This window comes from Callospermophilus lateralis, chromosome 1, assembly GCF_048772815.1.
Source record: "Callospermophilus lateralis isolate mCalLat2 chromosome 1, mCalLat2.hap1, whole genome shotgun sequence".
Taxonomy (NCBI): domain Eukaryota; kingdom Metazoa; phylum Chordata; class Mammalia; order Rodentia; family Sciuridae; genus Callospermophilus; species Callospermophilus lateralis.
The window spans coordinates 104,210,197-104,453,989 of record NC_135305.1 but is presented as its reverse complement, the minus strand read 5'-3'; the positions used below and the strand labels follow the sequence as shown (position 1 = coordinate 104,453,989).

Here is a 243,793-nt window from a genome sequence, read left to right as displayed (position 1 = left end):
TGAGTGCCTCTCCTCTTTTTTTTTTTTTTTTGTACTCTACCCTCCTTTTAGTAAGCTTTTCTAATCACTATTTTATGGTCTTTAGTTTAACTCCTAATATAATAACACAAATTTTTTATTCCAGTTATGCTTGAGACCAAAAGCATGTGAAGGCGAGAAACCACTCCTTATTCCTTTTTTGTAATCATAATTCTTTGTGCTGAACACTGTGTAATTCAGAATTTTGTAATACATTAATCTATAGAAAAAGCACTTTAAAGGTTTAAAATAGTGATTGCAGTTTTGCTTTCTTCATCCTGCACCTATTAAGACCCTGACTACCTCTTTCATCAAAGAGCCAAGTGTTGATGTGATCCATAATGGTGGAACTATTCTCCAATTACACTGGTCAGATCAGCAACACTGTGCAGTGGCATCTTTTATTCACTGTCCAAATGAAGAGGGGATTATATTTAAACACAGGAAATTTTAGAGTACACTTTACCTTCAGCTTTATATCTTTCAACTTAATTGAACAAAAGAAATGCTTTCTCACTCTGCTCTTAATGGCAGATGTTCTGTTATGGAGGATGGATGCTTTATTCCCATTAATAATATGACCACACTGAACTGAGGGTGGAGATATCTGTACCATATTTACATTTCAATTTCAAACTTGTACAGGATTTTCCTTCTATTTTCTCCAGGTAATCAAAGGACACTTCCATTTTGAAGCATGCTTCAGCTTGATGGAACAATCATACAAATTTTCCAGTCCATCGTATTCCTCATTTTAGGGAATGGAATACAGTCATGCTTAGAAGAGAAGATAACAAAAATGAAATATATGTATATGTTTATTTATGGTCCACAACATAGGAGAGCTGTAAAAAGTGGAAAAGTGTATTAGTAATCTTTTATACCTGCATTTCCCAAATGAATGAGAATGAACTGATAAAAGCAATATGTTGTTATAAGAAGGTAGCATTATGTTTATGTGAATTTGTCTGTGTCTTCTAGGGATGAACATCAGAGAGATGTCTGTAATTAAATAGAATTTGGACAAGGTTTCAATAGAAACCAGTCCTATTATGATCCATTAATGGATGGATGCACTAGTCTGTGTGAAGCTGTGAAGGGGGACAGGCAACCCTTAGCATCCCCGTGTGATGCAATCAGAACTGACAAAGATGCAGGTACACAGTGAGGACGGTTGACAGCACAGCATTTTTAATCTGTATCTATAGAAAACATTTATATAAGCTCTCTAATAGAGGGATTATAGAAATACATTTATTATATAATAGTGTACTTTAGTGTACTTACTGTGAAAATAGCACATTTATTTAGAGAGGGATTTTATGCCCAAAGTTCTTGTTGATGTTTTGAAATATATCCATCTCCTTCTTTTGCAGTAATTGTTACCAAGAAAAGCAAATGTACCAACTATTTTCCATGATTCCTTATCAAAAGTCTTCTCCTTTTGATTGATATTTCCCAGTCATCTAGATTGTTCACATCAGTAAAAGAGTCTAGAAAAACGTGAGAGTTTTTATATTGTGAAATGTCTACATCTGCCTGCATTCGTGTCTCGTGCACATGGCCTGCCGCTCAATTCTCCATGTTCCTTCCTCATAAGTACAGTGACATATGGTGCACTCGTCGGTCTTCACTTCTCTGCCAGCTGGAATGACAGCAGTTTCTGCAAAGCAGTTTGGACCTGAAATGCAGAAGAACATTTTATACTAAGTGTGTGCATAAATATATGATCAATATAATTAGGTAATTAGCATTATAATATATATTTTATTCACTCTTTTTTATGAAGGAGAGTGGGAAAGTCAGAACTTCAGTAAAATGAAGTACTTACTCTCCCTTTTTCATCTGAAATGAAACCAATGCATTTAAAATTTTATGAGTGATAATGCTGTGGTTTTCATTATAAGACTATTCCATTTTGAGACCTTATGTATTGCCATATTTGCAATCATAGATTTAATTCATGCTAAGTAATTATAGGAAAAGCATTCTCATTAACCAATACCTTCGGAGAACCAGTCATATTCCTCTTGACATTTTTTAGCAGAGCTCAAAGAAGAAAACATCTTTAAGTAGCATAAATCCATCATACTTTCCATATCCCCTGGAGCAGGTTTTCAAACTTCATCAGACTTTTTGTCACACCTGGAAGACTATACAAATGCTGGTTGCAGGTCCCACCCAAGATTTTCTGACTCCCCAGGATTGGGATGGGGCCCAAAAATTTGCTTTGATAAGTTCCTTAGTTGATGTGGCTGCTGTTTTGGGGGGATCACACTGTGAGAAGCCCCTCCTTAGCATGCTCCAGGGATATATCTTCAACAATCTTCCATAAGAACTGAGGATCTCTATAATTCAATTAACATTGATTATAACCTTGTCAAGCAATAAAGATGTCACAGCCACACTTCACTCTATAAGAAAGTCAAATATGTGAAGAAAATGAGTATTAGAACAATTTCCAATGTGAATTGGAACTAATTTTAAAAATTATTGGCTTTATGTTATGGTTCATATACCTACAACTGCTCTGCCTCCAAAACCCTCTCTAAAATTCCAACATAAGTAATCACTAACAAAGTCTCCAACTTAGAACTTTGACAGTTTGTGAGATGGATGGTGGAAGAAGACCCTCATCGTTGCACAAAATACATGTATGAAGATGGGAATTTGGTGTCAACATATCTTTTATACAGAGATATGATAAACTGTGGTATAAAGGTATATTAAGAATCGTAATGCAAATAATAATAATGAGAGCGCGTGTAAAAATTAATTAATTAATTAATTTTTAAAAAAGAATTTTTATTCTCCAAATTTCTTTGCTTCTAAAGTCTTTGAGGATGTGCTCACAACCAAAACATGTTTAATTATAATGGGTAAAATCATCAAAGAGATAAAAAGATTCATCTGCAAAAATTTTAAAATTAATCCAACAAAGTGCTAGAGTAAAAAATCAGTCTTTCTACACTTCCAAACTGTCTAAGTCACACTTACTTGTAGTTGTCTTTCAAATTAGCTCCAGAATGTTGTGCTTAGGACATACACATAGGTGCACATGGCCCCCTTCTCCCTCTCTTGACTTGTTTTCTTCTTGTTTCCTATTGAGACACTGCTGTAAAGTTCTGCCTGTGATCACTTCTCTTCTCCCTCAGACACCTTGAAGCTTTACAGTCATTCATTTGGAAGTGACTCAACTTCTTTTTTGAGCTCCGGTTTTGTGCTTTCAGAGGAAAGCTGTCTGCACTGCGTGCTGATACCAGGTTGATCAAGCCTAGGCCTTGTGTCTTTTCAAGCTGACATCTGATGAACTTTATTTACATTAAAGACAACCAATTCATAAACTTTGGTAAACTGTAATTCTATTTAAACTCAAGACCCCTCCCTACCCAGTTGCCCTGGCATGATATCCTGATACTCCCTGAACACAACCCTCTTCTGGCCACCCACACACTTCAGCACCACTGTCCTTGGCATAGGATGAGTCTTCCTCTGCTATGTGAGACAAAAGACAAACAGTGCCACAGTGGTCATTTAGGTGGGACCAACATTGTAAAAGTGTTCCTAATTTGGTCATACTGTCCCTGCACAATACCTGAGCTGCTATGAATTTTACATTAGGCCTGAGCTCTCTGAAATACTTTTTTCTTTCTGTTTACCATCTTTCTTTGCAGAGTTTGAGGACACAATCTGCTTCTATTTCAGCATAATATATGGCAGTGTGCTTTCCACACAGAAGGCACACCATAATTGCCCAGGAAACCTGTATCCTTAAATTATTTACAGGTTTTAAATCAATTTGGATTACTTTATTTTAAATCAATTTGGATTAAAAACCTGGTACTGCCACTTAATAGTTAAGTAAGTGTGGACTAAATAATGTTTTGTACTTCATGCCAAAGAATCTTATGAAATAATACACCTCTCATACGCTTTTGAAAACTCCAACAAATATCCTTTCCTGAATTAATTTTTCTATGCCAGTGTTAATAGTCACTTCTAAAGGTTTTTGGTGATCATTAGTTTATTTTTAATATCACTGATGGGTTTTGGTCTTTATTTTTCAATGTTTTGCAACCCACTGCAATTTTTGTTCCTTTTGATGTTCAAATTACCTAAAATTTGGCTAGAGAACTTCAAGCCAGTTGTTATATCTTTTGACATGCATCTTTGGTCAATAGAAGCATCTTTAATTTCTGAACCAACATGATAATTTTAGCTCATATTTCCTAAATCTAAAATTAGCACTTTTTCCAAGGAACCTTGATTCCTTTCAGTGGAGAATATGTTTAGACATAAGACCTGAATATTGTATACACCCATTGTACTGATCAGACACTGTTTGCAGGCCCTCTTCAGAGAAGGGCACAGATAGAAATGTACATAAGAAATTTTAAAATTGTGATTTCATAATAAATAGTTCAAAAATTTTTCTTAGATTATATATATATGTATGTATATACATATATATATATATATATATATATATATATTTCTTTTATAATGAAACACTAAATTTATCAGTTTTACTTATTTAATTTATCTGATAGGTTTTAATTCCACATATATTTCTTTTTCTTTTCTTTTCTTTCCTTTTTAAGCCAGGCTCTTGCTGTATAGTTGGGACCACCAGCAGGTCACCATGCTATCTTGTGTGACTCCTTTGACAGAAATTCTCCGTTATTAAAATCATTGACTAAGGTGGAAGTCCTGCCCCTGGCCTCCCATGAGGACTTATGAAACACAAAGGAGTTGGGGGCTGCTGGATGTGGGTGGACCACCCAAGCACTGTCAGGTTGCAGCTGTAAGGCCAGGCACAAGAAGAAGAAATTTAAAAAATCATTAAATATTCACATTTTCAAATACTACAGTTACTTTTAGCCTATGGTTCACATAAAGCAATTTTAAAATTATACCAAAATATTATTATTAATTAATAATGAATACATTTTCTTTGCAATTCTTACAATATATTTTGTTTAAAAGTCACACCTGTAAACTCATACACTTGGGAGGCTGAGGCAGGAGGATCACAAAGTTCAAGGCCAGCCTCAGCAATTTAGCAAGATTCTAAATAGCTTAGCAAGACCCTGTCTCAAAATGAAACATAAAAATATCTAGGAATGTAGAGGAGTGGCGTTAAATATCCAACTGGAAAAATAAATAAAGTCACTCAATTCCTCTCTGTATAGTCATGTTATCAATAACATACTGTTAGTTACATTTGCTTCCATGTGTCCACTCTACCCATTACTACTCTGTCACCTCCTGCCTCTGGCCTGTACAGTCAATATTTTCATCAATTTCTAATGTATTCTCCTAGTGTGACAACTGGTTTTTAAAAAATAAGAAACTTTTTTTTCCTCAAAATGCAGGATCTTCTTAACAATTACATACTTCACTTTTATTCTTCCTTAAGGACTTGTCCCAGCTGATCACTTCTTGTTAGAATGGAGGCCCTCGTTGTTTATGGCCCCACATGCGCATTCATCATTATTCAAAATGAGTCCTACTGCTGGGCATTTTGAAATTGGTCCCTCGAATCTATGAAGTGCATATACGTTTAGTGTGTTTTTTTAATCATCTGCTTCAGGCAAGAAGAGATACACAAATTGTTGGGAACTTAGTGAAAAATATATTCATGAAGAAAAGCAAAAAGCCAACAAAAATATCAAGTGTTTAAATAGTAATTAAAATACACAAACCTAGAGCCAGAACACAAGTGACATTCTGTTTCATATAGGAAACTTTCTATTTCACACACTTTTAATTATAGTTTTATATAAATTCCTCTCATGACAAATCATGCTAAATGAATCATGAGGAGAAACACTGATTCTGAACCTTCCTTGTCACAACTTCCATGCTGATTTCACCCAAAGGTACTATAAGCATTTGAAATGTCAGATGTTAAAAATAAAAAAAATGAGTAACTCTTGATAAGAATTTTACAACGATATGGTTAATTAAATTCTGACAGGTGTTCAATGTTAACCAGATTCATTAGCCCCTTTTTCTAAAACCTCATAGAACTGCCCAGGCTGATTATGTTGGAAAAACATGTGAACATGCCTTTGTCTCATGCAGTGTCAGTGAGGAAGAGGAGGGGTAACAAGTACTTCACATATGGTATTTAAATATGGTTGGGTGTGTGCCCCAAGTGTTCATGTGCTGGAAGCTTGGTCCTCAGTGTGACAACATGAAGAATGACTTAAGAGGAACTTAAGTCACTGTAGGTGTGTCTTTGGAAGGGATTAAGGTTGTTCTGGTGAGACCCCTAAGAGCTAGTGATTTAAAAGGCTGAGCCTCATCCTGAATAGACCTTCTGGCTTCCTGTCTGGTGATGTGATGGATCTTTCTCCCTCTTTCATGGGGTCCCACTATTGCAATGCCATCCACCATTTGGTTCTCATAGGGACAAACTGGTGCTGGTGCCATGCCCTTAAACTTCTATACCTGGAGCTAAATAAACCTCTACTTAAAAAAAAAAAAAAGTACCCTTTCTCAAATATTTCATTATAGCAACAAAAAAAAAGGATTAATATATGAACTGTTAAAGAATTTATGAAGTAATCTTTCTTCATCTAAAACGACATCAGCTCAAGTAGAAGATTTTTCAGGTAATTTTTAATTAAAATTATCTGCCATTTTACCATTTTTTCCTACTTCAAATATTTAGTTTATGACACAGCTGAGGTTATTCTTCTTGTATTTTATAAATTCTTTTGAATTAAGGCCATATAAATTGTTTTATAAGTTATAAAATTTTAATATAAATTCAGAATTCCACAACAGATTCCAATTACTGACATTTTCTAAAGTTTTCTTCTTAGAAGCAGAATTCCTGTAAATTAACCAAATTGTAAGACTGTTTCAACAAACTCCCTCTGAATATTTGGCGACACACAAACACATACAACACACAAAGTTATTTTATGAAATAGTTCATGAAAAAGCTTTGATTTTGAAATTGTAGAATTAAATCAAACTAGGAAGTTGCAAAGGTGGTAGAGAGGAAACTCATGCACTCTTTAGTCTCCCCCAAAAGTCAGATCTTCCATAATTATAAGAACAATATAAAAAGAGAAACTGATGAGATATGATATACAGGTATACATCTACGTTATTTTCCCACGTTTTGTGTTATCAGGACCAAAATCAAGACACAGAACTGTCCCATCACCAGAGTACTCCCTCATGTATCTTCCTTCCTTCCCCAACAGAACCATTTATGTATTTTTCATATTTACAGTTGTGCCATTAAAAGAACATTATAGACATGAACTCATGCAGTAGTTTGGACTTTTACTGGCTTTTGAAGCTCAGCATAATGCTGTTGAGATCCACCTATATGTTAGGCATAAACAATTCATTCTTTCTTTATAAGTGATGTTCCAAGGTGTTATGGTTTGGATGTGGTGTCCCCCAAAAGCTCACATGAGACAATGATAGAAGGTTTGTAGGTAAAATGATTGGGTTATAGCCTTAACCTAATCAGCAAATTAATCCCTAGTGAGATTAACTGAGTGGTAACTGGAGGCAGGTGGGGTGGGTCTGGAGGGAGTGGTTCATTGGGGCTGTGGCTATGGGATATATATGTGTGTGTGTGTGTGTGTGTGTGTGTGTGTGTGTGTGTTGTGTGTGTATCTAGCAGGTGGAGACCTCTCTCTCTGCTTCCTAATCATCATGTGAGCTGCTTCCCTCCACCACACTCTTTTGCCATGATATTCAGTCTCAACTCAAGCCCTGAGGAATGGAGCCAGCAATGTATGGACTCAGACCACTGAAACCATGAGCCCCCAAATAAACTTTTTAACCTCTACAATTTTTCTCACCAAATCTTTTAGCACAGTGACACAAAAGCTGACTCAAATGCAAGGTGTGGATATAACACAGTTTAACCACTCATAAAGCAGAACACTTTTCTCCAGTTTGGAGCTTGTTATGAATAAAGCTACTATAAAGATTCCTGTATAGGCTCTGTGTAAACAGTTTTACTGTTTGAGGGGGATACCTCAGAGCAATTTCTGGATTGTATGGTAGTTGTATGTTTAGTTTTTATAAGAAATTAATAAACTGGAGAGCCTGTAAAATCTACAGTCCAACCAGGGATACAGTTTATGCACATACTTATCAGCATTTGGCCTTGTTACCATACTTTTAAAAATTTTGTCCTAGAAATTGAACTCAGGGACACTTTACCAATGAGCCACATCCTCAACCCTTTTCGTTTTTTACTTTGAGACAGGGTCTCACTAAGTTGCTTAGGGCATTGCTAAATTGCTGAGTCTGGCCTTCAACTTGTGATCCTCCTCTCTCAGCCTCCTAAACCACTGAGATTACAAGCATGAGTCACTATGCCCAGCTTTGCTTAGCCATTCTGATAGATGTGTAGTAATATCTCACATTTTTAGTTTGTTATTTCTCTAGTGGCTGGTAATTATCATCATCTCATGTGTATATTTGCCATTTTAAAGCTTCATTTGTTAAAGGTCTCTTCATGTATTTAGCCTGTTTTCTAGTTGGCTTATTTGGGTGTTTTTTTTTTTTTTAGTGTTGAATTTGGAATTTTTTTTATATTCTATGTACTATTCCATTGTCAGATGACTTGCAAATATTTTCTCCTGTTTTTTTTTTTTTTTGGCTTGCCTTCTAACATTTTAAGAGGAAGTTGTTCAGAGCAAATGTTTTATATTTTAACGTATCAATTTTCTTTTTTATAGGTCACACCTTTGATTGTGCTAAGAAAATCATCAAGAGCTCTATGTCCTAAAGATTTTCTCCTATGTTATCTCATAAAAATGTTATAGTTTTATGGTTTACATTTAAGCCCATGATCCATTTTTAAGACAATTTTGCATAAGGAATGAGGTTTATGTTGAGATTTTTGTGTGTGTATGTTTATGGATATTCAATTATCCCAGCACCATTTGTTGAAAGTTTATCCTTTTATTTTCTTCTGTTTATTTTGGATTTAATTTAATTTCACCTTCTTTTCCTAGTTTCCTAAAGTAGAAGCTTTGATTATTTATTTTAGATTTCTTCTTTTCTAATATATGCATTTAATGCTATTAATTTCCTGAGCACTGCTTTCTCTCATACCACAAGTTCTGATAAAGTGTTTTCATTTTTATTTAGTTTTTAATATTAAAATGTCCTTGAAATTTCTTCTGTATTCCATGTGTTATTTATAAATGTGCTCTTAAATCTCCAAGTATTTAAGGATTTCTTTACTATCTTTCTGTTTTCAGTCTAATACTATTATAGACTGAGAGTAGATAGTATATGATTTTCATTCTTTTAAATATGTTGTGGTGTGTTTTGTGGTCCAGAATTTGTTCTTTCTTAGTGAATGTTCCATGCAATCTTGAGAAAAATGTTTATTCTGCTGTTGTTAGATGAAGAACTCAATGGATGTAGCACTATCCAGTTGAATGCTGTTGCTCTTCAAGTCAACTATGTCCTCCAATTTTCTACCTGCTAGATATGAAAAAGGAGTACTATAGCATCCAAAGTATAATGATGGATTCATTTATTTAGTTTTGTATTTCTGTCATATTTTGCCTCATACAGTTTGATTTTCTAATTGGAGACAAATACATGTTGAAGATGTATTTTTCTTTCTGGAGAGCTGACCCCTTTATCATTATATAACCTCTCTGTTAGCCTGCTATTATATAATATCCCTGATAACCCTGTAAATGTATGTAACAAATTTATGGCAACCACTAAATTTTTTTTAAAAAGGAAGGATAATAGATATGCTAAGGAAATAGAAAAAAAGGAACCATTTTTTTTTAATTAAAACAGCAAAAGCAGAAAAAGAATGGAAGACAAAATATAATGAGTAGAAAACTGTAACAAATATGATTGATATTGACAAAACTACATTAATAATCACTTTGAATGTCAATGATCTAAATACACCAAGTAAAAGAAAAGAGTTTTTCAGAGTGGATCACAAAAAAGTGCACAACTATTTGTTGAATATAAAAAACCCACTTCGTGGATTAAATACACACATAAATTTAAAATAAATAAATAGAGAAAGTTGTACCATGCTAACACTAATCAGAAAAAAAAAAAAAAAAAAGATCCAGTTGTAGTGGCACATACCTATAATCCTAGCTTCTTGGGAGGCTAAGGCAGGAGGATCACATGTTTGAAGCCTTCCTAGGTAACTCAGTGAGTCCCTGTCTCAAAAATAAAATAAAAATGACTAGGGGTGTGTGGAGAGTGGTGATAGGAACCTGGTCTCTGATTCCCTCATGGTTGCGTTTGTACTGGGAGCTAACTCTGCAAAAGTGCAGGTCAGGATGCCCTAAGCTGCTATGGTAACACTGGCCAGGGGAGGCTATGTGCCAAGGTGCACAGCTCTTACAATTGGAATCTTGGATTCAGATACCCACCCCTGGGATAGAGAATTCTGGGTATAACAAGATGACCTCATGTCTCGAAAATTTCACCTTGCCTTCAGACTGCCTGCTCCGTTAAAACTTTCTAACAAATAACTTTTTAACAAAACCTATATAATAAATGAACTAGATCTGGTAAGCCTCACCAGAGCTTTGCTGAACCTGGCCCACCTTTTTCTCTATGTGTGTGTCTGTTTGTCTTTTCTTCATCCCCTCATTACCCGTCTGGTTCCTGAATTAACAGCCCAGGCATGAGGTCTTGGCAGGGGTGTATCTCAGTGGTAGAATGCCCCTGGGTTCAATTTCCAGTACTGGGGGGTGGACATGGGGCAGAAAATAAGAAAGTCTATATGCAAGCAGAAGTAGTTGTATTAATTTCAGAGTGGATGACTAAAAATCTTGGGGAAAATATCACTTCCAATTACTCGGTAAACTACCTAAGAGAATACTGATATATGAAAGTAGATTGTGCTACTATAATCACTCAATGACAAATGAAATTCTATACATTTAGCTTCATTAGTAAGTAGGGCAATGGAGGAAAAAAATTTAATTTTAACCATAATTATAAAATTTGTTTTGTATTTATGCATTTATGTTTTATATTTATATAAGGCAGAACAATTTCAAAATATGGAAAATTACATTTAGAGAAAATAAGCATTTGTCAAGTCACATGGCTAATAATTGCTGATACATTACATTATATTATATTAATTTGGCTTGGCTACGATTAAAGTACCCATTGGGTAAAAAAATGGCTAATTTCAAAATAATTATAGCATATAATATTTTTTTTCCTCAAGGACTCTTGATAAATGTTGCTAAAATGATGTTTTCTGTGCTGATCTGAATTTAGGACAGAGGGTTCACAATTGGGAAAGTTGTTCACCTGGATCACATAAGTATTGAACCCCACTCACTACAGTGATGATACACAGGGGTTTGGTTTGAATGCTGGTCTCCCCTCTAAATCCCTATGTGGAAACTTAACAATGTGCTAGTATTAAGAGATAAGGTTTTTGGATGTGATTAGATCACAATGAATTAAATCATGAGAAATCCTAACATATGAGAATAGCAATCTTATTAGAGGCTTTGAGGGAGGCATTCATCTTCTTTGCTGCTACCTCTTTCTTAATGTGAAGACACAAGCAGAAGATGCCATCATGTAACAGGCCCTTTCCAAATGCAGAAACTGCTAATCCCTGGTCTTGGACTCTACAGCCTCCAGAACTGTGATGTAATAAGTTTCTGATTTTCATAAATCTCCCTTTTGTCATATTATAGCAGCACAAATGGACAAACACACACATGGTTATCAGAATGACTTGAAATTCTTCACACAGTTAACACAGGCTTCATCCTGGATGGACATGGACAAGAAGAAGCTGCTTTTCATCCCTTTAAGACCCTCCACAGTCTGTCCCTGAAATGCAGAGTCTGTCATGCCCCACTGTTGCCAGAGATAACAGCACAATCTAGACCAGAATAGGTGTGTTAACTTAAGGTGTGCTGAACTGAAGACAAATCAAGTTGGAACCTCCAGGGAGATGTGGATTTGGACATCCTTCTCAGCTGCTCCTGTATATCCAACAAAACTGCCTTTCACAGTGACAGTCCTTGGAACCCATGCATGTCCTCCATTGATTGGCATCCCCTAGGGGCAGAAGTCACAGTGACATCATGGTTTCACTGCAGGGTCTACTACTGCTTACAGCACAGGGCAAGAGCTCAGTGTACGTAAAACTGAGTTAAAATTTTAGAATTAGACAATTAATTGACACACTGAAATAAACTACAATGGCTGTATTGATGAGCAAGTTGCCAGGATGTTTTAGATTTGTACCACAAGGAATGGTGCATCACAGAAGACAGAGTGTTAATGAGAAAAGATATAACCACATGCTTGAGGTCATATCGCTTTCTCTTCCATCCAGAACTGAACACTGAGAATGTCCCCCGCATCCCAGAAGGGCAGAGCTATGGAGCAGAAATCCATCCGGTTCAGGAGCCCAGCAGGGACAGCATTCATTGGTGGCTGCACATTTTATTTTAGGAACTAGATTATTGGTAATCTTTCTTTTGGAGCAATGAAATTAGAATAAAAACAATTATTAAGTATACAGAACTTCTCATACCTGTTGAAGTAGCTACGTTTTCTCTATCTTACTGTAAATCATGTTGCTCAGCAGAACCCTAACTCCCAAGTATGAAATTTCCCACCTGTAATTTATAGAGAGGAAGTAACAGGTGTTGCATTTCAATTTCCCTTTTGTAAAATTGATTTAATTTTTAAAATAAATGTCAGTGGAATGCATTACAATTCTTATTAAACATATACAGCACAATTTTTCATATCTTTGTATATAAAGTATGTTCATACCAATTAATGTCTTCATACATGTCCATCACATTCCACCATCATTGCTAACCCCCTGCCCCCTCTGTTCACCTCCCACCCCATGCTCCCCCTCCCTGCCCCACTATGAATCAGTCACCTTATATCAGAGAAAACATTCATCATTTGTCTTTTGGGGATTGGTTAACTTCACTTAGCATTATCTTCCATCCATTTACCTGCAAAAGCCATAATTTTATTCTCTTTTGTTGCTGAGTAAAATTCCATTGTGTATATATGCTACATTTTTTTTTTATCCATTCCTCTACTGAAGGGCATTTAGTAGGTCCCACAGTTTAGCTATTGTGAATAGTGCTGCTATAAACATTATTGTGGCTGTGTCCCTGTAGTATGCTGTTTTTAAGTCCTTTTGGTATAGACTGAGGAGAGGGATAGCTGGATCAAATAGTGGTTTCATTCCCAGATTTCCAAGGAATCTCCATACTGCTTTCAATTTGGTTGCACCAACTTGCAGTCCCACCAGCAATGTATGAGTATACCTTTCCCCCCACATCCTCACCAACACTTATTGTTGTTTGTCTTCATAATAGCTGCCATTCTGACTAGAGTGAGATGAAATCTTAGAGTAGTTTTGATTTGTATTTCTCTAATTGCTAGAGATAATAAACATTTTTTTTCATATATTTGTTGATTGATTGTATATCCTCTTCTGAAAATTGTCTGTTCAGGTCCTTGGCCCATTTATTGATTGGATTATTTGTTTTTTTGGTGCTTAGCTTTTTGAGTTCTCTATATACCCTAGAGATTAGAGCTTTAACTGATGTGTGAGAAGCAAAAATTTTCTCCCAAGATGAAGGCACTCTATTCATCTCAGATTGTTTTTTTTTTTGCTGAGAGGAAATTTTTTAGTTTGAGTCCATCCCATTTATTAATTCTTGGTGTTAATTCTACACTAAGCCCCTGGCCAACATCATTATAAATGGAGAAAAAAATGAAGGCATTCCCTCTAAAAACTGGAATAAGACAGGGATGCCCTCTTTCACCACTTCTATTTAACATAGTTCTTGAAACACTGGCCAGAGCAATTAGATGAAAAAAATTAAAGGGATACATATAGGAAAAGAAGAACTCAAATTAGCACTATTTGCTGCTGATATGATTCTATACCTAGAAAACCCAAAAAGCTCCACCAGAAAACTTCTAGAACTAGTAAATGAATTCAGCAAAGTAGCAGAATATAAAATCAACAGCCATAAATCAAAGGCATTTCTGTATATCAATGACAAATCTTCTGAGAGGGACATGAGGAAAACTACCCCGTTTACAAGAGCCTCAAAAAATAAAATAAAATACTTGGGAATCAACTTAATGAAAGAGGTGAAAGATCTATAAAATGAAAACTACAGACCCTAAAGAAATAAATCAAAGAAGACCTTAGAAGATGGAAAGATCTACATTACTCTTGGATAGGCAGAATTAATATTGTCAAAATGACCATACTACCAAAAGCACTATATATATTTAATGCAATTCTGATCAAAATCCCAATGACATTCCTCATAGAAACAGAAAAAACAATCATGAAATTCATCTGGAAAAATAAGAGACCCAGAATAGCTAAAGAAATCCTTAGAAGGAAGAGTGAAGCAGGTAGCATCACTATACCAGAGCTTAAACTATACTACAGAGCAATAGTAACAAAAACAGCATGTTATTGGCACCAAAACAGACTGGTAGATTAGGGCCTACTAATCTACTAGTAGACCAATGGTACAGTATAGAGGACACAGAGACTAGCCCACAAAATTACAATTATCTTACATTAGACAAAGGTGCGAAAAACCTGCATTGGAGAAAAGATGGCCTCTTCAACAAATGGTGCTGGGAAAACTGGAAATCTATATGCAACAAAATGAAATTAAACCCCTATCTCTCACTATGCACAAAACTCAAAGTGGATCAAGGACCTAGGAATTAAACCAGAGACCCTGCGTCTACTAGAAGAAAAAGGAGGCCCTAATCTCAATTTCCCTTTTATATACTTGGAGTATTTTAGATTCACAGGGCATTGATCTCAAAAGGAGAGGAAACACATTTTCTAATATGCCTTTACATCTTTATTTTAAGGGAAATTAAGAAATTAAAACTACGTGTGTCTGCACTCCTATGTGTTCATGTTTACATATCTGTCTCTCTGGTAAGAATCTAGTACAAAATTATTTTTAAACCAGAACAGATAAAACGAGAAAAAAAAAAAAAAGGACGCCAAAATAGGCATGAAAATGAAGCAAATTTATATCTGTAGGAGAAATAATCTTCATCAAAAGAAAACATCTGTCAGTTAGAAAACCACCCTGCCAGATCAGCATTCTCTCCTGGTGGTTCCCAGGGAGTAATGTAAGGGAGCCTGTTTTTTGTAGTTCACCTTTCCTTCCAGCCTCTGGAACCTACTGCATAGCTCCTTAGTCACTCTACTCCAATCTTGTCAAGTTGCTCTTCAAAGTGAGTCGGGTCACTGACCCAGCCAGCTCCATTTTGTCTCTTTCAACTCCATTTGCCTTTTAAATGTCTGTTTCTTTGCCTTCTGAGTAACTTTCTTCTCCAGTTACCTTGTATTCCAATAACTACAGGCTTGGTTAATAAGCATCTTTATGACAAGGGACCAAATCTACCTATATGCAACCGAAGGCCTAGCAAAACAAATCACCCATGATGGATGAGATTACTCCTCCATGCAACACAAGTCCTGAAGCTGCTCCCCACCCTTAAGCAGAAGCATTCATCTCATGGGAACCAAACTGCTTCCCTCCACAAGCAATAAGCACCTCTGGAGTCACCTCACAGAACTAGAACTGAGATAATGAACAAGTCCTGACCAGGATGACCTACTCTGCTAGTTATGCAAACCTCCCACCCACAGAAACAAGTCCCCAATCCTTGCCTTTATTCCCCTCTTCTATAAAACACCAGTTTCTGTCAGTCCTTTGAAGACAGGGCTTTGGTCACTGGAACCCTACATCTGTTCGTCCTTGTGTTTTGCCATGCAGATTTAAGCTCCTTTCCTGTCTCTCACCACTGCTGGTCTCTTTGATTGGCACTCTGGGATGAGTCAGGTCTGTTGGGACTATAGGAGTTGGGCCTTCGCCAAAGAACTCAGGTAATGATATAATTTATCACATGCCACCCAATCTCTGCCAAAATTCAAGAAATAAAATGCACCTTCATTTTTAGGGGCTAATGAATTCACATGCTCTAAATTCTTATAAAATATAAGTATGTCCCACTCAGGGGAATGGTGAGAAATATTTTCCAAAATTCCTACTTCAATATGGCAGAAGATATCCTGTTTAAAAAAAGAAGTTCCCACTGTAGAGTATATTTGGGACAGGTTTCATTAAACGCCAGAAATGAGTGTTCTTGAGATCTTTTCAGAACTTTAACTATGCTGACATGTACTGGGAACATCAGTAAAAGGGCTGGAGTGGAAATATTTTCTAAATTTATTTGATTATGAAAGCTTTCATTCACAAGTAATTGTTAGCATCTGAGGAACATTTATATTTTATACAATGAGTCAATAAATTATGAATGAAGTGTGTGAGTGACCCCTTTGCATGGTCTATGCAGAGCTAAGAGGCACACACTGAGGGCATGTACACACTGGTTCATGAGCAAATAATGGGTCTGCTCACCCAGCTTACAGTGCTCATGACCAAAGTGCCAACACATGCATGAAACCACCATAAGATCAAGGGACAGAATATTACCAGGACCTAAAAAGCCCACTTGTGTCCTGATCCTGGTCTAGCTTCTAAGACAACAGAATGAGTTTGCCTACTTTTGCTATTCCTGAAAATAAGATTCATAATGTATATACACCCCTCTTTGCGATGGGCTTCTTGTCCTCAATATCTTGTTTGTGAGATTCATTCACATTGTTGAATCTACTGTTGATCTCATTCTCAGCACTGTATGGCCTTCCATTTCATCAATTTACTACTATTTATTTACTACTTTTTATATATACTTACTTCTAATATTATTAGGTATTTACTTCCAAATATCTATCAATAATAGAAAGCTGCTGGGCACTGTGACCCACACTTGTAATCCCAGTAACTCAGGAGACTGAGACAAGTGGGTTGAAAGTTTGAGGCCAGCCACAACAACTTAGCAAGACCTTGTCTCAAAATAAAAAACTAAAAAGGGCTGGGGAAGTAGCTCAGTGTTACAGCACACCTGGGTTCAATTTCCAGTACCAAAAGTAAATAAATAAATGAATAAATAGTATAAAACTAGAGTAGTTTGGAAGTAACTTTTATAAGGAACTATTTAAGAGATGAAAAATTCTACTATAAATATACACATCCTTGGTATGAACGAACGAACACACACATCTCAGGAATGGAATAATTGCTTGATACTATGTTTTTAGCTGTAGTAGAAACTGATAAATATTTTCCTGAAGTGTTTGCAACAAATTGATACCCAGAATCAGTGTCTGAGAATTCCAGTTGATTCAAATCCTTCATTTGGTATTGTCAGTTTTTATTGTTATATTTTATGGATCATGGCAGGTGTGTAACAGTATTGATTGGTGGTTTTAATTGCATTTCCCTGATGACTAATTGTTTGGATATTCTCATTCAAAGTGGGTCTTTTTACATCTTAAATACTGAAAGGATTTGTATTGACAACACTTAACCCTGAACTGTGAAGACTTTCTTATTCATTTATAAGAATCTCATATACCCTGAATAAGTCCTTTGATGGATGATTGCAAACAAAACTTCCATATATAATTATTGCATTGTTATCTCTCTTTTTAGTTCGTCCCAGTGTTTCCCTACCTATTTTAAAACGACATTAAAGCTATTAGGTACACATATGTAGTTGAGTCATATCTTGTGGTTTAATGGAGCCTGCCATTTTTTTGTCTACTGATGCTTCTTGCCTCCAAATCCACTGTTTCCCCAGCTGCCTTCAATTGGTGAGAGTGTGTATGGTCTAACCTTGTCTCTCTCTCTTTTTTTTTTTTTTTTTTGTAATTTTTTTAAAATTATAGTTGGACACAATACCTTTATTTTATTTATTTATTTTTATGTGGAGCCAAGGATTGAACCCAGGCCTTTGCACGTGTAAGGTCAGCAGTCTCCGCTGAGCCACAACTCCATCCTGGTCTCTTTTTTAAACTCAACATCTTTCTACCCTAAACCTCTCTTGAAAACAGTATGTAGAGTTCCAACAACTGTGGTTGAAAATCTTTTTCTTTTAATTGGTATGTTTAATTCTAATGTAATGAGAAGTACATCTGCCTTACATCTACAGCCTTATTACTGATTTTGCATTTGATCCATCTGTGCTTGTTCCTTTTTTCTCCTTTGTTGTCTTCTTATGAACTTTTTATATTCTTTTCCCCATATTAGTTTGTTCTTATTGCCTGAAATATTCCCTTTTACAAAATTTTAATAATGGAAAGAAACACTCTTCAGTTTTTTTTTTTTAAGAGAGAGAGAAGAGAGAGAGAATTTTTTAATATTTATTTTTAAGTTTTCGGTGGATACAACATCTTTATTTTATTTTTACGTGGTGCTGAGTATCGAACGCAGCACCCCGCTCATGCCAGGTGAGCGAGTTATCGCTTGAGCCACATCCCCAGCCCCTGAAAATATTCTTAATTGCCTTCATTGGTGAAATTTAACTTTGATGGTCATAGAGGTCTAGATGGTGTTGACAGGGCCCATTTCAAATTAGAAATCCCCAAATAATTTTTTCCTCCAGCTGTTTCCTGACAATATGCTGGTTAAGCTGTATTTTCCATCCTACCTTCCCAGAGGCTGTTCCCAAGCCCTGGCTTGGGAACAGGAAGACCCAACAAAAGTTGGAGAACCAGAATCTCTGGGCTTAGCCTGGCTGAACCTACATATGTAGATTTCCTGGCTTTTGTTCCTGTCAATTGTAATGTTTCTGTATGAGTTGTATGAGTTCTTTTCCCAGTTTTGGCCAAACCGGGATTATATTCTGTTATAATTTCGATGTGAGGTGTCCCCCCAAAACTCACATGTGAGACAATGCAAGAGGGATCAGAGGAGAAGTGATTGGGTTATAGCCTTAGCATAATCAATTAATTAATTGCTGATAGGATTAACTGAGTGGTGACTGGAGGCCGGTGGGATGTGGCTGGAGAAAGTGGTTCATTGGAGGTGTGGCTATGGGGCATATACAGTGAAGTCTCTCTCTCTCTACTTCCTAATCACTATGTGACCTATTTCCGTCTGCCACACTCTTCCAACGTGCCTGCCTCACCTTGAGCTCCAAGGAATGGAGCCTTCTGTGAATGGACCTCTGAAACTGTGAGCCCTCTAATAAACTTTTCCTCTCCTAAAATTGTTTTGGTCAGATCTTTTAGTTGCAGCAGCAAAATAGTTGACTAAAACACATTCATTTTTCTTTTTTATATTATTTTCTCTTATTTTTGATCCCAAGGACCCTGTATAAGAAGTAAAATCAAGAATTAATAAATGGGATGGTATCACACTGAAAAGCTTCTTCAAGCAAAGGAAACAATCAAGAACATGAACTGAGATCCTACAGGATGGGAAAAAAAATTATCATACATACTTCAGGTGAGGATTAATTTCCAGGATATACAAAGAACTCAAAAAATTTAACACCAGAAAAAAAATACCCAATTGATAAATGGGTAAAGGAACCAAAAAAATAATTCACAGAAGAAGAAATACTAATGGTCAACAAATATATGAAAAAATGTTCAACATCTTTAGCAATTAGAGAAATGCATATTAAAACTATACTGAGATTCCAACTTACTCCATTCAGAATGGCAATTATCAAGAATAAAAGTAGCAGGGCTGGAGCTGTGGATCAGCAGTAGAGCGCTTGCCTGGCATGTGTGAGACACTGTGTTTGATTCTCAGCATGGCATATAAATAAATTAAATAAAAGTCTATCAACAACTAAATTAAATATATAAAGTCTGCAATTAAACTCTAAAGAAAAATAAATTGACCTGGAATTTACACATTAAAAAAAAGAATAAAAGTAGCCAAAAATGTTGGTGAGGATGTGGAAAGAAAGGTACTCTCATACATTGCTAGTGGGACTGTAAATTGGTGCAACCACTCTGGAAAGCAGTATGGAGATTTCTTAGAAAACTTGGAATGGAACCACCATTTGACTCAGTTATCCAACTCCTCAGCATATACCCAAGGGACTTAAAATCATCATACCATAGTGATGCTGCCACATCAATGTTTATAGCAGCTCAATTCACAATAGCTATGCTCTGGAACCAACTCAGGTGCCCTTCAACAGATGAATGGATAAAGAAAATGTGGTATCTATACACAATGGAATATATATGAAATAAGAATAAAATAATGGCATTTGATGGTAAATAAATGGAACTGGAGATTATCATGCTAAGTGAAATAAGCCAATCCCAAAAAACCAAAGGCCAAATTGTGTCTCTGATTTATGGATGCTAATCTAAAACAAGGGAGGTTGGGTAGGGGAATAACAGAAATCCATTGGATTAAACAAAGGCAAATGTAGGGAAGAGGGGAGAGGAATAGGATAAACAGTAGAATTGATCAGACATAACTTTTCTAGCCTAGTATTTGAATACACAACCAGGGTAACTCCGCATCATGTACAACCACAAGAGTAGGATCCTAAATAGACTAAGTCATATTCAACTTCTATGTGTGTATAATTTGACAAAATACATTCTACTATTATATGTAACTAAAAAGAACAAATAAAAAAATAAACAGGCTTTGAGAAAACAGTTCTCAGAAGGGGGAAACCCTGGATTAAGGCCTTTCCAAAGCATCTAGATTGACTATACTGAAATGCCCAAAATAGGACGCCTAAAATATTTGTTCATACTTTTATTTAACTAATTTGGTAGAAGCCTTTCCCCTATCCAGCACCACTGCCAAAAATGTGACCAAGGTTGGAATCTATAATCCCTTGATTTGGTTTGATTAAAAAATATACATTCAGATAATGGAAGCCACTATATTGCAACCATTATTAAAGAACTCATGAAAATCTGAATGTCAAATGGGACTATCCACTCCCTAGCACTCTCCTTCCTCAGGAAAGGTGGAAAGAATGAACTAAACTCTACAAACAAATTGTGAAGCTAATATTGAGAAAAAACACTCCCCTGGACCAAGTGACCCCCATTGTTCTCCTTTGAATTAGAACAGCTCTCTGCAATCTATAAAAAGAGGAGGATATCCCTACTTCCTCAGGCACCAACTTGCACCCACTTCTCTGTGGAGGAGCCTTTGTCCCTGTATCTCTCTGTTCTGTCCTTTAAATAAAACTCTTTTTCTTGGGTGTTCACTCTTCAACACTGGGGGAACAGGAATTGGCCCTGATTCTCAACACTGGTATCATCTCTGGAAGTTCCACCGAGATCATCAACAAGGTAAGCTCCTTCACAAGCATCCTGCATCTTTCTGAGGTGTGCCTTTGGGTCTTTATTTCTTTCTGGAGGACAATAATGGGCACCCACCAGCTGCTTGTATGCAGTTAGTGTGATCCACCATTCTTTGAGATTTAGGTGACAGAATTCATGGCTTAAAAGGCTCCTAATCACCTGTCCTGAAGGTCATAATGTGTGGTAAGCCATTGTTGTAGATTGTGACCGCCATTAGAAGATGGCGCCGGCTTCCACTGTGGCCTGTGATAAACAAATTCTTTTGTGGAGAGTTGGCACGCTATCCCTTGCCACCCTATAAGAAAGATCCACGCGGCGGCTTAAGATTGGTACGTGGGAGGCTTTATTAGGCTGTGCTTGGGCCCTCGGGAGAGAGAGGAAGGTCACTAAAAGATACTTTAATCAAGGCCTGAATAAACTGCTGAAAGAAGATTCCTGAGTTGCGTCTTCCTTGCGGGCAAGGGGTCGCGACAATAATGCCAAAGCCATTATTCACTATCCTATGCAGGCTCATAGCACTTTTGGTTTGAGTACACAGTGTTTCTAACCCCAGTCTGCTTTTGGATGTGTAGAGATGGACAAAGGGTTGAGATAGACAAAGGGCCACTTCCCAATGAATCTCAAAAGTTTCTCCCCGACTCCTCTCCTGACTGTCCCTATGGGGTATCCTGTGGTGACTGGTAGATCAAGTGGCACTGAGCTAAAGTCCCAGGTAACACAAGTAGCCTCCAAAAGAGCCGTACTGAAATCTTCCACGCTCACTCCTCCCCAACAGCTCCCTCCCCTCACCAATCTCAACTAGCAGTTGAGAAAGGGACACTTTACATGGAATGGTTCATAAAGAAACACCTGGTTTCCCTTTGTTCATGTATTAAGCCTTTACCAGCCTGTATGGATTCTCCCCATTGTTGCTTCTGTGCTCCACAAGCTTCTTTGGCTCAAAAGGGAGACATTTTCAATTCAACTCTTCCATAAACTCCTCCAGAAAAGGCCTGTTAAGTGTGTAAAGACCACTAGATGTCCTCCTTACTCTCCAGAGATTCCTTTAGCCCAGAGCAGGGAAATGTACACCATCAAAGGTTTTTGTTTTTTGTTTTTTTTTCCCCCAAAGGTTATCACATTTGGAAGTTTATAGTGGCAGGAGAAGGTTAGTCATGCCTCTAAGTCTGAATTCTCCCAGGTCTTTGGCTTGGGGCAAGCAAAGACCCTCACATTCTGCCATGATGTCAGCAACAGAGCTGGCAGAACCATGTGGTGAGAAATGAGTTTGCTGGACCTTTAGAAGCTCATAGGGAGAAGTCCCTAGTGAAATGGACAGTTTTCTCTGGCTCAGGCACTGTTTTTTTTCTTACTCAGAGGAAGGTTTGTTCTCAATACTTATGCCAGGTTCACCACTAGCCTGCATACAGAAAAACTGGGTTAAGTCTGACCCACAGACACTCAAGAAAAAGTCTCATTTTCTTCTGCTGCCAGGCCTGGGAAATGACCTAATAATCACAGTAGGAAAAAGATGTATCTTAATTTTCTGCATCCAACCTAGCCTAATTACCAACTGGGGGCAAAAAACAAAAACAAAAACAAAAACAAAAACAAAAACTGGTTTCTGGAGGAAACATAGATTATAGGACCACACCTTAAGAGACTGATTTTACAAAAGGAAAAAAAAATATATTAAAATGTCCTATACATGAAGTTTTACATCTCAAGCTCAAAACAGTAGCTTCCCTTATTTAGCTTCTGCTAGATCTCTCTTCAAGGCTTGCATTTAAAATGTAAATGACAGAGGCTTACAGAGCATGCTGGAGTTGAAAGGCTTGCAGAGAACCAGTTGAGACCAAAAGGGATAAAAAGCATCACTTTTAAATTCAAGCTGCTTGTGGGACCTAAATAGCTGACTATCTTATCTTCTCTTGCAGTCTACCATGCATCTTTCTTGTTTAACAGGTTCCTTCCTAAACATTACAGCAAAGGGAGGAAAGATGGAATGATCTCCTATATACAAATCTTGTTTTCCTCCAGATTCTTTACCTGAGTCCTTCAGAGCTCTCAACATTCTTTAGATATCTGAACTGACTCTAATTTGAGCTAAAAAGGGAACTTTGATCTGATAAAGACATTTTGCATGCACTTTTTCTATAGTAATTACTGCCATGCCATGTTTTTAGAATTCTTGTTATTTTAAAATTCTACATCTTTGAGCTCATGATTTTATGGTGAATTCACATTTGATCCTGCATGCCTAAATTAATATATTTTACTGATTAGTCTTATTCTATATAACTATAGAGGCTTTACACTCGTTTTTGTTCAGAGGCCAATTTTCAAGGGTTTAGTTCTCAAATACACTAGAAAAATCTCCTTTTACAGAATCCTAAGGACATAGACATGGTGATGTTGGGAATAAATCTGATAGCTAATGAGGACAAGAGGCCACCGAACCTTTGATTTCAGTGTCCACCATGGCTGTCAGACTTTATATCTAGCATTTCCAACTATACAGGCCCACCCTGTATGTAAGTCATAATGTAAAAGCCTGATAGAATCTATTTAAATTTCTAACAAGTTAAATCTAATGGAGGCTTCCATAAACATTTGTAGCATTGCCTCCTTACTGTGGAGATCTACCTACAAATATACCTACTAAATATCTGCTAAATATAAAATCAGGTACTCTTAACTTATTAAATTCCATAAGGTAATATATTTAAACATGTGCGTTTTCATAAATGGGTAAATGAAAAAAGTTTGAGATTGCTTTGTGTCTGTGTCTTCACTAAAACAAGGTTGCTAAGAGTTAAGATTCTATCAGGTATAATTTATATATTAAGAGAAAAAGAGGTTTCAATTGAACTTCAATTAAATTACTATAAGAACATAAAAGTATTTCATCTTATTAAGAAATTTTATAAGGGTTGTTTCAGAAAGTGAATTTTAAAAGGGGGTCAACAACTAGTAAAGATATATAAGAAGGTTCTAGGTATGAAAATATATTTTAGTATAGAAAAAAGAAGGAAAAAGGAAATGTTTCTGGATGAGAAAGTATATGGTAAAGTAAAAAGTTGTAAAATGTCTAGTTCACAGAAGATTTATGAAGGGCAAATTTCAAAAAGTTTGTGTGTAACTTTTTGGTAGCACAATCAGTTAAAGTTATTCAAGGCTTTTTCCTAAGATCAAATATTAATGTACTGATATAAACCAACATTTAATCCTCTATGGGCTGAAGTAACAAATATTTCTTAAAACATTAATCTGCTCTTATCTAGCAAGATAATCTTTTGAGTCTGTTAAGTTTTATTATTTAGAGAAACTAGTCTTCAAGGAATTAGGATTTGTACAACTCTAGTTAAACAACAACTGTTATTTTAGAGTATTATACTACATGACTGATTCTAAATTTCTCTTTAAAAGGTAAACTTGTTAATATAAGAATATCAGCGCAATTATGGTACTGTTACTGTCTTCTTTGTCTTATTTTCCAAGTATATAAATATTTTAAAATATAACATTTAAAAGAACAGTTTATCAAGGTGGTGTTATTCAAACTAAGGTTTATAGTCAAGATTTGGGATTATTAAAAAAAAAGTTTCTTAGTTCATAGCTATTCTACAAACTAAATATGTTTTTGCTCTTGTTAATTTAATTTTATATTCTTCTTGTAAACTGTATAACCATTATCTGTTAGTGCCTTACAGAATATAATATCTAATATAACAACCTAAATTAATTTGAGATAATTCGCCATCATCTATAGGACAGACAGGATGTAAGGCTGACTTCTAGTATTAATACAGCCCCCAATTAGATAGAAGGGGTAACTAACACTAAAGTTATAGATATTAAAGGTAAAACCTAGTACTTTTACTTAAGACTGGTGAAACTGGCTTGCTGGATGTTTAAGACCAAAGCTTGGAGACTAAAGTTAAAGAAATAAAGGGCCAAGAAAGAAAATAGCCAATATTTGGCTCTTGCCCTCTGAGTCAGCTGAACTCAGAAAACAAGGGGACTTTCCTAATGGCTTTGCAACACTAGGCCACATGACCTCCTAATCAGGGGAATTTATAAGACCCTAGAGAATAGAAAGCCAACCAGTGCACATGCTGCAAAGAGGAGGGTCATTGGAGAAGGGAGATGTCCCTAATACTTCCAAGGGAAGCCACATTGTCAAGAAGACTCTGACCCATCCTGGAAGATGGCACTAAAAGAGTTAAGAGGCTACTCTCAAGTTCCCAAGAGTGACCTCCTGAGGGAACTCAGCTGACTTTTAAAAATAGTTAGGAACAAGGTCAAATTTAACCAGCTTGATCTTAAAGACCTAACAAAACAAGTTATAACCAAAGTACAGCTATACCTGGGCATTTAAAAGGAAAGACAATAATTCTTTTAATATAACTTATGATGTACACTATGTTAGTCCCACCAAAAGTAAAACTTGAGACTATAAAACAGAGACTATCAAAGTCAGAAGTGTTTTTTTGTTGTTGTTTGTTTGTTTTGTCAATAATCAATTTAAGGTCTACAAATATAAGGTCTTCCTAACCTCCTTCACAGGTAGGCTTGATCTATGTTTGCTAGTATGATTATCTATCCCTAAGTAACAGAAAAATAAAGGGATCTCTACTAACCACAGGTCATACCAATAAAAAAATATTTTACAAAAATCAGATGTCATTACATTTCTTTCAGGGCATCTATAAAAACTAAGTGTTGTGTTTACATTCTTGATAACTCTGACAATGCAACTAATGTCATTAAAGATTTACATTCCCAAATAGAGGTTAGGTCCTTCCTTATCGGCCTTGTCATGGGAACAACTTCTTAGCTCTTGCACCTCCTGGTGAAAAATTACTGGTTTCTATCATCATCATGATATTCATTGACATTTTCCAGATGCTACAACATTTATTTTGTATTAATCACATTCTAGTATTCTTATCTTTTTGTTTCTTTCATAGAAGCACCCCCCCCCAAAAATGACTTTACAGCCTGTCGCTTCTAAGCACCCACCTCCCAGACTTTACAATCGGTTGCTTTCAAACTAGACTTTTGCCACAAACCCCTCAACTAACCCAAAACATTCCTAAAAGGGAAACCGAAACTGCTTGCCTCATCTTGCCTTGCCCACTCTTGGCTCAATGAAGCCAGAGCAATCATCATCCGTTTTCCCTACAGCAGTAAGGGTTCCTTTGGGGATGGGGGGGATTGAGGAGGGTGGTGGGAGGACAGTCAGTGTAGGCAATGAATAATCAGGTGGGTCAGGAAGATGGGGGCTGGCTTGAAAGAAAAGGAAATAAAATATTCATACCTCCAGGACACTTCCCCTGGTCCAACAGATTGCCTCCAGAGGATTGTTCCTGTCTGCAAGGAGTTATTAGTGAGAAACCCTGGGTGACTCCCTTCCTGCCTGTACCCTTGAGCAGCTTCATTCCCGCCCTTGGATCACTCCACCTTTGGGCTTAGGTAGGCAGGATATGAGAAGAAGGCATAAGATCAAAGGAAATCTGAAATCTACAAAAAGGGAAGAATGCCCCTACCTCCTCTGACACCAACATGGACCTTCTCCTCTGTGGAGGCGCCTCTGTCCCTCTCTCTCCTTCAATAACTTTTTGCTCTTTCCTTGGCATTTCAGGGTTGTTCAACCTTCAACCCTCTGGGTACGCAAATTGGCCTTGGTTCTCAATACAGGTTGATCACCATTCCCGCTTGGCTAGACCTCAGACCTGATGGGCGTGAGTTCTATTATATCGCTCTTTCAGGAAAACCCAGCTTGGAGGAAATAACTCTTGCAATCCCCGGTTATTGTTGTTCCCACAATTAAGGGTCTAAGGCAAGAGCCCCCAAAGACCATCTGACTTCCTTCCTTTGGAACCAATTATACCTCATGCCTCTTTAGGTGAGGGGTGGGGTGGACGATCGGCCTTCTTGGGCAAGATATCTGGATATAAGAAAGCCAGTCCTTTGAAGAGGTATCTAATCAAACAGCCCTCACTATAGCTGAGCCTGTGACTGGTGGTATTGCGGAGGGCCATTACTTGAGAACTTACCCACCAACTGGAGTGGAACCTGTACTTTGGTTCAATTGGCTATTCCTTTCACCCTGACACATCTCAGATCAGATCAATCCCAGTTCCTGAGGAAGGAGAGGGATGTCTCCTCCCCAGGGTCCTTGAACATCATATTTACATGGATTCACCTGGAATTCCTCTAGGGGTTCCTAATGAGTTCAAAGTCAGGAATCAGCAGCAGGTTTTGAATCAATTTTTCCTTGGTGGTCTATGATAAATCAAAATGTACACTGGATTAATTATATTAGTTATAATTAACAAAGGATTATTAATTATACCAGAGGTATTCTCAAGGGAATTATAGAAAAATGTTACTAATATAATGATATAGAAAGAATTAATTGCATCTATTATTATCCCATTAATATTGTATTGGATGTCATGACTACAGTTAGTTTTACATAATTCCATGTATGAGAAGTTTTCTTCAATGAATGATGGAGATAGCTCTCCCCATAATCCAATCTCATATCAAAATAATCCTCCTGTATTAGATATAGTCGATCATGAATGTCAAAAGATGCTATCCAAATCTGAAGAAAAGCATTTATATGGGTCATATAAGAGGGGGATGGTTTATGTTTTCCTATCTATCAAAGTTAAACCTGTAATGTAACACAGCCATGTTGACTATAACTTACATTTTACATACATAATGGAGTCATCTTAAGTTAGGAAACCATTTTTAAATTCCCTAACAGGCATCCAATCTCAACTGTAGCCCTCCTCTGTGCCCTTCCCAATGTTACATACTCCCACAGGGGAGTACCCCCAAACCCTTCCTATCAAAGTGAAGGGCAGTGCTTTATTAGAAATAAAAACTAGCAGACTGCCCACCCAACTGTATTTGCTCTCTGGGTTCCCTTTTGGGGTGCACCTTTCTTTAGAAGTCCAATTTTGCCTGGCTGACCCACTTCCAAGCATGTGTTTGATTTCTTGTGGCACCTCAGCATTTCTAATATGTCCCCTTTTCTCCTTTCATTTGTTTTAGTCAGGTTTTTCACCACTGTGGTCAAAACGCCTGACAAGAACAATTTTAGAGGAGGACAAGTTCATTTGGTGCTCATGATTTCAGAGGTCTGACCCATAGATGGCTGACTCTGCTGCTCTGGGCCTGAGGAGAGGCAGCTCACCATGATAGAGGGGCATGGCTGAGGAAAGTGGCACCAAGAAGTAGAGAGAGTTCTGTTCACCAGGGACAGAATATTAACCCCATAGGTACACCCTCAGGGACCTACCTCCTCCAGCCATATCCTACTTGCCTACAGTCATCACCCAGCTAATCCACTTGAGTGGATTAACACGCTGATTATGTGGAACCCAAACATTCCATCTCTAAACTTTCTTGCGTTGAGCTTTTGTGGGATACTTTGTGTCTAAACCATAACATTATCCCTCTTAATAAACTCATGTCTGTTACTCTGAGCAACATGTCTGAAATCTCTGTCCTGATGACAACGATAGGGGAGAAGAGGGGCCTTTGTGCTTCCTGTTTCATAGAAGACTCCAGTCCTATGGGTACCGCTGGTTATCAGTGAGGAGTCTTGCTTCTCCACATGTTGAAGTTTGAACATTAGAGAAGCACGCCGAGGCAAGCACATAGAGCAGGGTTTATTTAAAACGGGGTAACACAGAATTCTTCTGGGAGGGAGAAGGGGGCCATAGCTGGTATCCAGGTATCTCAAGAAGTGAGTTGTTCTGCCCTTTTTAGATGTCCTAGGCTTCCTTTGTTCTCCTGCCTTTCCCCCCTGATCTTTCTCTTTCCTGCGTAAGTGACTAGGCCCAAGAATGCTGGTGGGATGGCCCATAGGTGGGAAACAGGTGGGCTGAAGGGGAAGGGCTGGATGGAGTAGCAAGGACACATTAACAACCTTATAGCTCCCTGTTTGGGGGGGGGCAATTCCTGGGACAGGTTACCTAGACAACTGGTTGGAGCAGGGGGAGGTTCTTGATAAGGGTGGAGAAAGGGCTCTGAAAGAATTAACATTTCAATGCCTCAGGGGACAGTCTCCAACTTCCCAGACTCAATCAAAATTGACCTCCTTGATCTGACCTGACTCGATTTACCTGTCTATACTGACTGCCTGTCTGATTCTGGCTTCACTATAACATAAGATGGTGTAAGGGCAGTTCTTCTCTCACTGTGGGGAGGCAGCCCTTGCAAAGAGCTGCTTGACAACATCTGGAGTTTTCAGTCTCCAGGGGCTGCTTTTTTTTTTTTTTTTTTCCTGTTTGTCTTGCTTTTGCACATGTGCAAATTAGGAGTGTGGAATTGATAGGATACAGACAAGAGTGGTGGGAACAGGAGGCTAATAGGATAATTCTATAAGCTGACCCCACTGGGCTGATATTCATGTGCTTTCTTTTACAACGTAATTTACCTGAGGGCCTGTTCTGGCTTAAATTAAAAGGATTATGCTATATTCCTCAGCAAACAACCTGTTATCAGCAAAAAAAAAAAAAAAAAAAAAAAAAAATGCAGGCCCAGAGACTCCTTCCCCGCTGACAGAAAGGTCACAAGTTACCCTGAAGAAGGATGTTTATGACCTTTATACCCTTTATACCCACAAATGCTTCTAGGATTCAGGAAGTCAGGATTTCATAGGTTTTGATTCCTTTTTAGTGTCTGATGCCTTCCTTATCACATCAGAAGGGAGCTAGATTTCCTGGGGTAACATCTAAATTTCAGAGGGGAAGCCTTCTAAATTCAACTAGTTTCAAACCCCTTAAAAGTTCCTAGGTCTGTGAAAAATACACCTTCCTCTCCAGAGGCAGTAGGGAACCACTTAGCAGTCCTTATTATAGGTTTATCTTTTGTCTCATTTTCCCAAATAAATTCATGTTTGTTGTTCTGGGCGACTCACTGAAAATCCTGCAAGTTCACCAAAAAACTGTCAGTCTTCAGGACCAACTGATACTGGTCTTTGAAATCAGGATGCGGTCCTCATTCCCCCTGTGTTGAAGATTAAACACCCAAGATAAACAGAGGCAAGCATAGAAAGCAAGTTTTATTTAAGAAAGAGACAGAACAGAGCTAGCAGACGTCTCCAAAAAGAAATGGAGCCCAGAGCTGGGTTTCCTGGGGAGTAGGTATGTCTTGCTTTTTTTTTTTTTTTTTTTTTTAATATATATATATATACTCCCACCTTCTGTTTCTTTTCAGCATATGTGCCTAAGGGCAAGAAGTAGCAGCCCCTGGGGTGAGCTCTTGAGTTGGAAAGTGCATCTCAGGATGTGTTAGCAACCCATTTCCTTTTCTTGAGAATCAGTGCTCATCTTTCTTACTGACCGATCATTTACCTTCTATGCAGATTACCTGTTCTGTCTCACAACCACCCACCTTATAACCTGCACCTGCTTTTTTGGAGCTGCAGCTCTGCTGGCAGGCAGGTCTTGCACTAGAACAAAACTAAACATTCCCAAAGAAACTACTGCAATAGAATGTCTTCAAGCAAGTGCCTAGATAAAAACACAGGCCGGCTTACTGGAGACCTATGAGATATGACACTGGAGACTTCTTTTACAAAAGCTACTTCATATTAGATATGGAAAATGACAAACCCCAAAATAATATAGCCTGGGGAGAGGGAATGCTGAGAAAAGCAGCATATTGATGGCATCGATTCTTTCCCAGTGCATTCTTTCCAGGGACCGAACAATCCCTAGAAAGGAAGCCAAAGCATGGATCCTTCCCAAATACATCCTTTCCCAGTGACAGTACAATGGGACCCTGAAGGGAAAGGAGAAAATCTCTGAACACTGACACCTGACACCAGACCCTCCATTCTGATCCAAGTAAAAATATTGCCCAGGAAAAACAAATTTCCAAATTCTCACAAACCTGTTTCCTGAGGGTCTAAAACTGACCACTGACCCTAGACCCCTCCTCATCTCACCCAGAGGGACCCCAACTTCCTAAGTCACCTCTCAGTATAACCTATAGAAGCCCAGTCCCTTTCTTTGTTCAGAGGCTTATTTCCAACCAGGAAAGTGGGTCCCATGGTGCCATTTCGTCCCTGCTTCCCCTGCTCTTGTGTGAAACTTCATTCCTGAATAAAGGAGCTGAGCTGAGCTGATTTGTGAAGTTCACTTTTGACCTGGTCTTTTGGTTCTAACACTTCAGGCTTTAGAAGTGCTTTTCCTGACTTTCGTATCTAATCTATTATTCTCATAGTTAATAGTTAAACTTCTGGGATGTATTTTTGGACCTGATTAACCATCCATATCTTGAAAGAGAACAGACCCCTGACTTGACCAATCTTCTCACTAAAAATGCAGTAAGACACCAGCTTATTCCAAAGATCAAAAGTTCTCAGTTTTATCTTAACCTGCCTACATAATGCCCTCACCAAAGAATTCACTGAATAGAGTGATTAACAATACCCTTGTTCTCTATTTATAAAAGTTAATATAACTCTTCTTTGGAACATCCATTCAAAACAATTTGAATCTGTGCTCCTGGGACTGGGTCTCTCATATTTGATTCAGAATAAATTATTTTCTTATTTCTTTTAAAGCTGTTATTCCATTATTACTTTGCCTCCAAAAGTCTACAAATGCTTTAAAGGAAATTTCCACTCAGAATTTGACCTCTCTTTGTAACAGAGCAATTTGGAGAGTTTTTTTTTTTAACTAAAGTATTTCCTTGAAAAGATGTTTTCTTAATGCTACTTCCTTCTTCCCCTTCCCAACTATTCTCTCTATCCATCCATCTCTAATATTCTTTCTTTTGATATTGAAAATTCTTTTTTTTCCTTGTTCTTTTTTTTTTTTTTTTTTTTTTTTTTTTTTTTTTGGTATTGGGGATTGAGCCCAGGGGCCTTTACTGAGAGCTACATCCCCAGACCTTTCTATTTTCAATTTTGAGGCAGGGTCTCACCAAGTTGCTTATGACCTTGCTAAATTGCTGAGGCTAACTTCAAATATGCAATTCTCCTGCCTCAGCCTCCTGAGTTGTTAGGCAGCAGTTGGTAATGAGCAGTGAAATTCATGGCAAGGTCATGGGTTTTCTTTAAGTTACTTTTAAAGTTTTCTTCAAGTTTCTTTTGAGGCACACGGATAATCAGATAACCTACAGAAAGACACTAAGTATACAAACCTTGAAAATGAACAGATTGAAACAAAGGGAACCAATTCAAGAAATATATCAAAAAAAAAAAAAAAAAAAGAAGGATGAAAGGGATTAGCTTTTGACAAGGTATACTGAGGTCATTGTAAAGTTAGAATTCATGGCCACAGGTGTCTCAATCTATGTCAGAAGAGAGGTTTCTTCGGAAGCCCAGGCAAAATAAGGTAAATTCTGACCAGCCACTGACCTCAATACCCACATTAACATAGGACTGACTTGCAGATGAAGCTCCCCTGAATAAGATGGCCACCATGACAATTACCCAGAGGACCAACAAGGGTCAAAACTCAGCCCCCCTCCAACATGAAGGAGGACTTAACACCTAATTGGTGCAGAAGATGCACCCCAGTTCTCAAGGCAAACATCAAACTGTACATTTGGAAGCAGCACTCTCTCCTTTCTCGTTCTTGGTTCTGAGAGGACTCACTCTCCTGAGAGTGCCCTTTGCTGGACCCTCACTTTATTGTCACGTATTATAATGCTCTCTTGCATGGTTGTTGGTGTTTGACTGTAAATTTTCTTCCATTGGAACACTAGAGGTTTGGTGCTCCAGCTCCCCCCGTCTCAGGTCCCTGAGATTACAAGCATCACCATTGGTAATCAGCTAAGGAAAGCCTTCTGTAATGCATCTTTTCTCTGTTCACAAGGTAAAATGTTTATCTAAAGGGGAGATAGAGGGCTGGGGAGATAGCTCAATGGCTCAATGGCAGAGTTCGCATGTGTAAAGCCCTCGGTTTAATATCTAGCATCACACATACACATCAGGTGCTGGCCCCAGGAGGCTGGGGGTCCCCTTGGTGTGATAAGGAGGCACCTGTCACAGGTCCTAGAAACCTGTGTCATTCCTGTCTTTTGTCCTAATCCACCCCTTTCCCTGTTCATGGAAGCTTTCAGTGCCCTTGAGCCCCACCCAGAGATTTGAGACAGAAATGTCTCTACCTTCCTAAATGGTGATTTTGAATGAAACTGTTTTCCTGACAATCTGAATTGTCAGGAAATCTGAATTCAATCCTGAATATTTGTGGAACAACACAGAGTTAATGCCTGTTTTTTTGGTTACTTGGGTCTAGACTCCAGATGCTCAGATCCCAGCTCCCCTGGCAGTCCTAAATCCCAAGTGTTATCTCCCTAGTTCAGTAAGGCATCACTGTGAAGCCAGAATTAAAGTCAGGCAGTCAGTATAGATAGATAATCAGGTCAGAAGGAGAGAACTGAGACCAATTTGGGTCTCAGAAGTTGGAGACAACCCTGATGTATTGAAATGTTAGTGGCTTCCCCCACTCTTATCAAGCTAAACTGCCCTGGCTCCAACCTGTTGCTAAGGTAACCTGTCCCAGGAATTGCCCCTTCCCACAGGGAGTTGTGAAAGTTGTTAATTAATGTCTCCTGGAATGGTTCCTGCCAGGATCACTCCATTTGGCCCTTCCCCCTGCCCCTCTACTGAAAAACCAGCCTCTACCTCAGAGCAAAGCCTGTCCAAGGAAGGGACATGACCTTTGTCCTTGGAAAGACTCACAGAGCACTCCTAGGCACATTCCCACCTTTGGCCATCCCACCTGGGCTATCTCCTGGGCCTAGTCACACAGCAGGAAGGAGAGAGATAGGAGGAAGAAGGCAGAAGAACAAAGAAAGTCTAGGATGTATAAAAGAGGCAGAACACCCTCACTTCTTGAGATACCAGGATATGGCCCCCTTCACCCTCCCAGGAGAAGTCTGTATTTTTCCTTTTTAAATGAACCCCGCTTTATATGCTTGCCTCCACATGCTTCTCTAATGTTATACTTCAACATGTGGGGAAGCAGGACTCGTCACGCGTAACTGGTGGTATCAAGTGCTGCTAACTCAGGCTCTTGCTTTGAGCTTCACACCCATTCCCTACTACCTGGATTGGCACATATACCCAGGAAGAAAATGGAGAGCTGAATATGTATGGGGGCTTATCTCACTGAGTCTCTCATTCTGTAAGAGGTAGACTGTGAAGTTCTTCTCGGGTACCTAGTGAGATTCTGAAATCTATTTCTGGTGTTCATCTCCATTTCCTAGCACACAACTCTGAAAATCCCTACACTCTTCAAAGAAATAGAGTCTTTTAGTATTCTAAAGAATTAAAAGATGGCTGGCAACTCCCGGGTAGCTTTAGGATTGGGGCTGGTCAGTGGAAAGACAAAGGCAAGACTAGAGGGCTGGGACTTGAAGAGGGCTCACCACCCCCAACATCAAGGGAATGAAGAGGAGCTGAACTTTGATCACTAATGGCCAGTGACTTGATGTGATACAATTCATGTACTGAAGGCTTCACCCGCACAACCCCAAAACAAAACAATAAACACACACACACACACACACACACACAAACAAAAAGCAAGCAAACAAACAAAAAATAAAATAAAAGAATGAGATTCAAGGAGCCCCAGAGAGGCCATGGATACTCTGAGTCCCATCCTACATCTCTTACCCAATTCATCTTTTCATCTGAATCCTTTGTGATATCTTCTGTATTAAAGCAATAAACGTTCCCCCAAGTTTTAAGGGCCACTCCAGCAAATTAATCAAGCCTGAAGAGGGGAAGTGAGGACCTGAGTGTATACTTGGTCCGTCAGAAGCACAGGTAAAACCACCAGGGTCTTGCAACTGACATTTTAAGAGTCTTGGGGACTGAGCCCTCAACAATAGGATCGGATGTTATTAGCTAGTCAGCCATGAATGGATGGGTAGGTGAAAGGAAAATGAAGGGCAACTAAAAACCACAGAGGGCCATAATTAACAGAGAAGCACCTGAAAGATGGGGGCCTTGTATATCAAAACCTTCCCCAGCCTTAATTAAGAAAAGCTAGTTTCCAGACTATGTTGTCATGGTCTCCAGGACACCTCTTTATTATAGAAATGATGTCACAACTCCTAATCATCCTGATAACTAAAACATCAAGACCCCCATAGTAATAAACTGAGATCAAAAACAGGGGGACTAAATTTCCTCAAAAACTCCATCTCTGTGAGTACCAGACCATCCTCTCTTCAACACGGCCTTTGCAGTTCCCCTACTGTATGTTACCCTCGCTGCTCACCCTGTTAAACACTTGCTTACTACTCTGGGTTTCCGCTGGAATTCTTTCCAGCAGTCTCAAGTACCTGAAGTGAGGAGGGCACCAGGCCTGTAACAATGCTATCTCCAGCTAAAGAGGGTCAGAACTGAACTGAATGAAGGGACACACAGCTGGTGTTTGGTGCAGAATTAATTGCTTGCTTGCAGGTGGGGAGAAATCTACACACCTTTTGAAGTCACAGAAATCTTTGTTGATTGCCTTTAGAAGAAGGCTACACAAGAAGTTTTTTGTATTGTTTTGGTTTTTCAATGTGTTTGTATTCTATGCATTCTTTAAAATTGTTCTCAATGGGAGAGTTGCTCTCATACACTCCATTCCATCATGGCAAAGAGTAGAATGCAGGAATATAATTTCATTGTTACAGTATATTTGAAAAGTTATGGAAAATAATATTCTCACACATCAGCCCCAAAGAAAAATGGAGAGAGGAGGCAGCTCTGGAGGAGGGAGGGGAAACTAGCCAAGCATTCACCCCCCCAGTAAATTCTTTCCCAATAACAAAGGGCCATGACTGGCAGGAGGCAGATACTGAATGTTGGACTTTGACCTTCAGCCTTTGCAAATGGGTCCTAAACGAAAACCCAGTAAATACTGAATCCCAGGGAAAGAAAAAACAATGGGCAAATTTTAAGTACTCATCTCTCCAGGTAACAACCTTTTATTTTTATTTTATTTTTTTTTAATAATTGCCCTCCTGAGTTTGAAAAACCAGTCTCTACCTCAGAGCAAAGCCTGTCCAAGAAAGGGGGCGTAACCTTTGTCCTTGAAAAGACCCTCATAGCACTCCTAGGCCCATACCCACCCTGCTGAGTTGTTTATCTACAAATAACAGGAGATATCTGCTGTGCCAGGTGTCCCTGACTCAGTCAGGCTAGGTGGGGACCCATAGCAACCCCCTAGCAGCCACCAATCAGCATGAGACTGGGAAAATACCTGGGATGCCAGATGACCCTCCCAGTAGTTTATGGTGATTGATAACATGTTGGGAAACCATGAAGTTCAGCACATACACCCCTCATGGCTTAAACCAATCAGTTCAAACAAATCCCCCTCTTGTACTAGCCGATCACCCCTACCCAACTTGTTCCAGCCAGAATGTGCTAATCATGTTTTGTAAGGGTCCGGAGGCTCCAGGCTCATTCAGGAAGATAGGGCAGCCCAGAGTCCAGAGCAGAGGTCAGGCAGAGCTTAAGTACAGTTTTTGGAGGGTGGGGGCTTTGCATACATCAGAACAAATCATCATGAGGCGCGGGAAAATTGAACAACAACTCTGAGACCTGATTAGTACATTCATTGGCGGGAACAGATTGGGCAGGGTGATTGGTCACTTCTAAGCGGGATACACATTTAAACTGATTGGTTTTAGGTCCTGCGATGCCTACGTGCCAGCTTCACAGAACCCCAGGTTATTAGACAACCAGAGGAGTCAGTGAGAATATTTACTGGGCAGTTCCGGTATTGTCCTAACAGCTACAGAGATTACAGGTTCCAGGGGTAGCAGAGGAATTGTAACAATACTTGGTCTTTTACTTTTTAACCCAAGCCCTGCAGTTTAGAAACTTCACGATGTCCGATCTTTTACACTTTAACTCGGGCTCTGCAGCTTAGAATCAGCTTAAAAATTTTACCTTTACAGTTTTAGAGTTGTTTTATGATTTTCCCGTGGTGTATGATGATTTGCTAAGAGATGCTATGATGTATGTGAAGATCCCAAAGAGTGTATAAAACTGCTGCAAACCCTGGGCTCAGGGCCTCTTAGCGTCATCAGTTGCTGTTGTATGTGGAGGACCGAGCTAGCTCGTAATAAACACCTCTTTGCTGCTTACCCCGATCTTGGTCTCTGGTGGTCTTTTGGGGGTCCCGAATTCAAACAAGTTAAACTTTTAACTTAAGAAACTAGTTCCTGACTGTCCAAAAGGCACGTCCACAAGTTCCAATGATCAAACCACCCCAATTGTACCCTAGAAAACTAAGATCCCCTCTGTAACAGACGACCATTTTGGCATCCAGAAAATGAGTTCCTCTGGTGCCTGAGTCTGAGAATGAATAAACAGTTTCCCTTAATCTGTTGAGGTCTGCACCTGTCATTTTGCGCTTACATATTTGGCCCAAACCTCCCAAATCAGAAGTCACAGACCTAAAGCAGCCCTGGAAAATGAAAAGTTAAACCGCAGAAGCTGGCAAGGTGTCACAGCTACACAGTCCTCCTGGGATGTTAACATGTGTCATAACAAAGCATGCAGTCTAATTTAGCGTGTTTACATATGTATTCCTTTCTCAACTAACTATATAAATCCCTGCTTCTGAACCAGTTCTTTTGTTTCCTGCCTAGTTGAATCATAAATAAATTAAATATAATTTTGAATATGTTCCCTAATATTACAGCATTTAAGTGAGAAGATAATTTATAAAATAATGGAATTTCAAAGTGTAGAGCAAATACCATTGTCCTATTAATTATTAGGATGACATATCACTTTGTATTTGTGCTATTCATGTAGTTCTTCCTTGCTATTTGTTCTGCTATTTGTCAGTCCCTAAAAGAGATGCATGAGTGTTAACTGCTAGGTGAAAAATAAGGTTTAGAATACTCAAACCACAAGATATTATGCCCTGGAGATCTTTCCTTCAAATTCCTTCAACATTCAAATGGGAAACTCAAAGCCCTGATGTCCCTGAAACATCACAAGGTTGGAATTGGGATTAGATTTTGACTTTCTTTTACAAAACACGTATTTGTCTCTCAAACTTTCTGTATGACCTAACATGCCAGATGGTCTCATTGTTTCAAAATTTCAATTGTGAATGATGATACACAGGAGCATCTATTTGTTATGGCTAACGACCAATTGAGGGGTTTTGAATTCAAATAGAATATTCAAAAATGTGCTAATCAAGTTTGTTACTTAATTGGAGTAAGTTGGTTTTCAAGTTTTAATGATCACTGCCAAAAGCCAAATGTGGGTGCCTTGAGGACTTTCTGGGGTAGACTGTCTACTCTTGGAAGATCAAAAAGAGCCTGCAGGGATGACAGTTGTGTGCCACTCAAAACTGTGCTGTACCGTAACCCTCTTGGTGCTTCTCTTCTTTCCTGTCTTCTACTGGCCTTGGGATCCAGCTCCTGGCACTCCCCTTTCCCTCTGACCCATTTTAACATCGTAGCTCCAAGACGTTGCTCTCATCTTCTGCATTCTCATGCATTCCTTCCTCTGTTCTCCCATAGCCAAACCACTACAATTTCAAGTACATGGCAATACATCATGTTGTCTTTAAATCAGATCTTCTCATTTTTGTTGATTAGACCCAGCGTTAGTTAGTGATATTATGACCTCATCAAATTTCACCTTTAAGATAGAAGCCTAATTAGCTAACTGAAAAACTTCCAGAAAAACAGATTCCAGGAAATGTTCCCTTTTCAAGTTCTATTAAAAAATATATTTAATAAGCACAACATCATTATTATGAAGTGTTTAGTCAACTATTTTGCCACTGTGACCAAGAACTGCCAAGAACAATTTTAGTTGAGGAAAAGTTTATTTGGGGCTCATGGTTTCGAGGTGTTAGTCCATAGATGGACAGCTCCATTCCTTGGAGCCTGAGGTGAGGGAGAACATCATGGCAGAAGTGTTTGGTGGAGAAAAGCAGCTGGGAAAATGGCACCAGGAGAACAGAGAACTCTGCTCACTAAGAACAAAACATATTCCCCAAAGGCACATCCCACCCACCACCACCCCTGCCGTGAACGTCTCCTCTAGTCAAATACTACCTGCCTGTATTTACCACCCAGTTAATTCCTATCAGAGAATTAATTCACTGACTGGGTTAAGGCTTTCATAACTCAATCATTTCACCTCTAAATTTTCTTGCATCATTTCACACATGACCTTTTCAGGGACACCTCACATCTAAACCATAGCATGAAGTGAATGTGATATGGGTCAAATGAAGGAATAGTCATCTATAATGCACCCACCAGAGATAAAAGACAAACTTCCCTCTGTATCTGATCTCACTTAAACTTTATCCTCATTAATACTCCTCATGAAGCCTGTAGGCATGTTCCCAGCTCTCCATGCCACCCTGACCAGTTCAATTTGTCATCCTAGCTTCATCTACCCATCCACCCGCCCATCCATTCATCCAACATCTGCCCATCCATTCATCCAAGATGAATTTTTGAGCCATTTCCTGGTCAGGTTGTGAGCTAGAATGTCAGGCTACCTGAATCTTCCATAAGCCTGCTACAATCTCAGTCTTTTAATTATAACCACATTTAAAATTAGTCCCAAAGCTGGGTGCAGTGGCACACAGTTATAATCCCGGCAGCTTGGGAGGCTGAGTCAGGAGGATTTCAAGTTTGAGGCTAGCTTTGTCAGCTTAGCAAGACCGTGTCTCACAATTAAAAATAAAAAAGAACTGGGTATATAGTTCTATATATTAGACCACACCTAGGTTCCATCCCCAGTACTGCAATTAGTAAATAAATGTCAATAAATAAATAAGTCCCAAATGATATCAAAATCTTTGTCAGTCATTCTTGATGACTAGCAATGTTGTTTTCATCCACAGAGGTCACATGAAACAAATCGATTTCAAATGTTTCAAATGATGCAGAAGATCCTTGAGTCAAATTGGTGCCAATGGATTTTAAGACCTCACACAAAGCCACTTGATGATAAGTTTATGTCAGAGCTAGACCTCAAATCTAGCTTCTTTTAAGTAGAACTGAGATTAGGGGGGAAACTCCAAATCCTCATATTAAGTTTCTCAACAGCCAGTACAAATCATTCCTGAATTTAAAATATTCAAACCCTCATTGATAAAGAATTTTATAATTTTTGTACAGAAAGACAGAGAGGAATTTGGGATGATTAAAAATAACTTTTCTGCAAAAATAATTACTTAAAATTCTCCTAGAAAAAAAGGTAAAGACAAAAATAATAGGCAAAAGCAAATAAGTTAAAAGCAAGTAAAAAGACACAGACAACTAACAGAGGATCCATAAAATATAAAGTGGGAGGGAAGTCTTACCAGGTCCAGCAGTTACAGCGTATCTATTCCCCTTTTTATTCTAGGCTAAATGTTTTTGTTAAAGCAAAGAGGCATCAAAATGTGGCTCTCAAGGAACATATGTAAAAAATAAAAATTTCAATTCATGCATAATTTCCTTTAGAAAACTATATCATAATGGTGTTTACAACCTTAAAAAAGAAATGAATAGAAACATTCATTTTGTAATAACAAATGAAATTCAAATCATAAGGAGTTAAAAACATTTTAAACCTTAAGATCCCAGAGAGCACACCAATGAAATACTTAAACAAAACTCCATTTGGAATCAAAATTGAAAAGTAGTAATATTTTTTTAAATTACTTAGCAAATGGCACATTAAATGATGGCTTAGAAGCTATAGGAAACTTAATTAACATTATAGAGGTCAGGGGAACATGGTTGCCTTTGTACACCCAAATGTCTAATATTTAAGGGGTTTTTACTAGAATTAGTTTAAAGGCACACAGAAAATTTCAATAAACAGAATAGAAAAGCAACTTTACAAGGTCCCTTTTTTCCTTCATCCCAGTTCATGGTGCCTTAAATTCAGTGTGGGTATGCTTCTTTATCTGTACTCCCCCAGTTTGAGGCTTCGGATGAGACCAAGTGCCTATAGGCCATGTTCAGCAAGGACCTCTTCCCCATCCCCAGACTCCTGCACATAGTGCTAAACTGACCTCTCTACTCAATATCTAATGGGCATCTCAAAGTTATCAAGTCAGAAGTAGGGAAACTCCAGTCTTTTTGAGGTCTTCCAGCTATAGAAAAAGATGATGCCTCCCATTACTGTGACAAAATACCTAAAAGTAATAAACTTATAAGGAGAAAAGGGTTATTTTGGCTCATGGTTTTAGGCCATTTGGACCTGTGGTAAAGCAGCTCATCATGGCAAGAAGCATGTGGTACCACAACCTGCTCACTTTATAGAGGCCAGGAAGCAGAGAGTAGAAGGGGATTGATTCTCTCCATATCTTTGAGGGCCTGCCTCTGAGATCCAAGACCTCTTACTAGGCCCCACTTCTTAAAAGTTTCACCATCTCCTGACAGAGTCAACCTGGGGACATAGCCTTTACACATGGGCTTTTGGAAGACAGGTTAGATCCTAACTATACCAGCAGGTACCTCTGCCTCTTCCCTTTCTCATCCAAGGGTGAGCACATCTCACCAGGTTCACCTTTGGAATCACAGGCATCCATCTGCTTCTCAACACCTCCATTGCCACCTTCTGGTCCTGAGGGTCTACGCCTCCAAGCACCTTCACTAATGAATCAATGATTTAGCCACATTTAAAGTTAATCCCAAATGATGACAGACACCCTCTCAAACTTTTGTGAACACTCATGAATACTATGTCAACACCTTTATTTACCTGGATTAGGTAGAACTTCCAGAATAAAATGAGAAAATTTATTGTTTTCTTAAAAAACATATGTTGTATTTTGCTCTTAAGGTGAGGTTACGTTGAAACAGATATTCTTTGTAGTTTAAAAAGTTGTTAGGAAAAAAAAATACTAAATATTTAGGGAGCATTACTTGTTATGGGCCAGGCTATATGGATGGGAATGACCAAACAGACCCCATGTTACCCTGAGACTCCTTATCATGTAAGAAACGCTTTTCTCACGGGAAAGCCCCACCTCTGTACCCATTAATAGTTACCTAGCATAGCATACTTGGCAACGCAAATAGCAATTCTTATATAATGTAAAATTGTTCTCTTTGGTTTCCATTTTTCTTGGACAATGTACCTTGTCAGAGATTGATTGTCTAGACGTTAGTAACCATTGTCTAGTGTGTACTGAACTAGGGTCATTTTGACCCACTTCCCTTCTGCTTGCTTGCTGCTATGCCAACCTGGAAAAGTCCCATGAGAAATACCAGTGTACCCATTGCACTGTCTCGCTAACTGCCCAATTCAGCTTCTGTACCCGCTTGCTTGCAGCTACGTCAAACCCAGATGTGGTATTTGTGATTTTTTACTTTAAATATCCTAAAACATTGAGGCTCCAGGTTGTTCCTTGCAGAGACAGTTAGGGATACTGCGGGAGCTGTCACCAGCCACCAGCTAAATACTCTTCAATTTGGACAAAACTGGGACTTGGTGTGTTTTCTGCCCCACAACATTACCTTTTTGAATTTATTTTGATTGTTAATTTGCTCTTATATCAGTAAGTAGAATTTTACTCTATTTTTCTTTCTAGAGCTATTTTTTAAAAATCATGTTATGGTTTAGAATGATACTAATAACATGAAATTTATTGGTAAACTTCCACCTTTTGTGTGCTAATTTTCAGTAGGAAATATTATTTACTTCTCAAAAACTTCCAAAAAGTCACCATTAAAACTTTTCTGCAACTGAATTATTTAAAAAGCATTTCAATTTTTTATACATATTTTAGACCATTCCATCTTTCTATTTCGCCTTTTGAGACACTTTTAGTAAACCCAAAAAATAGTCCACTTAATTGAGGTTTTAATATTTTATAAATAAAAAAATTACTATTGTATAAAACTTCTCTTACAATTTTAAAGTTAGCTCTACAACTATTGTAGCTTTCTTATTTTTCCTAATTTTACAAATTGATGCTTTTAGTCTTTTACTTTATTTAGCTATAAAAGTCCTTATTTATTGGTTTGGTCATTTTTATGTTCATCAAATTTTCTGTGTTTTGTATTTTCTGATTACTTTTCCATTTGTTTACATTAGCTACTAATCTCTAAGTTACTTTTGATTTTTTCTCCTCTGGAACACTCAGTTGATTTATGTTTGTCCTTATTTAGAAGTCAAAATATGTAAGGCAGTGTATTAAAATGAGTGGAATTTCTGCTAGAAATCTCAAGGATGTCCACATGGCTGGGCCCAAAGGTCTGGTTTCCCAGAGTCTCACTGGCTGCTTGTCTTTGCCCGTTCTTCCTTCCTTCCTGCGATGGCGGATGCAGCTCCTCATGAAGCAGCTAGGACCCTTCATCCCTCCCAAACCCGGTGGGACAGGCCCTTGCACTGGGGCTTCAAAGGACACCCCAAGAGCCCTTTCCTCTACTTACCTGGTTACTGTGCTACTGAATCAGTGGCTCAGAGTTCTCAGATGCACCATACTTTCCTTACTTGGGAGCCTGCTCCAACTTTGGTTGTCCTCACACCTACTGGTGTCCATCTTCCGCAGGATGAAAACGTTTTCCCACCATCATGCTTACAAGGCATTATCCTCCGCTGCCTTCTGTTCTTTTATGTCAGGGGACAAATCCAAGGCCAGCATGACTTTTGCTTCTTCGTTGAATATGTATTTTCTTTTTCCCAGAAGTTCAAATATTTCCTAATGTACGTCTATGAATTATATTGTTTTCATTGATCTTAACTGACACTTGAGGAGGCCCTTAAAGTTTTCACTGAGAACTTTAAAAAGAAATTCATTCAATCTGTGTGACCTGTTCTGATGTTCCCTTTAGGAAGTGCTACTGCAGGACAGTGAGATTTCGTGTTCTTTCCTCCTTCTCTGTTCATTTTTCCCTTTTTTGGTTTTTCCATCTTGTGCCCTTCTCACAGCATTGGAAGAACATGTGTAAGTTACTCTCTCCACCAATCCTATGGTGCAGCTAGTACTGCCCATCATGCACTTTATTTATTTATTTATGAGAGAGAGAGAGAGAGAGAGAGAGAGAGAGAGAGAATTTTAATATTTATTTTTTAGTTTTTGGCAGACACAACATCTTTGTATGTGGTGCTGAGGATCGAACCCTGGCCGCACGCATACCAGGGGAGCGCGCTACTGCTTGAGCCATATCCTCAGCCCCCACCACACACTTTAAACATTGACAAATGCTATTTAATTTTGCCTCGGGCTTTCCTAGTCTTCCTGATATTTTAAGCCTAATTCCACAGATATATAATTCCTTTTAATGTTTATTTTGAGAGTACAATCTTATTTTTATAAGAATTTCTTCTATTTTTTGATAAATGGAAGCTATTTTACTTGGCAGATAATTATGGTTATACATATGATTAAGATTATTATTATCCTGGGGATTGAGCCCACTGGTGCTCTATCACTGAGCTACCTCTCCAGCCCATTTTATTTTTATTTATTTTTATTCTTTTAGCAGTGTTGGGGATCAGCAAGGCCTTGTACGTGCTCTGCAAGTGCTCTAAGTTCCCAGCCCACACCCTCTTTTTTTTCTTTTTTGAGATAGAGTCTTACACTAACATGCCCAGGCTGGGCTTGAATTTGTGATTCTCCTACTTTGGGCTCTAAGGTCACTGGGTCACAGGCGTGCACCACTCCTCCCAGTGCAGTTTATTAAGTTCTGAGTCCACAGAGCATCCTGGTAGTTGGTGCCCACTGGTCTGCTCAGCTTTCTTGTGGCTTTGGGTTCTAAATTGATCTTTTCAGTACAAATCTAGGTATGGGGAAGTGAAAAACCTGCAAGGAATTCAACATAATGTGAGTCTCTCCCTCTTTCTCTTTTCCTCCTGTTGCTCTCTCTCCTTTCTACTTCTTTTTATAAGGACAATCTAAAATTATGGAATGTATATTGGAAAAAGAAGAGACAACCCAATTGAAGACAGTGAATGGTATGTTGATGTGAAACACTGGTATATTTTCCTCCTCTGCTAATCTGCTTTTTGTTGCCTTAATGTATGTGTCAAAGTTACATGGGATGAGAAGAGCAGGCTTAGGAAAAAAATATATTGAGGAATTGATATTATTCATTGCAAAATCTGGACAATTTCCATGTAAGGGAAGAGGGCTACTTCTATTAGTTTTGTTTTCTGTTAATTTAAAAAAAAAAAAAAAAACGATTGATTAGTTTGTTCCCAAAATTTATACCACATGTAAATCTATTCATAAATATTTGTATTCAGTGTTTAAAATAATTTCTAAAACAACAATAAAAAAATCTGTGCACAACAAGTAAGTAAGCAGATGGCACCTGGATGCTTATCTAAAAGCTGTTTTTATTTTCTCTCAGGCTTATAAAATAAAGTGAAAAACAATTTATTTTCAAGATAAATTTCAACCTAGAAAAGGGAAAACTTAGTCAACCAATTGGATATTGAGTCTACTAAATAATAGAGAATTTTATTTTAGTATTTGTTCATCGTTTATATATACATTTGCAAATTCAACTTTGGAAATATATCTGTTTAATAGCACAAGAATAAATGACCAATTATTGAAGTAAACATTTTCACTATGTGAAAAAATGATTTCAATAAATATTTATCGAAGAGAAACTGCCCTTCAAATGCCAGTTGTATTTATTCTACTAGGAATCTAGTCTTTTAGAGGAAATTAATATATTCTGAAATAACATCATGGTGGTTTATTTGAGATAAGCAAGGCATGAGAGGTAAGAAAATTAAGAGAATCTCAAAGAAGTTATAGTAATGTTTTGTGGGTCTAAGAACACATAATTATTTCCTAAGAGGACCCAAACCACTAAGACCATGATGAAAGAAGAGGTTAAAGGAAGTTTTCTTGTGCAGGTGAAGGTGGAGTAGGCCCAGGTGATTTTCCACTAAATCACTCTTTTTTTTCCCATTTTTTTTATCTTTATTAGAACATTTGATCCAACATTATATTCTTAACCCCCATCCTCACATTTGTGAAAGTTTGAAATACAGTAAGCAAATAGCAATTTGTGTCTTCCCACTTTTAAAGGAAAAAAAAAAACTTCTTACAAATAAAACACTTGTAGAAGTCACTCAACAATTATGCAATAGTATTTAACTTAGAGATATACACAATCAACCCCTGTTTAGTCTAACATTGACACTTGCCAAACATTATTTATTGGATAATATCAAATTCTTCTTTTCATATTCAGTATCATTTCCTGAGGTTGAATTGAATAGCAACCATTATTCGTAAGTCCATTAATTACTTCCTTTAACTAAAAAAACCCCTCAATACAGTTAATGGATCTTAATACACTACCTTAAATACAACTCTCATGTCTGTTAGCACAATGCACTTTTACCTTCTTAGTACCTGATGTGCCCATCAATAGTACCTTTAGCCTAAGAAAGTAAGAGGTGCTTGAACTGCTGTCTGTTTAATCATTAGTTTCCATAAATCCACTAAGTCACTCTTACTCAAAACTTCCAGTTACCCCTCACACAATTTCAGATTGTCTTTTTGTGTTTTCAAAATCCCTTCAGCTATATTGTCAGATGTGTGGTATAACTAGGCAGGCAGCAGCTCTCCAAAGCTCTCGACTGGCTGGTTAAGTAAATGGAACAGACAAGTTCGGAAGTTGGGGTCAAAGTACCTGAGATGAACTCTCCAGTTCTGAAAAACTCATTTAGCTTCAGCTCCAGAGCGCAGCAACTCCCACAGTTTGAGAACAGCTGAATAGAAGTAGAACCAAGGCTGGTTCCCTTGGGCTGAAGAAACTACAACCAGGAACTGGGTACTTTAGAGCAAGATCTTGGACCACAGAGGATCGATAGAGGGATGAAAGAAAGGTCAAACACGGAATAGATCAATTGCCATAAAAAGGATGAGTTAAAAGTCTACTCTTAAAGAAAACTCAAAGTCAGATAAATGGACAATGGGAATTAATACACAGGAGTCACTCCTCACTCACAGGTAACACATTTCAAGACCTCCACTGTATGCCTGAAATCATGATAGTACCAAACTCATATAAAATAATTTTTTCCTATACATACACACATATTTTTGAGAAAGTTTGACTTATAAATCAGATAGCAAAAAACCCAACAACAATAATTACAGATAAACAATCAAAATAATACAATGTAATAAAATTGCCAGCATTACTGCTTTTGCACTTTGGAACCACTATTAAAGAAAACGAGATTACTTGAAAGTTAAAAAAAAATTAAAAATTAAAAAAAATTAAAAATTAGAAAGTTTCCAACTTAAAAGTTATTTAAAAAGAAAAAGAAGGAAGAGAGATAGAAAGGGCTAATGCTATGATACCATGATACCAAACTGATAACCAAGACTGTTACTAAGGGACTCACAGGTAGGTAGCATATACAGCACAGACTCACAGGACAGAGAATGATTCACATTGCAAGAGGATGGAGTGGGATGGTAGGAGATTTCACCATGCTACTCAGGATGGCATGACGTTTAAATTTCATTCATTTATTTCAGGAATTGTTCATGTACTATTTTAAAAACTCAGTTGACTGTGGGTAACTAAATCTGTGGTAAGTGAAACTATGGATAAGGAGGGAACTATTGTAACTTTAATCCTAGTATTATTTTTTCATTTATTTTGCAATGCTAGAGGTTGAACCCAGTAACAAAATGAAGCCAGATAAACTTTAATACCAAAGTCTAAAAGAAATCCAAATTCATCTATAAATACAGACATAAAATTTAAGAGGAAATTATACATATGAAGAATTCAGTATTGTACACAAAATGACATGCTGAGAAATGTGTGGTTCAGTTTAAGAAATTTGTCAGCATGCTTTGTATCAATACATATAAAAGAAAAAACATTACAACACAAAAAATAAAAAAGGCATTTGATAAATTTTGCCAGATACTGTTAATAAAAACATTATAAAGGCAGAAAAAAATGTTTTAATAAAAGAAAAACTGCTTATCAAAATCTAAAGAGTTATGACTCTACATGATGACACACTAAAACCATTTCTATTAAAATCAAGAAATAGAAAATGATGCCCCCTCTCACCAGTGAGTGCTTTCTTTAAACTCGCAAACTACAGAAATGTAAATGGAAGGATGAAATTGCTTCAATAAACACTGAGAAACCATTGATCAGACTGTATGCCCAGAAAACCAAACAACTTTCTGAGGTTCAAAACTAGTATATAGAAAAGGAAATGAGAAAACTATCCACTGAAAATAATGATTGCACCTGAAATTCTAAAAATAAAAACTCAGAAAGATAGAAAAAGGCCTACATAAAATAATAACTATTGAAAAAAAAATACTAGAAAGACATACTGTATACCAGGATGTGATTTTCACAAAAACTACAGTCCCATAAAGTTTGGAGCTGGGCAGTGTCCATACCGCCACTGGCTTTGGATCAGGACCCTGAACTGCTGCAGTCCTATTTACTATTCACAGTTCAATACAAGTAAACAGGCTTCCCTGGGACTGAAGCTCAGCTTGACCAGGTGATTCAGCCTGCTGTTCATACAGCAGTATATGTACATACAAACTGCTCTGCTAAGATTATGTCATCTTTTTGTTTGTTTGTTTTTCAGTACTGAGGATTAAACCTGAAGCTCTCTATGATTGAGCTACTTCCCTCCATTTATTTTGAGATAGGGTCTCACTGCTGGGAGCCATCAGCCAAGTAGGTATGACAAATTCCTTGCCAGCTTACTCCCATGCTGTCTAGTGGAAGGACTTCTGAAAGGTGACCTTGCTCAAGGACCAGGGCAGGATCCGTGTTTAGGGTGTTCCCCCTTTAGAATAGGGCAGTTTAGCATAATAGGAGAGTAGGGTGTTTCCCCTTTAGAATAGGGCGGTTTAGAAATAGGAGATTAGGGTGTTCCTCTTTTGGAATAGGGCGTATCCTGCTGCTGAGTTCCTCTTGAGTGCTTAGGGTCAGACAGTATATTTTGGGAGACAGAAGCCCATGCGGAGTGGATTTAGGCAGGAGTGGATTTGGGCGGATTGGATTTGGGCAGAGAACCTGGATTCCCCCAGAACGTGTTTGTAGACGGCCGGTGTGAGTTCGGGAATAAAGAATTGCTGTTTGAATCTACAAGCTGTGTGGAGACTCGTGATTTGTGCCCAGCCGAGAGACTGCGGCATCTGGTGGCCCGTACGCGGAACGTCTGAAACTTGGAGGTAAGTGAAATTGCTCGCCCCTGAGGGAAGGCGAGAGAATGGGTGACCATTTCAGAAAACAATGTGTTCTTCTTTTGATTTATTTTGTTTTTCTTTCAAGCTGCCTATCCCTAGAAATTTCTCAGGCAAACTGGAAAAAATGGTTGACTAAAGGTTTGAAGTTTGTCGGCCCTGAGGAAGAGAAAATTGATACAACGATTTTTTATTCTGTTTTTGCTTCATTCAGTTTCGGTTTTGTTTTGTGTTATCTTATTGGGTTGCGTTATCTTTATAGTAGATTAAAACAAACTGAAAAGATGTTAAGTAAATTGTTAGAGGTTCAGAACATGGTGAAAGACATTTTAGATCAAGCAAAAGAGAAGGTCTCTCCAGCTAGTCAGACAGAGGAAGAAAATTTAAAGGAAAAGGGGTTGTTAGGAAAAAGGCCACAACAGGAGGCTGTTACTAACTCCGTTTTATCACAAGAGGGTTTAATTCAACCAACAGCCCCACCGATAGAGACAGCTGAGTGGCCCTCAAACCCCGTAGTTGATAAATGGAATCCTGAGACAGGACCTCAAAGATTAGCATGCCCTGTACTTGAACAGGTAGGAGGGCAGCGAATTCACCGTGCTTTAGATTTTAAAACAGTGAAGCAGTTAAAAGAGGCTGTAACAACCTATGGTCCCCAAGCTCCCTTCACGGTGAGCATGGTCGAGTCCATTACTAACTTGGACATGACGCCAGCAGATTGGGCTAGCATGTGTAAATCTGTGCTAAATGGAGGACAATATTTGTTATGGAAGGTTGCCAATGAGGAATTTTGTGCAGAGACAGCTAGGAGAAATGCAGCAGCCGGTTACCCTCAAAGAAATTTAGAAATGTTGCTAGGAAAAGGACCTTATGAGGGTCAGCGGCAACAAATTGAATATGATCCTGCTATATATGCACAAATTGCTGCAGACGCAGTTAGGGCATGGAAGACTTTACAAGGACATGGAGATTTACAAGGTCAGCTATCTAAGGTAATACAGAGAGCTAATGAACCTTACGCTGACTTTGTAGATAGGCTAATTCAAACGGCTGCCAAAATTTTTGGGGATACGGAACAAGCAATGCCATTAATAAAACAACTGGCTTATGACCAAGCAAATCGTTGCTGCAGAGAGGTTATTAGACCATGGAGACATGAAGATTTAAACACATATATTAAATTATGTAGAGATATTAATGAACAAGGGCAAGTCTTGGCAGCTGCAGTACAACAGGCTTTAGATACCAGGCCAAAAACATGCTATGATTGTGAACAAACAGGACATTTTAAAAGGAGTTGCCCCATAGGAGGAGGATTTAACAAAACTAGGTATCAAAGAAATAGAATACCGGGTATTTGCCCACGATGCCGTAGAGGGAGACATTGGGCTAATGAATGCCGTTCTCAAACTACCATAGAGGGTACTCCCTTACCAAAAAACGGAAAAGGACCAGGTATTTACCCACGATACCGTGGAGAAAGGCATCAGGCTCCGTTGCCAAAAAACGGACAGCCGGGCCCAATGCTCCGGGGCCCACAACCACAAATATACGGGGCAGTGGAGGAACCCAGCAACACCATCAGAGTAGTGCCCAGGACACATTGTCCATTAAATCCCTCATCAGACAAACCCGAGGGAGCGCAGGGTTGGACATCTGCGCCTCTGCCAGAGCAGTACTAACTCCAGAGATGGGAGTTCAAATCATTCCCACAGGAATAAAAGGACCTCTTCCCCAAGGGACAGTAGGCTTATTATTGGGACGTAGTTCATCTACATTAAAAGGACTTATGATAAGTCCCGGGGTAATTGATCCCGATTATGTAGGTGAAATAAAAATTATAGCTAGTTCTCCAAGAGGTATATCAGTAATTTCACCTGGAGACAGAATAGCACAGTTGTTAATAATACCCAGCCTACATAATAAATTTCCTAGTCATAGTGTAAAAAGAGGTTCCAGGGGATTAGGCTCCACAGGTGTAGATTGGGCTATGTTGTCTTTAAATTTAGATTCTCGCCCAATGTTAAAACTAAATATTCAAGGACACGACTTTAATGGGCTACTGGACACAGGTGCAGACCTTAGCATCATATCTAGTAAGGAATGGCCAAAACATTGGCCATTACAACAAGCCACTCAAACGCTTCGAGGCCTAGGAGTGGCGACTAATCCCCATAGAAGTGCAATGATATTAGATTGGAAGGATCCTGAAGGTTGTGAGGGAACTATACAGCCCTATGTATTGGATCATCTTCCTATAAATTTATGGGGACGAGATGTCCTAGATCAATTAGGTTTGACGTTAACAAATAACATCAATCCTAATGCGCCCACTACTAGGGCTAGACAAGGTTTTAGGAAAGAAAAAAGATTAGGAAAACAAGGACAAGGTATAGCAGCACCAATTCAAATAGATCAAGGAACAGACAGACATGGGTTGGATTTTCAGAAAGGGCCACTGAGACAATAAAAATTACTTGGAAATCAGAAAGACCAGTGTGGGTTCCTCAGTGGCCCCTGACTAAAGAAAAGATACAAGTAGCCCATGATCTGGTCAAACAACAATTAGCGGAAGGACATATACAACCTTCCATATCTCCCCATAATACTCCCATTTTTGTCATTAAAAAGAAATCTGGTAAATGGAGATTATTGCAAGATTTAAGAGCCATTAATAATGAGATGGTTATTATGGGACCTGCTCAATCAGGGATTCCTCAATTGTCTGCTTTGCCAAAAACCTGGCATGTTTTAGCCATAGATATTAAAGATTGTTTTTTTTCAATTCCAATTCATCCCGAGGATAGTCCACGTTTTGCATTTACTATCCCTGCATTAAATCATGAAGGTCCTGATCAGAGATATGAATGGAAAGTACTCCCTCAAGGGATGGCTAACAGTCCAACTATGTGTCAAATATATGTTAATAAAGCAATCCAGCCACTTAGAAATCAAAATCCTGAACTACAAATATTTCACTATATGGATGATGTATTATTGGCACATAAAGATAAAAACATATTGCTGGAATGTTATGCCACACTTACAAACTTATTAAAAAATTATAATCTAGAGATAGCAATAGATAAAGTACAATTAAATTTTCCAATTAATTATTTAGGAGTTCTATTATCCTCAACCATGGTCCGTCCACCAAAAATTCAAATACGAGTAGATCAACTCAAGTCACTTAATGACTTTCAAAAGTTATTGGGAGACATAAATTGGATAAGGCCTTATCTAGGCATACCAACAGGAGAGTTGGGACCTTTATTTGATATTCTAAAAGGTCCATCAGATCCAAACTCACCTCGCATGTTAACTCCTGAAGCAAGAAAGGCATTGAAAATTATTGAAACATATATGGAAAATATACATTTGGATAGAATTGATATAAGTTTGCCTTTATTATTTATTGTACTACCAACAAAAAATATTCCTACAGGAGTATTTTGGCAAGAAGGTCCATTATTGTGGATACATTTATCTTATTCTCCTAACACTATTCTTACTAGGTATCCTGAGGCTGTAGGACAATTAATACTCAAAGGAATAAAAGCAGCGAAGGGAGTGTTTGGAATTTCTCCCAATAAAATTATTACTCCATACACTATGGATCAAATTGATGAGTTAGCTAATGAGTTAAATACTTGGGCAATAATCATGTGTAAATCTAATGTTTCATTTGATAATCACTTACCATCTAATCCTTTGTTGTCTTTTTGGTCTAAGCATCCTGTAGTTTTTCCAAAAGTGACAAGAAAAACCCCTATCATGAATGCTCCAAATATATTCACTGATGGGTCAAATAATGGTACAGCAGCAGTAGTTACCCCTGATCAAACTTTTACATTTTTAGTACCCAAACAATCAGCTCAAAAGGTAGAGCTTAATGCAGTATTACAAGCCTTTTTAATGTTTAAAGATTCTGTATTTAATTTATTTTCTGATAGTCAGTATGTAGTTAATGCTATAGTATCTCTTGAAGATGCTGGTAGGATTTCCCCTTCTTCTACTGTTTTCTCTTTGTTTTCCACTATACAAAGTCTAATCTGGGACAGAAAAGATCCATTCTTTATAGGACATATTAGAGCACATACAGGATTGCCTGGAGCCCTTAGTTTGGGCAATGAGTGCTGCGGAAAGGCATATGTATCCAAAAAATGTGCATAAGCCTAAAGTTCTTTGGAAAGATATTCTAACAGGACAATGGAAAGGTCCAGACCCAGTGATTGTCTGGAGTCGGGGCTCTGTTTGCGTGTTTCTACAGGGAGAACAGCAGCCGATTTGGATTCCAGAAAGACTAACTAAAGCAATTTCTACAGATCGAAAAGAAGATGATTTGACTCAAATCCATAACAGCTGATATCCAGAACTCCAGCTTGGCCATTCTTACATCTGCAACAGTGATTAACAAGGATGCTTTTTTCAATATCTATTTTATTATTGCATTTTTCCCACATCATAAGGTTCTATTTTTATTTTTTGAGCTCATACAAACCTAGGTTAATGTTTTTCTGATCAGTTTTATTTTTTGACTATAGAGTTTTTAAACATTGCAATGGAGATTTCACCTAGGTAAAGCTACAAGGCCTTTATTATTATCTTATGTGTTGTACGTTTGTTTGCACATTTGTGTTTTGTGTTATATGTCTGTGTGTGCGTATGTCCATATTTCATATATGAGGAGCGCTCATTAGAAAATGGATCCGAATTATTTACTTTTTACTCACGTGATTTAAATGGCTTAATTTAAATTAAGTAAACAGCTGTTAAGGATTCTTTTTAAAGGTGGTTAACAGATCTGCTTGTTTACTAATTTAAATCAGGTAAACAGCTGTTAAGGATTGTTTTTTAAGTAGGTTAACAGATCTGTTTGTTTACTTTCACCTTTCCTTTTCATTATATTTAATAATTCTTTTCAGGATAATGTCTTTTTAGCATCATTGCCAGAATTCCTATCTTCATCCCAATGAATATAACTCAACAAGTATGCTCAATCAAGGAGTCAACTTACTTTGGGAGGAGACGGACAGATTGATAGATTCCTCCCCTTTGAACTGCTTACAGAACTTGCCTGGACTATGTAACTACGTTTAGTGCAGCAAATTGTGGTAATGCTGGCATATCTTTGCTGATGGTGTCACCAGTGATCTTTGCTGATGGTGTCACCAATGATGCAATTTTTCCAAAGGAACTGTCAATTGGCTTGGTGTCGTGGCATTTCTGTATCCTCCTCCCTTCTGCTAGTGATGGTCTAAATTTGGGGGCCAATGGCTATATGCTGGACCGGCAGTCAGTGACGGGTATGATCCAATTGCAATGGTATCAACCTAAGACAGGAGGCTGACGCCTAAAGGTCAGTTACCTAAAGGTCAGTTTTCCGATGACGGGTAAGAGCCATATGTTGAATTGGACAACCTACCAGGCGCGGTCCTTAAGCCACATTAACCTCACTCCCCCACTGGCACCAAGGCCAAATTTGGGGGCCAACAGAGGTGAGGCAAAGAACCTCACCCCCCCACTGGTGCATAGACCTATCCACAAGTATGGCTGTATGCTGGACCGGTAGTCAGTGACGGGTATGATCCAGTTGCAATGGTATCAACCTAAGACAGGAGGCTGACGCCTAAAGGTCAGTTACCTAAAGGTCAGTTTTCCGATGACGGGTAAGAGCCATATGTTGAACTGGACAACCTACCAGGCACGGTCCTTAAGCCACATTACTTGTTGTTTAATTAATCAGAAGGGGGGAGATGCTGGGAGCCATCAGCCAAGTAGGTATGACAAATTCCTTGCCAGCTTACTCCCATGCTGTCTAGTGGAAAGACTTCTGAAAGATGACCTTGCTCAAGGACCAGGGCAGGATCCGTGTTTAGGGTGTTCCCCCTTTAGAATAGGGCAGTTTAGCATAATAGGAGAGTAGGGTGTTTCCCCTTTAGAATAGGGCGGTTTAGTAATAGGAGATTAGGGTGTTCCTCTTTTGGAATAGGGCGTATCCTGCTGCTGAGTTCCTCTTGAGTGCTTAGGGTCAGACAGTATATTTTGGGAGACAGAAGCCCATGCGGAGTGATTTTAGGCAGGAGTGGATTTGGGCGGATTGGATTTGGGCAGAGAACCTGGATTCCCCCAGAACGTGTTTGTAGACGGCCGGTGTGAGTTCGGGAATAAAGAATTGCTGTTTGAATCTACAAGCTGTGTGGAGACTCGTGATTTGTGCCCAGCCGAGAGACTGCGGCATCTCACTAAGTTGCATAGTATGATCTTGAACTTGCCATCCTCCTTCCTCAGTTTCTTGAGTAGTTGACATTACAGGTATCTGCCACCACACCTGGCTTGACTGTATCTTTAGTCTCACATTATTCCTAAAAACTTCTGCAAATGAATATCTAGCAAATATTTATTTAAGAATGAGATGAGACAATAAGACATGAGATGAGACATTAAAGAGAGAATTAAATAATTGCTTCACAGTCTGGAATTACCTGACACAGTATTTAAATTCAATTCACTCACTATATTCAAGTAGGTAAAACACAAATTTTTTAGGCAAAGAACTGGAGACTATAAAGAAAGACTTAATAGAAGAAAATATCCAGAATAAAGCACAAAGTGACAAAAGTTTAGAAATTATGAAGAGCATGAAACAGATATAAAGGATATGGCAACAAAATTTAACCTAAGTGCTGGTAAACCTTTCTGTAAAGGGATAAAAGGTAACGATTCCAGGCTTTTGGATTCTGAGGAAAACTCAGTTCTGCCATGGTTGAAAGAAAGAAGTCATGCACAAAACAGAAATGAATAAGGGCAGAGGTGTTCCAATAAAACTTTATTTAAAGGGCTGGGGATGTAGCCCAGTTAGTAAAGCATTCACCTAGCATGCACGACTCTGGTTTGAGTCTCAGAGCTGCAAAAGAAAAAAAAAGAGAATTACAAATATAGCCAGCTGGTTTTATTTAGCCAGTGAGACATAGTTTTTGGTTCCTGATCTAACTTTTGAGAAATCAAGTGCAATACCATCAGTAAAAGGAAAAAGAGACTATGGACAACTGTTTTTAAGATTCTGGCAAAGAATTTATGAAGACAACAAGCCACAGACAAAAAAAGGCTTAGAAAAACCAAAAGGAAAAATTTCTAAATACTAACAATGTGCAGCTAAGAGTAACATTATCAAACTGCTGAAGAAGATGAACAAAGATACATTTTTTTTTTTTTTTTGGTACCAGGGATTGAACTAAGGGGTACTTGACTACTGAGCTACATTCCCAACTCTATTTTGTATTTTATTTAGAGACAGGGTCTCACTAAGTTGCTTAGTGCCTCGCTTTTGCTGAGGCTGCCTTTGAACTCATGATCCTACTGCCTCAGCCTCCTTGGCTGCTGGGATTACAGGCGTGCGCCATTGCTCTGGGAAAGATAAAGTATTAATGTCAATCAGAGAAAAAAAAAAAAAAGGTTGAGTTACCTCCAAAGGAACCAAGAGTACATTGAGAACAGAGCTCAACTCTGGAAGTCAGAAGAGAGTAAACTATTTTCAGATATGTGAAAGAAAATAGTCAAACTAGAGGAACAGATTGAGCAAATATACTCTTTAAGAAGGAAAGAGAAATACAGGTTCAGATGAACAAGTGTTGCAAAAATTAGTCACCATCAAGACTTTACTAAAAGAGTATAATCTTGAGGCAGGAAGTACCCCAAAAGGTACATAGAGGGGTGCAGCAAGAACTCATGAATATGTGAACAGATCTTGGTCACTGATTTTCCAATAATGACACTAATTCAGTGCCATGTACTTGGAGGCAAAGTGAACAGAAGCCCTCCTGTTGTCCAGGCAGTGGGCAGGAGCTCGGGTTGATAGCAACTGTGGGAAGTCGGGCGGAGGACGGGGGGTGGTGGTGGGGACACTGAAACAGTAGGGCCCATCACTAAAAAATGTCATTATCTTCTGAGCCAATGGAAGGAGAAAGCTGAATAAAATATCCTTAATCATCAAAGAATATCAAGAAAAGAGTCGACCACTAACCCTAACTTGAAGAACACAGGATGCTGAATCCAATAATATAACATAATTCTTCAAAGGCTCCTCGGATGTTTAGTCCAAATTCAAGGGCAGAGGAATCAGATGGCCACAGCAGGTGCTCACAGCAGGGTGAGGAAATGAGGACAGAGCCTTTGAAGAGCTATCCATTCCAAATAATATTGAAGCCCCCAAGGCAGCTGACACCTAAGAGTGATAATGACTGTCCAGGATATGAAATCAGGACTAGTTGTGAAGGGCTATAATACCCAGATCAGGGCTCTCTGCCATCTACCACCCTCCTCAGGTAAATCGCAACCATTACACACCAGATTTTGTCTATCCATGAGTCTGGGTTTTCGTCATGAAGATGGTCATAAAGAGAGATAGAAGGCAAAAGATGCCTAGGTGAACAGGGACTGACGAGTGTTTCTGAGCACTGACTACACGCCAGGGAAGAGGTGTTTTTAACTTGTGATGATGTTTTTTTCTCATTTGACTCTTGCAACACCACAGAGGTGGATGCAGGGGGCGCCATCTTTTCTTCCCATCCCTCTGGGTGTCAGCCCCTAATTCTGGAAGAGGTTGACAATTAAGTAGAAAGCTCTGCACCCCCAGACTCTTCTGAGGAATCAGCGTGGCTTAAATGTATTTGAACCCTGAAGACATGTCAACAGAAATTGGGCAAAGCCACAAGATTGCGAGCACATCCAAAGGATCACACCGATAAATTTAGACTTTGTGTTTTAAGTCATCTTGGCAGGTTGTGTCACATTCTTTAGACATGAAGACAGAGCAAATAAAGCAACTCTACAACGGTAATTACAAGAATCGCTTCCAAGCTAATTATGCCATATTTATTCATAGCAAATAAAACTGTGTTGACAGGTAATGATTGAATACAGATACAGGCTGTCAGGAAAAAGGGAGGAGGAAGGAACATCTTAAAATAGGATAAAGTGGCAGGCCACCTGAAAAGCATCAAGGAGCCTCTTTCTTGATCTCTTTCCAGGGGCTGCTCTCAGATAATACTCATGGAGTTGCCCCAACTAGGTATTTAATTGAAGTACTACATTGAAATATGAATTATGTCAAAAGTACTTCCTTGAATACCACTTGGGAATAATATTTATATCTAAGTTTGTGGTCTTCAAACAGCTCTCATATATTGTTAATTATTTTTTGAACTGTGAGACAGATAATGTTTTCTCAACTATTGATATGGAAACTGAGGCTCATAGATATGAGGTGACTTGGCAAAACTCATCAGCCACAGAGTGGCAGGCAGAAAGATCAAAAAGCTCATTTATTTTCCATCGAAGGAACCATAAGCACTTCTCATAAAGGAAAAGTTGCCAATGTTTTCACATCATCCTGGACCATACATTTCAGTATCATATTCTTCATAGGGACATGACTTCCTTATATGACTCAAAGGACAGGTCCTTTGAAGTTCTTATGTAGCCCAGAAAGCCTTCCATATAAGTCCTGATTTCTTTTCTTAGGATAAGCACCTAGAAATACAATCCCCAAGCCATAACAAATTTTGAACATTTTAAATACTTGACACACATTGCCAAGTGGTTTTCCAGAAATATTGTAACGATTCACGTTGCCAGTACAGAATAAATGTCAGCAAAATCCAGTACTGATTTCCTCTATTCATCCTTTCAGAGACTACTCATTGAGCATCCACAATTGGTAAGACACTGTATAGATGCCAAGGACATACTGGAGCATGATTCCACTCCTCATGGAGCTGGGGAGACAGATACTAAGAGGAATAACATGCATACTAACAATAAATAGCTGCTTTTTGCTGTACTTACTATGTTTAGACATGGTTTGAAGGACTAAAAATACATATTCAGCAATGTAATTCTTGTCTGATCCTATCAAAGACTATCACATCTTGAGTATCCTTAATCCAAGGATTGAAATTCAAAATGTTCTAAAATCCAAAACTTTCTGAGCAATGTCAAGTAGAAAATGCCACACCATGAATTTTTGGTTTTATGCATAAAATTATTTGAAATATTATATAAATTACATTCAGATTCTGTAAGTGCACAAGAAACATAACAAGCATTTGTGTTAGGCTTAGGTCTCATTCCTAAGAGATCTCATTTTGTATATGCAAATATCCCAAACTTTGAAAATACAAAATGTGAAACACTTCTGCTCCCAAGCATTCCAGATAAGGGCTACTCAATCTATAATTGCTCTCATTGTATAAAGCAGGAACTTGAGAGTCAGTAAGGTGAAGTGGTTGGCAGAGGCACCCCCTGCCTCGGGTCACTAGTGGAATAATCATGCGAACGAATGTCAAGCCCCAGACCAGGGACAAAGGCTTTCCTTGCATATCTCTATCTCAGCACAGGGAACACACCTTGTGAATGGATCCAGATCCAAATGATTTTTACTTCTATCTCATTATTTATGTGGGAAACTCTTCTTTTTCCCCACAGAAACAATATCATAAACAGTTAACAGTCCAGTTTTGAAAACTTGTTTTTACCTGTTTGAAACCATATTAAAATAATAAAACTATTTCAACAACATTTCTGTACAATTTGAAATGTATTTCCTTGGGAAATAGTTAATTTGAGGAATTCAACTCCCTCCCTGCAAAGAAGGACAACCCAGGGTGGCTCTGATGTTTTCTGGTCATTCAGAATTCGGAAGAGCTGCAGGAAACTGCAGGAAGTTGGAAAAGGATGGACCCGCGGGACAGGAGACTCACTGTGTCTCATCACTGCTCTGTGGTTGTAACTAGTGAGTCCTAACCTGTGGCAGGCCAGTGTCATCTTAGCATTTTTACAGGGAGTTTATAAGTTCCAGAAAAGAAAAAAGACAAAGGGAAATGAAAGGAAGGAAAGAAGGGGGCTAAATCCTATCACTGTATTAGTTTCTAACAGGTGTGTGTGTGTACATGTTTTTAGTTTTGCTTTTTAAGAATCTTGGCTACAATACACAGAACAAGGATGTCCTCTGCCCATCAACTCTTGCCCCATTCTTTCCTGTTTCCCAGGAAAACATCTATCAAAATATGTTGTGTCCACTATGCCTTCATTAAACACACACACACACTCCAAAAATAAAATGAATTGATTTTGGTTTGATTTTTATATTAAACAAATATATTATAATATGTTAAAATTGTTTGCTAAAATTCTAGTGTTTCCGCCAAAGCACATGTTAAAATTTAATCCCTATCATAGCATTATGTTGTGGGATCATTAAAAGGCAAATGGGTTAATCCACTCATTTTAAATGGTTTAATGAAGTCATGGATTAATGGGTTATCTTTTGAGTGGCTTTTTTTTTTTTTTTAAATAAAATTGAGCTCTCCTTTCCATAGCTGCTCTGACTCATCATATGATGCCCTTTGACATGCCATGACCTGGCAGAAACATCCTCACCTGATGTCAAGCAGATGCTGATGCCATGCTCTTGGAGCTCCAGAACTGTGAGCTAAATATACCTCTTTTCTTCATAAATTACCCACTCTGTGTTATTCAGTAATAGTAATAGAACACTATTGTTTATGTCTTCTGACATTTCTCCATTTGACATAAATAGAATGTTCTGTAGTAGGACAGTATATAAATGTATCATATTAAATTATTCATTCTTTTCTTCATAGCCACTATTTAATCTGTTTCTAACTTTATAAGGTTATTAAAAACAATAATTTAATAAATATACATGTTCCAATCTCCTTATACAAAATCCATGACGGCTATTCTCTCCCAGAAGCAAGAATTCATAATTACTGCAAATTGCCTGCCTATACCCATTAACAGTTTTTAAATCTATGGTCAAACGTTGTTTTTCCAAAGTAGTCCTTCCAATTCATGCTCATGCCAGCTGTGTGTAACATGGTTTCCCTCACCTGGCCCATGGTCTGAATGTTTGCAGCACCCCCCACTCTGCCCCCTGCCCTGAACAAATTCATGTGGATATCCTAACTCCTAGGTGATGACATTAGAAGGTAGGGCCTTTTGGAAATGATTAGGTCATGAGGTGGAGCCATCCTGATGGGGTTAGACCCCTCCTAATATAGGTCTGGGGACCTCATTTCCCCCCACCACAAGGTGAACACAGGAAGAAGAAGAATAAGAATCAGTGAGTAGTCAGACCCTCACCTAACTCCTGTGAGCCAGAGCCTTGATCTTGGGCTTCTAGCCTCCAGAATTCTAAGCAATATTTATTGTTGTTTATAATTCACTCCATTTATGATACCTTGTTATAGGAACCTGAAGAGACCAAGACAAGTTGTTACCCTCTCAAAAATTTTTTTTTCAAAAGAATGGGTCAGAATTGTCTATCTTCAGTTTTTTTTAATATTTATTTTTTAGTTGTAGTTGGACACAATATCTTTATTTTATTTATTTATCTTTATGTGGTGCTGAGGCTCGAACCCAGGGCCTTATATGTGCTATCGAGTGCTCTGCTGTTGAGCCAGAATCCCTATCTTCAGTAGTTTTAAACAGTGACTAAGGTTGAACATTTTTTCATATAATTCTTTCATCAACATTTCTGATTTAATTCTTGCTTCTCAAATAGTGTTTCTTTATTAATTTACAATTTTATTTATTTGGATTCCAAATTTTGTCTTCATGGTTTTTATTGTGTCTTATTGTAGATATGTTATATGGTAATTTTTCCTCTATATTTTTTATTTTCTGTCTCAAAGAAATTTTCACTCCATAAGCCATAGATTCTTACATATTCAATTACTTATTTTTCACATTTAGAGTTCTAAACCACCTGGGATGCATTTTTGCTTATACTGTGATGCAGAGATCTAATTTAATTTGTTTCCATATGGAAACCCAATTTTCTTGGTATTATTTATTGAATAATACCAGTGAGGATTAGGCTTGTCTACAAAAAACAGGCTTAAACTGAGTTTTCTTTCATGTCACAAAGTCAGCAGGCAGCAGCTCAGGCCTGGTGCAGCACTTATGTGCTCATGAGAGGCTCTGTCCCCCATGCCTGGTGGCTTCTTCCCTGGGTTCACCTCATGTGCCTAGTCAGTTGCTGGAGTGCCATTCAACACAACCCATTTCACCAAGGGAAGAAAATGCTGGGTCTTCCCATTGGAATGTGCATGGATTTAGAGTGCCCTTTTTTATTTTTAGCGGAAACAGTGTGAACTTCTTTGATATTTTGACTTATTTTTTATTTGATTTGATATGGTCTTATATTAGTGTGGACATATTTGACAAGGTCTTATTGTAACTATTTGTAATGGTATACATTTTTGAGGAAACAAATGGATTTTGTTGAGGACACTTTAAAGGTATTTTGTTTAGGAGGATTAAACTTTTAGATTCATTGTGACAAATGGTCTCTGTGGATTTACTTTTGTGATCTTTATTTTTGTTTGGGGAACATATAGCCACAGCTGTTCCTCTTCCCCCACTTTCTTCAATACTTGGTGGTAATTTCTTGTACTCCCTTTACTAGTAGTCATTAAACGATCTGTGTATATTCTGTTGATGGCTGCCCTTAAATTTTCTAATAGTTAGATGGTTAACTAAAGTTAAATAGTATTTCTAGTCTCTTCTCCAAAAGAACAGATAAGTTATTGTAGCTTAACTTTCTTCTGAACTGTCAAGTAATTGTTAGCAATTATTTTCCTGACAACATGATTCCAAGCATACACAAAACCTCCTTTCCTTCAATCATTGTTTTTATTTTTATTTATTTATTGTTTAAAGAGAGAGAGAGGAGAGAGGAGAGAGAGGGGGGGGAGAGAGAATTTTTAAATATTTATTTTTTAGTTTTTGGTGGACACAACATCTTTATTTTATTTTTATGTGGTGCTGAGGATTGAACCCAGCGCCCCGTGCATGTCAGGCGAGCGCGTTACCGCTTGAGCCACATCCCCAGCCCCTATCATTGTTTTTAGATAAATACTTACTACATTCGCCATTGTGATTTTCTTTTTTCCTTTCATTGGCTTTTGGTTTAGAGTTCTGTCTCCCTTGGGTCTCTCTTGTCTCTCAGCCTTGCCTTGCCTGCTCTGTGTTGGAGATAATGGAGATTACAGCTCTGTGAAGAAGGGCTTTTGGTAGTTTGCCCAAGTGATGTCCAGCTTAGAGCAGAGGGAGCCAGGACTGAAAGGACAGGGTAGTGACCCTTCGTGCTGATTTTTATTTCTATGGGAACACCAAGCACAGAGGTTTTTTTTTTCTTTTTTCTGTTTCGGAGTCCCCCTCCCACCCCTCCCTTCCACTCCTTTCCCTTGCTTTCCTGAGACAGGATCATGCTGTGTTGCTTAGGCTGGTCTCCAACTTTGAGCCTCAAGTGATCCTGCCACCCAAAAAGGTGGAGCCTCAGGGTACATGCCACTATGCCTGGCTCCTACATTCTTTGTCGTGGTTTGTTTTTGTGTTTACCAGGGATTAAGCCCAGGAGCATATAACCATTGAGTTATATACTTAGCCATTTTTATCTTTCATTTTGAGACAGGGTCCCCCTAAATTGCTTAGGGCCTTGCCAAGTTGCTGAGGTTGGTTTTGAACTTGCTGGTCTCCTGCCTCAGCCTCCCAAACTGTTGGGATTATTGTGTGCACGAGTACGTTCATCCTTTAAAGACATATTACTCCTACATTTTTTAAAACTTTGTTTAGCTTTATTGATTATTGTCCACATACTGTTTTATCATTCTTGCTTGTCACTCTTTATTTCTGTCTCCCTCTCTTTTTTATACACATATACGCTCATACATGTCAGATTGATTGAGTGTATAATTTCCCACAGATCTGATTAAAAAAATGCTTGCCATTTTCGGAGAACAATGCATTTTTTTTTATTGGTTGTTCAAAACATTACAAAGCTCTTGACATATCATATTTCATAAATTAGATTCAAGAGTGTTATGAACTCCCATTTTTACCCCAAATACAGATTGCAGAATCACATCAGTTACACATCCACATTTGTACATAATGCCATATTAGTGACTGTTGTATTCTGCTACCTTTCCTATCCTCTACTATCCTCCCCTCCCCCTCCCCCCATCTTATCTCTCTACCCCATCTACTGTAATTTATTTCTCTCCTTGTTTTTTTTCCCATTCCCCTCACAACCTCTTATATGTAATTTTGTATAACAATGAGGGTCTCCTTCCATTTCCACGCAATTTCCCTTTTCTCTCCCTTTCCCTCCCACCTCATGTCTCTGTTTAATGTTAATCTTTTCCTCCTGCTCTTCCTCCCTGCTCTGTTCTTAGTTGCTCTCATTATATCAAAGAAGACATTTGGCATTTGTTTTTTAGGGACTGGCTAGCTTCACTTAGCATAATCTGCTCTAATGCCATCCATTTCCCTGCAAATTCCATGATTTTGTTATTTTTTAGTGCAGAGTAATACTCCATTGTGTATAAATGCCACATTTTTTTTTTTTATCCATTCATCTATTGAAGGGCATTCTGGGTTGGTTCCACAGTCTAGCTATTGTGATTTGTGGGGCTATGAACATCAATGTGGCAGTATCCCTGTAGTACATTCTTTTAAGGTCTTCAGGGAATAGTCTGAGAAAGGCAATAGCTGGGTCAAATGGTGGTTCCATTCCCAGCTTTCCTAGGAATCTCCATACTGCTTTCCAAATTGGCTGCACCAATTTGCAGTCCCACCAGCAATGTATAAGAATACCCTTTTCCCCACATCCTCGCCAGCACTTGTTGTTGTTTGACTTTAAGAACAATGCATTTTAAGTGTTTTTAATATTTTTTCCTTGCCTGCCCCAACCCTGTCTCACATTGGTATAGACCAAGAGAATCACTCCAGTATGTTTCCTTCTATATTACATTCTCATATAAAGAAACAATAAAATGAATACATACAGAGATTTTTAATTTCTTCAATGTTTCTCAGGAAAAATTAGATATTACATCAACTTTTATGCCATTTATTTTTCTCTTGGGAACACATCATGGAAACCCTACCGAGTCAACTCATCTCCAACTAAATCTTTACTTCTAACCACTGTCTATTAGCTCATGCATGTATGCAGCATATTTCATTCAGTCATTCCATCACTGATAAGTACTCATCATAATTTCACATTTTTCTTCTTATAAGCAATGCTCTGGTAAAAAAAGAAAACCATAGAATGTAACTTCCAATGCTAAGGTTTAAATTGCTCCATGGTTTCAGGAATCAGACTGGGGTAGAAGGGCACATGAGATTTAGTTTTAGGCAACATTGACCAATTGATTATGCAAAAGACTGCCAGAAGTCTCATTAAGATACCAACAATGGATATTATCCCTCATTTTCATTTCAAATTTGGCTTTAAATTGATATTCCTTTATCACCTGATATATTTTTTAAATGTTATTTTGAAGTCCCCTTTAGAATGCTCCATTATTTCTACATTTTGGGGGTTTGATTCTTCAATTTGTTGCATCTATGGAATATTTTTAGGAGTTTGCCTTCTTCATATATTTCTTGTTTTTAATTATCTTCCTGTTTTGTAAAGGTATTTTTTCTTCTAAGAGAGTCCCAAATCTAACCTGGAGTTGATTCATTGTTGCTTTGCCTGGGATCTAAGGCAATCTGCTGTTATTAAGTTTTTGAATTGTGGGTAACCCAACAAAGATTAGCGTAAAATAAAGGGCACAGTCTGTTTTCCTCCCTTGTGGGTAACTCTTTTCTAGTCATGGGTAACCATGCACAGTTCCATTTTCAGCAGCACAAAATAGTGGAAAGAAATGTTCTCTGTTATATGCCCATGATAATGTCATGGTTTCAAAATTCTTGTTCCTGAAGGGGAAACTATTTGAGCCTTTTTGCTACACCTGGGACCTGCAACTTCAGCTCACCTCTTGCAAGTATAAAAATCCTACCCAAGTAATTGTCATTACTCTTATTTATATGACTTTAAAATCTTTTAGTTTTTATATGCAGTTAAGATAAAATAATCTTTTAGGCTGGTAATATTTACATATGTGTATAGTTTTCCAGTAAAGATATAGAAAGACTTGTCATTCCAGAAAGTTTTCTCATTCCCATTCCCAATAAATACTGCCATTCTGTCTTGTCAGACATTCGTTTTCCTGTTCTTGATCTTCAAATAAATAGAAATCATATGCATTCTTTTGTTTGGAGCTTCTTTTACTTAGCATAATATTTTGAAGACTCAACATGTCTTGTGTATAACAAGTAGTTCATTCTTTTTGACATCTGAGTAGTTCTGTGGTGCATGAATATGCCATAATTTGTTAATCCATTCTCCTCTTGATGGGAACTAGGCAGTTTCCAGTTTGGGGCTATTATAAATAAAACATATGTGCACATTTTTGTAAATGCCTTTTGGTAGACATGTGCACTCATTTCTCTTGTATGTCCATCTAGGTGTTGAAATGCTGGGCCAGGCATGGATTTAATTTTGTCATCTCAAGTTACGAGAGCTCCAGTTGTTTCATATCCTTGCTGTTGGGCTTCGTAACTCTAACTATTCTGTGAACAACATATCCTTTCATCGGGCAACTTTTTATTTTAACTCGTTAGACGCAAACATGTCAAAATGAGGACTTAAAAAATTTGCAAAAGAATCAATCTAAAGATCTAAGATTTTTAAAGTTTGGAACTATCATGACATAGGGACTACCATGCAACTTTTATAGTACACAACATCATTTTTTTTTCAATCTCCAATTTTGTTAGCCTATTATAGATTTTGATTGTTAAAATCCTTTGTCTGCCTGAATAATCCTCCTCCCCTTCTCCCCACTGGCCAGATGAACACACCCTGTCAGAGCCTGCTCAATAGTTCTTCCTCTACTGTTCTTCCCTGGATCCCTGAGTGGAATTATTTCCCCCATTCTCTACGAACTTTGCAAATGCTTAATTTATAGCAATTGCCCTCGTGGAATTACTGGCAATGCCAGCCTATTCTCCAAAGCTGTGGGATGCCATGTTTTATTCATATGTATGCCCCTAGCCTTGTTGCAGGGTTTAAGCGAATAGCTAGTGTTCCATGAATATTTAGGGAGAAAAATGAAAGAGTGTATAAATGCTTCCTCAGTTGTAGGGGTATCAAAAACTCCTTACAATTCAGAAACTGGCATTTTCTTAATTCATGGTTTATCCTTCTGGAAATTATTTTATAAAAAAATTGTACATCCATCTGAGACAGAAAAACTTCTTCCCATATAACAATCTGTTAAGACCTCCCTATGTGAGAACATTTAAATGATGGATATGAATGTTTACAAATCTTGAACATAGATGTAGAATCATATGATGATCTACATATGATTCTATGTATTTCTACACGTAGGATGGAAATATGCTGAGGCACTTTTTCTACTTCTAAGCGATTCAGATGGTTTTATAAAATATAAACATAGTCCTTAAGTAGACACAGTAGCTCTGAATTATATGTGCTTCACCTCACAAACACTAAATAAGTGTCATCATTTAACTTATTTATTTTTAAGATTTCTCTTTTTCATTGGTTCTTTTTAGTTATGCATGAGCAAATGAATCATCAAATTGGTCCTTTGATATATCTGTAAAATTAGCATGGCAAAACAGGACCAAAGCAGTTCTAGATCTCTGCCTTATAAGAAAGAACAAATGCCTCTTATCTATAACACCTAATCTGTCTCTAAGCTCTTGGGAAACAGTACTATTAATGTTACCTCCAGAAAACAAGAACACAGTTAATATAGGAAGAATGAATTATTCAATCATATCTTTTTCAACACGATGTCATTTTCCTTCATAAAATCTGTGCTATGGTAGCCACTGGGCACACTGAGAACCATGAAGATATGTTCTTTCTGCTTCTGTACATGTGTTAGGGAAACATTCTCAGGCCTTCAAGTTCATGGCTATGTATCAAAATCCTCCTGTCTTTCAGGCCAGATGCTCACAGATGCCAGATTCCAGTGGATTGACTCAGGCTTTCCACGTCCTTTCAGCATACTGTAGTGCCTTTTTAATTTATAGAACCTTTAGTTATATGCTTATTATTTTAATGGTGTGAAGAGTTCATGTTAGCACCTGGAACATACTTTATTTAGTACAGTGAATCATTTCCTAATATTTTCCCCCTTAAGTTTGGATACACAGCACCACCTCTCCACTGACTTGACATTCCATTACAGATGCTGCTTGACTAAGGAGGGGGTTATGGCCCAATAAATCCATAGCAAGCTGGGAAGATTACAAATCAAAAAAACACATTTAATACGTCTAATATCCAGAGGATTCCAGCTCAGCCCAGCCTACCTTACGTGTGACTAGAACACTTACATTAGCCTACAGTTGGGTGAAATCATCCAACACAAAACTTCTTTTATAATAAAGTGCTGAATGCCTCATGTAATGTATCATTCAAAAAATGCTGGCAACACAGTACACCATAGAGTGTTGGTGACTTCCCCACTTAATCACATGACTTGCTGGAAATTGGAGCATTGCTGTTGCTGCTCAGCATTGCAAGAGACCTGTGATACAAACTACACATCGTATCGCTAGCCCAGAAAACTATCTGGATTCAAATGTGAAGTATGGATTCTACTGAATGAATATTGCTTCTATACTGTTGTAAAATGGAAAAATTAGAAGTCAAACCTTTTTGGATCGTTGGGACCATCTTTCCTTCCCTCTCTTATTCTGTCTGAATAGCAAATTCTGACAATGAATGAGTAAATGAGAAGACCACATTTCTGTTTTCTCATGATACCTTTTCTTCCTAACAATCATTCAGGAATGAACCCTTTTTTACTTCATTTTCAGAATATTTTGATCAATATCATTTCCTATGGAATTGTTAACAAATAACAAACGTTTAAATCTCATTACAGGAAGCCAAGTAAAATGGAAAGACATTCCTCACATGCTATTCTATGCATGTTCCACTCATGAAAGGCAACCCCACATATTCGCAGGAGCTCTTTAGTTTGCTGCTGTTGCTAGCTGAAGCCTCTTTAGGTGAGTTGCTGCTGCCTTAGGCTGTCCAAGTCGAAAGGAAGCAATCATAGATCCAATTCCACAAATATAGGAAACTATATGCCATAGAGGTGCCTTGCACTGTGCACATATTTCCAGCCTGCCAAGGTCATGTGTGATCATCTTAAGAGGTAGCTTCATAGGTTTTATTACCTTCTTCTAACAAACGAGGACATGATGGCTGACCGCAACCATACAAACTCAAAGCACGGGACAGATGTCAAAATTGATCTCCCCCTTTATGATGTGACTGTGCATCTCTTCCCACCAAGAACTGCAGTCTGATTTTCCTCCTTTTGAGTCAGGGCTTGCTCACTTGCTTCCTTTGACAATTGTGTTATTTGCACTCTGGGCTGCTTGCACATTGGATCTGGTTCTCCGCCTGCACCTGCAATCCTGAGATAACCATGACAGAGGCCCACCCTGGCCTGTGGCATTCATTTTAGGACTAAGCAACAGGCAGAGATTGGAAAAATTGTTGGGAGATGGCTACTCAGGGTAGGAAAATGGCAAACAGTATGTCTGTGGTGAAACAGATGGCACAACTGAAGTTTGCAGGAAGTTCAGAAGATACAGTACTGACAGACTGATGGATTTGGTGAAATACTAGTTGGTTCTCTTAGATGTGCCCGGTATGCTACTGGCAAGAAAAGGTAAGCCAAGGAAGAGAATGTTCAGCCAAGAAGTGGAATTTAGAGAAACATGGAGGAGCCAGGACTTGCTAAGTGGAAGAATGAAACAGTTTCACATATCTGAACTGTCCAACTGGAAAACAATTCTCCAAGTAGGAAATATGGTGTTTCTCTTATAAAACTTATATTGAAACTTAGCCCATTTGTGAGAGAGTGAAACCAGGTGGGACTTTTAAGAGGTGATTAGACTTTGTCCTCATGACTGGATTAATCCATGTGATTAATGGATTAATGGGTAAATGAGTTATCTGGAGAGTGAGTCTGCTTTTAAAAAAGTCAGTTCAACTAGGTTTCCCAGTTATACCCTGTCACTCACACCCTGTGATGTCCTATGCCACCTGAGGATGCTCCTTGCAAGCAGGCCATCATTAGGCCATCTTGATCTTGGACAAGAACCATGAGTAAGTAAAACTCTTTGCAACTTACCCAGTTTGTGGTATTGTGTTATTAGCAATAGAAAGCAGACTAAGACAGATTATACGATCACATATAAAGGTTTACAAATGATTTAAGGTAGTACCTAGTTGAGTGTACTCAACTGAACAACAGGGTTTCTAATAGTTTCATGGCCTTGTCCCACTTCATCATGAAATGCTGCCTAAAGTAGAGAGACATCTGGACTGTGAGATTGATATTACATGAGATGAGAATTCTGGGGTGTTAGAAGGGAGTGGATACATCTTGCATTTTGGGTGTGGTCAGATGATTGGTGCTGGACAGCAAACTAGCTTGGGCTATGGAAGAAAGGAACCCCTTGCTTATATGTGCCTCCCTGAACAACTTCCTTAGATGGTCTGACTTCCAACTTAAAACATGACCAAATAACACAAGGGGTTACTTAAAACCATACATTTTGTAGTGGTAGGTTATGCAAAGCTACCTGATACAGTTCTCATGTTATCCCCATTTTTCAGATGAGAAAACTGAGGATTAAAGGTTTAAATAGCTTATCAAATATTATAAAATGGATCAAATCACAGGTATGAGCCAAGATAATCTGATTTTAGAGCCTAGCTCACTAATTACCATCCATTACTACTCCCATTGTAAAAATAATTCCTTCTTTCTTTAGGTTATATTCTTACAAAATCAATCACATTCCTATATAGCAAAGTTTTGGCTCAAAAATATGACATTAAACTATATTATCTATAATTGTTTACCAAAAAATAAGTCTTTCAGAATAAATATAGAAAGATGTCAGCAAAAGAAGAGTATGTAGTTCCAGAGTTTCATCTGCTCCATAGAAACACTTAAAAGCAAGCAGGACCTGTCAGAACCAACTTTGTTAGAAAGGTGGAAAACAGACAAAGATTTACAGCAACCATGCAAACACTAAATAAAGAACAAGGCAATTTAAAAATGGAAGGAAAGCATTGGGGCATTTTATGTGCCCTTGCTTCACCTCTCCTTGGCTTGGCAATCTGGAGGTCTGAAGCCCATGTTTGGACATCCAGTGTGGATGCTTGGTACCAGGTTCAGAAAAGCAGACAGCATTAGCAAATCATTGAGCATCTCTGTTTGAATCTGTCTGGGGTTACCGGAAGGAATGACACAGGAGCTCAGATCTGTTTTGCCTAACTCAGAAGCTACTCAAGGTGGATATTGCTCAAAAACACTGCAAGACCGATTAAAAAACAAACAAACCTGCAGCCACCTAGGCCAAAGTGGAGATCTGCAACAGACCACCCACAGTGAGAGAGAAAGAGCCTGAAAAGGGTTTCTTAGGACATTAGAGCATTCCAAAGTATCCTGGTGTATGGGTTACCTTGAAATCCATCCAGGTGTCCAAGACAAGAAAAAAAAAAACCTGTGTGGACATTGCTTTCATTCCAAGCTGAGCCCTAGACTTAGTGGAAGCCGAGGTAGGAGTTGAAAGAGGGTCCTAGCTCAGAGCAATCCGCAGAGAACAGGAGAAGGGGGCCTTTCTCCTCCCTACTCTTTCCCTCCTTCTTCCTCTCTCCTGTTATCCTCACCCCTGCCTCCCAGTTCTCCCTTGAATGAAAGGAAGTCTTTGTCAAACCACTAACTGAATAGTAGTTAAGGAATGGACACTTCAGTGACACAGATGAGAAGGAACACAATATGCAAAAATGGTTGATGAAAGTCCAATAAACCAACTATCCCGGCCTTCAACAACCCTGAAAACTTCAGCAAACCCGCAGAAAATGGGAAAACTGATTTCAAATTTTGCCACATTATAATAATCAGATATCTATTTTTTGAAAAAAAGAATTGATGAAAGAAAATACGACCTATCAGGAAACAAACACAACACATCAAAACTTAAGGCAAGGCTGTTCTAGGAAGGTGATCTATGGCTCTAAACTTTTTATTATAAAAGAAAAAAATAATCAATAACCTAACTAAAAGAACTTTAAAAAAGAGAGTACACTAAACCCAAAGGTAGCAGGAGAAAAGAAATAATAAAGATTAAAGCAAAGATAAATGAAAAACGAATACTTCATTTCTATTTCTAGAGAATAGAAAAACAAAAGAGAAAATTGACAAAGCCAAAAGTTTGTGTTTGTAATGATCAACAAAATTGACAAGACTTCAGCTAGAATTACAAAGATAAAAAGTAAAGACAGAAATGATTGAAATCAACAATAAAAATAAAAACTAACAGATATAAAAAGGATTATATGAGATTGTGATGAATAGTATACACCAATAAATTAGATAATCTAGATTAAATGGACAAATTCCTAGAAATGGACAAGTTACTTGAACTGATGGAAAAAGAAATAGATACATCTAAAACAAAACAAAAAAAAACAAAACAAACAAAAAAACCTATAACAAGTAAAGATAGTGAATCAGCCATCTAAAACCTCCCAGCGGGAAAATTTTAGGACCAGAGAGTTTCATTGGTGAATATTATCAAATCATTATTTGAAAAATAATGAGCAAAAATCCTTTTCAAGGTCTTTTATACCATAGAAGGGAACACTTTTTCTACCTTATTGTAAAAATCCAGCATCACCCTGATACCAAAGCCAGACAGAGACATCACGAGAAAGCTACCGACAAATGACTCAATGAATATAGATGCAAAAATCCTCAACAACATACTAGAAAATTGAATCCAGCAGCATATTAAAAGGATTATATATCATGTCCAAATGGGATTTATCCCTGGAATGCAAGAGTGATACAGTGTACAAAAATCAATGAATGTAATACACCATGCTAACAGCATGAAGGGGCAAAAATTATAGTCATCCCAACTGATGCAGTAAAACATTCAACAAAATCCAATACCCTTTCATCATTTAGAAAAACCTTCAGCAAAGTAGAATTAGAAGGAAGAGATGGGCACTTCCTAACATGATGAAAGGCTTTAATGAAAATCCTAGAGCTAATACTCAATGGAGAAACAGTGAAAGCTTTCCCTCTAAAATAGAAACAAGACAAGGAGTGTCACCACTGCTATTCCAAGTTGTACTGAAAGTTCTAGCCAGAGTGGATAGGTCAGGAAATGAAATAAAAGACATCCAAGCTGTAAAGAAAGAAGTAAAACTACTTCTATTCACAGATACCATGAGCCCGGGTATAGAAAACCCTAGAGAGTCCACAAGAATGGTACTGGGGCTGCCAATTGAACCCACAGTGGTTACAAGTGACAAGATCAACACCCGTAAGTCAACTGTGTTTCTATATATCAGCAATGAATAATCCGAAGAGGAATTTAAGAGCAATTTAGTCCACATTAGAATATGAAAGAATAAATTACCTAGGGATAAATTTTACTATTGACGTAAAGGACCTGTACATTGAAAACTATAAAATGTTGCTTAAAGAAAGTAGAAGGGACACACAAATGAAGGGGAAAAACTTCCCAACCTATGGCTAATACTTGATATTTTTAAAATGGAACAACCAAAGCAATCTGCAGATTCAAGAAGACTCCTATCAAAATTCTGACAACTGCTTTTTAAAGAGATAGGAAAATCTTTCCTTAATTCATATGCAATTACACAGAGGTCCAAATAGTCAAACTCATCTCCAAGAAAATATCATAAGACATAACTTTCCAATTTTGGGACTTAAAAAACTACAATAAAAAAGATATATTTTAAAAAATGAAATAAAATTTAGAGTCCAAATACAAGTCACTACATCTTTGGCCAGTTGGCTGTGGACAAGAGCAGCAGGTCTATTCAATGGGTGAAGAATAGTCCCTTCAATAAGTGGTTTACGGACAACTAGAGAGGGGTACAACAGAACAAAGTCCCATCCCTATCTCATATCATATACAAAAATTATTTCCAAGTGGATGTACAACCATAACATAAGAACTAAAATTCTAAAATTCTTGACGAAAACAAAGGTATAAATTTTCTGACACAGGACTGGGTAATGGATTCCTAGATGTTACACCTAAACTTGAGCAATTAAAGAAACAATAGATAAAGTGTCCTTCAAAACAAAACAAACAAACAAACTTATGTGCATCAGAGGGAATTTTATCAAGACAATGAAAAGATAGCCAACAGTTTGGGATAAAATATTTGCAAATCACACATTTGAATATATTCAGAAAATAAACTTTTGTATCTCAACAACAACAAAAACATTCTGATTTTAAAAACCAGGCAAGAGCTGGGGTTGTGACTCAGTGGGAAAGCATTTGCCTAGCACAAGTGAGGCACTGGTTCAATCCTCAGCACCACATAAAAATAAATAAATAAAAGTATTATGTCCATCTTAAAAAAAATAAAAACAGGCAAAGACCTGAATAGTCATTTCTCCATACAGAATGGCCAGTAAGCTTATGAAAAAGACTCAATATCATGAGTCATTAGGGAAATGCAAATCAAAAGCACAAGGAGATATCATTTCATATCTACTAATATGGCAATGAAAATGAAAATAAGAAGTGTTAAAATGTGGAAAAATTGAAACTCCTATAAATTGGAATCCTTTTCCATTTTGCTGAGAAGGTAAAATTGCGTAGACACCATGGAAAAGTTTGGTGGTTCCTCAAAAAGCTAAATAGATAATCCTATAAATAAGCTTTCTAAGACTATCATATAAAATACCAGAAACTGAGTTGTTTATTCAACAGTAATATGTTTTCTTACAGTTCTGGAGACTGGATAAACACAATTAAGGTGTTGGCAAATGTGATTTCTCCTGAGCTGGCCTGTGGATGGCTGCTTTCTTGCTGTGTTCACACATGTCTTTTTCTCTGAGTACATGGGTCTATGGTGTCTCTTCTTATAAGAAAACTAGTCCTCTTTTATGAAGCTCCACACTTATGACCTCATTTAACCTTAATTACTTTTTTAAGGGTCCTATTTCCTAATACAGTTACATTGGGAATTAGGACTTCAACATATAAATTTGGAAGGAGGATGAAATTCAGTCCATAATACCTACTGTATGTCACAGCAGTTCAACTCCTAGATACCTACCCAAATGAATTAAAAATGGACTTAAATATTTGTCCTTTCAACATTCACCTTGAAGCATTATTCACAACAGCCAAAGAGATGAAAGTAACCCACATGTCTATCACCAGAGATATGGATAAATGAACTTTGGTACATAATATAAGACAATATTATTCAGCTACAAGAAGGAATGAAGTTTTGATATATACTACAAAATGGAAGAATCTTGAAAACATTAAATGAAATATACTAGACATAAAAGGAAAAATATGATTTCACTCAAATGAAATGACTAGTATAGGTAAATTTATACAGACAGAAACTAAGTTAGAATTTAGCAGGGATTTGGAAGAGAAGAATGGGGAAATATGACTTAATTAAATAACTAAAGTGGCATTAAACTTCCACAGAATCTAATTTTATATATATATATTTATATATATGTGTATATATATCTATGTATATACATATATGGGGGAGGGAGGGAAGGGGGGGAGGGGGAGAGAGAGAGAGAGAGAGAGAGAGAAAGATGACTTAAGGTAAAGTTCTTTATTTCCCTCAAATTGATTCACACATATAATGTCATTGTGATAAAACCCCCAACAGAGTTTATTTCTGTGTTTGTTGTTAAGACATTTGAAGACATTTTTTAAAAAGAAAAAGGGAGAAAATAGTCAAGGTCATCCTGGGGACTTGCCTTGCCAATTGTCAACCCTTTCTAAATGTCTATAGCCATTAAGTGATTAGAGTGCATTCTGACAGAGCACTAGACAAATCCACCACAGTACAGAAGCCCAGGCAGCCCAGACATGGACTCACACATATGTAGACAGAGGTAGCACTGAGCATCCTCACTATTAGTGCTGATAAGTGGTTTTCCACGTGAAGAAGAAAAACAAAATCAGATTCCAGTCTCACAACACACACGTAACAATTTCAAATGGGATAAGAAATCCTGCTACATAAAGGGACAGAACTTTTGAAGCAAGACTCAAACTACAAAATCATAAAATATAGACTTTGATTTTGTCAAAAGATACCATAAATAAAAGTAAAAGAAAGAGACTACCCAAAATGGTAACTCAAGATATTTGTAACTTAAGAATCATTAAAGAAGATAGAAGAATTCTTAAAAACAATTTTGGTGTTGAGGAAAGTTAAAGGCAGGTGTTCGGTGCACATGTGTGTTTGGAGAATAAATGTGTGCCCATCTGTGCCACAATGCCGAATCAAGCCAGTATCACCTACACTCACCAAACACTGTCAGAAAACAACACTGATGTCTAATAAGCACATAGATGGATATACTGTGACATATTCAGAGAACCTCTATAGAATGATGAAATGAGTAAAACACCTTCAGTCCTCATCCATGAGCATGAATCTCAGAAAGATAATACTAAGGAAAAGAGTAAGTTTTAAGACAATTTGTATGACATGAACATTTTAATAAAAAATATTTTAAAATCTGTAATAAATGCAAAATCTAAATTAAAATTGTATGACATAAGCATTTTTAATTTAAAGAAATAAGTCATATTTATTTAGCTGTTGAGAATTGAACCCAGGGACTTGCCCTTTGTGTCATTCAGCTTTCTATCACCATTACAAACACTGGAGATAACTGGCTTTTGAAAAGGAAAGATTTCTTTGGTTCACTGTTTCAGAAACTTCAGTAGATGGTCCCTTGGTCCCATTGCTCTTGGGTCTGTGGCAAGGCACAATATCATGTTGGGGCACTTGTAGCAAAGAAGCTGCTCACTTCTTGGCAACCAGAAAGCAAAGATGCCGGGGGATGGGATCCCAAAGTTCCCTTCAAAGGCTCATCCCCAGTGACCTAACTTCCTCTCACTAGGCCCCACCTCCTGAGATCTGCACTACCTTCTCATGGTATCAGAGGCTGGTGACCACGCCCCAACACAAGGGCTTTGAGGGACACTCACCAAAACCACAGCACGTGTGCTAAGCACACACCTTACCGCTGAGCTATACTTCCAACCCTAGGTACTTTAAAGAAAACCTACATAATAAAAAATATTTTTAAATCTGTAATAAATGCAAAATCTAATAGATGTTTCCCCTTGGAGGAGTAGTACCTGGGGATTTCAGTTAGGTCTTTTTAATGCTCTACTTCATAAGATTCACTGGTTTGTATTTGCCCGCTTTAAAATTTTATCTGGATATGTTATGCATTCTTTCATATGATGAAATATTTCATAACAATTTTTAAAGGAAGATCTAGAAAGTAATGCCCTCAGATCTGAATGACTGACATTAATGTGACGATAAACCTTACTTCTCCTTTACTTGGGCATCTCTGAACTAATTTCCAAAACTGTAAAATGGGAATGAATCTGCCTCATAGGGTATAATAAAGGCCCAAAACTGCATGGGTAAAAGCATTCTAAAAACTACGAATCATAGTTAGTGCCAGAGAGCACTATTTTTAAGGTAAGTTTCCTGCACATGGTTTGCATTTTTGCACCAAGTGTCCTCACTGACCTAGAAAACCACCCAGGACAAATGAGCTACTCTTCCCAGAACCAGTAACTTGGCCAGCAGTCATTATTATTATTTTCTGTCATGCCCTGAGAGCTGATATTACCACATGTGCTAATAATTAATTGATGATTAAATCAAGAATATGGATACTAGTGGTTCCTGCTTTTCACTGATGTGAGATTACAGTGGAACTCTAGAGGACTAAGGAGAAAGAATTAGAAATTTCTAGGAAGGCTGCATGAACTTTCCTCTGTATGGTGGATAACCACCAACAAGCCTTTGGAAACACCAGACACAAGTCAGACCACTCACTGCATTTTGCACAAATCCCAGCCCAGATTGAGAACCATGCATTATGGTAAAGATATGGCAACCCTGAATTCACTTTTTAAAAACTTACACCTAGAAGTGAGTTTGCTAATCATATGGTAGGTATATTTTTAACTTTCTGAGGAAATTTCACACCAGAGGCATGATGCTATATTGCCACTGATGAATAATTTGTTTCTCTTTTCTTCTCATTTTCACTAGCACTTATTAGTTTTTCATATTTTTATAACATCCACTCTACTCTAGTTGTAATACATCATTGTGATTTTGATCCATGTTTCCCTGATGGTCAGCAATGCTGAGCAGCTGAGCATCTTCTCTTGTTTCTGTTGCCCATTTGCCTGTCTTCTTGGAAAAGGCCTGCAGCACATGTTCATAGAAGTATTAATTCACAATAGTCAAGATATGGAAACAACCCAAATGTTGTGAACAGATGAATGGATAAAGAAAATGCAACATATGGATACAATAGAATGTTATTCAGGCTTTTTTTTAAAAGGAAGTCTTGCCATTTGTAACAACATGGAGGAAGCTTGAGGATATAAATGAAATAAGCCAGTCATAGAAGGACCATAGTATATAATTCCAATTCCATTCATACTTCATGATTTAGATGAGGTACCTAAAATAGTCACACTCAGAACCAAAGAATAGAATAGAGGTTACCAGAATGGGGGAAATGAAGAGTTAGTTGCTGAATGTATATAAAGTTTCAGTTGTGCAAGATGAGCAAGTACTACAGAGTAAGTGCTACACTTAATAGTAGTACTTAATAGTAGCACATAATAGTACTCCTAGTACCAGTGTCTGAAGTTAACAATATGGTCTTGGACACTTAAAAATTTATTTTTCAGAGGGTAGATACCATGTTAAATTTTCTTACCAAAACAAAGACATAAGGAAACTTTTGGAGGTGATGGATATGTTTATTTCCTGGATTGTCATGGTCAAATGAGGGTACACATATGTCTAAACTCACCAAATAATATGTTAATAATTTATAATTTTTGTATATAAATTATACCTCAAAAAAAGGTTGGGAAGAATCCAGAAATGGAAGCCCAGCTCTCTTTGGATAGTCTTATGCATTGCTTCTCAATGAATGGCATCTCTGGGGACAGTCAGGGACCCAGTCCTGAAAGGCAACCCTATACACCTGAACAAATCAGAGTTTAGCATTTTTCCATCTGGTCACACAAATAACTGAATGAAGCCATAGCTCACAAAGGCACACTGTGAGCTTGGTGTCACCTGATTTGAAAAGAGTCATCAGTCTTCCTTCTTCCTTTTCTTCCTCACTCTCTTCTGTCCCTCTCACCAAAGCCCTAGGGACCATGATGGAGCTAGGTAGACAAGCTTACCCATGTGCTCTGGGAATTAGTTTGCACTACAGGAACCTGGTAGGCAGAGGGCAGCTGGTTGGCCACACAGCTGGGCAGGCTGAGACCCTGGAGACAAGGACCGAGCTGGCTCCTCAGGAGACTAGTGTTGGCTTCATTTGTTACTCCCCATCTGCCAACACGAGGCGCCCAGAAATTATTTTGGAAAACTGTCACCTTCCACAGCACCAAGCATGAAACCTGTCCTGACACAAAGGAACAAAATCCCTCTGCTGCCCAGCTGGTCTCCTCCTTCTTTCTGTGCCTCGGGCTCATCCTAACTGAACTTGCCTAACTGAACTTGATTCTGGAGGCCTGTCCTCTTTCACTCCAGGACCAGCCAGGCTCACTTTTGCCTTCCTGACCTTGTTGAATGTTCCTGAAGCTCATTCTCTGAACACTGAATTGCCACTCAAGAATGCTGACCAGATCGCCATAAAGAATTGCACCTAATAACAAATGATGTGGTACCAGATTGAATCTAAGCTGTCAGTGATCATAAGAAGCATCATTAAATATCATTAAGGAAGAAAAGATGCTGTCTGTATGGCCCTATGTTTTCCTCAGCCATTGGTTGCAAAACACATTCCAGTTTCAGAGATGACACCATTTAAGAAAGAAGCACCTTTGAGGGACAAGAAATATGGTGTTTGCATAAATTATTAAGAACCTAATGTGAGCAATCTTTTCACATACATGATCTCATTTATTCCTAGATCCATGGCTTTACTGAGGAACATATTCATTTTTCTACTTTAAAATATCAAAGCTGAGAACTCCTCACCTGTCTCAAATAGGTATGATAATATAGCCTCATAAGGTTTTGGTCAGTGAGGATCCATATATACAACAGCAGTCACATAAAATTATAAAGGGGAAAAAAATTCCTATCACTACCATTTTTTTACTATCCCTTTTCCATTTTTGGAAATATGTGAATACACATATACTTATCACTGTGTTACAATTATCTATAGTATTCAGTATAGCAACATGCTATACAGGTTTGTAGCCTAGGTGTGGTAGGCTATACCATCTGAGTTTGTGTATACTCTGATGTTCATACCACAACAAAATCATCTAACACTGTATTTCTCAGATCATATTCTTGTTAAGGGATACATGAATGTTTTTCCCTTTGCACCTTCATTTTTGGTACTCCTTTTATTAGAATAATTAATATTTATCAACCAATCTGCCTTGGTTCAAGTTGCATGACATTAAACAAAACTTTCAAGTTTTCATATTCTTATCTTTAAAAAAATGTGGATAATAATAGCTATTCATCCAGATGTTGTGACAAATATCTACCTACAGCAGGTAGCACAATGTGTGGCTCATATAGAGAGGGTGCAACATTATATGATAAGTAGAAAAACATAACATACTTTATATAAGTTCTTTCAGTTAATTTCATCATAGGCTTTATACTTTATCATGATAAAAAATAATTCTAGTATCTGTCTTTCCCCACTCTGTCCTTTGAACTGTAAAATGCCTAATGTCAGAGACTGGGTTTTGGCTTAGCAGAGTTCTTGGTGAAGAGCAGACAGGTCATCAGCATCTCCTGAGGCTAGAGGCCAGTCTGGGTTCCCGCAGGACTCTCTGGGTCCTGGGGAGGAACAGAATGGAACCTCCATGGGCAGCAGCTGGCAGTCAACAGACAGCTACATGTCCCTGGGGGAAGCCTACAGTTCTCAGGGGAGGGCCTGCCTGCAGAATAACCTAGTCCATACCTAGCATGAACCTGACCATGAGGGGCCTCACCTTCAAACAGTGATCTAGAGTGAAAAGCAAGCCCTTCCCCATACCCTTGTCAGGCCAGCTATCAAGCCTGGAATGAAATTTGGGTTGTGTTAGTTCCTGTGACTTTCATTTTTGTCCTTTGTTATTGCTTGTTATCGTTTGGATATGAGGTGTCTCCAGAAAGCTCATGTGTGAAAAAACACAGAAATGTTCAAAGCAAACTGATTAGATTATGAGAGCTGTAACCTAATCAATGAATTAATCTATTTGATGGATTAATAATTTGAATGGATTAGTGGGTGGTAACTGTAGGCAGGTAGTGTGTGACTGGAGGAAGTAGGTCTCTGGGGGCGTGACGCTGGGCACTATATGAGCCCTGGCTCCTTGCACTCAAACTCTCTCTGCTTCTTGTCTGCCATGTCCTGAGCTATTTTCTCTGCCATGATCTTCCACCATGATGTTCTACCTTACCCTGGGCAAATAGCAATGAAGCAATGAATCATGAACTGAGCCTCTGAAACTCTGAGCAAAAGTAGTTTTCTTCCTCTAAATTGTTCTTGTTAGTTGTGTTGGTCAGAGCAACACAAAGCTAACATTCTGCTGCTGTGTTTTAATATGTGATGTGAGGAAAAAAAGGAAAGGGCACTGGATCAGAGGCAATCTGTGTTAATAAAGGACTTGATTCTCAGGGCAGCCTGGATGCCCTTTACTCATTCTTGTTACCCAGTTCAACAGCCGACTTGATTTAACAGGTGTTGGCTTCCATTGGAATCTGTAGTTCAAGGACGCAAACACTAGATGGCGCTTTAGTCCAAGTCATGGCCGAACGTTAATCTGGGAGTTTGAGGGAATAGGGATGAGAGAGGTTTTAGAAGTTGAGGTGGAGACCTTTACATCCCCACAGATGTGAGTCTACAGAAGGAGCAAGGCCTGTTCCCAGCCCAATAGGTCTCCACTTAAGAGAGGAGGTGAACCCACCAACCTCCACCCTCCCTAATCATTCCTCACACCATACAATGACCTTTTCTCAAAAAAGCCATAATAGGGAAAAAAAAAACCAAAACATTAAATAGTGATCTTCAATCATTCTGCCCCTGAAAATCATAAAAGTTTGGTTTAAAGATGGAATAAAATCATCTCCCTAAAGTTCTGAGTTACACATTAGACTTTCATCAAGTGTCAAACAACAGGAGCTGCTGTTAAGTGGATGAGCAAACACATCAAGGATAGCTCCTGACCCAGGCCTGGATGGACTCTTCTTTTAACTGGTACCCTTGAGGTCATCAGTACATGTACCCTTGGACCCCAGAAAACATAACTATAGGGCTGGGCTGCTATGACCCCAACCCCCAAGTCTAACTCCCTTGGGAAAGGAAGAACTATTGAGTCTGGGCTTTTGATTCTCATGTTGGTGGTAAGGGTCAGAGATAAGGCAGTGGTCATAAAGCAGGAGACTATCCACTGGCCTGCTGATCCAGGAAGCAGAACAGGTGGTACCTGTCTGTCTCCCTTCCGGCTTCTGGCCAGCTACTAGTTTCAGGAAAATTTGGGGTTTAATGATAAAATGTTCATCTCTGGATTACAGCAATGACTTACAGGTGATGAGGATGTCACATGACCTCATTGCTTACGAGAACGTAAGAATAAGAGTGGGAAGGAGTCCACTGAGCCATGGAGACCCTGAGTTGTGACAGTGAAAACTCCATGGGTCTGGTCCGTTTGCAGCAGGGTGTTTGGTTTTAGCTTTGTTCCTCAGGACCCAAGTTGTCTTCATTTGCACACCACTATGTGACACTCTCCAAGCCATTAGAGCACTTTTGGAATAATGGTGGTACTAAATAAGCATTCCCTTTCCTGAGGGGAGACCTCCCTAAATGCCTGTGAGAGGGCTTTGCCTTTATCAACTGAAATGAATCCAACGGCATCTCCAAAGTTTATTTCCACTTAAAGTATGTGAATGAGGCCTTCTTTGGAAAAGGTCTTTGCAGATGGAATGAAGTAAAAGATCTTAAGATGAGATCATCCTGGATGGCCCAGGTGGCTCTATACACAACCACCAGATTTCTTATGGGAAAAGGAAAAGTCACAGAGAAGGCCACATGAAGACGAAGGGGACTACAGTCAAAGAAGCCAGGGATTGCCGCCAGCCATGAGAAGCCCATAAAGCAGTCTGGAACAGATTCTCCCTAGAATCTATAAGGACTCCACCCTGCTTACGTGTGGCCTCCAGAACTGTGAGAGAATGAACTTAGGCTGTTTTTAGCTACTCAGATTGTGGTAATTTGTTACAGAAGCCCTAGGAATCTAACCAGGAACTTAGTTTATCTCCATTTTATCATGTAGCCCTGCACAGACGGCCATCCCCAGGTGCGTCCCCTGTGGCCAGCTGAGTGCCAATATTTGCTAGATGATACATGAACCACATTGTACACAGGATGTAGCTGGGAGTCATGTAGAGCATAGTAAATTAGGAAAAGTCTCATAGGTAAGACATTTTGGACACAAGTTGTTTGATGTTAGCATTTTCCCCTAAGACCATACTTCAATTCCTAAGTACAAACAGTTGACTGTCTATATGATATGAAATTGGATATGACCGAGTACAGGAAAGACTGTAGAGGCTGGTGTGTGTGTGTGTGTGTGTGTGTGTGTGTGTGTGCGTGCACGTGTGTTTCCATAGGCTTGTGCATGCATGAGAGAGCAGGCATATCTTTCGACCTCAGGATCTTCCAGCAAGCTCTCATCCATCCCCTGTGTGGATGCCACCACTGTTCCCATAGGGCCACTTGGCTTATGAAGACTTTGCAGGAAGGGGCCTCCTACAACTATCTGAAACTTCACCACAGCACAGGCCAGGGTTCTTCATCTTGAACTCACCAGTGGAACTTGTCAGATAACGGGAGTTGAACCATACATCTAAAGGACAAATCCCTAGGTGCTGATGTCCTTCCAACTCCTTGGTGTGACGTGGAGGTGTCCAGGTAATGCCACTCCAGAGTATACCACTTTGGTGTGCTCATTCCTTCAAACAGAAGGTATCTGTCAAACAGTGAATGCAGGGAGGGTTTGCTCTAAGCTCCACTCAGCTACACAAGTACAGACCCTCCAAAAGGAAGGCAGTTTTCATGAACCTGGTCCTGGGAACTTCATCAGACAGGGGGAATCAAACTCATATCGTAAGAGGGGAGACGGAGGGTCAAGTTCACATCCAGGCAGACTTCCTCACTGACAGTCACTTCTGATGGGGATCCACTCACCTTTCTCCAAAGCCATCCACGTTTCCCTAAATTGATTATATTCACACCTCACCCCCCTCCCCTCAACTCTCTCACAGTTCTGGAGGCCACACGTAAGCAGGGTGGAGTCCTTATAGATTCTAGGGAGAATCTGTTCCAGGCTGCTTTATGGGCTTCTCACGGCTGGCGGCAATCCCTGGCTTCTTTGACTTTAGTCCCCTTCGTCTTCACGTGGCCTTCTCTGTGGCTTTTCCTTTTCCCCTTTTCTCCTCAAGGAGAGAGTATATGTGCTTCTAGATCTCACTGGTTTGGGGTATTCATTTTTTTTTTTCATGCAATGTTCCCCTGCACATAATGAATCTGTCTTCTTTTCCTCCTGTTTATATGCTTGTGGGAAAGCTTTCCCTCCCTTACAGTGGTGTGAGGAGAATGGTTTTTATTGTTACATCCTCACTGATGAGAGGCCCTTCCTCCACACCATGCTACGGTAATGGGCTCAGCCTTCTTTCACCCATGCCATGGTCCTGTGGTTCATTTCCCTGCACACTGTACCAGGTTCAGTACCCAGTCCACCTGTGCACTGTGCTACCATAACATGCTTAGTCTTCCTGCACACCATGCTGCAGTACTGTGCTCAGTTTCCTTGGAATCCTCTCAATGCATTTATAGTTTAGAAAATGAGAATTGATCCAGTGTGAGCAAGAGCCACACCTGGTGAGTCAGACTCAGGGAGCAGAACAAACTGACTCTGGCTGGTTGCCCATCCTCCTGGCTTTAGCTAAAATCCACAGTCTCCCTGAAATAAACAGGCAGCCACCACATGGTGAAGATAAACAAGCAGCACCAGACCTGATGTTCTCAGAGAGAGTCTCGGTTGACTAGAAAGGAACAACAGAAAGCAGCGTGTGTGTTTACAAGCTGAAATTGCATGTAGGAAAAACTCTCCTGCTAATGATTCACACAAAAAGTTGAACTTGAAATCTAAGCCCTACTTACAGGTCCATGAGAAGCCTTCCCTGTAACTCTAGTCTCAGTTTTAGCAATCGCTTTTCAGGGCCTTCAGGAGCAGATTCTGTACATATAGAAAATTAAACTCCCTTTTTTTTTGGCCATTTGTTTTCTAGGGCTCCTTCTCTAGCCCAGTTTTCCTAAACAGTGAATTTTGAGCAGATAAATAAATGTAGTTATAATTCAGTCTTCCTCTTCTCTAGTGGAAATTTGTTTATAAAAGAAGAGAGTATTGCTGAATCAAGGTTTGGTGATGGTATGTTTTTTTCCCTAGTGAGGTAAATACCTTTGGCTGGCTTTATGGTATCCAGTTTAAAACCTGCCTGAGTCCTGTGCATTGTGACTTACTAGGATATGTGAATCAAACTCTGAGAAATTCAAAATATTGGACAGTAGGACAAGAAATAACAAGAATGTAGCTCCACGCTATTTGCCATATATAAGCAAGCGGAACCTGAAGAGAAATATAAACAATTGGCTACTTTATGGAGCAGATATAATCAATAAGCATTTTCCAAATTTTAAGCAAATCTATATGGTATTATAAAAGAAACATGAGGCTTAAGAAATAGGGTTGTGAGCATAACTCAGTGAAAGAGAACTTGTCTAGCATGCACAAAGTCCTGGTTTTGATCCCCAGTATCACCAAATAGATAAATAAATAATCAAACAACAAATAATTCATTAAAAATGCAGAGAAAGAGAAAGAAATTCTAGAAAAGTTCTTAGAGTCTCCCCCCCCCCACCCTAAGATTCTTTTCTGGTCTAGTGATCTAGATAAAACATAATCATTTTGACTATCTTTTAAAAAATGTGTTCAATTTATAGCATGAAAAATAATTCCAGGGCCAGATAAGAGTTACCAAAGTATCAATTTATACCATGAATATATGAAAAACATGAATCACATAAAACATTTAAAAAGTGTTTGATTTTGAACATATTACGCCTAAGGATATGGGAAATGACAGTCACTGATTCATAGATACTTGGCTTTCATAAGATATGGGTCCCAGAATGTCCCACAAATAATGAACTCAGTATGCTCAAGTCCCTTACATAAAATGAGGTAGCTGTTATCCTGCATTATTTCTGGAATAAGAGCATGAAAAAAAAAAAACTGTATATGTTCAGTACAGACATGATTTATTTTTCCAAATATTTTCCATCCATGGTTGGTTAAATCTGCAGATGCAGAACCCACGGATATGGAGGATAGCCTGCCCACATTTTTGGCAAGATTTTACAAGTGGGAGAAAGGGAAGAGATGGCTTCTGAAAGCGGGTAATGAGGAAGTGGATGATAAATTGCAAAATGAGAACATATTGCAATTTCTCAGCCTGCTGGGGGACATTTTCCCCTGCCCACATGTACCTCTGGACCAGAACTTTTGGAAAGATAGGATACAAATGTGTCAGGATGCTTTGTCCAGCGTCAGGGTCCTGGCTCCTAGGGGCCACAGGGCACCTCCTGCTTCTTATTATCTGTGGAGAAAAGGACATTTTGGACTGCCACTGGGGCAGAGAGTAGATCTTTGGGAGGCCATGGGTGGAGATGAGGGCACCACACCACCTTAGCCCTTAGTTCCGAGTCACTAACTGGTCCACAGGTGAAGATTCATGTTCCTCTCAACCCTCAACCCCCGTCTTCCAGCGGGTCAGGCAGGACATCCCACACACTAAATGGACACTTGTCAGAGTTCTCCCTGGGAGACGGTATCTAACTAGTGACTGATACTGGAGCCGAGTGACAGGTTGTATTACTGCGCCTACATTCTCTGCATTCTGATGCTGTGACATCTGGAGCATTGCTGACCCAGCCCTTCCAGGCTCAGCCATTCCTGGAGAATCAAGGATTTTCCTGTGAGCACGATGCTTTCCATAGGTAAACCAGTCCATCTGGAGCCCACACATCCCCTCCTCCTCCCTAGGCTCTCACACGGGGAGCCATCTCCAGCTGCCTTTCTCACCCCAGGTCTGAGTAAGAGGCAACTAGGGATAGTACTGTGTTCCAGATGCTGCAGACATTATCCCAACTAGCCAGTCCTAAGCCTTACTTTCCTTCCTTGCCTATTTGTTCCTTCCTGGAGAAACTAGGATCAAGGCTTTTCTTCTGGGTTCCTTTGGCTTCTTCTACCATCTGACTGACACATGCTTCCCTGGGTTGTCCGCCATGTTTATCCTTTTTTCATCTGGCGATATGTGAGTAGAATGGACAATCTTTTCAAAGGCAATCATCTCATGATCTGCTGACCTTGCTGTATCCATCAATAATAAAACCTATCTTTCAAGCACATGCCCTCAGTAGGGACACAGTGACAGCAGGGAACACCTCCAGGCTCTGTGCTCTGGCAGCGCAGCATCAGCTATCTGACCCTCCCTACAACAATTCTGCAACACAGGTAACATACTTATACCAACTTAAATATGAAAAAAAGAAACAAACTAAGAATTACAGATGACAGGTAACTTGTCAAAGTTCAGAGCTGACACTCATCAGATGTGGAATTCATACCCAATCAGTCATATATTATAAAATGCTCCCATTTTTCACTTCCTAATGTTACAACCCACAGAGGATTCATATACCCTAGCAGTGACCCTTTTAAGATCTATTCTTTTTAAAACAAAGCCGTCTCTGCACCGTTCTTTTAAAACACTTGGCAAATAACAAGCCAACATTTTCAAAGGCATCCACACTTTCACACAGACCTTCTGTTCACTGCAAGCTAGAGTTAAATTATGCAGGTAGGAAATTTACAGCCTCACACTGAATAATTCACATATGCAAGCTGTCAAACTGCTAATTATTCCTTCAAAGAAAAACAATCAGATATTTGTATCATAATATTTTACCTCATCTACACTAAACTGCCAAGGTGTCAGAGTGATTAGGAAACCTACTTTTCTGACTGTCAAATGATGCTCAGAGAAATTTACATATGTATCAAGAACAGAAAATGTATGCATTCCTATGTCAGGAAATTATGAATTAATTCAACCCATATGTAGTTCAGGGACTTAAGTGTTATCCATTCCTCAGGCGCCGTGGATACAAAGATGAAAAAGTCTACATGGTACTTACAGTTTAGTGAAGGAAATAAGTAAGGCAATGATAATACCACAGTGTAACAAGGAGATTCGGAGAAAGCCATCTGTCTTGGTCAACAAGGCTTTTTTTTTTTTTTTTCAAGTTTTTTTAGTTATTGATGGACCTTTATTTTTTATTTATTTATATGTGGTGTTGAAGATTGAACCTGGTACCTCACACATGCTAGGCAAGCGCTCTGCCACTGAGCCATAACCCCAGCCCCTCAACAAGGATTTTAGAGGACTCAGGCTTGGGCCACAGCTAAATGAGGAAGCTGGGGAACTGGCCCAGCATGTGGGTGCAGAAGCAGCAATTACTGAGGTTTGGTAGAGGCCAGATCACAGGAGTGCTGGAATGAGAAGCTGAGTGTGAATGTTGTGTCTGGTGCTACAGGATGTCATGGAAGGACTCAAGCTGGGCAGTGATATCAAAAAAATTCCATCGTAGAAAAATCAGTCTATCTATCTTGCAGAGGATGGGTGGGAAAATGAGAGCACAGGCTGAGGTAGTAAGTCCTTGCAGATAGAGAGATCCAGAGACATTGAAGGGTTTAGGGCTAATTCAACTGGGGTTGGGAGCTGAGTATAAGGGAAGGGAAAAGGGGGAAAAGCCAATGAAGACTGATGGTCTTGACGAACACAGCCCAATTCCATCTTAAGATTGGGAGCCATCTTGTCACAAAGTCAGGAAAAATTTTTGTTTTACCATAAATTACTGAGGTTTCTAAACTTGTTTGGAATTCCTGCCCATGCTCTGAACTCACCCATGCCTGGGTCTACTTGACCAGATAACTACCCTCCCTAAAACCTTAGTGGCACCTCATAAATCCTGGCTCCCCCTGACCAGATAACAACCCTCTCTGAAACCTCAGCAGCCCCTCATAAGTTTTGATGTTGGGATCTGAATTTACTCCCTACCTTAAAATATCATGCCACATAGATCATTAACCTGCTATCTGCCTTTGTATTATGCTTGTCAAAATCCCATTAGCTATAAGTTCTCAAGACAACCCCCTCTCCTTTCCAACTTTTTGTGCTATAAAACCCTTTTCCTGGAGAGCTGGGGGGCTGTTCTCTGGCCTGGGTTTGGGGCGAGAGAGTCCCTGGCCAGCTTTTGTGTACACAATACACACTGGCTTTATTTGATTTAAAATTGGAGTTGGTGGTCTTTTCTTTGTGTTGCGGTTCCACAGTTTTGGCAGTGGAACTGGTTAGTGGATGATCCATGAAGGTGGGGGACATGAGACGAGAGTCAGGAGTCATTTTTGTTGGGGAGAGGATGGCAAAAGGAGTAAGAACAAGTGGTATTTAGGTGCAGGTGGGACTGCCAAGTGGAGAGGTCTACTTGATTGGACATAAATCTCATACTCTAAAAGGACTTTGGATATTGGTGTGGGACATTTCCATATCATTATGGATGATGAAGTAAGCATTTTGAGGTTGGAACACTGCTTCTAGCCTCTTTAACTTTAAAGCCATTTAAAACCCTATGGTATTTACTTCTAGAAAGTCTCATTAAGTTATTAACCTCTTTATTTTCACACTTCCACATAAGTCAAGTCAAGGTGGTCAGGAGAAGTGGGCTTTGGTCTGTAGTCAACTAATGCAAATATGATACACTTCTAAAAGACTGTCCTATCAGTATATCCCTGGGCAATATTTATTCTACATTATTCAATTAACTGTATGTCTACTGCTGAATATAAATTTCTGCTTATTATTAGGTTATGAGATAGTAGCAAAATAAATCTTAAAACAGAAAGGTAGCATGAAAGAGTGGTGGCCTTTGAGACTCTCTGGTTTGGGCTCAATGTACCCAGAAACAGCAGCCACATTACCTTGAGTAAGTCACTTCTGTCCCCATCTCTGGGCCATGGTTTCCACTTTTGTAAGGGAGGTGATTAAAATACTCAGCTTTTGGTACTCTATCCATCTGTTAATCATCTCTGATTTCTAAGGAAGCTTGCATGTTCATGTACAACCTATAATTCCAACCATAGCACCTGTGATTATGGCTCTCAATCACTAGTAAAATAGCCAACTCTTGACATCTTATGGTTTAATTATTAAAATGTATGAAATATAAAACAATGAAGGAATATATCTAAGGTGTCAATCAAATTAGTCAGATACTAACAAAACAGAGAATTTTCATGACCTAAAGGAATTCCTACAAAACAGAGAGTAATCTTCAAAAAGACACCTTTCTAACTTCAAGAAACCAACCCTCACTGATACTTTAGAGACAAAGTCTGCCAAAATTAAACTCCAAAGCCCTTCTCCAATACCAGGCAGACATCAGAATGACAGTGGAGAGTTTTCTCTGTATGGTCAGTCTGCCCAGGGCCACAAGCATCGATGTGTTATGTTGGAGTAGTAAAGAAGAGTGAGCATGTACATACGCGTGCACACACACACACACAATTTTTCTTATTATGTATTGATTGTTGGAAGATTTTCCACCAAAGAATCTTTGAAATCTGTCACTGAGGGTATTCTGATATAAATACTTCCTTGGCATTCAAAAGAGATGGCTCTCTTCCATATAATTTATCTCTATTATTCATCTTTCCAAAAAGTGTTTGAGGTGGTTCCAAAAGTACACATTACTTTTTTTTTTTTTTTTTTGGAAAATATCACATTGTTTCTTTAGAGATAACCACCCTAAGAACTGAGGCAAATAAACTAAGACCGCCCAGGATGGACTAAGATCTTCCAGGATATCCTATCCCCTGCATGCTGCATGGAATAGTCTATTTCCAACACCTCATGACTGTGCTGTGCACAGGACCTCTCCGATGATTGCTGCTCTAATCTCAAATCATTGCTCCTTCTGTAGTAAAAATAGAAGGAGATTAGTTGACTAAAACAACAACAAACAGAAGGTCTTTACTGACAATGGAATACCACAAATGGAAAGGCTTTTCTGAACTTACTGAAGTACAATCATTCATTGAAGAGCAATTGTGAATGTTGACAGTTGGTTTAGTCTGGATAAGTAGCTATTTAGGAAAATAAGAAAAATCTCCTCGGTCAATGATCTGAGTTGGAACATTGCTGGCTAAGATCATTAATGAGACATTGTTTCGCCTCTTGAATGATAAGAAGTTATACCTGCCAGGAATCTCCAAAAATATTTGCTTAACAAAGTGGGACCTCACTGAACTTCTTCATTCATTGAAGTCTTGGGTCTGGTATCTATAATCTGCAGCCTGAGAGCTCCATGTGCCTAGGGCATTGGATTCTAAGAAAAATGGCTCATCCATAAAAACATGAAATTTAACCCGAATTTGAATCAAGATTTCCTTCCAATACTGGAATGACTGTATTTGCTACTTCTTCTTGGTTATAGTAAGGAAGAAATTTTCAAAGAAGAGATGGTGGATAAGGCTTTGAGGTGTCATTTATGAAGCCCTGGGAGCAAGGGGAAACATGATCCCTTTCTATAGGGTCACACCAGCCTCCATAAACCAGGTTCCATTCTTGTCTGCAGTGAAAAGATGGCATTAAAGCTACATGGCCAAAGTCACACTGTAAAACTTTCCTTTATTTCACAGTCTTCACAGATACATATCACTAACACTGGACTTACAAAAATTATTAAAGCTTATTATCAAAAACATTAATGAAAACATTGTTGTGCAAGCGTACACACTATTTCTGATATGAGTTTTATTAAGCTCATGCATGATTGGGGTAAGGGTCTCTTCTGGAAATCTCGTACAGGCAAGGGTATAGATTTGCTGTGATGTCATTGAGTCTCAGTGGGAGGTCTTTCCAAACATCAGTTTTTTCCCCACTTTTGTTCTTTTATGTTTTTCCAAAGTTTTAGGTTCTTCCCTAGACTGACTTGACTAAATTATTATATCAATATTCCATTAAAAATAAAATAAAAAGTGACCAGGCACAGTGGCACATGCCTGTAATCCCAGCAGCTCAGGAGGCTGAGACAGGAGGTTTGTGGATTCAAAGCCAGCCTCATCAACGGCGAGGTGCTGAGTAACTCAGTGAGACCCTGTCTCTAATAAAATACAAAAATTGGGCTGGGGATTAGGTTCAGTGGTTGAGTGCCCCTGAGTTCCATCCCTGGTAAATAAAATAAAATAAAATAAAATAAAATAAAATAAAATAAAATAAAATAAAAAGTAAGACATGACATTTAAATTTTTTAAATACATTAAAGTAGATACATAATATAGTTTTAAATTTCTTTTTATTTCCTGAATAATATGTATTCTCCTATGAGCTATGGTACTGTGGCAGTCATTTATTCATATCCACTAAATTTTAACGTGTATTTATTGAATATTTATGCAATCTTTATAGCATCACTTTAAAAAGCTGAATTTAAAATGTTCTCATAAGAGGGGCTTATTTTATGTCACATATTATGAACAATTGTTATGGTACATGGACAAGCTCTCCTCACTCAGAAACTTAAGGGAGGCTGCTGTGGTTTGAACATCCCAACCAAAAATCTTGTTGAAATTTAATTCCCATGGTGAGTTATTTAAAAGGTAGAAACTTAATCTGATGATTGTTTCTGGAGGTGGGACCTTTGGAAGGTCATCACAGTTGGATGAGAACATGAGGGTGGGACACTTGTCCCATTGGACTGTGGCTTTTTAAGAACCGGAGAGACCTGAGCTCAGGCATTCCGTCTCACCACATGATGCCCTCACTTCTTCAGAGTTGCTAGCAGCAGGGAGGACTTCGTCAGATGTATCTGTCCAATTCTGAACTTTCCAGCCTTCAGAACCTTGAAACTGAATAAACCTTTATTCTCTATAAATTATATAGTCTGTGGCATTCAGTTATAGCAACAGAACACAGAGACACTGATTTCCTACAAAAACGAATCTCTATGATATATTATTCTACGTTATGAGAAATAAGTGAATAATGACATCAAATAGAATGAGGGATCAGAAGAAAAGCAATCTGTTGTAAGTAAATATCTATTGCAGGGTCTCCTAGGGTGTCACACAGAACATCTGTCCCATTGGAAATTCAAAGGGAAAAAGCTCCATGTCCAAATTATAGGAAATTTTTTCTACCCTTTCATAGAGCTTTACAATATGCACTGAAATACAAGAGTTCTGAGGCATGAAACTTCCAAAGAAAAAAACACTGGTTCAGCTGTTCAAATACTTTTAAGTGAGAATCATATGTCCAAATTTAAACACTACCTTAAATTCCACCATGCCATTTAATTTCTTTTCTTCACAGTGAAAAATACATTTTTTGCTCGACTACAGTACTTTGAGCTGATAGTCTGCTTACTGTTTTTGCTTGTTTTTCTTACTTTAAACAAAACTGTGAACATCTTAGGCTATATCAAGCAAATGCTAGTTTCCATATCATGATCACAGCTGAATTCATTGGTCAATAGGGAAGTGTCAGCTCCTTCCTGGCCTTGGTTCCTTGACCTGGAGCACTAAGATCACTTGCTGTGGGATCCCTCCTGGGTCAGAACAGACAGCTTCCTTATATACATTTGTCTCATAATTCAGGCAGAAAAAAAAAAAAATCAAACCATTCTCCTCCATGGATTCAAATAGAACCAAGTATGTCAACCTCCTGTCCTTTTGAATGGAACCAAATCAAGAGGAAGGTGTTGCTTCTAGCCTTCCTCCTAATGTCATTGTCTGTGCTTTGCACACCCTTGAACTCATTCATTCTAAACAGCTCTGGTATTGACCAGCCTGCAATGATAGGCAGACAGCTTGGGACCGAGCTACAGCGTTGCCTTGGGGGCTGGAGAGAGATTGGAGAAAAATAAACATACAGTATTGCTTGACTCATTTTAAACCTGAAGTACTTTTAACCTGCAACTGGAAATTTTGGAGGATTTTCCTGAATGTCTGATTCATATAAGTGAACAATAAAAGACAGATAAGCAACGTGCTATTGTGCATAAATCTCTCGAAGCTGCACTGAAACAATTTGCTAGTGATTCAGGAAGAAAAAGCAGTTATACCAATACCCCTTCTGCTCACAAAATAAATAAAAGCAGAAGAGTTTCCAAACATTTACTGATTTGGAAACCTAACTCACTGATTTGAGCTCACTGATCCAAAATCACTCCCTCCCACTGCTAAACGTTATTACACAGCACTTGAGTTTTCCTAAATGGCTCCCCACCAAGCTGTGGCTACCGAGCAACAGCCAGTACATTCTGTTAAGCCAATGTATCCATCCAGAATCAGTCACTGATCAAATGTGATGAGCTCCATAAAGCAGACGCTACATGACAATTATAACCTCAATACTGCGGGTGTATGTGCCAGAAAAAGGTTAGAATTTTTCACACCCACGGACGGGAGTGCTCACTTCACCTCATGTTCTCTGGAGCTCTAGATTATGATAATCTTTTCAGAGAATGATATTTATTCTTAACAAGCCAATTGATTCCTAGATTTTCTCTATCACTAACCAAAGAACAGTCACCTCATATGGAATATAATGTGTAATAATGTGACAGAAGGAAGAAATGGATTTTCTGCTGAGGAAGTCTAGCAGCTGAATAGGCCACGGTGACCCATGCAGGGAGAGGGAGATGCATCGTGGGGCCTCACCACAGCTTTGACATGGGAAGACACGATTTGATCCCAGAAATGATTTATTTTGGGAAAACAAGTACAATAAAAACTTCATTTGGAAACATCTAATCTTTTGGTACCTGTATTCTTAGGGTTTTCACAACTTGAAACACATGGTTCAAACCCCAATGTTATACTTAGCTCATGACAAAGGTCCTATCTTTTGTCAAGTGATTTTTAATTATCAGTCTTCTCAGGACATTTTCAAACATCACCATGTTATTCTTTCACTGATCCAACATATAGGGTCCTGGACTTTCTGACCTTGGGCATTGTCCAAGGGAATTTTGGCATCAAAGGAAATCTCCGTTTTTGTTAATAATGGTTATCTTCCACCCACATCTTCTCCAGATGGAACCTGGAGGTTTTTCAACAATTATTCTGGTTTCAATATTGTAAGGTTTTTCTAGTAATTACTCTGGTTTCTCTCTGCTTTAATCATGAGGATGTGCAACATCATTTAGTGCAAACAGGAAATTCTGATGTTATTATAGATATTTCTGAGTAAGCAAATCCTTGAATCCCCTCAGTTTTGATGGCATTTGAGCATGTTTGAAAAGACTATGAAAATTAAATAATGTCATACATTGTATGTTAACGTCACTGCCTCAGAGGTAACATGGCATCAGTTTGACCTCAGGGGACATCAGGGCTGAATTGAAAATCTGCCCTTGTGTTTTTGTATTGGTCTGTTAGGTTGTCAGTACAAAATGTCACAGACTGGCACAAAAGTTTTTTTCTGATAGTTCCAGAAATTGGGAAGTCCAAGACCCAGATACAGCTGGGTTGGTGTATGTTGGGGGTTCTCATGCAGGCTTATAGAGTTACATTCTTGCTATGTGGCTTATTTCACAAAACAGGCCTCCTCTTTTAAGGAATCCAGACTTATCAAACCAGGGTCCCACCTTAGTGAACCTCAATCCAATGTTATTGCCCCCTGCTAGGCCTTATTTCAAAATTCTATCACATTGAGGGTTAAGAATTCAACATGCAAGTTTTAGGAGGTATACAAAATTCAGTCTATAATAATCTTAATAATTGAGAAACTTTGGATGACTCCTATATTACTTCTAGGCCTTGTTCTTTTATTTATGAACTGTGTATCACATTTTTTTTTACATAGTCATTATGGAGTCTGAATGATAGATTAAAAGCTCCTAGAAAATTGTGGAAAATTAAAAATATATCACAATCTTTACCATGACCATTGCAACTTTATGAAGATGTTGGTTAAGGCTTCCCTCAAAAAACTGCTTATACACTACTGTAGTCTCCTCTAAGGACAGTAGAATGCCCCACACAATTTGAATCCTGAATCCTGTCCACCAATGTGGGCCCTCCTCTGCTAGTCACTGGAAGAATCCCTGCTGTGAGCACCTGCATCCCCAGCCCCAGGAGCCCCAGCCCCTGCCTCAGCAGGCCCTGGGACTCAGCTGCCCTCACTGACCAGGTCTGCAGACACCCCCATCTGCCTGAACCACACCCCCTCACCTGATCCTCCTTGGTCAACCTCCAAATACCCCTTAAAAGTCCAACCAGTTATTCCTAATGAAATAAAAAAGAGCACTAATCTGATGAAAAGAAAGAATTAAGCAAGAGATTATAGGTAAATTGCTTAATGAGTGTTTCTCAAAACAGTGTTCAGGAATCACAGGTGAGAAATGTCGCACATTCAGTGTTTTCACCTTTCATGGTTTTGTACTCCTAGCACGCTCCTACCAGAGATTATGACCCTTAATTATGCCTCTGAAATTTACACAGAGTTGGCATATTTGTGAGAGTCACAAAACAGGGCCTTCAGAATGTTCAGTCGTACACCCCAAAATGGCTGTGAATTCAGTACTTGGATTAAGCCAGACCATTTGAGAATGGCTACACTGGATTGGAAGGCAGTGACTTCCCTTTGCATTGCTTCCATTGAGCTGTGCTTGGCACCATTCCATAAATGTACATGGAAGATGCTTATAGACAGTGTTTTAACTTTATGTTTGTATTTTCTGTAAGAATTGGAAAGATTTTATTATTATTATTATATTACATTTAATGGGGACATGTCTCTTGGGCCTGAAAATGAGAAATAAATATGGTCTTCCTAAGCAAGACATTTTTAATTTTATTATCAGCACATGAGTCATGCAATGGATTAGATTTCTAGCCCCATGTCTATGAGAAAATTCGAAATGAAATTTGTGTCTCTAATAAGTGTATATGACCTTTGGACAGCATTTGGGATCATAATCTTGCTACTGGATTTATCTTCTTCTACTCCCTCTCAAACTGTATTGCTTTTGCAATTTTTAAAATCTCTTTGTATTCTATATCTTGTATTAGTCTGCCAAGTTTTTTTTTTTTTTTTTGAAAAGAAGTGGAGTGGAATGAATAAAACTGCTCTTCATGTATTATTCCCAATTTTGATCTTTAAAGCATCCCTCCTGATGCAAGTGACTCCCCTCACCACTGTTCCTCCAGCAAGTTCCAGGACCCCTCAGGTGGTGCAGTCCAGCACCCTCTCTACCACCTGACCCACCTTCAGAAGTCCCAAGGAAAAACCCTAGGTTAAGGCTAATAAGAGGGGACTCCAAGATCCTTAATGTATCCTAGGGATATCCATGCTCCATCCTGGCACCATAAGCACATAATTCAGGTCATTTGCTATTTTGGTTTCCTTGCATGTGATATGATTTTTTTTTTTTTTTGCAAAAGATAATACAATCATTAGCAATTACTCTAAGAATGACTACATTTAATTAACTTCAATCACTCAAGTCAGTATGAGAAATGCATGGTCCATTGAGTCTCATAGAGTGGTGTTTAGTTAAATATTCCCTCAGTGTTTATCACAGTTGCAATTCTTAATTTAAATGGTTCTTACCTCTGTGGAATATGTGTAATAAAAATGTTAGAAAAGAACTGTGTCTTTCTGTTAAAGTTTTCAACTCACTTCAATGATTGCCTCACATTATCTTCTGTGAAGCCCATTTGTAATGTCACACAAACCAAATAACCACAAGTTTGAGTATTTAGAGACCACGATTTCAGAAAGTAGTTTTGCATACATTGTCATGACTTTTGGCATTTAATTCAAGGGCAGCAGAAGATGGTGTGAAATCCTGACTTGACTATGACTCATCAAATGAGGATTCCCTTTGTGAAGAATATATGACACAGCTGTATCTATCAACTAAACAGTGGTTTGGTTTCTTTGTCAGTGTGTTTGTATTATTTGTGTATAAAATTCAGACAGACTTTGCCAGGCCTCAGGAAAAATTTCTATAACTTCTTTGCACACCTAAGTATATATTTTAAATATGTTTGAATGTAAGTCACAGATAAAAACTTGAATGTAAAATACATTAATGGAAGCCATCAACTTATAAGTTTTTACCTCTTAACATTTTAGTAGGAAAAAATCATCACTTTGTTTTTACAATATATATATATATATATATATATATATATATATATATATATATATATATATGTATATACACACACAATTATTGAATTTATCTGCCTATAACATTCTATCCAAATTAAATTTTTTGGCATAGTGCCATATTGAAACAATCTCAGAATAGCATCCCAGATATCTGTTTAAGCTTAGAATGAAAAATATTAACTAAGTCCCTTCGTCTGGCTTCCTTTCGTTATCATCTACAGAGTATGAGTCAACATCCAGAAAAGGAGAAACAGGAAATGGCTTTTCCTCTAATGCCATTTAATTTATTTTTGTTTATATGTATAAGGATTTAGTCATGGTAGCATGACTTCAATTTTTTCTTATGATACAAAAAATAATGGCAATCATAGCAAGCTGGGAAAAAATGTATAAAGAAGACACAGTGGTTTGAATAAATGTCCCCCAAAGATCCACATGTTAAAGGCCTAGTGCCCAGCCTGTAGTGCTGTCAGGAAGTGGTGGAACCTTCTAGAGGTAGGGACTACAGAGAGGAAGTCTGGTTACTGGGGATGTGTCCTAGCCCCTTCCTGCCACTCTTTTCTTACTTCCTGTCTACTATGAGATGAGTAGCTTCCTCCACCAAATGCTTCTTTCATGATGAACTGTTTTAACACAGGCCAAAAATTATAGGGCCATGCAATCATGGCCTAAAACCTCTGAAACCATAAGCCAAAAGCAACCTTTTCTCTTTTTAAGTTGATTATATCTTAGATTTTTGTTATAGTAACACAATGATGACTAAAATAGGAAACAAAAGGAAACTAATAACTTTTTAAGAGAGATAATTAATATCAATAGTTAGATGTTTTTTTCCAGTGACACTGAGTCATCTATTGTATTTTCTAATTAGTTGCTCTTGATATATAGAACGACTACTGAGTTTTCTATCAACAATTTAATGAGCTCTCTTTAGTTCTAACGGCTTATCTACACATTTTTAGGATTTTCTGTATAATCTATCTTCTAAATAAAACTTTATCTTCAAATCCTTATTCCTTTCATGTCTACTAAATCTCATCACGTTAGAATTTCTAATAAAGTATTCAATTAAAAATGGTGAGAATGGCTATTGTTTTCTTCTGTTTCGACAGAATACTTATCATGTTTCACCTAAAATATATTTGCTTTATTGTTTTGTTTGCACAATTAATCAAAAATTTTAGCTTTGCTTTTTATTCCTTATTGGATAGGACATTATATTTTTTTTTATCATGGCTGGGGACTGAATTTCATCATGTGTTTATTCTGAATTTATTGAAATAATCACACACTTTTCTCATTTAACCTGTTTATATGCTTATTTCAACTGATTTTCTCGTTGTGACTATTTCTGAATTCGTGGGTAACCTCTAGTTGATCACAATCCACATTGATGATTCAGTTTAATGATAATTTCTGCTATAATTGTTGTATTTATGTCTGTGAAACTGAGTTACAGATATTGTCCTTAAAGGTTTTTGAGTCTCATAAGGAGTTCAGACAGTTTTAAATCCTGTAATCACCAAGTAGTTCTTAAAAATGCAAGGTACAGCTATTTTTTAAAGTTGATGAAACTTATCTGGGAAACTATCTAGACTTTTTATATGAGCAGATTTTAAAAATTTAACTGATTGATTCTATTTCTTTAATGTTTGCATGTCTATTTAGGTTTTCATGTTTTTCTGAGATCAATTTTAGAAATTTGCATTTCTCAAAGAATTTTTATTTCACTTATGCTTTCAATATTGTAGCATAATTATTCACTGAATTTTTGAGTTTTCTACCTTCAACTGTAATTGTAGCTGGGTCTCAGATCTTTTCCCCCTTTTCAATATCACTTGCTATGCCTTCATGCTCCATCTTGTGAGCTAAATATAATTTTTCATTGCGATCTTCCCTAATCATGCAGTTTTATTCTTTTTAGAGGGATTCCTTTGTTCTTTACTTGTGAAAATGTCACTACAGAGTGGTTTGAGCATCCTTCTGTCAGAACTCTGTGTGTCAAGATGTTGTTTTCCTGTGCTGCAGACTCCAGTGTGTCACCTGACCTCTGTGCTAAGAGCCCTAAGCAATGCTAAGCCTGGCTCTCCAGGCACCATGCTGTGTCCCTACAGATAGCCCCAGCTCCTGGGATGAGTCTTTGCTCAGAAAACACAATGCTAAACTGCAAAATGTGCCCTGACTCAACCCACATTACCCAGTCATTTTCAGTAATGTTCCGCTCATTCCCTGCTAATTTTCCATATTCCCCAAGCCCCTTGGCATTATTATTATTATTATTATTATTATTATTATTATTATTATTATTATTATTTTGCTTACTTTCCCTCAATCCCCTTTGTTCCCTGTCTGTCTCCCTTTAAAATTTTCAACCACTTTTATCCTAGTTCAATCACTTTTATCCTAGTTGGAGTTGAGCTCAGTGTATATGGAACTTTCTGTCCTTTGGCAGTTGTGTGAATAAAATCTGTCTTGCTGCTTCTTTCTGACAATGTCTGACCCTGGCCTTTGCCTCCTCCCTAACACATGTGAGAAAACTTGAACTCCAAGACCATGTAGGGGTTTAAATATCCTTCCTTTCCACTCCTCCCCACACAATCTAGATTAAAAACTATATGGAAATTTTATGTTCCCACCTGGGATCACAACTACAATGCTTGGGGCCTCTGTCCAGCTCCAAAGTCCCTGGAGCATTGATGGTCTGAAATTACTCTGAGTTTTACTTTTCTATTTTTAGCACATGAGGATATTACTTACATTTTTGTTCAAACGTCTTTCTCTGTATCTATCAGTAGACAGAAAAATCGAGATGTACAGATATCCCCAACATTCAGTCTTTTCAGTAGGATGGCTTCATGAATCTCAGCTCCATCAGCCATGTGGTCCTAGACCCTATTTTCCATGTGTACTGCAGCATGTAACACAGTCATTGACACACAGTAGGACTAACAAATCTGTCACATAATCAACTTGCTAATCAACTTCCTGCATGAGTATATATTTATGTAATTTTAATCTTAGACTTACAGCCTTGCATCTTGTTTATTGCAAGGACCTCTTAACGTATGATTAAAACTCTCTGCTCAGATTCATTCTCCATATAATGAACTATCTGATTCCCACAGAGTCCCCTGGGAGTGAATTAGCCACCGGGCATAATGGATAGAGGACAAAGGAACATACCAATGAACTGCATCAAGTCAACATTGAAGTTTGCCTCAAGGCCCACATAACCCACACAATGTTATTCAACTAATCAAAATATCCCTGCTCATAGATCAAAGGATTGTTTTGGAAAATATCAGGCCTTCTTCACTCCCAAATCCTATCGATCAGCCGAGAACTCAGTAGCTTCATTACTCGTCTCAATCAACCAGTATGTGGTCTCCAAGTGCTAGGTCCATTTTATGGCCCCTGAATAAGATGATCCAAAAGTCATCTCCACATTCACCTCTCTGGCCTGAATCCCACCTCTAAATTCTATACTTTAAGTCTCTACTCAAAAAAAGTGGTTTGGGTCTCTAAAATAGGATTATCAAATTTAGCACATTGAACACTCCTCCTCTTCTTCTTGCCATGCTTAGATTTCCCTCAGTGACAATAAATATCTATCCCATTCATCCAGTTGTTCAGACTAAAGTGTTTGCAATTAAGCTCTATGTGTCTCATGCACAAATGCAAATCATGGCAAATATCGGCCTGTCATCATAACCTTTGATCTGTCTCCTTTCCTTGGGTCGTCCTGACTTCCTGGATTTTTACACAATTCCAAATCAAGACACACATGGTCCATGGCTACAATTCTAGAGGTGTCCTTCACCACAGAGTATTGTGATCTCCTTGGGGAGGGTCAATTTTTCATTCAGACTTTTAGTCCTGAGGTCTAGCGGAGTGCCTGGTGCTGGGCATATGACCCAGGAACCTAAATAACATGGGGACACAGTCTTTCTCCAAGAAGCTAATAAAACTTAAGAGACTCTTGGCAACACTGAATTTTATACCTGAGAGTTGTTATGCAAAGTGTCCGGAAGGCAGTTGTTTTTGGACTGAGATTCTAAGTCTCCGAAGACCAAACCAAACCAAAATGGAGTCACGTGATCTAAGTATCAGGTCATCAAACTGAATGTTGGAATGGGCCAGTTTTCTAGAACTCAGGAGATCTCCGTCAACGGAGTCAGTACAATAAGGAGGTCCTCTCTGTTTTAACTATATAAGAAAAATAACTTTGAAACAACCAAGTTACTTATTACTATTTCTACTTTTCTCAGCCCTTTTGAGCCTTTGAAGTCAAACTCCTCTTCTGAGCTCTCCAGAAGATTTCTTCTATTTAGCAGAATGAGAAGTTTCCTGATTCTAGAATCATCAACAAAAGCCAATTGGATCTTTAGACAATTTCTTATAATTTTATCTTTTGACAAGATCAAGGAAACTCCCACCCCTTTGCATTCCTGGAAACAGCTAACTACAAAGAATCACCCTTTTCCATATGACTTAGATAAAACCTCATGATGACTCATGATGCCCTTTGTTTACATATGGCAAGGCTAGGCACAGAACCTACAAATTCCCATTCTTTGCCACATACATGATTAGCTGAAGCATTGTGTCCCCACTGCTCAAATGTTACAGAACATTTGTTAGCCTGCCTCCAGTCCCTGGAGCTTTGGCCCAGGAGAGAACAGGTGGCCTTAGGTAAAATATTCTTAGGTCTAAATCCAATCATGCTGCTCTTTTGTCCCACTTTCCACACCCAGTTCCTTCTAATCCTTTCTACTCCCATCTACTAAAGGAAACCACGTTTTTCCTCTTTGGTTGCTTGAAGATATTTCAGCCAAGGTGTTCCCCTTATTGCAACACCCACCTCCCTCTACTGCAATAAACCTCTGTTGCTATTGCAACAAGCCATCCTCTAGTTACAAAAGCCCACTTCCCCCTATTGAAATGGCCCTTCCCCCACCATAATAGTCCTTTCCACCGTGCAATGATCTTTTTGAATAAAAGTCTCTCTTTTCTAAATTCAGATTTGTCTTTTTATTTGATAGTTGATCAACTTGTTGATAGAACACTTTTTTTTTCTTTTTTCATTGCTGAAGTAAGTCTCTCTTCTCATGGTAACTGAGCCTTGTCCACCTGCCTTTAGTAGCTTGACATTCCTCAATACCCACCAATTTCAGTGGAGGTTATTCTTAATTATTAGCAGTTTCTCTTTACATGAAGTCAAAATCAGCCTGTTGTATATTCTACCCATGAGGTCCCCTGAATTTGTGTAGAATAATTCTTTTCCATAAGATGATATCATTCCTTAGCACAGATGGGCCTCTTGTTCCAGGACCCTTGTGGGTCAAACCCATGGATGCTCAAGTTTCTTATATAAAATGATGCAGTATTTACACTCTTCCATACACTTTAAATTATCTCTAGATTACTTACAGTATCTTATACAATTTAAATGCTATCTATGTGGGGGAGTTAAGTACAGATGCAAACATCATAGGCCCACATTTTTGATCCATAAATGTAGAATCACATGTATACAAAGAGCCAATTGCTCTCAATTCTTATAAGCATTTTTCCCCTGAAGCCCTAACATCTTCTGTTCTCCAGATTAAATAAGTATCTCCTTGTTAAATAATCATGCTAATAAATACAACATTTATCATAAAATTCCTAAATCCTGAACAACACAAAATGGTTCTCTTTATGAATGCTGCTGAAATTATTTTAAATCATCATCATCATCATCATCTCAACATTCTCAAGTGCATTTCAAGTAACATTTCAAAAAAAAGGAAGAAAAAAAGAAGGAAAAAAAATCACATCTAAATTTGTTAGAACAACTCCAAAAAAGCAATGAGGAATTTTAAAAGAAAGGTCACCACCACCTGCAGCCTATCTGGTGACACAAAGAAGAGCAGGCAGCTCGACACCGGCTCACTTGGCCCAGGAGCCACATGATGTTCTGGAAGAGTTTGCACACTTCTTCAGTTAAATGAAAAGGAGAATGCTCAATGCCTTTGGAGAAGCAGACAAGCACATGCTATGGTGTCTTGCAGCTAAAACAGCCATGTGTCAGGAAGTGGGGATTTACAAACTTTTCAGAATTTAAACTGAACAGAGACAAATAATGGAAGAGTAATGTTACATAAATGCTATCCCAGAAAAAATGACGACTGACAAATATTAAAAAATAATAACAACAACAACAAATAAGATGAACTCACAAATTTTGAAATCACATTTCAGAATTTCAGCATGTGATGCAAGCAACATTCTGGAGAAATCAGGGTGTTCTAACAACCCAAAGTACCCACTGATTCATGTAAAGAAATGACCTCTCTTCTGCTTCAGACCTCTACTTATTAAGGAGTTCCTTTTTTTCAAGCACTAAAAAGAAGATGCTATGATATGCCATGGACAAGAAAAAGGAGAATGCCTCAGATTTCTTCCTGGAGATTTTGAAGAAGGAGAGTAGCAAGGAAGAGCCCTGCACAGTCTAAGTGAAGGCTGTTACAGGTGCAATCACTGAATCGATTGGTCTGAATTCTCTTTGTTGTTACTGTTACTGACCTTTGAACCCAGAGGTGCTGTACCAATGAGCTGCATCCCTAGTCATTTTTATTTTTAATTTTAAGAACGGGGTCTTGCTAAGTTTCTGAGGGTCTCACTAAGTTGTTGAGGCTGGCTTTGAAGTTGGGATCCTCTGGACTCAGCCTTCACTTGCTGGGATTACAGGCATATGCCAATACACCTGTTTACCTGACTTTTGAAGGCAAAAGAAAAAAATGTTTCAGTAGCTCAAGGACAGGAGAAAATTCTACAAACATAGTTCCATAGCTGTAAAAAGAAAATCTGCAATAGAAATCTGAAGCAGATTCTCTAGAGAAGATGATAATAACCTACAGATAGGTAGTAATATCTACAAATCAATATAAAGTCCTGCCACCAGTTAGCATATAAAAGTCTTCAGAGACTGTCACCCTCATCCAAACAAGAAGGAGCTGTATCAACCATAAAACCATAGGCTTCTATTGTTATTGGTGTTTGTTATCTATCTGTTCATTAAAGAGCTAAGGACACAAAGAGGCTCAAGTGGACCAAACCCAGAAAGGATAAGACTTTCCCTGAAAGCAGAGGCCCACAGCTGCCTCCATCACCACAGAGTAGCAGGAGAGAAAGGAGGCGTTCAGAGAGGGATAAAGTGATCGCAGATTTCAAAGGAGAGAGTAGACTGGCATGGAGCCTTACACACAAGTGTAGCCCGAGCCAGTTGCAAGTCTGCACCCAAACATTGGCCCTTTGCCATAGTTTCCCCAAGTGAACAGGGGACATTTGGGAAAGTTCAGGGGTACTGAGACACCCTCCAAAAAACTGTGAAGTCTGTAACTGAGAATGCTGTGGATATACTTCCAGGGCACCAGGGTGAGATGGTGGACCAGAGGCACCATGAACAGAGCTAGTGAGAACAGCGAATTCCCAGTAGGGTTGGGGAAAGGGTTAAGATGGGTTTAATAAGAGAAGTGTGAGGCAGAGTAAGTTGACAGATAAGGAGGCAAGTCTTACTCACATTTCCCAAGAGGAGGAGTTTTGCCCAAAAGCGAGTATCTGTCACAAGGCCACAGAGGAAGCATCTATGGGCAGGAACCATGACTGTGGTTTCAGTGGGAACGAACAAGTGAACCTGCAACAAGCTGACTTTGGACTGTCTGGTTTGAGTCATTTGAGTGGTTCTGGTGTAGGGGCTGTTCCTAGTCATTTGTAACTTGACCTTAATAGGACATGAGGGCAGGTGAGTGCCTATTGCAAAGGTGGATGGAGCAGGGGCTGTGCTCTGGATTGGTTGATTGATATTTGACAACTGTGCTCCTGAGCAAGTTGTTTACTATCTGTAGACACTGGCCACTAGACACATGGAGGGTCCATCCCTCCAGGGTCAGCAATGCCCCATATGTTAAAGTATCAGAATACGGAGGGTGAGAGGGAGGACATGGTAAACACAGAACCGAATCCAACTATGCAGAAAATCAATCCAGACCCAGCTCAACATACGTGATACCACCACACACCCATTAGAATCAACAATACCAGTGTTGGTAAGGATTTTTAGTAATGGGTTCCTCATACATGGCTGGTAGGAGCTTAAAATAGTACAAACCTTTTTACAATTGGCAATTTCATATAACTTTATGTAGGCCTAAACCATGACTCACTCCTTAATATTTACTTAAGACAGAGAGCAGACTAGTGTGAATATGTTCATAGCAATTTATTCATTATTGATCCAAACTGGAAAGAAACAAAATGTCCATTAGCAAAAGAAGAGATTTACAAACTGTAGTTTATTTGTACTATGGACTCATCACTCAGTAAGAAGAAGGAAACAAAATATAAGTAAGCACATCAACATGGATGAATCTCAAAAATATTATGGGCTGGGGATGTGGCTCAAGCGGTAGCGCACTTGCCTGGTGTGCATGCAGCCCAGGTTCGATCCTCAGCACCACATACAAACAATGTTGTGTCTGCTGAAAAACTGAAAAATAAATATTGAAAAATTCTCTCTCTCTCTCTCTTTAAAAAAAAATATTACGTTGCATGAAAAAAGCAGACCCAGAACATCTTCTGTAATTCCTCTTATATATTATCTAGGACCCACCAAAGTAATGTACAGAGAGAGAAATTGGGTGAATTGGGACCTATGTAGTGAGATGCATGAAGAACTTTCTGGGGTGATGGTTAAGTGGATTATATAACTATCAAAATTTAAATGGATGATTAAAATCTGTGCATTGCATTGTATGTAAGCCATGCCTTAATAAAAGGCTTAATCAGAATATAGAAATGAACAAAATTCATTCTGTATTATGTTTAATAGTAAAAAACTAAACATCTAATCAGGGGAGAGGAAGTAGCTCAATACACGCATGCAGATTTGGGTTCAATTCCTAGCATCACAAAACAAAATGATGTAAAGGATGCCCCTTGCTCAATACTCAATACTCTGGAAAAGTATCCCAGAAGACAGGGGAGCCATGAAGCCATGAAGCATTACACAGAAAGGTTAGAATTGCTCTTTCTACAAAATAGTTCTATTAAATAGTGATTTTATTAATAGGATACAATGATAAGAATGGCAGAAAATAATGAAAATATCTTATTTTGAACATAATTAAATCCTAGAAAATAAATTTAATAACATGCAATTTCCTCCAATCTGACACAAAGAAAAATAATTATTGTTCCATATAACATAGGAATAAAAAAGGATAAGAACAGAAACTCCCCTTACAAATAATGTCTGCCCCTAGAACTCATGCCAATTCCAAAGAGACTGTTCCCAGGACCATATAATTTCCTAATAATCATCTGCAAGTCCTCAAAGCTATCACCGCTTCCCCTATAGAAGATGGGGTATGTAAGATTATGGATAGTTTAAGTATGTGATGCATTCCTGTGATTTCCCCTGAGCTGTGATTTCCCCCTTTTCCATGTTATTCCATTTGTATGCTTTTCTACTATTTAATCTTTGTCAGTTTTTCTTCCAATGAATACTGACAGGGAATAGGAGAGATTTCCCTTCATCCCTACAGAGTCTAGTGTTAATAAATACTAAAATGGCTGGACTACTTTATATATATATAGATATGGGATTTAACACGAACAAATCAAAATCAAAACCAAACCACATGTTGATTATAAAATTTAAAATTAAAATATATAAACATGCTAACGAATGAGCAAAACATCACTCTACTTGTGTGTCAGAATTGATTATAAAATCCAAGAATAGGAAAACTACATAAAAGCTAAACGACACAGTCCTATTCAAAAATCCAACTGTAATCTAAGATATTTGTGTTTGTAGAAGATGAAAGACCAGGTTAAGCAAGAAATAAACTCAAAAATTTGAAAGTATTATAAGGATTAATTCTTAGAATACATGAATACTTATAATACTTGAAATCTGGGAAGGTTATAGGGATAAAATATGCTTATTTATAACTGTAGATAAGCCCAAGGAAAAAACATTTGTGAATACATTGGTTTTCCTAACTTGGAAAGCTGAACATGCTTAGGATGAAGACTTTACTTAAGAAAATATATAGAATTCATACAACATTAAATTTATCATAAGGCAAATATTTGCTGAAACAAAAAAAAACAAAAAGTATATTTATATAGTACACCTATCCAATGCCAGAGTCAATTAAATGATGTTGTCATGTGTAACATATCTCAAACTTTCAAATAGTTGAATCTGTACAGATGTATAATAAATTTATTAAAAGTGTTTTAAATGTAACTGTAAAAAATTTCCTATCATATTTGTAGTACATAACAAAACATTAATGTACAGAAAGATAACTGGTTTTGTTATGGGATGTTTATTTTCTTAATATCTAAACCCAGTAAAATTTTAATATGTTCCCTTCTTTAAGCTAAAAATAATCGAGGACACTTTTAAAAAATTGAATATTTATAAACAAGGCATTTATGCACCATGAGAGACAGACTCTTGTTTGTTATCTCTACATCTTTTACTTTAACCACACTAATATATATAAGAAAACTGATTCTTAATTATTGAAGGACTATGAGTTGTGTCTTTTGAATCCACTAATATTTTATTTGTGACCTAATACATGATCTTTTCTAAAAAAAGTTTTAAGGTGTTTAGACGAAGTTTATTCTTTTTGAGCTACAAGATTTCATAGATAAGAATACTAAATTGAGCTTATTGAAGCCTTCTTGGATCTTCATATTGAAAACTGAAAGTGGAAGACTTCTGACAACAAGAACTTGCTCATTTTAACAATGATGAAAACTAGATGAAAGAAATAGTTTGGGGGAGGTATAAGAAAAATCACCCAAGCAGGAGGAAAGCCTGAGAATTTATTCTGAACAGTCACAGCCAACAAAGGGTAAGAACTATGAGTTTGTGGCATATTTGCCTGAGGTGCTCCCAGTGCCCTTTCTACTTTAGGCACAGAAAATCACAGTCTCCCTGTGTCAGAGTTAGGGTTGGCAGGACAGCTGGAAATGTGGGGGGTGCATAGCATGATAGAGCCCAGGAAGGAGTGAGGCCCAAATTTGAGTGCAAATTACTGTATGCCTGGCATGTAGCGTGGGAAGGACTCTGGGGGCATTAACTAAAGAGGAGGTATGACAACAGAGAAGTCAATCTTTGAAAGACAAAGTACACCAAAACAGATCTGTGAATTTGCTGCTCTTTTGCCCATGTGAATTTCGCAACATACAAAGATCTCAGGCAAGAGAAAGATGACTTACTGGCTTGAGCTGTCAAAGGAAACAGGTGGGATCAGAAGATCAATGGAAAATGAGGAGAAAAACTCAGAAGCAAGAAAACAAAGAAAAAAGGCTGGGTCCAAAACCCAGCAAAAAATGCACAAATTCCAAACCAGTCACTAAACTACACAGGCAAAGTGAAACCCCAGGGGCCCAGGCTAAAAAAGATATTAGCAAAGCCAAACACTTCTTCCATCCCATCCCTTCCCCACAAAACTGGGCAAAATTGCATTCTGCAAGGATTTTCTATGCTCACACTGTGAGTTCAGGTAAGCCAAGTGCCTATAGGAGGAGAAAACCATCAATCCTCAGAGGAAATGACAGAATTCAGAGTTGCTACAGCATATCTATGATGCATACTTTTAAAACAAAAGCTTGTTTCCAGAAAAATAAAGAACAACAACAACAAAAAAATGTTTTCCCCATACTGGAAAAAAAAAAAGTTACAAAAATTGACTTTGAGAGGTTGTAGACATTGGATTCTGCAGACAAGATGTTGAAGCATCTTTTAAATACATTTGAAGATTTAAATAAAAATATGGTCAATGTGGTCTTAATGAATCCTAGTGGGTGGCGATATAGAGAATCAAATAGAGAAATGGAAATTACATAAAGAATTTGGTGAAATTCCAAGAGCTAAAAGTACAATGACTGAAGTAAAAAACTTACTAGATTAATTCAACAGAAAATTGGAGAGGGCTGTAGAAAGAATCAATGAGCTTCAAGATACAGCAATAGAAAATTTTCCAATTTAAAGAACAGAAAGTAGAATGATATAGAAAAAATGACTATATCCTCAAAGACTCGTCAAACAATAAAATAAATTTTCATGTGTATAACCGGTGTCCATGAAGGATAGGAGAAACAGAGATAGAAAAATTGACTGAGAAGATATTAGGTTAAAAATCTCCTAAATTCAGTAAATTTAGTAAGGTACGATATTAATAAGCAAAAATCAAATGTATTTCTATACTAATGTTACAAACAGCTGGAAAATAAAATAAAACATTTTTATTTAATATTAGAAAAATAAAATACTAGGAACCAAATTAATAAAATATCTGTAATACCTGCACAACAAACTATAAAATATCACTGTGAGAAAATAAGCAAGCTATCAATAAATGGAAAGATAGTCCATGTTTATGTATTAAGAAAATTCAGTCTATTCCCTCAAAATTAATCTATAAATTCAATGCAATGCCATTCACAATCCAACCACAGATTTTTGACAGGCTGATTTTAAATTTTTAGAACAATGCAAAAGTCAAAACAACTTAAAAAAATAATGTTTGCTAGTTTCTGATTTTAAGACTTTAAATAATTCTGAAGTAACACAGAGTCTGACATGCAGATCCATGCAACATAACAGATAGTCTGAAAATAGGTCCATCCTTACATGACGATTTCATTTTTTTTTAATATTTTATTTTTTAGTTATCGGTGGACACAACAGCTTTGTATGTGGTGCTGAGGATCGAACCCCGGGCCGCACGCATGCCAGGCGAGCGCGCTACCACTTGAGCCACATCCCCAGCCCCGTGACGATTTCATTTTGACCAAAAATAGTCAAGGGGAAAAGATAATCTTTTCGAAAAATGTTGGTGAAATAACTGATATCAATATGGAAACAAAGAAAACATCAACTCTTGCTTCCTTCCATACCCCAAAATATAGACCAATAAATCTGAGAGCTAAAATTATAAAATTTCTACAAGTCAACAATAAAAATTTCTGTTACCTTGAATTAGCCAAATATTTCATATATAGGGCACAAACAGTATAAACCATGTAAGAAAAATTGATAAATGAAACTTCATCAAAATTAAAAACTTATTATTTGAAAAATACCATTAAGAAATGAAAAGTTTATCTTAGATTGCATTCACACACATGCCAGAGGATTTGTATTAACCTCTTCAAGTTAATAACAGAGATCATAAAACTCAATTAAAAAGAGTCAAAAATATGAATAGGCACTTCACAAAATAAACTGAACAAATGGCCATAAACCATAAGAAATGATGCTCATCAGCAGTAATAATGGAAATACCATTTAAAGTACACTAAACCATCTAGTATTTCTAAAATTAAACACTGTCAATACCAAGTGTTGGCAATAATAATGGAGTACCTGTGTCATACTTTACAAAGGTTGTTTTAAACCCAGATTTGATGTCATGACTGCAAACTCTCAATCCCTCCAAAATTTCCTAAATCCCTTCACTATTTTTTCCCTTATCAGTTTCTCACACTCCTGAATTTAAATAAGACACATACACTCAACCACAGAGACCCCTGGGTACCTAACATCCAGGTATGGCCCCTTCTGAATTGTAGGTTCAAAATGCCCAACTCCAGGAACCCCATCTAGCTCCACCAAGCCCTCCCACCCCACTTGCCATCCATAGGTGCCTCCTATAGTTCCAGCTTGCTGTAACTGTCCCTGCATGCTTTGTACTGTAAGTTTCAAGTGGCAGCCTTTTCTTGTTTGGAGCTATAAGTAGCAAAGGCTTATGCTTTTCATCTATCTGAGTGCCTTTGTCTTGTACTCTGCCATCCGAAAAGCCTGCAATCATACCTAATAGATAATTATGAAACAAAAGAGAGCACTCATGCAGCACTGAAGGGAAGGCAGAGCAGGACAGCACGTCAGGAAGCTGTTGGGCAGTTTCTTACCAAGTAAAACAAGTGCTTTCGCTGCCAGCAGTTCCATTCCAAACAATCTACCCGAAAGATGTAAAAACGTATGTCTACACAAAGGCTCGTTGGGGAATGCTCGTAGCCGCATATGCACAGTAGTCAGAAACCAAAATAAAAGCAAACTTCCATCAGGTAGGATAAAGTGTGATCCATAGAATGAAATGAAGGGACTGATGTAGACAATAACATTGATAAATCTCAACCATCAGGATAAGTCAAATGAGCCAGATGTAAAGATTCTTGGGGCTGGTTGTAGCTCAGTAGAGCTCTTGCCTTGCAAGTTGAGGCCCTGGGTTCAATCCTCAGCACCACATAAAGATAAACAAATAAAAATAAAGTTCCTGTGTCCAACTACAACTAAAAATTTTTTTTAAAAAGATTCTTTGTTACTTCATTCCTATGAAACTCTATGAGAAGCAGCTTTAAAAGCATGACAGTGATGATATGCTGATCAGTAGTTGTTTGGGGCCAGAGCAGTAGATGGGGAATTCCGGATGCTGAGAACCGACCTAAGCAGTTCAAAATTATATATACTGAAGAGCCTCCCTTTTATCTCAATAAATCAGATTTTTAAAAGAAGAAATTAAAAACACTACGATTTACATATGATAACATAATTATTTCAAAAATAGCAACTTTCAGAACCTTCAAAAGCTATCTTTTTTCTATTTGCTGAACACTGAGAGTAAACATTTCCAATTGATTTTGAAAAAAATGTGCATGCAAAATATATACAAATCATTTACAATAAAAAAGTCAAAAACTCTTTAGAAATTTAAGTTGATGTCAAAGTAGCAGTTCCAAGATCCAACTATATGAAAAGAAAATAAATATGAAGAGAAGGCACAATAGTCAAGCTGAAATTGTTTTTAATTCACAAAAAGATTATTTGTTTTTAACCCAGGGCCTCATATATGCTAGGCAAGCACACTACCACTCAGCTGTGCCCCCAGCCCAGGTTTTTAAATTTTGACAATTATAGCTTCTGCATTTATTTCTAGGATATCACAATTTATTTGGATGCAATTATGAATAATATGTGCAATGTAATCAAGTCCAAGTGCATTTCTGCTGTTGGCTTGGTCAGTCAGGGAGATCATGGCTTTTATAATGATACTCTGTTCTACCAAACATTTATTCATAGTAGCAGTCAAAATATTCCTTTCAATGTTGAATTTTAAAAATGAATTTAAAATAGAAATAGCAAGCTGGATGCAGTGGCACACGTCCGTAATTCTAGTGACCTGAGAGGCTGAGACAGGAGGACCACACGTTCATGCCCAGTCTCTGCAATTTAGCAAGAGCCTGTATCAAAATAAAATATAAAAAGGAATGGGAGCTGGGCATGGTAGTGCATACCTGTAATCCCAGCAGCTTGGGAGGATGAGGCAGGAGAATTGTGAGTTCAAAACCAGCCTCAGCAAAAGCAAGGTGCTCAGCAACTCGGTGAGACCCTGTCTCTAAATAAAATACAAAATAGGGCTGGGGATGTGGCTCAGTGGTCGAGTGCCCTCAGTTCAATCCTTGGTCCGCTAACACCACCCCACCCCCCTAAAAAGGGATGGGGATGTAGCTCAATAGTAGTGCAGCCCTGGGTTTAATCCCCAGTGCCTAAAAATAAAGTAAAAGAGAAGTAGAAATAGAAATAGGATTATGTTGTTAACCTTTGATTATTAATTATTTTGCTATTTTTTTCTGTTATAGGAGTCAACATGTTAACAGCAGTTGTTTCACTTTTTGTACAACTACAAAATAACTTTCAGCTCAAAATTAGTGGCATTCCTCTAGAGTATGAATCATTTGCTCTTAAAGAAAATTCATAGTTCATAGAGGGACAAGAGACAATATCTTCCAATGCTTCATAGGCTGCTCTGTCTATAGACAGTCTTTTTAGAATAACTCTTAATCTTTGAGCTAAATGCTGATTCTTTGTAAGGAAATATATGTCAGTTTGTTTGAACCTGGTCAGTGAGTTCAGTACGGACCCCATCAATGTTGGTACAAAATTTGTGCAAATGAAACATTCATCATCAATAGCACCCAGAAGTTGAAATCAATACTAAATATTTTACATATTGGCAAAATGTTCTTCCCCTTTCTTTCTTCCTGCTTTTTTTCCTCATTGCTAATAAAAGGATTAGTAGTAAAAAGGAAAATATTTAGCACATATTATTACAGTCATCCCTCCATAGTAGCCGTTCTGCACCTGTGGATTGAACTCACCTGGGTGTTAGCTTTCGGCTAGTGTAACAAATACCTGAGATAATCAAATTACAAAGAGAAAAGGTTGATTTTGGCTCACAGTTCTGGAAGTTTCATTCTATTATTAGGTAAACCCATTGCTTAGATGTGGGTGCTGGAGAGCAATGGTGGGGAGTAGGTGGGGAAGCAAAACTGCTCACCCCAAGGTCAGGAAGCAAAAAAGGAGCAAGAAGAGGCCGGATCCCACAATCCTCTTTAAGTGACACACCTCCAATGACCTGAAGAGCCTCCCACTAGGCTCCACCTCTTAGAGGCCCCACCACCTTCCAATACTGCCTCCCTGGGGACCTAGTCTCTAAGACAGGCCTTATGGTTTGGATGTCAAGTATCCCTGAACAGGTCAGTCCCCAGGTGATAGTGCTATTGGAAAGTGGCAAAAACTTTAGAAGGCGGACCCAAGTGGGAAGAAACAGGTCATTGGGGTTTTGACCTTAAAGGGTATATTGAGAACTCAGCCTCTTCCTCTCTCTTGTTGCTTCCTAGCTGATATGAGGTCAGATACTTCCTCCCCTAAGCACTTCCACCATGATGTACTAATTCCTCACAGGCTCAAAAGACCAGACCTCTGAAACCATGAGCCAAAATAAATACTTCTTCCCTTTTAGCTGTTCATCCCTGGTACTTCGGTCATGGTAATGGAATGCTAACTAACACATGGGTCTGTAGGGGACATTTGAAATCCAAACAGTAGCACTAAGGTTGAAAATATTTTAAAAACCTAAACATTTTTTACTGCACATATACAGACTTTTATTCTTGTCAATACTCCCCAAACAATATAGTGAGATATCTACTTATATAGCATTTGTATCATGTTAGATATTATCAGAGATGATATAAGCTATACAGGAGAATTTGTACAGGTGAGATGCAAATGCTACACCATTTTATGTAAGGGGTGTGAGCATCTGCAGATTTGGGGATCTGTGGAGATCTTGAAAACCTCCTTTCAGATGCCAAGGAGTAACTGTAGTGACTTTTGTTGTGATAATATTGCCTAATCAGAAAAATCAGCCCATAATTAAGAATCTCAGTCTGGGAGGGTGGCACAGTCAGCTCCAGGCTGTCGTCCCACTTGGTGTCTGGTGCAGGCTAAAGGACAGCTCCTCTTTCCTGTTATCACCATCACACTGGACTCCTGTCCCTCCCGGTTTCCTTGGCCTGCACTGTGGAGTATGATTGCCAATTTTTACCTGTTTGGTAGGTTTTGAGTGACAAATTATTGCCATCTTACTTAGGGGTCACAAAAGCATTGTGAGTTTAAATGATGGGAAGAGTCAACATAAGTGGGAAGCATTTTACTTTCTGGACTCCCAAGTGTAAGGATAACCACATTTATATTCCTTTAGAAAAATGAAACAAAAAACAAATTCTTCTTAGTCGATTAGAATTTTGGAACAAAATGCTACTAATGAAACATTTCAGGAGTAGTTAAAAGGCTCGTTTTGAACATCATTCTAACCACTTTTTAAAAATAAATGTACCTTCTCTACAAAGTTCCTTTAAAGCAAGAATAGACTGGACAGAAATGAATTTCTTTAAAACAAATATCCTTTTATTCTCGCTCTGCTTATAAAATCTTAATGAATGAGCCCTTCCTTCAGGCTGTCATTACTCATGGGAGCCAGAGGGAAGAGTCTTTAGCATCTTCATTATTCTGATGCTATATTTTAAATCAAGTCGCCCTGGGGATCATTGTTCATGGAGCTTGGAGTGCAGCCATGGTTGCCTGCAACTGGCACTCCTGACGGGCTAAGAACTCCAGAGAAACTGCAGGGTAAAGCACTCCTTGGGTATTTGTAAGAGGTGTTAATATTTTATACACACACACACACACACACACACACACACATATATATATGTACACACAACATCATCATCATTTCCTTCAAGGACTTCAGGGAGATTAGTAGAATCATTTCTCCTTAACTAAGGACAGGAAGTCTGACATCTCTAAATTCACTTTATTTAGAAGGGATTAGAAATGCAAGACCAGAATGAGAGACCAGAATGCACCTTCTCAAAATGTGAAGGACTGTTAAGCTGTAGACCATGAAGAAGCAGATGCAGGAGAGATCTCTGCCCTTCAATTGTCTGGAGTAGCACATAGACAAAAGATATCCCATCTCCCCTCTCCACCAGGGAAAACAACAGTTAGCCACTTCAGCCCCTTGTGGGCATGGAGATGAACCAGAGGAATCTACATTAACAAGCTTTACAACTGGCCTTTATCTGTCAGTTATTTGCCTTCCTCCAAGTTGCCACCCAGAAGGACTAAAAGTCGTTTTCCTTTGTCTTGTCACTTCTCTAAAAATTTACTTGGTTTTGTTAAAGACGCTGTATAAGCAGGAATTCAAACTAGCTCTTTGAGAACCAGTCATTCCTTGGGTGTCTCCCAATATACATAAAATATGCATGATAATAAACTTCCATTTGTTTTCTCTTGTCAATTTGTCTTTTGTACTGGGGATCCACTCCTACTGTGAACCTATGGGGGTTATTTTTTTTTCTCCCTATAACATAAAGAAACATGCAATTGGCATTTTAGGTTGCAGATCATGACTAAGGTCTCCTGGCTCTCACTTCCTCTGTGTTTTGGTGGACATAGTTGTAAAGAAAAGGGAATGAGAGAGTTCTGGGTCCTGGACTGGAGCTGTCCACTGCCTCCTGGTAGCAAACATGTCAACATGTCACTACATAGAGAGTGATGAGGGCCACAGCAGAGGCATACACACATTTCCTGTGAATATGAAGATAAGAAGGCCTATGTCTCAAGGTGCTGGAAGACAGGAGACAGGCATTTGCTTAGATTCTTGCAAATGAGTAGAGTTGTGATCGTACCAGGAGGGCTTTAAGGAATTCTAGGTAGAGTTAGAGACTGAGGAAAAACGGGTGAACATGAATGAATGGATCAGCAACTCTGTGTGGATTCAAGACAGGAGGAGGGGCTGAATGGCTCAGGCACAGAGGAAAATACAGACCAGCCAGGAAGCTGTGTGCTAAGAGGCCCACCTTTACAATGCCCGGTGAGAGGGCTTCAAATATTCAAGTATTAGTGAATACTTGAAGGAAATTTTGAAGTTTGAAAAGGTATATCCATGACACTTTTCATAAACACTTAACATACAAGATTTGTATGCTAAGGTATTTGCCCTCTATTATGTAACACTGTTAAAAAATTAAGACAACCTCACATATTGTGGTGGTTTAGATATTAGGTGTTCCCCAAAAGCTCATGTGTGAGACAACGCAAGAAGATTTAGAGGAGAGATGAGTGGGTTATGAAAACTTTAACTCAATCAGTGAATTAATCCCCTGATAGGATTAACAGCCTGGTAACTAAGGTGCGTAGGGTTTGCCTGGAGGAGGAGGGTCACTGGGGTCTTTGGGATACGTATTTTGCAGCTGGAAAGTGGAGTCTCTCTCTGCCTATTGATCATCATGTGAGCTGCTTCCCTCAGCCTCACTCTTCCACCATGATGTTCTACCTCACCTTGATCCCTGAGGAATGGAGCCAGCCTCCCATGAAGTGAAACCATGAGCCCTAAAGTAAACTTTTTCTCCTTAAAAATTGTTCTTGTCAGGTCTTTTACTCACAGCAGTGAATATGACACATATATTTTATTTTACTTTATTGATCTCACTTGCAGATGCAAAAGCAAGGTCCACACATCACAAATGGTTCCGGCAGACTTGGAGCAGATCCAGCAACTCTGCTTCAGGTTCTTAAAACTTAACTCTCTCCAGGGAATATATTAGGTACCCCTCCCTGGAGCTGATGTCTCTTTCTCTTTTACTTTAGAGGGAAGTGATATGGTATAACAAGATAGGGATAAGCAAGAAAGCCTGTGAATTAACCAGAGAAGAGAAAATTGATCCAAACTGGATTACCAAGTAATCATATCTGAGATATTTGTACATCAATATCAAAGAAAAACAGACCTTGAGTGCTGAAGGACTACTCAAGTCATACGAACCACCCTGGGAATGATAAACTCTGCATTTGGTTTTCCATCTTCTGAACACTTCAGAGGAACAATTCAAATGGTTATAAATTTCTTCTTTGTACCGAATCCCAATCTACCTTCTTTCAGTTTTCACCCATTTTCAGTTCTTGCCTCCTAAGTTAAACTGGATGGAGACATGCCTCACATTTGGTGGTTCTCCATCTGGTGAAGTCTAGCATGTTCCTTTCTACCTACCTTGTTTGGCCCCTTAAGTAATCAAACACTTGTTTAAACTACTGCTATTTTATCCAGAATTATTAAGAATTAAGTTATAGCATAAACTGATGTATACATGCTCATTCCAGAGGCATAAGATTCTTATTTATCTAAAAAAAAAAAAAAATTCCGCATTCCTAATTAAAGAATTGGCAATGTTTTCCCCCCCATATGATAATGCTTTACTCAATGATGGTTGATGTGCTTTCAAAAGACATTCAGTGAATGTGTGATTAAAGATAAATTCAGTTCACAGCTGTCGGGATTAGCAAATTGTAAGCGCTCTTAAGTGAAGGCATTTGCTTTCAAAAGATGAGATGCAATTTTCAGAATTGGAGGTTTATGGATACCTCCTGGGGTAATGGACTCTTTTATACCTGAAGTTTATCTTCCTGAAAGACAAATAAGGTTTGTGTTTTGCTATTGGTATAAGAGCAGAATGTGTCTTCTGATCAACAAAGAGAGTATTTTATATTCCCTGGAAGCAACCACTGAAAATCCTTGCTAAGAATATTCATTGGCTCATTCTTCTGGAGACGAAGACAGATTGGGCAAGTCATCCACAGGGTTATTTGTCTTCACACTGTCTATCCCTGACAGATCATTCTACCAGAATGTGTCCCATGTAAGTGTTTTGGATGCAATTCAAGTTACCTCTGGTAATGCTGCCATTGATCATTCTGTGGATGTGGTAAAGTTATCTGTCTTGGGATGAATAGCTTTATTGTGTATTGTGACAATTGATTTCCCTTTTGCTGAGGACACCAGGAGGGAGAGATTTTGGACCACTGTATTAATGACCAAGTGGCTTTTAGCAGATGAATAATGGTAAAGAAGCATGAATGGATAATCTCCAAGAGGCCCTTGCCTGTAAAATACAGCTGGAAATTTAACCTCTTCTGCAGTGTTTGTCTGCCTTCCTCAGGCTGGGCAAACTGCCATGGTGTTTGTGGAACAAATTTTAGAAGTAGATTTAAAGAAAATCTGGCAATGTGTGCTCTATTTTTTTTTCTTTATGAGATGAAGTCTTATCATTATGTTACCCAGGTGCTCTTGAATTGGGTGTTACTGTTAAGTTCAATTTTGTGGGAGAGAGCTCTTGACTCACAGTAAGCACTTGACTTAATCATCATAGTAAACCTGCAAGGGATATATGAAAGATTATCCCAAAATTGCAGGTGAAGAAACTGAAGAGGATAAGTCAGTTAGACAAGATGGCGGGGATTCAGCTGGACTGTAATATTTGCTTATTTCCAAAGCCAGGATTTTTTTTTTTATCCTTCTTCAAGGAATTTAGCTGATAGCATCTATGAGCCTTTTGTCTTCCATCAGGTCTACTCTTCCTCCCATTCTTCCTTTCTCAGGGAACTACACCACCACCTCTGCCACTGTCCAAATCTGAACCAGATCCCCATTCTTATACTCTTGATCGGCACCCACCTTACACAGATGGCCAATGAATGCAACCGAGGACCTCTGAAGTATCTATACATGCATCTGCTTCTCCCCACGGCTACTGCTCATGTACAAGTTGATGCCCCCATTATCCTTCTCCGTTACTGCAATAGCCTCTATTTTGAATTCTACAACCAAATCACTTTGTAGGATTCAAATATATTGAGACCACTCCTATCCTAAAATTGCTTCTTTGGTTCCTCATTGCCTCTGAATTAAATCTCACTTCCTCAACAAAACCTAAAGATTCTCTGTGAGTTAGGCATTGATCATCATATGCCTTTGCACCACATTTCCTGACTCTGGCTCCATCTCTGGGCCCAGAAGATTGTTCTAGTTCACCAAAGTGGCGCAGCTTCACCCCTTAACATGTGCTGTGCCCTAGGGTCTGCTCACTCTACCTTTTCTTCTCACCTTCTATAGCCCCGCAGGCCGCCTCCTCATGCAGTGAAGAAAACTTCTCATACTGTTTCTTTTGCTTAATCTATGTTTCTGGGGGTCTTACTATTATTTTTCATTTTATCGCCTTAGGCATACAGCAAAGGGTGAGTCAGTATCCTCTGGATAAATGAAAGAAGGATTTCAAAATCCATCATGTCATTTGTCACCAAACATCCACTAATGTAGCTACATTTCATATCTCCATTTTACAGGTAAGGACACAGAAAAATGAAGTTACTTAATTAAAATCTTATTCTGAAGCCCTAACTGCATTATAGGGCAGTTCAACAATTGGTTTTCCTATCAATGGCCTTCAGTCATCAAGAACCATTTAAATTATGTTTGAAGTTACTTTGTTAAGAAGGTAGAGAATATATTACAGAAAAATGTCATCCAGGATATTTTAAAGTTTAGGCTCTCAATATTGAAATAATGAGGCACCATCTTCTATAGATTAAATTTAAGAATATCAAGGTTATAATAAAACTAGAGGCTTTATAAATGTGCACAGTCTTTTGTAAAATGGCATGGCAATAATATCAGAGTCATAAAAATGTTCCAAGCCTTTGACCTAATCATCTCACTCTTGGGAATTTATCCTAATGAAATAGTTCAAAATCAAGGCCACATTTGTAGTGATGTTACTGCAATATTACTCACTCCCCCACACCTTTCATCATAATTCAAGTAGAACAGCAAACAGGAGTTATTTACATGACAACCTCCCCTCTAGACCATGAGCTCATTAAGGGCAAGCACCAAATCTTGATTCATCTTTATGTTTGCAAAGAATAAACAATAAGCCTTAATGTTTTGTATAAACAATAAAAATCTATAAATCCATGCACATTCCTCTCCAAAAATCTACAAGGAGAAGCAATGTTGAATAAATGAGAATGCTTAAACGTGGTGTCTCCACAATGCCCAGACTCAGAATCAATGTGGTTAGCGTAGTAGGTTTTGAGAATAGCTAACAGTGGTTAGAAAGTAGGCCATGGAAGCTTTCTTAGGATATTTGAAAACTTATCTTCAGAGACTGAAAGTGATTTACAAAAGAATGGAGATGGGAAAGGGACTTCAGGGCTGGTTCTCAGCAAGGTCAAAGGCATTGTGTAAAATGGAAATGGCCAGGCAAAGTGCAGACTAGTTTCTGTTCCGTGTCCTCAGAAACATATGTGCAAAACCACCACCATATACCTTCTGATTGGAAGAAGTTTATAGTCAAAGAGTGTCAGAGTGTCATCTTCATAAACTGGTAGCAACTACTTTGGGGTGATTCCTCTCTACCTTTTGTTTCAAAAATAAAACTCTGCATCAGTGTTTGCAAACAAACCATTCTGGGTTGTTGTCAAATTTACGAAAAACAGCTAATTCAAGGATCTCAGGTGGGAATGAAAATTTATGAAACCAAACTTTGCTTTTCCTCTTATCTAGTTGTCAGAAATAAGAAGATCCAAGAACTAGCTGAGCTTTCTTCTGACAATACTGAGCATGAAGCCTGGAACAGGTACCAGTAAACCCAGAATTAATACTAGTTAAGGAACTGATAAGGAACAGAATAAAAATATATACCACAGAGGCTAGGACATTCACATGCTTCTCTAAATAAGAATAAATAATTGATGCTCACTGGGCTTTATGAGGATTAATGTGCTGCCATCTGAATCATTATTCTCACCAAAGCAAACCACAAGTAAATTAAGACACATGTAGAAAAGTATTTTAGCACTTTGGAGTTGGGTTTTTGACTTATTTTGAAGAATACAAGCAGAAGGAATTGAATAAAGCTTTTAAATATTTTTGAATTTATGTATGTACTTATTTTTAGGGAATCTATTCACTAAGAAGTCATTTCTTCCAGCCTCACTACCAAGAAAAAGCTTAATTTTGTGTTTCTCTTTGTAACTAATATTTATTATTATTCATCATGGTTTTCTTTTTTTGTTTTGTTTTGGCTGCTAGAAAGTTTATAGTCAAATTTTATGTCCATCTTTAATAACTCGCTTTACAGGATGAGACAAAGCATCATTTTCTGGCCTAATTTTGCCATTCAATGCTCATTTTCTCTCTGCCCTGATATTTTCAAATTTTAAAGTACTATCACATGTTTTTTATTTCTATAAACTCTAAAGCTTCTAGAAAAACACCAGACATAATGAAAGCATTTGTACATGCAGTTAAGTCTCAGAATGATCTTACTCAATGTTTAAAGCCTTGCAGCTCTACTGTGTTCTCTCACTAAATCTGACCGTGAGGAAATGAACAAAGAAGAGTGTGGGAAAACTGAGTGTCAGAAAGCAGTGGTCTTCACAAGGTGGTCTCCAGAACAGCAGCATCAGGAGCACCTAGGAGCTTCATAAAAGTGCTGATTTTCAGACTCCAACCCAGACCTTATGGATTAGGTACTTCAGGATGGCAGCTGGTGGTTCTTGTCTGAACCTATCCTCAAGGCAATTCTGATGCTCAGCTGTCTTTGCGAATCACTGGAGTGAAGGTGGCTGGTGTATCTTACTGTCAGCCACCCAGAGAACTATAGTGCCTGCCGTGGATCAGGAGGCACTTCCTGATTTTCATTCTTCTTGCATTTTCTTTCTTTTTTTTTTTAATTTTTATTATTGGTTGTTCAAAACATTACACAGTTCTTGACATCATATTTCATACATTTGATTCAAGTGGGTTATGAACTCCCATTTTCACCCCGTATACAGATTGCAGAATCACATCGGTTACACATCCACTGTTTTACATACTGCCATACTAGTGTCTGATGTGTTCTGCTGCATTTCCTATCCTCTACAATCCCCCCTCCCCTCCCCTCCTCTCCCATCTTCTCTCTCTACCCCATCTACTGTAATTCATTTCTCCCCTTGTTTTTTTTTCCCTTTCCCCTCACTTCCTCTTATATGTAATTTTGTATAACAATTTCAATCCCATCTCATTCTGGGAAGCTGAATCATAAAAATGAAGATCCTACAATGACATGAGGAAATGCAGGACTTGAAGGAAAAGAAGTAGTATCTGCCCTGTAGAGAAGAGTGACCAAAGAAGGAGTTTGTGTGGGGAACTGGACATCCATATTATGCATGGGGGATCTAGAATATAGAAATCCACAAAAAGCCATTGACTTCTATTTGGTTTCTATGCTGTGTTATTCTTCACAATTTCCTATATTTTAAAGGTGTAAAAATAAACAAGTAGGAGGCCATTAACCTGAGGCTATATCCTTCCTTAAAGCTCCTATCTAACAAACTAAAACATAACTTAGAAGTTGATTTTTGTAACAAATAGGCAGACTTCAGTCAATCACAAACATCTCTGCACCTCAGCCAGTCACAGGCAATGGACTGGTCAGACCACAGCCAAATAAAGCAAATATCTCATCACAGTATGCCCGATAAGGCAGATGTCTAGATGTTAGCCAATCAGAGTATTTTTTTACTTTATTTCCATATTCTCTCTATAATATCTTGTTGATTGAACTACTGTGTGGGGCTGGGGCTGTAGGTCAGTGGTAGAGCGCTTGCCTCCCATGTGTGAGGCATTGGGTTCAATCCTCAGCACCATATAAAAATAAATAAAAAATATAGATAGTGTGTCCATCTATAATTAAAAAAAAATATTTTTAAAATATTCAACTACTGGTTGGACCTCTAAGAACCACTTCTAGTTTTGAGTGTTGTTCAGCTCATCAAGCTTTCTTTGCTCAAATAAACTCTCTTTAATTTATCTGAAGTTTTTATTTTAATATGGATGATAATAATATATTTTTAGAAGGGTTTGGCTTTGGTAGGCTTGAGAAGGAAGATTTCACAAAAATATAAAGAACATCAGAACTGGGATAGAAAAGTTAGTCTGAGGAAAGATGGAAGAATATGTAGTCAAGATTAGCCTTGACAAGTCAAAGGAAATTACAAAAATTTTACTTATATTTTAAAGGCCTTGTCAAATTTTTAGCAACTTTATTCAGCTATACCTTAATACTATAAGACTTATCCATTGTATGTCTACAGCTTAATTTTTAATAAATTATTCAACTGTGTAGTAATCATAGCAACCCAATCAATAAATATCACCTCAATAAATTCTCTCATGCCTATTTGCAGTTAATTCTGTCAGTTAACTTGCTCTCAATGCTCCTTTGCAAATGATTTACTTTTATTTAGAATACTGTTTTTCAGGTACATTCGTATTGTAGCATGTATCATTAGTTCATTTACTTTAATTCCTAAATAGTATTCCATGGTATAAATTTACCACATTTTGTTTATCTTTTCACCAGTTGATGGACATTCAGATCTTTATTCTTTGTCCATTAAGAATAATCCTGCTCTGAACATTTGCATACACTTCTTTGTTGGACATATGCTTTCAATTTTCCTGGAATAGAATCCTAGAATGGAATTGTGGGGATGTATGGAAGGTTTTTGTTTAATATCCAAGTGAATGTTAAATTGTTTTCCAAAGTGGATGTACCATTTGACAATTCCACTAGCAATGTTTGAGGGTTCTAGTTTTTTGTTGCTGTTGTTTTATGGTCCTGGGGATCCAATGCAGGACTTCACTGTCCAGGCTGGCCTCAAATTTGTGATCCTCCTGCCTCAGATTACTGAAGAGATGGGAATACAGACAAGCACTACCTGGCCTGGCTTTGAGGCTTCTAGTTTTTCCACATCTTTTTCCAACATTGATTTTGTCTGTCTTTGGTACTGTAACTAATTTGGGGGAATATGGTAGTCTCTCAATGTGCCTTTAATTTTTATTTCTCTAAAGATTACTAGGGCGAATATTTTCTTCTGTGATTATTTGCCATTTGCTCATTTTCTTGGCTAAAATGTGTGCCCAAATCCTGTGCCCATTTTTTGTTACAGTTTTTGTTCTTTTCAGGTCATAACAATTTCTATGTACATTCTTGATAAAAGTCTTTCTTCAGGTATATGATTTGAAAATATTTTCTCACACTCTGTAGCTTTTATTTTCATTTTCTTCATAATGTATTTTTAAATGCAAGAGATTATACTTTTCTTCATTCAAGTTTTGTTTTCTACTTTATAGACTGTGATTTTAATGTTAAATCTAAGAACTCTGCCCAACCTGGTCAAGAGAATGTTCTCCTTTATTTTTAGGACTATGGGTCACCTACAAGTAACATTTGTAGATGGTATGAATTTAGCCTCTGTGATTATCTAATTGTCCCAACACCATTTGTTAAAAAAAAACTATTTTTTTCCATTGAAGTGCCTTTTTACCCTAGTTGAAAATAAATATGTAAAGATGCATATCCTGCACTTTTTTTCCTGGGTTCCCAACTGAGGAATATTCAAGAAAATATACATCAAAGATTATATAAATATAACATATATATATACATATATATATGTATATATATATTATAAAATAGTATCTTTGCAAAAATACCATAGACTATGATAATTTACAAATATATTATGAAATGAGATACTAAAAAATTTTTAACTGTACGTTTCCAAAATTGTTTAATCTATACTTTATGATTCATTTGAACGTTAGAGTCATCTTGTTCACTTCTGAGAAATATAAAGTGTGTTCAGATTTGCATAAGAATGCATTGAATTTACTGCTCAATTTTGGAAGTACTGCCATCTTGACAATATATATTTTTTTTAATCAGGGATAAACTTAACCACTGAGCCACATTCTCAGCCCTTTTTTTGTATTTTATTTAGAGACAGGGTCTTGCTGAGTTGCTTAAAGCCTTGTTAAATTGCTGGGGCTGGCTTTGAACTCACAATCCTTCTGTCTCAGCCTCCCAAGCTGCTGGGATTACAGGTGTGTGCCTTGGTGACTGGAAAAGATATTCATTCTTATACATATGAGATATCTATTAATTTATATCTCCTTTAATTTGTTTCAGCAATATTGTTTAGTTTTGGTTCCCAAGTCTTGCACTCCCATCTCTACCTCTCTTGAGATCATGTGTAGTTTTGTTACCTTTATCTTATTACTATGGCATATTTCATTAGTTTTTCTTTTTCAGATATTAAGACACCTTTAAATTCCTGGAAAAGATTCTCATTTGTTATACTGTTTAATTCTTTTGAGGGTGTTAGATTCAGATTGCTAATATTTTGTTAAAAGTTTTCCATCTATGTTAAGAAAGAAAAAAATGTATGTAGTTTCCCTTTGTGCATGTGAGATGCCCTCATATAGCTTTAATATCAAGTTCATAATTAATGCAGAAACTAAATTGAAATATGTGCTGTGCCTCTATTTCCTGAATCAGTTATGCAGAACTTGTGACATTTCTTTTTAAAATATCTGTTAGAATTCTCTGGGGAAGGCAGATAGGCTTTTCATTTGGGGAAAGATTTTGGGTATCAGTTGAATTTTTATTTTTGCTTTCCTAAGAAGTTTTCCTTTTCTTCACATTTGTCTAATTTGTTGGCCTATAGCTGACCATAACATTGTCTCACAATAATTTTCATTTTTGAAGGATCATTGATGATGCCCTCTTTCATTCCTCACTTGTGTATCCTCTCTGATTTCTTTTTGGTCAGTTTTGTGAAGGTTTTGTCAATTTTATTGCTTCCAAAGAACTTGCTTAAGTTGGTTATAATGAATATTCTCCTAAGCTTTTCTAATTTATACTCTATTGATTTCTGCCTGCATTCTTATTATGTTCTTTCTTCTGCATGCTTTTAGTAAAATCTGCTCTTCTTCTCTAGTTCCTTAGGAGAGAAGATTAAATTGTTGATTTGAGAGCTAAATTTCCTTCTAAGCACTATTTACCATCATCCCATAAAGTATGATATGTTCTGTGTTCATTTTATTAAAGATTCAAGATGTTTTCTAAAAACTCTGTGATTTCTACGATGACCCCTGGGTTATTTATGGTATGATATTTAATTTCCAGATATTTTCAGATTTCCCACATTTTATTCTACTATTAATTCTGATTAAAATCTGTTCTCTTCAAAGAACATACTTTCTATGACTAAGCACTTTAAGTTTACTGAGAATGTTTTCATGGCTTAACACTTGATTTCCCCTAAAGAATATCTATCTGCCCTTGGCAAAAATAAGTATCCTACAGGGTAGTGTATTCTTCATCCATATCCTTTAGGTCAAGTTTGTTGACAGTGTCATTCAAGTCTTCTATAACCCTTGCTAACTTGCAAGATTTCTTTAGATTTTTCAATGAATGAACGGTTTGACATTTCCAACTCTAATTATTTAAGTTTCCATTTGTCCTTGAATTATATAGATTTTTACTTCATGTATTTTGGGGCTTTGTTTTGAGACCATGCACATTTTTTATTTTGTTTCCTATCTGTTTCCTGGGGTTTTGTTTGTTTTTGTTTTACCTTGAATGCCTTTTTAAAATGTATACATTTTTTAGTGCATTTTGCATAATTCCTTTGTTGATTATCTTAGTGATTGCTCTAGGAATTACAAGATGCACCTTAATCTATAACAGCCTACTCCTACAAATTAACACTAATTTGTTTGCCCTGAAATTACATTTTTTTCTATTTTTTTCCATAATATCTGCAACAATGACTGGCCCTATCATGGGAATGGAATGGGATGGAAATAGTGGTAGACTAAGTACCTAAAACTCAGTGAGAAAATGCATCCCTCTGATGAGAAGAATGGGAAAGGGGTACCAATGTACAGAGCTGGGAATCTACTCTGTATTTTTCTCTTTTATATCTCTTTGCTTTATTTTGATGTGTTGGAATTGTTAAATAGATACCTTTCTGATATATCCATGACATATTTTCTCCAAATATGTAAGCAACCTTGCATTTGTTTAATAGTATTATTTGATGAATGAAGCTTCTTAATTTTAATAAAAGTCCAATTTATTAATTATTTCTTTATGGTTAATAATTTTAGTGTTTTTTTTTTTTTGTTGTTGTTGTTTTTAAAGCCAGAGATTGAACTCAGAGGCGCTTAACCACTTAGCCACATTCCCAGTGCCTTTTATTTATTTTTTTATTTTGAGATGGGGTATTGATAAGTTACTTAGGGCCTTGCTAAGTTGTTGAGAATGTCTTTGAACTTGCCATCCTTGCCTCAGCCTCTGGAGCCACTGGGATTACAGGTACGTAGCGTCACACCCGTCCTTTTAGTGTACTTTTAAAATTAATCACCATCTATGCAAAATCATGAAGATGTTCCCCTGTGTTTTCCTCTAAAAGCATTATTGTATTAGCCTTAATATCTAACTCTGTAATCTGTAGGGAATTTATTTACCTATTTGTGGTTGAACACCAATCATTGGAATGACGACTCTTTTGCCTACTCTCCTGCAGTATCAGCTAAGACATATAGCTGCTGATCTTACCTACACAGCTCTTTTCAACTCAATTCTGCTCCATTTGTCAGTCTTTTAGACCATATTGCAGTGTGTTAATTATTGTGACTTTGAGTCTTAATCTCTCTCGTCATATACACTTTCCAGGCTTACTGTTCTTCAACTGTTTTTCACTGGGCTACTTTTAACTCTTATATTCCCATTTGGATTTTAGAACCAATTTGGTATTTTCCATGCACACAAAAAATTAATAATAATCATTAAAATTTCTTAACTGGACTTGCACTCAATCAATAAATAAATTTGAAGCAACTTGACTTCTTTACATTATTGAGTCTGTTGTGAATATGTTGTATGCCACCATTTCCTCAGGGCTTCTTGAATTTCTTAATAAAAATTTTATGATTTTTTAACTGTAGGATCTTACAAAATTTAGTTGGATTTATTTATATCTAATATGTATAATGTAATTTGAAACTGTAATTTTTAATGCATTTCTACATTTTTTGTGCTCATATAGAAATACAGCTTTTTTTAAAAAAAAACACTGACATTGCTAAACAACTTTACTGCAACTAACTATTTATTTTGATATTTGGGAACTCCTTTATTTCTTATGGGCACAATCATATCATCTATAAATAATGATGAGCGTTCCTTTCTGATCGATATTATTTCCTTGGTGAAAGTTTTGGAAGTATCCCATGGTAAGGCCAAATACGAGGAGGCTTTTATGAGAGAATCTTGATCTGAAACACACCCACACCCACCCATAAGCATCCCATTTGGTTTTGTTGAACTCACTCCATAAATTTTAATTATGAACTTATCCTTCTCTGAGATACACAAGAAAACAAACAACCAAAAGAAAATTCTTGCTTAATTCTCAGTCAGTGCTTCTCACATAATTTCCATAGCAATACATCTACTCATTTGAAAGTTCATTGTTCACCTTCTCCATTTTATAAATGTTTTTTATTTTCCTCCCGAAACAGCTATATTTATTTTCCTATGAAAATAAAGCTTCAAATAACTATCATCAAGTAGCAGTGAGACCTTTGGGAGAGATGTAATCTTTGTATCCAGTGCCTTTGTGCTGCTGGTATACATCACACGCCTCTTAGGTACCATCTTCTACCTTTGAGATGCATAGCTAACATGGCATTCATACTACACCACAGATTCCTGCTTTTTATCGGTTCTCTTCCTTGGTATCCATAAAGTAAGGTGGCTGTACACATGCCAAAGCGAGGCCTACTGATCACTAATGGGAACCTCAGGCCTGCTTAGTGCTGACAAGCACATCTGAGACCCAGGGGCTTAAATGGAAAGGGTGCTGTGAACTTCTGAAGTACATCAATCGCCAGAGAAAACCTGAATCCTTGAAAGTCAATATAATGCTCGCTGTTTACATCATTGTGCGGGAAGAAAAAGAGAATAAAACAAAACAAAACAAACAAACAAAAAAAACCAAACAAACTCAACCACAGAACATCCATTTTATCAAAAGAAAAACCTTGGGAGACTGATCTACACAAGTCAGTAAAGTGAATATATTAAACTGTATTTGATTTGTGATCATTTATTTATATTCAAGACATTCTTCATTTCAAACTTTTGCTCCTTTGATGAAGGGACATTGGCAGCTCACAGTGAACTGTAATTTTCCTTCGATTGGGAGAAAAAGCTATTTAATGCCATAGGTCAAGACATGAGGAGGAGAGGCTGGTCTGCAGAGATCAAGAGTTAGAACCTCGGTACTTCATCCAAGCTAAGTCTATCCTTGAATTTAATTTCATATAAAGCATCTCTTTTTTTGATGTATTCTAATTTTCAATATTCAGATAGAATTTTTTTATATAAAAACATTATTTGTGTGTGTGTGTGTGTGGCGGCAGGGTTGGACTACTGTAAATTATTCATTAACCTCAGTCGTCCATTACTACAGAGCATTCACTTCTGACAGAATCGGCTTTCATTTTTGAGAAAATCACTTGTACTCAAAATTCTACACTTGATTTGTCCCATCAAAGTCAGAGTACCCGACAACTGGATACAGCTTAAAGCCAAGTTCTCTCTGGTAAACAGAACAAAATTTCAAAATATGTACATAATTAAATACATTCCAACTTATTTTTAGTTATAGTCTTGAAAATAAAAACTGGTGGATGTTTTGATAAAATGGGCTCCAGTCTCTTAATACAAAGCCTTATGTAATATAAATCTAATTTAAAAATATTCATCCTTTTAAGAAATCTCTCAACTGTCGCCATAAAAACCACGTCTAATTTTGACCTGCGCCGTTTCTCAAACTATAGAGGTGAAGGGTGAACACTTGGAAGTTTATCATCAGGGTGGATTGCCTTCTACTCTCTTCCTAAACCATCAATCCAATAATAAAACACACTTTCAAACACATTTTGCCTACACAAAAAATAAAACTTGCCAGGCATGGTAGTGTACACCTATAATCCTAGTGACTTGAGAAGCTGAGGAAGTATGATTCCAAGGTCAAGGCCAGTCTGGTCAACTTAGCAAGACCCTGTCTCAAAATCAAATAAAAAAAAAAAAAAAGAAAGACTGAAGATATGGCTCAGAGTTGACTGTCCCTGGGTTCAATCCCCAGTACCTATAAATAAGTAAGTAAAATGATACCTTAAATGATGCAAAAGTTGAATGCAAACAGAAATAAATTATATCTTCATAAATTTTAACATGACAAAGAATTAATTCAAATATTTTCTGATCCTGTACCTTAATTAGGATAAAAGAACTGCAAAGAACTCTTGATCTCTACTGGTTTGGTTTCTTGTTGTGGTAGGGTAAACAGAAGTTACTCTGCATATTACGGGACAGAACAAATGAGTAAATACACTGATGGTACTGGTTTTCAGAGCTGGGTTGTGAGGTGAAAAGACAAAGGAAGCAAATATGGCTAAACATCAACAAGAGGCAAATATAGAGAAGGGTAATATAATTACTTATTGTAGAATTATTTCAGCTTTTCCATTGGTCTGAAATTTTTCTACTGGGAAAGGCAGATAAAACAGACCCAAGGACTGAAATTCTGATTTCCTACCTATTGTTCCAAATCAGGATTCCATCCATGACTCTCTAATGCCAAAATTGGTTTCTAACCATAACTAACCAAGAAAAGTATGAAATATTTTGGGCACTTAAAATGCCAAGTATTTCAGCCACCAGTGTTTAAATCATTAGCTAAATCTCATTTGACTCAATGAGGAGTTATTCTCTGATCCCAGTTCTCCACACAGGGAACTATATGAGAATCCTATCTTCACCATCTCCCAACAGTCCTGAGGTGTAGGCCAACCCTTCACAGTGTTACTGTATTGCCACATCCCAATCCCAAGGAGACTCCCCTGGCCTCTACCTGCTTCTCCTTCCCCAACTCCACCCCATCCCATTATTCCCAATTTATGCTAGTAATATAAACTATATTGATGTCCCCTCTACCTTACTGTAATTTTTCAACATCATTTTTTTAAAAGAACATACTCTATGTCCAAAGTTTCACATTCTCATTTTATGGAATTATCCTCATGGTTTCTTCATAATAAACATGCACAAAAGAACAGCCAACCCCTCATGAATTACACTTTGTGCCTTTTTTCTTAGCCACTGTCTACTTGTATTTAGAGGACTACACACATAGAAATCTGGTAATTATTGCATTCCTACTACAACAGTCGTGCTTTGTCAAGCCTGTTCTCAAAAGATACTTCATTTCCTGATTTGATTACATATTTGAAGTGTGTTATAATGCTTTGTGGTGCAATTTGGGTGTATGTACCCAGTCAAAGACTTCCACAGTACTTCCCGATCCATGTATGATTGGCATGACTGCAGATTCACAGAGTTGCCACTGACACCATTAACACCTGGGTAAACCAGGCTCCCAGAGCTTGCCTGCAACTTACAAAGCCCATTATCACATGGTCATCAAGCCTTGGTCCAGCAGGCAGAGGACACAAGTTAGCCCCAAATGCTCCCACACAGAGAACCAGAAGCATACACCATGTGTCGACATCTAGAAAACCCAGTCCCTCTTGTCACACACAACAATCAGATCCTGAAGATGGCAGCTGTGATTCCTGATTCTGCTCTCTTCCAAGGTACTCTCTTCTCCTTGCCAAATCTCCCTCTTGAGCCATACTTCTCACCCATTCTGGCTCTCATTATATTACCTCGTGGAGAATGATATCCAGTGACTCAGGTACAGAGTCCCAGTTATTCAGAAAAAGAAATCCCTGTCCATGGTAATTCAGCACTAAGGGCATCTTGCCATTTCTTTTCATGAAGCAGGCATGGCTTCTGATCAACCACTGGCTCTTCCTGAGAACTGGGGTCTCTCTCCCTGCCTAATTTGCTTATGAAAAATATTCAATTATGTTCCAAGTTTAATTCACTTAGTAATGAAAAGTAAATGAGCTCAACCAGCATGTTTGATTTGTCTTGGAAAGAAAGAAACAGCTTTGCAAGAACAAACAAAGCTAAATTAAAATAAGTGACTCTCCTTGATAGTGGAAATTGAATTTCTTCCCTAAGAATTTCTTAACATCCATAAAAATGGGGCTGACACCAATAAGACAGGGAATGCCTCGATACACAGCAAGTCCCAACCATACCCTGTGACCTGAAGGTCACATACACATGCTTGTGCATGTGTGGACACTTCTATTTAAGCTCAGATATCCATACATGTTCCTTCTACCATCAAGTAGAGAGTGGACTGCATGGTGGACTCAGAGGTGCACCCTGTCACCGACGGGCATTCCACATACCATTTTTGCAGATGGGACAGCACTGGTCAGGCTCATACACGGGGTCCACACACTCTGTTTGGGGACAAGCCGACACTGTGCAGAGCACTTCACCGTTGGCTTCACAGCGGCACCTCTCACATGGAGACACCTGAAACACAAGTCCACCGGTCAGATCATATCTCCCTCAAGCTGTGCTTTACGAGGTCATATTTTTATTCTCCTAAACTTTCTGTAAAGATATCAGACATCAAATGTTTTGGGGAAAATATATATATATATATAAAATATATATATATATATTAAATATATATATTTAAAATTTAAATATATATATATATTTTAAATATATATATTTAATACCAGGTATTGAACCCAGGGGGACTTACCCACTGAGCCACATCCCCAGCCCTTTTTATGTTTTATTTTGAGACAGGGTTTCACTAAGTTGCTGAGGCTGGCTTTGAACTCATGATCCCCCTGCCTCAGTCTCCCAAATCACTATGATCACAGGCCTGTGCCACTGCGCCTGGCTGTTTTAGGAATATTAAAAAAAAAAAAAATTGACATGTCCATCAGTTTTCCAAGTGTGGACATAGACACCTTGGGTGTTTAGCAGGTCACTGTATGTACACATCCATTCACTGGGGACACATGGCTCTCACATCCAAGGAGAGAGCGCATCTAAAGTACTTAGTCATCTAATGACTGGGCTTCTTTATTAGCCGCCTTTTGAAAAAATGCTTTTGCTTTTTTGAAAGATTGATCAAATAATAAATTGCTACTGATTTCTGGCCCAGCCATTCATCATGAATAATCCCTCTTCTGTAGCCCTGGCAAGTCACCACCCAACCTAGCATGGAGCATTTCCAAGGTTTCTGGTTATGAACACACTAGAACAGGGAAGGCAGGAAAGAGGTGAAAGGAGGAGAAAATGGGCCAAGCCTCTTGTGAGAGGCTGTATGAATGTTATGTCTGAATTCATTAATGCTAACACAACTCTACTGCAATTACTGGCCCTATTTTTTATGAGGAAACTGAGACTCAGAGATATTAGGCAACTTGTCTGCAGCAGAAATTTCCTAAGGGGTTGAGCTTTGATTCCACCTGGGGCTCCTGACTGTAATCCCACTGTAATCACTTTCCTCCAAGGCCCTGGGTGATATTTCCTTCCAGCATCCAGTGTTATGCTGTTCCAGATATTAGGCTGCCATCTACCTCTGGACTCTCTAGGTATTGGCCTAAACTCTACCTTTTGACACCAGACAGGTCAAGTACAACGGCCATTCCTGAAGAGATGGCACAGGAACTGCAGTAATTGCCAACTGAGTCCTCCTGTAGCGGTGCAGGGTACAGTGTGCATAATTTATTTTCTGGAAACATTGGGTAATTTCTGATCTGGGTTGACCCAGAACAAGGCAAAAACAGCACGTAGAGTCCTGGCCATCAGAAGCAGACACCATAGATTGAAAGCTGCACTTTGAAATACAATGATCATGTGAAACAGGTTTGTGAAGCCATGTTTCCTGTCTTCTCAGGAGCAGGGAGACACCATTTGATTTGTGTGTACCAAAACATGATACAAATATCACTTGTGGGGCAAAGAACACAAGTAACATTTACAGATATGACAGATGCTTCTTCTATGCAATGCAATCAGGAACAAACAAACAAACAAACAAACAGGGGGACTTACCCACTGAGCCACTTCCCAGCCCTTTTTATGTTTTATTTTGAGACAGACTAGTGATCTCTGATCAACAGACTAGTTATTGCATAAAACAGGTACAGTTAAATGCAGTTAGATACATTCAAGCTTTGGGTTTAAATGTATGTTTGCCCTAGGCCAGAGTCTACCTGCCTGGGAGCCAGGACAAATAAATGTGTACTTGTGTGTATGTTTGTGTGTGTCTGTGAATATGTGTGTGTGTTTTGTGTGTGTGCATGTGTGTGCATGCACGCTTGGAAAAAAGAAAAAGAAGAGAAAAGAAAGGAAACTTTGGAACACTTCAGTCAGGGACAAAATATTGACCTGGTTTACAAAACAGTCTTAGAAGTTAAAATCAAACTTACAACAATATAAAAAAAAAGGCATGTATTAGGGAAATATTTTTGACACAACAAAGTTTTTTGGGTTTTGCTACCATAACTAGTGTTTCTCTTGGTTGCTGTTGACACGTGGTCTTATTTACCTTCACCTCCTACCATTTCCCTCATTCAGATTGCAGCACCTCTGTCTCAAGGGCAGACATACACAGCAAGCAGGAGGAAGAAAAGATTCTGAGTATTAAAAGCAGAGACCTTGAGTTGTCAGAGGTACGGGTTATCCCACGTTGGAGCCTTCAACTAGTTGGATTTCGGCACATCAGATATCTAAGATGGTGTGGATTAGAGATAGAGAGCCAGACCCCACAGAGAGCAGTAGAGGTGGCTGGGGTTAGGGGTAAAAGAGGGTCAAATATTTGGATCTGTTCTCAGAAAGCTGCACAACCTGGCTCCTACCCCTCACCTTGGTGGTACTCCAGGGAGAGAATAAAAAACATTGTATCTAGCTGTGAATTTGAAAGGAGGGGGAATGGACCCTATGTCATGTTCATAAGTATAGCTCCAGGAAAACAGCAGGACCACAGAGCAAAGTGTGCAACTACAAATCAAATGACCCCAGATAGCTGGGCAGGAGGCCCTGAACCAGCAGCAGCCCATGAGGGACATTACCTCATGAAGCGGGCAGGGAACCTGGCCTGAGAAGGAAACGCTTAGGGTCATCACCTCAGAGCTGCAATTTCACCACACCATGTTGTGGAACCCACTCAAATGCAGCCAAACACAATGGGGTACTATTTTCTTAAAGGTTCTGCAATTTTATCAAAAAGCTGATGATGAGTTTTATGGTCTTAAATATTTAGAAATCCTAATTTAATTATTTAGAGAGTTGTTCACTTCTCAAAAATCAGAGTCAAGGCTTAGAATTAGGGTTACCATAAGTGTGTCTCCTGCTCTCAGTCTGCCTTCACTGGCTCCCCTACTGGGGTCCTATTTACTCTCACCCCAGGTTCAGCTGCCTAGTGCTGGTGAAGGCTGCTGAGAACAAGTTACAAATCTCTGTGGTTCCATCCGATGCCAGCCACATGCCCTTCTAGGCCTACTCTCACCTGGTCTAAAGCCCTCCTGTTAACCACACGCACCTGGATCATAGAAACCAGAGCTTTTCGTTTGATAACAGACTCTCATAGCCCTTGCCCAGGACTCAGGTCACAAAACATAAGTCTGCCTTCACTATGCAGAAGCCCCAACCTCTTGTAAGACAGTGCAATCCTAGGGCCTGGCTAGCCCCAAACCCAACACACAACCCACTTCTTAGTGAGACCTGCCTCATGGGCTCAGAGACTATGTTCGGATTGTCTTGTAGGCCTCACCACCCCTGTGTGTGGCAGGATTGGGTCATTGATTGGGCTCTACTCAAGTAACCAGCCCTGCACTGACCTAACAGACAAAAATAATGTTGGGTCCTTGTCTTCAGAGATCAGTAATACTACTGAGCACAACTGACCCAGTCTTTGCTTTACCTGGGCTGTGCTATCCATGTTGTAGTCACAATTGTTTCAATGAAAAAAAAAATGTTCTCATACATGTCTACTCTCCATGCTGATCTGTTCCTGGTAAAGCTCACATCTGATAAACTCCTGTTCACCACCGATAACATTAAAAGGAGTCCTCCTCTGGGAAGCCATCTTTGACCCTAACATGGAAGAGCTGGGGCCTGGCCCTTCATGAAGGTTTCACCTGGGCTTGTATTCATGTCTCCCATGACCCTCAGATAGTGTAGGGAATGTTGCTAAGTTAAGAAACAAGACAAAATCAACACTCAAGCCTGCGCTTATGTGAACTCAGCAGCCAGCAGAGGAAGATGCAGCCACTCTTGGTCTTACCATGTGGCACATGAAGATTTCCCACTGAAATCCAAGCCTTGAGTCCTCTAGTGTGGCCCACAAAGACTCAGTGGGACTCTGGCCTGCCCTCCTTACAGCACAGGTACCCACCATTCCAACAAAGAGTCTGCTCAGCACCTCAGAGCACCTACTGTGTTGGATGCAAAGGATACTGTTCCTCCTAACTGGCAGTGAAAATAAAGACATTTCATTCATTTATTCTACTCCTGAGTCCAGTCCTTTGTTATTGCAGGGGGAAATGTGAGAAACGGATGATATCTGGGGTTTAAGGGAGAATAACGAAGGTGTGCATGCTGGACCTGGCCTCCACATGCAGTCTCAGCTGATGGTGAAGTTCCTTCTCATTTATTCATTCATGCAACTTTCATAGCTGCTACACTGACTCTGCTTACTAAAAAACCTATGCTTTAAAATAGATCTAAGAAATACATCCTCAACAATCAAGAACAGACAAGATTGGGAATACTTCTTTCAATGAAACAACCACGTTCACAACATGAATAGTTCAGCCTTGGTCAAGATATGAACTCAGTGGTAATTAAAACAGAATGGCTCCTGATTAGTTAGACCCTTATTGTCCTTAGTAATCATTTATGTCTACATCATATGTCCATAAGCAGCAGGGACTGTAAAATAAATATTGACTCTACTTCTGAACAATGAAGTAGATGTGGGTAATGTAGGATGAAATGATTCTTAAATATAAAATGAGGCTTATAAAGTGAATACCATTTAACTGAAGTACTTTAAACATAAATTAAGTACCTGTATATGACCTAACCACCTCCAAGAGAAATGAACCCCCCCCATCTTAAATGCACCTCAATTTTGCCAGAGTAGGGACCATGCCTCCATCACCCTCCAACACATAAATCCCCATATGATGGCAAGGGGTTGAGATTTGGGGACTAATAATTTTATGTAAGTAATATAAAGTAATTTTTATATTTTGCCACATATAGGTAACATTAAGGAACTTAGGTGCAATTAAGCAGCCATCAATAGGAAACGTTTCCTTGGTTAATAACTGTGATTATTAACAGAGAGAGAGCCAGGTTCTGAAATATTGCAGAGAGCTGGGTAAATTTTTATCTATTCTTATCTATGTCTCAAATCTCTTCGCATTGTGGGAAGTAGGAAGTCTTTTCCAGGACTTCTTTCTGCTCTTTTCTGTCTGTTCAGCAGCATTCCCTAATCACCCATCAGAATACCCACCCACTTTGGAATGCAACATACTTTTTAAAAATCCAGTTTAACACATCTTCTTGTTCTATATGACCACGAAAGGACACTTCATGGAAAAGAAGGAAGAGATGAGATGCCCAGGTCAACAATCCTGTCACCCATGTGGTGACCACCATTGCACTTCCTTCCAAACTGGAGATGTTTACTGTGAACTGTTGGAGTAGGTGCCATGAAATCCCACTGCTGCAAAATGCACTGGTTCTTGTAGCCAGAGAACGATTCCAGGCTGAAAACTCAAGAGCCAACAAATGGGAGGCATGAAAATCCCAGAATAATTTCCTAAATAATTGTAATGATTTCATAAATGGGATTAATTTAAACACAGAGAAGAAAGAGAAGTATGAGGCAACAGGCTCCAGTACAGATGTTTCTCAACCAAAATTATTCAGCATGAAATGAACTCTTCTCCCCATTTTTATCAGCAGAGAAGTGGCGTTTATTTTTCTGACCTCCAAATTCTTTGATTCTGCAATGACCACAAAATAGAATTATCATAACGACAAAGAAAAAAACACTGGAATCTGCCTTGCCTATTTCCTTCCTATCATTCTCTTCCAATCACTTCCTCCTTGAAATGACTTTGGTCCCTGAACCCCCTGAAGTTGGCCAGGCACACAGTACAAAGCCTCCATCTATTAGTTCCCTAATCCTAGTCTTGTGCAGCATGGTGGCCAGCTGGACTCTGAAACTCCAGACCCAAAGCCAAGTCTCAGTCATTTACTTGCTTGCTACATTTGCATGTGGTTTACTCCCCAGTGGTTCCTGTGAAAAGTGGTGAAACCTTTAAGTGGTGGGGCCTCCTATGAAGTGGTTAGGTCATTTGTGGTGCTACCTGTGGAATGGCTAAGGCAGTTCTTGTGGTAACACAGCTATATTGTCATGTGTAACTAACTAAAACAAATTTAAAAAATGGAAAAAAAAAAAGAGCAAGGGTGGCCCATGAATTTCTCTTTCTGGCTTTCTGTGTCACCATGTGATCTCTTCTTCTCATATATGCTACAGCCACTGTGACGATATCTCCTATGGGGCCCTCACACAAAGTCAGACAAATGAGGTCACCCAAACTTAAATTTTCAGCCTGAAAAACCATATGCTAAATAACCCTCTTTTCTTTTCACTTTACTCAGCCTTAGGTATTTTATTACAGGAGTGGAAACAGACTAATACAGTCAATAAGTATTGACTGAATCAATAAATAAATTGTTGGATAAAAAGAAAGATTAGCTTGCACAGTACATGATGAAAAACAAAACAACAACAACAACAAAAGAAAACCTACAGCTTTGCTTCAAGAAGGGTTGCCCAGCACTTCACAAAGTACTTAAGGATTAGATGCCCACACCTAAGGATAGGGTGGGATGCAGATAAAAACAAATCTTTCCATTGAAAGGCATCAAGATCTATATATTTAACCCATTGATGGAATAGAATATGCAGACACTACTATAAAAACATTAAAGCAATGACTTGAAAGAAGAGGTCTGATTTTGTATGTAAGGCATATGTAGAAATCAAGTAGGTTAATTCAAAGCCTTAGAGCACACAGTAGAACTTCAAGACTGTTTCTAATTCAGACCCTTCTACAGCAACCACAACACAGTCTACCTAATTCCTGTGTTTTAACCCTCTATTCTCTTCCAAGTTTTCTTTAAACAAGTAAAAAATTTCTGCGGAAAAAATGGAGGCTCAAAATTTCTTACTTACAAAATTGACAAACTATTTTTCAATTCCAAAGTTGAAAGAAATGTATTTCATCTTGCAGAATAGAAACTCTACATGTGGGACCTGCAGCATCAACAAAGTCAGGGCCTCCTCCAATGGCATCATGCACCCTCCATCCCTCCATCCACCAATTGTATAAGACTGCAACAAACCTTGCTACAAGCCCTCTTGAGAATCTGTTGGTTAGAGAAAGATACAAAGTAATCCCTAAATCACTCACCTCAAATACCCTGTAGTCAATATCTGGAGGAGAAACTAATAAGATGGCAGAATATGTCAGATGCTATGGGCTTTTTGAAAGTTCCTAAGGCAAATTTTCACTTCTGATGGAATGACTGGTCAGAGAACAAGCTGGAATATGGTTAAGGTGGGTGAGGAGGACTGGGCAGGTAGAGCAGAAAAGACAGCTACGTAGACAAGGGGCTGAAGGATGGAGATGAATATTCAGAGTATGCTGCCTATTCGAAACTGACTGATTATAATCATGATGAAGAGGTACAGCAGCAGAGCAGACATAGCAGGGAGAGAGGCAAGAGACTGGGAACACATCCTGTACATGCTGGGGTGGGGACTGTGGTGCTCATGGTTCTTGCATGATAAAACAAGATCAACCTGGATCTTCGCTAACCAACAATTGCTTGTTCAATCATAAGCAACATTTATTTCACTGCCTTCTAGTTCCAACATCTGTAGTTACCTGCCTGCTGAGCTCACGTACTGTATCACAAAGGCCAAAGACAGTACAGCTAACCAGCATGGGTTTAAATCCAGCATACTTATTGGTGTAATTATTGGAAAGTAACTGAACATTGCTGTAGTTTAATGTCCACACCTGTGAATTGGAAATAACTTTTGTAGTTTGGATCTTAAACATCCTCTAAAAGTCCATGTTTACAAGCTTAGACCCCAGGGAGGCACTATTGTTAGGGATGGATTCTTTAAAAGATGGAGCCCAGCAGGAGATCTTTAGGTCACTGGGGGCATATCCCTGAAGAGGAGTGTGGGGCTCAGTTTCTTCCATGCTTTCTTTTGTTTCTTGACCATGAAGTAAATGGTTTTGCTCCACCACAATGTGCTACTTCCCCACAGACCCAAAAGCAATGGGTCAAATCATTTGTGAACTAGAGCCTCCCAAATTGTAAGCCCAAGTAAACCTTATCTATTTATAAGATGATTATTTGAAATATTTTGTTATCATGATATAAAGATGGGGGCAAGGGATTAGCTAGGATGATAGAATGTGATAGACATCATCATCCAAGGTACATGTATGAAGACATGAATTGGTCTCAACAAGATATGAAAAATTGCGCTATATACATGTAACAAGAATTGTAATGCATTTCGCTGTCATTTATTTTTTAAAAAAAAATCAATAAAAAAGATGGCTAATATAATAACAGTGTTGAGCTCAAAGGATTATTGTGGGAGATGAAATGAATTAAAACATACAACACTTAACAAATACCAGTTGTCACTGCTGGAGTTATCATGATGGAACTGCCAAGTATGAATATCCATTTTGTGCAAAAGAAACATCCTGTAAATCAATTGTGAATTATTTTTTAAAACTGAAAAGAAAAATAAGCAAAGTCTATTACAAGGCAATTTACAAAAGAGACAATCTGGATAGTCAATTAATATATGAAAGCATGTTCCTGCACATTCAAAATCAGGAAAACTCAAATCAAATGAGAATGTTTCATAGGCACTATAGTTATAGGAGAAGAATGTGTGATGACATAAAGCTTTGGCAAATAGGAGCTCCTGAATTCTTATGTATGTCAGTACGCAAATAGACACAATGACTTTGGATCATGATACACAGGAAGTCATGATGGAAGGGTCAGGAGTGCAAAAATCCCTCCATTTCTTGTTTTCAATCATGTCTCTCTAGGAGTGGGTATTCAAAGAAACTCTGCAGCCAGCTCTGCTTGGCCCCTCTGATCTTGAAAACTTTGGATGTTGGCTTGTCAATGGAAGATGGCATCTGTACCCCACTTTCAGTAGGCTTGCAGGTGCTCTGCTATATGTGGGCTCTGTAGTTGCTCTGACTATGGAGGTACAGATATGCTCCTGATCTGCTGGTGACATGCCATCCATCTAGCTGCATATCAAGCCTAGGACACTAATACCTGACTTGGTGTCATTTCTCAGTTAAAAATTCGGAAGTAAAATAATAGAGTCCTGTTTATACAGACAATCTAAAACTGTAACAGCTTGGAATAAAGAAAAAACTTAGTAACAAGTGGCATTCATTAGTAAGAGCGTAGGGCCTTGCTGAGGTTGGTCTCAAACTTGTGTTCTCCTGCCTCAGCCTCCCATGGTGCTGGAATGACAGGCATGCACCACTGCACCTGATGAGATTTAGTTTTATCTGTACCTTTTTATTTCATTAAAATAGAAACAAATGGCACAAAATGACAGCATCTGGAGTAACATGTGGTAACTGAACATCTGCGTATTATTTAAGCACACTTGATATTTTGTACAAAAAATGTTTAAATATTCATTCTGTATCCAAATATATTTGGTAAATACCTAATGTATGCCAGGAAATACCCTAAATCCCACTTATTACCCCAACCTGGTAGCCACCTGATGGAGGGCTGTGATGAAGCTCCCCTGGGCTGAAGCCTTTCCTTGGGGATTCAAAGAGAGGGCAGAGAATGTCATCACCATTTAACACCCCATTAGGACCCCTCAGAGGGTGTCCATAGTATTAACCGCTGAGGGCTGGACTCCAGGATGCACTGAAATCAACAGGTCCAGGCAGGTGGTGGCAGAAAAGATCTGTTCCCTAACCTGCATGTGGCTTCAGGCCAATCCCTGCAGTCTGCCATTGCAGTCCCAGGATGTTATGTTTGAATGTGAGATATCCCCCAAAAGCTCACAAGTGAGACAATGCAAGAAGGTTCAGAGGAGAAATGACTGGATTGTGAGAATCTTGACCCAATCAGTGGATTAATCCCTGATGGGATTGACTGAGTGGTGACTAGAGGCAGGTGGGGTGTGGCTGGAGGAAGTGTTTAATTGCTAGTGTGGCTATGGGGTTTATATTTTGTATCTGAAGCTAGAGTCTCTCTGCCTCCTGGTCACCATGATGTAAGCTGCTTCCCTCTGCCACACTCTTCCATCATGATGTTCTGCCTTACCTCGAGCTCTAAGAAATGATGCAGGCCTTCTATGGACTAAGACCTCCGAAAATGTGAGCCCTTGAATAAATTTTTCCTTCTCCATAGTTTTTCTGGTCAGATCCTTAAGTCACAGTGAAAAAGCTGACTAAAACACAGGATAAGTTATACAGGCAGAATTCCATGTGCCCCTCTATCCCAGCAACTTCCTGATGGGCTCCAAAAGGGAAGAGGCTGTAAGGAACCCCAGCATTGGCCTCCTCCCAGTAAGCCCACTGGAAATGCAAAGCCAGACACATCACTGGTGAGGAAGCCTCTGACCATCAAGATGAGAGATTTCTAGTCTTCTCCCAGAAGAGCAAGCATCAGGATACACCACCAAGAAGACAGGTGGAATTGTATCCTCACATTGCAACAGTACAGAGATTTGGGGAGTAAGGCAACCCTATAGCTAAAAGGCACCATCTCAGGCCAGTCCCTTCACCTTGCTGAACTTCAGTGTTCTCATACAAAAAAGGAGAAAGAGGACGATATCTGAGAAACAAAGCAGGGTACAGTCCCAGTGGTCACACTACTTAATGTACATGGGTACAAATCAAAGTGTCTAATGCAGTGTAAAAGTGTGTGGCAGGAGTGGACAACCAGACTCTGGGTCCAACCCACTTCTGCCATTGATTGACCGTGTGACCTTGAACAAGTTACCTTGAACTTATTCCTCAGTCTCCTTATCTGGAAAATGGGGATGACTAAATAATGCTCACAATATGCTTAGACATTCAACTCATTAAGACAGGATAGTACAGTCATCCCTCAATATCTGAGGGAGTTAATTCCAGGATCCTTGTACAGATCCTTGTAGATCCCAAAATCCACAGATGCTCAAGTTCCTCATACAAAATGACTAAGCATTTGTATATAGTCTATGTATGCCCTCCCCGATATTTTAACCATCTCTAGATGATCTGTGATACCTAATACAATGTAAAAGCTATGTTAATGTTTCTTTACTATATCTTTAGGAAATAATGAACAAGTCTGTTTTTCTCCAGTACTTTCAAGCCACAGTAATTTGAATCCATGGACACAGAACCCACAGATAGAAAGGGCTGGCTGTATTCCAAAATAATATCCAACACATGTTCCTTTCTCAGAGGTGCTTCCCCTTCAGCCATGCTACCTCCCTATCTATGCAAAGAAGCCATGCCTTAGTTTTCTTGAGAGCAGACACAAGCTGGAACAAGTAACTCATTGCTTACATTTGAGTTTTTAAGTATTACAATAGTGAAGCTTTCCAGGGTGAAAGTGGTCATTTTTCAGTAATTGTTAAGCTAGTTTTTCTTACCAAGAATAAGAAAGGAGGTTCAACCATGGAGCAGAAATAAGGAAGATGTGACTCAAAGCATGCATTGCAGGGAAGGCAAGCTATCTTTGGTGTTGGAAAGAAAGACTTGAGCCAGGAAGGAAGAAGGGCAAATGGCAAAGGCAAGAGTTCAAATGCCATAACCCAGGCTTGAGTCAACCTGAGGTTGGAGAACATCCCCCAACCTTAGTGAAGTCTGAGAAGTCCAAGCTGGTCCTCCACTCCCCTGGACACATTCTGGAGACCTTGTAGACCTCTGAGAAAGCTGGCTTTTGACAGGTTCTGGGACCCCTGAGACATGGAAGGAATCAGTGTTCTTAATGCCAGACACTGAGAAATTTTGTCTCAACGGTGATGGAAATGAAATCAAGTCAAATGAGCAAAAGGCTTTTTATGGGAGCTCTCGTTTAGGAAGGGTGGCCCAGCACCAACAAGAAGATGCCAGGCTGGCTCCTTGATTGAAAGAAGGGAGCTCATTTTATTGGTTACTTGCAGAGGTGGGAATGTTAATTGGCTTTAGGTGTAGCCAACACAAACATTTTGAAGTGTACCAGAGAAAAGTTACTGTAGCTTGTTGAAAGCCATCTGGGGCTGTATATGGACTATATCGAGCATCACAGCCTAATGAATAAGAGAATCTCGTGTCCGGGAGCTTACAGTGGACATTTCTTCGGTATGAGACTGCCTAGACACATTGTGAGTCCTATTCAGCTCTGCCAGGTCCCACATAGCACCAGAGATGGGGTGACTTGCTGTAGCCACACAGCTTCTCTGAGATGGGTGTAACCTGTCAAGATGCCCATCAACCTGCTGAGTGCAAGATATCACGAAGCAAGAACCCACCCTGAAAACTTATCCCTGCCTTTGATGGATCCCCTTAAATAAACCACAGGAGCCATTTTCTAATTGTCTAGTTCCAGCTCCTGTGTGGACTGGACTTATCAGGGGCTCAAACTTTTGAAAATATCTTTCTGACTTTGTCTTTTGTTCTTCACTAATTATCCTAGGCTTTAATTTCTTAGGTGTCTTTCCCCCTCCTTGGCAGGAAGAAGAACCCCCTAATGAGGCGCTGGCAACCTCCCCATAGTAGCTGTTCAAGAGAGTGCCTACAGGGAAGCCCCACCTCAGGATGCAAAGCTGGCCCTGGTTGAGGGTGGCACACACCAAGCCTCCAGGGCTCTACCATTAGGCCGTGAGTCACGCTCCAGAAGTGCATTTGCCGTTTGTCCCCTTGGTGGTCTCTGTGTAATTTTATCAGGGGACACACACTAACAAGAAGACCTAACAGGCACTGCCCCATCCTCTTCTGGGGTGCAGAGTATAGGAGAGATCCCTGGGGACCAGTAGTACAGAGGGACTTGAGACAAGTCAGCTGCAGGGGGTAAAGACCCCAGTCCCAGGGGCTCTAAAAAGGCCCATGACCATAGCCAAGGGAGCTAGAAAAATGTCCCCAAGAAAGTGCAGGACCAGCAGCACCCTGGCATTGTGGGCTGAATTCTACCAGAGGCAAGAAGCAGGAGATAGCACAGAATAAGATTTCCTTCCTAACACCGCATAATACTACAAGAGTTCTTCCCACTTGGAATAAATAAAAGAAGGTAAAGATGTGTTCATAGGAGAGAATTCCTGAAATGCTGAGTAATTACCAAAAGTAATGAGATTCCTGATACCCCCAAATCTGGGATATCCCGGAGGAGACTTAGCTAAAATTGCCAAGCACAAATGTTTTCAGCCATCTGCAGATGTGGGGAGTCACAAAACTAAAAGAAGTGTTCTAAAACTAAAGAAAATTATCTCCACATTCACACATCTGAATTTTGTTGGGTTCCTTCTGACTCTGCTGTGGATTATTGTGATGAGCTCAGATTAAGAAACAAGTTGCCAGAGGCAGGAACCTAAAAGCAGCCTCTCCACCTGGCCCAGGGCACGCAGCCTCCCAAAGCCATTGTCACAGTTTTGTCACCAGGTGGCGAAAGTGTCCTTTCTAGATTCTCAATCCATCAAACCTGTGTCCAGCTCACACTCTTAGCAAGATGCACAGAGACAAGTCACCAAGTCCCCTCCTATGAAAAAAAAAAAAAAAAAAAAAAGACATCTTATTAGCTTCTGAGAACCTGGAATAACTGTGTTATTTCAGAGCTGGAGGAAAGGGCCGAAGTGATGCCTTTTGACTCCACTTTGATAGAGTGAAAATACCCACAGGTCTGGTGTATTGCCAAGACAGGATGGACACCTGAACACTGGTCTGGTCACAGAACCCAGCCACCAGTATAAACATCTTCATTACCGAGTGCTCAGAATCCACATGCATCCTGGGCCATGAGGGGCCCTGATCTCTCTACTACCCGCAAGATTCCCAGAAGTGACACACATGCGACTACCTTCTTCTCCACAATCACCTGGAATCGAATCTCTTCCCAGTTCCACTTCAGTTTTCCTTCCCTGAAATGGCCTTATCAAAGCATTCCAAGGCATTATCACATGCTTCCTTCAAACTTGACCAGAAGCAGGACACAGCCGATCCATGTACTCTCCTGCCCCACAATCTCAAAGGCTGGCCAGTGCCCCTGCTGTCTGATGTCCCTTTGCTCACCAGGGCCAGCACAAAAAAAGGTTCCACATTCCCTGACATGCCCACTGTTCCCATGGGAAGGGAGTGAGTCTAAAATTGAATGAGGCTGATCCACAGGCCACCTTTAACCTCTAACATAAGTAGCAAGAGAAAACCAGTGACAGAGAGCCTTCTCTGCCCTTCGGAGAAGATTTTTGTCGTTGTTACTGCTGCTGCTATTCTCTTTGCCTTTCCACGCTCTGTCAGAGAATGGATTTGCACACAAAGGGACTTAATTAAGAACTGTCCCAGAAGCTGTCAGCTTCTGAGCATCAGGAAAAAAAACCAACAACTCCACGGACCGCACGGTAGAGTCACAGCACACCAGCCTGCCAAAGAGAGGTGACACAGCTTTCTTCTCACGCACCAACCAACAGTGTGGCCTTCTTTATGCTTTAGCTTGAGGCAAGACCCTTGTCTACTAACATCTTCCAATTCCTCTTCTAAATAATTCTCTCAGATTAACAGGAATCGTGCAGGAACTTGCTAGGTCAATCGTGAGAGGGGACATGTTGGCAGTATTTACACAGAATTTGTATTTGCTGGCAAAGAGCTGAGAAGCTTAGAGAATCAGGAGGAAGAACCCTTCTTCTCTGCTAGTGGTGCAGACCTGAGGATCATTCTGGAATCTGTAGGCATGACTGACATATAGTTACATGGATGCACCGATAAACATCCTGCTGCCGTGGAGGCAGGTGAATGTGCCTTGTTGGGTGTATGGCCTCCTGCTCTAAGTCCTGCAAACCAGTACAAAGAATGGAGGGACCAAGGACCACAGGGCAGTGGGCGACCAGATTCGGTGCATTCATCTGGTACTGTACCTAGGGTAGGGAGGGGTCTCTTGCCTCCCGTCTGGGAGCCTAGGTGATGCCAAGACACTTGTGGAATTCCTTTAGTAGATAATCTGCTCATTCTCAGATTCCTAAATCAAGCCCTTAAGAGAAGGGAGGTGATGTCACCTGCATATGACAAACTACTTTGGACTACTGGAATAAATGAAGTCCTTCTGCTAACTTTTGTTGAAAGGTGAATCACTTTTCTTTTTTTAAAAAAGGAAAATCCAAACACTTTTGTTTTAGAATGAGAATAAAGTATTAAAGCTAAGTAACCCTTGGGAGAATGAAACAGGGGACAGTTTTCACTTACCACACAAATACCTAAAATCAAATATCTTCAGAAGAGTAGGCTTTTAAAAGACAAATGTGGGATGGGGACTGGTTCTCTCTTGAAGACTGCAAATCCAATTTTTTCAGGGATCAGTCAAGTAAGTAAATGAAGTACAAACTACATGCAGTAATAAGGAGTGGTGAGGACTGTGGCAAATGAGGAAAAAGTAACGAATTGAAACTAGTATGCGTTTATCAACACACACACACACACACACACACACACATGCATCAGAAGGAAAGAGCCATGTTGCCCCTTTTGGCATTCCTCACTCTAGATGGCAGCAACAACAGACACCTTAAGCAGGGAGCAATGACAATGACCAAAGGGGTATGACATTCTACCCACAGCTGGTATGGCCCCAGCAACAGGGATCAGACTCCCAGCCATAAAGTGACCTGTGTGGGCATGGCCTGATGTCAGAGTCTGGCTGTCTTGTTAAAGCTCATTCAGGGTACATCAGCTGCCAGTCACTCAGGAAGAGCTGGAGCTCAGCCCAGCCAGCAGCAGACACACCGCTGGCTCACACCCCTGGCCCTATCCCTCTGCCTGGAACTAAGTGCTCTCAAATTAGAGCAGGGCACCACAGCAGTTTTTCTAGGTAATCAAGTCCTTTTTTCTGTGGGGTTTTAAGCTCCGCTAAAGAGGAGCCTGGAGGGCTCATTCAACCAGAAAGGAATCCATCTTTGCACTCAGATATACTGGTGTGATGGTCCCTGAGACCTGACCATTAAATTGTATCCTTCATCCCTCGCTGTTACCCAGAAGCAAGATGAGCTTATTTTCTTGGCTTCCTGGAGGGTACTGAGAGCCCAGAAATGAACTCTGCCAACAGCAGGAGGTTACCCAGAACTGAGAGGCAGACTCCAGAGCACAGTTTATCCCTCAGGCCACCTCTCCTGTCCTCATACCCAGGGGAAGGAGCAGCCTTGTCAGAATCCTTTTTCTTATCCTTCTTCTGACACTTCTGCATGTGTAACAAAGTTGCACCACCAGCAAGTGGCTGCATAGGTTCTCAGGGCGGGCCTGCCCCAAATGAGAAGGGGATGTGAGCTTCCTTCTGGCCACTTGCTGACCACAGCCAACAGGACAAAACTCCACAGTCACAGTGGATTCCCTGACTGGGGGATTAAATCAAGCCCCTGAGAGAAGGGAGGTGACGTCACCTGACATTACCCAGAGGAGAGGTCAGGTCCTAATACGCCAAAAATAGTTAACAAATAAGAGTGGTAACTTGCTTCAAACATTTTTTTTAATCATATTTATTCATTTCAAGTCTCCTAAAAAGCATTGAGATATCTTTGTAAAAGGCAAACAATTCCAAAACAAAATAAAAATAAACTGCTTTAAAGGTGGATGTAAGCAAGACAAAGATACAATACAGAAGGACCAGTCTGTTTTGGATGGTTGAAAGGACTATTTCTTAGCAGCCTTGTGCCCCAAAAGTACAGAGAGACAACTAGAAAGGAAGATCATTTTGAAGTATTCTGACATTTAGGACAGAAAGGGCAGGAAAATTTGCTCATGGTTCAATGGAGCTTTGTGGTTGTCTGGAGTAGGCATCCCTGGGAAGCAGGAGGGGTCGTTGAAAGTGTCCACTTTTATCATGATTTGCCCTAAAGCTGAGCTGGTCCCTAGTACTTTTTTTTCCAAGAGCATTTGAAAGCTCTATCTAATGGCTTGTCCTGTTTAAATTCCCCAAGTCAAACTAAACCGACCCCTTCCAGGTAAAGACAGACCCTGGAGACTTAACATCACTCAGTCTATACTGGGACTCTTCACCCCATACCCAGGTGTGGGTTGTCCAGGACTCTTTGGTATACTGTGGGACTCCAACAGCACATCTGGCCAGGAGATGTCAGTAACATCCTCCATCCTCATGTCCATAGGATAATCAAAATAACTCCAGGAAGTGCAAAAGTCCCCTGGGAGAAGGTAGGCATCCTTATTCTAGGGTAAGAGCCACTAGTCTACGGTTTAGTAAACAAAAGGTTTTATTCTCTCCTTAACTGTGACTTTGCTTCTTCTGTGGTCATTTTCCTTCCTCCTGAATTTTTTTTTTTTTTTTTTTTTTTTTTGAGATAAAGGGTCTCACTATGTTGCCCAGGCACTGGTCTCAAACTCCTGGGCTCCAGCAATTCTCCTGCCTCAGCTTCCTGAGTAACTGGAACTACAGGTATGTATCATGGTGGCTTATTATTTCTTAAAATTACTTTTGTTTGGATTCCTTGGTGCATATATAAATCAGGTTAACACTTGCTTCTCTTTATTCTTCAAAGATGTTATCTTAGTGTGTTGTGACTGTAGCCCTTAACCAGACAAAAGAATTCTAGTGTAATGTCTTCTCTCTGATAGCTTTGAGCATTTTTTTTCGTCTTTGGTGTTCTGCAGTATCACTACGACGTGGTTAGGTATGATACATTTTTTTTTAAATGTCTTTAGATTCACTGGTTTTTCTGAATCAGACAATTGGTCTTTCAACTAGAAAGTCTTGGACACTTACTTCTTGATTTCTCCCATGCACTCTGCTATCTCCATTAGAATTCTAATCAGGTGTATGCTAGATTTCTCATTCTCTCCTCCATGTATGGAAACATGTCACTACTATGTTCCACCATATGCCTGCCTTTCATATTGACTACCTTCCTTGGAGCTATCTGCTGGTTCACTAAAATATCTCTTCATCAGTATCTAACAGACTACTGTTAAGTACTCCTCTTACTAGTTCCCATTAATTAGTTCCCATGCTTTTATTACCCATTTATTCAAGTTGTATTTGATTTTTCTTCAAAGCTGACTAGTATTCCATATGCATTTCCATTCTTTATCAATAAATTTTATTCCAACATATATTTCTTTATTTATATTAAATATACTTAATTTTATATTCCAATATCTGAGTCTGATATGACATATTTTATCTTGGCTGACGCTTACTTTTTGAGGCCCTTTCTTTTTGAGTGTAATTTTAGTTTTGAGGTCACATTCCCTGGAATGCAATTTGTACGAATTTTTTGCAGCCTGGTTGGAGGGTGTATTCCACCTCTAAATGTTTGCTTAGGTCAGATACCTGTGGACTCCTCCCCCACTCCTCAAAAAAAAAAAAATTCCACATGGATTTTTGTAGGTCATACAGAGAAGCATGATTTGGCTTCCATGCCCATAGCAGATTTGTATGCTAGAGACTAAAACTACCCAAAGAAAACATTTTCTTCCCCTTTGCACAGTGCTGAGGCCTATTGAGAGGTGTTAGCCTACACTCTTCTTTTGCAGGATAGGCTCTTCAAAAGAAACTGGATATATGAGATAGATTTTTATCTGAATCTTTCATCACAGGGCCCTGGACTCATCATATGCCTCAGTCTTGCCCCATGAGTGCCAAGAGCACAGACCTCAGGGACCAACAGACGCCTCCAGACAACCACCACAGCAAGGGCTCCTTTGTTCTGTGGATTACAATATCCCCTTCTAGGAATTAATTTATTTAACTTTCTTCCTATTTCAGCTGTGCTTTTCAAAACACACTGCTGTAGTTGGAATTGCAAATGTCTTTCAAAGGCCCATGTGGTCAGGGTTTGGTTCCCAGTGTGGTGATACTGGGAAGTGATAGAACTTTGAAGAGGTGGGGCCTCGTGAGAAGTCCTTAGGTCAGGGGGGTGCTCCTATAAGGGGGATTGTGGGACTCAGGCTCCTTCCTTTCTTTTTTTTTCTATGCCTCATGACATGAGTGGTTTTACCCAGCCATGTGCTCCCATCATGATGTACTACCCCATAGTAGACCCAAAACAGTGGGGCCAATATATCACAGGCTAGAGCTTTTAAAACTGTGAGCCAAAACGACTCTTTTTCTTTAGTAAGTTGATAAAAATATCAACTTACTTAGATAAAAATATCTAAGATATTTTTGTTATAGTATGGAAGGCTGATGAATGTAGATATTCAGGAGTTCATGGATTTGTCAAAGGTGGGATTTTCAGGCTATCTTCCATATTCCCAGGAAAGGAATGCTCTCTACATGTTTAAAGCAATATCATTTCTGCCACAAGTGGAAATGCACAGAGCCACAGGACATTTTAATTTTCAATTCTTATGCTTTCCCAGTGGCTAGTGCTTCTGAGAAAACCCACAGGGCCATCAGCAGATGACTGACATCATCCTTTTCCACAGATTCGAAAGGCAGTCTATGTCCTGGCCGCACCCCAGTGCCTGACAGAAATAGAATGAGAAGTGAGATCCAGCTGGCAGGATCTCAGCCTTGGAGCAGATGAGCAGCAAGGAGGATTTCCAGCTACGTGGTCAGAAAAGTACCATGAAGATGGTTACAGGGCATGCAGGCCTGGGCGAAAAGCCACATCCTTTATTCAAATTCACAATTGTTATATTTGAGAAAAACTCTTTTCTTTTCCCTAGAACATCTGCTCCAGGACTCCTCTGTCATTCAAAACTGAGCCATCAACAAGAAGAGTCTATTATTAATAATAACAATAATAACAGTAATAAACAAGACAGTGGCTCCCAGCTGCATACCCACTCACAGCCTCCCCACGAGGCCCTCAGAAAACGTCACACACCAGTGTTCCTGACTGTCTCCTGGAGACACCCATTTGTGTCTCCTGAATCTAGCCCAGTGCCTGGCTCATGGTTAAAATTATTATGAACAAATAAATGCAAGAATGTTTATTCTGTTGGAATTTACCAGATTTGGAGAGGAAATGCTCTGTGGGGGAAACAAACCTAGCTCCAAAAGTCAGCACTGAGCTGGGCATGATGATGCATGCCTCTAATCCCAGTGACTTGGAAGACTGAGGCAGGAGAATCACAAATTCTAAGCCAGCTTCAGCAACTTAGAGAGGCCCTAAGCAACTTAGTGAGACCCTGTCTCAAAATAAAAAAATATTATAAAGGGCTGTGGACATGGCTCAGTGGTTAAGTGCCCCTAGGTTCAACCCTTAGTACCAAAAAAAAAAAAAATAATAATAATAATAAATAAATAAATAAGGGAAAAAAAGCCAGTGCTGAAGAAGAGGGTAACTATAGATATTTCTCCTAGAGCCCCAGACTACTAGGGTACAGTCATCACTTCTCATAGATACACATTCTCCTGAATGTTCACTTCAGATCTAGGAGTGGGCTTATCTTAAGTATATCTCATTTGCTTCTTATAATGTAAGAGAGATGCAGATTTTACCTATGTTATAGCACTAGAAAACAATGAGAACAGTGAAGCTCTAAAATTTTTCCCAGAGGCACAGAATGATGGAGAGTGATGTTTTATACTGAGGTCTCTAGACTCTAAATGCCCTGTACTTGAAGTCCCCAAAGCTCACTCTCTGAAATCTGTGAAGGGGACAGGACTTGATAACACAGTACCTGGAGATCCCAAACCTCCTTTGCCTACCAGCTAGCTGTCTGATTTGAATAAGACATGTATTTCCTATTTTCTAGGGTGAAACTTCAAAGAAACAGATTCAAGGGGGAGTCACATGACCACTATGTGGAGCGCTCGGTAGCAAATGCCCTCTCCAGTGCTCAGCTCTGGTACATGGCTGCCATCAGGGAGTACTACCATTTTCACAAGAAATAGACAATCTGCGTATTTATACGACACTCTCATTTGGTAAATAATGGCCACTTGGAATACCTTCTCAGGCCAGATGTGACTCTTGGGTCACAGGTTGGCCCGAGATAGGTCTGATCACCTCTGAGGTCCTATTGTTCACCTCTTCAGATCTCACTGAGGTCCTATCTACCTCTTCAGATCTCACATTCTTGTACACTGCTCACTGGAATCCTTCCCCATTGTCCGTGAGGAGCACCTATAACCAAATTTGTTTGTTATCATTACAACTCTGTATTTCATACTTTGAAGTAGGTAGACATTTATTTTATTCTAGATAGCCTGAGTCAGATATGATATAAATTCACATAAATAAAGCTTATCTAAGATCCACTGAATATCTGTTGGACAGAAACATGGGCTGGATGTTCCAAGTCTGTGGAAGTATTCTTTTTTTCCAGGTACCTGATACTAAATACCATTCTTTTTGCCACACACAAACTGCTGCTTCATCAGCATGTGGTCATGAAGACACTGTGGAACAGCTGGAAGAGCAGGATTGTCAGAGTTCAACAGAGTAGGACTCAAATCTTGGCTCTACTACTTATTAGCTCTGCGACCGGGATCAAGTTACTCGACTCTTTTTGAGCCTTAGTTTTCTTTCCTTCAAAATAAAGAAAATACCACCAGCTCATCAATCTGTCCTATACATTGACGAAGGAAAATAAGCTAATGCATCATAAATTTTAGATGCATATTGGCTTCCTCTGACCATTAGAAAAGGCTAGACTGTATTTATACATCAAACATTGCATTGGCATGTAAGTAAGAGTTTTTAAGATTATGTTGCCCCCACCTGAGTTAGAAATACATTGAAAAGTCCAAAGAAGCCAAGCCATATGGATTCCTTCTTTTTAAAAAATTGTGATTGTTTAAATGCCTTTAGGTAGAAAGGCAGCATTTGCAAAATCTTAACCAGAACAAATTCAGAGGTGGCAACAGCACATATATTAGACTGTCTCACAGAAAAGGGCACAAACTTAATATAAACTGAGTCATTTTATTTTGTAAAGGTAGATAATAATAACATTATTTTTGGTTCAACAATATCAGCCAAAAGAATATGAAGACTGAAAAGTATGATTAATCGTGTCTTTCTCTTTACTGGCACGATCTCAAAGTTTTAATAGAGATCTATTTAGATGAAGGGTTTGGTTCCAAATTTCATGTGAGAATAATTTTTTCATTGATAAAAGTCCAGAAATGAGATTTTGCAATGGGGTTATTGGCAAGTCAGACACTGAAGCCATGGGAGAGCATTTGGCTCTCTATGGTCCCAGATCAATTTGTCCACCAGAACCCCTTTCAACATCTCTCAAGCTTTGAAAGGTAGTCTAGCAAGCCGCACTTATTAATAATTCATTCTCTCTTTTTTTTCAAAGTCTTATACAATTCTCAATCAAGAGCTTCTGATCAGCTCTGATGACCATTGCTAACACCCTGAACTGATACCACCCCAACTAAACACAAAAGAACATAATGATTTAGTTATCATGTAAGGCCCTATTTCAGAAAGCACAGATTTCATTAGAGTCTATAAAACACTGAAACAAGGCTGTAGACTCCTGTTCAGACTTCACAATCCAACAGGAGACCATAATTCTCATAACAGGAACAACTTATTCTCTTGATCACAATAGAAGTACTTTTATTAATGAATTTCAAATTTGATTTGCTTGTGGAATGAATAGTGATCATTAAGGGCAGATGTAAAACTGCTTAATAACCCCTCCCTCCTTCACCTTTTAGTTATCTATGATAAAAGGATCTATTCACATAAGTAATATAAGAATTCCAAAAGGAGCACTAAGAATGGAATAGACACAGAAACTGAATATGCATGGGAGGCCATTCGGGTATTTATATTCAGCAGTGAGTTCATTACCACTCACTCTCTGCCTTCTTTGTAAACACTTTCTTCCTTTTATTCATATTTACTAGTGCATCCTTCCCCAGTCAATGCTCCTTGGGTCTGTTTCTACAAGGTCAACTCTGGTCACAGACACCCTACGTTATGGGCAGAATTGTGTCCCCCTCAAATTCATATTTTGCAATTCTACCCCCTAAATACCCCAGAATCTGAATGTACTTGGGGATATGACAAGTTATTTAAAGAGGTGATTAAGAGATCATTAGAGTTGGCTTCAATCCATTAGTTTTGGTGACTTTAAAAGAAGAAAAAAAAACTTGGAGTTGGGCCATAGCTCAATGGTAGAGAACTTCCTGCCTAGCATGCACAAGGACCTGAGTCCCAGTGCTAGCCAAAAAAAAAAAAAAAAAAAAAAAAAAAATTGGACACAGACGTATCTCCAGGGGGAAGAACAGATAGAGACACTGAAAAACCACCTGGAAACCAAGGAAATAGGACTCAGAAAGAATCAAACCTCTACACACCTTGATCCTAGACGTCTAGCCCTCAGGACTATGAGGCAATAAGTTTCTGTTGCTTAAGTCACCCAGATTTTAGTACTTTGTTATTTAAGCCCTAGAAAGTCAATATATCCTAGATATGAATTATTTATAAAACATATATAAACCAATGGACAGGCTTCCTCAAAGTTGGATGTCTGGTGGCACAGGTTGAAGAATAAGATATTCGGTACAACTTAAGAGTTAGTAGAAAAAAAACCTCTACTACTATCTATATTTTTCTCTGGACTCACAAATTAAGTTACAACCATTCCCTAATGAATGGGGATGCTACACTCATTATTACTAGCAACTTAATGGCGTTTTGTTGTATCAGTGATGTTTTTTACCCACGTGGCTGAGATTAAACAGACTGTAAAGGAAGAGGAGTTTTGATGGGTAAAAGAATCCAGAAAGAAGGGGGAAGACAGGTTTGGAATCTGTACAATACTTGGCACAGAAAGTGGCAAGAAAGCTTATGTGCCCAAAGACTCAGAAATCCAGGAAGCTAAGGAGAAGCCACTTTTGTTGGGGCCAAATGCTCTGCACATCAGAGGCAACAGCAGCTCAGGAGTTTTATCTGCTCCTCACTTCAGTCACAATTAAGGTGGGTCCAGACTCTATCAGTAGTGATTTCCTCTCAGGAAGTAGAGAATAGACTATTGCAGGGCTGTTCATCTCTCAGAGAAAGAGAGCCAGGCACCATCTCTCTTTCACTTCCTTCTGTGCCAAGGTAAACACTGTTCGAAGTATGACCTTATTGTGCCACAATCTCCATTTGAATTACATTTTCTTCAGAGTAACTCAAAGCACTTCTGATAGAAAATGCTTCCTTTTTCATTTTCCATATACTTTGTGCTGTGCAAACTGCAGACCTACAATTTATCTCTCTCTAAAGCCCACAATACCCAGAGCAGGCATGTTACCAATTTCTTTGGTCTGGCCTCAGCATCACAACAAATCTCCTTTACTGCACCCCATGAACCCCATGGACTTACAGCTGGCCCTACCTCCTTCTGCATTCGTCTTTTCCACACCTGTCATCAAAATGCTGGGTTTTCCTTTCAACATTGTAGGAAACAAAAACAGAGACACTACATGGTATGCACAAAGCCACACTAAGTAAGAGAAATACCTAGAAATTTACCTGATACTAACAGAAATGAGAAAACATGACACCATACAAAAAATATCTTTCTGTAGTGTAAATAAGAGAAAGCAGAAAGCATATAATTAAAAATTCATAATAACTTTTCAGCATTCAAGCATGTGTGGATCCTAGGATGAAAGTTAAGAATAAAATGTCATTTGAAGATGGAAGATGCACTTAATACTCTAAAAACAGCTTTATTGGTTTTATAAGATTGTAATCTTTCCAGTCCCACTTTGGTCAATATCATCTTCCATCCCCAGAGTTTGAAAAACACATTCTATGTATTGACTACCAGTTTTTGCAAACAGAAATCAAAGAAGAGATTCTTTTCCCCCAGAGGCAAAGACAGCTTTAGGGCTGTACTTGGCCATGAGTTTAAAAAAAAAAAAAAAACAAGTTTCAATTTTTCCTTCTACCGGGGATGAATGGCCACGCTGAGAAGTATTTGGGCTCTTTAGATGAAAGTGGTAGTAATTCTTCAGCTTATTTTATGGAAACTTTATAAGAAAAAACTGTGGAACACTAAATAATGCAAACAACAAATGTTATTAATTTAAGAACAGTTGCCTATCTTTGACCTTATAAAAGTTTGATTATCTTAATGAAAGTCAACTACTTATAAGAGAATTGTTTTATTAAGCCAGTGCCTATGATACTTTCCCACAGCAAAATGGAAGGTGCCTCTTTAGGCTCCTTAGCATCCATGGATGCTTTTGCCTGTATATTTTGTGTAGTGACCAAAACATCTCAAGAAGTATACACCAGACTTCCCAACCAACAGGAGGGATTGGAAAGAAGAGTTCTTGACTCAGAAATGTATCACTTAGGGATGGTTCATAGGAAATTCTCACCAGAGTTGTCTTTCTCTAAAGAGCTGAAGCCAAAGACTATAAGTAATTAAATATTTTATGTCTGAAACTATACTTTGCTCATGAGCCTTACTGATAGCTTGACCCTCACACTACAGAGGTGAGAAAAGAAATCCAGAGGGGACATGTGCTTTGTTTTAGTAATATAGTTGCCTAGTGTTCAAGCCAGAATGAAACCCATGTTTCCTGACTCTAAATCCCAGGACTCATTCCATATTTGTACATTATCTATGGTGTTGTCATTTCTGCCTTTACACGTCTATACAACTCGATAACACATTGCTACAACTCAGTAATGTGCCCTGGAATCAGCAGCTCTCACAGATTCCTAAAGAGTTCCTCCGTACCTGCCTTCCAAACTCCTCTTTAGGGGCTGTAGGTTCCAGTATGCTCTCTGCAGGCGAGGAAAAAAAATAAAATAAAATACATATATATCTATATCTATATCTATATATATATCTGTTGCTTGTTAAGTCAAGGGGCCCAGACCAGGGCCAGTCATGAGTTAAATCTACCTTGAGGAGTTTGGAAATGCTGAACATCTGCTAAGTTCTCTCTGAGTCCCCTAGTGGAGGAGAGTTTACAGGGCCAGCGCATGCGTGCTGGGCAGCACCTCCAAGCAAATCCACGCCTCAACAGGGCTGGACTTTTGGTTCAAGGTGGTGAGTAAGGGTTAAAAGCGTGAGCTATGGAGTAGCATTGCAGAATTCTAACTCATGGATCTGCTTTCTAATAGCTTCATTGCCTTCAAGTTATTTAAATATTCTGTATCTCAGTTTCCTCTTTATAAAATGGAGATAATAGACAATAATCTACCTTCTAGCATGGTATATGAAATTTAAATAAACTAATGCATATGAAAAACAGCCTGGGGTCCAACACAGAAACATTGGGGCCATGACTAGTACTGTGAATATTATTGCTACTCTTCTGAAATGAAACTATTTTTAACTATAAACTGGAATTTGTGATTTTGCCATTCACTATGTTTTGGAGCCTAATTAGCCAATGTTTTCTTTTTCTTTTAATTTTTAGAACATTTGCATGATACCGTGAACAAATAATTTAGGGAAATGGTGTGTGTGTGTGTGTGTGTGTGTGTATGTATGTGTGTGTGTGTTAATCAGCTGTTAGTTTAAGAATATATCCCAAGTGTCATAGTAAATTACCCTGTTTGAAAACAGGTTGAGCATTTCACCTATAGTACTTCTTAGAAGCCATACATTCACGTTGAAAGTACAGTTGGTACTTTGGAGCTGTTCCCTTCAGTACCTTGGGCTTTGTTCTAATGAAACCCTTTTATAGTGAATATCTAGGCACTCAATATGGATTGGCCAAATATCCTCTTGGAAGTGTTACCTCTACACTGTAAAAGAGAGGTCTTGTTAAAGGGTCATGAGAACCAAAAACTGTCTCTTAAATAGTAGAGAACCATAGAACAAAAACTGCTTCACCCCTTCCAGGAAAGTGCAAAGTCGCCTGTCCTCTTACCACGAACTCTTCCAAAGTCTGATAGGTCTTGCCCCGGAACTCGCAGTAGTTCTTCCTCTCCTTGCACTGCGGGCAGCACTGGCTCGTGTCGACGTGGATGCAGCGCGGGTGCAGCCTCGGGCACTCGGGCTGTGCGCACAGCGGCCCCTCCTCGGTGCACAGGCACGGGCAGGCAGAGGGACCCGGCGCGAACTTCTCCCCAATAGCGTACACGAAGCCACTCTCGTCCACGCAACCCTTCCCTCGGTAGTCTGGGTACGCGTACTCCTCAGGCAGCTCTGGCGTAGGCGCGAGTTCCCGGCTGATCGCGTCCTGGGCGGCTGCGGCCGGGATCTCCCCTTGGGGGGTGTCCCCACGAGGTCGGACCTGCAAGTCCCCGGCCTTGGCGCCCCCGCCTTGGACACCCCAGGCCTGCTTCTGCTTGCTCCACGCTTCGCGGCTGGAGAACCCACGGTTGCTCTTGCTCTTCCAGTCCCGGGCACTGCTGCCCTCGTCTCTCGCTGCGCGCCCGAGCTCGCTCACTCGCCCCGGGCCGTCCCGAGACGCGTGCTCGCGCTTCTCCTGGCCCGGCTGCTCTGGTGCCTGGGCCAGCTTCTCCAGAGGGATGCTCGGACTGCAAAGAGCCACCATCAGGCAGCAGGTGACCAGAAGGGAACTGGAGAGCGCGCCAACTGCCATCGCAGTGGAGCTGGGCATCCCCTACCACGTCCCGGCGGGCGGGCGGGCGGGGAGCGCGGACACAGGGAGAGTCGCATTCACAGCCCGGGAGCGCGCCGCCGCCAGCCGGGAGCCGCCGTCCCTGCGGAGAGAACAGCAGCACAACTGAGCCCCACGGCCCGCGCGCGCCCCGGCCGCCGCGGCCCCCACCCGGCCCGGTGCCGCCTGGGCTCCAGCATAGCTCTAGATTAAAGAGCTGGACGCCGGAGACCGAGGCAGCACGCTTAGCGTCAGTGCACAGCTGGGGTTCTTAGACATCGCAAATTGTGGAGTAATACACTGGAAGCGAAGTCCAAGAAATACACCGGACGGCGGGGTCTTCTGTAGTGGTGAAGAGTGTTGGAGATTGTCACCGGCGGCTTGAGGAGCTAGGGAATGCAGCGAGCCGGGCCCGTGCCCGCCTGCAAAGCTCATACAGAAACCACATAATTCAGGCACACTGGTTGTCCCTCCCTAGGTCCTGGCCATATTTCTTCAAGGTTATTAAATGGAAAATTCTGCAGTGGAGCTGGACACTGAATGGGCAGGAAGATTAAAGGGAAACCTTTTCTCACTTGCCCTAAGGGCTTCTACTGGGGAAAGGGGGGAGGAGCAGATTAACAAGGCTTCTCCTTAGACCCCGTGACTCATTCGTAACTTATTAAATGCCTCCCGTTCGGGGAGCACAGGCTTTCTATCTTTTCTAACCCCTGCTGCCCCGAAGGATACCCCTTCACCCTTCCGGGATAGCGGAATCGGGGATTCCTGAGGCATCTGTTCTTTTGCCAGCCCCCGGCGCCCAGCCCGTCACGGGCGATTAGAGCGGTGATGCGAGGTTGGGTAGCCAGCCATGCTCAGTCTTGGAAGTGCTTTTACCCGGGAGGGGTCCTGGCGATAGAGTGCCCAGAAACACTGAGGTGGACGGTGGGGGAGGTATGGGCTCCAGCACGCAAAGTGGGGGTAAGAGTATCTCACTTGGAGGGATGCCAACCAACCTTTCTAGGTCTCAAAGTTTCTACCACCCAAAGGAGCATAGAATGCCCCTATCACTGCTATGCAATTGCAACCCAACCTGGCTTCCCTAAACGCCCACCCACTCTAAATGCTCCAGTGCGCTTGTCCTCCTCCCCCTCAACCCTCTCCATTAGGGTTGTCATACCCGCTCTCTTGTTCATTCCTAGTCCGGGTCCAGCCGACCTTAACCCGGGGCGAACCTCCCATATTTACAAACTTGGGCTGCGGGGAAGTGAGGGTTCACCCCAGCAGCAGGGCGTCGTCCCAGCGCGTGGGGCGCGGACACCCAACATGCACCCTCATCCCTGAAGACCAGCGCCCAGTCTACATACATGAGCATGGGACGCCAGCCTGACGCCGGGATCGCGGTGGGGGCAGCAGCGGCGGGCGCAGCCCTGGGGCACCAGTGCCCATCCTCCGGCCAGCAGGGGACCCGCGCGGGGCGGACCACGGAGAGCGCAGTCCCACCTGCGCGATCCGCCTGGCGCGTGCACCCGGTTAGGTTGTCTGCCGGGGCTGGCGCATCCCCCTGCCAGCGGCGGGTTGTCCTGGTCCCAACTCGCGTCAGTGGCCGCGCCGCCCTCCTCTGCTCATCCCAGGGTCTAGTCCCCGAGTCTCCACGACAAAGAGCGCCTTGGGGACCGCCAGACTCCCGGCCTCGCTCTACTCCGCGGGCTGGTTCGGGAGTTCTCCAGACCTAGAGGCGGGGATGTCTGGGCAGCCGCCCCGCGTCGGAGGAAGAGGAGAAGCCCGGAGCGCGTCCGGCGGGCGAGTGGTACGCAGGCTGGCGTGTAGCCGGCGCACCCGCCTCCAGCCTCCCGCCTCCTGTCGCAGCCGTCTTCCGCCCAACTCGCGCCCAGCTCCTCTGCTGCCCCCGCTCGGCAGGCGTAGCCGCGACGGTCTGCGAAATCTGAGCCAGAGGACCTTCTTCCGCACGCTTTCCCCTTCTGCGCCGCACTATTCACCTGTCAGTCTAGCGCGAGGCGGTCTGCTCACCTCCCTGGTGGGCAGCCAGCGCTGCGCAGGCTGCCTTTCTCCAGGCTTGTCACTCTCCGATGGACCTTTCGTCTTTCTTTTTTCTTTATTCTTTAATTTCTTCCTCTCTAACTGGCCCCCTTTGGCTTTCCGCTTTGTGGACAGCTGGTTTTGCCACTGTTGAAAAACGCAACCAAATTGTTCAGTTTGGGATGCGAAGACGGTATTGACTTAGATTGTTGGGAAGTTTTTATCCCTCTTTACATTCAGAAACCCAGAGGTATAGACTCATGAAAGTAGGAAACTTCACAAAAATCCAAACAATGTGCTTTCTGAATCTCTGCTTTGCTCTCTCTTCTACCACAAACAAACATTTTTGATTAATTTGTTAGAATGCTAAACTGTTAAGTGGAGGACTGTGTGGACTAGGCTTGTGTTTACTCTTTGCTCTTGATCACAGAGTGCGCTTGGATTACGGAGAAAAGGTCAATGGTACCTGTTCAAATTAACCTATGAAATGGAATTTTTATAGACATGTTCATTTTCAGGGCAGTGGTTACTACGCACGGTATTTTGGAATCCTTGAAAAAGCTCTGATGATAAACACTATCTTTTCTAAAAGCTCAGGCAGGACTTTTTCTGGGGGGTGGAATGTGATTTGGGGTTACTAAATCAACCCTTTATCATGATCAAATCAGGTTTAAGTGAGGTGCTAGAAAGAACAGGAAGACTTGGAAATCCTGGGAGAGAAGTTGCAGGGGAAAAAAACAACAATAACAACAACAACAAAAAGTAAAGAAGACAAAACTAACTGTGGTCAAGTGGAAGGTTTACATGTCCAGGATGCTTTGAGTGCTTCTACCTTTGCTTTTTCACTCTCTTTTCTTCTGCTCATCCCAGGATAAGAGATGGGCCAACTTTGCCTGTGGACTGTAATGGTGGGGCCACCACCTGTCCAATGCTTTTCAGTTCTTTCCAGTATTCTTCCACATGTGCTCTGATCCATCAGTTAGGCTTCTGTGTCTTTATGATATCTTTAATAGGAATTCCACAGATTTCACAGTGCCTCCAATATGCAAATGGGGCTAAGAGGTGTGATTATATACAATGTGGGAAACAGGTCCAGAGGGGAGGATCTTGTGACACCATCAAACAGTTTTATAGAATGCAGGAAGTTTTTCTTGTTTGACTTATTTATTAACTAATTCTGTTTCTGTCATTAAATATCCTCTTTGTTTTGTTTAACAAAAAGTCTATGTCTACAGTGGGGTGACCCCAAATGGATGCAGCTAATAAGAACCTATAATAGTATGTATAAAGCATTCTAACTGAAAATTTGTTTGGGATCTGAAAAAGGGAATAATGATGTCTCTTCATTGGTTTTGCCTCAATCACAGGTCTCTTTGAATGAGAAATTGTTCCTTCCAGTCACATTGGAGAGCCACAATATGAGCTCTCATAAACCTGATTTTTTCTAACAGATATTCTCAGAGATGGTATGACAGGGCAGATGAGATTAGGGAGGAAGGCAATTACAGAAAGATTTTTTCCTTAGTGAATGAGAACAACGAACAACACCCATACAGTTTGATTAGCTGTGTAACTCAAACTATGGAGTTTGCTAGCATTGAAAGAATTTAAAATTTGTTTATTGACAAAACAATAAATTGTTGCAATCACTCTCCATCCCTTTCTCCATTACATTTTTCTTCCTTTCTTCCTTTCTCCCCTCTCTTCCATCCTCTTCCTCTCTTTCTTCCTTCCTATTTGTTTCTCAGGCTACAGAAGTGAAAGGCAGAAGCAGAACGATCTGTGGTCAGGGAATATGATGATGTGAGTCTCATTCAAGTTCCACCAGGTTTTGGTTTTGCAACATTGGATACGCCACCCAGTGTTACAGGGTCTTTATTTTTTTAAAAGGAAAAAGAGAGAATCTCTGAATGGAGAGGAAACCTTACATGCCCTGGTAACATGGCAAATTTCTGCCATCATGCCATTTTAAATCCAGTTTATTACTCCCATTTTTCTTTCTTTGTGCAAGAGTTAAATCAGTCAGCTGAAATACAACCATATTCCAAAGATAGTGTGAGTGTGTGCTGGGTCTGAGGTCCAGTCCTCAGCAAAGCAGAGCAGGTAGGTTTCAGGCAGGATTAGACTTCCACTTCAAAGATTGGTCACCTTTCCCATGCCCTTAGGCAGAATTGATCTTGCCTTCCTCTTCTCTGATCTGTTACAACCTTTTTAATAGTCGATTTCTTCATTGCTCTGAGGTATCTGCACTCACTCTGAAATAGCATCTTATAAAGAGCTGGGGCTATGCTTCATTTATCTCTCTATGCTTTGCACCTAGGATCTTCAGAGGACTAAATAAGAAGGGAAGGAGTAAAGAAGGAAGAAGGGAATGGAAGGAAGAAAGGGAGGAGGGGAAGGGGAGAGGAAGCTGTGGTTTGAACTCACGCAGGAGTTTAATCTCCAAAATCAGATGTTTAATTTATGAAGAGGGTAGAAACTTAACCTGATTCTGGTTGGCACTGTGGTGGTAATGGGGGCATGATTTGGATTCGAAAATGTCATTAGAATAGGATTGCATCCTGTGGCTTTATCAAAAGGGAAAGAGACCAGATAGATGTACATACATTCCCTGTCTCTCAACAAGTGACTCTCTGTGCTACCTTGGGACCCTGCCAGCAAGAACCCATTGCCATTGCCTAGACTGCACCTCCAGAACCATAAGCCAAAATAAATCTATTTTCTTTGTGAAGAAGCCAGTCTTAATAATTTTCATACAATAACTGGAAATGGACTAATACAGAGAGAGGAGGGAGGGAGGAAGAAAAAAGGTAAAAACTGGGCAAAATTTGCTTATCATCTACACATTGTTGGGTATATTCATAACCATCTCATTCAGCACCTTGAATTTTGAGGGTCTTTCAAGACCTCTATTATTGTTTCCTTTTTTCAGTGAAGAACTATATCTCAAAGAGATTTTGACTTGACTAAGATTATACAGCTCAAAGCCAGGTTGACCCTGAAGCATGAGTTCCATAGTCATGTTCCAGCCCAGCCCAACTGCTGTCTGGGAGAAAGTGCTCTTTGAATTATTCATTGTGTTAATTAATATGCCCCCCGCTTTGTTTCCCTATTCTGCCCACACTATACAAGTTAACCTACCAGGCCTTTCACTCATCAGGCTGCAGAGAAGCAATGCACAGGCTGTTGTCACCCTTGAGGTTGGTTGCTGAGATTTTCCCAGCTGCACATCCTCAGGCTAGTGGCCATCTCTTAACAGTTTCAGTGGATGAGAGGATGCCAATGAATCAGGGAACAAATTAAGAGATGCCTGGCAGAGAGAAGGTACTTTAATGGAAAATGAGACCCTAAAGAAAAGGAACCAAGTAGCAGGTTCACCTTGGAGGAAGATGCAAAACAAGGTGCTTTAGGATAGGATTCATATCAGAGCCTCTATGGACAATGAAATAGACAAGATACCAGAAAGCTTGGATCTGCTCAAAGGAGGTTGTGACAAAATCATCTGCTGGAATTAAAAGTAGATAAGAGATGGTGTGAAATAAAATATGGCATGAAGTTAGGATTATTGGAAAATGGCCCCCACAAGTAGAGAAAGCCTCACGGGGATTGGAAAGCAGATACAGGGAAAGAGCAAGTACCTTCTGCATATTCTCAACAATGAAGATCTGCTTGGGGATACAGAGGCGAAATATCTTTAGGAGTGAGTGGCAGTGGACAGACATGGCACCCTGCCAGTGGGCCTGGCTGTTGTGGATGGGGAAGCACCTTGTAGCTTCCAAGGGATAGGAAGCCCTCTGGGAACTCATGCTGCAGGTACAGTGACTGCCGCAAGGCCAGCACAAATGAAGAGGGTTCCTCACCTTATTCTTCAGACTGCCTAAGGCCCTGCCCAAAATAATAACAGATGCTTACACCTGTTTACACCTTTGACAAAGCCACAATCAGTTTGAATTCTGGACTTGATCCAGTGAAGGAAATGCTGTAAAACCTTCCTCTTTCCAGGTTACAGGGAATAAAAACCACTTCCACCTGAAATCAGGTCAGCGGGACTTTTGTGGTTCAGGCAGAAGGTTGACCATTCCCTCAATTTAATGAGTGGAAGAAGCCACTGTTAGTGCTCAGATGGCTTTTTATGGATGTACACAGAGCCTGCTTGACTGTTAAGGGAGCCACTAATTAAAGTTCTGCTCTGGAGCAAACTACCACTTGACAGAGCAACAGCTCCATTACTGCTTACACTTTTGATACATGCCTGGGTTTGAGAGTTACTGTTCCCTGCGCCGACCCGCCTCACAGGCTGCCTGATTACAACGCACCTTGGGGACTCATCCCTTCTGCTATGATGCCAAAAGTCAGCAGCATCTGTTCAAATAATCAAATGGATGACTCAGAGATATTCTTCTAAAATCAGTCGCAAAAGCTTGCTCCTTGGAAGGAGTTTCTAGGGATCCATTTTTAATATACCACGGAATCATTCACTGTATGTGCATCACAGACCACATCGATACTGATGGGTAAGAAAGTTTTGAAACAATTGTTATGAAACAAGGGCTGATTGGAGTTTATTGGTCTAAGAATTGCAATGAGCATATTGCTTAGAATTGTTGGGACTGCTGATGGCATGTCATGGTGATGTTTTTGGAAAGGATCCAGGTGGGTCAAGCAGAGTAAGGACCTTTAATTGTATCACTCAAGATTTTCCTCTTTCCTTTGGATGGTTCCAAAGTTCCAAAGGTGGCAGTCTATTCAAAGTGCTGAGTGTCATGTAGATATGGAAGGACAGGATTTTCCTTGAGGTTGCTCAAGAACTTCTGTAATCCAGTCTGGAGCACTTCTGACATGGGGTATTCCTTCTCCTTCTCCAAGCTGATTCTCTGGCTTAATGTCTTCCCAGGAGCCAGGCACAGTATGCCTGTAGTGGTATGCAGGGGATGTCTTGCTGCGCTGAGCTTGCGGAAACAGGATAAGAATGGAGGGTCTCTCAAGTGGACTGATAATGACTAGGTAACACATAGATGGTAGAGTTAGGCACATGTCTTCCAGGGATGACTTCTCTCTCCATCCCAAGCTTATTGGTTTCCAGAACAATCTATAATATTCCAAGAAACTTTGAAATTCTTTGGGGCATATCAACACTTTCCCAGATGTTACCAGTTACTGACCTAAACAATGATGGAACCAGAGGATGTGTCCTATAACAGCAAAGGACCTTCCCTCACTGTGACAAAATATTTGGAATAATCAACTTAAAGGAGGAAAAAGTTATTTTGGCTGAAGTTTTGAAGGTTCCAGTCAATGATTTTTTTGCTCCATTGCTTTTGGGCCGATGGCAAGACAGTATACCATGGTGGGTAGCAAGTGGTAAAGCAAAGCTGCTTACCTCCTGGTGGCTTTGGGGAAAGAGAGAGGGGGGGGGGGAGAGAGAGAGAGAGAGAGAGAGAGAGAGAGAGAGAGAGAGAGAGAGACACCCAATATCCTTTTTAAGGCATGACCCAATCATTTGACTTCCTTCCACCAGGCCCCACCTCCTAAAGATTTTGACACCTCCCAATAGTGCCACAGATTGGTGACCAAGACTTTAACACATGGGCCTTCAAGGAACACTTCCAAACTATAGCCAGGACCTACTCTTCTGGAACTTTAGGAAATAAGGACAATGACGGGGTCATATCTGAGGTAAAAGCAGAAGACATGGGGTACTGAGGAAATGATCATTTGTTGGTGATTAAGCCAGGGAAACTGAAGACCAAGGGAGAGGGTGGGAAGTATCTAATGAGTTCAAGAACATTGCAATGATGCACTTCTAGGCATCATGAATCATGAATCTGACCCAGCTATCCCACTCCTCAGTTTATACCTGCATAGGTTGCCTTTCATGCTATCCACTTCTATTGGTCCTTCTCAGTTGGGGGTGATTTGGGCTGGCTTAAATAGAACAGGGCTGTACCATCAAATCACCCACGCATGCTTCAAAAGCCATTATTTTCAAATACAAACTCCTTTGCGCTTGTAAGCTAGTGCCTTATATACAGTCATCCCTCAGTAACTGCAGAGAATTGGTTCCAAGAACCCCTGCAGATACTAAAATCCATGGATGCTTAAGTCCTTTATATAAAATGGAATACTGTTTGCATATAACCTATACACATCCTCCTGTGTACTTTAAATCATCTCTAGATTACTTAAAATAAGTAACACAATGTAAATGCCATGTAAATAATTGTTACACTGTTTTGTTTAGGGAATAACAAAAAGAAAAAAGTGACAGCAGGATCATTGTAGATGCAAATGTTTTCTGAATATTTTTGATCCACAGTTGGTTGAATTTGAGAATGCGGAATCTGTCAATATAGAGGGCCCATTGTATTTGTTTAATTTTATTTCACCTTCCATGCCCCAACCACCCTTTAAGTCATTGCTGCATTTTTAGCATCTAACACATGCCACATCTGTTAGCACATATCAGGGGCATGATAAATGTTTATCAGATGATTTAACAAAGAAACACAAAATAACTAACATAAGGTGATTTTTCATAGGTCTTCCCCATCACTTTCTCCCCTCCAAGCTATGCTTAATCATACATAACTGTCCTGCAAATAAGTTGAGCTCTCACACATGGAGGCCCCCTGAACTATTTTAGTTGTTTGCTGGACAGTCCCAGGCACTTCTTATTTGGTTCATGACTTTAAATGTTCAACATCTCTAGCAATTAGGCAAATGCAAGACAAAACTACTCTTAAGATTTCATCTCACTCCAGTCAGAATGGCAGTTATCAAGAATACAAACAATTGTTGGTGAGGATGTGGGGCAAAAGACACACTCATACATTGCTGGTGGAACTGCAAATTGGTGCAGCCAATCTGGAAACAGTTGGAGATTCCTTGGAAAACTTGGAATGAAACCATCATCTGACCCAGCAATCTCACTCCTCAGTTTATACCCAAAGGACTTAAAAACAACATACTACAGGGACACAGCCATATCAATGTTTATAGCAGCACAATTCACAATAGCTAAATTATGGAACCAATCTTCATGCCCTTCAGTATATGAATGGTTAGGGAAACTTTGGTATATACACACAATGGAACATTACTCAGCATTAAAAGAGAATAAAATCATGGCATTTGCAGGTAAATGGATAAAGTTGGAAAAGATAATGCTAAGTGAAGCAAGCCAATCCCCAAAACCAAAGGCAGAATATTTTCTTTGATACGAAGATGCTGACTCATAATGGCAATGGTTGGGGAGCTTGGGAGGAATGGAGGAACTTGAGATAGGGCAAAGGGGAGGGAGGGAAAGGGAGGGGGCAAGGGGGTAGGAATGATGGTGGAATGAGTTAGACATCATTACCCTAAGTACATGTATGAAGACATGAATGGTGTAAAAATACTTTGTGTACAATCAGTGACTTGAAAAATTATGCTCTAGCGCTGGGGCTGTGGCTCAGAGGTAAAGTGCTTGCCTAGCATGTGTGAGGCCCTGGGTTTGATCCTCAGCACTACATAAAAATAAAATAAACCTTGTGTCCACCTATAGCTAAAAAAAAAAAATTAAAAATTAAAAAAAGAAAAATTATGCTCTATATGTGTAATATGAAATGAATTGCATTCTGCAATTATGTATAACGAAATCAAATAAATAAATAATTTAATTTAAAAAGCCATACTAGTTAGTCCAGTTATCAAGAGAAACTCCTTCCTTTTAGCACCAGGCAGTAGGAAACCTGGAATTTCTCTGTGGTCCTGGATTAAAAATCCCTGTTCTATAGCTCAGTGTATACTTCTTTTGTCCTCATTATTTCCTATTCCTTTGTGATGTTCAAGAAGAAAATCCTTAGTGGGACTAGTGAGGCATTCAATACCTGATCTCTACCACTGCTCAGTGAGGAGGTGGCTCTGGGGCCCGCCAGTGTTGGAGCATGGGTAAGCCTTCCCCATCTTACTATTATTGGAACTGGATTATACACTAATAATTGGCCTTTCACTTTATTATTTATACCAAGTTATTTTATTTGGTTCATATTCTGGTAATCAATGTTCTGTCTTGCAGCAAATTAAGCAACCTCTACCTTGTTTATCTAGATGTTTGATGAACTGAACTTCAAGTTTCTATCACCAAGCACAGGATTTCTTACCATTCAACTGTTATTTTGCTTCTGGACTGGTACCAACTCATGACTTCATTTTGTTCTTTCATATCTTGGTCTTAACTGATCAAGAGAAATAAAAGGTTTCATTGTACCATCATTTATTCCTTCTCTGATATTCTTCCTTTTTTTATATAGACCCAACTTTTTGAACTAGATCATTTTCCTCCTCTCTAATGAATTTCTTATAACATTTCTTGCAAGGCAGTTTTGCTGGTTACATATCCCCTCAATTTTTATTTGAGAAAAATCTTCATTTATTCTTTATTTTTAAAAGCTAATTTTTGAGAATATATATATCTAGGTTGATATTCAGGCCTAGGGTATCACTGTTGACTTTATAAACTCTGTACACTTGGGTTATACTAAATTTATTCAAAAATATTTTGACTTCTTTAATAATAAATTAACCTTAGCTTCCTGTAACTGTAAATGTTTAATTTCTTCAAACCTTTTAAAACTTTTGTTAAAAAGTGAAACTCATTGTATAGCTGTGCAAAATCTTTCTTTGTTCCCTGATTTTGTAGAAAGAGATTTTACTTATTTACTTACTTTAACTTTCTAAGCATTTTTGTTTAAAACAAACAAACAAAAAATCAAAAAGACCCAGCCCATTAGCCTGGGCCTGCCCAGGGTCAGGATCATCATTATCGCTGTCTTCCATCTCCACACCTTGTCCCACTGGAAGGTCTTCAGAGGGGCTAACATGCCTGGAGCTGGCATCTCCTATGGCAGCTTCTGGACTTCCTCCTGAAGGACCTTCCTGAGGCTCTTATTGAGGAGGTGGTACTGTTTTCAGAGATCTAACCAAGGAAGTTTCCTTGGTTTGTTTCTTTGAATCATCGTGTAAGCAGATGATGTGCCGCAAATTTTCATTTCAGTTGATCATGTTGGGGACCCACATTTTCACTTTATTTATTTATTTTTTGGTGGTGCTGGTGATGAAAACGTATGACATGTATGACAGGCAAGCCCTCTGCCACCTAGCCACATCCTCAGCCCTATTTTCACACTTTTTAAGGCGCTTGTTAAGGTCTGCAAATATTTCTGCTAAACCTTTCACTGTCAGTTCTCTTGGGGATTCTTCTTTTCCTTCTCCTGAGGTTTCTTTTCCTCCTGACTCTTTTTTTTTAGCTAAAACTTCCTGTTCCAGTTTGAATGATTCCTCATTAGCCAATTCCTCAGGAACCATCTCCAGGAACTCCTCAACGGAATCCTCAACCACACACATGGCAAATGTGTTTGCCACCTTAACCTCATTCTTGTTGATTTTTGCAACCTCTTCTTTCTTGGAAAATCTTTCATAGTCTTGAAAGAACCTATCGAGTATCTTGTTCCAGATGCCATTTATTTACTCCTTTTGACATCATCCCAAGCCAAGAAAAGCAGCAGAAATAAATGCTGTAATCCTTTCAGCATTGCTTCAGTATCTTCTCAGGGTCTTCCTCAGTTGCAATAATAGCCTGGGTAGAGGTTCTCTCCAGTTATGCATTAAATAGACAAAGAAATTTTCAGCTCCCTTATAGTTTTATGGAACCAACATCAAAAAGGAGTCTGTCATGGACAAAAATGTTGTGTGTTGCATAATTTATTTTTAATTTTCACTTTCCTTTTCTTGCATGATTTCTGAGAAGTCAGATGTATTCCTTTTTTCTCTTTTATAGTTAAGATATTTTCCCCCTCTGGCATCATTCAGGAGTTTGTCTTTGGATATTGGTAGTTTGATCTCCTGCTGGAGATTCCCTGAAGTTCCTGGAACTGTGGTTTGGTGCCTGATGTTAATTTGGGGAAATTTTCAATCACTATTGTTTCAAACACTCTTTCCATCCCTTTTTTTCTCTGTTTTTCCTTTCTTGAATTCCCATGGCATCTATTATGCAACTTTTGTAGTTGTCCCAAAGAATCCTCTCAATTCTGTTCTATTGTTTTCAGTCTTTCTTCTTGCTTTTCAATTTTAGAGGTTTCTATGGAAATATCTTCAAGCTCATTCTTTTCTCTCCTCTCTTTGGTTACCAATAAGTCCATGAAAGGCATCCTTCATTTCTGCAGCAAGTGTTTTTTATCTTGAGCATTTCCTTTTGGTTCTTTCTTAGGATTTCCATCTCTTTGTTTACATAGCCCATCTGTTCTAGCATATTGTTTACTTTGTCCATTATTGCTCTTTGTATATTAACTATAGTTGTTAATATTCCAGTTCAATTCCTGGTCTGATAATTCCAAATTTCCTGCCATGTCTGGTTCTGATACTTGTTCTATTTTTTCAAACTGTGTGTGTGTGTCTTTTTTTGTTTGTTTGTTTGCTTTTTATTATGCCTTGTAATTTTTTTCTTGATGTCTGGGCATATATATTGTGCAAAAAAAAAAAAAAAGGTAAAAGTAGGCCTTTAGTAATGTTAAGAAGTGGGGAAAAGGGAAGCATTCTTTAGTTTTATCAGGTTTTAGTCTTTGGTGGGCCTGTACCCAAATGTCACCAGTGCTTTTAGATTAGCTTTATCCTTAGGTGGTACAGGATGGCTGCAGTGGGTTGAAGTTGAGTTTTCCCTTCCCCAAAGACATTAGGGTCTAATGATACCACAGCAGGTTAAGCACTGTTAACTAGTCTCTCCTGAGGGCAAACCTTTGTAAGAAGAACAGAATGCTTTGGTATATTTCAAAATAGCTCCTTTTTCCATACCCTTGATGGAAGCAAGAACATGATGAAGCTACAGCAGATGAAACTCACAAAAGTGTGATGGCCACTATGCTTGGGTTCAGCTGGAGTTTTTAATGTGAGACTTGTTTACACTGACCTCAAACAATTAGTTAATTACAGTTCAGGTTTTCCTATCCCATCTCTATTTCTCATGGAGGTTGCTACTCTGAATTTATGCTTCAATAAGTTTTAATTCTCTGCATTCACTTATCTAATTTTGGGAATAGAGGTTTGCTTGTGAGTTCATTTCTCTGAAAAACTGAAGGGGTGTTTGTTGATTTTTCAGTAGGTTTAACTTTTTTTTTATAAGAACAGAGGGAAGACTTCTAAGCTTTTCCTATGTATTGGAATAGAAGCCAGAAGTTCACTAGTATTCTTTGGGTAAAAATTTTTCAAATAGTTTCAAAGCAGCCTTCTATACTTGCATTCAACTATTTCTTCTTTGTGCCTCAAAGATACTATTACCATTCACTTATTAGAAATTTATTTATTGATGCTTATACTAATTTTGTTGAAGGTTGTGTATAGAGAGATAGACATTCATGTCTATATGGCACTAGGTTTTTTAAATGTTTCCCACCCAGCATCCATTATCCTTCTTCTGATAACAAATACCAACTTGATTTTCTTCTAGAAGATCAAAGTCAACCCATTCTCAGCCCAACTATTTCTCAAATAGAGCTAACATCTGGAACAAGGGAAACAGGTATGACTAGGATCTTTGTCTTTGTGTCATGATGATTGATGTAGGGATGCTCATATGATCCCTTTGGGATGATGAGAGTCAGGACTGGGACTTCTGCTTGAATCATCTGAAGATGAAAACTTTTTCTTTTTCCCATTAGTCCTGAATTTTGTATACATAAGTCTTGATCAGCTAGAGGCACCACAAAGGATAAGTCTAACTGAGACTCAGACAGTATAGAAGAAAAATGAAACAGGAAAAGAAGACAAATCAACTCCTGTTAATATCATGTGAGGTCCTCTCAGAATCGAAAAAGTCTCTGACTGGTGTTCTTTTCAATTGACAAGTCCCACGTATATCTTTTTAATTTTTTTTTCTTTCCCAAGCCATTTTGAATTAGAATTTTCTGTTACTTGCAAATTCAAAAGTCCTGACAAATCAAATGGTTCAGTGTGTTTATTAATTGAATTCATTGATATAGTTCAGACTGTGGCCCCCAAACCTATCTGCAGATATTGAAATCCCACCATAACCATTAGACTCTAAGTGGGTTTTAGGACTATCTTCACTGCTCTCAAAAGTGTTTTCTCACTTGGAGATTAAGCCACTGCTTTTTCTGCACAAGAATTCCTTTCATGACATCCCAGAAAATCTGCCTCTGTGCTCTCAGAGGCAGAACTGGTCCTGAATTGTGCAAAGAGTCACCATTGCCAACTCGGCTACATTTTTCTGGCAGTCCCAGCATTCAATCAAGATTTCTGGGTCTTTTCCAATTAAAACACCATTTGGAAATACTCAGCATTTTCCAGCCTTGAATAATGTATTGGTCTCTTTTAAAGGAGGAAATATTCACACAGATCCCCCAATGTTGACTTAAATTCTTTTTATTATAATTTTACTTAAATATATGCAAACATAAAACTCTACAAATCCTTAGGCTTATAGCTTTTAGACAATTATAAAAATGAATTTACAGACCAGATATAAAATAAACTATAAAACCAGTGAAATTGAAGCCAGACCCACCAGTTTAATGAGACAGGAAGGGAGTCTTCCTGAAACCCCATGGCAGCTCTCAGTATGAGAGGCCCATGTTTCTAATAACTGGTTCCTCTGTGCTCAGCATCGCTAGAGTTTCATGCCTGGTGGGCCCTGGATTCTTCAGCATTTTTCTCTATTTAAACTACTTCAGAGCTTCATTAGCAGGACTTCCCATAAAGTAGCTATCCTTTACTTAACACAACTACAACTGTTATTTATGAAGATTCACTGCCGTTTCTTATTGAGTCTGTAACTATTAACATTGTACCAAATGCCATATAAGCATAAAAATAAACATATTTGAACTGTTAGAAAATAAACTCACATGATGGTCCTCATAGTGTGGTCATCTAAGGACCTGTGCTTACATCATTTTTAAACCAATTTTATTGAGAAATATTTTACATACTTTGTGGACTTCGACAAATTTACACAAATGTTTAGGTAACACCAAATAAAAATATACATTGTTACCATTTCAGAAATTATCCTATAATCCATTTCAGTCAATCCTTTATCTGACTGCCTACCACCCCACCTTTCCCAAATAATCACTACCATTTTGCTTAAGGATGTCCATACAGGGAATCATGTAGTGCCACATAGTCTCTTATGTCAAACTTCTTTTATTAGGTAGTTAGTATACACATGATCAAGGCCACAGGAAAGAAGAAGGAAATTAGAGGCAAACCAAAAGGAGAGACCAAGTGACAAGGAAAGCAATGCCCAGTTGCAGATAGAACCGCATATTCTACCTGGAAACAGTGCATCTGCTCAATCCAAACCAGTCCCCTGGGCTCATGCACTAAGTTTCCATATATTTGAAGGTAACCTGTGGCAAATTACCAAGCCATTACAAAATCATCAGTATTATAGTTTTAATCCCACACCCACTTTGTGGGCTTTTATATATATGATGTGATAGGACAATTATTGATATTAACTGTCAATCATGTTTGACAATCATGTGAGGTAGGGGAAATGGAGAAAAAAACTCAGACAAGGTTGGATATAAAAAAGACAGATTGAACCTAAATGGGGTGTCAGAACATTGTTTCTGTGCAGGATGACCTGCTCCCTCTTCTTGGGAGTGTACTTTCACTTCTTGCTTAATAAATCTCATTGCTTACACAATGCACTGCTTGTAAGTCTCATCTGAAATCTTTCCTTGAGGAACACAAGAGTTAAGGAAATCTCCACCTGGTAATACTTACCATTAACTGATGGTTTTAAGATTCACCCGTGAGATTATGTATCTCAGAAAATTTTTAACTGCTGAGAGTGTTCCGTTGTATGGCCCCAACCCTGTTTCTCTATTCACCTACTAAAGAACATTTGAGTGGTTTTTACACTTTGACTATCATGATTAAAGCTAACTGAGCATTTTTACACAAGTAATTTTGTGGATATATGCTCTTGGAGAAGTGCAATTGCTATATCTATAATATATAAATAACTTTATAAAAAATTTCCAAACTACTTTCCAAAATGACTGTATGCATTTTATGTATCTACCAGCAATATCTGAGAGTTTCTATTATATCACATCCTTTTCAACATTGAAGTTACTAACCTTTTAATACTTTAACCACCTAGTGAGTGTGAAAATATCTCTCAGTGTGCTTTTAATTTGCATTTGACTCCCCTATGTTGAACATTTTCTCATGAGCTTGTGACTATTCATGTATCTTATGTTGTAAAGAGTCCATTCTCAATCACCCTTTAAAAAAATTGGTTGTTAACCTTTTTGTAGAGTTTCTGGAGTTTATATGTTTTTGATAGGATTTCTTACATGAAAGTATTATCAGTATTTTCTGAGTTTTTGTTGTTCAAAAATTTTTTTTGAATGGTTACACCTTCAGGTTTAAAGAGTCTCTTACAAAGCAGTAACATTAAATTACCATAAATTCCAACTTACCAAACTTGTGTTTTCTTCAGATCTACTTTTTCTCCCCCTTTCAAAATATCTGTGACTTCTCTGAGACTGAGAACAGTTATTTTCATGTTTTCTTCTGGAGGCATAATAGGTTGAGCTTTTATGTTTTGGTCTATGATCTTGTTAAAGGAAAGTTTGTGGTATGTCCAGAAATAGAGGTCAAGGTTTATTTCTTTCCAAATAGATACCTCCATTATTTTGAGTATCATGCACTAAGTTGACTTTCCTTTCAGAATCTGTCAAATTAGTCAATTCTATCAATTTTATTCACCATATTTCTATTCTGTTCCATGGATTTATACATCCTTATGTTAACACAGTGCCTGGTTAAGTAGCTTAATAATAAGACTTGAAATAAGTACTGTTTATCCTTCCAAAATTTTGAAAGTTATATTAGCTTTACTAACTCTTTTGGATTTACATAACAGAAGTTGAATCTATATGTCTGTTTTTACAGAAATGCTTACTGGGATTGTATTATTCTACAGATCCATTTGGGAAGGATTGATATTTTAATAATATTGAGTCTAATCTATGAACATAGTATATATATCTCTATATGTTTATATTTTCTTTGTGATATTTTATGACACTTTAAAAAAATTTAATACAAGCATTTGCTGCTTTTAGATGTTATTACAAATGACAATTAACTCAGGAGGCTGAGGTAGGAGAATCAAAAGTTCAAGGTCAGCCTTAGCAAATTAGCAAGGCCCTAAGCAACTTAGCAAGACCCTTCTTAATATAAAAATAAAAAGGGATGGGGATATGGTTCAGTGGTTAAGTGCCCCTGGGTTCTAAAACGTAAGAAATTAGATTTTGCATATTGATCTTATATCCTATCACCTGGTAAATTCACTTACTAATTGTAATTATTGCTTTCTATATTTCTCAAAAAGTTTTAAAGAAAAAAATTTTCTGGGCTTCAATAATGAGAGTTTAACTGCTTTTGAAAAATTCTTAGTTTGTGTTTTTTAATGTTTGATTGTGTTCTTTAGGAACCTCCAATACAGTCTGAAATAAAAAGACTGAGAGTCTTGCTCCCAGTCATACAAGGAAATCATTCATAATTAACAATTCAAATTAATGTTGGGTACATATTTGATTTGTGCATATCTTTTATTAGGTTCAAGAAATTCATTTTTATTTTTATTTATTTATTTTTTGTCAATTGTATTGTACTCCCTCCTCCTCCTCATCCTTTAATGAATGAGTGTTAAATTTTCTCCGGTGCATGTATTTTGACAACTGTTAACATGATCATAAATTTTTTTTCTTAATGTGTGAATTGATTAAATTTTAAATATCAAACAAATGTTGTGTTTCTTGAATAAACCACTAGATCTTGATGCTGGGTTCAGTTTGCTATTACTTAATGAGGATTTCTATATTTATTTTTATGAGAAATATTGGTCTGTAATTTTTTTCTTTTGAAATCTCTCAGGTTTGCTTTTAATAAAAGAAACAATAAAAGAAACTTCAGAAATATTTTTTCATCTTATTTGAAAGAGCCTTCAGAAAAGTTGGTATTATTTCTTCTTTAAATAGCTGATATAATTCACCAATAAAGCATCTGGCCTGGAGATTTCTCTGTGAGTAGAAGATTACTTAGAAATTCAATTTTTAAAATAAACAATTTTTAAAAATTCAACTTTTTTCTTTATATTGGCACATTATAATGATACATAATAGTAGGATTTGTTATTACATATTCTTTCCCTATTTGCTTGAAATTTCATTACTACTTTTAAAAACCTAACTTGTGCCTTATAGATATGTTTTATAGTTTGTTTCTGTTTCATTTATCTCATTAGGTAAATTTTCCTCTCTCTCTTTTTCTTTCTCTTTGTAGTATTTCATATTGAATGTTTGCATAATTAATTTCCTATTAAACCATTTAACATCAGTTTTTCTTTAAGAACCACTATACCTTATCTCATACAGGTTGTTGATATTTTTGAGTTTTTTTTATCATTGCTGAAATATTTCTAATTTTTCTTGGGCTTTGTTTGATCACTTTCTTATTTAACATCTGCTACAAATTCTGTAAATACTTGGAAATTTTCTAGATATTTTATAATTAAATGGTATTTATTTTTAATTTAATTTAACTGAGATTAGAAGACACATATTTATTATTTTTAAGTTTTCAAAATACAAGTCTGGCTTCACAGACCATGGTGTGTTTCACTTGTTCACTGCCCCATGAGCTCTAGAAAAGATGTTAACCATAGTGTTCCACAAATACCAACTACAGCAAGTTGATTCCATATATTCTTCCTGATTTTTGTTTATATTTTCTATCATGCATTGAGAGCTAGACATTGAAATTATGATTATAATTATAATTATGACTGTGGATTTGTTTTTAAACTTTTAGTGCTGTCAATTTTCTTCTCTAAGTATTTTGATGCTATTTATACACATTTAGGATTACTAGGATGTGATTATTTGACCTTTTTTCATTATGAAATGGTTCTTTTCATATCTAGTACACTCATAGTCTGAAATTCTATTATATCTAATATTAATATTTTCACATCAATTATCTTGGGCTTACTCTTTGAGTAGTGTAGCTTTTCCATTCTGCCAATCTTTTTACATAATTTTATATTTAAAATTAATTTCTTGAGCTCAGCAGAACATAGAAAAATCAACCTGATCTGTGTTATTTTAATGTGACCATTCTTTGATGTGTTTTAAGGAAAAATTTCTATCTTTTATTTAAAGTGGTTAATCTACCATAATTATCAATGGCATTAGGCCTATATTTATCATCTTGTGATTAGTTTTCTGCTTCTCCTTGTGATGGTGTTGCTTTTTCCTTTTTTCCTACTTTGTTTTTACTTATTTTTGTTGTTGTTGTTGGTCTTCCTGTGGTTTCAATGGGTCTCTTTTATTATTTTATTGTGTCTGTTGGATTTTATCTGTATATGCTGGTATTACTTTTGTCACGGTTGCTGTAGGGGTTACAATAGTTATCCTTCAATTATCACATCTACCTTGATTAATTTACTGCCCTCCATGGCTAATGTAAGAAACTTTACAACAACATAACTCCATGAATGTGTGATCTTGTTCTTCATGTTATCATTGTTATATATTTTACTTCTACATAAGCTATAAACCCCATAGTCATTAATATTTTGCTTTTAACATTCAACTGAATTTTTCTTAAATGAAAAAAAAGTAAAATAATTTCCCACTTACTCTTTCAAGGTTTCTTCATTTCTTTCTTTACATACAAGTTTCCATCTGGAATCCTTGTTTGTTTTCTACCTGTAAACTTGCTTTAGCATGTCTTATGATACAGGTCTGATGGCAACAAAATCTCTCAACTTTCATTTCTCTGAAAATTTCACCTTAATTATTGAAAATGGTCCTTACTGAATATTAGATTCTAGATTGTCAGGTTTTTATTTTCCTAATTAAAAGTTGTTTTTTTAATGATGATTTTGTCTTCCATTGTTTTTCATGAGAAGTCTTGAATTTTCTCATTTTTTTTGGTATATCTAATGTGTCTTTTTCTTTGACATCTTTTAAGATTTTCTTCATATTGTTGCTTTTAAGTCAATTAACTATGCTGTTCCTATGTTCTCATTTCATTGTATTTATTCTGTTTAATATCTGTTGGACTTGCAGCGTGTCTGGATTGTTATTTGTGAATAAATTTAAAAAGTGGTCAACATTTAAAAAATACTTTTTCTTTTCTTGTCTTCCTCTCCTACTAGAGATTCAACTATACATAATTCAGAATGCTTGAAATTAGTGAAAGGCCATCAAAGCTCTGTTAATTTAAACAGTCTTTTTTTTTTTCAGCCAATACTTCAATTTCAGTGATACTTATTGACTTGTCTTCAATTTCTCAAATCCTAATTATTCTGTGTCCAATTTCCTGTTAAACCTATACAACAAAATTTTATTTCAGATGTTGAATTTCTTGGATGCTAACACGTTATTTTAAAGTTTCCATATCTCTCCTAACCTTCTTAACCTATATCTTTCTCAATAAACTTAAAAAAATTCAACTCATAGTTATGTTAGAGTACATCTGCTGATACTAAAATATGAGCCATAATATTTTATTTTATTTCAGCTTATTTTTGATTGACAAATAACGTATGTGTGTGTGTGTGTGTGTGTGTGTGTGTGTGTGTGTGTATGTACATGTGTATTTATAGGTAGATACATGGAAATAGATATATTCTTATTTTATGGAATATCCTTGCCTCTGTTAAGCATATTAAACAACTAGAGCTTAGGGCCATGCTATAGTTTGAATCTGGAAGTAAATGTCTCTGTGTTAAAGGCTTAGTCTCCAGGGTGATGCTATTGAGAGGTGGTGGAAAACATTAAGAGGTGGGGCCAAGTAGGTGGCCTTCTGGGCACTGGGCCATGCCTTTGAGAGGAGAGAGAGATCCAGCCCCTCCCTCCTCTTTCTCTATCTGATGTCTTTCTCTCTTTCGTTCATTCCTGGCCATGAAGTGAATGGCAATGCTCTGCTACATGCTTCCTGCCATGATATGCTGTCTCACCATTTGTCCAAAAGAAACAGGGCTAACTAACTAGCCATAGACTGTTGGAATATATGAAACTGAATCAACATGAACTTTTTATAAGTAGATTTCAAGTATTTGTTATAGCAATGAACAGCTAAGACACCATCTCTTTGAGCTGATCAATCATTGAGACGCTTTCTGTATTTACAATTTTAACAATTTAATTTGACTTGGGTTTGACTTCATCTTTAAACTTGGCTCATCTATCACTTCACATGCTTTGAAAGTGAGCTCAAGTTGTATTGGTCCCTAAGATTCTAGAATCAAGACCCAGGAAGACCCCTAACCCTTGAGACTGTGAGGCTACTGTGTAATAAATCTAAAAGATGTACAGACATCCATTTCTGGAAACCTGGAAGTTTGGAGGCTGAGATCTGGATACGGCAGGGCTGTGAGACTTAGGTAACTTAGATAAGGAGAGCTCATGCTCTCCTTCTGCTCACCAGCCTTCCTGAACCCTTCCTACCACCAGCAATTCACAGGTCACATAATTACTGGCACAAGAGAAATTCTTTGCCTTTGCATTCTCTTCAGACCCCGAGTTGACCTGCTTGCCCACAGTTTATCAGTAATTTGCATGTTTCCTTATTATCCCAGCCATAGTTTGTCTTTGGATGGACCACACAAGTTTCTCCACCATGCCTCTGGCCACTTCAGAATGATGGGAGGGTGAGCTTCGGTCTTGGCTCACCTAGGATGTGTTTTGCCTTCTGGAGTTTTAGTTCCTTCCAATTTCTTTGCATCCACAGCTCTTCAAAAATTTTTTTAAATAAAACATTCTGAACATTTTCTTCCTTTTTTTTTTTTGTTGACAAAAATGGAATGGTTCCCCCTCTCCCACATCCTTCCAAATACCAACTGGAAAGGAATTTTGCTTATATAATTTTAAAAATTGTTAGAAAAATAAAAAAAAATTGGAAAAATCAATGAAAAAAAAAAAAACTTAAAGACCTTAAAACCTATGCTCCCGAATCCTCGTGGTTCTAAGGTCTGAATTTGGGAAAAACAAATTTTGGTTTATCACAAGTCTCTAGGAATGAAGTTCTTCAGGAACATTTCCTTGCACTTCAACCAGGAGCCAGCCCTCCTATTTAACTCAGGAAATTGAGGGCCAGGTCTTTAGGGACAGGGCTAGAATCTGAACTTCAAATTAAGTTCCCAGGTTTCTTACCTTAGACTATTTCCATTTAGGATTCCCAGGTGAAGTACAGAAAATACTACATGAGCTATATCTATATTAAAATATTTTTTGTTGTTTTTCAATTACTCAATTTAATGGAATATCCTGCACTTTTACTTGTCAAATTTTCCATTACATCATGTTGACTATTTCAGTGCTAGAACTAGACACTACCTTATGATTACCATTCTCCTTTTTTGTCCAAATCAAAGGGTTAAAAATGAGTATTATATGTTTCTACTTCTACATGTGATCAGAGTTTTGTGGATAGAGGTTTTTATTATGGTGAAATTACTGGAATTATTTCATGATCCTAGATTCTCAGGATCCATAAAACAAATGCAATACCTTATGGAATCAAAGTTTATTTTATTATGCTATAATCTTGAGGAAAGGCATGTATTATTCTTCTTGCTGATGTTCAAATTTAAAAAGACAGGCATTTAACAAAACATAATATATGCTTATTCAATATGATTTGAAAATTATACAATGTAGAAGAAAATAAACAATAATACTGTGATCACCTAAGAGAGACCCTTTCTCATTTTAATGCATTCCTTTTTGTCAATATAGTAGTGAGAAAGGTGTGTGTGTGTGTGTAAAGTCATAATACCTCAGACGCAAGTAGCCAGTCCCTGATCATAGCTGCATTTTTACAGAAAGAGCTTTGTGTAATAGCCTGCAAATAACTCCATACTTAAGATACCACTCTTTGTCCTACTAATCGCTGCACTAGACTCCTTGATTTTGGATTGATACATACAATCTCAACCTTCCAGTTAAATCTCTCTAGTATCCCCCTGCAGGATGCCCATCTGTTACAGTAAGGGAAGTTATTTGCTTGATTGTTTGCAGTTTTGAGCCCAGCCAATAGTGGGCTATATCATCCTGCTGTCATTTGCTGTCACTTGGAAGAGACATTTTCATCACTTCATGCCAAAGTGGGTAACGGCCATCTTGGGTGGTGGCCATCTATCACTGAAAAACTACAAACCCGACCCAAGCAAGGAAGACATTGGAAATAGGGATAGACCATTTTAGTACTTTAGAAATGGCTTTTAATTTCCTTTTCTTGGGAGATGAATTCTTATCAACAAGTTTACTACCATGATAAATATAACTTCTACAGATCTACAGACAACTTGGGGGTCTGTACAGTGGGATGTGTGGCCTCGTGGCTGCTGATACATGGAAGATTTCTCTTATAATATGTTGCTTATTGTTAATCAATATCTTTATGTGACAGGTGGCTGGGGATTTTTCTTTGCTTTGAATAAATCCCACCAAGGGGAAACAAGCCATTGATTATGGAGGTTAGAGAACCACCTGACAGAAATTAAAGACCTGCTTTTAAAGAGATGTCTTTCTGTGGGCCAAAAATAGATTTTTTTAAACTCTATTATTGCATTTTATTTATTTATAGGATTTAAAAACAGCATACTACAGTGACACAACCATATCAATGTTTAGAGTAGTACAATTCACAGTAACTAAATTGTGGAACCAACCTAGATGCCCTTTAAAAGATGAATGGATAAAGTAACTGGTATATATACATGATGGAATATTACTCAGTATTAAAAGAGAATAAAATCATGGCATTTGTAGGCAAGTGAGTTTAATTTTTGAAAGCATCAATTAGTAGGGAATTAATAGGATATTTATTAGTATCCTAATTAGTAGGATATTTCCCAAATATCCTATCAAAACAACCTCGACATTTCCAGTGATATTTATATATCTCACAGATTTACCTGCTTTGGGAAACTGGGCAAAGTCATTTCTACAGTTAGTCCCAAGTTCACTGTTTAAATATCTATTCACCTGCCATGCATCTGGAACTGAGTCTTTTGCTGCCTTCTCTCCTGCTGCAAATCTCTTATGGCCTTTAGCAATGGCTCTTTCCTTGGTACATGTAGCTCTTTAAGGGAAGGGAACTGCAGAAGAGCTCTTTGGGCTATAGGTAATGCAGCAATTGCAGCTGTACCCTACTCTTCCCTATGGAGCTTCAAGGGGAAGTAAGATGAAGATAGTCAGGAGGCACGCAGGGATTTCCCTGCTGAAACACTTGGGGTTCTGCTGTAGACACAGCCTCCCCTTCCTCATCCATTTGCTGTCTTATGAAGGTCATAATTTTCCCTAAGCCTGGCTTCCCTTATGAACTGTGAAATAGGCAGTGTTCTTACTTCTGGAGATACTAGGTCTCACATCATCAGGGCTGAATTTCTAGACTGGCAGAAGGGTGAAAAACTTACTAAGGAAAGGTGTTCTACTAATATCCTGTGTACTTGAAGGGCTTCTTTCCTAGACAGTGTAGTTAAGAAGCAGCATCATTTAACATTCCATCGCATTCAGTCAGACTCTGTTCTCCATTCTCCTTCTTTATCTTCTTCCTTCAATTCTCCATTTATTATTCTCCACAAACTCAGAGCCATCCTTTCATTTAAAAGTTTGTTTCAGGTTTATACCTCCATTTACTTAATCACTTCCAGCATGACAGTGAGATGACTGAAAGGAATTGTCCTTGAAAGCAAATTTCCCTAAATTTACACTGGATTCCATTATTTATGACCTGCATTATTGGAGGACACATTTGATGCTCTTTGAACTTCAGTTTTTTTAACATTTAAGAAATAGAGTTAATAATGTACATTTCAAACGGGATTGTGAGGATGATGTGATCTAAGGCATATATTTTCTTATGCAAGATTAATTCCTTTCTATTTTCTCCAATAAATTTCCCTTAAGTAGTTGGGACTTGCATGTGTGGAATCTTGGATTAATTTAACCACAAGTTCTGATTGGACTGCAGTGTTATCCTCCACCTTATTGAGTTTCGAGGCAATGAGATCCAGTCCTTTGACTTGGAGTCAAACATCGGGCTCCTACTCTATTTCAGACTCCACTGTGGTGCACACTGCGTAGGTTGTTTTCCTTATCCTGGGATTTTTTCTTGTCAATTTGGACTTCAGACTCATGAATTTAATTCAATTAAATGCCATCTTTCCCACAAATCCTCCTATCAGTTGCTTAGTTGAATACTATGCTATGTTGGTATAATCATGACACTTAAGTACCGTATGTCATTCCTGAAGTTCTTTCTAGTATTTTATGTAGCTTGTTGAATAAATGTTTGTTTGAGGAATTTGGCTCCTTCCCCATTACACAGTAAACCCTGTGAGACCAGAATCCTCATGCAATTCATCATTATTTCTGTGTAGCTTAGAAGATATTCAAATATACAGAAGACTTGGTATAAATGGTTTTTAGTAAATTGATTCATTAAAATTTAAAGTACTTGGCCACACAATTTTCTCACATCTCTTGTCATTTTATGTCCCTTGGTCTATTTTTTGTTGATAAAGTTCCTTTTATAGCCTCCAGCTAAAACTTCTTGTTACTTTTAAACTCAAAGCAGTAGTTATTGAAAATGATAAGGTTATTATATTTATTACATCAAAAGCCTTGCATTCTGAGAGAAAAGGAGATTATTAAAGGTATAGGATTATTATATAAGTGTATGCATATAAGCTGGGAAAGATATAAACCAATATATTAATGCTGTTTTTTCATATATATATACATATATAATTCATATGTTTATATTCATATATATATATGAAAAAACAGCATTAATATATTGTTTTCTTACCTCTGTTGCCTATTTTTCCACAATGACTCTATATTACTAGTGTTAAAAAAAGAAAAAAAAATAGAAGAAATGGAGTGCCATAGCTAAGATGAAACAGAAAATAGAAATATCGTCGCGGCCAGCATCATTATATTTTCAGTGTGTAAAGAGCTGCTGTCACGAATTGCTGTTTGAGCCCTGGTTGCTACCGTAGCTGGAGCTCCTTCACAGAGATGTGGGCATGAATTTTCAAACTTGTACCTTCTCAATGACAGTCTCAACCCTGTAAGCCTTTTCTAAATTGGAGTGAAACTCTATAAAAGGGTTGAAATCTCATTAATGTTGCACCAATATATAAAGAAAAATCACCAACATGTATCCATAACATATTTAATATGATAAGTGAGGAAAACTCTGACCTTTGAAAATTTATGGATGTCTACAATTTATGAGTTAGACATGTTTTCAATACAGGAAAAAGTTGACAAGAGACGTAATGTAGAGTTACATTTTCAGAAAACATCCAGTTAACTACTAAAATGTTACTTACCTGAATGGCATTTTTGAGAATTCTCTACCATTTTATTGCCGCCTCTTATTGTGCCCTATAGTGTTTCTTTCTGTGAGGGCTTAGTGCCCCTTTGCTGTTGAGGTCAGAAATCAGAGAAATTTTTGTATTATTTTTATCCTCTACAATTTATGTAACCATGGGAAATAGCTAGCAGCCACATTTAAGTACCTGGTTTTAATTAAAATATGTATTCTGGGCTATTTTAGTTTTTACTTACCAAAATATGAGTAGATACTTTGGAACCCTCCCTCACAGGATCATCTAGAAAGGCTTGTGCCCCTGCTCATTGATTTTCTTGGAACGTAAGATGTGCCTGCAGAAACATCTTAGTGTCTTCAAAAATGTAAAATGTCATGCTATTTACAATGCCCTTTTAGAAATTAGAAGATAAACACCTTTTTTTCCCCTCTCATCTTTTAAAATTCTTACAGTGATTCTCATTCAGCCTATTGATGTGGCATATTAAAGCAGCAGAGCCACTCTTGGTTTAAATACCTATTCCACAGGTAAGGAAACTAGGACAGGGGACAGTAGTGACTTATCCCCAGTCCCACAGGCAGAATCCTTCTACAGCTTTATATCCTGGAGACGTCAGTGAACTCTTGCCAATTACAGTGATACCCACCCCAGGTGATGGGATCAAAACCACCACTCCATCTACAAAATTGCAGCTTGATGGGTGACATTCCTGCCTCATCCTTTGTCCCTGTCATGCTCCTGTACACTCCTGCTTGTTTGGATTAAATTTGTTCTTCTGTTTCTAACTTCTCCAAGTGAAAAGTTAGATGTTGATTAGAGGCTCTCATTCTTTTGTAACTTAAATATTCAATGCTGCCAATTTTTCTTTGAATGTGGTTTAGTTGAAATCAATGTGCTGTGGCCTTATTTTCACTAAATTCAAAATTCCCATTATCTGTTTAACTTCTTTCATATGCCATAAGTGTCTTGTGTTTTAATTTCCAAATATTGAATAATTTCTTCATATATATATTTCTCTGTTCATTTATACTTTATTCCCACTATGATCCAAGAATAATTTTAGTAAAATTTCAATATTTTTTATTTATTAAGGTTTATGTTTTTCATCAAGAATAAATCTTATCCTGGGGCTGGGGATGTGGCTCAAGCGGTAGCGCGCTCGCCTGGCATGCGTCCGGCCTGGGTCCTCAACACCACATACAAACAAAGACGTTGTGTCCGCCGAGAACTAAAAAATAAATATTAAAAATTCTCTCTCTCTCTCCCTCTCTCACTCTCTCTTTAAAAAAAAAAGAATAAATCTTATCCTGATGATTGCTCCAATTACACTTTTATATATTTGCTCTTTTTGGAAGTGTCTGTAAATGTCAATGAGGTCAAATTGGTTGATAGTGTACTTCAGGTCATCCATGTCTATACATATTTTCTCTTTGTCCCATTGATTACTAGTAAAGAACTACTAAAGGTTCCAATTATAATTGTGAATTTTACTATGTATCCTTTTATGGATTGAAGTACAATTTTTAGAAAGAAAATTATTCAGTGACTACTTATCTCTGGCAATACTACTTGTTTTACAGTCCATTTGGTCTGTCATTCATATATGCACTCAAGTTTTCTTTTGCTTTACATCATTTAACCTTTAAGTCATTTGTATCTTTGCATTTAAAGATGTCTTTTAAATACCATATATTTGGACGTTAATTATTTTATATACTCTTATGAATGGTTCTTTTAAATGGAATGCTGAGACCATATTTAATTAGTTTTCAATATGATTGAAATGTCTATTATTTTGTTAACCATTTTTTGTTTTTGTCTTTTTATAATTAGTTGTTCAAAACATTACATAGCTCTTGACATATCCTATTTCATACATTTGATTCAAATGGGTTATGAACTCCCATTTTTCCCCCGTATACAGATTGCAGAATCATATCAGTTACACATCCACGTTTTTCTCTTTTGCATTAATTCAGTATTTAAAACAATGATTCTCTTTTGTCTCTTATTTTGTATTACTCTTTAGTCCCCTTTAAAAATTTTTTTTCTTAATGATTTCTCTAGAATTTAGGAGATACACACACACACACATACACATATGTTTGTGTGTATATATATATATATATATATATTCTAATGTATATAATTATATATATGTAAGTATGTATGCATACATATGTTTTATATATTCTTTCTATATATGTACTTGTGTGTATGTATATAATTCAAAGGCATAGACAGAGGTTTATTTAGGAAATTAGATATATATTCAAGAGCGAATGGGGGAAATCTTTTATTTCAAATGGAATAGGCATTCAAGCAAGGAATAGGCATTCAAGGGATAATGCAGGCTAGCTCCAGGGCGAGAGAAAGCCAACATTTTGATTAATAATGTTCAATATTCAAATATCATGATACTTCTCCTGTAAAGATTTCTCAACTGGATTTTTTTCTCCATTTATTTCTGAAGTAGTGCCATACCTTTTACTTTTACATAGCCTATAGTACATTCTTATTACATTAATTTAATACAGGTTATAGTATTTTAGAGCAACCAAAAGAAGAAATTATTTGGTATTTCTCTTCAATTATGTTACTACCAACAGTCTATTTCTTTGTGTAGATGCAAGTTTCTGTCAGACATCATATTCCTTTTTTTTTTCTGAAGAACTTATTTTCCCATTTCTTGTAATGCAATTCAGCAGTTAATGTATTTTCTAAGTTTTTGCTTAGGTCAAAGAATCTTCATAATGTTATCAATTAGAAAGCTAGTTTAAGTAGGTATAGAATTTTGTGTTAATTGTTTTTGTAATTATAAACTCAGGTACATCATTCTACTGTCCTCTTACTTTTGTTTCTGATGATAAATATGCTTTCAAGATTTTCTCTTTACTTTAAGTTTACATATTTATCTTATTTAGCATAATTTGAGCTTCTCATGTGATTTTGTGTCCTTTATACTTTTGGTCAGTTCTCAACTATGATATCCTCAACTATGTTTTTGCCCCATTCTCTCTTTTGTTCTTTGGTTCGAATCATAAACATACAAAGTAATTTTGTATCATTCCTTAGCTCTTGAATACTCTAGTCTTTTAAATTTTTTTCTATGTTTTTTTTTTTTTTCCTCTCCCGTGCTTCAGTTTGGGTAATTTCTATTGATGTAACTTCAATTTTACTGATTCTTTCCTTGACACTATCAAGTCTACATAAGCACTTGTTGAAGGATTTTTTTTTTTGTCTTTGGTGCAATGCTTTCATTTCCAGCACTTACATTTAATTATTTTATGCAATCTTTCTGTCTTTTAAAATTCCTCTGGGTCCATGCATGCTTCTCCTTTCCCCACTAAATCTTTGACATTTATTATTTTAATTCTCTGATATTTTCTATATCCAACTCAGTTATAGTTTGAATTTACCCTCCAAAAGTTTATGCATTGGAAACTTGATTATCAGTATGTGGTGCTGGGAGGTGGTGTGGCATTTTTAAGATTCCGTCTAGTGTCTAGTGGGAGATCCTTAGGTCAATCTGGAATATCCCTTGTGAAGGGATTGCAGTACTCCTAAATTATATCTCATGAGAGGGTTGTTATAAAGGAGACAAGTTTGTTGCCCATCCCCACTTCTCTGGCCATGCTGTCTGGCCGTGTGATCTCTCCATACATGCACTTCCACCATGGTAGGACATAGCCAAGGAGGCCCTTGCTAGAACTGGATATGCTGTTTGGACTTTCATCATCTGTAACTGTGAGCCATATAAACCCATTTTCTTTATAAAGTTGCCCAGCCTCACATATTTCATTCGCATAATAAAAAATGGACCAATATAAGGTTCTATAAGCATATCTCTCTGCTGATTTTCTCGTCTCTCTTCAGGATGTTATCGTCTCTTGTTTCTTTCTGTGTCTTCTAATTTTTGACTGAAAGTTGGACATCTTATGTAGGACAGAAGAGGCTCAAGTAAATAGAATTTCTAGCTGGAAGTGAGTATGCCTTCTTCTCTTTTGTTGGGTTTTTATTGTGAGACTCTGAGTCAATCTAGTCAGAAATTAAGCCGGATTTGGTTTCATTGTGCTTTAGTTACCTTCAATTCCATACAGGTTTCTTAATTTTTCTAGCTTACTTTTTATTAAAGTGGGGATCAGGTTGCAAGAGGATTTTTCTCAATGATCCTGAAATACCACCAGCTTTTTTCCTTCCGTGTGTGTTTGCACCTTGGACAATGTCTCCTTTATGTGCTTTTCTCCACACTGTCCTTGAAATTATGTTATTTGTGACTGAGAGTTTGCTAGCCATGTGGGAAGCAAGCAGTGCTCCTTTCCTCATTTAGCCTTCATATTAGGCATTGATTTGTCTATGGTTTCTCTGTGATTCTCCTCTTTCCCAAGTCTTAGGAGAGCTTTACTATTTGGACTTAAGATTTTTTTTCAGCACCTACTCCAGATCTGGAGGTTTTATTTGTTTGTTTGTTTCCTTTCTATAGTTGCAATGGATCTTTAAGTCCTGAGGATGACAGGGTTTACTGGCCTCCCCAAAGCAGTTTAAGGCTTTGTTCTGCTGAACAGTGGGGACCAAGGATCTAGATAGTGCTGTATCCCTGCAGCAGCTCTTGTTCTCTCCCCTAGGTCTGCAACATGAGAAGAGCTTTCTCCCTGTCTTGTCCTTTCCCAGCTTTCATGTAAGCCGCCACTGAAGTCCTAGAGACCAGCCTGTGAGGTGGTGAACATTTTCCTTCTGCCTGTAGGTTCCAAGGTTCTACACTCTTGTCCAAACCTACACTAGGTCATGTACCATTATTCTTTACAGGTACTTTCCTAAAGTTTCAGCTAAGGTTGCCTGGCAATCTATAGGATCTTTGGAGGAATGAATAAAAAGTTTGATTTTGTATATTTTCCATTTGTTTTCTCCTTTTAAGGAATGGGTAACCCTTTTCATCTTCATTAAAAGCTAGGGGGAAATAAGTCTTTCAGGTATTCCTTCAAGTTCTTCAGCTTCAGAGGAAGGATTTTAAAAATTATTTCTGTAACAGTTGTCTTGATTTTGTCTTTATTATCTCTTTTTTTGGAACCCCTATCATTTTGTTGATGGATCTTTTGAACAGAAACTCTTAAGTTTTGTATCTTTTGTATTTTCCACATTTTTTTAGTATTTGAAATAAATGTCCACAGATTTTCTTGACTTACTTTAGTTTTATGTTTATACTATCATGTCATCAGTTCTTAAAAACTCTTTGCTCTTTATTGAGTATTACATATGACCTAAATATGTCTTATACTATGACAAATAAATAATATATGTATGAAGAGGTATAGAATTCTTACGTATTAAGAATAATATTGTATATATAACTTTTGGGTTGCTCAGTGAGTTACTGTGAAGAAATACTCTCACCCTCCTAAACCCAAAGAATTGACTAAGCAAAAAGCAAGGCTTCACTGACAGTCTTAGAAGATGAGGACTCTGTGGGAGCAGGCACACCCAGAGTGGTTACAATCTGCATTTTACCCCCTAGAAGCACAAGGTTCCTCTCTAGGTTTCTCTTTGGCTGAGTACTATGGGGTGTACAACCTTCCCAAAGGTTGCCTAGGTTTTACTGTCTCCTATTGGATTATGTAAAGAAATAAGCCTTTAGGAGGTTGTTCCAATGTCCCTTTGTTCTTTTGTGGCAGGAAGGCCTTTCTGGGATTGAGTGCATTTTGGAATGTATAAAGTTTATTTTTTTGGTCAGGCCAGTCCTTTTCCCCTCTCTTCCTGTTTGTCAAAGGACTATGAATCTGTCACACTCAGGTGTTAGTTAACCCATAACCATTTGTTTTATTTCTTCTCCAGCTGATTTTCTTACATCCTCGGTCATTTTACATTTAAGACTAAATATTATATTGTTAACAGGGACCACTAGACTTTCTCAGTTACTACCTCATTTATCGGCTTTCTTAGCTTTTGATATTTTCTCCTCTTTACTCACATCTTGGATTCACTGGCTGTTATAGGCTTATACCTTTTCAAACTAACCTTAATTTTTAAATTTTTTAAAATTTAAAAATATTTTTATTGTGTGTATTTTAGTTACACATAATTGTGAGATCCATTTTGGCATTTTCACAAATGCATATCATTTGTTCCATTTCAGTCACCAGTACTATACCCTTCCTCCTTCCCCCTCCTGTTCTAATGGTCTTCCTTCTATTCATTTACTTTTTAAGTTGGTGCATTATAGTCACACGTAGAAGTAGAATTCATAGTGGTATATATTCATATATGTACTTCGTTTGATCAATTTTATTATACTTTTAAGTCTTTAAGATATGTCTAGAAGGAACAAATTTGGCTGCCCATGTTTGATCTTTGATTAAAATACAGAAGACAAATACACAATACTTGAATTTCTCTGTTTCCACTATTTGCAAAATAAATTTTGAAAATGATGATAATGAGGAATAGCCTATCTTCTTTATTAGGACATAAAAATTTATAGCAATTGAGAAATTTCCAATAATCAATAAAATAGAAGTTCAGTATGCACATGAACTTAATATACTAACAAGGAATAATTTTAAATCAACAGCAGAAGAGAGTAAAGATTTGGAAATAAAATATTAATAAATTAGTTATGCTTTTAAGGTCAAACAATTGTGAGTTAGGAAAGTAAAGAACTATCTTACATGATGAAAATATAATTTTTCAAAATAAAAGTAATGTATGTTAAGTGGTATTTATCTTTGTATGTCTGAATTATTTCACTCAATATAATATCCCCCGTTAACAAGATAGATTTTTAATTGTCTAAATAAAAAAGAATCATTAAAGAAAAAAAAGTGTCCTGAATGTGTTCTAGGGCAAAACCGGCTTGCTTGTTATAATTGACAATAACCATTTAGTAGTACTTTAGTTTCTTAATAAAAATGCTTAAATTCTTCTTTGATATACTTTGATATACTTTAATAAGATTGTAATTTGTCCTAAGAAGTCATTCACTTTATCAAGTAACTGTAAGAATCTATTGAATTTTAGCTGAATGCATATTTACGTTTTTAAATCCATTGTTCCCTGGAATGGCTGAGAATAGACGAAAGTTGATATCCACTGAATGCATTCTGTATGTCTGGTTGAGGTGGAGGCTCACAGTGGGTCAATTCTGTGAAATGCAAAGGTCTATCCACTTTGCCTCCACTCCTGTAGGTCCATTCATATATTAACACTGTTCTCACTTAGCACGTAGAAGCTAAAACATTGATCTCATAGAAATAGAAAGCAAAATAGTGGTTACTGGAAGATAAAAAGTGTGTGCATGAGAGTGGGGAGGAAAAGGATAGCTGCAGTGGAAGGAGGAAAAGCTTCTAAAGTTTTAAAGCAGAGCTGGATAACCACTATGATTGACAACTAAAAGCATATTTCAAAATACCCAGAAGAGAGGAACTTACTTGTTCTTAACACAAAGAAAGGATAAATGTTTGAAGAGATGGAGTTGCCAATTGTCTTGATCTAATCATTACATACTATATACATGTTCTGAAATGTCACACTTCATTCTAGAAATATACATGATTTTGTGTGTTAATCAAACATAAAAGAATATATTTAAAAATCAAAAAAGAATAAAAGTAATGTATGAAATTATGAAAAAAAGGTTCATAAAAATTTTATATCTTCTCTATTTTCTGATATTATACAGGAGTTATTTTTAATTTTAAATTTTTTGTGATTCCGAAATATTCTGTATGATCATGAATTATTTAATAAATGTAGATAACTTGCAGATTTCAAATGTGTGAACTTTAAAGACAATGTGAATGTCAACCAGGAGTCGTTAGTTTAAAATCTTAAGTTTCTTATTAGGTAATCTATACCATGGTTTTTTCCTTCTATATTTGTATCTGATTTCCATAAAAGTTATCTGACAAACATTATTTTTTTTAGATGGACTAACATGAACTATAAATGGTTTTTCTTCCACAGCTAAGATGAGAAATGTATACACAATTGCCACTTTAGCAGCACTATAAGATGTCCTTTCTCTCTTAATTGTTTCCCTGTCAAGGAAAATGTAAAATAAAGACATCAAACACAGATCATCCTTAAATACCTTAAGTGCTTGTGGAGACTAAAAGCTTATTCTCATTTTTAACAGTGTGATTCCAAATTTTTTAGTATTTCACATTTATTCTAGGCAGTATGATGGGTACTAGGAATAAGGAGAATAAAATACAGTCCCTTCCCTGAGATTTACATGCTGTGGTACAGGGGGAGCTATAAAAAGAAACAGGTAATTATGTTACTATGATGGTGAATGATATGGTTTCCTGTAGTGTCAACTCTGTAGTCCCATACGGATGGAGGGGAGGTGTTGGGGGGGATGGGAGGATGGAGTGTATTTAGGACATGATTTGGGCATAATCAGATTTGCAAATTTATTGCAGCATATAATTTATGCCCTAACAATACTGTGCAGCAATAATTGGAGTTAATATCTAGCAAATCTGGTTAAAGACTGGACTCTTGTGCTACCTAAGTGACTTGCTTTTTCCTAGTCTGAATTGAGCAAATCATTCATTGTGGCTGGGACAAAATACAAATGTTAATATGATATACACTTTTGGTGACATCCCTAAAGAGTATGTTTGGATATAAGCCCATTACCATGTCAGTATTCTACCTTTCTGAACAGAACTGCTTTGCACTAGGATCAGGATGCAGCTGGGCCTGTCTGGAACAGCTGTAACAATTGTGTACATAAAATGTCCTTTCTAATTGGTCAGTGTTTATTCATAGCAAGGGTTAAATGTTTTGAATGTAGCTAGTGTTCAAACCCATCTATTTGAATATCTAAAGGTGATCTTTGAAATAACTTCGATTGTTGAATTTCAATTGAGGAAAGTTATTAAATACTTTGCATAATAAAGTAAAAGGAATGCACTCTAAATATAAAGAGTAAGAGGCTAAGAGTGTCCCTGAACATCTTTCTATATCCTTATTATGTTTGTATGTATTATGTTTGTATCTCCTTTGAAGAAATATCTATGCAATTCCTTTGTGAATGTTATAATTGGGATGTTTGTCTTTTTGTTGTTGAAATAATTCTTTATGCATTATGGTTACCAAACCCTTATCAGATATATGCTTGTTTGTATCTCATCTTTCACTTTCTTAATAATGCCTTTTTAAAAATATTTTTTAGTTGTAGAAAGACACAATGCCTTTATTTTATTTATATATTTTTATGTGGTGCTGAGGATTGAACCCAGTGCCTCACCCATGCTAGGAAAATGCTCTACCATTGAGCCACAACCTCAGCCCTTAATAATGTCTTTTGATGCATAAAGATTTTATTTTGATGAAGTCAAGTTTATTTTCTTCTTTGTTGTTTGTACTATTGGTAAAATATCTAAGAATCCTAGATCTTATCTGAATATAAGTTTATGAGCATTTAGCCCTATCTTGTCTTCTAAGGGTCTTATAATTTTAACTCTTATATTTAGATCACTGATCCATTTTAAATTAAATTTTGGAAATAATATGAAGTAAGGGCTGAACTTTACTCTTTTTTTTTAATGGATGTTTAATTTCCCATCTCCATTTGTTGAAGAGACTGTTCTGCCTACTATTAAATGGACCAAGTACCTTAGTTCAACATCACATTACCATAGATGTATAGATTTACTTCTGGACTTTCACTTCTATTCCTTTGGTCTTTTTAATTTTTTTTAAATTTTTAGTTATAAATGAACACAATACCTTTAGTTTATTTATTTATTTTTATGTGGTGCTGAGTATTGAACCCAGTGCCTCACACATGCTAGGCAAGTGCTTTAGCACTAAGTCACAACCTTCCTTTGGTCATTATGTCAGTCTTTATACTACCCCTACTCTGTTTGGTGTAATGAAACCTTGTGAACTGCAACTTCTCCAACTTGTGTCAAGATTGTTTTGCCTATTCCAGTTCTCTTGGAATTCCATATGAATTTATAAGTCTTTCATTTATGCAAGAAAAAAAGCCTTATGGGTTTGTGTTGTTGACAACCAAACCCAGACCTTGTACATGCTAGTCAAGTAGTTTACCACCAAGCAACCATGCTGTGTTTCCATCAGCAAAAAATGAGAATTCTTAGAATCATGTATATTTCAGTCTTTCAAATTTTTATAATTTGGGTTGGTATGTAATGATGAATAATTTTAGTTTTAATTATTATTTCTTCTATGAATAATGGTGGTGACCAAAGTTTTATGTGCTTGTGGGTTATTCATATGTCTGCCCTTGTGGAATGTATGCTTAAAACTTTTGTCCATGTTGGATTTTTGTCCTTTATTGGATTTCTTCTTTTTATTATTGTGTTGTAAGATTTATATATATGGAAAGTTTACCAGGTCTTTGAAAATATGTTTTACTAATATTTTCTCCCAATTAATATTTTCTGCCTATTCTTTTTCTTAATTACATTTTTTGATTAAATTTCAAAAATCAAAAATTTTTTCTCTGCTATTGATTTGTTAGGCCTATTTGACTTGTATAATTTGAACCTATAATATACAGTGAATTAACAATTGAACATTTTATTACTGTGGGTGGGTTGTACTTTTTAATTATTATGAGAATTCATCATCTCTAGAAATGTTCTTTGTGAGAAAAGTCTGTTTTTCCATATACTGCTATATCAACACCAGATTTCTTTTGGTTAATATATCTAACAATTGTTTTCTAGCAATATTTAAATCGTGAATGAAAAGTTTTGTCATTTCCTAAGCATTTCTAATTCTTTCACATTTATTTTAATTTTGATTTATTTGAATTTGTTTTCTAATTTTATTTTGTGCTTTATATTGGATCTTTGTCTTTTGTTCTTTCTTTTTGTTTTGGACTTCTTAATTTTACCAGTAATTTTATGATCTTCACAAAACAAAACAAAACAAAACAAAAACCAAACCAAAAAACCAGGATGAGCAAATGCTTTAAATTGGGTCATTTAATTTCCAATTTTTATGCAATTTTTCTTTTGCTGGACATTTTATCTTGTTTAGTGTCACAAATTGTAAAATAATATCATTGTTTTATATAGTAAATTATATTACTAGTTAGTTAATAAATTAGTTTATTATATTTTCTTGCTTCTCTGACTTTTCAGTTTGGATCCTTAATCCTTATTGGAAATTTGATTTTTAGAAGTTACTTAAGTATGAATCTCTAATTTCAATATTTTTTTTCCCTAAATTTTGAGAAGTTGCATTACTTATTTGCTTTTACCAAGTGTGTTTGGTCCCTTGCTCCTTGCTTTATATTCAGAGTGTCACTTCCATCTTGGGACACATTTTAAACATACTTAGAGTCTCTCTTCATTCCCATAACTGCATTGTGACTCTATCTTGGTTTGTTTTTTCTTATGCATCATGATTTGTTTTCTTGTATGTTTTGTGACTTTTTTTTTTTTTCTCGGAATAACTGGATTCTGTACAGATTCTTTGAAAACTTACCTGTTGTTTGAAATATATAGTCCTACATTATCTGCGAGTTTTAGGAAACATAAGTACTATAATTATTTCTTAAATTCTGGTTAAGTTTGTTGAGGGAGATTTAAAAAAAAAAAATCTTCACCTAACCTTCAGCTAAAAGCTAAAGTCGAGTGCATTTGCTTGTTGTCTCTTTCTGTTTTTCCAGAATGACCTCTCTCTCCTCTCTCTCTCTCTCTCTCTCTCTCTCACTCCCTCTACACACACACACACACACACACACACACACACACACACGTAGATATATATCTAAAGATATATCTCTCTATATATATATCTTATATATCTCCATAGGATATTATCCTATGGAGTTATGTATAGCTCTATCTTTATCTCCATATTTCTATGTATCTATGTATCTATCTATGTGTCTGTCTGTCTGTCATTTATCTTCAATATTTAATCTGAAAGCATGCTCTTAATGTCTCAGCTCTTAACATAGCTCTCCTTTTAAATGTCCATCCTGGAGTCTTCCTCTGGTTTTCAACATCTGTACTTTGCACAACTCTTTCAACTTGTAGAAACTTGTTTCAGATTGTGTAGTATAAAACTTTTTAGTTTTTATTCTTCCACTTTTTAAGATATATCAACATTATTTAAAGTTGACAAAAACAAAAACAATTTTTCAATGTAGATTTTGACTTTTTATCTTTTCTTTGGCTTTGTGTCTCAATCTAATAATCTAACATTAATATTTCTATTCTTTCCCAGAGTACTTCTCTATTAAAATGAATTGCAATTCTTTGGAAACATCATTTGTCTGTGTGTGTGTGTGTGTGTTTGTGTATGGTGGAATATATTGAGTGGATCTGCTTTGATGCTTTCATACATAGTCCTAGAGCAGATAAGATCATGCACTTGCTGTTCTAAAAAAAAAAGTTATCTTGAAAAAGTCCTGGTTCTAGGGTTAAAGAATGTATATGAAAGTGGTTTTAAAACCATTAAGAATTTATACAAATATAAATTATTATTAACATTATTACCTTCAAATTTTTTTACTTATGGAATTCTACTTGGATGCTCTTTTTTTAATTTTCAAATTCAGAAGTGAGATATTAGAATCAAATGATTTACCTCATTATACCATCCAATCAATGTTTATATCTCAACTTTATGATTGAAATTTTCATGGCAAGGTAAGTATCAAATATGGTAATAATAAACTGAGCAAAAAATTATTTAATTATTCTTTGATGTATTCCTGAGAAAGACCAGTTTGTAGGTCAGTGTTAAAAAGCAGTCATTCTAGTTTCTCACCCAGTGACTTGGAAGAATGAGAGCAGCAAGGATCACTCTGGGTTATGCACCCAAATTCAATTCAGGTAATCAATTGATAAAGAAAAGATCAGGTACATGGGTAAAGATGTCTTAGTGTATGCTTACATCCAATCCATTTGTAATAGCAAAGCATTGGAAACCATGTCTTTATTAGTTCATATGGATTAAATAAAAGTTGGCATATCCATATGGTAAAGTATTTTATAGTGATCCAAATATTTATGAGGAATTTTTATGAGATTATATAAATGATAATTAAAATTTTCACTAAAAAGCAGTAAACAGGTTTATCCATACATAGAATTTTACTTTTGTATAAAAAGTTGGCAAAAATATCGAATTCATATCAAAATATTTTTGTGGTTCTCTGGTAATAAATAGGTAATTTAAAACATTTTTACATTTTTCTACTCTATAAATTTTGAACAGTGATCACCTATTTTTTAATGTCAGAGCAAAAAAATAATTTTTTTTAGTTTTTTTAGTTACACATACATTAAGATTCATTTTGACATAATTATAAAAGCGTGAAATATAATTTGCCCTAAATCAGTCCCAGTGTTTCCCTTATCCCTCCACTTGCCCCTCCCCCTGTTCTCTTTTCTCTATTCTACTCATCTTTCTGCTATTCATTTATAGTTTTTATTTTTTAATGGTGCCTGTGTATATACATAAATGCAAGAGTAACTGTGGTATATTCATATACATACATAGAAAAATCAGATCAGATACTGCGTCTATTAGAAGAAAAAGTAGGCCCAAATCTACATCATGTGGGATTAGACCCCAACTTCCTCAATAAGACTCCTATAGCGTAAGAATTATTATCAAGAATCAATAGGATGAATTCAAACTAAAAAGCTTCTTCTCAGCAAAAGAAACAATCAGTGAGGTGAAAAGAGAGCCTACTAATTGGGAACAAATTCTTACCACATCACATCAGAGCACTAATCTCTAGAATATATAAAGAACTCAAAAATCTTAACATCAAAAAAAAAAAAAAAAAAAAAACTCAAATAACCCAATCAATAAATGGGCTAAGGAACTGAACAGACACTTCACAGAAGAAGAAATACAATCAATCAACAAATATATGAAAAATGTTTAACATCTCTTTCAATGCAAATCAAAACTACTCTTAAGATTTCATCTCACTCCAGTTAGAATGGCAGCTATGAAGAACACAAACAATAAGTGTTGGTGAGGATGTGGGGAAAAAGGCACACACTGGTGGGACTGCAAATTAGTGCAGTCGTTATGGAAAGCAGAATGGATATTTCTTGGAAAATTGGGAATGAAATCACAATTTTACCCAGCTATTCCTCTCCTCAGTCTATACTCAAAGAACTTTAAAAAAGCGTACTATAGGGACATAGCCACATCAATATTTATAGCAGCACAATTCACAATAGCTAACCTGTGGAATGAACCTAGATGCCTTTCAGTAGATGAATGGATAAAGAAAATGTGGTATATATATACACAATGGAATATTATTCAGCATTACAAGAGAATATACTCATGGCATTTGCAGGTAAATGAAAGAAGCTGGAGAATATAATGCTAAGTGAAATTAGCCAATCCCAAAAAAAACAAATCCATTTTATTTCTCTGATTTAAGGATCCCTAATATGCTGTGGGGGGTTGTGGGGCAAGGATTAAATAAACTCTAGATAGGGCAAAGGGGAAAAGGGGAGGGAGGAGAAAGGAGGGGGTATAGGGGTCGGAAAGATGGTGGAATGCGATGGTCATCATTACCCTAAATACATGTAAGTAGACAGAAAGAATATGACTCTACTTAGTGTACAACCAGAGATATTAAAAATTGTGCTCTATATGTGTAATATGAATTGCAATGCACTCTATTGTCATATATAACAAATCAAAATTAAAAAACAATATTCAGAAAAAGTATACTTTTTTTATACCTACAAAGTTTCTCCTCTAAGAAAGCTACCAACAAATTGCAGCCAAATCTGGTTGATATTTGGATTTGAAAATGGAATTTGATTGGGATGTAGCTGCTTGTGTTCATTTGCTTTGGCTGTGGCTGCTTTTGTACTCAATACAATCTCAGAACTGAGTAGCTGCAGGAGAGACAACACAAAACTTATAATATTTAGCAGCTAGATCTTTCCAAGAAAATTCCTGATCCCTGTCCCAATTCTACAATCTTGCTTTGCTAGCAATTGATCTCATCCTAGCAATTCCCACTGCCATAGTTTAGAAATTCCCAGCCAATACTGCCCCTCCTGGAACCCAGACAGGCACTATTTTTCATGTGTCTTCTCATTCAACTTTTGGGAACTCGGGTCTCTTGATTGCTCAGTCGGGTCCCTCTGTGAAGTTTTTGAAAGCTTGGACATCACTTATGCACTGCTTGCTGACATTACTATCCCTGGAAAACTCACAGTTAGACACTCTCCCTGGTTGACTTTGTGCTTGGAATTGCTGTCATGCTTCTGCTCTAAGGAAGTGGGTACTAACACATTCACCTTTCCTGAGATACCATTTCTGCATGGGAGCCACCACATGGAATGTCCTATGTCCTATGTACCTATATCATATGTCAAATGTCCTATGATACCAGCCTGTATGCTTTTCTTGAAACTTTTATTAGCTCTTTTTGGAGCAGTCTATCTTAGGACAGTCCCACTTCTCTGTCCTTGGCTGCCCCTGGCTGGCCCTGCTGTCTCTGATGTGGTCTCTGCCGTAGGCTAAACTTTGTGCAGGAACAAGGCCAACACAAGACAAGCCTGGTAGTAGATTCCTACTCATTGACAGAGGAAAAGAAAATTGATTTTCCCATTTCTAAGGAAAGCATATAGGCAGTAACTATTTTTAGATGAAAAATAAAATAGCCGGGCACAGTGGAGCATCACTATAAACCTAGTGACTTGGAAGAATGAGGCAGCAGGATTACAAGTTGGAGTCCACACTCAGCAACTCAGTAAGGTCCTAAGCAATCACCAGAAAGACCCTTTCTCAAAATAAAACAATAAAAAGGTCTGGGATGTGGGTCAGTGGTTAAGTGCCCCTGGGTACAAAAATAAAAACAAACAAGCAACAAACAAACAAACCAACCAAAACGTAAATGTTGTGTCATGGTTTCCTGTACATAATTCAAATATATTCCAGGCATTTTCCATGTATTTTCCCTTCTATTTCCCCTAAGAGCTCTTAGAATTATGATCAAATTATGGTCTTTCAGGTACTGAGTTAAATCTTGGAATCTTAATGTCATGAATTTACGAAGTTAACCATGTCACTTTGTATGTTACATGAATTGGCTGTTTTTTTAGCCTCCTTTTAAAGTCTTTTTGTACTTTCCTACAGAACAGCCCCTTATGTCTAGTTCTCTTGAATTTAGAAAGCAAAGTTTTCTTAGTGACTGTAGCTCAGTCTTTAACAATCAAGACTATTGTCCTTTCTTATCTCATTTATGTGAGTTTGGTTTTGTCTCTAGCAATAGTTCTTTAATCTTCTACAAATTTTTAAGGTATGATTGATATTCAAAAACCTGCACTTATTTAACATACTAAAGTTGATGAGTTTGAAAATGAGCATCCACCTGTGATACCATCGTGGCAGCCAAGGGAATACCATATGTATACATCCATAACCTCCAAAAGTTCCTTATGTCCCTTTCCTTCATTATTTTTTGGTGACAAAAATTTTAATGACATCTACTATCTGAACAAATATCTGAACAAATGTGTAAGTGTACAACACTGTGCTGTTAAATAGAGGCACTGTGTTGTGTTCTTCTTGGGTAACTGTATACCCGTAGAACAACTCCCTCTTCCCTGGTTACCATCTCCTGGCAATCACTGTTCTATTTTTTCTCAAAGTGTAACCTATACATCCATTTTCATTGTAGCATTATTTACAATAACCAAGCTATGGAAATAATTTAAATGCTCACTGACAGATGATCATGTGGTATATATGTGCAAAGGAATATTATTCAGCCTTGAAAAAAGGAAATCCTACCATTTATGATGAAATAGATGTACCTGGATGACAATTGTGCTAAATGAAATAAGTCTGTTTCAAATACTATGTGATTCCATTCGTGTGAGGTATCCAAAGTAGTCAAAGGTATATAAACTCTCATCTCATTCTGCACAGATACTTGGTCTATTATGGCCATGAATTCGTAGCCTTCACTTATCGTTACATCATATGTTAGTCACCTTCCCATTGAATATTTTGAATATTGACCCATTTTTTAGTACCTGATGAGATTGTCACTCTGCTTCAGATTGAATTTTGAAATATTTTGCCCTCTCCTCTCTACATGCCATGGGAAGAAAGGCTATTGCTATAGCCTTAGCCCTCCCTTGTGTTAATCAGTTCTCAGGCTTTTCTTCTCTTATAATGAGCTCTTCTCACCAGCACACCATCCCATTAGAATTTTGCTTATGTACTCAAAGGCATTCAACAAATTGAATTATCATTATTATTCAGCATATAAAATGAACTTGAGTACATATTTTGAGTTTTGTCAATGCTATCAGAAGAAAATTCACGGGACAGTGTAGAATATTCAGAGACTCCTAATGTGATTTCAACAGGCAGCCCCTAGAGCCCGGGAACAAGGAAGGTCTGTGCTGAGTTAACCGCTGGACCTTGTGGACCCCATTACTTTGACTGTTCCTTTACATGATCCTTATGTGTCAGGAAAGCTTCATTTTTCAAGAACAGTATACTTTTTAAGTGCCCAAAGCACACTCCCTGAGAAGGAGAAAAGACATACTGCTGAATATGTATTTTATTTTCTAACTTTCCATATTTTTCTCCCGACTACGCTCTTTTGCCATTAATCACTCGTATTTTTTTTTTTTTTTTGCAAGAAGTGATGTCATGACTGAATTCATCATTTAAAGTTACCCTGCATGAATCTGAATGTGGGCATCACATTCCGAGACAAACACTTTGACTGACATTTGGAAGGAAGGTACCGTCTAGCCAGAGTCAGGGGAATATCAGTTGCCTGGTGTTTGCTGCCCCAGCCATGGGCTATGAATTATATTATACTTCTTTCTGTTATGTTGTCATGTCAATCCTTTACTCTTAGGCTGTTTTCTGATTTTAAGCAGAAACTCAAGTACTTCTTTTGAGAGAACAATCCAAAGGCGTACTTAACACTTATTTTATTTAAGTGTGTAGCTTAACATGAGCCGCTCTCCATGTTTCAGGCCAGAAGATAGTTGAGTGCCTACTCCGCCTCAGATATAAAATATGAAGAAGGGTGGTACCTGGAGAACCTGGTAATTCCTTCAAGGGCTCTATCATTCTCCAGGGAGAATTGGTCTAAGGTGAATGTTTTAAATTCTTATTTATCATTTCATACTTTTTGGAATAGAAATATTGTCAGTGGGATTGTTGATATTTTAAGGAGTGTGATGTGGTTGGCCTTCAACAGGGAGGCTGGCTGGAGTTGGGCGTGTTGTGTATAGACTATGATAAATGACTGGGAGAGCTGACTGACTCCAGGGTTTGACCTTCAGCCACTAGCACTTCCATTTGGTCAGAATATTAAATTGGTGAAGCTTAAGAGCTGCTGATTAGTGTTAACCAAACTCCTGAGAAAGTATAATTTTATACAAAAGATACTAGCTTGTTCATTTGTAATAAGTAACAGAATGCTCAAGAGGCGTCATTTCCTTGTAGAATACATTGTTGGTGCCTTCACCCTCAGAGGACCGTGGGTAGCATGGGAAGACCTCTATAATCAGAGGTTGCTTCTTGAGCTCAGAACTGAGTTGATTTTATTGGTGAGGCTAACTAGGTATTTCTATATTATCAATAAAGATAACATCTTTTTCTAGTTCCAATTCGACTAAACTCTGGGGGCAACCACTTTTTGGAGAGGGATATAGAAATTCTACAAAATCTATATTTCTGAACCTTCATTTCTAATACTTGCATTGCAGACCAACATTTCTTTTTATGGATACCTTTCCCCTCTAAATTCAATAACAACTCATTCAATTTTTTTTTTAAACTTTGGTTTCAACCTTGTTATATTAGTATATGCATTGCTATCCCAATCTCCTATATTTTCACTTACATTAATTCTCAAAAGGTAATTTTAGTGTTTGTTCAAATCACAGAGTGGAAATATTATCTGGGGGAGAATTTATTGCTGCCTTAGGATACATTCTTTCATAGGAGGGGAAGAGAAGAGTAAACCCGGGTTCCTCAACTATCCAATCCAAATAAAATATTTAAAGTATATAGATTTTGTCTATACTATTATTTCATTTTTCCTTCATAGTTTTTTCACTTCTTAATTTCCAAGTTCATTATATTCAAATCACCTCTTTTTTATCCTAAGCATTGTGGCTATCCCTAATATGCCTGGTATCCAAAATTGTTTTCTCCATCTTTCCTGCTATCAGTTGCCACCAGTGAATCTTTTAATCTCTTAAGTTGAGTGTTAGACAACAAAGTCAATTTGATCATTATGATGTAGAATGATCTAGGGCTGAAAAACATCATCCATATTCAATCCAAGATTTCAAAGGAAGGAATCAAAAACAAAATCAATGAAGGGACTACAGAATTAAAAATGTGAGCTAATGTGTGTTATTAGGTGAATTAAAAATGTAGGCCACTGATTACCTTGTGAACTGTTATATTTTACTCCTGTGTGTTGTAGGATGAGGGTGGTGTTAAAGAGTAAGAAAAAACTAAAAGAGCATCATCAGTTGTTTCAAGATCATGTTGTAAGTATACCTAGTACAATAAGACACAAATAAGAAATAAAAGGTATATGCATTGGAAAGCAAAAAAAAAAAAAAAAGATGTTATTCTTGGATTCATGATTGTATATGTAAAATCAACAAAAATCTCCCAAACTACAGGGATTTTGGCAAGATTTCAAGGTAGAAGAGTAACATATATAAGCCAATTATTTTTCTATATAGCACCAATGAAAAATTGGACCTTAAAATTAAATAAATGTAATAGTTCCAAAAATGAAATATTTAGGCCTAGATATAACAAAATGTGTATAGGATCCTTATGCAGAACACCACAAAACTCCTGGTAAAAGAAATCAAACAAGATCTAAATTAGTGGAGAGAGATTCTATGTTTATGAATTAGAAAATTCAAGGTTAATATGATGGCTATTATGAACTTTATAGATTCAATATAATCCCTAACAAAATTTCAGTTTGTAGTTTTGTAGACATTGACAACTAATTTTAAAGTTTATAGGAACATAAAAATACTTATAAAAGCTATCACAAACAATATTAAATATCATACTCAAAGGACTGACATTATCTGACTTAGAGACTTATTGTAAGGCTACAATAATAATGAGGATTTAGTAGTTGGTAAAAGAATAGATAAAAAGATCAATGGGACAAAATAGAGAACCCATAAATAGACCCAAATAAATATAGTCAATCCATCATTGCCAAAGGATCAAAGGCTACACAGTAAAGCAAAGAAAGTGTTTTTCACAAATTCATGCAAAAGCCTGAATCTAGACATAGCCTCACACCTTTTGCAAAATTTAACTCAACAGGGACCGTACACTTAAATGAAAAATGCAAAATCATGAAATACCTAGAAGAAAATATAAAAGAAAAAAATCTGAGAGTCCTTAGGTTTAATGATAAATGTTTTGATATAATCATAGTTTTTAAAGACAATATTGTCTAGTTGGGTGTTATTGAAATTAAGAACTTTGGTTCTATAAAAGACTTTGCTAACAGAATGAAAATTTTAGTGACATTTTAGGGGAAAATATGTGCAAATGCATGTCTGATAATATGTACAAAATATTAAAAAGTTCTTAAAACTCAATTGTAAAAAATCAAATAATAGAAGTTTGGAACAGACATTTCGCCAAAGGAATTATACATTGGCACATAAATATAAGAATAGATGTTCCATATAATTTGACACTAGAGAATTGTAAATATAAACAGACAAACAAAAACCTTGCCAGCCTGACTATACAATCCAGCAATGATTCCATGGGTATTTACCTGATGTGTCCAACTTATCCAACTAGTTTGATCACATGTTCTTGCAAACACTAGCATGAGAATGCTTATAACAGGTTTATTTATAATCATCTCTATTTGGTGACAAGATGCTCTTCAATTGGTGAATGGACAAAATGGAATGTTATTTGGCAAAAAGAAGAGATAAATGAGCAATTAAGTAACAAAAATACATGGATGAACCCTAAATAAAAAGAAAGGTAAAAGAAAAGCTTCATACTATGTGATTCCAATTGTATGGGATTATGGAATGCAAACCTATTGAGGAAGTAAACAGATTAGTGGTTTCCAAAATTTGGGAAAAGAGGTGGAGTATGGAGGTATTGAAGAGTTGAGGCACAGGGCCCTATTTTCAGTGATGAAGTTATTCTGTATAATTTTGTAATGATGGACACTTGATAGCATGCATTTAAGAGAACCTGTAGAAATTCATAGCAAACAATTAAACTAAATATATGAAATTTGTAAAAATAACATCATTTAGGAGTTTAAGCCATTTGAGGATGGAATGGAGAAAGTGATGAAATTATCTACCTGTATTGCAAATGCATAAGATACCTCAGAGCAATGGGTAGGGGAATAAGGTGGGGACCTAAATAATTCTGGAGCTGAGTGGAGTCTGTAAGACTGAAGGCAAAGTAAGAGTATATAAGTATTGTATTCTAGTTCATAAAGTTGCTTCCCAATGGGGTATGGGTTATTACAGTCCTTACAGGGTCATACATGTATATCGAAATTGAATAGCATAAGATACCTCAGAGCAATGGGTAGGGGAATAAGGTGGGGACCTAAATAATTCTGGAGCTGAGTGGAGTCTGTAAGACTGAAGGCAAAGTAAGAGTATATAAGTATTGTATTCTAGTTCATAAAGTTGCTTCCCAATGGGGTATGGGTTATTACAGTCCTTACAGGGTCATACATGTATATCGAAATTGAATAGCAAAGTAAATAGATGATAGATGGCTAATGGTAGATTTCTCACTGTTGGAGGAGGCTAGAATGCTCCATATAATAAAGGATCAGAGCTGGAGACAATAGTAGGACTCAGTTTTAGAATATAGATATAGTTGTTTACACAGAAATTTTTATAGATAGTGTTATATACGTGGGTTAGTAAAGATCCAGATATTCCCTTGCTCTTTCAGTTGACTGAGTCTGGAGATACCTCAATCCCAATGAGCACACTTAGGTCTTTGTTTCTAGTATCATCTAGAATAAAATAAATCAATAAGAGTAATTTAGGAGAAATGGATAATTCTATGGATAAAGGAAGAAATACACAAGATAAGTGGAAAGCATTTTGTTAATCCAGAAGGTTAGCAGTGATCAAAAAACAATATCCCTCTCCACCCCCACCCTCACTTCCCACCCACCCCCAAAACAACCAGACAGATAAAACTCCCAGCAATAAACTACTAATGATGAAGATATATTGAGGAGATACAGGAGACAACTGAAAATTCACAATGGCTAAAGCTGAAATATTTGAGCAAATAAATAAGTAAAATACGATTGGATTATAATACAGGCATAAAATAAAATAAATGTATATGACAAAAATTATTCCATCAGTAAATGGAGTTGAACAGTGCTATCTCCTGTAACTGAAGTACCCCTATTAAATTATGTAGATAGTATTCTCTCAGGTAGAACCTACCTCCTCACTCCTTAAGTTCAGGTGGTTTATAGTGAAATCATAAGGCAGACCCTGAAGGGTTTTGAGCAATGTCAGGCCTCTCATGGTGATAACTGTTCCCATTTTAACAATCAGCTCCTTATTTGTAATTGGGTCTTGGTGGAGACTGCTATTTGCTATGATTACCAATAGACTATGGGATTGAATTTCTTATTATAATCTGGATAATATCTAATCACCAAACCATAAGACTAAAATATACAGCAGAAATCCATTTAAAAAAGCAAATAATGTAATGTATGAAATATTATATGTCAAGGGCTTTGTAATGTTTTGAACAACCAATAAAAAAAAGAAAAAAAAGCAAATAATGTGTGCATATAATCAGCAGATACACGAGACGTTGCTTAAGACTCCTTGTTCATTTTCAATGCTCTCAACCCAAATCTATCATCTTAAGGGGAATTTCCTTTGGCCAGTTGCCAAATTAAAAATTCAAAATAAAAGATTTAATCTCAAGCCTTAGTTTTCAGAAGGTTCTGCATAATGTACTGGCACCAGCCAAGACCAAAGTGCTGTCTCAATAAACTCTGACTTAAGAGTGGCCCTGAAAATAAGTGGTCATGCAACCTTTTCAGAATGCCAGACTGTTCATTTTTAATAGAAGGATACATGACCTTGAGATCTGGAAAATGACTTATATCTTGGCCAGTTATCCAGGGATTTGTTATTGATTGTTGAGAAAGAATTTTAGGGAAAGATAGGATGTTGGACTCATTAGATGGTCAGAGAATGTGAAGATACTTGTGTCTCAAATAGGTGTTAAAGAAAGGCATGGACTGCAGGAAGAGCTCTTGGAGATGAATTGGCGATGAAAATCCACCCTGTGATGGCAATCAGCCTCTCTCCCAGCCACCTAGCACTCCCTCTTTGGCTTACTATCACTCACCAAGGGTTGGGCCCTCCCTCCAAATTCCTATGCTGAAAACCCAATACTTAATTTGATGCCTTTCATAGGTTGGGTACTTGAGATGTAATTAAATTTAAATGAAGTATAGAAGGGAAGGAGACATAAGACCTTTTTCTCATCCAGGTGTGATGGCTTATACCAGTAATACCAATGACTCAGGAGGCCGAGGCCAGAAGATAACAAGTTTGAGGCCAGCCTCAACAACCTAGCAAGACCCTGTCTAAAAATAAAAAAAAAAAAAATATATAAACTGGGTGTGGTGGCACATGCGTGTCTTCCCACTGGCTTGGGAGGCTGAGGCAGAAGGATCATAAATTTAAGGAAAGCCTCAACAACTTAGCAAGACCCTGTCTCAAAATGAAAAAAATAAAAAAAAAAAATGACTGGGGCTAAAGCTCAGTGATTAAGCAACCCTGGGTTCAATCCTTAGTACTAATATAATAATCATTAATAATAATAAAAAATTAAAAATATATAAAAGGATTGGGGATGTAGCTCAATAGTAAATTTCCCCTTGGTTCAATCCACAGTGCCAGAAGAAAAGAAAAAAAAAAATCTCTGCAATTGAGTGCCATCTGGGAGTATAATCTGAAAGTGAGCCCTCAGAGAGAAACTTACCATATAGACCACCTGATCTGGGACTTGCAGCCTTCAAAACTGTGAGCAGAAAGTGTTTGTTTTCCAAGATAGCTTGTATATGATATTCTGGTCTAGCAGCCCAAACTCATTGTGGAATCCATGTAAATAGATCATGGTGGCAGGAGTCAAGGTTTTCCAGGGGCTCAACATAGGGACTTCACAACACTGAGGCTGGGTTAGACTCATGACCCTGATGGGTAGTCACTGGACTTCTGTTATAGTACTGTTTCCTAGGGTCGATCAGCCAGTTCCCAAGTAACAAGTTGATTACATTTTCCCGTTATAATCTTTTCATCATGGATTGTGAGACAACAGAGATTTCATCTTCGTAAGTACAGTATAGATTTGCTTTGTATAACTAGACTGCTCCTGTCAGCTGCAATATTCATGACATGTCCCATTGCCTTGAGCAGCCAGCCTGATAGCTGTTTTATGTCCATGGACAGCTTAGGACTGAAAGAGAACCCTGTTTAGGACGGGACTGCTGTGCTATCATATGGGGCACATGATGAGCCAAGACCAAGATACAAATAACTTTTTCAGGGGTTTTGCTTTTTGTTTCTTAAATCTTGACATCTTCTGGTCTGGAGACCTAGTTTCCTTCGAAAGGTATACTCTGCCTATGGATACAGCATTGGTCTCACTCAACTAGAAGTTGGGGCTGCCACCTGGCTAATTTGGCTCCTTAGGACTATGCAGTATTTGTCACATGGGAGGATTATTCTATTCTTTCAGTTTATTAATCCTAGTTATGAGGGATCAATTGAATTACTACTCAGTGAAAGTGGTATATCTGGAATCTAATTTTGTGGAGTAACTTAGGAACAATGGGAGAAGTTCATAGAAGACAACAATGACTCAATCAAGTCAGGACCATTAATGAGTATACCAAGTGTACCGGGCGTATAGTCATTTAAGTGAGATAATGTTTGTTCCTATACCAGGAATATCTCATTTAAAAATTCAAAGTTTTGCAATTGAGCCAGAAGAAATGCAGCCAGCTTGATAGCTGTTTTATGTCCATGGACAGTTTAGGACTGAAAGATAACCCTGTTTAAGATGGGATTGCTGTGCTATCATATGGGGCACATGATGAGCCAGGACTAAGTACTGCTGTCATCTCCCAAAACAGTACATCAGAGGGAACATCTATTTCATGTCGAGAGCCCTGGCCAGACAATCCTGGGAAGAATAATACCTCTTTTGAACTTGCTCTATCATAGCAAGTAATTTTGAAAGTTTCCATGTGTATTGCTTGGCAGGGTTAGCTGATTTACCTGTGGGTCCCTGAGAAAAATGAAATTTTAGGGAGTTTCTTGAACATGGTAATAGCTGAGCACTAGACCAAGCACAAATCCTTTCCAAAAAATAGGTCCCTGTGCCGCTGTGGAGGGGAAGAACACTCACAAAGCCAACTCTGCTAGTCAAGGTCTAACCAGGAAAGCAGAAGCCACTTAAGTGTTTGAAACAGAGAGAGTGGAGTTTAGGAGGTTGGTGTTCAGGTTATGAAGGAGCTGAGAGGACTAAAGAAGACAATGAAGGAGGCAGAAATGAGCAACATCAGAAAGCCATTATCCCTTGCCTTTAGACCTAAGGGGAAGTAGGAGGAGGCTTTCTTGATGCCCAGTATCCAGGGCCATTCCACAAAATCTGGAATTCAAAGGGTCTGTCTGCCAGAGCTACAACCATAGACAAGTTGTTGCTTCTGACTATAGGAACATCCTCCTCCTTCCTTTCATCTCCTGTCTGTGCCCACCCTCCCCAACCCCAGTGCTCCTTTACTGACTGAACATGGTCAAAACTGACACAGAATCCTAAACACCTACTCAGTGGGAATCAGCTCTTCAAGACGGCATAGAAGGTGGAGAGTGATATGAAGGAACCAGTTCAGAACACGTAGACAGAAGGACAGCCTGCGGCACCAGCAAAGAGAGAAGCCACAGTGCTGACCAGCAAAGTGTCAGAAAGCACAATGGCTGAGGTGGGGCAGTAAGATGATCATCAAGATTGTGAATGACAGCTGGGAGAATTAGTTGTTCCTTGCTGATGCTCGAGGGGTTTGGCCTAAACCACGAACAATGTGAGGATGCTGCATTTTCAGGGTTGGCAGTGACTGACAGGCTTAAATTTCGCATATTATGTGCTCAACCTGATTTCTCTTCCAAGAATCACCATCGCATGAAAGACCCGGTTTCCTTTTATAGATACTAATGCTGTTATTTGCTCATCTAATAAAATTGGACAATTTTTTTGCTTTTTTTTAGTCATAGCCTAAGATGTTCTGGAAGAATATTTGTACCTGCACTAGGAATATTTTATGTTAAAAAATTCAGTACTTCCATGTTGGGCCTGAAGCAGTGCAGACTTTTTGTCTACAAAAACGACCCATTCTGAACCTGGTGCTTCCCCCTCCTTCATCTTGAATGAGGTTTCTTATAAGAGGAGACTTATAAGTCCTCAATGGAGGCAACAAACCCAAGTCTTTGTGTCTAATTTATAATGATAATGATTGTCAACATTTCCATAAGGCATAACCTTTCAGGTATTCAACTAACCGCATGTAAGTCTTGTTATCTTCATAACATACATATGCCCACTTTACTGTTGAGAAATGTAGGGCTCAAGGATTTAAATCATGTGCTCACAGTTACATAGAGAGTGAGTGTTTGGACTGGATTCATGCATAGGCATTCTGCACACACAGTTCTTTCCCTTAACTTGCATACCCAATGTGAAACATGACTCTGGCTCCATCACCATAATTATTTGTACTGAATATTGCTATGAAGGTCAAAATTGTGCCATTAATTGCTTGGTCAATACAATCTTCATTTTATCCTGTGACCCACCACAGGAGGAACTCAGATTTTTCTCCTCTGTAAACTTCTCACATTACCCTAAGAAATACCCCTGCTATTGTAGTGCTGAGAATCTGCGGTTTGAGCACTAATTGGTCCTCTCCACCAATATCTGGTCTCTTGAAAACAACAATCCTATAAATCAGATATCAGCATTTAGAATAGTATCTAACACACAATCACCAAACACATCTCCTGAAAAGGTGGCTGAGGGACAGAGATTCTAGACTGGTACTTGGAGATCTGAGATGAAATGCAAACTCTGCTGCTTTTCCATGAGGCTCTTCGGAAGCTTGACTTCTTCCCATTCTCACCTTCAGTCCCTCTCTGTTCAGTTCCTCTCTGCCAGACACCCCTTGAAAAACTCCATGTTTCCTAATGGCTGTTTGTTTGTTTTTGAAGATGACAAGCAAAGATAGATTGTTGTTTAGCATATAGTCTAGGGAAGGTAACAGGGAATCTCCAAGGCCTTTCCAACCAATATAGGAATGCTATGCTTCTCAAGGAATTTTAATTTTTCTCTTCAGGAAAATCTTGAGGAATTTAGGAGAGATTCTTTGATGATTCTGAGGGAACTTAAATTTTGGGTAATCTTCTGTACTCCCCAAACTTGTTGCAAGTAAGCTTTTGTTTTCCATTTTCTTCTCTCAAACCCTGTGATGTCATCATTTTCTTGACTTAAGAAGAGTTGGAAAAGGTTCCAGTAATATTTAGGTAGTATATATATACACATATACATGCATATATGTATATATACATGTAAGTATATATATGTATTATATCTATCTATTCATTAATAGATATTATATACATATTTGCTGGGGTTGAACCCAGGGTACTTAACCACTGAGCCACTTCCCAGCCCTTTTTATTTATTTTTTATCTTGAGACAGGGTTGCACCAAATTGCTTAGGGCCTTGCTATCTTGCTGAGGCTGGCTTTGAACTCACAATCCTCCTGCATCAGCCCACAGAGCTGCTGGGATTATAGGTGTGCAACCACCGCACCCAGTTTGTTTCTAACCTCAACAATGTTCTCACAGCTTTTGCCTCTCTCATTCTCCCCCAGCCAACCCCTGGACAAGCTGATTTCACAGGCACTGTGCCCTTCTTTGCTCTCCTTTCTGATCCGTAGCATAATGTGATTAGTTACTAATGGAAAAGGCCAAAGCAAATCAAATTCACATTCAGATCATGCAGAATTATTTCTCCTGGACTAGGGTTGTAAGGTAGTATTGTGTAATGAAGCAAAACAAATCCTCCTATAAAATTAAATAAAAATCCTGACCGGCCCTGGTTAAATCCCAGCTTTGATATTCCCTCGATATGCAATCTTGGACAAGTCCCTTTTGCTTTTTGAATCTCATTTCCCTTTTCTATAAAATAGAGGCCTTGCAGAGGTGTCTCATTACATATTTACATAAACAGAATAAAACCTCTCTATGTAAAGCATGCCTAATAGGCCTGGCAATTAGTAGGAGTTTAACCCATGTTAAAGTCCTTTCCAGTTCTTAATGTTGGAAATGGAATATAAAAAATTCATAGAGTATAAGCACTTCATCATTTTCTAGTATCTTAACCAACCAGCTGTTCTTTTGCTTGAAACTTCCAAGGATGTCCAGGAATTCCCTACTCACTGAGGAAGTCAAGCCTAATAGAACAGAGGATTTTCTTACAGTGAGTTGAATAGACAGAGCATCATTGGGCAGGGATGGTGTGCATATGGTTAATGGATGACTAGGCATTTTGAGTATTAATTTTAGAAGGGATATCAGATGTTAGAGTATACACAGCATGCAAATGTACATGATGAGAACTTTGTCAAATGTGGGTCACCTTGGTTACCACGGACTCTCTGTTAGCACAATATTGTTCTACTGCTGAATTTACCCAAACTGATGATGTTCTGGGTGGAGATGCTTAATTTATTCTATTAAAAGGAGAGAATGAAGCAAAACTGTTGATGTGTGGGACTACCTCCTCTACCTCCCCTTCTACCTCCCAGCCTCACTAGGGGAGGCCATGGACCACGAGACAATATGTTTGGTGGATCCTTAACCTGTCCTAGGATCTGTGAAAAGGGCTGGCAATTAAAGACATTCAATTGGCTGCACCAGTCACCTGTCTTGCCAGAACTTGATGGAGACTCTTACCTTCTTTATTTCCAGGTCATCAGGCAGTAATCACTTCCAGTCTCCACAGTGCAGAGTTATATTTGAACTGACAACGAAAGAGAAAATGCTATAGCTTTAAAAAGAAGAAGAGGAGGAGGAAGTACAACAACAAAAACAACAACAACAATAAGAAAAAACAAACCTATTTCTTGAGTCCCTAATTCCTTGTTTTTGGTTCCTAGAATTGAACCAAGGAACATTTAACCACTGAATCATATACCCAATCCCCAGCCCTTTTTTAGAGGAAATTATTCTCTTTATCATACTGACACTTTCCACCACTGAACATGGTGCAGCTGTTTCTTTAGTAACATCATATAATTTTCATCATAAAGGTGGTACACATATTTTATTAAATTTATAGGATTTTTAATTTTATTTTTATAAGCATGGACTATAATTTGTTCTACACTCCGCAGTATTTCCCCTTCCAGTTCCTTCTTCCCACTCCTCTTCCCTTCCTCTACTACACTGATCTTTATTTTATTAATTTTTAAATTTATTTATAACAGTGGAATGCATTATAATTCTTATTACACATATACAATTTCTCATATCTCTGGTGGTGCACAATGTAGAGTCACATGAATCCGTGTCTTTATACATGTTCTTTAAATAATAATGTCCATCACATTCCTCCATCATTTCTAACCCCATACCCCTTCTTTTCCTCTCCCACCCTCTTTCCTATCTAGAGTTTCTTTAGTCCTCCCATGCTCCCCCCCCCCCACCCCACTACGAATCAGCCTCCTTATATCAGAGAAAACACTTGGCATTTGATTTTTCGGGATTATCTAGCTTCACTTAGCATTATCTTCTCTAACTCCATCCATTTACCTGCAAATGCCATTTTATTCTCTTTTATTGCTGAGTAATATTCCATTGTGTATATATACCACATTTTCTTTTTATCCATTCATCTATTGAAGGGCATCTAGGTTGGTCCCACAGTTTATCTATTGTGAATTGTGATGCTATAAACATTGATGTGGCTGTGTCCCTGTAGTATGCTGTTTTTAAGTCCTTTGTGTATACACTGAGGAGAGGGATAGTTGAGTAAAATGGTGGTTCCATTCCCAATTTTCCAAGGAATCTCCATACTGCTTTCCAGATTGGCTGCACCAATTTATAGCCCCACCAGCAGTGTATGAGTGTGCCTTTTTTCCCCACATCCTAGCCAACACTTATTATTGTTTATTTTCATAATAGCTGACATTCTGACTGGAGTGAGATGAAATCTTAAGCGTAGTTTTGATTTGCATTTTTTTCATATTTTTTTTGATTGATTGTATATTCTCTTTTGAGAAGTGTCTATTCAGGTCCTTGGCCCATGTATTGATTGGGTTATTTGTTTTTTTGGTGCTTAGCTCTTTTGAGTTCTTTATATACCCTAGAGATTAGTGGTCTATCTGATGTATGAGGGCTAAAAATTTGCTCCCAAGATGTAGGCTGTCTATTCACCTCTCAGATTGTTTCTTTTGCTGAGAAGAAAAATTTTTTAGTTTGATTCTATTCCATTTATTGATTCTTGTGTGCCAAAGGAGTCTTATTAAGGACGTTGGGGCCTAATCCCACATGATGAAGATTAGGGCCTATTTTTTCTTCTATTAGATGCAGAGTCTCTGGTTTAATTCCTAGGTCCTTGATCCATTTGGAGTTGAGTTGAGTGCATGGTGAGAGATAGGGGTTTAATTTCATTTTGTTACATATGGATTTCCAGTTTTATCAGCACCATTTGTTGAAGATGCTATCTTTTCTCCAGTGCATGTTTTTGGCACCTTTGTCTAATATATAATAATTGTAATTTTGTGGGTTAATCTCTGTGTCCTATATTCTGTACCATTGGTCTACCAGTCTGCTTTGGTACCATTGGTCTACCAGTCTGTTTTTGTTACTATGCTCTGTAGTATTGTTTAAGGTCTGGTTTAGTGAAGCCACCGGCTTCACTCTTTCTGCTAAGGATTGCTTTAGCTATTCTGGGTCTCTTATTTTTCCAAATGACTTTCATGGTTGCTTTTTCTATTTCTATCAGGAATGCCATTGGGATTTTGATCAGAATTGCATTAAATCTGTATAGTGCTTTTGGTGGTATGGTCATTTTGACAATATTAATTCTGCCTACCCACGAGCAAGGAAGGTCCTTCCATCTTCTAAGGTCTTCTTTGATTTCTTTCCTTAGGCTTCTGTGTGATGTGCGAGGGGTCAAGATTTGCTCCCAAGATGTAGGCTCTCTATTCACCTCACAGATTGTTTCTTTTGCTGAGAAGAAACTTTTTAGTTTGATTCCATTCAAACCAATGGTGCAGAGATTAACTCACAAAATTACAATTATATATTATTATCATTATATAGATCTTTCACCTCTTTTGTTGATTCACAAGTATTTTATTTTATTTTTTTTGAGACTATTGTAATGGGGAAATTTTCCTCGTTTCTCTTTCTGAGAATTTGTCACTGATATACAGAAATTCCTTTGATTTATGCATGTTGATTTTGTATCTTGCTACTTTGCTGAATTCATTTACTAGTTCTAGAAGTTTTCTGGTGCAGTTTTTTGGGTTTTCTATGTATAGAATCATATTATCAGCAAATAGTGCCAATTTGAGTTATTCTTTTCCTATGCATATCCCTTTCATTTCTTTCATCTGTCTAATTGTTCTGCCCAGTGTTTCAAGAACTATGTTAAATAGAAGTGGTGTTAGAGGGCATCCCTGTCTCTTTTCAGTTTTTAGAGGGAATGCCTTCAATTTTTGTCCATTTAGAATGATGTTGACCTGGGGATTAGCTTAGATAGGCTTTATGATGTTGAGATATGTTCCTGTTATCCCTAATTTTTTCTAGTGTTTTGAAAATGAAGGGTGCTGTATTTTGTCAAATGCTTTGTCTGTGTCTATTGAGATGATCATATGATTCTTATCTTTAAGCCTATTGATGTGATGAATTACATTTATTGATTTCTGTATGTTGAACCAACCTTGAATCCCTGGGATGAATCCCACTTGATTGTGGTGCATGATCTTTCTGATATGTTTTTGTTTTTGATTTGCCAGTATTTTATTGAGAATTTTTGCATCTATGTTCACTAGAAATATTGGTCTGAAATTTTCCTTTTTTTGATGTGTTTTTGCCTGGTTTGGGAATCAGGGTGATATTGGCCTCATATTATGAGTTTGGAATTACTGCCTCATTTTCTGTTTCCTGAAATAAATTGAAGAGTATTGGTATTAGTTCTTCTTTAAAAGTCTTGTAGATCTCAGCTGCATATCCATCTGGTCCTTGTCTTTTCTTGGTTGGTAGACTTCTGATGGCGTCTTGAATTTGAGCTGGTTAAATTGTATATAACATCCTGATTCAGTCTGGACAAATTATATGACTCTAGAAATTGGTTGATGCCTTCAATATTTTCTATTTTACTGGAGTACAAGTTTTCAAAATAATTTCTAATTATCTTCTGTATTTCTGTAGTGTCTGTCATGATATTTCCTTTTTCAACATGTATGTTAGTAATTTGAAATTTCTCTCTTCTTCATTATACTAGCTAACAGTCTGTCAATTTTATTTATTTTTTCAAAGAACCAACCTGTTTTTGGTGACAAATCCTCTGAGAGGGAAATGAAAAAAACTAGCCCATTTACAATAGCCTTTATATATATACACACACACACACACACACACACACACACACACACACTTGGGGAATCAACTTACAGAACCAACTTTTCATTCTGTCAATTTTTTACATTGTTTCTTTTGTTTCTATTTCATTGATTTCAGCTCTGATTTTAATTATTTCCTATCTTCTACTGCTTTTGTGGTTGACTTTTACTTCTTTTTCCAGGGCTTTGAGATGTAATGTTAGGTCATTTATTTGTTGACTTTTTCTTCTTTTAAGGAATGCACTTCATACAATGAACTTTCCTCTTAGAACTGCTTCATAGTGTCCCAGAATTTTCTATATGTTGTTATCTGTATTATCATTCACCTCTAAAAATTTTTAATCTCCTCCTTAATGTCTTCTGCAACCCATTGTTCATTCAGTAGCATATTTTTTAGTTTCCAGGTGTTGGAATAGCTTTTATTTCTTATCTTTCATTTATTTCTAATTTCATTCCATTGTGATCTGAAAGAATGCAGGGTAGTACCTCTACTTTTTTATATTTGCTAAGATTTGTTTTGTGGCATAATATATGGTCTATTTTAGAGAAGGATCCATGTGCTGCTGAGAAGAAAGTGTATTTGTTTGTTGAAGGATGAAATATTCTCTCTCTCTCTCTATATATATATATATCAGTTAAGTCTAAGTTACTGATTGTGTAATTGAATTCTATAATTTCTTTTTTCAGATTTTGTTTGGAAGATCTGTCCAGTGGTGAAAGAGGTGTGTTAAAGTCACCCAAGATTATTGTGTTTTGGTCTATTTGATTCTTGAACTTGTAAAGAGTTTGTTTGATGAATGTAGACACTCCATTGTTTGGAGCATATATATTTATAATTGTTTAGTCTTGTTGGTGTATGGTTCCCTTGAGTAGTGTCCTTCTTTATCCTTTTTGATTGATTTTAGCTTGAAGTCTACTTTATTTGATATGAGGATGGAAACCCCTGCTTACTTCCGCAGTCCATGTGAGTGGTATGATTTTTTCCCAACCCTTCACCTTCAGTCTGTGGCTGTCTTTTCTTATGAGATGAGTCTCTTGGAGGCAGCATATTGTTGGTTTTTTTCTTTTTTTTTGATCCAATCTGCTAGTTTATGTCTTTTGATTGGTGAGTTTAGGCCATTAACGTTCAGGGTTATTATTGAGACATTATTTGTATTCCCAGCCATTTTTGTTTATTTTTGGTATTTAACATGACTTGGTTTCTCCTCTGAATAAACTTTCCTTTAGTGTAATTCCCCCCCTCTGCTGATTTTCATCATTGTTTTTCATTTCCTTTTCTTGGAATATTTTGCTGAGGATGTTCTTTAGTGCAGGCTTTCTAGTTGTAAATTCTTTTAACTTTTGTTTATCATGGAAGGTTTTTATTTCATCATCAAATGTAAAGTTAATTTTGCTGGATATAAGATTCTTGGTTGGCATCCACTTTCTTTCAGAGCTCGGTATATGTTGTTCCATGATCTCCTGGCTTCAAGGGTCTGGGTTGAAAAATCTGCTAAGATACGAATTCGTCTCCCTCTATAAGTGATCTGATTCCTCTCTCTGGCAGCTTTTAAGATTCTATCCTTATTCTGTATGCCAGGCATTTTTATTAGAATGTGCCTTGGTGTAGATCTGTTGTAATTTTGTACAGTTGGCGTCCTGTAAGCCTCTTGTACCTGGTTTTCCAATTCGTTCTTCATGCTTGGGAAATTTTCTGATATTATCTCATAGGAGAGATTGTGCATTCCTTTGGTTTGAAATTCGGTGCCTTCCTCTATCCCAATAACTCTTAGATTTGGTCTTTTGATGCTGTCCCATAATTCTTGGATGTGCTGTTCATGGTTCATGGTTTCTTACTATCTTCTCTATGTGATTAACTTTATTTTCCAGATTGTAGACTTTGTCTTCATTATCTGATGTTCTTTCTTCGAAGAGATCTAGTCTGTTAATTATGCTTTCTATTGAGTTTTTTATTTGTCTTTTTTGTATCCTTCTTTTCAAGGATTTCTGACTTTTTTTTCCAGAGTCTCTATCTCTTTCTTGAAGTAATCTTTTGCTACCTGTATTTTCTCTCTTATCTCTTTGTTGAAGTAATCATTTTTTTTTTCTGTATTTGCTCACTTTGGTCATTCTTTAATTCATAGATTATTTTAATTATGAACCTTCTGATCTTCTTCCCTGACATTTTATCAGCTTTGCTGTCCATGGGTTCTGTTATAGTAGTATCCTGTTTTGTTTGGGGCACTTTCCTCTCTTGTTTTTTTATGTTGTCTATGTGTCTTCCTTTCTTGCAGTGTGTATCTGAGATATTACAGTTTCTACCCTGTATTCTTGTAGTACCCATGCAGATTGTCTGTACTTCATCTTGATGTTGGGCTTCCACACCCTGCTGGTGACCCTCAATGTATGCTACTGCATCTAAAAGTGGTGGCAGCAATAGCCGAGGTAACTCAAGGTAATAGTTGAGGTGCCCCAAGATGGAAGCAATGTCTTACAGAGATGGGGCTGAAAGGTTGGGCCTCACACTCTCTTTGGGATGCCTGTTCTGAGATACAGCTGCTTCTAGGCCCTGTCTGTTGTCAAAAAGTTAGAGGCTACCACGTGGGGAAGGCTATAGAGAAGACTGCAGTGTCCCTAGATGGAAGTGGTTTAGGCTTAGGCTCCCAGGTGTGTGTGTCGGGGGGACAAACTCAGACCTACCCTGGACCTGGGTCCTGCATAAGTTGGTGTGGGTGGATCTGGACTGGGCCTGGGCTTTCTCGATAGTTGTGAGATGAAATTAGATCATATTCATTACATTGAATTTTTCTATCCCATCCCTCCTCTCTTCCTTTCATTCTCCTTGTCTGTACCTTTGATCTTTCTTCTATTCTTTTTTTAATCAACCCTGCCCCCCACTTTTGATAAGCTTTCATATATTAGAGAAAACATTCAACCTTTGACTTATTGGGATTGACTTATTTTACTTAGCATGATAGTTTTCAGTTTCATACACTTACCAGCAAATGCCACAGTCTTTCTTTTTTATAGCTGAGTAATATTCCATTGTTTTATATATATATATATATATATATATATATATATATATATATATATATACACACACACACACACACACATATATACATACACACCACATTTCTTTATCCATTCATCTGTTGAAGACAACCTAGCTTAACTCATTAGCTTAGCTACTGTGAATTGAGCTGCTGTAAACATCGATGCAGCTGCATCCCTCTAGTATGCTGATTTAATAGCTGAATCACATGGTGGCTTCATTTCTAACTTTTTCAGAAACATCCATACTGCTTTCCAGAGTGGCTGTAACAATTTTCAGTCCCACTAGCATCATATGAGAGTATCTATCTCCCCACATCCTTGGCAACAGTTATTGTTACTGTATTCTTAATAATTGCCATTCTGAGTGCAGTGAGATGAAATCTATGTGTAGTTTTTGCATTTGATAATTGTTAGAAATGTTGAACTTTTTAATGTATTTTCACATATTCTCATGTATTTCTTCTTTTGAGAAGTATTTGTTTAGTTCCTTTTCCCATTTATTGATTGGGTTATTTGTTTTTTGGTGTTAAGTTTTTTGAGCTCTTTGTATATCCTGGATATTAATGCCCTGAGCAGCAAGTGGCAAAGATCTTCTCCCATCTTTAGGATCTTTCTTCATGATCTTGATTGTTTCCTTTGCTGTGAAGATGCTTTTTAATTTGATGCCATTCCATTTATTAATTTTAAATTTTATTTCTTGCACTTGAGGAGTCTTGTTTGGGAACTCAGTTCCTGAGCTGACATGCAGGAGGGTTGGGCCTATTTTTTTTTTTTTTTTTTTTACTTTCATGACAGGGTCTTGCTAGTTACCTAGGGCATTGCTAAGTTGATGAGGCTGGTTTTGAACTTGAGATTCTCCTGTCTTAGCTTTGGGAGTTTCTGGGAGAGTCACTGATTCTTAAGAAACAAAACAATTTTCTATTTATTGTTGTGATTTCAGAAGGATTCAAAGTAACTCATTATTAACTGAAGAGGTCTTTAATATGTTGTAAGTGGGAGCCCATTCTACACTGGGACATGCCAAACAATAATAATAATGATGATGATAATGATAATAATAGCTCCCATGAATGAAGGCATCATGCTTTACATTTTTCTTTAATACCCACACCTTCTTATATTGTAGGTATTAGCATTTTTCTTTTAAAAATAAGAAAAGACTCAGAAAAAGTACATGCTCAGATCTACACAACTTCAAATTTAACATATATGAAGATAATAATCAATTTTCAATAGGCAAACTCATACATAGTTTGGTAAATGAAGTATATCCCAATGGTCGATAAAGATTAGTGCAAAGCTCTGAAAACACTTTTGATAACTTAAAAATATCAATGATAGAATTTCACCTTATTATTGAATGGAAATGTACGTTCTGAATGAAAATCAGGTGGTGATTTAAACAGTTGTCTATGCAATGAAAGTACTTATTATGTCATATTCACATTGCTATATTTTGAACAAAGCTTGAAATCTAATCCTAGTTCCCTTTTGGTTTCTTTTCTTTGAACAAATGTTTGCAAAAAATCACCGTAAAAATGTACAGATCCATTTTTGCAGGAGTCTGACAGATCTTCAGCACCTAATTACAGGAGTCAGGTATGTGGATTCCATTTATCCTTTAGCCACCGTGGAAATCTTGCATTTCATATATTTTCCAGGAAAGGGGAAAAATTATCTCCTTATCATGCATCCCAATAATTGATTTATTCTTTAAAGTTTCTCCCAACATACACCTATGACAACACTGACCATTTTAACCTCCTGAGTAACATCTGTAAGTGGTTCCCTAGAAGTAAACTGTTGAAGTAAAATTTCTGTAGATGCTGAGGTAGATGGAAAGATTGACCCCCATTCTTTACCTCTTTTTATCCATGTCCTGTTGAAATAACTTTCAGTTTACAGCTAGCAGCTATGAGCAACTCCGAATGCAAGGAAAACCTAGGTTCATACAGGCCTGATAGGAACACCTGCAGGAGACAGGGCACTCCACTCTATCGAGCCTTCAGTGATACCACATCCTCAGTGCTTGAGGTCAGAGTTGCCAGGCTACAAGGCCAGGAAACCGAAAGTTGGGTGCTTCAGGGCATGAAACCCCAAGCTCATAAGGTCCCCTTTTCATAGGGACAATGATCTTTCCAGTCTGCCTTCCACTGTGTAGCAATATTTAGAGCTTCCTCATAGTGTGGCTCCATTAATCAGAAGATGATTGGTTTCTAGATGTTGTGTAACCTGCTCGCTTATGTATGATTGGAAGATGCATTCTATATCAATTGTAATCACTTTCACATTAAACGACCTGCTGGACGTCGGCTGAGGTTGCTACCTGCCAGCTCGCTCACCAGTTCCTGGTGTCTGTGTGTTGACTCCGCGTCTCTACCCCCAGCGACTGAGGTAGCCGAGGGACCAAATTGACCACACCAGTGACCAGACAAACCACAATGTCCTCCACCTGTTTTCCTTGTTATTCCCACCACCGGGGTAGAGTAAGTTACTTCCTCACTTCTCTGGGCACTCCTCTTGTGCTTTGTTGTGGCCCCAGGGCCAGCAGTTGACTTGGCATAGGCAGGGGCTCCCATTGTGCCTGCACAGTTGGGATGTCTCCCTTGGCCTTAACCATTGTCACGCATGAAAATTCTCCCAGAGTCATCTGGACCTGCAGGGAGGAAGAAAGACAGGTGGAGGGGAGTTACCCAGTCTGTCCCACTAGCAGGTGAAAAATAAATTCCTAAGTTTCCATGCCATTGCCATTGCCATTGGTATTCCAGGTGGGTACACAGAAAGAATTGGCTGTTACAAATTCTGTGCTTTGCTTTCTAGGATCTGGTCCCTCCTGATTCTTTTGCTTTTTCTCTGCTCATTTGTGCTTTCTTCTCAAAGAAAGGCGACCATAGACTGGCAGACACAGACCTAACTATCTAAGCTTGGAAGCACATAACTGCTCCAACCTCAATATTCACATCTGGACAATGTGAGAAATGGCATTTCATGGGGTTATTATTGAGATTATGTGTGTTTAAATCATTTGTGGCTCTAGTTTAATCAGCTCAATTTGCTGATGCGTTCTATATTTTTTATGTAAGATGCATACAAAGGTGACCTTATTTGGTAGTGACTTATCCCCATCACCTAGTTTTCTGCATGTCTGCTCCTAAGACATGAAACTGTCTATAATGGACTGAGATGAGTGAGATCTTAAACACTATGAGGAAGGAAAGTATTTCTTATTCAGTGCTGGTTGGTACATAATAGGGGTCATGCCTTTCTTGTACTGCCATGAACTTTGCTCTTGGATTATTGTCTGTCTGCAAATCTAAACTCCCTAGAGCAAACTACATTCTTTGTTACATTTCAAGTTCTCTCTCTCTCTCTCTCTCTCTCTCTCTCCTCATTTCTGACTGGGCCTTCTGTTTACTTCATATAACTAAGAACATTAATCATTTTTGTATGTTTTCTTCTGCTGGGACATGATGGACATGATTATTCATATGTAGGAGTAAACAAATTCAGCTTGTTTCCTTCTGGGAGGTAATAAACCTAGAAGCTATTAATTTATACTGGAGAATAGGAGTTTAAAAAGCTTTTCCCTTCTTAATGATGCATTCCCTGTAATTCCATTGTATTACATTTGGGAAATAACACGAGAGTCCTCTTGTGGCTAATTTAACACCTGTTCTAGTATAGAAAGTTCTTTTATTTTTATTTTTTTTATTTGTTACTGTCAGTGCATTATTTTTATTGCTTTTCCAGAGAAGAAAACTATAAGATTAAATATGTTTTACAAGAATTAAAGAAAACCAAATTAAAGATATGTTCTTAGTAGTACAGTACCACTCAAACACCTTCAGGAATACTGGATTGAGAACTGACAGAGCATTTTTGCTCATCTACATTACGCACACTTGGAACAACTTTTTTTTTTCAATCTTTAGGTGACTAATATTGTTTCTTTATATAAATGATGAAGAAATAACAGCTTTGTTTTCATGACTTTTTTATATCTCTGAAGCAAATTATTACTTTAGAGATTTGAACTTCGGTATAATGGAGAAAAAAAACAGGAACAGTAGAAAAGAGTTCCTATTTTGAAATTAAACAAATGTATATTTAATAAATTTACTTATTAACTATGTAAAATGCTTTAAAAATTCTCTCATTCTCATTTTTTCTCAACCACAGAAAAATAAATAGAAATGGAAACAATGATAGATATATATATATATATATATATATATATATATATATATATATATATCATAAAAGGATTGTGAAGTTAAAGGTAAAATTTTCAAAACATATTGGGCTCTATCATTTGAATATTATTTGTTTAGTCAAAAGCATGATAGAAGGTTCCACTTAGATATTAGTTATTCATTCACTGTGTTATGCAGATGCTAAGAGCCACAGCCAAGTAATATGATACATGGCATTTCTGGTTGAAAGGTGACGCCAACAAGCCATTGAGATGATATGATTATGTTAAGATTTACATTCATATGGATATTGGACTCCTGCTGTCCACCTTGGCCTGGACTCCTGGAGAGTTCCCATTGATTGGGGAAGTGCGGTAGGACGGAATTCCTGGACACATATGGAGCATTGGCAGCAGTTTCACAAAATAAAGTTTGTTCTTGCTTGAGTGGCTCCTGATTTTGTGCCCAGTCAGACTGTGGCATGCAGAGAGGTACTTACAGAGATTAAGTGACCTCTATAGCCCAAGGTTGGTTAGTCATAAAGAAGGATAGTTATTAAACTTTTTAGAGTTATTGAAAATAAGTTACATGGTATAATCATCAACTAAATAAATTCCTTTTATTGGGAAGAGCTTTGTTGAGATATAATTTATGTAAACCATGAGCTTCATTTGTTTAGTGTATTATGCTTTTTAGCATTTATTTAGCATTTATTATTTATATAGCATATTTATAGCATTGTGGAATCATCAATATAATCTAATCTTGGAACATTTTCACTAACCCAAAAAGAAGCTTGTGCCTATTTCACCCCTGATTCCACACTAGCTCCCTTGACCAGTCCCTGGGCATCCATCAACCTACTATCTCCATAGTTTCACCTAGTATGGACATTCTGTATAATGGCACATGCAATAGTTGGTTTTTCTTGCTGGTTTCTTTCACTTAGCATATTGTTTGTGACTCATGTACTCTAACATGGATTTTATTTTTCTTTTAGCAATGTGTCAAATCTGATTTCTCTACATCCTCACCAAGACTTCTTAATTTATCATTCAGGTGGGTGTGAGGTGAGTATGCAGTTTTGATTTGCATTTTTTTTTTTTTTTTTTTTTTAGTAATTGATAATATTGGGTATATTTTCATGACCTAATTGGCTATTTGTCCATTTTAAAATTAGATTGTTGTATTTTTTATTGTAAGAGTTCTTAAATATTCTGGGTAGAAATCTTCTATCAGATATGATGTCTTAATTTTTTCTTATTCTTTCAGTTTTTTTTTTTTTTTTTTTTTTTTTAGTGCCAGAAAAATGCAGTTTCTATTTCTGCAGGGCACAAGGGTACGTTTATGAATATAATAAGTCTTCAAGCATAAATACCTGCTTTGTTAATACCGTGCTTGCAATTCTGTCCATCTTTTTGCACCATCAATTAAGTGACATTTATCAGATAGCCAGGCTTCCATGACTCGGGTCTAACTAAAACTTTATGAAATAAAAAAGAGTTAGGCAAACCACTACTGCTGCCAGCCTGAGATCACCTGGAGGGGTCTTCTTTCTGGGCTGCAGCAGAAGTCAGTGCCATGCCTGGAGAGCTCTTCTCTGGGCATGGCCCCGTTACCTCGGAGGTGAATTCCGAGGCTACCTCCGAGGTCGCTGCTGCTGAACCGGAAGTCTCCTGTCAGCAACCGCCACCTGCAGCGCCACTGCCATTGCTGCTGCCTCTGTTTCCCCTGCTGTCAGCCTGAGATCACCTGGAGGTCTTTTCTCTGGGCTGCAGCAGAAGTCAGTGCCGTGCCCAGAGATCTCTTCTCTGGACACGGCTTCCATTACCTTAGAGGTGAATTCCGTGGCTACCTCTGTGGCCGCTGCTGAACCGGAAGTCTCCTGTCAATCAACTGCCGGCTGCACCACTATGGCCGTTGCTGCTGCCTCTGATTTCCACTGCTGACAGCCTTAGATCACCTGGAGGTCTTCTTTTTGGGTGCTACTGCCACAGAAGAAACCACTGCCTGAGAAGTAACTGAAGCCAACACTCCTGCTGCCCCGAGGAGATCGCCTAGAGACAATGTCCCCCACAGCTGCAGTTGTAGCGGCTTCTGCAGCCACCGCTACTGCTGCCCTGCTGCCTGTTGCCAACAACCACCGCCTCCACTGCTGCTACCACAGCCTAGAGGACTGCTTCTGGGGAGACTGCAGGTTTGGTTGCATGTGGCTGAACCCATCTTGGGACACCAGCCAGGGCCAGGGGCCTGGGTTCCATCAGGTTTACCACCACAAGAGCCTCTGTCTGGGAACTCCAGCTGGGACCTGCAGGTCCAGTGTGGGGGTGCCTGCAGGTTTGGGGGAACCTGGGGTCTTCCTGCTGAGAGTGCTGGTGGCCATTTGCTGCTGCATCTCAGGTTTGCTCCTTTGCATGAGTGTATCCCCTGGTGGTCTCTCTGCAAGTAGGAGCAGCATTGAGATCTTGGGACTGCAGCATGGCTGATCCTGAGGTCTCTGAAGCCCAGATTGGTGGGATAGAGATGGGTTTGCAAGGGTTGATCTGGATTTACTGATCCCAAGAGATGTCAGAGACAGGACTGAGAAACTGTTGAACACTGACAGAGACAGTTCAACTTTCCAGCAAGACTTATTTTATTTAATATTATTTTTTTGATTCACTAATCTCTCTACCATATTTGGAACAGAATGTTTATTATGCATCAGGGTATAGAGGACAATGATACATTAATGGTGTTTTGCATTTTTGTTGTATTCTTATGTCTTTAATTTTTTCTCTTTGTTCACATTCTTCCTCTCTTGTCTATTTTCTTGTATTTTCTTTCCAACTTTTCTCCAACTAACAGCCAATCTCTTTCAGCTACTCTTCCAGTCTTCCTGTGAATTTTTACTTCTAGCTTCTATCTTCCTTCCTCTCGAATATTGTTTACTACACTACCACTGTTCTCTCATCCATCATTTTAAATCGTAAATCATTTTAAAAAATATTCTGTTTATACTATCAATAGTTGTTGAACCCATCATTTTGGTTCAATGCGAGAAAGCAGTAGATGCCTTAGTGGGAGTTATTAGGTTTAAAGCTATCTATTGTGTTCATTGGGTGCTGTTGATATTGGTCTTACCAGTAAAGGTAAGGTATTGATATGTGAAGTAAAGGATAGTATGAGGAGTGAAATCAAAGAAAAAATACAAGAAATGAAAGATCACTTCAATAAAAAGTTAGAGATTGTGAAAAAAAGCAGAAATTCTTAAAATGAAGGAATTAATAAACCAAATTATAAATTCAATAGAAAGTATCACCAACATATTAGACCACTTGGAAGACAGACCCTCAGACAATGAAAACAAAATATATAACCTTGGAAGTAGAGTAGAACATGCGGAGAAGATGAAAAGAAACTATGAACAGAACATCCAAGAATTATGGGATAACATGAAAAGATAAAATTTAAGAGTTATTGGAATAGATGAAAGAGCAGATATACAAATCAAAGGAATGCACAATCTTTTCAATGATACAATAGCAGAAAATTTCCTAAACCTAAAGAATGGAATGAAAAATCAAATACAAGAGGTTTACAGGATCTCAAAAGTACAAAATTACAGCAGACCCACACCAAAACACATTATAATGAGAATGACTAACATAAAGAATAAAGATAAAATCTTAAAGACTGTGAGAGAAAATAAAATAAAATTACGTATAGGGAAAAATTCGGATCTCAACTGATTTCTCATCCCAGACTCTAAAAGCTAGGAGGGTCCTGGAAGAACATATTTCAAGATCTAAAATAAAATGTATGCCAACCAAGAATTTTATATTCACCAAAATTAAGTTTCAGATTTGGAAATTAAATTAAAACATTCCATGATAAACAAAAATTCAAAGAATTCACAACTAGAAAGTCTACACTATAGAGCATTCTCAACAAAATATTCCATGAGGATGAAGTGAAAAAAAAAGTGAAAACCAGTAAAGGGAGAATCTACACTTAAATAGCATTTAACAAATGAGAAACTAAGACAAATCCAAAACCAGAAATAAATCAAAATGACAGGGAATACAAATCCTATCTCAGTAATAATCTTAAATGTTAATGGCCTAAACTCATCAATCAAAAGACAGACTGGCAGATTGGATTAAAAAGTAAGACCCAACAACATGCTGTCTTCAAGAGACTCATCTCGTGGGCAAAGACATCCATAGGCTGGAGGTGAAAGGATGGAAAACACTTATCACTCATATGGATTATGTAAACAAGCAAGGGTTTCCATTCTCATTTCATATAAAGTAGACTTCCAACCAAAGTTAATCAAAAGAGACAAAGAAGGACATTTCATACTTCTTAAGGGAAGTATAAACAGGACATAACAATTATAAGTAATTATGCCCCAAACAATGGAACATCTATGTACGTCAAACAAACGCTTCTCAATTTCCAGAGTCAAATAGACCACAATACAATAATACTGGGTGATTTTAACATACCTCTCTCACTATTGGACAGATCTTCCAACCAAAACCAAAGAAGGAAACTATAGAACTAAATAATACAATCAATAATTTAGATTTAACAAATATATATAGAATATTTCATCCATCAATAAGCAAATATACTTTTTTCTCAGCAGCACATGGCTCCTTCTCTAAAACAGACCATATCTTATGCCAAAAAGCAACTCTTAGTAAATATAAAAAAGCAGCAATAGTACCCTGCATTCTATTAGACCACATTGGAATGAAATTAGAAATCAATTATAAAATAAAAAAAAAGAAGCTACTGTAACAAATGGAGACTAAATAATACACAATTGAATGATGACTGGATAGTAGAAGAAATTATGATTGAAATAAAAAAATTCTTAGAGGTAAATGACAACACTGATATAACAGAGACAAACCCACATAAATATGGTTATGTCTGGAACATTGTTAAGGTAGTACTAAGAGGAAAGTTTATTGCACTGTGCACATTCAATAAAGAATAAAAAGTCAACAAATAAATGACCTAACACTACATCTCAAAGCCCTAGAAAAACAACAAATCAACACCAAAAGCAGTAGAGGACAGGAAATAGTTAAAATCAGAGCTGAAATCAATGAAATTGAAACAAAAGAAACAACTGAAAAAATTGACAAAACAAAAAGTTAGTTCTTTGAAAAAATAAATAAAATAGATAAATCCCTGGCCATGCTAACAAAGAGAAAAAGAGAAAAATTGACCACTAAAATACAAGATAAAGAAGGAAATATCACAACAGACACGTCTGAAATACAGAAGATAATTAGAAACTATTTTGAAAATTTATACTCTAATACAATAGAAAATATTGAAGACATTGACAAATTTCTAGAGACTATGACTTACCCAAACTAAACGAGGAGGTTGTACATGATTTAAATAGGTCAATTTCAAGTAATGCAGTAGAAAACAACATCAAAAGCCTACCAACAAAGAAAAGCTCATCGCCAGATGGATTCTTAGCCAAGTTCTATAAGACTTTCAAGAAGAATTAACACCAATAGTTCTAAAAGTATTTCATGAAATAGAAAAGGGGGAAACACTTCCAAACTCATTCTAAGAGGCTAATATCACCCTGATGCCCAAACCAAACAAAGATGCATCAAGGAAAGAAAACTTCAGACCAATATCCCTGATGAACACAGGTGCAAAAATTCTCAATAAAATGCTGGCAAATCACATACAAAAACATATTAAAAAGATAGTGCACCATGATCAAGTGGGATTCATCACAGGCATGCAGGGCTGGTTCAACATATGGAAATCAATAAACATAATATATCATATTAATAGACTTAAAAACAAGAATCATATGGTCATCTCAATAGATGCAGAAAAAACATTTGACAAAATACAGCACACCTTCATGTTCAAAACATTAGAAAAACTAGGCATAGTAGGAATATACCTCAACATTGTAAAAGCTGTATATGCTAAACTCATGGCCAGTATCATTCTAACTGGAGAAAAATTGAAAGCATTCCAGCTAAAAACTGGAACAAGACAAGGATGTTCTCTTTCACCACTTCTATTCAACATCATCCCTGAAACTCTAGCCAGAGCAATTAGACAAAAGAAAGAAATTAAAGGGATACATATAGGTAAAAAAGAACTCAAACTATCACTATTTGCTAATAACATGTTCTATATCTAGAAGATCCAAAAAATTCCACCAGAAAACTTCTAGAAATAATAAATGAATTCAGCAAAGTAGCAGGATATAAAACCAACACCCAAAAGTCAAATGCATTCCTATACATCAGTGATGAACCCACTGAAAGAGAAATTAGGTAAACTACTCCACTCATCATAGCCTCAGAAACAAAAACAAAACTAAACAAAGCAAGTAAGCAAACAAAGAAACAAAAAAACCCTGAGAATCAATTTAACAAAAGAGGTAAAAGATGTCTACAATGAAAACTACAGAACACTAAAGAAAGAAATTGAAGAAAACCTCAGAAGATGGAAAGATCTCCCATGCTCCTGGATAGACAAAATTAATATTGTCAAAATGACTGTACTACCAGAAGCTTATACAGATTTAATGCAATTCCTATTAAAATCCCAATGACATTCTTTATAGAATTAGAAAAAGCAATCATGAAATTTATTTGGAAACATAAGAGACCCAGAATAGCTAAAGCAATCCTTATCAAGAAAAGTGAAGCAGGAAACATCATAAAATCAGACTTTAAACAATACTACAGAGCTATAGTAATAAAAATGGCATGGTATTGGCACCAAAATAGACTTATAGACCAATGGAATAGAATAGAGGAATAGAGACAAACCCACATAAATATGGTTATGTCATACTAGACAAAGGTGCCAAAAACATTCACTGGAGAAAGATAGCCTAATCAACAAATGATGCTAGCAAAACTGGAAATCCATATGTAGCAAAATGAAATTAAACCTCTATCTCTCACCCTGCACAAAAAAATCAATTCAAAGTGGATCAAAGATTTAGGTGCTAGAACAGAAACCCTGTGCTAATAGAAGAAAAAATAGACACAAAATCTTTACCATATTGGCCTAGGATCTGACTTTATTAACAAGACTCCTAAAACACAAGAAGTAAAAATCAAGAATTAATAAATGAAATGGATTCAAATTTAAAAAAACTTCTCAGCAAAGGAAACAATTAGTGGAGCAAGGAGAGAGCTTAGAGATTGGGAGAAAATCTTTACCACATCCACCTCCAATAAAGCATTAATCTCTAGTATATATAAAGAACTCCAAATACTTAACACCCAAACAAAACAAACAAACAAACAAAAACATAAAACAAATAACCCAATCAATAAATGGGCTAGGAAACTGACAGACGCTTCACCGAAGAAGAAATACAATTGATCTTCAAATATATGAAAAAGTGTTCAACATCTCTAGCAATTAGAGAAATGCAAATCAAAACTACACTAAGATTTCATCTCACTCCTGTCAGAATGGTAATCAAGAATACAAGCAACAATAAATGTTGGCGAGGATGTGGTGAAAAAGTTACACTCATATATTGTTGGTGGAACTGCAAATTGGTGCAACCACTATGGAAAGCAGTATAGAGATTCCTCAGAAAATTTGGAATGGAACCACCATTTGACCCAGCTATCCCACTCCTTGGTTTATACCTAAAGGACTAAAAAATCAGCATACTATAGTGACACAGACACATCAATATTTATAGTAGCTCAATTCACAATAGCTAGACTATGGAACCAACCTAGGTGTCCCTCAATAGATGAATGGATAAAGAAAATATGGTATATATACTCAATGGAATATTTCTCAGTTTTAAAGAAGAATAAAATTATGGCATTTGACAGTAAATGTTTGGAGTTGGAGAATATCATGCTAAGTGAAATAAGCTAATCCTAAAAAACCAAAGGCTGAATGTTTTCTCTAATATGTGAATGTTAATTCACAATAAGGCACAGGGGGCACTAGGGAAGAATAGCATTACCTTAACTTAGGTAGAGGGAAGTGATGAGAGGGGAAGAGAGGGGATGTGGGGATAGGAAAGATAGTAGAATGAAACAGACATTGTTACTATATGTATATATGTGACTGCATGACCAATATGATTCTGCAACATGTACATTCAGAAAAATGAGAAATTATATCCTATCTATGTATATCAAAGTGCATAAATGCTTTCTGTTGTCACATATAACTAATTAAAACAAATAAAAATTTTAAAAAAGAGTTAGGCAAATACATACTGTTTCTGTGCATTTGCAAATAGCCCAAACTTTATGGAGCCTCAATTCTTCTCTGTAAACATGAGTAAAATACTATCCTTATAACGATGTAGATGTTAGATGGGATGGAATACATAAAGTGATGTATGTTATGGTACAAGGCGAAGCACATAGTAGAAATAAATGGTTGCTCTTATCCTTTCTTATGTGGATTGTGGGATATGAATATAGAAAAATATTAATTATTATACAATTTTCACTCATTTCATGCTGTCAAAACTTGGTTATACTTTGCAGAGCCTCAGACTCTGGTGCTGGGCAGAACCTCAGAACAGTGCTAGATTAAATGGTGTGGCTGGAATTAAGACGGCACCACTGAGTGTCAGGGCAGTTGTGTCCTCTGTTACTCCAGGTACAGGATTAAAACTTCTGTAGTGCAGCTGAGGTTCTTGCTTGTTTAGTGAAACAGACAATAAATGTTCCAGTAGATACTAGGGGTTCTCAGAATCCTTGTTTAGGGCTGTGGGCTAAGCTGGGAGAATTGCCAGGACTGGAGCTCAGGAAGGTCAGGGATTGGGTTGGGGATGTGGCTCAAGCGGTAGCGCGCTCGCCTGGCATGCGTGCAGCCCGGGTTCGATCCTCAGCACCACATACAAACAAAGATGTTATGTCCGCGGAGAACTAAAAAATAAATATTAAAAAATTCTCTCTCTCTCTCTCTCTAAAGAAAAAAAAGGTCAGGGATCTGATGAAGCATATGGTCACAATCTCTGGTGTTATCATCATGACACATTTTCAGTCAGTCACCACCTCCCCCCTCGCCCCTTGGAACCTTGGTTTTTTTTTTTTTTTTTTTGTACTAGGAATTAAACCCAACGGTGCTTAAACACTGAGCCACATCTCCAGCTCTTTTTATTTTTTAAATTTTTTTGGTACTGGGGATTACACTCAGGGGCATTCAACCACTGAGCCACATCCACAGCCCTATTTCATATTTTATTTAGAGTCAGGATCTCACTGAATTGTTTAACACCTTGCTGTTGCTGAGGCTGGCTTTGAATTCACAATCCTCCTGCCTTAATCTCTAGAGCTGATGGGATTACAGGTGTGCACCACTATGCCTGGCCCTTTTTATTTTTTTAATACAAGTCATCACTATGTTTCTTAGGACTTCACTAAATTGTTGAAGCTGACTTTCTTGCCTTAGTATCCTGAGCTGCTGGGATTGCAGGCATGTTCTACCACAATCAGCAATCCCCTTGGAATCTTGAGCTTCCTGGTCCTCTGCCCCATTCTCTCCATACCCACACAGGTTTAGCAGAAACCATGGTATCTGGGTTTAGATGGTGGCTGGGTTCAGGCCACCTATGCCCCTCCTGGCTATCCAAAGAAGGAGGGATTATCTGCTCCCTGATAGCTTCCCTAGAAAGAGGAATGGAACTATGTCCTGCCAAAGTGAAAAAGAGTTTCCTCAGATAGGAAGCGAGTCAGTTCCCAAAAGTCATCAAATGACAATATCCAGCATAAGATTATAAAATAGGGATACACTATGGGTATCAAGGAGGTGGGTAAAGAAATAAATAAAATGATTATTGCCAACCTTCAGATAATTACAAAAATAAATATCCATTATGCAAAGGCAATTTAGGTATTGGCTTCCTTAGACTTAACTACTAAGCCTGGAATTTTTATACTCTTTCTATTTTGTTTTGGTTTTCACCTCCTTGAGGTTCATTGAAAAGGGAAGTTTCTGTGGCTGAAGGAAACCATGGTTTTGTAGACTTAAATTCCATGTAATGTGCATGTTTTGAGTAAGGTGCAATGATTTCCATTATCATATACAATTATAATGCCCCAAGAAAACTTAAAATTTTTTTTTCATTTGTTTTAGTTATACATGACAGTAGAATGCATTTATGCACTTTGATACATCGTAGATGGGGTATTACTTCTCATTTTTCTGACTGTATATATTGTAGAATCAAATCAGTCATGCAGTTATACACACACACACACACATACACACACACATAAGGTAATAATGGTCATTTCATTCTACTATCTTTCCTATCCCCAAATCCATCTGCTCCCAATTCTTCTCTCTCTTTACTCTCCTCTACCTAATCTAAGGTATTCTTCCCTAGTGCCCCCCTCCCCCTTCAATGGATGGAGTTGGAGAATACCATGCTAAATGAAATAAGCCAATAAAACATTTTTTAAAAAGGAAATAAAATGCCTCTTTAGTATGTGGTCTGCTTTTCTAAGAGATACTGTGCTAAGAAGGTGATTCAAAGGCCCTCCTTGGCCATGTCCTCCCTTCTCTGGTCACCTGTTATTATAATTATCTCCTTTTCAGTTTGCCTGTGTTGGACATATGCTGTCCACCAAGTAGAATGGCCAGAAAGACCCACTTACCTTGTTGCTCAAAAGGCTGAACTGTATGTTCATTTCTTTCTTGCTAATTACTATTTATTTTTCTAGGACCCAGTTCAAATTTACCTCCTCTCTGAAGCCTCTCTTGATTTCTTTTAATTCTAGTTGCTCATCCAGATGTCTCTTATAATTACTTAATTTCTTGTGTATGGGTATACATAAGTGTGTGTGTGTATGTAAGCATGCACATGTTTATAGGTCTTCCTCTTTCAGATTATGAGTTTTTCAAAGGCTGAGAATAATTTCTAGTACTTTTCTTTCTTAGGTTACATTCATTCCCCTTGCCAATCACCCAAAAGAGCATGTGGCTCCTAAGGCAGATGCAATTTAGGTGTATTGAATACAGTAATTAATTACTATCAAGGAAAGCATTTGTAACTGTTGGACTACCCTTTAGTTTTCCCATGTCCAACCATGTAGATTCAGCTTGCTCTCTCCAAGGGGTGAGGTTGTCCAGGGTCTCTTGCCAGATCATTCACTTTCTCAATCTGTTTTTGACTCTGCAAGCAACAGACTAATTTGGCAGTCCAAGGACAATTTCCCACCAGTGCATCTTCTAATTCTTCCTTTCTACTTTCATGTAAACATTTGCACTTGCTGACACAACGTCTACTTAGCATTTATTTCTCTTTTTACCAAATTAGGCTAGTTATTGCCTCATTTGCATGTAAGACTCACTATCTGAGGAGTGTTCACAAATCACAATAATTAATACTTACTCGCACTCAATATCACCTATCTACAAAGCAATTTAAATTTATTAACTAAGTCAGCTAATTGGTAAACAAGTATAAACCATTGCCACGCTTACAGAGAGTGGAAAATTGAGATGTGGAGGTGCTAAGTGATTTGTCTAAGCCATTCAGCAAATGAATTGCAGAAAGAGCATTTGTACTAGGCAGTTGTTGGCTCTCAGCCCTGCATCTAGACTACTGGCACAGTCCAGGCTGCACAGGCAGTGGAGGGCAATTAGCTATGCAAATCAGGTAATTACAGACATAAATACTCATTGCCTCACTCCACGTCTCTTGGCCGGAGATGGCCCATTTAAAGCCAGGTCTTGAAGGACTATTTTAAACTCAGCAGGACTTTGTGTCTCCACCTGGAGAGGAGAATCCACTATTATCTAGTGAATCTTTCTAACACTTGGGTTGTGTGAAGAATATCTTTGCTGTCTAGTTCAGAATCGTCTTAAGTGGAACTCTTAACATTTTTGTATAAAGTGTCTCTTTAAGAAAGATAGGTGAATAACATCATAGGTAATTTAAATAAAACATTGGTTAAGGCTTTCCAAGATAGGAATTGGGAAAAAAAATCACAATACAAGCTCTTTCTTCTTTACAAGAATTTTCATGGAGGACTGGTGTGCCTCAGATGCTTTTGGTCATATAAAACTCTTGTTTTTTTTTTTAAATAATTTATTAGGAGAACTCTGGCAAGTGTTATTATTTTCATTTATGAATGGAAGGCAGGACAGACTAGGAGACTGTCCTAGAAGTGAAGGCAGGGATGAAGGCCTGAAGATTTAGACTTAAAGTTTGTGTGATCTCAGATCTCATGTGTATTATAGAATGTACCCTGTGAAGACAGAAAAGTGTACAAATCAAAATGGATAAATTGCTGTCAAGTGAAAATACCTCAGTAAACAAACAGCAGATTAAATCTCACTGACTAATAATCAGAGCTACAGTTTTCAGGCACTTGCTGTGAGACTGTGACAGTCCGAGAGTCTGCGCCCTACCCATCATCATTTTCAAGTGAGGACGTGCAGGCTGAGAGGACAAACCTACCATGTGTGCAGTAGACACTCCTGTGTATCACCAGCTGGGTCTGTGTTCCTATCACCCACTACCCTTTGGAGATGCCCAGCTGTACTGAGAAGGTACCAATGTTTGGGGTATGTCCTGATCTTCCTGGATTCTCCAGATGGCCAGCTACTACTTATCTGTGACAGACACATGTAGAAAAAGATCACCCTGAAGGGAGGAGCTTTGGACTTAGTAAAAAAAAAAAAAAATCTTTCTGCTGAGTGGGGGCCTGCTACCAAAATGCAAGATTGAAAACACATAGGCAGGGTTTTGGGGGACACAGAGAGACAAGAAAAAGAACTAAAAAAGCTGACGTTAACATAGAGGCAATGTGACTTGAACTTAATTATTCTCTTATTCAAGCTGGAAAACATGGGGCTGGGTGATCCAGTTAACATGACGACCTCTCTGGCTGCGGCTAGTTTTAAATGAGGAAGGCAATGTGTAGTATAGGAATGTGGTGCCCAGTGCCTCTTCAGTCAGAAGCCCTCTGTTAGCTTCAGCCTCCTCTCTCAAATACAGGAGTTTTGTCTAAGATTACCTCCAGCGTGACTCTTCACTCTAAAGGATTCTGAGACTGTGCTTTCTGTTGTAAAGATGAGCTAGAGTGCGATGCTGAAGATGGCTCTATTGATACAACTGATGGCTCTGTTGGTACAACTGACGGCTCAGAGCACAAATTTTGGGGGGGGCGGATCCTGCTGCTTATACACAAAACTTGGCAGTATAGCTTGCTGGCCATGTCTTTTGGGACAAGTGTTTAAATTTTTTTGTACCTATATCTGTTCCTCTATAAAAAAGGGATGGCAATAGTGACTCTAAAGAATTTATATGGAAATTAAAACAACTAATAAATTATCCACAGAAATGCCTGGCATCTAACAAACCCTCTGTGAAAGTCCATGTTGTTATTGGGTTCATGAACCACGTCCATTAAATTAAATGAGGTGCGGCTTGGACTTTAGGGTTTCTTACTGCATTCTTCAGACCTAGTATGTGTTTAGTACTTGGCATGCATTGATGGAATGTCTGCATGGTTTATGGAAGAAATTATATGTACACTAGGGTTTCATTCCAGGGCCCTGATGACATTTTTACCATGGCTCCATCATCTTTACTCACTCCTTTGACTATTGCATCTTACCCTAACCTTGAGGTAACCCTGGACTTTGATTCTCCAGTGAAGCACAGAGCTCATGTCTTGCAAGGGAGAGTTCTGAACATCTGATCTAATTTCTTAGGTGTATATGTCTGGATGTGTTTCCTGGTTCCATCTGGTGTTTATGAATGAGTATTTCTTCCCTCATCACACTGCAGAATGGGAAGGAAGCCAGTGGTTGGAGGGAGGAATGAGTGAGGGGCTGTTAGGAAGGGATTGTGCTGATCACTTAGCAAGGAAGGAGTGCTTTGTAGTCTGAGTATCTCTTTGCAGCTTTTGCTTTGGGTGTGGATGCTACATCTTTGTTCTGAAGAGGATGCTGGAGTTGGTTTAAAAGTGGACATCAGGAGAGGCTGTTCAGCATTCCTGGCAAGAAGCAGCTATGGTCTTGGGAAGACCTGAAGGGAATCTTGATGGGTATTCTGGAACTAATGTTAAAAATATAAAGTCCAGAAAGCAATCACATTTAAATAAAATAACAGCCACCCAGAAATAAATATAAGGAGGCAAATGTTCCTCTCAGTGACATCAGACCACTTCATCTCTCAAGTGGAGAACAGAATGTCTTCTTTGATCTTTCCTTTTCAGATTAATTTTTTTTGTTATTAAGAAGGTAAATAGTATACAATCAACACTTCAATCTGGATAATGTGGAAGGCAGCCGATTAATTTAAAATGAGAGAACTGCACTTGAATGAACTTACCCTGCAAGGAGAGGCTCATGTATCATGAAGAAAGAATCAGATTAAAATGGGCAAGGTTTGTAATAAAACTAAAGCATCCAGTGTCTGGGAATTCAGCCAAGGAAAAACTGGTAGCACCAGCTTTTCATGAGGAAAAAGTGCAATTATGGAGCATCCTGTGATAGGTGTTTCTGTTAGGTGGGACCCTACTGATTGATGAGAATGAGGGTTCTTAAAAATAGAGATATATTTGTATTTATTTATGAATTGTTAAAATTTATTATGGTAGAAACACATGTATCATGTTTCCTATTTTTTGCATACCTATGTACATCATGGAGGCCTAAAATACTGAATAAAACTAACTATTTGTGAAGTGATAAACAGTACTTTACTGATCAATCACGAACAGGGCCAATATTACAGGTGCCATCTTTTTTTATATATTTAAATACAGCTATTTTATATATTTAAGTAGCCGTATTTAAATATATAAAAAAAGACTATCTCAACAATATTGCTTGGATTTTTCCAGGCTTTAAATTTAAACAAATTATCTCATTAATATTGCTTGGATTTTTCCAGGCTTTAAACAAAACATTTCTGAGCATTTCTTATTAAGTTTAATAATGCATGCAGTATGTCTAGAAGAGTGTTTGTAAGGTGCCATTTAAATGTATTAGGTAATCAGGTATTGTGTTATTTTTTAAACTAAATATAACTGATCTTGCTCATTTAAATAAAGTACTCACCTTGAGAGGTTGTACCTTTTTATTATAATGTGCAATTTTCCTAGGGAATATGTTGATAGTATGCTGTACTTTAAAGACGATTGTTTATTCTCCTTTCTGCTATTAAGAATGTATCCATTAGCCTTAAGATGAACGCTTAAAATATTTTAATGATTTTCTCTATATCACCCACATTCATTGCCTTTTTTGGTTTGTTTTTTGTAAATATAAAGAACTTTTTACATAAAAATATGTAGGTTTAATGTAAACCATCAGTAAATTCCATGATACTATGCATTCAAATGCCCATCTTACTAAAAGGTAGTAATCAAGTGAACAATACTCTATAGACTAATGATACTTCTGTTATTGCACATTCCCCTTGAATTTTTTCCTCTTTCACAAACCAAGGTCTCCTCACAAAGACAAGTCTAGATGGGTTTACTTAGGAATCAGAAGACATTCATACTCATCTTTGTTTATAAACAGCGTTCCCAATTTTATTTTATTTTACAATTTCAGCAAACTTATATGTTCCTGGGAAGTCAATGGACACCTTCTCCTGGAACTATACTTACTGTACTGCTAC

General features: G+C 38.0%; 1 protein-coding gene across 1 annotated transcript; it reads right to left on the bottom strand.

Moving 5' to 3' along the window:
• Positions 1-1,547: 1,547 nt before the first annotated feature.
• Vwc2 (von Willebrand factor C domain containing 2) lies at positions 1,548-161,746 on the bottom strand. Its single transcript, XM_076864544.1, has 3 exons — positions 161,051-161,746; positions 134,344-134,473; positions 1,548-1,699 (listed from the first exon to the last, which is right to left on the bottom strand). Exons 1-3 carry the CDS (start codon positions 161,744-161,746, stop codon positions 1,548-1,550), a joined length of 978 nt encoding a protein of 325 aa, XP_076720659.1.
• Between the last annotated feature and the right edge of the window lie 82,047 nt (positions 161,747-243,793).

Excerpts from the sequence above, each read along its gene's own strand:
- Vwc2 (XM_076864544.1), bottom strand. The coding sequence starts at position 161,746 with ATGCCCAGCTCCACTGCGATGGCAGTTGGCGCGCTCTCCAGTTCCCTT. Across the intron at positions 134,474-161,050 it reads AGACTTTGGAAGAGTTCGTG|GTGTCTCCATGTGAGAGGTG; the intron begins GTAAGAGGACAG and ends CTTGTGTTTCAG. Across the intron at positions 1,700-134,343 it reads CTGTCCCATCTGCAAAAATG|GTCCAAACTGCTTTGCAGAA; the intron begins GTATGTGGAATG and ends TCTGCATTTCAG.